The 288,358-nt window shown below is 40.5% G+C and overlaps 10 protein-coding genes across 19 annotated transcripts in view; 8 read left to right on the top strand and 2 right to left on the bottom strand.

Annotated features, from left to right (window-relative positions):
- LOC141797963 (protocadherin-16-like) overlaps positions 1-25,277 on the top strand; it is a 92,684-nt gene extending 67,407 nt beyond the window's left edge. The window contains exons 3-21 of the mRNA XM_074679684.1: positions 5,051-5,239; positions 5,933-6,164; positions 6,263-6,499; positions 6,894-7,922; positions 8,850-9,037; positions 9,128-9,224; positions 10,598-10,755; positions 12,143-12,989; positions 16,184-16,423; positions 17,227-17,352; positions 17,438-17,647; positions 17,728-18,594; positions 18,681-18,794; positions 18,878-19,089; positions 19,342-19,493; positions 19,729-19,859; positions 19,954-20,240; positions 20,335-20,476; positions 20,915-25,277. Of these exons, the coding sequence (XP_074535785.1) occupies positions 5,051-5,239; positions 5,933-6,164; positions 6,263-6,499; positions 6,894-7,922; positions 8,850-9,037; positions 9,128-9,224; positions 10,598-10,755; positions 12,143-12,989; positions 16,184-16,423; positions 17,227-17,352; positions 17,438-17,647; positions 17,728-18,594; positions 18,681-18,794; positions 18,878-19,089; positions 19,342-19,493; positions 19,729-19,859; positions 19,954-20,240; positions 20,335-20,476; positions 20,915-23,505 (8,049 nt within the window). The 3' untranslated portion in view covers positions 23,506-25,277. The remainder of the gene's footprint in view (positions 1-5,050; positions 5,240-5,932; positions 6,165-6,262; positions 6,500-6,893; positions 7,923-8,849; positions 9,038-9,127; positions 9,225-10,597; positions 10,756-12,142; positions 12,990-16,183; positions 16,424-17,226; positions 17,353-17,437; positions 17,648-17,727; positions 18,595-18,680; positions 18,795-18,877; positions 19,090-19,341; positions 19,494-19,728; positions 19,860-19,953; positions 20,241-20,334; positions 20,477-20,914) is intronic.
- A 35,652-nt stretch (positions 25,278-60,929) lies between these two features.
- Positions 60,930-66,513, top strand: LOC141798365 (arfaptin-2-like). 3 transcript variants are annotated; one of them, XM_074680267.1, is made up of 10 exons: positions 60,930-60,945; positions 61,046-61,145; positions 61,443-61,551; positions 62,271-62,379; positions 63,288-63,374; positions 63,507-63,610; positions 63,725-63,946; positions 64,028-64,185; positions 64,277-64,451; positions 64,985-66,513. In XM_074680267.1, coding segments are annotated over exons 1-10 (1,221 nt in total). In that variant the 5' UTR covers positions 60,930-60,944; the 3' UTR covers positions 65,141-66,513. The 3 variants fall into 3 exon arrangements, with proteins under 3 accessions (XP_074536368.1, XP_074536369.1, XP_074536370.1); XM_074680269.1 differs by lacking the exon at positions 60,930-60,945 and adding an exon at positions 61,228-61,345 and having other exon boundaries at positions 61,053-61,145; positions 64,985-66,472; XM_074680268.1 differs by lacking the exon at positions 60,930-60,945 and having other exon boundaries at positions 61,042-61,345; positions 64,985-66,472.
- Positions 66,514-67,832: 1,319 nt separating this feature from the next.
- On the top strand, positions 67,833-75,525 carry LOC141797481 (inverted formin-2-like). Of its 2 annotated transcripts, XM_074678851.1 has the most exons (13): positions 67,833-67,906; positions 67,996-68,107; positions 68,593-69,114; positions 70,044-70,105; positions 70,674-70,776; positions 70,885-70,970; positions 71,057-71,157; positions 71,243-71,313; positions 72,226-72,333; positions 72,452-72,522; positions 72,610-72,727; positions 72,820-72,984; positions 73,065-75,525. In XM_074678851.1, the coding sequence occupies exons 3-13, from the start codon at positions 68,746-68,748 to the stop codon at positions 74,328-74,330; spliced, it is 2,520 nt and encodes an 839-aa protein (XP_074534952.1). In that variant the 5' UTR covers positions 67,833-67,906; positions 67,996-68,107; positions 68,593-68,745; the 3' UTR covers positions 74,331-75,525. The 2 variants fall into 2 exon arrangements, with proteins under 2 accessions (XP_074534952.1, XP_074534951.1); XM_074678850.1 differs by having other exon boundaries at positions 67,839-68,107.
- Positions 75,526-78,013: 2,488 nt separating this feature from the next.
- On the top strand, positions 78,014-99,673 carry LOC141797984 (tripartite motif-containing protein 3-like). 2 transcript variants are annotated; one of them, XM_074679728.1, is made up of 13 exons: positions 78,014-78,173; positions 91,611-91,783; positions 93,425-93,665; positions 93,757-93,908; positions 94,020-94,200; positions 94,304-95,033; positions 95,156-95,259; positions 95,345-95,512; positions 95,594-95,762; positions 96,270-96,329; positions 96,560-96,630; positions 97,391-97,531; positions 98,197-99,673. In XM_074679728.1, the coding sequence occupies exons 2-13, from the start codon at positions 91,638-91,640 to the stop codon at positions 98,347-98,349; spliced, it is 2,316 nt and encodes a 771-aa protein (XP_074535829.1). In that variant the 5' UTR covers positions 78,014-78,173; positions 91,611-91,637; the 3' UTR covers positions 98,350-99,673. The 2 variants fall into 2 exon arrangements, with proteins under 2 accessions (XP_074535829.1, XP_074535830.1); XM_074679729.1 differs by lacking the exon at positions 96,270-96,329.
- Positions 99,674-101,990: 2,317 nt separating this feature from the next.
- Positions 101,991-166,286, bottom strand: LOC141797730 (FRAS1-related extracellular matrix protein 2-like). The gene is made up of 24 exons (XM_074679382.1): positions 161,103-166,286; positions 160,053-160,142; positions 135,867-136,013; positions 130,926-131,156; positions 127,805-127,930; positions 127,012-127,263; positions 115,355-115,504; positions 114,243-114,452; positions 113,956-114,153; positions 113,690-113,854; positions 112,584-112,766; positions 112,367-112,497; positions 112,080-112,235; positions 111,535-111,838; positions 111,206-111,337; positions 110,703-111,034; positions 108,582-108,774; positions 108,352-108,456; positions 108,109-108,236; positions 107,884-108,018; positions 107,050-107,176; positions 105,387-105,574; positions 105,151-105,297; positions 101,991-104,220 (listed from the first exon to the last, which is right to left on the bottom strand). Exons 1-24 carry the CDS (start codon positions 166,156-166,158, stop codon positions 103,714-103,716), a joined length of 9,393 nt encoding a protein of 3,130 aa, XP_074535483.1. The 5' UTR covers positions 166,159-166,286; the 3' UTR covers positions 101,991-103,713.
- An 11,343-nt stretch (positions 166,287-177,629) lies between these two features.
- Positions 177,630-189,323, top strand: LOC141798296 (short transient receptor potential channel 4-like). 4 transcript variants are annotated; one of them, XM_074680170.1, is made up of 12 exons: positions 177,630-177,714; positions 178,003-178,352; positions 178,855-179,254; positions 179,646-180,164; positions 185,226-185,562; positions 185,700-185,839; positions 186,783-187,105; positions 187,209-187,404; positions 187,511-187,705; positions 187,794-187,835; positions 187,924-188,013; positions 188,101-189,323. In XM_074680170.1, the coding sequence occupies exons 3-12, from the start codon at positions 178,877-178,879 to the stop codon at positions 188,653-188,655; spliced, it is 2,775 nt and encodes a 924-aa protein (XP_074536271.1). In that variant the 5' UTR covers positions 177,630-177,714; positions 178,003-178,352; positions 178,855-178,876; the 3' UTR covers positions 188,656-189,323. The 4 variants fall into 4 exon arrangements, with proteins under 4 accessions (XP_074536271.1, XP_074536272.1, XP_074536269.1 ...); XM_074680171.1 differs by having other exon boundaries at positions 178,852-179,254; positions 187,797-187,835; XM_074680168.1 differs by having other exon boundaries at positions 178,852-179,254.
- Positions 189,324-193,478: 4,155 nt separating this feature from the next.
- Positions 193,479-205,672, top strand: postnb (periostin, osteoblast specific factor b). 2 transcript variants are annotated; one of them, XM_074680401.1, is made up of 22 exons: positions 193,479-193,616; positions 194,099-194,197; positions 196,738-196,805; positions 197,018-197,175; positions 198,314-198,478; positions 198,575-198,721; positions 198,974-199,115; positions 199,916-200,128; positions 200,224-200,358; positions 201,046-201,194; positions 201,333-201,469; positions 201,649-201,779; positions 201,872-202,002; positions 202,280-202,382; positions 202,540-202,607; positions 202,957-203,002; positions 203,094-203,120; positions 203,661-203,888; positions 203,975-204,022; positions 204,111-204,188; positions 204,271-204,309; positions 205,101-205,672. In XM_074680401.1, exons 1-22 carry the CDS (start codon positions 193,498-193,500, stop codon positions 205,130-205,132), a joined length of 2,463 nt encoding a protein of 820 aa, XP_074536502.1. In that variant the 5' UTR covers positions 193,479-193,497; the 3' UTR covers positions 205,133-205,672. The 2 variants fall into 2 exon arrangements, with proteins under 2 accessions (XP_074536502.1, XP_074536503.1); XM_074680402.1 differs by lacking the exon at positions 204,271-204,309 and having other exon boundaries at positions 205,101-205,670.
- A 26,839-nt stretch (positions 205,673-232,511) lies between these two features.
- or95a1 (odorant receptor, family 95, subfamily A, member 1) lies at positions 232,512-233,477 on the bottom strand. The gene has a single exon (XM_074679567.1). It carries the CDS (start codon positions 233,475-233,477, stop codon positions 232,512-232,514), a length of 966 nt encoding a protein of 321 aa, XP_074535668.1.
- A 752-nt stretch (positions 233,478-234,229) lies between these two features.
- LOC141797541 (diablo IAP-binding mitochondrial protein-like) lies at positions 234,230-242,718 on the top strand. Its single transcript, XM_074679012.1, has 7 exons — positions 234,230-234,248; positions 238,798-238,902; positions 239,339-239,456; positions 239,572-239,694; positions 241,492-241,602; positions 241,782-241,878; positions 242,230-242,718. Exons 2-7 carry the CDS (start codon positions 238,859-238,861, stop codon positions 242,436-242,438), a joined length of 702 nt encoding a protein of 233 aa, XP_074535113.1. The 5' UTR covers positions 234,230-234,248; positions 238,798-238,858; the 3' UTR covers positions 242,439-242,718.
- Positions 242,719-248,852: 6,134 nt separating this feature from the next.
- nectin3a (nectin cell adhesion molecule 3a) lies at positions 248,853-285,762 on the top strand. 2 transcript variants are annotated; one of them, XM_074679613.1, is made up of 6 exons: positions 248,853-249,075; positions 270,639-270,989; positions 275,731-276,030; positions 278,113-278,230; positions 279,318-279,469; positions 281,548-285,762. In XM_074679613.1, exons 1-6 carry the CDS (start codon positions 248,988-248,990, stop codon positions 282,198-282,200), a joined length of 1,662 nt encoding a protein of 553 aa, XP_074535714.1. In that variant the 5' UTR covers positions 248,853-248,987; the 3' UTR covers positions 282,201-285,762. The 2 variants fall into 2 exon arrangements, with proteins under 2 accessions (XP_074535714.1, XP_074535715.1); XM_074679614.1 differs by having other exon boundaries at positions 270,642-270,989; positions 281,548-285,761.
- Positions 285,763-288,358: the final 2,596 nt, after the last annotated feature.

The raw sequence follows: 288,358 nt of genomic DNA, 5'->3' as shown, positions 1-288,358 counted from the left end.
GAAAAGTTGTCTTGAATAAAGAAGAGTAGTGCTTTAAAGTATTTAAATAAGTAAGTCAGTAATTCCACTGACTAATCCTGGGACAGACCCCCAAATAACCAAGACGAGCCATCTCACTGTTTGGGACCCTTCCATGGGGATGCCAGACTAAACCGATCTGATTCTGGAAGGTGGAGCTACAACACTGCAGTGTCCAGACAAAAGAATCATCACCTACCGTGCTACAGCGGCTGTATTTCTCCTGGCCGCACATAGTCTTTTCTGAAACTAAACTTGATTGTGTTTTGTAACAAAGAGCCACATGCCAATCACAAAAAAGACCAATTGCTGGATGTCTCCTATCTTTGTTTACTTTGTCATGTTCTTCTTCTTTGTTGGTTTATGAGTGAGATACACTGTGTCGCGCTGTTATGGCTTCACGCTATTATTTGGCATCCAGCTTACACACAGCCTACCACTGTTGGCTGGGGAAACGCAAACAGGACCGGGCTTAACCGAACTGCTAGTTCTTTCTAAACAGTCCTCGCAGTGCCTTCAACAAATGGAGGCTGATAGCGTCGGCTAGCTTAAGTTAGCAGCAGAGCCTGCAGTCTCTATAGCCCACTGAAAAAAAAAACACATTTCCTACACAAGAATTCTCTACTATTTTTACTGGGTACAGTCACTGCATCAATTTTTTATAAAAGAAAAGAGGAAGAAAAGGTTTTAATGCCAGTGCTATTTGAACATTTAGCATCACAAACTTAGCTGCTACAAAAATGCTAATTTTAATGCAACCTAACTTGCAGCCTTGTGTGACGTTCTGATCATAAGTGGAAGAAAAATGTTTATTTCACTTAATATCTTGTCAGAGCTTGTATTGGTTTCATACAATTGGGAATATTTTTTGGGAGACAACATGATCTCTGAGGTTTGTTTAGCTTTTGTTTGAAACCTTTTTATAAATGAACACCAGAGAGCCAGTTTGGACCTTATTTGCATATGTTTATAGTCAAATCTGCTGTACATTGGTATGACATTTAAAAAGTGCATATATTTCCCTGACAAGATGATGATGGTTTAAATTTTTGACTTTTTAGGAGAAGCTAGCACTTATCTAAAGCCTAACTCGTTTTTAGCCACAGTGGAAATGAATATACAAAGGCTCAGACATAAAAATATGCTTCACAGACTGAGTAATGTCATCGACTATTGTCTGATGATTTCTGTACTCCAGAGTCTAATTCATGCAGGAGTCACAGAAGCCACTGCCGGCTACTGGCTGGCTGGCTGGCTCCTGGTGAGTACAAAGACCAGTTTGATGTAATCAGGAAGCAGACAGAACCCGGTCTGACTGTTTGGCTCCACAGGCATCTCAGGACTGTGATGAGCAATGACTCTCCCCCTGGTGTTTGTACATTTGTGTCTCTGCTTACGTATTGAAGGTACACTGAATGGGCGCTTGCATGCAACATTTGATTGATGTGTGTGATAATTTCCCAGTTGGCAAACATTTCCACGCACACTCCGTCATTTGTGGCCTATTTGGATTGGCAGAGGTGCGGCCCTGATTGGCTGGTTTCACTGACGGCTACGTGAGACAGATTTGTTTGACTGGGCACTCTAAAATACGAGGAGCATGATTAAAAACTACATGGCCTTCATTTCACCCTTTGTTGGCCTCGATGGTTTCAGCTCTACATCATTCATTTACTCACAGGTTGTTACTCAACTTCTTCTCACAGCAGAGCTTTTTTCGCGTGGCTGCACGGTGATAATGGACAGAGGGGCAGCAGCTTGGGCGACTGAGGACACAGACATACATTTGTTTGTGCAATCCACAGAAATGTAAAAAACAGGAACTCCACTAAATGAGACTTCAACTTTTGGGAAACTCAACTCTAAAAATAGACAGCAATGCAATCCTCAACTTGTTCTTTTCCAGACCTGGCTTTCTCTCAGACCACAGAGTAAGGACATTAGATGGGCCAGAACATTTCGGAGCATCCAAAACCTCAGGATCATTATTCTATTTGAACATAATATACATAAATATACAAAGGCATGCTCTCCCCTGTGAATCCCATTCTCTTGATTGGACTCTCAGCCAGTCAGAAAGTCTCCTCTAAAAAGACTTCACGAATCTAATGGGAGAACCACAAAGTGCCTGAGTTGTCTTTGGATTGCCCCAGCTTGTTTTAGTAAGGAGCTGGCCAAACGTTGCCTTTCCCCCGCTGATAAGACAGCTCCCATCATGCTTCACTCACACACACTAAGTGTAAGAAGAATACTTCTGGCTGCTGCTGCTGATCTAAGATACTCCAGCTAAGTTTACCCTTGCTTTTGAACTTCTAATCCAATAGAAGTGGAGAGTTTGCATAATACCTGTGCATCGAAGTGGAATGAGGAAAAGTTAGAGTGAAACACAAAGAGCGGGCCTTGAATCTGTGTCAAGAAGGAGTACTACAAAGTGCTTGGAGGTATTTCTCTCCCCCCTGCAGAGCTCGAAAATTTTTACTGACTGGAAAATATTAAGCGACTCTCTTGGTTATAAAATATTTCCCTTCTCTCGGATGAGTACATATTTTGACTGTGTTTCATAAAAGACTCCAGATTGTTAAAGGAACATTAGAAAGGGAAATATTTTGAAAAAGATGGATGACTGGGACTTTGTTGCTGAACTGTAGCATTAAACTTCAATCTTAATCCAAGATTTAGAGGGAATCTTGTTTCATCTGTTCAGATTTACACTCACTGTGTAATGGATTTATCCCAATCTTTGATGCCAGAGGCCACATTATGTAAGCTTATCCTCTCTCAGGGTTCACGGTTTGGAGTTTGACTAATTGTGCGGCTCGTTTTTCATTTGCATATGGCCTCATTTGTCATTTTTTTTATGGGTGGGCAGCAAGTAATAATCTCCTGGACAGACCAGTCTGTGTTCCAGTAAGATGACACTGATATGCTGCTATTAACTCAGAAATGAGAGTGGAATTGAAATCTCAGTTTCCCCGGTTTCCAAAAACAGACTGATTGCCTCAGGCATTATTCTTACAGCAGTTAGGTTTTATGCAAATGTGATTGTGTGGTTTAAGAGCTTACGGTATATTCTCCCAAAATGTCATACAATTAACTCATGGAACATATTGTTCCTGACAAAAAATGTCTCCAGATATCTGCACTACTTAATGCAGCACATGGAGAAGTAGCTATTATTAAAGCATTAGATCCTCTTTGTGTAAAGTTATTTAATAGCGAACGCATCAATGAGTGTCCCCTCTCTTTGAAATCTGTCCTTAACAAAAAGCTCTGTATCTTTGTAGAGCACCCACTACCACCCACTGCTCAGGTTTAACTTCACAGACTTGCAGGAAACCTTTTATTTCCAAAGGAATTATGGTTTCAACTTTGAAAAGTCAAATTTGGGAATCATTATGGATTCATTTTGTGTAAAGAGCTCCCAGTTCACCCAGAGCTGCACCAGCTTTCATTTTCATTTTTCCTCACTCTTTACATCTGCTCTCACTTTTTCACTTTTAGTAGTTTTTTCTTCTCTGAACTGTATATGAGGTAACTTTTTAAAAAACTAATTAAAGCTGGTTGTGGTAAGAAAGGAAAGTAACAAGAAGTCTGCTGTCTACTTGCTGTCATGAGTTGGTCAGTTGAAATATTTTTCTACAGATCTCCTGGGAAATGTTTGTAATATAAAAAAGAAAAGTTTTTTTTTTTTTTTAACAAGACCAAGGTATCACTAAAATTCTCCCTCCAGCTGAAATTCATCACACAACTGAGAATAAAACAACTTGTAAAGCTGCTGGATTGTTATGAATAACTTGTCCCTCTGAAAAATGATAAAACTCTGCAGCTAGCTGCAGCCTCCACGCGTTAAAAGATGGAGTAGCTCTCTCGCATTGCCTTTGGTTTCCCCCTTTCCTTGTGTGGTTTATTATTCTTCTCTTTGGCTTGTGGCCCTGCGAGGTTTACAACTCCCGCACTCCTCCACAGCGCTCCCCCTCTGTCAGGAGTTACAGTCAATAGTTTGGGCCGCGCTCTCGGCTGAGTCCCCCGTCTACCATCTGCTCAGGAAAGACACGGAGCCTGAATTACTGCAGCCAAACCTTCAACACCTCCAACGAATGATTTCCATCGACTCACACTCACGCCAATGCCATCGTTGAGAAGTCGGCTTTTGATGATAAGCCTGGCTCGACTTATTTTTCTTGGCAACGTTCCTGATGACTACTCGGCCTCTCTCAGAAGAGGCTCCCTGCTGCTGAGTGGAAGAGCACCAGAGCATGAATCGAGCTCCCAATTAGTGTTTCCCTTAAAAGATCAATTTATAAAAGATGGAAGGAGAATTCTAATCAACTTGTGGGGTTTAACCTTACTGTAATCTCTCTCAAACTGGGATCCAGAGCCAACACTTGCAAACAATTACCATGCTGGTACCAAGGGGCCCTTTCTGATTGGTGTATTTGCCTTTTGCTGTCTCTGGAGATGGTGTAGTAATTGAGTCGGCTCCCTGGCTGATGCCTTGTGTGCTGCTTTTATAGCTCCAGCAGTTCCAGCCCTCTGTAGATGTGCGGCGTTATTAAATCCAGACCACGAGCGGGACATTACATTAGGGTATAATGCGCCGCACTGAAGCGTACTGTGTGGTATCCCACCGCTCCCCCAGCCGTCCCTGTCACTGTCCTCTGCAGACAGACGCCGCTCCTGTAGCCGGCAGTTTTCCCCGCTGGCAGTCGTCCCAAAGTCTGCTGAAGTCATTCTCCTTCCTGCCACCCTCGCTCATTCCCTCAGAGCCTCTTTCTGCCAAAGGGCCTGTTTGGCTTCAGCTCTGGCTCAGATAAACAAGAAAGAACGGGTCCAAAAATGTTTTCCAAAGGCACCTGGTGTGGTGCTCTTGTGTCGATTTGTGGATCACCATCATTTACGTCCTCCTAATAGATTTAAGAGCTGAACTTGAGTGGCTTTAGCCTGATGTTAATAATGGGTATGGAAAATACTTAAATTACACCAGAAGATATTTTTCATCCAGCATCATAAATTTCTGTTTTCCTCTCTGTAGGTGACTGCGACTGATTCAGACGGAGGCTCCTTTGGCTCCATCACATACTCCCTCGGATCTGGCATCAACAGCGCTGTTCCTGCTCAGTTCACCATCAGCAAAGAAACCGGGCAGATCTGCACCAGTGCCACGCTCGACAGAGATGAAGGGCCAGCCAGCTTCGACTTTACAGTAACTGCCGTGGATGGGGTGAGCCACCAAGTTTTAAAATCATGCTTAATATGAATCCATTGAGCCAGAGAGTAATCCAATAAACAGCAGCCGTACTTTTCGTACAGGCAGGAGAGCAAAGACATGGCCAACTGTGCAGAAAAAGTTGGACTGGAGCAGCCAAGAAAGAAAGTCGAAGCTTGAATGGTTCTCCATAACAGGCTTACGCAAAACTTAGTATATCCTGTTCCCTTTTTCGCCAAATCATACTTAAAAAAAATGAAGGGTTTAAAATGAAAGTAAATTACTGCAGCCATGTTAAAGCAATCAGATGGAGAAATGCCTCGACTGTCAGGCTGTAATATTTTAACAAGTTGGACTGCAGCCTCCCTCCTTTTTGCCACCTGGTCCAAATGAAAAGCCTGCAGTGTATTTTCTGCAAATGAAAAGCCTATGAAACAGATTGTTTTGTTGCAGCGAGCCCTCTCACCTTCTACGGGTCATGACATATTACTCTTCCCGAGGGAAACTATCAATCTGTATCCCTGCAAGAACCTGCTGGGGCTGTATTTTAAAGGCTTCTCTTAACATTCACCTTTAACAGGGTTTTCTGCTGCTTTTTTCCTCCCGCGCCATGAATGTGTCCTTAATCCTGCTTTCAGGTGTGTTTTTTCAGCTCATGATTTATTGTATGTGAAGGTATAACTAAAGAGCTTTTTGTTTCCTCTGCAGGGTGGACTCAGCTCTGTGGCGTATGTGAGGGTAGATCTGCTCGACATAAATGATAACAGACCCGCTTTCTACCCCGTCAGCTACGCTGTCAGTTTGAGCACACAGAGCGCTCCAGGGACTTCTGTTGTCAGAGTGATGGCTTATGACCCCGACTCTGGTGAAAATGGCAGAGTTACATATAAAACAGTACCAGGAGGGGCCTCTCCGTACTTTACCCTTAACAAAGACACAGGTTGGCATGAATCAGATCTTGTTTTTGCGTGAAAATGATGTTTTGGGATGTAAACAAGCAGCATGTTTGAATCTCGTCTGCGTCATCTCTCTCTATAGGTGTGATCTCGTTGTCTCGCTCAGTCTACGGGAAGGCGAACTCAATCATCCCCATGATAATCTCAGCTCAGGATGGAGGTGGTCTCACTGCCCTCGTCAATGCCAGAGTCAACATAAGTGTGGTGGCGGGGCTTGTGGCGCCACCCGTGTTCGAACAGACCCAGTACTACTTCACCGTGCTGGAGGACGCCATGCGGGGGACGACTGTAGGCGTCGTGCAGGCCAGCAGTAAGACAGGTGGAGCTGACAGTACACACCCTCTGTCTTCCCTTCACTCATTCACTCAGTCAATCTTTCACTCACAGCCCCACAGCCCATATTAAGAAGTGTAATATACATTTATCAGTCACACTGGATCACACTGGAAAGAGTTTCTCTCCCGCTCCCTGCACCACTTGTACAAACAGGCGTTGGACTACTGTACACACCTAACTCTGAAATAACATCAATCAAAAATTCCATCCCACAGCTTTGTTTATATATTCCTTTTCTACGTTTCTCCAGCTCTATTCCAGTCATGAAAATTGAAAAATGACATCTTCAGAGTATACTGTTACTGGAGTGCTTTTAGCGCAACCTCCCGGGTTGCTCTGACATCTCTGGTTTTTGTCTCTTTCCTCTCTCCGTCCAGGCACCTCCAAAGATATATCCTACACAATCAGCTCCGGGGACCCTGCAGGCTACTTCACAGTGGATCCTGACACCGGCGCCCTCAGGACCAGCCTCCCCCTGGATCATGAAGCTCAATCAGCTCTCGATCTGGAGGTGCAGGCCCGCAGTGGAAACCCCCCTGCCTTTGGTCAGACTCGAGTCCACATAACAATCGCAGACATAAACGATAACCCGCCTGTTTTTTTCCCTTCATCCTCTGAGTCCTTGCTGCTGCCAGAGTACACAGAAATGGGAACGGTGGTGTATCGGGTCCAAGCTGAGGACAGAGACTCTGGAGTTAATGGACAGCTCTTTTTTGATCTTTCATCAACAAGCGGAGTCCAGAGGACCTTCAGCATGGAGCGCAGCAGTGGAGAAATCCGGCTGGTTGGGAGCCTGAACTATGAGAATACGCCCCGTTATGATCTGCAGGTGACCGCCAAAGACAGCGGAGTACCCCAGCTGAGCTCTACCTTCATGCTTGTGGTTCACGTCCAAGCAGAGAACGACCAGGGCCCGGTGTTTGATACCCTCACATACAGAGTAGAGCTAAAAGAAGGGACGCCGATAAACACACGTTTCCTGCAGGTCAGAGCTCTGAACAGAGAAACTCCTGGCTCTGGATCCTCCACTCCCCTGGCGTATCACCTGCGTCCAGACGGAGACGCAGCAGGGTTTGGCATTGCTGCAGAAAGTGGCTGGCTATTTGTGAAGAGTGCCCTGGACAGAGAAGTCAAAGACATGTATCTCCTCACGGTGATGGCCAGCCAGGGTCACGGGCAGTTGAAGAAGACAGGCAGCGCCACCGTGCGGATATCAGTGACCGACGAGAACGACAACTCTCCTCGGCTCACGCAGGAGCGGGTCTTCATGGCTGTGAGAGAAAACCTGCCCGCTGGAACCGGCTTCGGTCACGTGTCGGCCACGGACCGAGACAGTGGATCCAACGGACGCCTCAGTTACCGCATGCTTCACCCGGACCGACACTTCCAAATCAACTCCCACACAGGTGAATTAAAAAAACATGATGTACAGAAATGAGTCACACCAACAGAGCTGGTTTGGAGCGTTCAAATGTGGATAGCTTCATTATACGACCAGAGAAAATCAGAATAAATGTTCAAAACATAAGGATGTCTTTGGGGAAATTGAAAACAGAGCATAGCAGAGTGGGCATGAATAGAAAAAGCAGTTATGACTGTAGCATCATGATTTAATAATGCAGCTGTTGACACAGAGACTGCACTGCTGATATTATTTGTTGAATTTTTGATGTTACTGGAGTCTCTGCCTTCACTAGGTACACGAATCAAACCTGAGTCACAGTCTGCTTTGTTTTGTTATAACTTTTATATTTTCCTGTTTCCTAGGTTAAAGTTTTGGCTAAACTTGAACAACCTAAGTTAGTTTTTTTATTCATGAGAGCGTCTATCAGAGTGACAAACAACCTGCCAGGATTCCACAGACACGTGTTTAATTGGGTCATCAACAACAAGATATTTTTGTGTCAAAATCTCAATCATTTTTGTGTATACTCATGATAACCTCTCCATAGCGTCTTCAGATGCCTCTCCCCCACAGTCATGAATTAGTCAGATGATGGTGACAGCAGCACTAAGTGCCTTGCAGAGCTCTAATTGGCCTGCTGTGCCTGTTAGTCTGTGGGTGGAGACACAGTCCCTGATTTGTGATCACTTTCTGTCTGAGTTATGAGTCTCTACAGCATCTGCCAGCCTTTCAAAATTTCTACTTTTGTGTGAGTGCATGTGTGCGTGTGTGAGTGCATGTACGTTAACTTTCTGAACGCTGAGCGTGTCGATTACTCGTGTGTCATTGATCAAAGCCTGCTGGCCTCTAAGTCTCTCATCATTATTCCACTCGTCTGGACTGGTGCCTTGGCATAAAATCCCTCTCATCCTCCCCCTTCTCTTCCCAGGTGAGATCAGTACGAGGACTACACTTGACCGAGAGCAGCAGTCGAGTTACCAGCTGGTGGTGGTGGTTCAAGACGGAGGTTCGCCCCCACGTAGTGCCACAGGCACAGCCTTCATCACCGTGCTGGATGACAACGATAATGATCCTACTTTCACCCACAGCCAGTCAGGCAAAAATCTCATCATACAGGTAACACCATAGGATCAAAAGCACTCACAGTCAGAAAGTGAAAGGCCTTTCATGTCTTTTTTGACATTTATTTGAATTTTAAATCTGTAGGTTACTGAGGGTCAGTCCTCAGGTGTTTTACTGGGCAACCTGCAGGCCAAAGACCCAGATGAAGGAGAGAACGGCACAGTTTTCTACTCTCTGTCAGGTAAAGTATTTAAAGAAGGGAGATACAGATGATACTTTTTGCTTGAATGATAGATTAAAAGGGCTGTGAGGAGTCTGAAAGTGATCTTGAAAAAGTTACCCTTCTAGATATATGCCTGAGCATAATCCACACTTTAAAATGAGATTATCAGCAGCATTATTGCTGGTTACAGGTTATTTTAAATTGCTACTTCTTAGCTTCCAGTTCGGGTTGACCAGGATTGATTTACGCCACGTCTAGGTCTCTATGACAACACCACAGCGGCTAACAAAGTTTAGTAGTGAGAAGAGATAGAACAGAGATGTGTGTTTTATCTCAAATAATTTCTGTGATTAATTTTGTAGTGATGGTGAACACAGGAGCCTAACTGTCAGACAGAAAAAGGACAGAAGAGCAGAAGATAGGAAAACGGGAGAGTGACACAGCCCGAGCTAAAGGCTAATTAGCCTTTAGCTCAGGCTGTATCACTCTATAACACAGGAGCTAAGCTGTTTGTGCTAATGTCCATTCCAACCCACAGTCAGCAGTTATTCTGCGGTGGTCTGTTCAAACTTGAGAGTCTATCAATAAAATGAAGAGTGAGGTTGCGTTAGCTCTGATTGGTAGATGACTGGCAGGACATAGCTAACCAGGATTCACTTATGTCAGGCTGCCAGCAGCGTTATATATAAACAGCTACTCAACTACTTACAAACTGACATTGTTTACTTGTTGTCACGTTGGTATAGATACATCGGAGAACTGGGCTAACATAGCCGGCTGCTACAACATTTGCTTGATGTCATATTTCAAGCTGTAACGTACTGATAAATACCTTACCTCTGAGTATCAATTAAAAAGTTATCTTAAAGAAAATTTGTTTCAACCCGATCTCCATTTAATTCCAAAACAAACACACGCCTCACTAAAAGTCATTTTAGTATGACAGTGTGCGGAGACTCCGGGCCACAAGGAGGCGAGGGAGTTCAACTGAAATAGATCCTCTTCGTAGCATTTTTAAGATGTATTTAACTGTGCTATAAATACCTGTTAGAGAAAAGCAATGGCCAAAATTGAATTACTTTACACAATTTATGAGGTTCAGTGCTGGGTTTTTTTCTTTGCAAACTTGTTTGTTTTTATTGATTATTTTACATTTTCAACATCTGTCATGTATACTAGAAATATTGCATCAGAAAGATCTCTGTTCAAGTCAAGTTGTGTGAAGTCTAAAGACATATGACGCAGTGTTATAGTTGATAAAAGCACCCCTCACTTTTGTGTGAAAAGGGCTCCTGTTTCAGGCAGATTAACTGAAAAAGTGACTCTCTGGGTTTGTCCACTTTTTACTCCTTCATACATCATCGTTAAAGTCCCGGCTCTGTCTCTGTCAGGTCCCCGGGCTGAGCGATTCTCTTTGAACCCAAACACTGGGGAGCTGCGTTCATCATCCCCTCTCATCCATTCGGAGCGAGCCGACTACACCCTGACAGTGACGGCCACTGACAGAGGCCTGCCCCCTCGCAGCTCCTCCTGCTCTCTCAGCATTCAGGTCAGACTCTCCCTGGAGCTCGCCCAGCACAAACACCCTCACCACTCACCTATTTAATATCAAAGAATGGACCCAGGGCGGAGAGGATCCTCGTCTCTGGGCCCCTCAGAGCTGCTGCAGACATATCAGCCTCACTTTTGACAAGCTTCCCTCCCATCCCCTCCTTTTTCTTCCCCTGTGACTTTTCAAAAGGGAAATTTCTGTCTGAAATGGAAAAGCGGGTTTGAATGAAATACTCCCAGCTGGCTGGTGATGAGGGCCAGCTGTAGACCGCTCTGATCAAGGTCATACTCAATGACTTCAACACTTTTTTAATACAGTAGCCCTTTGGAGAGAGGCAGAGCTTTACACTCGTGTAAAACACTGCATTGAAAGTAACTCAGTTAATATTTAATATAGAACAGCAAAAGGACACAATGGAAGAGCGCTGGAAGGATCTCACTCAGATTTCTCCCGTATGTTCCAGGAAAATAGAGTTGCCATATAAACAGATCCATTAAGTGCCAGTCTGTTTCCCCCCTTTCCAAAAACAAAAATTAAAATCATAATAACGAGCTGATTGGATTGAATAGAGCTGTGCTGTTCTTGCCCGCTGACGCATTTCAGTAATTTTCTTTAATTATCTTTTCAGGCTAATTTTCTAAATCCATCTATGATAGCATTGGACTTTACCAATTTATTTATGGAGCAGTGCTTTTCCATTTAATGTGGAACCAATTTACAGCTTGTGATATAAGATTTCAAAACAAAAGCACATTTTTTATGCCTCTGTACTGAGAGACTTATAGACTGAGATGCTGAGTATTAGTTTTACCCATTAAGCTTATGAATCCCTGAGCTGCTGAAAATGTCATCAACAAATGTCATCGTCCTCTCTGTCCTGCTTCTACTGCTTTGTAAAGCGCCTGAGTCTTAAGACGTTATTGAAGAAAGGACGTTTGATTAAAACAGTGTGTCATGTGTTACTTGTGGTGAGCTTCTGTATTATAAAGAAAACTGTTCGTCAAAGTGAGGGCAAAGCAGGACACAGTGCAGGACACATCCAAAGTGCTAAATTCCAGTCCTTCCCCTGTTTCCTCCTCTGATTGTGTGACTTCCATCATAAATTATTTTATTATTTTCCTGGCAGCTACATGGCTAACACATTAAGTGTGATTAGGGTTAGCAGGCGTGTTATTCAACGCTATGAAAACTTCCTGTAACTGGTTTCATTTATTCCCTGTGAGCACATGCAGCACAAGGAAGTGAAGTGGATGAAACTTTTTTGCTTTTCCCTGAATCTGTGAAATAATTTTAATCTTTTTCTGAAAAGTTGTGGACTTAGTGTTGGATTCACTGACATGTTGCTATTTTACCGTGTATTCACTCAGTTTTTTCTTCATCACAGATTCTCAGCAGCAACAAGCCCTCCTCCAAGACCAACTCCCTCTCAGTCACTTTCAATTCTGTGGAGGAGGCCAAACCCGGCTCTGTGATTGGTTCAGTCCGCCTCAGTGACAAGGAGACCTCAGAGAAAGGCGAGGTGACCTACGTGGTGGTTGGAGGCACGGACAGAGACGGCACCTTCGTTGTGGACCGACTCACTGGAGACGTTTATCTGGCTCGTCCTCTGGACTATGAGCGAGATGAGAGATACACCCTGCAGATTGAGGTGGATGACTTTTCTCAGGCTCCACCCAGCAGCACCCTGGTCCACCTGGACATTGATGTGGAGGACAGCAACGACCACTCCCCCCAGTTCCCAGAAGACCCCATCACCATCGTGGTCTCAGAGAGCATGGCAGCCGGCTCCTCTGTTTACACCTTCCAGGCCTCAGATAAAGACGGCAGCGGGCCCAACAGCGAACTGAAGTACTCCATCCTCCACCAGTGGCCAGACACCCCTGGCCTTCTGACCCTGGACCCTTCAACTGGGGTTCTCTCGTTGGGCCAGGAGCTGGACCACGAGGTCACCTCCAATCTGATTCTTGTTGTCAAGGCAACAGATTCAGCTCTCGACATCAGCCAGAGGCGCTGGGGCTCTGTCACTGCGAGGGTGTATATAACCGATGAGAATGACAACCCACCAGTGTTCAGCTCGCCCACAGCCGTCAGTGTGATGGAGGACCAGCCGGTGGGCTTTGTGGTTCTGTACGTGATGGCTCGAGATGCTGATGAAGGAGAAAATGGCAGAGTGACCTACAGCATCCAGTCTGGGAACTCTGAAGGAATGTTTAACCTCAACCCTAACACTGGTAAGCCCCGCCCTCTATTGTTTCAAAAGATCATTTAAAGATGCTATGAGGAGGATCTGTTTTAATTGCACTCCCTCTTAGTGCACTGTCGTAAATTACATTTGGCCAGGCGTGTGTTTGTTTTGGAATTAAATGGAGATCAGATTTTCTTTGTGTGAGGCAACTTTTTACTGGATACAACGCACTGAGGCAAGCTATTTATCAGTACAGATACGTAGCGATACAGTTTGAAACGTGACGTCAAGCAAATGCTGTGGTAGCTGGCAATATGTTAGCAACATCGTCAGCCCAGGGCTCTGATTTATCTGTAGGCTAATGTGACAACAAGTAAACCCTGTCAGTTTGTAAGTAGTCTAGTAGCTGCTTTCTCCTGCTCTTCTGTTCTTTTTCTGTCTGACAGTTAGGCTCCTGTGTCCACCATTATTACAAAATTAATCACAAAAATCGTTTTTAGCAGAGAAAAACACAGATCTCTGTGTTTTATCTCTTCTCACTGCTAAACATTGTTAGCCAGTGTGGTGTCATAGAGACCTCGATGTGTCGTTAATCAATCCAATCCAGGTCGGCCTGACCCAGTAGCTAAGAAGTAGCAATTTAAAATAACCTGTAACCAGCAGTATTGGCACTGATAATCTCATTTTAAAGTGTGGATTACGATTAGGCATATATCTAGAAGGGAGACTGTTTCAAGATCACTTTCAAACCCCTCACAGCCCCTTTAAAGAAAGGATTACTCAATGGGTCAGAGTTTTCAAATATTTTTTCAAGTTTAAGAATCAAACAACTGAGAAAATTTTTGGAAGAAACTCAGTATCATCTGGATAAGTGCTCTTCCCCTTTGAATCTTTGCACATTTTGACTGTTTTAGCCACAGACACAGTACATTTGAGTCCCTGGGAAGGAGGGAGATGTCCTCCTGCAATCTGCAGAAAAAATATATTTACATTAAACATTAGCTTGATCATCTCTGCTAACAGCAGATGGCTGCAGTCTCCTCTCTCTTATTACAAAAGGTTTCTAAATCTCAGACTGTCAGCTGTTTGTTTATGTTCCACCACTTCCCTTTGCACCACCTGTTTCTTTAACATGATAGTACCAACATTATATCTCCAACACCTGTTTAGATTTCAGGCACTTAAGTTTTAATGAGTCCTGAAAATCCCTGGCTCAGAGCTGAGTTATTCTCAATCTAATGGGCAAGCAAATGTGCATCCGGACTCCTCTGTTTGAGGCTTTCATGGGCGCCTTCTGCATTTGTGCCACCTCTCCATCTTATTCTGGATCACATGTTTACTCCTCTTTCTTTGTTCTTCTGCAAAAAGTCATCAAACATCCTCCCCCGTAAACACACAAACTCATGTATTACGTCTGCTTACGTCTGACTTCAGCACAACTCTTGCTTCACCTTTCAAGACTTATTTCTCTTAGTTGGAGGCCAGACAGACGAAACAGCCTGCCAAATATATATATAACACACTCATACACACACTCTCCCTCACACGCACACACTCAGAAACACTTACCCAAGCATGCACACACACACACACACACACACACACACGCACACAGCCCATCATCTGTTATTGTGGATCTATTCCCAAGAAAGACCAAAGAACCTCCTGCTCAGGCTTCTGGGAACCATTAGAGAAAGGATCAGTTACGCCTGTTTATGTGTGCACACGTGTGTGTGTCTGTGTGAGTGTGTAGGCATGCACATGTGTGTTTGTGTGCTTGCATGAGACTCTGTCACTTAGTCAATGCTAACCTTGGGCTATTTGGTCCTGTGGGCTTTGTTGTGGTTTTTAGACACGTGTCCACGTCAGCTCCGCCCTCTCCTTTAAGTCTCCAACCAGTTTGCTCCCTGGGGCAGCTGAATGATGGCTCCACTCAGGACCGATCATGCATGCCACTTCTCCTTCAGCCCAGTGTGTGTGTGTGCGTACCTCAAAGTGTCGGTGCGCACAGGTTAGATGTTAGAATAATGACAGAGTGAGTGCTCCCAGCACCTGGTGTGCTCCTGTTTTGGGGTCAGTGCCTGTAGACCTTGGACCATCTCTGCTCACTCTGTTTTCATTACTTTGGCATCAAAGCTAACCACAGTAGAGGGAACTGTGAAGTTATTATTAGAAATACAAAAAGCCTCAGAGTGAGAGACACAGTCTCATCAGTCATTGTCAAAGGGAAGGTCATTAATTTCACTTTGGGAGCAAAGGGAGAGTACATTGGCGATAAGGTAAATTACTTCTTCCCAAAAGACAACACATTCAGGGATTTACACATCAAATGGTGATAAATGACTTCAGCATATGAGAAAAGAAAGATGTGTGTTTGTGGTGTGAGCAACCTCATCTAACCCTCACGCTGCAGTCCGAAGTGTTGGCGCCACAGGCTTCACGAAAGGCTTAAGATGTTGGAATTGGAAACATCCAAAATAAAAAGCTTTCTCCTGGTTCCCAATGTGTCTCTTTTTCTGCCCATGTGTTATCGGTGACCGGGAATACTTCTGGATCACAGAGGAGTCAAATTTGGTGCAAATATTCCTGCTCGTAATTCCTCCCAGATTAAAGTCTTAGGGGCAAGTTATCTCAGTCCGAGTGAGACACAAAGTAAAAACATGAGCAAAGAAGTAGAAACCAAAACAGTGATGGTCCTGCTTCTTTAACAGTTGTAGCTCATTTTAAGGCATGAAATTGAAATTGAATCAATGCAAGCTCAACCCTCTTAGGGCAGGATAATGAAAAGGCAAGAGTGCCCCTAATTTCTACGCAGCACGGCAGGCCTGGATGTTGCGTGTCTAGAGCGTGTGTTTACTGCTTCTCTCTTGATGGCTGCGGCACTCTCCGATGGAAAATCTCGTAAACTGTGGCCAGACTGTGGGGCTGTTAGAGCTGTGGTGGTGGTAGCACTCAGGTAGGCAGCGCTATGTGTGTGTATGTGTGTGTGTGTGTAGGGGATTAGCTCTGATTTGGCCCTCACACGGCAACTTTTCACACTTGCTTTTGAAATCACATGACCACACATCAGGGGAAAGTTGCATGTTTTATAGCCTTTGATAGCATGCTTTCAATGCTTTGTGTTTTCGTCGAGTGCCTCCGTGAGGTTGCAGTAAAACACACCCCAACAAACACACACACACACACACATGCATTCAGGAAATCTCTGCTCATGTTTCACTCTGATTCATCTTTCTACAGGCTCTCTGTCTATTTTCAAACCTCTGGATCGTGAGGAGCAGGATGTCTTTAACCTCACAATTGTTGCTGAGGATCATGGGATACCAGCACACTCGTCCAGCCAGCTGTTGTGTGTCCATGTGATTGATGTTAACGATGAGGTGCCCTGGTTTGAGGAGAGCCAGTATGAAGCCCAGATTTCAGAGAACCGGCCTCCAGGGACGAGTGTGTTGACTGTGTTTGCCTCTGATCTGGACCAAGGTGAGAAAAAACAAGTTGTTTGACATACAGTTCCTGCAGCACTTACAAAAAACCATTATTGCTCATCAGCGGGACTCTCCCACTGAGCACCGAGTTGGTCATTTCTCTGTGACATTATTTTGGATTTACTCATGCAAGTAGAGAATGACTCTTTAACAGAATCTGATGATGTTTTATACCAAGAGGGTGTAACTACATTAAATATAATGATAGCTAAGATGTTTTATGTGGGAACAATTAACCCAGACTTCTCAGAAAATCTTCTCAGCCAAATAAAGCCTGGTTTAACCGACATGTGTTTTTGGTAATGGGTTTTAAATTGTGCCGCTTCAGCAATTAAGACAAACAAAAATGCCTGTAATTTTTCTCAGCCTTCACGCGCTGAGCTCGTCTCTCAGATTAACAACATTAACAGTTGTTTTTAATTGAAAAGCACTCAGCAGGGTGGGGGTGGGTAAAGAAATGGCACATTCTCCTGGACTTAGTCAGAATCACATAAAACAGAAGGATTATAAACCTTCGCTCCAAAAGCAATCAGAGGAGTAAACAGGTGAGGTTGCCAGGCTGCTTCGTGTTAGCACGCAATCTGGCATCCAGACACGTGAGGAGGGGGGGGCGTCGGTGCTAAATGCTTAGACAGCAAAGCTGACAACAAACAAAGAAGTGCACAAGTTTTTCACAAGACTTGTTCTATTTTAGTCTCTTGGTGTTTTGTCAAGTCACAGGGCACAGATGAATTCAAATTGTCATTTTTCTCACAATATGTTTTTAAAATCAAAGGGTATGACTGTGTATCCCCACAGGAACCAATGGACAGGTGATATATGGTGGTATCTCACAGGAGGGATTCACAATAGATCCAGTCACAGGTGTGATAACAACCACGAAGTCACTTGACAGAGAGCTCCAGGAGTACTACACTCTGACAGGTACCGTCCTCCGACTGCTTGACATACAGCATATTAAACTTATGAAAAATCAGTATTAATGTTTATTTTTGTTGTGTTTTCACAGTTTATGCAAAAGATGGCGGCCTACCCCCAAACTATGCTAAAGCCACAGTGAGGATCAGGGTGCTTGATGAAAATGACAACGCTCCTCATTTTGGACGCCTCTACTACAGCATAGAGGTGCCTGAAAACCTGGAGGCTTTGCCTTTGTTTACCCTGAGAGCCACTGACAAGGATGCAGGTGTTAGTGGGGAGATTAACTATAAAATTACAGGTAAGGTTTGATTCATTCCACTGTCCTGTGTCTTAATGATGAGTTCAGATTCTCCTAATGTGCAAACTGCACTCTTGCAGCTGGAGATCCATCCGGAGACTTCAGCTTTAACAGAAAGTCAGGCGTGCTGTCCACTTCCAGGCCTTTGGACCGGGAGAAGAAAGCAAGGTACAGACTCACAGTCACAGCTCAGGACCAGGGACAACCCTCCCTCAGCAGCACTGCAACAGTAGAGGTCACCGTTCTGGACATGAATGATAACACCCCCCAGTTTCAGAGCGCCACCTACACCGCAGACATTTCAGAAGATGTTCCCATTGGGTCATTGGTCCTGGAGGTGAAAGCCGTTGATCTGGATCAGGGTCTCAACAGCCAGGTGCTGTACTTCCTGAGTAGTGGTTCCAAGAGCATGTTCATCATAGAGCAGAACACAGGGCGCATTATCACTGCTGCACCCCTGGACAGAGAGCGAACTGCCTCTTACACCTTTGAGGTGTACGCCACAGACTCCTCCCCCGTGAACCCACTGAACTCCACTGCTCAAGTGACGGTCTATATCCAGGATGTGAACGACAACGCCCCTTTCTTCATCCAGGACCCACTTATTGTGAACATCTCTGCCAGCAGTGTGTCCAGCCGCAGAGTGCTGGCCACCATGCGAGCAGAGGACAAAGACTTTGGGGCTAACGGCTCTGTGTTTTACCGTTTCGCCAACCCTGTAAAGGGCTTCACCATCAACTCTCTGACTGGAGACATCCAGGCCACAGAGAAGCTGCAGACTCTGACCCAAAGCCAGAGGACTTTGATAGTTCAGGCAATGGACCAAGGCAACCCTGCTCAGTCCTCTCTGGGAGTGGTTATCATTTATGTAAGGGAGCAAAGCTACAGCGGGATCCGCTTCTCTCGAATGGCCCGAGATGTCAGTCTGCAGGAGAATGCTGCTCAAGGTTTGAGTCTTACATACTTTTATAAATAAATCTTTACTGAGAATAACTACTCAAAGTTTTACCTTTTCATGTTTTTCTCTTTACAGGAACAGTAGTGACACAGACTCAGGCCCAGTACCCTGATGGCTCTCAATCTGGTATCAGCTACAGTATTTTCAGTGGAAACCGACTCCAGTCTTTTGGTATAAACCCCATTACTGGTAAGTGCAGAGATGGCAGTGCAACCTCCAATGTGCTGTTTTCCAAACCCACAATGTGACTCAGAGTTATTTTTGTCAATTAGGTGAAATTTGGGTCCAGAAATCTGAAGGACTAGACTACGAGGAGACCCCAAAACTCCGCCTTGTGGTGAAAGCTGAGACGGCATCCTCTAGCTCGTACATGGCTGTCAACTTAATTCTGCAGGACATCAATGACAACTTGCCACGCTTCCAACTCCAGAACTATGTAGCCTACATTAGAGAGGCACAGGGCTACGATTTCCCCATTATCCAGGTCTGGTAGCCAATCCCACACATGTTTATTATGCTTGGCTGATGTTTGTGCGTGGAGTTATTCCTTACAGTGAAATCTGGATAGTTTCAGTGCTCTAAAGAAGTTCTTATCTCAGCAGATTTTTTACTACAGAGGTCTATTTTTTTACTTTTGACTTCAAAGTCCAATATGTCTCTAAAGTTCATCTTTTATAGAAGCAGCTGTTACAAATATTTTAGTGTTTTCATTCCCGGTGTGTGGTGCTGATTTCAGGTTGCCGCAGACGACCTGGACCAGGGTCAAAATGGTCAGGTGACCTACTCCATTAGGTCTTCATCCATGAGCGGTTTGTTTAAAATTGACCCTCTGACAGGCAGTATCACCACTGCAGCAATCATGGACAGAGAGATCTGGACAGAAACAAAGTGAGTCTGATCCTTTATGTAGTTTTAAAAAGCTTATTTCTTTTATGTAGATGGTTTTGTGGTTTTTAAATGCCATGAAAAGTCTCAGGGTATTCATTAAAAAGAAAAAAACAAAACAGACTAAGGGAATGTTTTTTTTAATACATATCTTTGAGAGCTTTGCAGTTGGAAAATTTAGCAATTAAATCCACACAAGTGAAAAGTTCAGTCGCTGTCATTTATTTTCTGGCTCCAGGCTTGTTGTTACAGCAACAGACCGGGGAACCCCACGGCTTGCTGGCTCCGCAACTCTCACCGTCATCATCATTGACCTCAACGACAACAGTCCCATGATTCCTCTGCCCCGAGAGATCCGAGTGCCGGAGGGTGAGTCAGCTTTACAATAAAGTTGCTCCAGTGAAAATATCTTAAAGGCTCAAATCACTACAACGTTTAATCTTCTCTTTCCATCTCCTATCAGATACTCTGGTTGGCACAGTGATCACTCAGGTGACAGGAAACGATGTGGACTCAGGGCCAGCCCTCTCTTACACGCTCCACCTGGAGGCTAACAGTCAGGGAATGTTTGGGATTCACCGTTTTGGAGGAGGTGTCTCTCTGACCGGCCCTCTGGACTATGAAGAGAGGACGTGGTACACTCTGACAGTCCGATCATCTGACTCTAAACATCAAAGCGAGGCTAACCTCACCATCCTGGTGGATGATGTGAACGACAATGCACCTGTTTTTACTCAAGACTTGTACCAGGTACATACTCGATCTATGAGAGCCTTCTCTTGTATGTGCCACTGTTCAGTTTTCTGTGTTTAACACAAAAATCCACCTTTTTTGTCTTCCTCAGGTGGCTGTATCTGAGCACCTCCCAGCAGGCAGCGCAGTCATTACTGTAACAGCCACTGACTCTGACTTTGGGGAAAATGGGAGAATAACCTACAGAGTAATGTCATCAACAAAGGGACTCTTCTACATTGACCCGAGCAACGGTAAGGTTACTGCATATTCAACTCTTCTTAAGCTTGTTTTCTAAGCAGAGCTCCCTTTAATTACCCTTCATAAAACGATATCCCCAAGCCTGTGCTTGGACAGACTTTAGGGGTTAAGACGTCTTTCTAACAGGCATTGCAAAGTATTTCTTCATTTTGTTCATTAAAAGCCAGATTTCTTTGTTATTCGGCTCAGATGTTTTGGTTCAGATAGCATCTCTATTAAAGTATGTTATAAAAGAGGACTCCTCCGGCCTCGAGGTAATCCTCTTTTTTCTCCACTTCGTGCCTTGGCCTCAAGTGTTCAACTTATTGTTTTCTCTTTGATGGCCAACCACAGAATGCAGCTAATGGTGTTGATAATTGATATGATTATCTCTGGATGGGAGATTAAAATGAATATGCTCTTCATGACAGTATTCTTTTGTTTCTCCACAGGCACTCTGTTTGTCAACCAAAAAACAGAGTTTGATTTCGAGAATCCCTCCATCCTGGTGGTAATTGAGGCGCGGGACCATGGCACACCACCCCTTTCATCTGTTGCCACCGTTCAAGTCCAAGTGTCTGATGTCAATGACAACGCCCCTATCTTCCACCAATCAGAATACAGAGCCACAGTGTGTGAAGATGAGCTTCCTGGATCAACTGTTCTGACCTTGGAGGCTGTGGATGGAGACTTGTCCCGGGACAACTGTGGCTTTGATTTCGCCATCGCCAGTGGCAACTCTGGTAATATGTTCCAGATTGAGAGCAGTGTGCGCTTCTTAGAGGGGCAGGGTTTCCAGACAGTCGGCAGCCTGATCCTGGTGGAGCATCTGGACTTTGAAGCAGTGCCAAGTTATAACCTGACTGTTGTGGTATCAGATCGTGGGATCCCTCAGCGAAGCTCCAGCGTGCCTATCCTAATCAGTGTTACGGATGCCAATGACAACCCTCCAGCTTTCAGCAGAACAGAGTACAGCGTGGTGCTGAATGAGGGTGCAGCAGCCGGGACAGAGATCCTGCATCTGTCTGCTCCTGATCCGGACTCTGCTCCTAATGGAGAGGTGCAGTACTCCATAAGTTCAGGGGATACGACGGACCTTTTCCTGGTGGATCAGTGGACAGGAGCCTTGAGGCTGCAGAGACCTCTGAACAGTGAGAAAGAGTCTTCCCATATGATTGTTGTCCAGGCGACTGATGGTCAGGGGCATTACGCTTTGGTACCAGTCAGTATCGAGGTGAAGGACATTAACGACAACCGTCCCTTCTTTCCTCTCAAACTCTTAACTGCGAGCATCAGGGAAAACCAACCCAGGAATGCCTTAGTCACCATGCTGCACGCAATCGACCATGACAGAGGTGTTTTTGGACAGTTGAAGTATCACATGTTAGACAACTCAGTAGAAGGAAAAGAGGCCTTCATCATCAACCAAACATCAGGAGAAGTACGGACTCGCTCCTCTTTTGACTATGAGAAAGTAAACTCCTTCAGTTTTGTGGCTGTTGCCATGGATGCTGGAAACTATTCTGCGTCTGTAACAGTCCAGATTTATGTCACAGGGGAGGATGAATATGACCCTGTTTTCACCTCCTCAGAGTTCTCATTTGAAGTGCCTGAGGGAGCACAGAAAGGTCTAGTCATCGGCAAAGTACAAGCTAGAGACGAGGATGAAGGCGTGGACGGCATTGTCCTCTACTCCCTAGCTGACAGCTCGCCTTATTTTGAAGTAAACAAATCAACAGGAGCGATTTCCTTAAAGATGGACAGCCATAGCCGACATGTGAGTCGCTCTAAAAGGGAGCTGCGTCTGATGACACTGGAAGTGACAGCACAGAGTCCTTTAGAGACGTCTCGCTCAGCAGTAGCCAAAGTCATCGTAGATGTGACTCATACATCTTTTGGTCTCTCGTCAGACATGAATATGCTGCTCATCAGTGTCATCGCAGTTTCTCTCGGGACCATCATCATCCTGATAATAATTGCTGTTGTGCTGTTTTTTGTTAAATTACGACGTCGGAGAAAGGACCAGAAAGCTTGTGGTCGAGCACAAGCATCTGGCACCATGCTGCACAAGTTTGAGGAAACCAAGATAGCAGCGAGTGAAATGATTTACCACCAGGCCCTTCCTGGGTATGTGGCTGATCAGAGTGGCACCAGCGGGGGTCAGTACACTCGTGGAGGCTCTCTGGATCCCTCCCACTCCAGTGGGCGTGGCTCTGCAGAGGCGGAGGCAGCAGAGGATGATGAGATCAGAATGATCAATGAATACCCTCGAGTGTCGAGTATCTCTTCTTCAATGCAGGAGCGCATCTCTGCTCGAGGTCCAGACTCTGGGATCCAGCAGGATGCAGATCAGCTGTCAGATGTGTCCTGTGAGCCCTCCATAGACTGGTTCAGAGGGAAGAAAGTGGGCAGTTTGAACAGTTCTATACTAGCTGGCCAGGTGCCAGTCTACAGGGATGAGGGGGGCGGGTATGTGGGAGTGGGACGGGGACTCAGCATCTCCCACCCTAAAGATTATACTTTCCCAGAGGACGGAAAGCCTGCTGTGGACGGCTCCCTGACAGCCATCGTTGCCAGTGATGAGGAGCTGAGGGGCAGCTATAACTGGGACTACCTGCTGAACTGGTGTCCCCAGTTCCAACCTTTAGCTAATGTCTTCACTGAAATAGCTCGTTTAAAGGATGAAACCGCTCCTCCTCATCCTCGCAGATCATTTCATCATAAAGCAAAAGCAGAGTCACGAATCGACCCTCCACCTCTCATAACCTCTGTTGCCCACCCAGGGGCCAAAACTGTACCCCCAAAGCCTGCTGTGGGGAGGACTTACCCTAGCTTGGCTTCTTTCCGAAGGTCCCCACTAAGTGCTGAGGGATCCATCTCCTCAGTTGCTATGTCTCCAAGTTTCTCCCCTTCACTCTCCCCTCTGGCAGCACGCTCTCCTGCCGTCACACCCTTCAGTGTCTCACAGGGACCCTCTGCATCCATGATCAGCACGACTGAACACCATTTGGAACACAGCGAGGAAGCCGAGCTGAGGATATGAGCTCCGTTGATAATTCTTGAGGGTGACCTAAAACTGAGTCATTGCTGTCCCAGACTTCTTCTACTGTACGACCACAGAGGCTGCAGACTGAGATGAGTCAATGCTGTCCGTCTCAAGAGAACAAGTATAAAAGGTTACTCTAAGGAGTGCAAATATCTGAGGCTCTGGTGCTTACTGAAGAAAAAAACAAGCTACATGACTGGCCAAAATGGACTAAGCCTTTTGTGAATGTTTGTGTGTGTGTGAGTGTTTGTGTGTGTATGAAAGTTAGAGAGAAAGGGTAAGATTGAGAACTCCTTCTGTTGATCAGTGTTAATTTGCACATTCAAACGGAGATTCATACATGATGTCAATATTTTGTATAAAAGCATTGTCTATATTTTTATACTTTAGTGGTTCATGACAAGAAATGGCATTAAAGTGTCAAAGGTTGCTAAAACCTCAGAATACATTTCTATATTTTGTATATTTGTCAGTTGTACTGTATACTTGTACTGTAAATTGTCGTAATCCCTTGTAATGCTTAACCTTGTGGTTTGCAATGAAGCTCTTCATTAATGCTTTATGAATTGGGATTACTGTAAATATTTATAGAGGAGGAGATGTCCTTGCTTGAACAAATGAAACATCAGTCAGAATAGAGTAATGTGTGATCAGATGTTCCTTAGTCCTGTGTTTGACCTCACATCAAAAGGTAATCATGAATGTGAAACGCTGAGAAGTTGTAAATTCTTCAACACGCAGTACGTCCTTGCATTTTCGGCACAGGCAAGATAGAGTTTGACATCCAACGACCGCGTCCTTCAGGTGCCCCGGCTTTAACCTCTCACAGCAAGCCTTACTGCTTTCATTTTGCATTGTGAAGAGAAAAAAAAACATGTGCAGCGGAGTGTCGAGCAGCTACGTGATAGATGTAGAACTGTTAGCTCTATCAGCAGTCTAATCATTCCAGAGAATGTGAGCAGGTGTTTGCCATTTCTCTACTCATCTAAAGCTCCTTAGTAAAATGTAAGAGAACCATTACTAAGGCTTTAAATCAGTGTGACCCTGACGTTGAAATTTGCAGCAGCTTTTTCCAATTTTTGTCCAGAGTTGTGGCATAAAAGTACAAAATAATGCAGTGCATGTTATTCAGGCTGAATTTCTCCTCTCGTTTTAAAAGCATTATAAAATACCATTAACAGATTAAAGGTAAAACTTTTAAAAGCTACAAACAGAAAATGAAAATGTATTTTTATGAATGTTCAAATGTCACCACAGAATGTTTCTAAGGAAGTGATGGGAAAGTCATGTCATGTATTGTACATGTTCAGCCATAATTCACTAAATGCTCTTACCCAGATGCCTACATCTTAAATACATTCATGAATGTGTTTTTGTTGCCTTTACGAAACAAAGTGTGTACATTTGCATCAGCAGTGCCCTACCATGGCCTAAACGTGGGTTGTTTCTCCTTTTAATCAGTGTTTAAGTATTCCTTATTGCCAGTAGCATTTAACAGTATTTTAACTTATTATAGGTAGAAAGCAGAAGCTAAGAGGCTCGGTAAGTTATTTACAAGATGTTGTTTTGACCACGGCCAAACGAACACAAACGCTACCTATTGGATAAAATGAAGGTACAATATTGTTTTATTATTTTGTATTGAGCAGTGTTATTTGCCTCTTTGGGTTAATGTTTGTCCAAACTGTGTACAACTGTGCCATAGAAGAGATACGTCTCCAAATGTTCACACTTATTCTAGACTCCGGAGAAATGTTTTGAGCAAAAAGTGCCTGATTAAAGTACTTAAGAAAACACACTATCGCCTCTGTCACATTTCTTCCACTATAGGGTAAAAATACACCGGACGGGTCTCTGAAACGACTCTGCTCTGCCATGGTAATGATAGCCAGGTTTCTACTTAAGTCAAAGCGTCAACTTGTGGCTTAGCTCTGTCCCTGCTCCAGCAGGTTGCAGCAGACACACAACTGTCTTACTTTTGTTGGATGCCAGAGCAGTAACACGTCGATTAAAGGGGCCGTGAGAAGTTTGAAAGTGATCTTGAAAAAGGCTTCCTTCCAGATAGATGCCTGATATGCCACACTTTAAAATATGGTTATCAGCGCCAATCTAGGTTATTTGGGAATGCTACTTCATAGCTTCTTTGTAGCTTCCCGATCGGGTCAAGCAAGACTGAATAGCTATCAGATAAAGGCCAGAAGGGCATAAGAAAGCTTAACGAGAAAGAAATACAGCCCGAGCTAAAGGCTAAAAAGGCTAAACTGTTTGTGATAATGTTCATTCCAACCCACATGCAGCAGTTATTCTGCTGTGGTCTGTTCAAACTTGAGTCTATGAATAAAATGAAGAGTGAGGTTACATTAGCTCTGCTTGGTAGATGGCTGTCAGGAATTAGCGGACCAGGATTTACTAGCGTTACATATTACAGACTTATCTTAGATCATCAGGCTGTCAGAGCTACGTATGGACGGCTACTAAACTACTGTACGAACTGACAGATTGCGTGTTGACACGTAGCCTACAGTAGCTAGTAGCACTACATATAGCCGGCTACTGATGTACAGTACAAACTTAAAATGTTTGCTTGTCACGCTTAAAACTAAAGCGCTACACAATTGTTCTGATAAATACCTTACCTCATTGCGTTATATCTGGTAAAAAGTTGTCTTGAACAAAGAAAATTAATTCCAAAATGCCTGGTCAAAAGTCACATTTTCCTCCCAGCAGAGGGGAGATTGAACGGAACACCAAGTCATGTACGAAAACTACCTAAAAAGAGTCAGTGACTTTCAAAATAAAAGAAATCATGTCAAAACCATGACATCACCCATCTGTTCCTGAACAGAGTAATGCAGCCCATCGTTAGCAGGGCTCCTTTTTGCGAATGCTACCTCAAGAGGCAGGCTTTCGGCCTCCTACGGCTACAGGGTGCCAGACATGCAAGCTGTGCCTCTGATTGGATAAACTCATGATCTTAATATTTTCTAAACCACTGAGTTAGAAAAAATTCACTTCCTGTACAGTGTGGGCCAAGAGTGAATTAGACCCAAGCTGGATTTTTAACCAAGCAGTAAATATGTTTTTAATGCCTAAAACTTCACATAGGCTGTATTTTTTTGTACAGAATGTTGCCTCTTTGTCGAAACCAAATTGTAGTAGTCCTGTCTTTAACAACAAACCGCCAAAATGAGCTCAGCCAGGCCAGGAATGAGCAGGTTCCAGGTTTGACAACCCATGAATGAAGAGAGGCTAATCAATGGAGTGGGAAGCACGGAAAATCCTTTGTCTCATGACTTTAGCTGTCTGTCAGTCCTGCAAGATGCTGAACTGAACATGAGTTGACGGAGTACAGGACGGGAGATGCAGCTTGTAGGATAAAAGCTGTAAAGTGCAATCAAGATAAAAGTCAAGAACAGGAACATTTTAAAGAGCACATCCTGGACAGTTTATGATCTGTTACCAGCTCTGCTCTTTATCTACTCTATCCCTCTCTCAGAGGAATCTAATCGCCCTGTTTATGCCGAGAAATGTCGTGATCTTAAGAAAACACACTTCAAATTAGCAAGATATGATTTAATAATAGCCATTAAGTGTTATTTACAAGCTGATAGTCATATGATGTAACACAATCACAATAACATGCTTGTGAGGATTAATAGCCCTATAGCTCTGAGAGCACCTTTAGTCAAATTCAGACCACAAAAAAAAGAAGAAAGAAAAAACAAGAGTGGGAAACTTACAGTGGAAACCATATGGAAGCGACTTCATATGATTTCATTATCTCTTGTTAATTTATACTCTGTATTTGTTTTTTCTAATAAGCACCACATTCGCCAGCTTTCCGTCACTCCTGCTTTCGTGTATAACATCCATTCATCCTCTCTGCCAAAAGATCTCATTCACATCATGTTTTGCAGCTCAGAAGTCATTCATCATGTAACACCGACCACACCAAACTTTGGATTAAATATCAGATATTTATCATGTGCTGTACGCATGACATGTTCTCTGTAACATCTCCATTGTTGTCCCTGGCTTTACTTCTCTTTGTTTTGCTGCTTTGGAAATTTCAGTCTATTTCGCCATTTCTACTAATTACTCTCAATGTTTATTCCCCAGATTATATAACCCTAAAGAACAGCTTGATTAGGGAAAGCAAGGTTGAGAAATTTCTGTCTGCAGCCAGAGTTTGGAGTTACTAGAATGTTTTCATTTTGTCGTCCACGTTTAAGAGTTGATGGTGATCCTCAGATGAAACCATGATGTAACAAAAACATCAGAAAGGCTCCAAACTTACTTGTTTTACCCCAGTGAACTTTTGATCAAACAGCTAAAAGTTCAAGTAGTCAAATCCAGACTTTTTTTAATCTTGAAATGCAATTGTCAGAGCTCCTTTGAACTTCCTCATATATTAGAATTAATGCATGTCAACAAACTTTCTAAGTAGCGATATTTCTAAGTATCCAACTCCACCTGTCATGAGAACTCATTGCATCACTCTCATATTTCCGGAGGCTAGACTCCTGCTGCCTGATGAAACTGGGCTGAAACTGGACGCTCTATTTGTCCGCTCCAAGGCTTGCCTCGGACTGGTTAGGGAGCTGAAACTCAAACCGTGTGGTATTCTGGGCAATCACACACACACATACACACACACATACATACATTTAGGCGGGGCTCCCTGAATTGGACAGCCTGGGATGATCCACCCAGATAGATTGTCATAGCAGACACAGGTTATGAGATGGATGGTGTGACCCAAACCGAGCACCTAAGATCAGTGGCCAGTATATACACAACAGACTTTAGATGATAGGAGTGAGAGGGCATACGCCAAGTCATTACTCAAAGCCGAAATTAAAGGCTCTGCCTAAACCAGATGAAATCTATCATTTTCCCGTCAACACAAAGTGGAGGCAGCTCTGTTAACATGCAATCTCCCTCTCTGACGTCCTGCTCCAACCTCTGTCTCAAATTGAGTTGTCAGTGTTTTCATACACAGCTGATACTGAAAATTTAATCAGTTTCATAGTGTGTTACTTACTTCCAGACCTTTTTGAAAAGATGCTCTTAACAAGATGAACATTTCTGGATCTCAACTGTAAAACATACTAGAGAAGTGGAAGGACACAGTGAAGGCACTCATCGGTTTGCAAATCGTGTTTAAAAACCTTGGGTTTGGCAGAGTCAGCTGTCAGCATGATAATTTTTGATACAGGAAACAAGCAAATGTATCTCATGAATTTGCTAATACTCCCAAAGGATGCACACAAATGAAGTCAGAAGTAAAGCCCAGTTTCACATAGATGTAAAAAAAAGACATGTGTGCATGAATACTCAATTATACCAGCCGGCTGACAGCTGACAAGGTTCAGCAGCTCAGAGGCATCGCCAGAGGGTTGTTTTTGCGGGAGTTATGGGGGTGTTCAGTGCTTTTCCTATTTCCTAAGATTCAGATCCAGTGAGGGACTAAAGTGTGAACTATGAAACATATTTAATGCAGATGAGTCTAACGGCTAAAATACTACGGATGTGTCTGCAGTGCGTCTCTGCTCTGTTACAGCAAACAGATCAAATAGGTTACATTCAAACCAAAGTGTCGACTCACACTGGATCCCTTCTGTTGCAGTCCGTCTGCGTGGCTGGTCTGTTGTGATGCAGGTTAGAGGTGGGCGGATCGAACCAAATATCGATAATATCCATACCAATGTTGGTATCGATATCGAATGATACCGGTGTAACAAGATCAATACTCTAGTTTTTTTCTCCTGCATGCACCGACTGCTGCGGTTTTATAAAAGTGGCGACCTGGCTGTGTCCCTGTCATGTCACGTGGCTCAGTGGCACCAGGGAAACAAGAAAGCAGACCCCAAAAAAAGAAGTTTGTTTGAATTTTTAATATAATATTTGTTCTGGTGTGATAACTCTTTATACTTTACTGTTTAAAAAAAATGAGTTTGATAACAGGAGAAATTTCCTTTATGTATTTATTTATTTTTATTTGAAGTCTTCAAAGCTATACTTCAAAAAAATTGAAATGAAATGATATATTTTTTTCACTGTTTTCAAAGGAAAGAATTCAACACAAAAAGTTTTGGAGATTTTTGATTTTTATTTTTTTTATTTTTTTTTACTGTTTATTGTTTCTGAGCATAAATGTTTATCATGACACTAAAGTATTTTATAGTTCCTTTTTAACTTTGCCCAAATTCTGTCCTAGATTTTTACAACATAACCAAAAGAAAAATCACAAAAACAACTTAAGATCAGCAGTTTTATGAAACATCAACCATCAAAAAAGTATCATTATCGGTATCAGTATCAGCGATACTGGCCCTGTATTTGCTTGATATCAGATCGACACCAAAATTCCCAGTATAGCCCACCTCTAATGCAGGTAATACGCAGCCTCTATTTTTGACAAACGCGGAGCTGTGACGCATAAATTTAGCGTAGGAAAGATCGAGCAGGACAGGAAGTTGTGACCGGAAACTACTTAAAACACCCAGTGACTTTCAAAATAAAACAGACTGTGTCAAAATACGTTCGTAGTCAGCTTGACTACGATAAAGCGACGTAATGAGCGGTGCCAGACCAGGAGTCAACACGTTTAAGGTTTAACAGCCCAACATGAATGAAGAGAGACTTACCAATGGAGAGGGAAGCGCGGGAACTCCTCGGTCTGTCAGTCATGTAGCTTGTCGGATTGGACACGCAGCAGATGTAAGTTGACAAACGCAGTCAAGACGCTGCGTTGCGGAGTCGCGCTGCAGACATAGCTGGTGTGTTTCAGGCGTAACAGAAGCCATTTACTGACGAAATGAGATATAAAAGAATCCTTAAGCTTTAAGCATTACTAATATTACACTCCCCATGACTTAAACATGCTTTTCATGCAACAAAATATGGAAACAGCAAGATAAATTTCATGCTAGCCAGCAACTGCCCGTTAGCACAGCACGTGACAGAAGCAGCCTTGTTTGAGGTAAGCAGCATCCTCCTGTCTTAAATTAAATTGACCCCAAGTACACTTGAAACACACAATGCCAAAAAAAGAGGACTTTTACAGCACAAACAGGGTGTCCACGGAGTCTTAAAAATAATTAAAAGTTGATTAAAATCAAATGTGGGAAAATTAAGGCCCTTAAGAAGTATCAGAAAGTTTTAATTGTAATGTTATAAGGTATTAAATTTTATTGGTATTCCAGCTTTGACTCCAAAAGTATTCATGAACATTTAATTTCTTCCTTGCGACTGTTTCAAACTAACCTGACACGCCAGACAGACAGTTTCATATATCCACCATGGAAATAGTCCATCTGTTTTGAAAATGTTTTCAGGGGCTGAACCTTCAAAAGTAGCCGCACCTGGTGATTGGACAATCATTCTGCTCGTCACACTCATCACAGACCAGCATGTGCTTGTTTTGGAACACATTTTCTTTGTTCAAATCAACTTTTTACTGGATACAATGCGACGAGATAAGGTATTTATCAATACAGTAATGTAGTGCTGTTGTTTGAAATGTGACAACTAGCAAAGTTGTAATTTTGTGAGGCACGGGCTATATGCAGCGCTAGCAGCCCAAAAACAAACTCAGTTGGTACAATAGTTTAGTAGCCGTCCGTATGTAGTGCTGATGGAAAGCAAATCACACAATCTCAGGCACATGTTCTAAATTTTAATACTGATGAAATAAATTGTTTTTTTTTCTGCAAGTTGGCCCTGAATAACTGCTGTGACTTGTTGTGGGAATGGGAATGTCAATTAACCTGCCTTTAGTTTCATTTATTTTTTCGAGCTTTATTCTTTCTCAGCCAACCTAATATACGTCAAAATGCAAACTATGACCGTCAAAGATTGGTTGCTAACAACAGCTTAAAGTCTCTATAAGCTCTTAAGACTTTTTAAAAAGGTATTGAATTTAACCTCAGGATTTCAGCATATACCTTGACAAATAAACAGGTTTACAGCCAAAACACACCAGATGGGTCTCAGGCACCACTCTGCTCCTTTGCAGTACAGGATCAGATAAGTTTCTATTTAAGTCAATGAGTGTGTTCACGTGCCGTCAGTAACCCTTTCATATTTGTAATACTAGCAATAACCCAGTTGTACAAGGGCCTTGTAAACGCCAATAACCCTTTTGAAAAACCGGAATGCGCTCATATTCTGTTTTTTTATGTTAATAAGGTCCAACTCACACAGTTAGACTCGCACTGTTTCAAACCATCCAATCAAATAATACAAACTGCAGATTAGTTCGACTGCCATGGTTTCTAATACTGTTGTTATCAACAGAGAATAAGAGTATGAGAAGTGTGTCTGACTTATAGCATCATTCTCCTTCATAAACCTGATGCACACTCGTTGGTGTTTTATTTCAGGGTGGTCGATGAGCTACCTGTACTCATGCTGTGTGAGCATGAAGCTGCTGTTTCACAGAAGGATACCCAGCCTTTGAAATCCTCAAACCTGCTTCAGAACAGAGGTGACGTTCTTCATATTGATCAGTTCCACACTTTGATCAAAGAATATGCTAATAATCTAATTTCATGCACCGTTGAATGATTTCCATTTGTTACCTGGACAGCACTCTTCTGAATAAGTGCAATACTCTCCTTTTCTTGCCACACAATAACAGGATTGAATTATAACCACTGTAGTATTACAAAGCCTTTTATTGGCAGGCGAATTTGAGATCTATTCAAGGTTCTGGTTCATTAAGAAAACAATGTGTAACTTACATATTCACACAATTACCCCTTTGTGAATCCACCACTTGGAGATCTTCTGACAATCTCACATTGTTTTATCTGACTCAGGCAAGTTCAAAGAAAGTGTTCTCAAGAGGATCACATGAATTTTTGAAGATTATAGAGGGCGTTTTACGTCACTGTTACGATTCATGATTTTATTCGCAGCAAGGAGAATGAATCATCAGAGGATGCTTTTTTTCCTCTCTTCTCAACTGTGTTTGACCTTGGCAAACAAAGTTTAATTGTCACAGCCAGAAGTCTTTAACTTACATTAATGTTGCATTAAATACTGTGCACCCCATTGACTGTACAGAGGATGGATAATGTCATCTCGCTTCTTCACGCTCCGAGCTAAGAGGCTATTAAACGGCCTCCAGGCAGGGGTGCAGACATATTGAGCTGGTGCAGAGCAAAGGCAGGCACAGAAGTGACCTGGCTGGCATCGTCACTGAAGGGGAGGTTAAGTGCAAAAGTGCCCTCTTGGGAACAAAGACATATGCTAAGGTGCATTCTTAAGTGCTAAAGTGAATGCTAAAGTGCTAAGGTGCTAAGGTGCCCTTGTGGGAATCAAAGTCAAAAGTGCATAAAAAGCCCTCTTGGGAGTCAAAGCACACTAAACTGCCCTCTTGGATAAAAAAACCACCAAACTGCCCACCTGTTTACCTACGGTTCTACAGTTTGATCTAGCAGACTCTTTAGTCCAGTAATGTACAACACAAGCAAGCATTTAGACAGAAGGGAAAACCTAGTTAGTGCAACAAAGTGCTACAAGTTATTTGGCTGCAGGTGCTGCCATTAAGTGCAAGAAGATTTTTTTCATGTAAAATAATGTATCCAGCTGACCACATTAACCCATTTTGCAAAGTGTATCACTGTCATTTTCTACTCACACTAAAATACCTCAACATTACTAATGAAACTTTTTCCACTTATATTTAAGTAGACAACTTAGATAAAGATTCTGGTAAATGAAAAATAGTTTCCAAGTGGTTCCTATCACATGACATTGTCTGTCTCCAGCTCCTTCCAGCAGAAGACATGATTGATGCTGTCCTGGAATAATGCAATTTTCATTAATTTCTTATGATTCTTCCCCCAGAACAAATTTGTAATTATTTAATCATTGAAGTCTCTAGAGTAACCCTCTCCCCAAAAATTGTACCAGAGATAAATATTTTTTTGTTCATGGGCTTAGTTTTGTAAGGGGCAGCAAAAGTTGCCAGTGTGTGCATAGTTAGAAAAACTAAAGGAAAACACTGCCTGCAGGATTGCTTGTTATTGACTTATTTGGCGACTTTATTATTATTATAATTATTCTTATTTCTATATAATTATTAGGTGATCTAGTAACAAGCTGTGAACACTGGCAACAATTGTTGCCATAAACAAAGTGCATAATAAAAACAAAAAAAAACAAATAATAAAAAAACAAATACATAACATTATTCAGAAGGACTTAACTGATGAAACTATATGCCTTACATTTCTGAAAAAAAAAGGGCATAAATGGGTTAATCGCTGCAACAATATACTTAAGCCTTCAACAACATTCAGTAATTAGTGCTGACAACTCAATAAGATCTGGGTCTGAGACCTTTTGACTTATTCTACCCCTGAGGACAAAGAGGAGAAGGGTCAGCTCAAGTGCGTAAGTCTTCCCTGAACACGTGAGTCTTCAGACATCTCTTAAAAGTAGAAAGGGTAATTAAAGAGGTAATTCATTCCACCATTTGGGAACAACAGAGGAGAAGAGTCTGGCTAGAGATTCAGAGCCCCGCTGGGCCGGGAGCACCAGGCGTGCAAAGACTTTTAGCTTAACACACTTAGCTGTCCTCTTGGGAGGCAAAAATCCGTGCCCTAGACAACACATGGAGGTGGTGAGAATATTCTGTATGGTGCCTTTTTTTTTCCATCTGCCCCTGCCCTTCAAAAGTCTGTGCATGCCACTGTTACATCTCATCTTTTTATACCAGATTTTAAATAAAAACTTGACTTCTCTTGTAAAAGAGGACGTAAACATAAATCAGCTGAATAATAACTGTAATGACAGGATCTATGTTTGAGAAAAAGCTTATGATTTAAATTTTATAGTTTGGCCTCTGTTCCATCTGTTAACATTAAGAAAGCAGAGTTTATGACCTTAACTGCAGCCAGTCAGCAGGGGGGGCTCTATATCTTTTGGCCTCAAAGTCAGTGAAAACTCATTGTATCCATTTACAGTCTATTGTGCACACGTAATCATGCTGAGAAACTGTTTGATACAACATGCCTACCTGACATTAAAGACAGAGAAAATATTAACTCTTACTCAGATGTTCCAGGGTACTTTGATGCTCCTCAGCAGCAGTGAGCTTGTGCAGCTCTGACGGCTTAATGACTATAACGACTGCAGGATATAATGGCTTTAACATGACTTCTGCTGAAGAGCTTGTGCCATGCCTCCTTCTCACTGTCTTAAGTTCAAAAGCTCTTTCTATAATGAAACTTCTCATACAGGCTCACTCTCTGAGGCAGTTAACCGGGGCAAGATAGTGTCTCTTTATAATCTGGGCAGTGATCTCATCTTGACGACATAGCGTATACGATGTGACAGATAAAAAAGATGAATAGCAGCTGCAGGGATCAGTCAAATGTGAAATGAATCACAGTGAAGGATATCAGATTCTGGACATACGAAATGAGAGTCTTTGCATCCAGGTGTGAGTTGCTCAGTGAGAATCACACTCTTTTGTGGAGCTGTCCAGGCTACCGTCCAGTCAAAATGAGGCCAGGCCAGCGAGAAAGGTCTTTCTGCTCCTGCTTGGATTACCCATAAACCCCTCATACCTGCAGCTTGCACGGCAGTCTCTGCACCGTGTTCCCTAAGCAGAGGCCTGGCTTCAGGGATGCTCCAACCTCAGCTTACCACAATCCTTTCTCCAAACACTCCACAGAGACTTTTCCCCCCTCTGATCGTCCTGTCTCTTACGAGTTCTGTTTTTTCCCCGGCCCTCACTTCAAGGTCTCGCCAGGCTACTTGCGTGACTAGAGGGAGTGGAAAAAAAGGTTTCAAAACCCATTGGCACGCGAGCCCCAAATCTATTTTTGGAGAACGTTCTTTTTTTCTTTGAAAACAAAAAAGCCACAGGGAGAAATAGGCAATACGAGGGTGAAGGGGGTCTGTTTCTCATTTGGTCAGGCCTGCCTCCTGTCCTGCCCCGCCAGCGTCACAACCACAGCTCTACGGGGAGAGAGGGTGGCTCAGACTAGGGAGGAGAAGTGTTTTTCCTGCAAAACCACGGCCAAAACTGTGGACCCTCTTCTTAGCCCTTGTCACTTAGCAACCAGCTCGACCTGCTTCCCATTACGAGGCCATCTGCTCGTGTTTCAGCCTTTACTCTGATTTGATTTGTTTTGGCCCTTTTTTTGCTTTTATCTTAAATTCACCGTGATTAAATTACTGCATTTAATTCACCCTTCACTGTTAATTCATTTTCAACAGGCATTGTTTGGGAGGCTCGCTGCAGAAGCATTCGTGTACTGCAGCCCATGGCTTAATTCCACTCTGCCTTGATGATTTGTTGCAGTTATTGTGTGCAGCCGATTGTGGAGGAGACAGGCGATGACACAGGAGCTCCATAAATTATGTATGAGGTGTTTCTTCTTTTACAACACGAATATATTCTTCACTGTTTGCCGAGCAATTCATTTACAATTTGGCGGTTGAAGCGGCTCTGATTTCTCTGTGTTTAAGTTGAGTAACTGCTTTGCAATAACATGAAATATCCGACCCATTTCTTTGAAGCAACTGTTACAAAACCAAAACATGATGACGAAGGATAGAAACTAAACTCCCAGGTGCATCATGATTGTCCCGTAATAAATAACCCAGCCCATAATTTGTTTGACAGAAACACAATTAACACAAGTTGAGCCTAGTATCACAGCAGACATATGTTGTCCTTCTGACTGTTGACAAGAATCCTTGTTTATGCCAACTTCAGATTTCTTTTGTTCTGTGAAGAAGAGGGCAACAAAACAACATGAGCTCTTGTCTGATAAATACTAAATTGAAATGGAGCTGATGTAACTGCTTTCAAGTTGGGTTATTAAGGCTGACAACTAATCAGAGCTTATAAAGGCAACAAGTTGTAATTATGCCAATTTGGGCCGGAGATTCAGCCGTCTGTCAGTCTGAGGAGCCAACACATTATGACATGAATGAAGCAGAGAGCTTTGTGGTTATAGAGAATAATGACTCACAGGAGTGCGCTGCTGTGCTGATGACGAAGTGTTTCCCATCACTGGTTCTGAGATGGGAAACTTCTCGTAGGGAGTCAGGAGAACCACGATGCCCACAGCTGATTCGTTCAAAACAAAGGCCTCTCTTCCTGTGCGGAGAAAACATGCATGACGATTGTGGTTAAGTATGACTCAAACTGGATCCGTTCAAAATATCACGTGCTGAAATGTCTTTGGTGGTGCATAAACACTCTCCAAAACTAAAAAGAGTGATTCTGAGAATAGGATACTAACATTGTAAGCTAGGTTGTACCATTAGACACAGGACTTTACCTCCTAACTGAACAAACTCCTCATCCACATTTTTTGCTTCTGTAAACACAGGGATGTAAGTTTAGCTCTGTAAATTCTATCAAGTACAGAAGAAGCTATATGGTTCTGAGTTCTTACATAAGGATGAGCCATCCCTTGACATGACAGGCTCTACAGCTATGTATTTGGCATCGATAGCAGTGACACCTGGTAGTGTTTTGCCGGGATAAAAACCCTGTTCCCCATGAGCACTAGCACCCACTGTTGTAGGGATGCGACTCTGGCCAAGGCATTCGTATGGAGAGCTGATCTTAGTTTTTGAACACCACAGTGGTACCTTGGTTTACAAGTGCCCTAAATAACAAGTTTTTTGAGATTGAAGCCATCACTTGACCATTTTTTGTTTTGATTTGTTATGTTTTGCTTTAGGTTGAGAGCTAAACTTCAGATTTTCGAACTAGCTTCAGATACCACACCACTGGCCCACAGGGAACAGCACACTCGTACAACAACCGCCCAGCATCTGGTATCTCACTTATTCACCTTAAATGGTACGCTCGTAGTGGAAGCTTCAGTGTTGTGCTTGCATTTATTTTGCAAAACTTTCAAACTTTACTGAAAAACACCCAGAAAAAGTTAAAACTGAGCAAAAGGCAGAGCTATTTATTGACACATACTCAACTCATTTCTGAAACATTCTGAAACGGAGGATGAAGCAGAGCTCATCGGACAGGCTTTTATCAAAAAAGATGAAAGTGAAGAAAATGTGGGGAATGTTATGAAATCCAGGGAAACAAAAAGTAGGAGGACCCAAATGCAGATGGAAAAGTAAAATTATTAAACTAAACTCAAAATCCAAATCTTACAACCAAAATTCCTAGCAAAAGAAACAAAATCAAAAAACACAAGAGAACTCACTGAAACCCGCCAAGAAGCATGAAGAAGCACAGGAACATGATGGGTGACAGCAACAATGAAGAGACAAAGCAAAAAAAGGAAACAGAGTCTATATACACAAGGGAGCAATTGAACACAGGTGCAAAACAAGACACAGGTGAAACACGAGGAGTAATCAAACAGGAGGGAAACTCAGGGGCTGTTTACACGACAACGGTTTCAGGGTGAAACGCAAAAGTTTTGTTGCGTTTCAGTCTTGCGTTTACTCGAAACGGTGTTTCAGCCAACCTTAAACACAAACTTTTGAAAACGGCCTCCTGAGTGGGATTTGTCTGAAACGCTGCCGACACTGTTGCCGTGTACACAGTAAGCCGGCATATTCAATGGAAACACTGACATCACGCTCCGCCTCTTGCGCATTCAACAGGACAACAGTACCATTGTTACGATCGTCGCGATCTACCGTGTTGTGTTGCTTAATCTGCTTAATCTTCTGACTGTCTTTAAACAAAATGTGCGTCTTTTGCTTCACTTTTTAACTTAGTATTCCTCAATACACCAGATGATCAGCTCAACTCTACTTCGGTAGAGTTGCGGCTTCTTGACAAGACAGTTATAGCACCACCTACAGGCCAGGCAGCGTTTCCGTGTAACTGCAGATTTTTTTCACTGCGTTTTACAGCATTTTGGCGTTTTCAGATAAAACGTTGTCGTGTAAACGACACCTAAAGGAGAACCAAACCAGCATAGGGAAACTCAAGACAGAGACTAAACACACCTAAAACTCAGAAACACTCAGAATAATTACAAAAGACATTCACATGACAATCAACAAGTAACAGATCAAAACCATGAAAAACACAACCTAAAGACAAAAACAAGAAACACAGAACACTCAACAAGAATAACTAAGATTAACACAAGAATAACAAAGAATCAAGAAACAAGACATAAAAGAAAATCCAAAATCCCCCAAAACTCAACAGAAAACCCAAATCATCACAACGAAAAGGGCAAATATCAGCCAATAAGGTTCACTTGTTCAGTTCAGCCTCTCTCCTCCATCTCAGTCAGCATCTTCAAGTCGTCTGACCCCAGGTAAATGCTGCACATTATACTTAATAAAACAAGTTTATTGCAATACATTATCTTTCTCATGTAAAAATATTTAACAAAAAAGTGTTTTGGGGTGTTTAGAATGGATTAATTGCATTTTAATTCATTGTAATAGGGAAAATGAATTAGACTATGAGTAACTTGTGTTACAAGCTCTGTCACAGAACCAATTAAACCCATTAGTCAAGGCACCGCCAAACTTTTCTTTGTTCAAAACTTTTTACAGGATGCAAAGTGCTGGTATAATTGTTTAAAACGTGACTACACGCAAACTTTGTACGGTAGTTTAGTAGCCACTTATATTTAGCGCTACATACAGCCTGGTGCTCTGTCACTTTAGCTTCCTTCTGCTCCGACCTTTTTTTTTCTTTTTCACAGTCCAGCTCCAGCGTCCACCATTTTTGCAAAGTAAATCCAAGAAACTGCTTTCCTCATAAGATAAAGGACAGATCTTGCTTCTCACAGCTAAACTTTGCCAGCTGGCGTGTCTTCAACAGTGCCTTTAAACAGAATCCAAAAGATGAAATTAATCCTTTTTCTCTTTTATGAAATGTGCTTTGATTAAAATGAAGAGATAACTCCATTCGTGACATTTCAAAAAGCTTCACATTATAAAAAGTTAATTAAATGACGAGGACAAACTTATCCTCTTCTGGCGGCCATAGAGAGAGTCAAAGTTTGGTAAAATATCTAAGAGACAAAACCAGATTTGGTTAAAGTTTGGGAAGCATATGAGGAATTTTTACTGCCTTTCATGTTCTTATTTATCTCAGCCCCAAGGCCAAACATATCTGACTAAAAGATGCACTTTTAATGAAATGTTGCGTCTCAGCTTCAAAAAGCACCAAGAGGAATTGTAAATGTGGAATTTTGTGAGTTATTTTCTTTGATTTGGTGCCTTTTTGTGGATGTTTCTCACCTTTTGGCAGAAGCATATGGGGGATCAGATCGATTGACTGATTGCACTCATAGTTTGCGAGTTAGTGAATCAGCACATCAAGAAGCTGGGGTTGGTTTACCTCTGGAATAAGAACAGCCGTGGGCAGTTTGGAGAAAATCAGTGAAAATATACGACAGTCTTAAAGCTCTCTCTATAGAACCATCATCCAGCTAGTTTCTCATGTGGAGTATACAGGTGCTGAGGGAGAAACGTGATGAACTATCCAGAGCAGAAGTGGCCTCATAGTGGCACATAAACATGCTTTAAAGACAGGTTTGGTCTGATAAACCAACACTAAAGTCCAAATGTTGTAACTGAGGAACTCAGCACTCAACACCTGCTTTAACAGATATCTCTTCCTTCCAGCTCTATCCATCGAAGGGACGTAAATCTAGGACTATGAAAACACGCGTTGACAGGCATAAGCAAAAAGAGCAGAAGAAGGCATGAGTCATTTTCATCTCTCCTCTTTTTAAACAATCGTATATTAAACTGTATAAGTTTTTCTTTGGGAAATATTACATTTACTCTGCCAATACCTCTGCATTAAGATTTATTCTGTACTGACAACAAAAACAAATGCTCAGATCTTTGTGCAAGCAATCTTAAAAACAAATGAAAATCCCTCCAGGATCCTGACCGTGTGGGCAACCAACTGTGAATATCAAATTATGTTTGTAAGCGCGGGTTGGAGAAGTAAAGATCATTTTGAACTTGTAAGACTTTGATGTCCTTATCGACCATGATATTGCAGCATTCCCGCACATTACCTCAGAATAGATTCATAGTCTCACAGATTTCCACTTTTATCTGCCTCAAACCGTCACATGCTCAGATTTACTTGGTTTCCAGTTGTTAAAATCAGACATGTTTGATTTACAGTAACTTGACAGCGCAGACACTTATTTCCCAGAAGACTGCAAACTTTCCACCACCTCAGGAATAACTTACAGTTGTAATCAGTCTTTAAATCTTGTTGTGTTAAGTGTTCTCAGCTTAATAAATGACCTGCTGTTGGCTTACATTTGTGACTGATGACCCTCCAAACAAACTGGGATATAGATAATAAACAAACAGAAATGGACCAGAGCCAGACAATAGGCTAAGTCACTTCTATAAATTTATTTAAAAGGTCCAGATGTCTGGCGCCAATGGCCAGCACAGTGATGAACATTTTCCTCTCGACCGTCTGATTAAGAACAGGAAAAATATCTAATCCCTGATGCTAATTAACCTCCTGACTCCTCTGTACTCCAAGGCCTTTAAGGCACTTCCAGGCAATTAAGATTGAAACCTGCTTACGGACTGATAAACAGATTTTAGGCTCTTCATTGGTACCCATTTCCTTTTAAGGTTTAGTTTTCAGTAATTATATTTCAGCTCTGCGTTGATAGCATAGAGTACGGTATAGCACGTCTGTGTTTTTGTTTCTTTGAGCCTCAGGGATTCAAACAGTCCCAGCAGACGTGAGCAGGACTGTGATTGTGAGGTCTTAACAGTGGACTGACACACTTAACTTCATCAGTCACAGCACACTTTCTCTCATTTGCATAGGATACTTGGCTGTGGAGAAAGTGGGGTGCAATAATAAAGTTGCAGCCAAAAGAGCTACAATAATTTATGATGATCCCCGGTGATGTTTATATCAAATACACGTACTTTCTACCGCTTTGAGGATTTATTATAGCACACCCGATGAATCGAGAACATATGGAAGTACTTAGCTGCCAAGGTTCTTTTTTCAAGGTTCACCATCCTCACAGCTCCTCATGAGCAGTTGTGAGATCCTAATACTGAATGGGGATGGAAGCACAAAGGTGTGATTAGAGTGCTTTCCTCAGCTTAAGCTCTTAAATTGCCCTTAGTGTCACTATCATTTTTATTCAGTGCACATAAAAACCCTGCAAAAAAAAAGACTCCATTCAACTTTCCACATTTAAACTTTCTGTGGACTCCTGAAAGCCTGTTTTCAGCTGAAATAGTCTCGTTTTTTTGGCAGTTCTTTCTTTTTCCTGCTGGTCTTGTGAAACAGGAGCTCTGTTGGTTTTCTCCTGATCAGGAACCCAAGTAAACTTCAGACAAAGGCATGTAACTACCTGTAATTAGAAACCTTTTGTTACACTGCACTGTAAACCCGGATAAGTTGAGTTTACTTGAAAAATGCTTGTAAACTGGTTACCTTCATGAAACTAAGCAATAAAATGTGAGAATCAAGTTAATTTAACTCAACATCTTAAGTAGTAACAATTATTATGGAAAACCATTGTTCTCTTTAATCAAGTAAACCTGATGCTTATTTGTTACAAATAAAAATATTAAGTAATGTTAAAAAATGTTGCATATCACTGTAAAACATAATAAGTTGACCTTACTCAAAAGTGAAAGATGTGATATCAATAAATTTGCCTTGTGAATTGATTCTAATATTCATTCATTACAAATAAAAAAAAATTGAAGCAGGTCGGAACAACTAAATTAAAAACCATTTTAAAGTACAGCTGGGTCTCATATCCACAGCATCCCCTCCTCACTCCTGGTTACAAAAGCCACCACACCAAAAAACAGCTCTAATTTCATAACTTTGGTAACCATGAGTGAGGAGGGAAGGTAGTCAATATGAGACCCTGCTGTTCATTGAAATTTTGTTCTTCAGGGGGCAAAGGTCATCTGAGCCCCACATATTGGTGGTCCGTGCTCCATGGCACGGGGTCTTGTACAGACTGACTTTCTATTTTGGCCAATTTTAAAAATTGTAGAAAGATATATCTATTTAATTTTGACACAGGCAGCCAGTCCACACCACCTAAAGTATGGACAGCTGATCATTGCTACCAAGAGCACAGACAGCTGGTACATGCTGTGGCGCACAGACAAACAGCCCGTGTTGTGTGGAGCACTGACAGTGTGTGCCACGACTGCTTGTCTAGAAGTACAGCAGGGTCTCATATCGACTGCGTCCCCTCCTCACTCATGGTTACGAAGTACAGTCACAGAAACAAATTTAAGTTGTCCTTACTTAAACATTAACAAAAGTCAAATCTACCCAGAAATCATTAGTTTCAACACTGAAAACTAAGACATTTGAGTAAAATGAACGTACTAACAAATTCAAAGTTTCCATAGCTTAATCCAATTGAGTAATTTGAACTTTGGAGTTTACAGTTTGAAAACAGATCAGTAAAACATTTTACCTGTGAACTCTACTGGACTCAAACTTTCATACTACAGCAAGTGACTCCCATGGATACACAGTAAAAGCTTTTCTGTGCAGTATAACCGTCTGAGTCACTGTGTGGTTCATAGTTGTGGACAGAAACCAAAAAGTAAAGCTGATTTGCTCGAGTACAGTCCTAGAAAATTTGTGTTTATTTGGGGAAACGTTTAACTCTCGACTCCACTTCATTGGAAAGGCAGATATCATGCTTTGTGGCTTTTGTCTGAGTTTTCTTTTCTTTTTTTAAAATCTGATCTGAAAGACATCGACTGTGATCGTGTAGGTCTGAGTGTAGTTTGTCAAACATCAGTCAGATCAGGGAGTTCATTCAGTTCTGGGTGACCACAGCCTTATCTTCAGCATCTTAGCGAAGAAAGATTTGTATTGTCTTAATTTTTGCTGTTTATACAAATTTTATCACCACCTACCAAAAACTTCCCCAACCTGAGAAAGTATGTAGCTTAACTTATGGATTTCAACATTTCCTGCTCCATCCACCGTCCAGTCCTGTCCGCTCAGGGTGAAACCTTAAAAGCATCCAAAATAAATTAAACAAGTGTTCTCTTTAAAATCTCTCCTGCTGTACAAAAACAAACAATTTGTGTTTTTACTCGCAGCTGGCCAGCCGTGTCACACAATTAATTGGATTTTTCACAGTTGTGCTTTGTAGCTGCATATCTCCAGTTTTTTTTTTTCTCCATTTTGATCAAAATTATCAACCCTTTACTGAGTTTCAGATTTCAGTCTGACCTTTGACAGCAGAAAGGCCTTAGGTGTAACTCGATTATTAAATGTTTTCTGTTCTGGTGAACTTTTTCTGGAGTGTGCTGTGCATGCTGACTCTCTGGCCTGACTTTTAAACAGCTGCTAATGACAATTATGCAGCTTTTCCTTGTGTTGTAAAAAATGCTTCAGTGTTAGCTTACCATATGGGGACTTGGGAAGTTTATGACTGTCGTGCTGCTGGTTATTTGTCAGTGGTCTCACAAACGCCTTTAAAAGCCACAAGTCATTTAAAGTTACCAGATGAATGAATTAACACCCATAAACAACATTAAAGGAAGAAATATTTTCTTTGAGACTTGGTTGTCCTCATGACACAGAAGACTCCAGAAGGTAGAGGCTCAGGATGAAACTTTAACTCACAAAGCTGGTCTGAAAGTTTTTTTAAACTTCTCTGAACAAATTCTTTGTATTTTCTGCTGTAAACTATTTCTGTCACATCTTACCAGACACAAACTGCATTCCCTGTGCACATTCGTTCTGTGGTTGGGTCGGGAGCTATGATCTTTCCCTGATAGCTGTTTACATGTGGGTGTTTCAGAGCAGCGTGAAAGAGCCTCTACAGTTTCCATTATACAATCATGCACCGCAGGCTTCATGCCCTCCATTTGTCTGAGACAAGCCTGCTGACTTTAAAAACCAAAGTGTACGACGCTGAGTGTGGTAGAGAGCTTCTGATCAATGTAACCTACCTCTTTGAACAAAAAAATAATTCAAATGACAGAAAATGTGAGTATAGATATTTCTCAAATGAATGAATGTGAAGGAAAAGGGCTCGGTTAGGACAGCTGCATTTTATCTTCATTCTGGGCATTGGAGTAATCTGGTAAGAATTTATCATAAAACACTTATAGCCTATGAGTGCAAACGCATTGGGATAATGGAGGGTAGAGCTGCTCATTTCAGAGCATGAAATGTTGCGTTAATCAGGTTTTTAGTGATGGAATAGATCACAGCTGAAAAGAAATAACTTAAGCAAGGCAAAAAAGTATTTAGTAAGCCACTAATTTTGCAAGTTCTCCTACTTAGAAAGATGAGAGAGGTCTGTAATTTTCATCAAAAGGTACACTTCAACTATGAGAGACAAAATGAGAAAAAAATCACAGAGTAAGATTTTTATAGACTTTATTTGAAAATAAGTATTTTGTCATCCCCAAACAAGATTTCTGTATCTCACAGACCTGTAACTTCTTCTTTATGAAGCACTTCTGTCCTCCACTTATTACCTGACTCCAAACTCAACCATGACCAACACCAAAGAGCTGTTGGAGGACACCAGGAAGAAAATTGTAGACCTGCACCAGACTGGGAAGAGTGAATCGACAACAGGAAAGCAGGTTGCTGTAAATGTGGGAGGAGTTGTAAGAAAATGTGAGGCGTACAAGACCATTGATGATCTCCCTCCATCTGGGGCTCCACGCAAGGTCTCATCCCGTGGGGTCAAAATGATCATGAGAATGCTGAGCAAAAATCCCAGAACTACTCAGAGGGATCTGATGAATGACCTGCAGAGAGCTTGGACCAAAGTAACACACTATGCCGAGAGAGACTCAAATACTGCATCCTCCTGGGGTATGTCCCCCTGCTTCAGTCAGTCCATGTCCAGGCCCATCTGAAGTTTGCCGGAGAGCATATGGATGGACAAGGAAGGGGAATGCTGAGTTGCATCCCAAGAACACCATAACTTCTGTGAAGCATGGAGGTGGAAACCTCGTGCTTTGGGCTGTTTTTCTGCAAAAGGGACAGAACGACTGATCCGTGTTAAGGGAAGAATGAACAGGGCCATGTATCATGAGATTTGAAGCCAAAACCTCCTCCTATCAGTGAGGGCATTGAAGATGGAATGTGGCTGGGTCTTCTAGCATGACAATGATCCCAAACACATCGCTCGGACAATGAAGGAGTGGCTATGTAAGAAGCTTTTCTAGGTCCTGGAGTGGACCAGCCAGTCTTTACACCTGAACCCCCACAGAAAATTTGTGGAGGGAGTTGAAAGTCTGTGTTGCCCAGCGACAACCCCAAATCATCACTGCTCTAGAGGAGATCTGCATTGAGGAATGGGCCAAAATACCAGCTACAGTGTGAGCAAACCTGGTGAAGACTCATAGGAAACTTTAGACCTCTGTCATTGCCAACAAGGTTTTGTTACAAAGTACTGAATTGAACTTTTGTATTGACCAAATACTTTTTTTCCACCAACGTGGCTTTAGGGATTTTTTTCCTTATTTTGTCTCTCGTAGTTAAAGTGTACCTGTAATGAAAATTACCCCACTGTGTTTAACTATACTATACAATACCATCAAAGTTAAAACTTGTTTCTTTTTAAATCAATAAAAATAAAATATAGCATAAAACTTAAAGACATAAGAACTAAAAAAAAGATAAATTTACAAATCGTGGCGATAATATTCCACCAGCAGCAGATGAACAGCTGATGCAAATTTCATTGTAGCTTAATCTGTCAACTAGCTTAACCTGGGTGCTGCTTATTGAAAACATGGCGGCTTCGGACAAAGGAGTTGAAATTTTGCTTTTTATGTTTGTGTTTGTTGAACAAGTGGAGTGATATTAACTTATTAACTGTTGAATGTTTTTATACACTTAATCATGATGCCTGGAGAAACAGACTGGACCAAACCACTGCGAGGATTGCGGGGGAGGTTATAATCTTTCAATAGTTAAACAATATGTTTTAAAGTAGTGTGACTTCAACTGTCTCGTCAACAATGTTACTATATTGTTATAAAAACTTGTCTGTCCTTTCAGCAGGATTTGTGACCTTGGATCAGAATATTCAGGTTACAAGAATTCAAATCTATTTCCTCAGTTTATTCAGATTGCCTGTCCACAAATTTGCAGTACAGGAATCTGTAACCAGACTACATTCAATTAGAAGACTTTCATCCACATATTCAGGTCACATATGGTTGAGTTGTGAAGTAAATCTAACCCTCTCTCATCCTTCCTCATCCCTGCCTCCTCTTTCCTCTATCCCTGGCTTGATCTTGGATACCTCCTTCCTTAACCTTGCACTTTTTCTGCACTGGCTCTGAACTCAGAACCATTTCACAAAAGAACAGCAGTTCTATTCATTGCACAAAGTGTTGCTGGCATCAAATTTTAAAATGACTGTACATTTTCATAAAACGGTAAAATGTTTCACTTTTAACATTCGATATGTTTTCTTAGCTCTGTTTTAATTAAATGAAAGGTTTGAACAGTTTGCAATCCATCAAAATCTGTTTTTATCAGCACTTTTACAGCTCTTTTGGATTGGGTTTGTTCTATTGTGTGAGGATTCCTGGATGCCATTCTTCATCTGCCCTGGGTTTGGCCAGTCCAGCAGGAGGACTTTAGCTGTAAATCAGGGCTCAACCCAGCGACAGTGTGGTGAGAGCAGTGGAGCCAAGTAGTTTGAACTGACTCCTCCAGCCAAGCATCTGGAACGAGCCCAGCTACTGAGAGAGCTCTGAACACGAGCGGCCTACTTCAAGTGGAAAGTATTTTAGCCTACAGACTCATCTGCTTTCACTTTGATTCCCCACCTAAACAGATAGTGTCTACAGCGAGTGCACGATTATGTGTTTTACACTGCTATTCACTTCAGAAATATTAATGTTATGGAGATTTTCTCTCATCATCATAGGCTTTTCACTACGCGGGGCCTGCTTGGATCTTGGAGTTACACACTCAGCATCTCATAAAAGTTATAGCTCATAATTGCAAAAGTTTTTACTGCTCACAGGAAACTGTTAAGTTTGAAACCTTACACCCAGACAAGAATTTCATTGATATTCCCAGATATGCCTGCTTGTTCCTTTGAGTCTCCTACTTCAAAATAGGCTTTTGTGTTACCAGAACAATAACCCACATGAGGACTGCAGTTTAATCTCACACATTGCGCCTCCACATATGGACCACATTGAACGGTTTAATTTTAATGTTATTGTGTCTGCTCTGTTGGCTGGTATCATTCATGCTCTCTGCATCCACATGTCAAACAGCTCATTCACAGTTATAACTCATATTATTAGATGCAGTGTCCTTGCAGCAATGATCCTCTTGTTTCTTATTAATGGAAAATTCTAAGTGAAGTAATACAGACTGAAAATGTTACCCCAGCCCTCTGCTGCAATTACTTATTGGGAAATGTTGGCTTAGGCTCAGTTGCAAAGAAAGAGAGCTAACAATTTAAGAGGTCTTATGTAAGGTTTTACAAGAAGCTGGGGTGGTTAGCTTTATCTGGGCCATGCCAGACCAAGCATTGATAACACCAGATTCACTCCACTTCCTCAGTAGATGCTACAACACAGACCTGTTTAGATCCTGTGTGGAATGCAGAGTCACGGCGTCACAAACACTTCTTCATCAGAGATATATTTACATAGCAGAGAGAAAAGCTCAAGTGATGTGTCATAACAGTAAACAGATGGCTCAAGAGAGACTTCTCATATACAAGTGGTGAGAGGAGCAGGTTTCTAAAGGTCAGGACATAATGAGCATGGTAAGCATTGCCTTCGTCACATAACATTGTGACAGCTGGCTTTTCAGATTTGAGTTTCATTTTTCACAACTTACATTAATCATAAATTCATTTGGGGTTTTGCTAAAGGTCAGGTCAGCCTTTAGTGAGGTAACTGTATGGTTATTAGATCAGAGATGAGAGTACACTACACTGTTACTGATTATTTGTATTTGTAATATTAACAGTATTTTAATGTAATATCTGCAGTGTATGTAAAGATCTTTCCAGTGTGCTGCTGAAAACAGGAATACTATAATCAAAATACTATAATCAAAATACAATGATACCAGATAAATTGAAAAACAGTATAAATACTGCATATTAAAATACAGTAGGCCTAATGATACTGAAAATCAGCATATGGTATGACTGACAGTAATGGTACTTTAAATTAAAAATGGTAATAATGTTGTACATTAATATGCATTTATGATTCTGTAAAAAAAAGAAACAATGATACTTTAAATCAAATTCATGGAAATGTCATTGTAAATCAAAATACAACTAAAGCAGGAAAATTAAAACAGTGTTACTGTAAATCAAGATCCAGCTTTGATTATGAAAAAAAAAAACCTGAGGTAATACATTAAAGGTCCCATATTATGCAAAAATCACTTTATTACGTCTTTTAGTGAAATTTGTGGGTCTTTGGCTTTACTCCCAGCCCACAAAATGTGATATTTGATGATAAAACTTGTACTTAGTAGTGCTTGTGAATGTAAAATCCTGACCTAAAACGAGCTGTTTGGATTTTGGGGATTTTCCAAGATCAGAGAAATCTCTCCAGCAACAGGGAGGAGAATGCTGAAGTTGAGGGGCCACCACTGCTCTGTTTTTGGCTGTAAACAGCCACATAGTTCCATGCACAAGCTTCCCATCTCGGAAGAAGACAAGACTAAGTGACTAGAGTTGATTTATCAAGGAAATATGCCAGCTACACTCAGTAAAACTGTGCATAGGTGTGCTACTCACTTCACGGCTGACTGCTTTTCTAACTTTGGACAGTACAACAGAAGGCTAGCAAATAGACTGGTCCTGAATACAGGTGCGTTACCAACCATCCGCCAACAAACCTTGGACCCTGGAAATGCGAGTATTTTAAATGCTGTGTGCTGTGGAGCAGATGTAAGAGCTTTTCCTCAGTGTCCCCCCTGTCTCTGTGTTAGCTTCAGGATGCTAACTTTAGCTGAAGTTAGCCTGTTGTTTTAGCCTGTAATGTTACGGTAAACGAGCTTCGCTGTTTTCTAAACATTGTGCACTCTGAGCTCTTGGCGCCGCTCTCAGTGACGCAGAGGAGCGGGACAGTATCAGTGGTGGCTCATTTACATATGAAGGTCACGCCCACTAAATCAGACTGTTCTGAACAGAGGGGCTATGAGAGCCTGGAAACAATGCTGCTGTGCTTGATTTATTGGCTTTTGGACCAAAACATGTGACTACCATTTCATTAAGACATCAATGATCTATATTAAACTGCAGAAAAGGAGCATAATGTGGGACCTCTAATACTTAAAACTAAAACATTTTAAATCAAAATAAATAAATGGAACTGGAAGTTACTGTCAAAGTTACAGCAACTTTTTTACAGTGTAGTCTCTTGTACACTGTCACAGCAAATTCAAGGTGGGACTACGCTGCCTCTGCTACGTCACTTTGTATTGATGGTGTAAATTCAGAGGAAAGGCCACTGCTTGGGTTACTCCAGAGGCTTTTTTCTCTGGAATTCAACAATGCAATATATAATAATATACAGTAGCTTGGTTCCCATAGTGGAAAAAAACACTCCAAAGTGAATATATTACATTTGCAACAGCAAAACTCTTGTGGAAAATATGTTAGATTTATTGACCTTACTTTGACAATGCCATATGTCACCTATAAAGAAAAACAACATTATTAACTGTGGATCTTTGTCCTTCTAAGATAGTCAGGAAGACACATATGAACCCAAAGTAGGGGAAAGTAGGGATAAGTTACTGGTTACTGTGGGTCACAGATGCACACAGTGAAGTCGATTCAAGCACCCCTCGGATCTCATCATTGTGTTCTGATGGAGGAAGGTTTGTTATAAAGATTTTATTTTAAGACTTGTGTAAAATTTAACATGTTGCTCACATGGAGAAAAATAATCTTTTTTTTTGCCTTCAGCCTTGTAGCCACATCCAATTTTTCTACCACCTTGCCCTTCCATGTGAAGATGAATACCAATAACCTAAAAAGCCATGAACATCAGAAGCAAGTGCAAAACTTTATTTGGAAAATGCAGAGAGCTGGGCTGTCAGAAACACAAACAACTCCAGCTTTACAGGTGACCTGTCAGATTTTATGCCATGTGGAAAGGCTTTTACCTACAAATCTACGAGTGAGTCAGGTTTGGTTGTCATGATGTCTATTTGGCAACACTAGAAAGGAATTCAATACATTGGTCCTGTTCCACTCAAAGTCCAGATGCTGATACAGATCAAAGGCACGTGTGAAATACAGTAAGAGATGGACATCAGTAATAGAATGAATTTTTCATAACTCATCAAAAAATTGATGACTGGACTTGTTCTCTATTTTCTGGGACTTATTTAATAACTTCTTCATTATTGATTATCTCTACTTTGTTTTGTTTGGGCTGTTTTCTGATCTCTTTCAGAATGAGCCTTTTTTTTTCAGCCTGCTCACTGAGGAGTGCGATGACTGCAGGAGTGCCATCATCACACCACAGAACTGTGTTGCAGATTATCTGGTTCTCTGCTGCTTCTATTGTCCTCCCGTCTCCCTCTGTTTTGTTTTCGCTCTTTATCAGTTTCCTCTCTTTTTTAATATGGAAGCTGATAAAATTGCAAATCCTCAAAAAGCCGGCTACTGCAATAAGTTTACTGATATTTAAACTGTGGGCAGAAGCATTATTGCACATGAACTGTGTGTCATTTTACAGCTGTGTTGACACGTTTCTTTTGGCATCTTTGAAGTTCTCTTACCTAAAAGCAAAGTGGTAAATAAATTCAGGTAGATAGTGAAGGTCAGAAACATTTGGTTCATTCAGGGTTTTTTGAAATGTCTGAGTTAGAGCTGCACTTTCTACAGTTGTTATGAGCCTCGGTGAACCTCTTGAATTATGATGCAGAGAAAGTGGTCTGATTTGCAAGTCTAGTTTAAACTTCAAAGTGTGTCCTTTCGTATTCACAGAGTGGGAGGTGAATCATGGTCATTCCCTTAGAGCCCATGGAAGAAAAAAAAAGCATTAATAGGCGCACTTTTCCCTTACCAATGTTTTGACTAATCCCAAGGGTAGCTGCCTCTTTAGGACACCACTTCCATCTAAAGCTTGGTCAGAAACTTTTAATTGAATCTGAATAAACCACACTGGCCCTATGCTTCTCAAGAGCATCAAAATGTACCCTGGAGACTCTTTTGTAGAAACTAACCGCAGTTGTCTCGCTCACATTGTCAGTCAAGTTGAACAGATGTTTGGAAAAACTTTGTGCTCAACCCTTCAAACATGCCTCCCTCTGTTGGAGTTTGTTTTCTTTGAACATGATGTTTCATATATATTTTTCATTAGTGTTTTCAAGGATTATTGCTTCTATTGCTTTTATGCCATATAAGCATTGCATGAACTCAGTGCCTCTTTCACAACATTGTTTGGATTAGAAGGATGTTTTTTATGTTAACTCAGTGGGAGCACTTTGGTGTTGTTTTGCTTAAAGATGCTATGAGGAGGATCTGCCACCTTGTGGCCCGGAGTCTCCACGCACTGTCGTAAATTACTTTTAGCAAGGTGTGTTAATTTTTGAATTAAATTGTGATCAGTTCAACTCAATCAACAATTCAACATTTTTCTTTGTACAAGACAACTTTTTACTGGATACAACGCGCTGAGGTAAGGGACTTATCAGTACAGTTACCTAGCGATCCAGTATGAAATATGACATCAAGCAAACGTTGTAGTAGCCGGCACCATGGTGCTCCAACGTATCTGTAGGCTAACATGACAACAAGTAAACACTGTCAGTTTGAAAGTAGTTTAGTAGCTGTTTATGTTTAGTGCAGCTGGCAACTGGGTGCTCTGAGACAAGTCTGTAATGTGAAACGTTAGTAAATCCCATAGACTGTAAAAAAAAAATGGAAGTCATCTTGCTTAGCTCAAAGTGGGGTCACCAGGAAAACTGCTCCCCCTGGTGACGGGCTACAGTATAAGTCAAAATATGCAGCTCACCAGTCATTCCAGATGGGCTGTGGTCAAACTTAAAAAAATCAGTACACCTCGTAGAAATGTTGCTCATGTCCAATTATTGTGGTGATATGAAGATATTGCTTGGCTGTCTTGTATTCAAGTCCTCTTTTTTTCGCAAAAGTTTCATTTTCAGTAGCTATAAGAGGTTAAAAACAAGGTTTTACGTCACTTTTTTACAGTTATGGACAGCTGCCGTTCTTGTGTATTTTTGTTTGGGGACTATAAAATATGAGTCAGGAAGTGATTAGACTCTTGAAAGAAAAAAATATATGTATTGTTTTTTGTCACCCGGCTCCACTCAGATTCTCCCAGAATCCCTCACAGTTTCTACTGCGCAGACCCTGGCTGCACAACTGCTACAGCCTGGACTAATTAGCCTTTAGCGCGGGCTGTATCACTCTCCCGTTTCGCTTTCTTCTGCTCTTCTGTCCTTTTTGTGTCTGGGAGTTAGGCTCCTGTGTCTACCATCGCTACAAAATTAATCACAGAAATTGTTTTTTACAGAGTAAAACATGAATCTCTGTTTTTATTTATTTATTTTTTTTAACCTTTATTTAACCAGGAAGTCCCATTGAGATTAAAAAAATCTCTTTTACAACAGAGACCTGGCCAAAATAGCAGCCGTACAGAGTCACAGTACATGGAAAATGACACAACACAATCAACAGGTTAAAATAAATAAGCAAATACACACATTGGCTTTCAAGAAAAACAACCGCATGCCTCTGTCACCACACTCTTAATGATGATCTTAAATTCATTAGAGGATCGTAACTGGTACCCAGTAGAGCTTTGATACAGAAAGGAACAGAGGTAAGATGGAAGCTTTCCCAGAATTGCTTTATAAATACAAATCAGCCAGTGTTGTTGTCTGCGAATTGCTAGTGAAGTCCAACCAACCAAATCATTAAGAATACAGTGATGGGTGAGAGATTTTGCGTTGGTTATGAAGCGAAGAGATGCATGATACACTGAATCAAGTTTTATCTCTTCTTACTACTAAACTTTGTCAGCCAGCGAGGTGTTGTCATAGAGACCTAGACGTGCCATAACTTAATCCGCTCCTGGTCAGCCTGCCCTGGAAACTAAGAAGTAGCAATTTAAAATAAGCTGTAACCAGTAATATTGGTGCTGATAATCTCATTTTAAAGTGTGGATTACAATCAGGCATATATCTAGAAGGGAGACTTTTTCAAGATCACTTTCAAACTCTTCACAGCCCCTTTTAAGGATCGACAGGATCTGGAGAGAAGTATTCATAAAATAATTAAGTAATGTTTATAAAAGTACACAATTTTATTAAAAGACATTTGAAGTTTTTTTTCCCATTTCAAAAGTGTGAGACAAGTCAAAAAGCTGAAACATCAGCTCATTCAAGTGGCTGCAAGTTTGGATAACGAAACACAGACACATGAATATTCAACACATTGTTTTCTATTTGTTCAGCAGTTTTGGTATAAAGACATTCAGTGTATTTTATTAAGGGGCTTATAATAAATCCATCTTGCACAAACACATCATAACGTGCATAGCTTACCACACTCACTTTGCCAGAGTCAGCCCCTTTTCGAAATGTCTCTTCTGAAGCAGACTCATTCTAAGTGTATCAGCCTTTAAATTCCTGATTTCAAACAGACTTTTACTTGAAACGCTTCAGCACACCACTCAGGATCTACTGTAAGTCATAAAACACACACAGGCTTGGCAAAACTTGGACTTAAAGCTGTTGCTGCGGAGCAGATAGAGCCTGCCGTGGGGCCATTAACCCAACCAGGCACATCTGTGGAGCAGCTTGTACCTTAATGACCGTCAGAGTTAGGATTCAGTGTGTCGGGCTTTAGAAAAGGTACCAGGTTGTCAGGACTCAGAGGTCGGGGCCGGTGGTGACGGAGGGTGAAAACAGATCTTAATCAACACACATCGCTCACCTCCCCATCCACTGTATCACAGCTGGCCTGTTTCAGTGATTTAGAGGGCAAAATGCCTGCAGGTGTTGTTCCGCTCTGTGCGTGCCAGAGGAATTATGTCCCATGTGATCTGGAAGTGAAAGAATAACAGGTCAAAAGTACTACTGTGCAGAACCAGCTCTGTAACCTGTGTGATATGTGCTGCAGAAATCTTTTAGAATAACTTCAGTGAAACTTGAGCTGATAGCTTTTATGAAAACATGATACACGTATGAAAACCACATGTTTTGCAAGCACTAACTCTGGGTTGCTTTAAATTTACAATCAAAGCTCTGATGGTTCTGTCTGCATTTTTATGAGCTCCTTCAATCTGAAGGAGCGGAATGAGGAAGTCTTGCATTTAAAGGGTTTTCAAGAGTCTCAAGAGGCTTTCAAGGTACGCTGCCCCCAGCCAACCAAAGCGCTCACACACACGTCTGCCACTTATTGGAATGAAATGAAGAGCAGAATTTTTTCATTTGAAACCTCTGATCACTCACTGCTTTAAAACTTGGTTTTATAACTGGAATCTAGTTTTGTTTCTCTCACAACTTGAAACAAATTGTTTGTAATTTTATTTTCAATTCTGTTCTTTCTGTTACATCCCCGTTGACTGAGCTGAAAAGTCTGACTTATCTCCTCTGTGTTTTTCAAGTGAAGACGATGAAAGATTCTGTTTGATTTTGGAGCTTGTAGAAGAGAAAGGAGAGGCAGCTCTACAAAGCAAAGTCATCAGTAATTTAGTCTGACTCACAGGCTTTAAGCCTGCTCTTGGCCTCTCGTTGCAGATGAAGTATCTGTGTGTAAACACTGTCAGAGTCCCCGTTGTTGTGTAAAACAGCATCTTTCAAATGTGCTGAAAATGGGAAGCATCAATAAAAGATGTAGATGATGCAAATCATCTTTCTTTATCATGTTTTTAAGTTTTATGCAGCTTTTACCTTTATGTAAGTTTTGAATCCCTTCCTTTTTTTCAAACACCCTTACAAGCTCACTCTGACACTGATGTTGCTGTACCCAGGCTCAGCGCCGCCTAAGACAGCTCTGATTAGTATACAGAAATATACACATGTCGAAGTTTAGCTTGGTGTGAATGTATAATGGGCTCAGCCAGACCTTGTAGTCTCACTGGCAGAGTGCTAAAGCACAAAGAGCAGATAGTGTTACACAGGCTTCTCTGTTTCTCCATGCCCACATTCACTGTCTTTAGTTTCATGATCAAAACACAAGGTTGCATATTTACTTTCTTCACCTTTTGTCTAGGGGGAAAATCTCTCCTGAGTAAAGAAGATACAATGTGGGGTTTGTTTTCCTGTGTCTACATGGTTATGTTGCCTTATATTTTGTAAGACCTTGGCTTTAATATGGTTTAAGACAGTGTTTTTCAACCACTGTGCCCTGTAAGGTGTGCTGTGGGAAATTTTCCGGCTTCACTCAATTTTTCTAAAAATGCTGAAAACATGCCACTAGCCACAAATACATGGACCCAAATATTCTGCTATCATTCGGTTTATTTGCTCAAACGGAAAGAATTTAACCTTTGCATATACCTCATTCCGGAAGAAAAGTGCCAATCTGAATGGACATGTAAATGTTTTCACAGGGGTCGAATATTACTTTCCCCAAAAGTATTTTGGGGATTGAGGTATCCTGTATCCACTCAAATGTAAAGTTGTCAGGGTGCGTTCTTACAGCGAATGCCCACATATGACGTAAGATGCAACTAGAGACGTTCCTCAATTTGTTTACGTTTGTTTATGTTTGTTTGCGCATGCCCCATTGACTATACTGTTTGATTATAGCGGCTCATGTAGACCAGAGATTGGAATTTTCCTTTCCATGTATACTATTGTTTTCGGAAAAGTCATTCAGAAAGATTCCATTCGGAAAGATGAAAAACTCCTCATGTAACTGTGGCCATTGTCAAGTTGCTTTAAAAGTAATATGCTGTCTTCCATGTCAGTAGGTGGCAGCAGGTAACTAATTTCCTTAATACTCAGCTTTAGTGACACATGAGACAGGTAGCCTTGGCAGTAATGAAGAAATTTTTGAATAGGAATAGCCCAAACTCCGAACAAGGCCTAGGACAAAATTCAGACTCTGATGAAGGCTCTAGTACGAGAAGTAGTCAAGGTAAGCAAAGGATGATGAACTCAAGGCTGCACAGCAAAAATTATCTTTCATTCAGATTTACTTTTACCAGGATGCAATGACACCCACCTTAGTGTGCCTGGTGTGTATCGAGTGTAAGCTATTTAGTGCCATGGTGTCCAAGTATAAGCTTCTACACAATTTCCAAATGAACCACCCAAAGCTTCAAACAAGCAGGCGGAGTGTCTCGTTTGCCTGTGTTGAAAACATGGTGACACAAAGGAGTGAGCCCTCAAAGCTAGCTACTATGTTGCTGAACTTGTTGCTGAATCAAAAATGTTGCACACACATAGAGTCATTAACACTACCTGCCTGCATAGCCATTGTTAAGGGGTGCTCTGCTCTGACGTGGTAAAGGAAGTCAGGATATCAGCTTTGTGTTCATCTAACAGGCCCAGGTTTTGCAGGAGACTATCTTGCTATCAGGCTACAGAGTGTTATTTTTTAATACTTTTGGTTAGTGGTGTGCCATGGGACTTTTTCAAAGTTAAAAATATGCTGTGGCTCAAAAAAGGTGAGATGCTTTATTATGATTTGTGTTTACAGCAGATTAGCATATGGGTTCATAGGATAAGTACTGTAGACTGTAAGTCCTTTATTTAGTCATAAAAGTTGTAATATGTCCACAAACAATACTTTGCGCAACGATTTATTTATGTTTATCTATGAATTTTAATGACACCCTCAGTTTCCACATGCTGCGATTGAGGGTTTTTCTTCTGGCAGCAGACATTTCTGCTCACGCTCAGCTGGATGACTGAGGAACACTGGTATGCAGCAGTTTGAACAACACCGAAAAAGAAGAGGAAGAGTTTGGTTTGAACCGAGTGTTTTGTCTCACGAGCTGCTGAGAAAGTTTTGAACATTGGCTCTGTCCCTGGAAATCATCGCAGAGTGTTACTTCAGATCTGGTGAAATCTGGATGAGTCTGTTTGTCAGTGAAGGCCAGAGTTGTCAGACAATGTTTTGAATTTGTTGGCTTTAGCAGATTGAGTTTGAGTTCTGTCATGTCTCAAAATCAAGATTTTACTCATGAAGATTGTTTCAGCTGGCTTTCACTGTCTTCGAAAGAAGTCGTCATAGTAACAACTTTTTAAGAAGTTTAATGTCTATGAGTTTCATTTATATCAAACTTGTGTTTGCAGTTTTATTTTAGAATGATTCAGACCTCTTCATATGGCAGTCCTAATTCATGGTTTGAGAAATTGCAGGAAACTGTAATGAACGAGATTGCAAAATTGGAGTCCTGCAAAACAGAAAATTGCATGACAAAGTGAGTAAACAGTACACAGAGACTAAACAGCTGCCCTTTCGTGCGTTCCCTGACCACAGCCTCTGTGTGCCTACCAAAGGTAGCCTTCATGAAAACAAAATTAACAACTTTAACACATCAGTGAAAACGCCAACAAGCCCTTGTGGGTTTTACGATTCTTAAATTGCCCCCTCGGTTTATTTGCGGCCTCTGACTTGTCGTGTCTCTGATTATGCAGGTGAAGTTAATTGGAAACATCACGGCGATAGTAAAGCCTGTGTTTTCTGAGGCCACTGTTCTCACGCCACATGAGCAAGGCGTTGTGCTCACAGTGGTTCTCTCTGTGGAGGAGAAAATCTGCCATGGAAATCAACATAAATAACTTTGTTGTTGTGCTAAGATACTATTTTCCACATTTGTGCAGAATTTGATTTAAATGACAAAAAATCTCTTGACAGCTCTGTGTTTACTGTCAAATAAAAGCCACAAATATGAAACAAAGCAGAGATTTATTTGAAGATATGTCAGTCAATCATAATAATTGTTCATATCATTAGTAGTTAGATCTCTCCCTCTTGATCACGCTTTTTCACACAGAATCTCATCCACAGTATCTGTGTAATCTAATCCCCTGTAGAATAAATAAACAATTACTCTTATAAATATTTATTGTTCTTGGTTATTTGTTGTCTCCTCCAACATTCTTCAACTGACATGAACAACTTCTAAGGATCCATTATGATGATGAATTGCTGTTTCACTGAGAGAGCATTGATTGAACCACCAACTGGGAAAAAAAGGTTGACAGACTGTTTGAGCAGCCGGCACATTAAAGACACTATAACAATTACTTCCATATGCTCTTTAATGTAAAAATGGAGTGCTGTTTGTAATTCCCATGCAGTGAGAATGCAGGCAGCACTACTTCTTGTTTTTTCCGGACCTGTCTCACTCCTGTTCTCTTGTTTGCTGCTGCAGAGCACAGGGGACTGTGTGAGGATGAATTCCCCTCCCAACATCTGGAAGCGTGCTTAATGATCATTAAAAACTCGATGAACTATTCTCTGAAATGACAGGGGGGAGGGTTACAGTGTGGTTTAGGTCTCACGCTCCTTTCAAATGCATACGCTGGCTTTGTGACATGCAGCACAGTCTCAGAGGAGACCCCGCCTGAGACCTTTAAAATTTAATTTGGTCTTGTTCTAAATTTATAGGCGACACTAAATTTACATTCTCCTGTGTGAGAATTTCTTTCAATTTCTATCCAAGGGCGAGAGCAGGGAGGCTTGACAACTGGAGTAAACCTCTCACAGCTGTGCTTGTTAAAACAAAAGGTTATGAAGCTAAATCTGTGATGTTTAACACATTAAATTGGGAGACTTTGTTATTAAACTCTTCTTTAATAAGCTTCAAGCGCTGAACACAGCCTGCACTCTCATACAGTGAGCAATGTAACTACTGCCTCCTACTTAAGAATACAAAACAACTGTATTTAAAACTGAAGGCTGAGCCAGAGGAGGCTGTTTGTGGTCCATGAATAATGTGGAGGTCAAAGGTACCGGGGCTAAAGGATGTTGAGTCAGTGACGCTCTTTAATTGGTAAGTCAAAACATTCCCTTTTAATCATTCACACACCGAACTGGAACTAAGGTGACTGGACGACCATGGAAAAATGAAGCTTTGAGTTACAAGCTGTACACCATGATGCATCCTTGATCATTTGCTTTATGTCTGTAACCTATGAGGGGATAAAAACTTCAGTATACAGGGGGTTTTAACACTTTTTGCCTTGTCAGAAAGATTTTACTGGGAGCCTTTGTGTTCTAAAAAGCATAAATCTTACTGCTGGGCAATTTGAGATAACAGGGAAGTGCCTACACTGTCATCAGTTTGCCCCAGAACACTAAAATAAATATCACATCACTCATAAATGTTCAGGTAAACTGGGTATAAACAATCCGTGAAGGTCAAAGTCCATGACAAATAACAAGTTTGTCCCACCAATGTGAGCTCTGTCCCCTGTTTATTTTAAACCATAGCTCCCCTAATGGGACAATTCACGCATGATTTCCTTCTCAGCCTCACTGACACATTGTCAGGTCAAACTTTCACTTTAAATGTGCTGATTTTCAAGGTTTTTTCAGCAGCTCAGTCACTAAACTGCTGCTTTAATTTTCATATATTTTCTTGCTAAACTTTAAGACCAACATTGTTTTCTGACCTAAACATTTTTCTGATATATTTTTCCATACAGAGCAACCCCTTATCTGAGTCTTCAAGAATTCAAAGGAGGATCGAAACAAGCACTTATCTTTCCAGTCCAATAACTTCTGACATGTTGATTTGTGAATTAAGGAGGAAACATGAACAACCTGTCTTAAAAATGTTGTTGACTTTGATCTTGAGGATGCAGTAACAAAATTCAGTCACGTGCACAGGCTAAAAAAAGGAAGGGGTGGGGGAGGATTTCTAGTCATGGAGTTGCAGGCAATCAGCAAATCAATGGAAAATTGATTCGGTTTTCTTTTTTGCAGGTAGCTATTGTAGGTGGGTGTAGAGTTTCTCCTGTTCAGAGCGTGAGTAATTGCAGAAACACTTTTTACATTTTGCAGAAACATGCAACCCCTTGATTGAAACAAATGAGGCAAATAATTGAAGGAGTGGTGAGTGCTTTACTAGGATGAAATCTATCTCTGGACTCATCACAGCACAAAAAAAAACAATTCCATACAGTTTGTTTTCAACAGATAGTCTATTGCCATCAGTGTTATGGTCAGGGTGCAGCAGCCTTGCTTCCACAGGGTAAAACTCAACTCTGAGGGGGCAAGTTAGAGCTCCAAAGAGGAATAACTGTTGTTGTGAAACTGATCTTCAGCTTGCATTTTTCTGATAAATGGCATATTACTGACATCTTCAGGATTAGGGCAGTACTACAGCATAGGGAATAACGCTACGTCAGCACTGCACGACGTGGAAGATGGAGCGGGGGAGGAGGTTTGACGGTGATGCTACGCTTAAAGCAGTATCCTTCAAAATAAAAGCATCGATTTAGAGTACACGCTTCCAGCCTTTTTATAAAATAAGCAGCACACCCCAGTAGGTATTTACTAAATATTTTCTTAAACATAATTTGCTTTGGAAGCAGTTTTGTGTGAGTTAGAGAATAATCATAGTACCACAAACCTTTATTTCGAAGTGATACTACTAAAGCTGTTCGCTTGCTTGGATCCGAGGCTTGGATGCAGGGATTTTCTGGATCTTAAATGGAAGCAGACAGATAACGTGAGCTTTATCGGGTAAATAATCATGGATGCCGCATTAAATGATAATTGAAGACAACGTTTAGAACAATTCAGGTCGGTTGCTGTGTAAAAACAGGGTTTTCTCCCTCGGACGACTGGACTTGGCTCCAATATCAAGTTGAGGAAGCTAGCTGTCAAGTAGTAGCTCAGCCACATCAGCACCGCTGACATTAGCCAGCTACATTAGCATCAGTGTAAGCAGGCTTTTGTTTTTGGCCATTCTAAGTATCGTTTTATTAGATATATTCATTGGCTCATTCAAAAGTGTCACTGTTTGGTGCTGTGTTGCAGAGATTTCATTATGGCTGACAATATCATGAGCAAAGCTGCTACCATGGAGATCCCCATTAACAGCAATGGAGACACAGGGACTCTACCAGAGGATGACAGCCTGGAGCAGGTAAATGACATTTTCTCTTATCTTTTGGACAGTGCCCTTTATTGCATATGACTTAAGCTGCATGTGTTCAGTTTGTGGGGATCATTTTCTTTCACTGGGCAGCACAGTGTAAAGCTGAGGCTGTCGTAAGGCCATTTGTTACCTAATCATGCACAGGCCTGCAGCTATGTACAGTAGATGTGCTCAGTGTGTAAAGAGCATGGAGAGAAAGAGAGTCTAACTAAATCAGGGTTGGATGCTTTAACCACATGAGCTTTTACATGACTAATAGGAGAAAAAAAACATGCATGATCCTTTCATTTTAGGTCTGATGTTAAAAACAGCTTGGCTGAGAAAACTGCAGAATAGGCAGTCCAGTGCTACAATTTATCAGGAAGACATACTGAATAGATTTCACATTGGAAGATAAAGGAGTTATTTGTGGGCTTTCTCCCCTTTTTACTTAGATATTTCAGTTTTGGTTAACATAAACTTAGAAAAACTAACGATTTTTCATTTTATTAAATAAAAAAATCAAATGGTGTAAATATCTAAGTTTGATCCTTATTTCTTACATAACAACTGTAAACATTTCTCAGTAACTAATTTCAATTAAAAGTAGCGCAGATTTTTGGGCTTTAAATGTTATAGCACATCTAAATAGCCCTTTTTTATTATGCTTCCCTTTTACTTATTGAGAAAGAACTCATTTTTTTAACCAGTATCTTTTTATTTACCAGGATTTGCAGCAGGTGATGGTATCAGGACCCAACCTGAATGAAACCAGCATTGTGTCAGGAGGCTATGGAGGACCTGCAGGGGGCATCATTCCCACCAGCAGCATCAAAGGTACTGCATAAAAACTAGTGGCCGACCTTTGGAGGTTTTATTTTTCATGTTTGTCTTTGTAGTTCGGGCTTTTTTTCCTGTATGATAAAGATTAAAAGGTGCATCAAGTAAACTTCTGGGATCACACAGGTCACTGAAGCTTGTTCCACATTTTACATCCTCCTCCATTCACACATGAACAAACACCTCTTTTAAAGGTCAATCCAAGAGCTTTTCCACCGTGTATTTTCATTTGTCGCTAGTAAGCTGCTGACCTTTAGGCTCCTGGTTCATGTTACAAACATCCATATCCCATAGGGCCTGCAATACGCTTCAACCCTGAGTATCTGGACAGAAGACGAGCCCCTGCACCTGGACCAGGTGGCTGTGTAATCTGATGAGCCTTACTTTGTTTTTCTGAGTTAACCTTTATATGTTGGTCTGTTCTGACCCCTTTATGAGGTTTTTGGTGTTGCCTGACTTAGGGAGATGAAGAAAACCTTGCTTGTAACCTCTGCAGCTCACGGTGTAACAACCAGACAGATTTTGGCAGCTGGTCAAACTTGTATGCACTAAACTGATAACACAGGGCTGAGTCTTGATATGTTGTGGTCTAATAAGAATGTATTCTTTTCTACTGAAAAATGCACTTTGGATGACCATTCTGTTATTGCTTGGAAATGTCAACCCATGAAGTTCATTTTTTATTTTATAAATCTTCTCACCTGCATGGGAAACCTGCATGATGGATTGTTTTTGGAAACAAACCTGAACTCATTGCACATCCCCCACCTTGGACCCTAACACCTTCCTGTAACTTTTCTTCATTAACTATTCGACTGGATATGCTGACAAAAAATTTTTGCCACATATTTCAGTTGTTATTTTCATCCCATCCTCACTCCTTATCATCACCATGCTCATTACAGACATCCGCATGAAATCCAGGGGTGCTAGCTTGCCTAGCAGCCAGTCTGCAGCCTCACGCCTTAACCAACAGACAGAGCCGCGTCCAGGTATTTCTCTGCTTATCACCACATTCATGCTGCTCATTGTTATGACCCACTTCTATTCAGTCATCCTCTTCCTTGTTAGTTTTTATGGGAAAACATGCATCAGAGTCAGCTGTTTCCTTTTTTTCTTGGTAGGATCATCAAACCATGACACAAGTAACTCCACTGAGGAAGTTTCTCGTGGTGTGGCAGCAGAGAAATTGGACAGTGTGAAGAAGTGGGGAATTAACACATACAAGGTATTGTTCACTGTGTTTTCTTGTTTCCAGTATCTGATAAGATATGAAAGTTAGTTGTCAAACTGTGATTTGATTTATGGTGTAACGTAATTCCTGTCTACTTCTGCTCTTTAGTGTACGAAGCAGATGTTCTCTGAAAAGTTTGGGCGGGGATCTCGAACAGTAGACCTGGAGCTGGAGTCTCAGATTGATTTGTTAAGAGATACCAAGAGCAAGTATGAAAACATCCTGAGACTGGCCACGGCACTCATCAGTCATTTTCAGAGTATGGTACAGACTCAACAGGCTCTGGGAGACACCTTTACCGACCTCAGTCAGAAGTCCCCAGAATTACAGGTACTGTGCTTTGAGAGTTTCTGTAAATAAGACATAGCATGCACATGAAGTTGATAGTGTATCGTGTCTGTATCTTTGCAGGATGAGTTTGGCTACAACGCAGAGACACAGAAGCTGTTATGTAAGAACGGCGAGGCTCTGCTGGGTGCTATCAGCTTTTTCGTGTCCAGTGTCGACACTTTGGTCAACAAAACAATGGAGGATACTCTGATGACCATCAGGCATTATGAAAATGCAAGGTGATCAGAGCCCAACATCCCCATTAGAGGTTTATAAATAAATCATTTTGAGTTATCAGAGCCTAACAGCCTGAACTGTTTTTGCCTTCAGACTTGAGTTTGATGCCTATCGGTCTGACATGGAGGAGCTGAGTTTGGGTCCAAGGGATGCAGCTACCATGGTCCGCATCGAGATGGCCCAGCATGACTATCAGATCCACAGAGACAAGTACGAAAGGCTGCGCAGTGATGTCACCATTAAGCTCAAATTCCTGGAGGAAAACAAGGTTAGTATGCATTTTTTCCTGGTGTATGTTAAATCTGTCTAATTTAGGATCCTGTCAGGGATGTTATGTATTAAACATAGGTGGTTTTATTTGATTAAAAATGGCTTCAAAGTGTAGATCACTGAGGCTGGTGTGATCATTACTTTCACTTTATGGATTTTTCATACCTGTATTTTCCTGCCTGTTTGACACAAAGGGAAACTTTTCACTTAAAGTATGATTTATGTGCAATATTCCAGGTAAATATTTATGTCAGTAGTATTTGTATTCATAGTTCTTTGTTTTAATTTCATTTCATATTCCATATATTAATATTTTCTACACAGTCTTTATATTATACATTGTCTGACAACACTCAGGAAGCCATACAACGACATTTCATTGCAAATGCAATGCTGTGTAATTTGTGCAATGACAATTAAGGAAGTTTAAGTCTGAGTGATGTAAACATTGCGTTTAGATTAATTAGCCAGATGCCTCCCCAAAGTTAGGAAATGCAATTTCAAACATTTAATGTCCTTTTCTTCCCTCAGGTAAAGGTGATGCACAAGCAGCTGCTTCTCTTCCACAACGCTATCTCAGCCTACTTTGCTGGAAACCAGCAGCAGCTGGAACAAACTCTCATACAGTTTAACGTCAAGTTAAAGCCCCCGGGCTCAGACAAGCCGTCCTGGCTGGAGGAGCAGTGAAGACATGCAGGTTTCGGCTGTTTGAGATAAACAGAGACATGCTGGTCAGTGACAAACTTGACGTTGTGGTTTGATGGACATGAATTAAATGCATAAAAAGGAGTATACTGTGTGACAGTAGCTGCCAGCGATGAAGAAAAACAGGAGTTATCTCTTTCAAAATGTTTTTCGTATCACTTATGACATAATGTAGATGGAACGACATTTTTAGTTGTTGCAAGAGTTGTTGTAAAATCACAGATTTACCTTTGGTTATTTTCTTATTTAGGTAGCGCAATCATTTATATGACATCACTTCTTATTTATGTAAAGTACAGTCTTCTACTTCTGTAGAACCTCTTTGGCAGTTTTGCACATGCATTATTTTATTGTTGTTTTTTTATGTTGCCTAATGTGTTACCTGTAATATCTACCCAGTACATCACAGGGGAGTCATCCTGAACTCAGATTATCAAGTTAGAATAGAGTCAATCATGTCTGACCTTTAATTTGTTTCTGAGCATGCATGACTGAACCATCTCCTGTAAATCAAGTTTTACAGATTCAATCAAAGACATCAAGACAAGATTTATCATGATTTTCAGACTTATCCTGATTCAAACCCAGTTTTGTGCTGTATATACTCCTTTATGGCCAGATTATAGTTTACATGCATCATAGGGAGAATGTGCAGAGTGAATATTTGGGTTTTCTCTAAATTTAATCATAATACTGAACTTTGGGTACCTTACATGAGTTGATAATCCAGCACAGTGTGTGTTTTATCAACTCCAGAGTTTACACTTGGAAAAAAGCCTCTTAAAGACATACTGCACCTGCATAGTACGAATGCTTTGTGATGCATTCAGTCTTTTCTGTCATCATGAGGAGATCATGAATCAAAATGCAGCACATAGACAGTGTTTACATGACTTTAAGGCACAACAGAAAGAAGCCTGCGAGACCGATCCTTGAAGTCTATTTTTACTAAAGTCAGCAGAAATAAACCACGAGTTAAACCACATGCTGTGTCATAGTCAGTCAAAATAACCCCTCAAGGATAGAATGTAAGAGTTTTCTTTTATTATTTGTTATATTTATTTACCAATCAATTTATAATAAGTAATGAAAGTGATTTTTTGTTGTGTCCATTTCTTTAAATCCAGTCAGCTGGTTTGTCTCTGTCTTGTTCTGCATTCCCAATAAAGTCTGCTGGATGTTTGTTTGACCTGACCGTGCAGTCACACACAGCTTAGTTTGAATGTCCTCGCAGATAATGTACAGAAAACTCACAATATATGTCAAATGTATGCCACAAGTAATTATGTACATGGAAATACAAAGATATATCTCTAAAAATGCTTTTCATGACTTGTTTATCAATAATAGTGGGTGTATCCTCAACAGGTTGTAATCTGTCAATGATTGATTCTTGGTGATTATTTAATTACCCTGTAGGGAGTTTAATTTCAGGGTCCGGCTCTACTTTAGGGCCTCCCTGACGTAGAGAGATGACATAAGAAAAACTTGGATGAGTCAGACAAAGCTTCCCGAAGAGGAAAAAACAGCTTGCAGTAAGGACGAAGGGTTAGCCAGGGATGTGGAAGTTCCAGCAGCTCCTGTTGGATTGAAAGTTAAACACTGTGTACATTTATCTTTTTCAGAGCGCTGGTGTCAGGATAAACAGATCTGAAGGATGTTGAACAAAGCCGAACTAGTCAAGCCTGACGCTATATATTCACAAAGCGAGTTTCAGAGGCTTAAATAAGCTGGATGCGCTCTTTGTGTGCAGTAGGTGTGTGCAGCAGGTAAACTTAGCAACGTGACAATACAACAACATTAAAACAACATCAATAGCATAATCATATGATGACTCCAAGATGGGTTTATGTATCTTCTTCACCTCCCAACAAACCTGACTTTATCCAAACAGGAGTCATGTTGTCGAATCAGGTTAGAAGACTAATTGATCTAGCAAACACAGACATTTTCTCTTCAATCGTTGGCTTGTACCTGAGACTTATCTTTGAATTACTCACAGAACAGAAGGGTCCAAATTTGGTTGACTACCTATAGAGGAATCAAGTATTCACTGTCTTTTTTTCTAGTGAATGTTGTCTCTGTAGTTTTCTGTTTGTTTCTTTTACAGAAAACTGATATTAAACATATAGAACATATTTTACAGGAAAATAACATTTACTCAGCAATTTGGGCTTGAAGTGTTTCTTTAAGTGGGCTGAAGCTGTGAATTTTGTCTAGAAACTGGACTTTTATCTTAGTCTTTAAAGAGGAACCAAGTAATTTGCATACAGATGTACTTAGCATAATAAATCTATCATCTCAGGACCTTATCATATTTAGGACAGAGTTGAAAGACGGCTGCTAATCGACTGTATCAGACCTCTGACCAACAGCTCAGCCACTAATACTGTGTGAGATGCTTGACTGGTTAATATTTAACTAAAATAACTGTTGGCCAAGTGTTTTCCTCAGTTATTTTCTTCAAGTTGTTTTTCTTTTTTATCACAGACAACAAGAAAATGGGGCACTTCCCTGCACTTCAGCGTTGAAATGACCATGACATTTCTTATTTTGCAGTTTTCTTAGACTAATGTGACTAAAACAGAAGAACCAATCGATTTCTTCCCTCCATGTCAGTCACGCAGGAGGAGTCTATAAATACTGGACTGTTCACATAAGTTCATGACAGCAGGTCAGACAACACAGCGAGACCACAAACTCCAGCCAACAGGTCCAGGAGACTTCCCACAGTCCATCCGGCTGAAGGTGTGTTCTTCATGGGCATAAATCAGTTACCTGGGCGTGTCGATGCGCTCACGCAGGGAGTGTCGACACTCTCTTCCTGTCTTATCCAGGTTAGTCACTCTTTTCTTTGGATGGTGAAGTTCCAGCGAGACGACGGAGGGAAAAGTCGTAAAGAAGAAGTAAAAACACGGAGGATTTATCTGCGTCAGAGCGGACACTGAGGTATGTGGTTATTTTTTTCTTTGAGAATTATGAATTGATGATGTTTAACGGTGTGACAAACATTTTAACAAATGGGGAGGTTGTCAATGTGCGGTTTACAGATTAACGTGAAAGGGTGAATAAAATACCAGACCAAGCTATTGTTCAGCGTTGTTTGAGTCATTTTAGGCAGTTGTTTTCCTGAAATTCACCAAATTATTCTTCTACTTGAACTTAATTTCACTTTTATCTGAGCTAAGCTTCACATGTTCAATAGTTTAACGTATTAAATGAGCAATAAAACCTGTCATAAAAAACTATGACTGATGCAAATTATTTTTTCCTTTATGGCTCCAAAGTTTGAAGTAGTTTACTCTGCAATAGTGATTATGTAAGAATTTGTGGGAATATTTGCTTCTTCTGCTGATAAACACTCTTGTTTACAGTCATAGTGTACATGTGATTCTTTAAATCATCTCCACCCTGCTCTGTTGTTTTTTTTTCAGTTTGAATAAATCATCCTAGCTGACAGAACTGTGGACAGTCCCTCCATCACATCCATATCAGCGCCAGTTAATCTTCCAGCAGGTTCTTTGTGGGCTTTGAAGCAGCCAGACCATGACAACATCCCACACCTGCTGACAGCCTCCCCTTGGAAGATGCAACCAGAAGGACCTCCTGCTGCACCCCCTCCGCCACCTCCACCGCCACCACCTCCACCACCACCGCCTCCACCACCTCCTCCTGGCATCCCTCCTCCTCCTCCTCCCCTCCATGGCTCAGGCCTCTTTGGAAAGGTGGGGCGCAGGAACTCCAGGATGCGTAACTTCAACTGGGAGACCCTTCCCAAACAAAGTGTTCTTGGAAAGCACAACATCTGGACCGCAGATAAGACTGATGGAGAGTACGAGCTGGACACGGATCGCATGGAGGAGCTGTTCAGCCACAAGCAGGCCCAGCAACAAGCCAAAGCCCTGAACCGCCAGAGTCTGAGAGGCCTGCCAGGTGCTGCATCAGGGGGGGAAATGGTGAGTACAACCAGCCTGAGGACACAGGGGCTCCGTCAGAGTTACACACCAACCCTGGGGCTTTGTCGCAATCATCTGCTGTCATAGTTGGTATTTTTTGTTGTGTAATGAGGGGAATCTCTTTAACCTGCATTGGTTCTACTTTGCTAAGCGTTCAATTCAAGCTCCTACAAAGTTTCCCTTGACCAAAACAAAACATAGATTATAAATTAGCTCTGTGATGAGAGTTTGGATCAGGATCTCATTCAGCACAATCCATACTGTATTTTGAAATGGGATTATTTAAACTTCAGAAGCATTCTTCTCTGTGTAGCACATGAAGAAAAAACGATCGATTTATTTGTTCATCATGCAACAATAATAGTAATTAAAAGGATAACGTAATGCGTCTCTTAGAAACTCTGTTTTGATCAGTCTTTCAATACAAGGGTGGAGTCTCTTTTCCTCTGATCTGTTTGCACAAGGAAGGCGTAATTGTGTTCTCATGCAGCTCTGTTTTGAATGGCATTTCACTGTTCTTACCTGTAATCCATATTCAGCTTATTATACATATGACCTGTGCTGCTGCAATAGATGGGGAGGAAGGTCTGACCAGGAAACAATTACAAACAAAGACATTTCCTGGCCTATTCATATGAAAATACCACTGTCACAGGTTTTTTTCTGTGACATAAGAGGGTTTAAGCCAGTTACAAAACTTTTTGTTTGACCTATGTCCCTTTTTCTGAGACAAGTCTCACTGAGGCAAAATGGGGTATCTGTCCCCTGATTGTTCAATACAATCAGCTGAAAAAATCCTCAACCTTCTCAACCTTTGTTCTGTTTGGAAAGCTCGAACACAGAAGACACTCTTCTCAGGCTAATGGTGAAGTTATCTTAGCAACTGACAAGCTGATTGTATCCTGGTTTGTGCCTGTGTCCTCTCCCAGGTTTCCGTCCTCAGCTCCAAGAGGAGCATGAACATCGGAATTTTCCTGAAGCAATTCAAGCGGTGAGTCAGAGTCCGTATTCCTGTGGTGTGATTTTTTTTTTATTGCATGATAATCCATGTATGTCCTGGTGTCAAACAGTACAGGATGAGGCAGACAGATTAATATGCAACATGGCGGCTTCATACGCACAAACCTCTGCAAGAAAGCATGTCTCAGCAGGTCCGACGTACACTGCTCTACAGCTCCAACAGGTTGCCTCACTGTGGCAACCAGCAGCGCTATTGTAAATGTGTTGCTTCAGGCTGTTTGGCATATGTGACAGATCTAACAGGAAATGTAAAAAATAGAAACAGCTGTTAAAGATGGCCTCCTACTGAGAGAAATTCAAAACTTTGCTTTTGTCAATAGATATTCTGTCTTTCTTCAGTGTTTTTCTGAGAACTGCTGTCAGAAATGCTGCCATTTCGCAACACTGTGCAAGCAGGTAGAGACTTGTTTGTGTCAGCAGACTAACTTTTCAAAGATGTATGAGTGTGTTGTGAAAATTGACACTTGTGGAGGAAAAACATCAGAACGATTGTTTACTTTAAATCTGAAAGATTTCCGTCTCACTGTTTTCCTTCACAGGCCTGTGCCAGACATAATTGAAGACATTAAATCAGGAAGTGGTCTCAGTTTTGGAACTGGGAAACTGAGGGAGTTGTGCAAGCTGATGCCAGATGAGGGGGAGGTACTACATCAGCTTCTGTATTGTTTAATGAATACAATGTGTTGTTCTTGTTGTTGTTGTTGTTGTTGTTGCATATGCTCCCTTATTAAAAAATGAATGTTCTTGCAGGTGAAGCAGCTGGTTGGTTTTAAGGGTGACACTTCAGCTCTCCCAGAAGCAGATCTGTTTATGCTAAAGCTGGTCAAGATACCCAGGTGAGCTACCTGAATCTTATTTAGTGCATTAAAAACGTTTTGATTCAGTGTAAGTTGACTTTTAATGTGAATTGTGTGTCTGTCAGTTATGAGGAGCGTCTGCAGAGCTTGGTGCTCAAAGAGGAGTTTTTGCCCCTCATGGATGAAATGAAAGGGTTCATCTGCACTTTGACAGCTGCTGGAACAGGTATTTTTTCTTCATAAACTACACAAAAGATTGTAACCATCCACATGTTGTAGATTCAACAAAACTGATGTTTTCCTTTTGCCAGAACTGCTGCAGTCGGATCATTTACATTCTGTTATCCGCCTCGTCCTAAAGACTGGAAATTACATGAATGCTGTAAGTCTATAAAGCAGGGGTCTGCAACCTTTTCTTTCCAAAGAGCTGTTTTTTCTCAGTTTACCTGGATAAAAGTCATTCAGGAGCCGCAAAATCTACTTTATCTTCACACTAGGACACAAAAGTGTATAATCAGGTGAATAATTATCTAAATGAGAAGTTTTTGTGTTTATAAATTTGCACATGTAATTTCTTAGTTTTTTATTTTAAATAAATTTGCAAATTTAAGAAAAAAGAGAAATTTGTAGAGTCATAGATTTTATAAATTTGCAAAATGTATGAAATAAAAATAAGTTGTAAATTTAAAAAAAAATCAAAAGTTTGCAAAATAAAAAAATGTAATTTAAAAACGTGCAAAATTAAAAAAAAGCTGAAATGTCTTAAATTTGCCAAAAAACCTAAATATTGCAATTTCGAAATTTTGCTTAAGTTCCAAAACTTGTAAAAACTTTCTAAAATTGCAAAAAAAGGGATTTTTATTAAAAAAAAATAAATTAAAAAAAATAGCTAAATCTTTAAAAAAAAATGTGGAACTCTTTTTCTTAATTTGCAAAAATGTCAAAAATTAAAAAAAAAATATATTCTTTTTTTTTTTCATTTTAAAAACTGCAAAAAAAAATCACAAAAAATTCAAAGCTTTGTTTCAAGAGGTAATGCATTTTTCAAATTATATTATGTTTTTACTTAGTGTCTGTGCTGTTATCTTTAATACCCTCTGTAAGAAAAATATTAAAAGACCTTCATTTTAATGATATTTTTAAAGCTACAAGGAGCCAGTGTAAAGGAGTCAAAGAGCTGCATGAGGCTCCAGAGCCACAGGTTGGAGACCCCTGCTATAAAGCATCGAGTTAAAGCGGAGACTCTTCTTTGTGTTTTGAACACCTCAGTCTTATTTGGCTTATTTCCTCACAGGGTGGTTATGCAGGAAGTGCGATTGGTTTCCGAATGGCCTCTTTGTTAAAGTTGGCAGACACCAAGGCAAACAAACCTGGAATGAATCTGATGCATTACGTTGTGATGGTAAGTCGCATTGATTACTCTGGTCTGGCTGCTGCAGACAATTTTTCTGAATCTTCTGAATCTGAAAGTTCTGTTTGTGAGCTCCGAATTTTTAATCAACATTTTATCTTCATCACAGCAAGCACAGAAAGCAGACAAGACCCTGCTTTCATTTCCAGAACAACTTCAACATGTTGAAGCTGCAGCAAGGTCAATTATCTCATTTAAACATACTCATGATTCATCTTTTGTTTGATGTAACATCATCAGAGTTAACACCATTTTTCTATTTTTCAGACTGAATAAAGGTGAAATTGAAGCAGAGTTTAGGAAGCAGGTGCAAAAAGTAGAAAAAGCCAAAGCAGACACCTTGAAGCAGAAAGATTTGAAAGCACAGATGGAGGATTTTCTGAAGGTGAGAAGTCAGTTGCTGGTGCATTCAGCCTATTTTAGGTGCATTTCATCTGTCACTTTCTGTTCTGATGTTTTGATGTGACCTCCATTTAGGAGGCAGAGGTCTGCTTGGAAGAAATTGAGTCTGATCTCCAGGAACTGCAGTCTGTGAGTGATTCTGTTGCCGAGTACTTCTGTGAAGATCCAAACAAGTTCAAACTGGAGGAGTGCTGCTCAGTTTTCGATTCCTTTTGTGGGAGGTTTAGGCGAGCCATGCAGGTGAGACTTTGTACTGGCATGCTCTTCTAAGGTGAGGTTAAAAACCATTTCTGAGCCACTAATTGCGTGATTTTCTGCAGGAAAACAAGGCAAGGGAGGTGGCGGAGGTGCAGCGGAGACACAGGGACAGACTGCAGTGTGCTGCCAAGCGCAGGTCCACGGCTACCTGCTCCAGCAGAGACAAAGAAATGGAAGGAGTTGCCTTAGAGTCAGTACTGCAGACTTTCCTAACCAGACGTGTCTCTCGAAGGAGAGGTGATAGGCCCTCATCCACTCATGGAAGCCCGTCAAGAGGCAGCCCCTGCAACGGCAGCCTGACAGAAATCACCTCTAAAGCGAACCTTCCCCCTGAAAGTCTCAAGAAAGGAGCGCTTTTAAGAGTGAAGGAGCTGGGCAGGAAAGAGTGGAACTCAGCTACTGAGCTCACACTGAGTCCGTCACCGAAGAAAGCTCAGCCTGTTAGTGAGAACAACAAGGAGGAAAGTGTTGATCCTCCTGCAGAGGAGATGGAAACCTCCAAGAAGAAGGGATCTAAGGGTTTATCACCCCCAGCTAATGGGACTTTCTCAGCAGAAAGAACTGATGATGATGATAATGATGATGATGATCTTCAGGACAATAATGAGGAGGAAGCCCAAAAGTTGCGAGAAGCATCCAGAAAAGTTTTGCGCTTCCAGAACAGCCGTGGCAGCGTCTCATCTGGGGAATTTTCATTAGAAAATCAGAAATCTCCAGCCCCAAACACCAAAGTGGTCCGTCAGCGAACCTTTGATGAGGAGACTCAGAGGTACCCAGGAGACCCGACGGATGAGGATTTAGTGAAGTTTTTACTGAACCCTCAACTGTCTTCTAAACGTAACCTCGGGCGCCGCCACACTCTGCCTTCCAAAGTCCCTAAAACTGAAGAAAATGAAAACGATGTGTTGGCTCTTCCTCCAATCAGAACTCCTAAATCTGCAAAACGAGAGGAAGCACCGCCTGCTGCAGAGGGTGCCGAAAACACATCCTCCAAACAAGTGTTTGACTTTACCAACCTCTCTCGTGACTTTGAAAAATCTGGGGATAAGGAGCAGAATCCTCCGTCCATGGCAAGGAAAAGCTTGACGAATGTCTCTGTAGCCCCTGCTCCTGACGAGGGACAGGGGGGGAAATCCTTTAATGAAAAATCAGTGGAGCCCAAAGACAACCATGAGCAGAAAGATAGTGAAAATATTCCCCCAAAGAATACATGGAATAAGACTGACAACTCCGGATTCTTTTTTAACTTCCTGAAACGCCTTGGAGATATGAGCAAACCGCAGAACACCAAGGAAACGATCCAGAAAGGAAATGATTCAAGTGTTTAAATTTGAAAAGAAAGTCAGGGAAGCACATGCAACTTTAATTTTAATTTTATTTAACACAGCAAAGCTTACAATACAATTTTATTTAATGTCACTTTTATAAATAAATCCTATGTTTGTGAAGAGATGATGGAAAGTGTAAAGAAAGTGTGGAGGAAGTTGTTTTTAAAGAAAGTCAAGTTTGGGTGTTACCACTAGATGGCAGAATGTGACAGTAATGTGGTAACTGTTGCTTTTAAAGAGGTGTTGTTTATTTCCAGACGATCTTGACACTGTCTAGTAAACAATAAAATATGGGAAAATTCACTCTAACACGTTTTTTATCGTTATATATCATAGTGTGTTTGATTACTCCTAACACTTGCACTGATGTCATCACACGGATTAATGGGTTGTTACTGACAGTGTTTTCTTTGTCTGGATTTAAACATACAGCCATGCAGAATGTAATGAGAAAGTACGAAAATGTTGAATGTAAGTGTAAGTCAGCATCGAGACATTGAACTTGTTTTAAAGTCATGGATGAGTTTTTATTTTTGATACTTTGATAAATGAATATTTGAGCGTCTTAATCCTGAATTCAATATTGATCCTTTGTTTTCCAGTGATACATTATATTTGAGTCTTTGTTTTCTTCCCCTTTGTTGATATAACACAATTATGTTGTGGATGCTTCCAAGCTCTTACTCAATCCAGCCATTGTTTTGGGCTTAAATGGGTCAGTGTTACAAAGACAGCCTGTATGTGGGCAGAGCTGAGCCACAGACTCAAAGTGAAGGCAAAGTGAAGGGTATTAACTTGAGATTACTGTGGTGGAAAAGCCCAGTGGCTCATTTGATGGAAAAAAAAAAACAGGCGTCCCTTAATTTGTACCTTCACTCAGTTTGTGGCAGCGCCAGGCAGCAGCCCTGACCGTTTATCAGGCTCCACAGGGGGTCACTGAGGCCACGGCTTGTGCCAAGAGACAGGGTTCAGACTGTAAGCTGACCTACTGGCTCTTCTGGGCTGTGAGGAAGAGTTGCAGTGATTAGTTCTTAGGACTTTGTCCTTCTGACCGACTGAAGTTTGAAAGTGAGGAAATAAAATGACCTTGTGTTCAGTTTTGTGTTTGTTTTTTACTTTTCTGGAAACTTTTTTAATCTCTTTGTGAGGGCCGTATGATGGAGGGATGCACAATCCAGCTTTTCTTGTCCTGATATTGATACCCATACCTGGGCTTTGGGTATCGAACGATACCGAACCTGATCTGATACCAGTGTTAAATGATGACCTGCATGCTCCACAGTGGGATAAGACTGGTAATGTTTTAAGTAAAAGACAAAAATGAGTACATATGGAATTACTGAAGTTAATATTTATTTGAACTAGAAGTGTTTAAGTGTTCAACAGCAGTTTGGTGACAAAAAAATGCTTGAATTTACAGAAATAACTATTTGATTGTAAAATTTTTTACCTTGTAATAGTTATAGTCATAGTTGTCATAGTTTAGCCTTAGTGTCAAGTTTGGACCGATCCTTTCCCACTGATACATGATCCAGCTTTGAGGGGCTGGATTGGCGCCGATACCCAATACCAGGATCGGATTGGTGCATCTCTAGTATGGTGGATATGGCTGGAGATGACATTACATTTAAATGAATGGTACTGTCTTTAATTTGTGTGGTATCAAAGAAGTAGGCCGACATAAATATGTATGACTATGAATACAAACATGCTTCCCGGACTCAAAAAGGGTGGATTTGAGGGGCTGGGATTCATACATTTTCAGAAATCCAAGAAAAAACATCCAAGGCACTGTCTTCACAACAGTTAAAATGCCTTTATTATAACAGTATTGTCATTTTGACCCCAAAAACCCACTTCTATGGACCTTCCTGTTGAAGTTCTGATGTCAAGATGTGTAGAAGTGTGTTAACACATGTCATTTTAAAGGTTTTAAAGAGAGAGGCATAGATTTTTGGAGAGGTATTTCTAACGAACTGAGGTTTGCTGGTGGAGCTTACCTCTGTGATGGTCATATACTGTAAAAAACTGAAATCTTAACAAGTATTTTTGTCTTATTCTTAGTAGAAAATATCTTTTTCGACGTAGTATGAGCCACATTCACCTGACCAATCCAGAAAAATGTCTAATTTAAAGTTATTTAAGGACAAAAATTAGGTCTGAATTACTTGTAACAAGTAAAAAATAATCTGCCAATGGGACAAGAGAAAAGTTACTTGTATGAAGGCAAAGCAAATTTACAGGCAATTTTTCTTGTCCCATTGGCAATTTTTTCACTTGTTACTAGCAATTCAGACCTTATTTTTGTCTCTGAATAACTTATAACGAGACATTTTTCTGGACAGTTAAGTTGACTGTGGCTCAAGATATTTTTTACCAAAAAAAAAAGACAATATCACTTGGTAAGATTTCATTTTTTTCCAGTGTAACTTGTGATTTTAAAGCGTACCTCAAGGCCATAAGTGGGTTGGATAATTGTTAAAATTCATCTTTTGTGATGACCTAATGTTTATTTTTCACAGGAGTTATTGGGAACAATGCAACACCATTAGAGGAGTGGTCCTCCCTATTTTTATTCCCAGTCATAGAGTCAGTGCTTTTGGCCTGGAACCTGTTTTAAACTGAAAATGCAGCATCAAGAAGTGACTGTGTAAAGTGTTTTACTTATTCTTGGATCACCTGTGTTGAAAAATCTCTGAGATCTATCAATAATGTCTCCTTGCATCTTCTTCCACCTCAGCACTGTGTGACCTGCTCGCTGCCTCTGCTGCCAGACTGCAGCAGCCATCTTGACTTAACCACGATGGAAGCAGTTACCATGGCAACCCCACATTGCAGAATAAAAACCCAGAGATGACTGTGTTTGCCTCTCACCCCAAGCCCCACCCCCCCCTCAACAAACTCCCCACCGCCTGCAGCAGCTCTCACACAGCAGTCTCATACACTGCATCCATCTATGTTATATTACAGCAGCTCCTTTTCTGCTTTTCTTTCTCTCATTAGATTTTACCTTGAGCATCCATCAGCCCATCCCCCACTCCTCCTACAAATTTACACCCACTGATGGGAATAATCTGATGATTTCTTTAACCGCCTCCTTCCTGTCATCATTTTTCTTATTTTAGCTTTAACAATTTAATATCTAATATCCTGACTGACTCATCAGGGGCTCTGATCCAACTTCTGTCACACCACCTGGTTTCACCCAGTTACAGTATGAATCACAGAGGAGCAGGAAGGACACATTCTCCTTCCTTTAAAAACACAATATAGTCATAAAAACCACATTTTCTGTAAAACGGCTGAAACCAAGGCCATATAAGGCGTAATCAGGGCTTAACAGCCAAGCTAATTCAATTTTCTTTTATTCAGCAGTATTTTGCTTTTGTTATTCTAATTTCCATGATCTTCTCTTTTCAATATTTCAAATCTTTAAGGAAATAAGCTGCATCCTTTGTCCTTTTAAGGGAACTGGGCGGTATTAAAGCTAGTCAAACCCCTTTGCACCAGACAGACCGTTTCCCTCAGTCAGTTCCTGAGATTTCACCTCATTTGCATATTCCCTGCCCCCCTCAGGAACCTATTGGGCTCTTAAACTCCTCCCATCACTGGTCTGACCAATGCTACACACAAGCCACTCCTCTAATCTCCTCCTTTCCCTTCTCCTCTTCCTTACTGTCCCTTCTTCTCCAGACAGACCCTGCCCTTTCCTTTCTGTCGCCTGCTCTGTGGATTGTGTGTGTGAGTGTGTGAGTGTGGAGGACTGGGGACTCTGACAATGGGAAGCTTTCTCTCCCTCGGCCTGCTTTGCTGACACTCCTCTCCCTCCTGTTGGGAATTCATGTGAGTACAATCTGCTCTTTCACTTCTCTTTATGGTGTCGTCTTTCTGCTTTCTCATGCTGTCTGTGCCATTTTGAGGGAATCCTAAATAATACAATGACTAGAATGGGAAGGGGATGAATTATTGATCACACCATCTCATCCAGCATCTGTGCATCAGTGAATCCCAGAGGTACTGTACTTATCAACAGTGATCCCTCTCTGTGTCTGTGTTTCCTCCTTTTTTGGGTTTATTAAGTCACTAAAAACAAGAAGCAAATGATTCCAGCTTCATTTAAGAGCAACTGTTGCACTAAACTGAGCTGTGATTCTTTCATGCTTCCTCAGCCAGCCCACACACTTCTCCATTTTAGCTCCTAGGCGGGCCTGGCTGCCGGCTCTGTGGCAGGTGGGCATCTGTGCTGCAGTCTGAGGGCTGGGCTCTGTAATCAAGCATACATGCTCTTTTGTTTAGAGGATTAGTGATCTCTCACCGCTTTTCTGATCTGAATTTGTAATGGCTGTTGTAGCTGGGAGGCAATGCGAGCCACATGTGAATCAGCGTGTTGTTTGCTATGTCATTCTGGGAGCCTGTGTTGCATTGTACTGCAGCAACAGCAGCCAATGCATCATTTTTATACCTCAGGCCCAGACTGTGAGTAGATGGGTCAGTGGTTTCTTATTGATTGACCCTCTTTTTTCTGGAGGATGGATCATCTTTGTGCAGAGCTATGTGAAAGTTACATGTTTGATGGAGATGTTTTTTTTTTCTTTGCTCTGCTCTGCAGACTGTCTGCTGTGGGTCACAGGGAGGCTGCAGACACTCCTGGATGCTGAGCCTGAGGGCAGAGACTTAGCAGTAGTTACATGTCTCACAGTATCAGTCAGTGTGTGCATGGGCTTGGTGTCTCACTTAAGAGTCTTGTAGTGAACTGTGCTAGATTTCTCTTTATATCTTCCTTTAAAACACAAGATTGTATCTTTAGAAACAAGAAGATACTTAAAAAGATGTATCCAGGTCATCAATTGTACTTGTACAAAAGAGGAGAGGTTAAGTAATCAGTGAAAGTGCAGGTTATATCACACTCAAACGAGAGGCATGACATCAACATTTAACCAAATATAGCATCTTTCAACATCACTATTAACCAATCAAATAATGATAATTGTCCTTTAAATCCATCATTTAATCAGAGTTACTCCAAAACAAAAGATCTTTAATGCTTTATAGCTCATCTTCAGGTCACTTTCTGCCTCCCAATGATGAGGACGGATCAATGAGCTCATTCTAATGTATAAGATGTAGCTCTTGATCAAAGCCAATCACCAGGCTGTGAAAGTGCTCTTTCTCTTTTAATGGATTTCTCTCTGAACCGCATGTTTAGGGTCATTCATTTTCATTAAAGTCAGCGTTTTCACTGATTAAGGCCCTTTTCTGTTTGTTCTCATCACGAAGCATTGAGAGCATGCGGCACACTTTCACCAGAAATGACTTAATCAACCCCTGAGATGAATATTTCATGAGCAACATTTCCAATTTCAAGAGGGAAGACTTTATATTCATGGCACAGAGATGTTTATGTCTTTGGATCTAAACATACATGCCATTTTAAAATACTTTCCAGTTTTCAAACAGAAAAAAAGATGGAAAGATAAGATACCATTCATTTAGAAAGATCAATTTCTACTTCATTAAAACATGTTGCTACCAAAAGCTTTAAGTGTAAATCAATGTTTATTAATGTTCCTTTTTTCACACAGGTTTTGAGGTTTTCTTATTTCTTATTTCTTTCTTATATAACCACAGAGTTTGAAAAGACCAAAAGTGATCGCTTCTTTAAATTAACACCAAAATCACATCCTCTTTATAACAACCAATGAACCTTATAGAAACCAGGACTCTATTAATTATTAACACTACTCACTGGAGATTATTAAGAAAACACTAAGACCTCATATGAACGTCTGAGACTCCTCATCCAGTGTGAGCCCTGACTGCAGGTGGAGGAGGCTCTCCAGGGCCCGAGCTGGTGCCTGATCGACCTTTAATAAATCTGCAGTGCATGTTGTGTCTGCAGACACAAGGCTGCCTGCTTGCCGCATTGTCTCCCACCAGCTTTTGTGAAAAGTGGGCTCACAGGGACGGACACAGATGTCCCCCGACTCGCTTTTTGTGTCAGTGTTGATTAAAAATTCTGCTGACTGCTGTACTGTACACGATGTGGTCACTTTCTCCCCTCTGCTCTCATTAGCTGTCAGGTCTTATCAGTCTGCAGACAAAAGCAGCTGGGACATTTTGTCAGTTTTCTGTTATATATATGCACACTTGCTTGAACAGGTATTTAAATATGTGTCTAGAAAGCCTCCTACATCTTTCTGTCCCATAAGAACAAACAGAACATATACTGATACTACATGTTCCTGTACATGTCATGTTGTGTCTGTCAGTCTCAGTGGTTCCATCCATTACATCCACCCCCTCCTCCTCTGCCATGACCGCCCTGACACAAACTGATGCATTGAGACAGATTCCTTCATACGATGCAGTGAGGTGTAAAGAGAGCTTGTTAGTTTGAGGAGCAGAGGTTTATCAGTTGTGTGAATAATGACTGATGAGTCATCATACTGTCGACGGGACACTGGTCCCTACAGACGTACACTCTCAGTACATCAGGCTGGTTGTTTTAACAGGGTTTTAAAACAGTCCACAGATTGTTGGAAAGATACAAGTGGAACAAATGGAGCAATGAAATCAGTTGTTGGTGTTGTGGGAGTAAGTATGACTTTATTAGGACTTGCTGCAAACTGCTCATTGATTTTCTTCCATTTGAAGAGCGAAAGGATTTGAGATCATCAGAATACTTTCATCCATGAAACCCAAACATGACAACTATTTTTCTTTCTGCTCAGGCTGGGCGCACACAGGAACAATTACTGACGACACGTGCATGCGCAGACACAACAGATGTGGATGGAAATATAAACTACGCTCTATATTTAGACACAATCTTGACAGAGCGTCATCACAGGCCAACACTTCCTACTTCAGGTCACCGAGTCAGACCAGTGTTTACAAGTGCAGCAAGCAGCTGATGGCTGGGATAAACTTATGGGACTCACTCACAGTCTGACTGCTTTGACAGACTGTTAACAGTGGGTTGTCGCTGTGAAGGACGGGAATACGAAGCCCTAATTCCAGATAACGTTTTAAAAATCTAACACAGGTACAAGGAAGTAAAAAGGCTGTCTGTGAAAGCCTGATTTGAAATAGTTCCTGCAGTCCGAAGAAAATAAGCCAGTAATCAAACAGGGAAAGAGGAGTGGAAAGGAAAATCATTTTTATGGCCCTTGAAGAGCAAACATCCTGGAGTCTTGAGGCGTCACAGCGAGCTAGCAAGCGAGGGAGTGATATTAACAATCTACAAATTACAGTTTGCTCAAAGAATGCCAGACAGTTTTCCACCCACAGTAATATGCACTGACTCAACTTTCATATCACAGAGATTACATTATGTTGAACGTATGATAGAAGTGAATAACTGCAACATCTTTGATGTAATCCTGCTGCATCGGTTCACAAAGGGAGAACAGAAAACATCCTGAATACTGTTTCCGGATCAGGCCAAGAAAGATAGAAGAGAACATCCCATCTTAAGTATTCATTTTTTTAGGGACGGGCAGGTATCAGTATCAGCCGATACCAGCTTTATTTCAAGGTATCGGTACTTGTAAAGGTTGCCGATACCAGTAGCTGATAATCAAAGCAAAAAAATCTTACATCCAGTAAGTCCTCCTGCCAGTAGTTGGCGCTACATCGCTGCAGTTTGACACTACAGCAAACGAACCAGGGAGAGTTAACAGTTAGTGTTTTATTTTGCACTCCAGTTTATTTAAAAAATTACTAAAACTGACAGTTTTTTAGTTTTTTTTCCGCACTTGTGTTCATTTATTTAAAACAAAGCATAAATTCAAAGAGAATTTTTTTTTTTTTTAGCTTAACAGCAGAGTGACTGTGCTGTCTGTTAGAAATGATCTGTCACTGTAAATTAAAATGCTATGTATCAAAAGTAGTAGTCGTATCAGTACTCAGTTTCAGTGAGTACTCAAGAGGGGGCAGGAATCAGTCAGGATTTCAGTTTTGGGTGGGCCAGACAAATTTTGGCTGGGCCTTCAGTTATTAAAGTTTATAGATCATTAATTTAATGAACAAAAGACAAATGACAATATACTACTGTTACTATGTGTGGTTTTAAAAGCAAATTTGGCTGCTTTTCAAACCTTTAATTACATTTTTAAAACCCTTTTGTGCATCGGCCAGATCTACCTGCAACCGCTCTCTGTGGCACTGACCATAGAGTGGCGTTCTAACACACCAGTAGGCTGCACCGATAAGATGTCCCATTTATTTTAAGCTGTAAGAGCAAGGTCATTAACCACTGTTAAAGAAAATAAATAAATATCTACAGTATTTCCCAAAATAATGTTCTGATCCCGCTCACATGAAGCTGAATGTTTGGTAACTCAGTATTTTTTTTTCCAAAGGCTCAAAAAAACATGGCTCATTTTACAAAGACAGAGCATCTAACACCAACACTCTTTTTAAACTGATTAAAAAACAAAACAAAAACAAAACAAAACAAAAACACAAGATAAAACATTAAAAGAAAAGTTTCAGTTGGGCCTGTTGTAAAGTGGTTGGGCCTGGGACCTTTGAGCCCACCCATAATGCCGCCCTTGAAAGGGAGTACTCATACTGGTATCGGTCTGAAAAAAGAAGTGGTATTGAACATCCTTAATTTTTTTCATTCAAGTTGTTTCATGGCACCAGCTTTACTTGGAACATAAATATGAGCTTGAAAATTGCTATAAAATCTGACAGTCAGGTTATGAACTTCTTTTTTGGCACTTGATAACCTAAAAAGGACAACGTTTCAGGGGTTTCCTGGCTTACAGCAGAGGTCATAATTTGTTGGGCCGTTCCACAGACTGTTACGTAACAGCTCTCATAAATTATTAAAGACCTGTGGGTGAGAGAACTGGATCAGTCTGGCTTTTGGAGTGATCCTAAGTGGGACGTTTTTGTCTCCCACAGAAGATAACATCACTTATTCCATCCATTAGTCACAAGGCTCCAACATGCCGGTCTTTAATTCATTCTCCTTCACAAAGTAGATAAATGCAGCTGATATATGAATCATTGCATTTCACACAACAGCAAAAACATCTGAAACAAGCAGTAAAAAGCTGTGACATGATGCACCTGATCTCATTATGAATATAAAGCATAGATTAAGTTCAGATCAGTGCTTTCCCTCAATATGAGGTCATATTACCAAAACCCAGTTAAACCTCTCAGACTAGACGACTAAAGAGCACATAAACAGGTCTGAGACTGACTCAATGATTTAATCCTCAAATAAGCCTGAACTGCCTTAACTTGTGGGAATCAAAAGTGGGAGTCCTAGTTACAAGTGTGTGGCAGATTTAATTTGAGTTTGTTTGTTGTTGGCTTCATTTTTGATTTTGTGACACTGGGTGTGATGGTTTAGTATCAGTCTGAGAGTGTCAGTAATCCAGATGGCAGACAGGTCCAGACCCTGCAAGAGTGCTTTAAGCTACTTACGTGTAATTCTGGGTGAGAGTGGAAAGAGATGCTTTGTGGGGGTTTACACACAACGTTCACACCCGGTGGATTGTCCTCAGGTGACATGCTGCAGCGTGACAGAAACAGAACGTGAGGAGGAAAATCACAGATGAATGCTGACTTTGAGAGCTGACCTCATGTGCATGAAGTGCTGAGCGTGCAGTTCTTGTGACAGAGCTTTGAAGAGGATCTCGTCACATGATGCTTCAAACATGAGTGTGCTGCAGATCTGGGTCTTTGTTGGAGAAGTGGAGCTCTGACAGATCTATCAGAGCTATTTTTGTAACTTAACTCATATCCTACGTTTGCTTTTTTTAGCTGGAAGCTTTTATTATTTGCATTTCTGTGAGTGTCACATTGAATATGATGTATATATATATGATGCTTTATTTTTCAAGGTGAGACATTCTCTTCCATTCTCAGCACTCCTCACCCTATATAAAACTTTATTTCGACCTCATCCACACTACTGTAATAATATATGGTGTAACACATTCATAACTCATCTAAAAAAATTTTTTTACATTCTCCAAAAAAAGGTAATGCGTGCTATCATGGTCTGAGTTCAGTTCCCCCACCAGAATGCTTTTCAAGCAGCACAATCTCCAGCAGTTAACTTAGTTTTTTTTATATTTTCAGAATGCCTGTGTGATGTATCAGACTGTACATAAAATGAATCATGAGCTGTGCGAGCTCATTCCTATCTTCCTACCTCTGCATACCCGTGCCACCAGGAACAAAAACCTGGGAACTGTGAACAAAGGAAACTAAAATACACCAGCTTTAGTATCACATGCAGAGAAGGGCCGCAGATATGGAACGAGCTTGGCAATGCACTGAAATGTCACAATCCATCTCCATCTTAGTAGCAGTAGTAGTAGTAAGATTTATTCAGTCTTTATACATAATGCATTATTTTTCACAAGAAGTACATTTTAAACAAACCAAATATTTTTGAAAAAGAAAAAACAAAGCTCTTGTATTAAGTATTGACTGAATGGCATAGGCAAAAAGGTATGGAAAGATACGGATGGGAAGTAGCCGTTCCATGGTGCCGATCCAGGCTACCAGTTTTCTCCCTTTTTTTTTTTTATTTTTTTTTTATTTTTTTTTACTGGCGCTCTAGGATACTTGATTTGGAATGTGACCTCTGATGCACTTTCTTTGTTTTTTGCTGAATTACCAGTCTACAGGGTAAAAATTTTACAATTGAACAGCAGTTTCTACACATTCTGAAGCATGGTTTTTACCAAACTAATGGCAAACATTTCAATATTTTGTAATTCAAATAAATATTAAATCCAGACACTCCATATACTCATTTTTTGCCTTTTACCTGAAACATGACAAGTCTTATCCCACAGTAGGGCATGCAGGTTATTAAACACTAGTATCGGATCGGTATCAGTATCGTAACCAGAAAAGTTGGATCGGTACTAGGGCTGCAGCTATCGAATATTTTAGTATTCGAGTTTTCTACTGAAAATCCCATCGACTAATCGGATAAAATACATTTTTGTTTAGTTAAGGAGCAGTTATTTTTCAAATGAAAATTTTTCTCTTTAAGAAATAGAATTTTCTGATACAGCATGTCAATAAGAGCACTTGCTTTGGTAGCTCCAAAATCTGTAAACACACTTTGACACATTTTCGTGCCTTGTACATCTCATTAAATGTTGCGAACCCAAATGGCACCCATTTCGTAGAATGACCCATTAGTCTCCAAACACCAGAAAAGAAGCTAAATTTATTGCTAGTTGCTATTTTGTATAAGAGGTAGCTTGAGGGGTCTGGAAACTCTCTTAATATGGCCTCAGCTCTATTTGTAATACCACTCTTTGATCTTTTTAAAAATCAAATGATTCCCCGAGGCAGAGAAAATCACTCGAGTATTTTTTGTAATCAAGTACCTCGAATCATTCGAGGAATCGTTTCCGCTCTAATTGGTGCATCCCATATAGCCTTCGTTAGTATCTTTGAAAAAGACTGAAATCACAACTTCTGACGATGTATGATTAATTTACTTATTATACCACTCCACCTACCAATCTGGTGTAAACACAAATCTGGGATCGCCTGCTATGTGTTTGTTATGTCCGTCTGTATGTCGATGTTTTTGTTGTATCTTGTTTGTGGAAAACTGGGCCCCCTGCTAAAAGCTTTAAATAGCTTTTTTATATATATTATTGCACGTATAGGAAATGAAACACAAAAAGAACCATACATAATGATTTAACAAAAGAACAAAACACAAAAGCAATTAACAGTAACATTAGGAAATTTACAGGAGGGGCCAATAAAACCCATAGGGGCTTGTCGAGTGGCCCTCCTGGAGACAAGGATGAAATATACCTATACATTCACACAAATACACAAATATATTACAGTAACTCAAATCAATATCGTGTTAGCAAAAGAGAGGTGTGTTAGCTTCTTTGGGGTCACCCTTTCACACATCCAGTCCTTGAAAAATATGAACTGTACTTTTATATGTATACATATGTCCAGGTATATCTGTAATACACTTGTATTTGTAATAATATATTTGAATAAACTAAACGAAATTATCTTGAAAATGTACTACAAACACTCAGGAGGTGTTTGTTTTAGTTGTATAGTCATGGTTGTCATATTCAGGGAGACATGGACTACTAACATCAAACTCCATAGTCTGTTATTAGTTGTCCAGTTCCACAAAATACATGAAAAAAGTTTCCACTTCTTTCTGCTTCTTAGAAATTAATTTAACTTCTGAGTGTCAGTCATTTTTTCCTGAGATATTTCCAGACCTCATCCCAGATCTTTCTGTTTTCTCTCAGAAAAGTCCAGACAGTTGTTTTCCTTGCAGAATGCACAAATTAATCCGTTTAAATTCTCACTTTCTCCATGTGTAAGCTCTTTCCAGAGCATCTGTTGTGATTTAATTTGTGCTGTTTTGGTCTTTCCTGTTTGTTTCTGAAATGTTTATCGTGCTTTTTATTATCCAGCTTGTTACTAAGCACATGCTCGAATACTTAGGGCTGCTGACAGGCAGAGTGTTTTCAAAGAAAGATCCTCTGTATGCGAGTGGGAGGAACTGAGCAGAGGAGGCTGCTGGAAGAACAGAGAGGGAAAGAAGGAGGGGAGGGAAGGCGAGGGAGACTGTTGTAACCCTTAAGGCAGCGTCCAGCCAGCCGAAAGAGGTGGAGCTTGAAGGTTTGGTTCCTCCTGATGTCAACGCTCAGCTGCTGCAGTGAGAATCTGTGCAAAAAGGAAAACAGTCCAAAAAGGGGAGGGATCTTGAGGGGAGACAAGAGGAGGGGGAGGTAGAGAGGGTTGCATGGACAGTGAAAGGGCCCAGCAGAGCTCCTTAGTCAGTAGGCCTTGTAATCACTTGGCAAGGAGACACAATAGGGCCTGCGTGACTGAGAAAATCCCCATCTGCAGGACGTCTGTTTGTGAGATCAGGCCTGTTGATGCTGCGAGTGCACTTCTGTGGTTGAGAAAGAGGAGAGGACAAAGAAAGAAGGAGAGGAGATGCAGGAGAAGTGAAGAGACGTGGGGCGGTGAGCTGTGAGCTGGAATGTCATTGTTAAAGCTCGCTGCTCTGTGTTTCAGGGGGACAGCTGCCTCCACGGCTCGCTCATGTGAGACAGGCAGCTCAGTTCACTGCGAGTTCCCCCTTCTCCACACACACACACACACACACACACACACACACACACTCAGACAGGCAGACAGACAGATAGACAGGTGGTGGCTGAACTCAGCCAGCTGGGAGTCAAGGGAAGGAACTGGGAGGAATTTGGGGAGTGGCGTTTTAAAGCTTCCTCTTCCTCTCCTTACTCTCAAAGAAAAGAGGCCTTCAGCTATATTTGTCAGGAGCTGCTCAGAGCTGAAAGGCAGAGTGGGAAGCTTTAGCTCTCTGTGCTACATCATGTGCAGGCCTGATAGTTGGCGTCATCCGAGGACGGACTGAGGGCAGTTCTGTTGATGCAACTTCAAAGGAGAAATTACAAACCGTGTTGTTGGAGCGGTGGATGAAAGATGAGGCGAGGCAGAAGAGTTGTACAGTCATGAGGCTGTGACGCACAGACAGGAGATGGGTGAGTTCACTTTGCTTTCTGAGGAAACATCTGTGGATTAACTAGAAAAGGGTTGTGACTCTTAAGAAGGGAATGGTGAAGCTTGCTTATGTCTTTATTACTGAATTATCCTTTTTCTATAAACTCGGCTCTTTTTTGACATTCACCAAGCTGTGTTAGAGCTAGGTACCAAGTCCTCACAGCTGATTCTTCTGGCTTTTATTCCAACATAATGTGCAGATATTGGTATTACACCCAGTGATGTGAGCTGCACTCTGCCTGTCCTAATTTCCCGCTCTGTTGATTTTCAGAATAAAGCCTTATTTGCATTCCTCTGTACGTTCACTCACTGATCCCCCACATTAGATGAATGTTTGTGATAGGCCTGACCTGAATCAGGTGCAGAGGAAATCTGTTTGCACAGGAGGGGAGACCTGACACATCTGTCAGAGCTGATACACACACACAGGTTTGTCTGGTTACAAGGCAAACTGTTTAAAAGAGCAAGGAAAGCTCAGCTCTAGTTTCAGGTTTGTTTGATTAATTTTCTCTTTGAACTTCAAAGTTCAGGCTTAAAACTTGTGAATATCACGTCCTTGTGCTTGACCTAAGTCTTTTACATTTTTGCTCCAGTGCAGGATTTTTTGAGTATTAGTATTGGTAGTGTTTATTAGATGTGAATGAAGTTACTGAGTGACAATTGACCAAGCTGCTAAAATCTGCAATTTCTCGTGTGTCTTAATGCCACTTTCACAGTGTAAATAAAAATGTTTACAGTGTGGTACAGAAAATATCTCCCATCAGACGAGTTTATCCAATCAGAGGAACCGCTCAGCTGTTAGTGTGGAGGCTTAAAGCCCGCCTCATTTTGAATGAGTGGACTGTAGACTGTTTATTAGACTAGGGATGTCCTGATCTGATACACTGATCGGTATCAGCACCCGATATGGCTATTTTTTTTAAAGATTGGATAGTATTGGATTTCATTACATAATCTGGACTGATCCAGTTTTCACGTGTTTTCAGCACCGTCATGCTTTACTGCTGCTGTAAATCAAACCATGTTGCAAATAGGGCTGGGACGATATGCTATTCTTGCAGTTTGATCTATTACAATTTTTGGGGTGCTAATTAGATTTAAATTGCAAGCCTTTTTTCCCTTTTTTTTAGTTTGCTTTTTCAATGTCAGACCATGTAAAAAAAATAAATGATTATGATGATATTGTCTACAGACTAAATCAGGAGCCATATTTTCCCATAAAGTGCACATCATGTGAGTCAGAGAGGAACATTTCACCCTCTGCTGGAGAAAAGTGGTACTTTTTTTTTTTCCAATCCAGTTTATAAACGAAGACTGAAATGAAGGAATTAAATCAAATTTATGTATATATTTTGAATGAATGAATGAATGAATGAAAGAAATTTATTTTGGTTCTCCTGCAAAACATGAAGCAATTCACAGAGATCAAAATATAGTTTCAAAATTTCAGAATTTCCAAGAGAATCCGAAAGGGTGTAGGTTGAAGCTTCAGCTTTTTAAAACCCACCCCTCTCATCTCATTAAATAAACAGCAAAAAAAGTCACAAAGTTATTTTGTAGAAAAACAATAGTAGAGCATATAATTGCTAGTAGAATTTGAACTAAGTGTGTAATGTGTCAAACCTATTAATTAGTATTTTCCAATGCGTATTTTTGAATAATATGGTTTTTGTAAAGTCTATTCAGAATTTTTAATGTACTACAGGTTTTTATTTCTGTGGATGAGGAATTCCATAAATTAACTCCTTTAGACAAAGAATCCTGATTTTGATATTGTCAAACAAAAAAATCCTGATATATTGTTTTTAAATTTTTTCTCCCACCCCTGGTTGCAACCATGACCCCTGTGTGGGACTACTTCTCTTTGGAAAGCAATGATAGTAAAACAATGTCTTACAACATTCTTAAAATGAATGTTCCTCGAGGAGGTAGCAACAGGGTTCACTTTAGTACAACAAATATGATTTGTCATTTACAATTAAATCACCCAACTGAGTATGGGATTTATCAGGGAAAAGGATCAGTAACAGCAAAACATGAAATATGAAAAAATTGAATCAGATTGGAAGTCAAAATAATCTGTATCTGACTGTTTATGATATGGACACAGTCTCTGTGATGTCAACCATCTGATCATGAAACAGAGTAATGAAGCCAGTGGTCGTCAGGAGCCATATTTGAAATGGAGACTCAAGAGGCAGGGTTTGAGCCTCCTTACAAACAACTGGACAAACTTGTGGTCTTAATATCTTCTAAACCACTGAGTTAAAAAAAAATACACCCTTGTACAGTGTGTGCCAATAGAGAAATTAGCGATCCAGACCCAAGGCGTTTTTTGAACCAGGCTGTAAATTTGGTGTGTATGTGATTTCTGTTTTTTTTTGCAGGCAGCCTCAGGTGGATGAGCTGTGACATTCATCACTTCTTTTATATTTTAAAACAGGATGTTACCCCATGGCCCTGGCTGCCTACGTCCATTTTTGTACAATCTAAGAATTCATTCAGTGTTTCATGGCAGAATACTGAGAACAGAGAGAGGCAGAAGGTGGAGGAAAACATGCACATCTAGTCCCTGTGGTCTCAGATAGCCAACATTACATCCACTGTTTCCACAAACAGGACATCACAATCCCTCAGTTCCAAATTTGCACCTCAATTATTTATTTCTTTTGTTTGAAGTGATAAATTGCCCTTCTGTTGATTTTTTTTTGCTATTTATTCACTCAAAGCTTTTTGTGCCAGCACTGACAGAAATATATCAGTCCAAGAATTTTCACATCAGTTATCTGTTGTGAAATCCACCAAAGAATTTTATTTTAAAATCTGACTTCTGAACACTGTCAGGTTTTCAGAGGATTGTGCATGACGTTGATGGTTAGTGAACACAGGAGGAGCTTCCAGGAGGAAATGAAAGCTTTGTTATTGTTGTGTTTCTCAGTTCCCTGATAATTCATGGAAAAAGAATTGAAAATGTGCTGCAGTGTTCTGTATCTTATCAGCTGGGTTAATGAGAAAACAAACCAGTGGTTGAAATCTTTCTAACAATAGATTAAAAAAAAAAAATAGATTGATGTTTTTTTTTTCTATCTAATCCTTTATGTCTCCATGCTCAAGGTGACAGATGTACAGCATGTCTGAGATAATCTCTGTGTGTGACCCAGTGATACCATTTTATCTTATAGAATGAACACAGTGCCGGCAGACATCCAAGCTAAACAGCAATAAAATCACATAAAAGAGGACGAAGAGATGTTTGAATACTGCAAATGAAGCTTAAAAGCTTTTACTTTGTTGAAGAATGTGTGTTTGAATCGTGCGCTGTAAATACAGACATGTTGGCTCCCAGACTGCACATTTGTCACAGCTGAGCTGAGAGTTGCCCCAGGGAGTTAATCTTTCTTCCACAGCGTAACTCGATTAGGATTTTTATTTATAAAGTCAAACAACCTCTGGCTATGAGGGTATTTATGAAGAAAAAAGAGAAGCCCAACCTACTGACACAGTTTTATGAAGAGGGGAGAGCGTAAAATGCTCACAGACACAGGACTATGACGGGGATTTATGATGTGAACAGCATTATGACTCATTCCTTCCCTGCCCATGTGGAGGGATGTTAGACGAGGGATACGCCCGCCCTTCCCCTCCCTGCGTGAGCGTTTCCTTATGGCTCTCTTAACCTTTTCCTCTTCATCTTTCACCCTGTGCGTGCAGGTTAAGAGGTCCTCGTGCCCCATTTGAATGTCCATCACCATGGCCAAGCGTGAGACAGGCAGCACCAGCCCGGTGGTCCGGCAGATAGACAAGCAGTTCCTGGTCTGCAGCATCTGTTTGGACCATTACCACAACCCCAAGGTCCTGCCCTGCCTGCACACCTTCTGTGAGAAGTAAGTCAAAGAGACACGTTTCAACTATTTCAAGACAAGAATCAATGTTTATTTTAGAAATGAGGCACATGAGAGGAAACTTAACACAAAAATAAAGTGCATCCTATTTTCTGTGCTCGCTCTGCCTGCAGTAAGTTTGTTTACTGGGAGTCATTAAAGTGGTGCAGTGGCCCAATTTTTCACCGCTTACTCAAGCTGTTCACTCATCGCTGTGGCTTCTCTAAGATGTTCAGCACCAACCACTCAAAGCGTACATAGAAGGAAAAAAAACTTTAAAAGATGGAGCACAACCTACTGTCCCATTTGATATTTGCTCACTGTACTTTGGCACCACGGCATTACTTCCCAATCATTATCAGATAATTGATTAATATATTATTGAAAGAAAGGAGATAAGCTATTTCAAGGAACTGGTTACAACCCAAGGCACCAACACTGGAGGACTGGCAAGGAATTATTCATGAAATCTATGTTATGGAAAGACTGACTTTTGCATTGAAACTACATTCTGAAAAATGTAAGAAGTTTTGGTCCAAATGGATAAGATATGTAAAAGTAAGGAGGTTTGAATTGTTTTGAGTATCTCCGTTAACTGGCTTTAAGTACAGGAATATTAAGTATTGTGATGACTGAAAATTGTTGTGAGTTAAATTTCATGGAAAATGGGGTAGTGTGACATCCATTGTTTATTTTTTCTAACTTTGTATGTCTGTAAATGAAAGGGAGTTTAATAGATTGACAAAATAGAATAGAATAGAATAGAATAGAATAGAATAGAATAGAATAGAATAGAATAGAATAGAAAATACTTTATTTATCCCCAAGGGGAAATTCAGGAGTCAAAAACATCCATAAGAAAATAGATGATGACAGCTTGTCCATCATTCTCCAGTTCAGCCAGCCTTCACCTCCACAGGGTCCAGGACTGAGCTTCTTCAGCAGTCTGTTCAGTCTCTGTCTCCTGGATCCTGTCTGCTCACAGCAGGAGGAGTTCTTCCAATGTGGTGTTCATGTCCAGTGTTAGCTCTGTTAGCCATGTCCTTGAATAGCATGATGCTACTCTGCCTTCTGGTATTCCCTCTGTTGCTGGGGTAGCATGGCTAGCTCGTCCATCTTATTGGAGATAGATCTTACATTCCCAATAACGATGGATGGAAGGACAGGTCGATGTCTTCACTTCTTAGCTCTCACCTCAGTACCAGCGCGTCATCCTCACCTCCTTCTCCTCACCTTGTGGGGAAACATCAGGCCTTGCACTAGTTAACATTACATGCTACAGGTTGATAGCTGATCTCATTTGTAAACAATGCAGCCATGGTTACATGAAGGATCTCATGACAAACACAGGAGCAAAAATAGTAAAAATATCACTGAAGACAAAACCAGTTTGGTGTCCATTACTAGCAAATGAGCCAAAGTAATGATCCAATCCAATTACAAAGATTGTAAAAAAGAGACAAAAAAGCCTTCCAGAAACAGACAAAGAAGAGAGAGCTGATTCCACAGATTTGTTGCTCCTGCAGATAGATAAGTTTGTAAATTAGCCTATATTGAAGAAACAAACGAATTTGTGCGCTTTGATCTGGTTTGAGTCTTAAACTGCCCAACTTTTAATTATCCTCACATTTTGTCTGTCCGCAGATGTCTTCAGAACTACATCCCTCCCCAGTCTTTAACACTGTCCTGCCCAGTATGCAGACAGACCTCTATCTTGCCCGAGAAGGGCGTGGCAGCCCTGCAGAACAACTTCTTCATCACAAACCTGATGGAGGTGTTACAACGAGACCCGGAGTGTAGCCGACCTGAGGCCTGTAACGTCCTCGAGTCGGCCAGTGCAGCCACAGCCTGCCAGCCCCTCTCGTGTCCCAACCATGAGGGCAAGGTGAGGGGTTATTTTGCTGGGTACTGAATTTATGATTTCTCCACTCTGATATGACGCTAACCTGTATTTGGTTCCACTGCACCACCTGCAGGTGATGGAGTTTTACTGCGAGTCATGTGAAACAGCCATGTGTCTGGAGTGTACAGAGGGAGAACACAGGGAACATGTGACCGTTCCTCTGAGGGACGTGCTGGAGCAGCATAAGTCAGCTCTGAAAAATCAGCTGGACACTGTTCGAAACAGGTACCATGTGCAGACTTTCAATCTAGTGTTCTGAAAATCTCTGAAGTATGGAAGTGAAAGGATGTGGGAGTGATTCTTTGTGTTTATAGCCTCCTCTTTTTCCTCCTGCAGACTACCTCAGCTGACAGGTGCCATCGATCTCGTGAATGAGATCTCCAAACAGCTCACAGATCGTAAAAACGATGCAGTGGCTGAGATCAGTAACACTTTTGATGAGCTGGAGAAAGCCTTACACCAACGCAAGACTGCCCTCATTACTGAGGTGGAAAACATCTGCAGCACCAAACAGAAGGTCAGAAGTTGTCTTATTAAATGCAGAGGAATAAAGCTGATACAGTAATCATGGTTTACCAGGCATCACTGACAGACTTCCTGTTTCTCCTTTGATTTCGTAGGTGCTTCAAGCCCAGCTGAGCGCTCTGCTGCAGGGCAAAGAGAACATCCAGAGCAGCTGTAACTTCACAGAGCAGGCTCTCAGCCATGGCAGTGCCACTGAGGTCCTGTTGGTGCAGAAGCAGATGGGGGAGCGGGTTAGCGCTTTGGCACGACACACCTTCCCTGAGCAGCCCCATGAAAACGGACACCTGGAGTGCCAGGTGGAGACGGACGGACTGAGGCGCTCCATACAGAACCTCGGAGTCCTGATCACCACAGGAGCTGTAGGTCACACCAGTGTTGCCACAGGTGAAGGGTTGAGACATACACTTGTGGGCCAGCACACCACAGTCACAGTCACCACGAAAGATAAAGACGGAGAACTAGTTAAGACTGGTAACGCTGCTTTAAGGGCAGAGATCCTCTCTGCAGACGGCGCGTGCACTGAAGCCGAGGTGGTGGACAACAAGAACGGCACCTACGAGGTGGGATACACGATCCGCTCGGAGGGAGAGTTCACCTTCTCTCTGCTGCTGTATGAGCAGCCTGTGAGGGGGAGTCCTTTCCGATTGCGCGCCGTCAAGCCATCTGATGTCCTGCAGTCACCGGACGACGTGAAGAGGAGAGTGAAGTCACCGAGCGGAGGAGGAGGTCATGTCCGACAGAAGGCTGTGCGCAGGCCCTCCAGCATGTACAGCACCACCAAGAAGAAGGAAAACCCCATCGAGGATGAGCTGATCTACAGAGTGGGTGGGTGAAGAAGGGTGTTTTTGCTTCATCCGTCACTTTGAAAGCCATGTTACTCAAACGTTTCAAAAGAAGCTGATCTAATTTTTGACAAAGTACTGAAGGCGGCTTGTGTCTTTCAACAGGAACAAGAGGACGAGATAAAGGAGAATTTACAAACCTACAAGGCATCTCGACTTCTAGTAACGGACGTATCGTGGTGGCAGACAGCAACAACCAGTGCATACAGGTCAGTGTCTCATTCACATAAGCTCCAGTACAGGTGAAACACTTCTTCTCCAGGTGTAGAGTTGATACATTTTCTCTTTTTTCAGGTGTTTTCAAATGATGGACAATTTAAGATGAGGTTTGGGGTCAGAGGTCGTTCACCAGGGCAGCTGCAGCGCCCCACAGGGGTCACAGTGGACATGAATGGTGATATAATCGTAGCTGACTACGACAACAGATGGATCAGCATCTTCTCCTCGGATGGAAAGTTTAAGGTTAGTAATCCAGTCCTTGTGCGTTGAGTGTTTCAAATTACAGTCGTTTTTCTTAAAATAGTAACCTTTCCTCTGTTGCAGAGTAAAATAGGTGCTGGCAGACTGATGGGACCTAAAGGTGTGGCCGTGGATAAGAACGGACACATCATCACGGTGGACAACAAGGCCTGCTGTGTGTTCATTTTCCAATCCAACGGGAAGCTGGTGACAAAGTTTGGAGCCAGAGGGACGTCAGACAGACACTTCGCAGGTACTGTGGGAAACTGAGGACATGTTCCAAAGATCATCAGCTGCTGAAATGATTTGGAGAAGATTTGATGCTGAGCAGTACTTCATGTTTCAGGGCATGTGGTTGGGCCAGATTTACAGATTTTATTATGTTTCATCTTCACAGGAATGCTGAATTGTCATATTTTAAAGTGATCTGCATGTTTCTGTACACGCTTTCTTTTATTGTTCATCTTTTATAATTGCACTTTTATGATTGTTTTTAAAAACTGTCATAAGTGCGCAGTTTATTATTTTTTTGTTGTAATTCTAGTTTGTAATTTAAAAAGTCAGAAGTAAGCACATTAATGCATGAAAAAGTTGTTTCTTTGCCTGTTGCACACATTTTTCATGGAACAAAATGACTGTTTTTAGGATTTTCCTGCATTGATAACATCCGTATTGATGCAGTTTTAGTTTTTGCACAGTTTTTAACCTCACACGTTCTTTCACTTTCATTTCTCACTTGAACCTTTTTCTTTTCTTTTAGAAAAAAGTGGTGCAAACATTGCACTGGAACAAAAGCTTAGTAAATCTGGCCCTGTTTTCAGTAAGTAACTGTTTAACTGTGAATGTGAACTGAGAAAATGAATCTTTGTTCTTTTTACATGTTGCATCACGTCTCTCGTATTGTCCCTTGTCGCTTCTGAGTCTCTTGCTGAACGCTGTGTGTCTTGTTTTAAGTCCTAAAATAGTGTGGAACTTCCTCTGGTATGTTGTAAAGCAGCAGATGACTCATCTCTCCTCTTCCTCTCTTTCTGTGTACCTCGTTGTTTCCAGGTCCTCACTTTGTGGCTGTTAATAACAAAAATGAAATTGTGGTGACAGACTTCCACAACCACTCAGTCAAGGTATGGCTTTACAAATATCTGGGTGTAATCTTCATAACGGGCATTTCAAGTATCGAGAAAAAAAAGTATAACAGGAAAATTGAACTCTTGCAATTTGCATTAATGTATTTTAAACTAGAAAAGCACTCAGATAGCGCAGACCTCCGCCAAGTATACTGTGATTGTCACGCAACACTTTAGTCCTACTTTAATGTTACACTCCCTTTCAGCAGACTGCTACAATTTGGTTTTAGTTGAAGGTTTGCACGATAATTTTTTACCTGACAGTGCTGAAACTTATGATGACCCAGTACATATTTCATATTCCAGCTCTATCCAGAATATTGCCAGGATCTGGATCGTACTTTTTCGTTTGTTAGAAATGATCATGACCTTGTCTTTTATTGTTTTGCAAAGCAATCCAACCATTTATCATGGAGTTATATACAAATATGGTGAAAACAGCCCTATCTCACAATGATAAAGAATGCTTTAAAAAAATCCTAGATCCAGACGGTGATCTAGATCACCATCCAGAATCTAATCACTTCTTTCTTATCCCATTTTGATTGTTTCCTGGAAATTTCATCAAGATCTATTTGTTACTTTTTGCATTATGTTGTTCGCAGACAAACATAACCTCCTTGGCGGAGGTAATAATCCAGTTCAATCAAAAAATCTGAATCAACCAAATATGAAGCTCTGAAAATACGGATGCTCTCTATCTTTTTATTCCTTGTGTGATTATATAATCTCCTTTCCTGTCTTATCTCTGTTGCAGGTGTACAATGCAGATGGGGAGTTCCTGTTTAAGTTTGGCTCCCATGGCGAGGGAAATGGTCAGTTCAATGCTCCAACAGGCGTGGCTGTGGATTCCAATGGAAACATTATTGTTGCTGACTGGGGCAACAGCCGGATCCAGGTCAGTGTGAATAAACTACATCTCATTTAAAGATCGTATGAGGAGGATCTGTTTTTATTGCACTCCCTCGCCACCTTGTGGCTCGGGGTCTTCACACACTGTCGTAAATTACTTTTAGCGAGGTGTCTGTTTTGGAATCAAGAGATCAGATCGAAAGAATTTTTTTTTTTATTCAAGACATTTTTTTACTAGATACAACGTGCCAAGGTAAGGGACTTAACAGTACAGTTACATAGTGCTAAGGTTTGAAAAGTGACATCAAGCAAACGTTGTAGCAGCCGGCTTTATGTTAGCGACACCTGCAGCCTGGTGGTCTGACGTTTTTGTAGGCTAACGTGACGACAAGCAAACACTGTTTTTATTGGTAGACTCTCAAGTTTGAACAGACCACTGCAGAATAACTACTGCATGTGGGTTGGAATGTCATAGAGACCTAGTTTACCAATCCGGTTCTGGATGACCCAAACTGGAAGCTAATAAGTAATAATTTGTTAGTTCAGCAATATTGGAGTTGATAATATCATTTTAAAGTGTGGATTACAATCAGGCATATATCTAGAGGGGAGACTTTTTCAAGATCACTTTCAGACTCCTCACAGCCCCTTTAAAGTAGAGCAAACTGTCATGTTATAACTCAGTGTTTTCTTCTGCGTTGTTCCAACCAGGTGTTTGACAGCTCAGGGTCCTTCCTCTCCTACATCAACACCACAGCAGACCCCCTTTACGGCCCCCAGGGTCTGGCCCTCACCTCTGATGGTCATGTGGCGGTGGCAGACTCTGGGAACCACTGCTTCAAGGTGTACCGCTACCTTCAGTAATGACCCGAGACAGCCATCTTCACCACTGAAAGCACTGACAACGACACAACTAATGTATTCCACAGGGTGCAAAGACCTTTACGACACAGCCTTTCGATGTGCATATCAGCTGGATATAAATACGTGTCTGATCCTGAGTTTACTTCTTATGATGTGTATTTAAAGGTGATTTAAAGTTGGGCAATGTAGCATCCTTGGCACATGTAAAAAACATACAGACTGGTTTAACATCCTAACGTCGGGGTTATTGAACTCTCCCTCACAGGAGACCGGACAGGGTAGGAGATAGATTCAAGTATTTAATGAGCCATAACTTGTCCAAATGCATGAAGTTTTATTTTATCTTAAGCCTAGCCAACAACTCAGTGTACACATCAGTTGTTTTTCTCATGAACTAGATAATGCTTACAGTGAAATGAACAGTGCTACGCTTCTTCAGCAATGAAATGTAAGATTTCTTATTTACCGGTATCTCACATAGAAATGTCATCACCATCTGTGCATTGATTTGCTGTATGTATTGTATATACAACATAAATGTATATTGTGTATATTAGATCACTGTATGTATGTGCTATGATTTTGAAACACAACGGCGGTCAAGGACTCCAAGATTGAAAAAAACTGTGTGTATGGCAGCTGTTACAAAGTGTGCTTTTAAAACATACACAGCACATGCTTCAAAGAAGAGTGTCATATTTATTGCTAATGTACTCAGCACAATTTTGTTTCTGTTAATATTTCTTGTTTTAAAGGGAGAAAAAAAAAAACAAAAAACAAACAAACAAAAAAAGCTAATTTATTTTATTTTGTACACTAGCTTTTACACTAGCCTTTACAAATTATTTTTCTAAATTAAGTTTTTTTTTTCTTTTAGAGCTTTATACTTTATCCCTTTACCTGTAAGAGAAACATCACCTTAAAGCAGAATTCCTTTCCTCTTAAAATCTGGTCTTGTGTTTTATTTCAGATATGATCAAAAAAAGACAGCTTCAGCTTTATTCATCAAAGTGTGGACAGTTACAAACCACAAGATAATACACATATCTCAGGAAATACATCCAAATTTAACTACTGCATCCATGTAAAGGTATTAATTTCTTTTTCAACTGCATCACATCTTAAGTGAGACTTAGTGTTAGGACTTTTAATTTGATTTCAGATCACAAATAATTGTGTGGAAAGGAATTCTGTTTTACAGTGGTGTTTCTGTTTTCTGGCTTTTACATGAAGACCAGCGACAAAATTGTCAGATAATTTATTAGATGACATTTTCTAACAAACTCATCCACACTTAGGAACACACTTGCCTGTGATACCGTTGTATTGCTCTGCTAAAAAGACAAAAATCAAAGTTTCTGCCTGCACAACCTGAAGCCATGAAACCCAAGAGCAAACCTGTACATGTAGAGCTGTTTCTGCTCTTGCCCCCTCTAGTGTTCATTCTGTGTAATATCATAAGAAAACCTGGTGCCACAGCAGAAAAGGGAGCAGGTGCAGGGGGGAGAAAACAGCTTCCTGGTGTGAAATTATCACCCTTAGCACTGTGTTAAACACCTGAAAACTAACACTCACTCTTCATGAAGTATGCAGGATATGACTCAAGTTCTCTAACCAGGAAGCTGCTTCTTCTCCTGCACCTGATCTCTTGTTGACTTGTTGCCAAACAGGAGCTCATTGACTTCTTTAGAGAGTCAGAGGCTCACCTTTATGACATGTGTCTGATACATTTAACTGTATGCTGTTTGTGTCACACCAAGACAAACTATATTGTTTTCTCTATGAATATGCACTGGTAATAAAAGCACATGGTTTACTGAGGTGTTACAGATTATTTAAACTAATGTATTTATCATAATGTGAAAATGTTCTCCTCTAGAGCTCAAAAACACATTGAAGGATTGGACTGGATTAAAGATATGAAATTGTGCAGAAATATAGTTCAGGATGCAGGATAAGAAATATTTAGGGCTAAAAAATGTTGTTTGCAGGTCTTGCCCCCTCTAGTTTTTCATTCTTCGCATCGTCATTAAAACCGCTTTGATAAGATTCTGATCTGCCATTAAAAAATGTTGACACTTTTCCCATACTGCCCCCTAGTGGAGAATATTTTCCTTGGCCAGAGGAGAAGCAGAGTTTGCTAATGTTGACCGAGCGCCAACCTCTGGTCTAAGAATATGAGACAATGCTAAAGTGCTACAATCTGCTGTTTCTCGCTTGAGGCTGGCTCCGGAAGTACCGGAAGTCAAATGCACACCGAGCCAAAAAAAAAAAAAAAAAAAAAAAAAGTTTTCAAAGCAATTTTCTATTTACAGCCTGGTTCATAAACCGTCCTCTGTCTTTACTGCTACGTTTACTATCAGCACACACTGTACTCTGGTGAATTTTTTTTTACAAACTCGGCAGTTCAGAGGATATTATGCTCGCGAGCTCGCCCAATCAGAGGCGCAGCTTAAGTCACGTGGCTGACGGGCGTCCTATGGCTGTATGCGAAGCCTTTGATACATCCAATATGGCCGCAATTCCCGATTCCCTTTAAAATTCCGCTTCAGAAACACCAAGTTTGACGCTGCAGGTTACACATGCAGAAAACTGACCGCCTCAAGCGACACCTGAGGGACAGGTGATTGGTCATCAAGGTGAAATATTATTAATGTACTGCTGCCAGTAGGTGGCACTATAACTGAAGAAGTGAAGGGTTTTTACAACAACCTCTGCTGTTAAAATGAGAAAACCATAGAAGTGAAGGTCCTTGACTGTCCACTTTCAAGCTGGCTTCCAAAACCAAAGAATCCGAAATAACACTCATATTTAAATGTCACATTTTTAGTACTAAATCCAACATGTTTCCGGCCTGGTACAAAAATGGTTATAGACTGAATATTCAATATCACAAACACTGAATAGGGGTGAATTCCTGATCACACACCTGTTTTGGTTAAATAAGGCTTAAAGTTAGGTGTAGATGTGTGTGATTAGATTTAGACAATAGGCAGGCACACTGTGGTGTCCCTCTTTAGCCTGATCAAGTTTAATGTTAGTTGACCACAAGTTTGACCCCAAAAAAGGACTTTTTTTCATTTTCACGAGTCCTGGAAACGAATGAAAACAAAATATGACACAAACTTTACATGGTGTTCTTCCTGAATATCATGGCAAGATAGCCTTATTCCAAGTCTATAAATAATACAACATTCATTCAGGGGGATCAAACCTTGTTTCTCCTCTGATGTGTGTACTTAGTAAACAAAGCTTCACCATCACTACTTACACATCCACACTAAAACGCCAGATCCAGAAACAGCATGGTTCTGGTGTCCCAGTGTGTGATTTTATAAAGTGATCTTATGGAGGCACAAGAGGCAAGATGTGTAAACCAAGCTGCAACCTCCAGTAATGAAAAACGACCGCAGAAATTAGAGAGCATTAGCAGAAATTATAACAGTGCGGAGACACAAACATGTGATCCACATTCTGTAGAAACTCAAGAACTCTTACAGCTGACGTGTTTAGATGGAACAGTGGATCCACGTTAAAACTTACAGTCTGAGTATGTTTATGAGATATCTATTTAAAACCATACGAGGACACAGTTCAAGTCACATTTGACATCAAAAACAACATTTCCGGATGCTTTCTTGAAAAATTATTTATTTGCAGACCACGCTGTGCTTCTGGTCAATGTTACAAATAATTACAGCACATACTTAATGCATTTTTTTCCAACAGTAACCATTCCCAAAACATCCAAATGGTATATTTATATATGTAATACATATGTATATACATACATACATGTGCATAAAAAAAGCTCAGGATGCACTCAAAGAATTAGAGTGGAGTAAAACAACCACAGTACGATGATACAGTGTCAAACCTAGATTAGCAAGCGATTGAATGTGCATCGAGTACAAAAATCACACATGGGGTAAACATGTCATGAAAGTATGATAACACAGGTTGCATAGAATTGTTTTCAGTTAACAAAATAAAATCACAAACTTAACCATACATTTATAAAGAAGTGATGATGAATAGTGTCTGTGTTGATATAAAGGAGTATGAGGTAATCAGATTTTATGGCAATCCAGAGTCTGGATCTGAAAACAGGAACATACTAAATTCCTTTAAGATGCTCAGATGTGCACGATGAAATCACGACGACAGTTTGTACAGTAGATCTGGAGCATGATAAAATGACTATAAGAGGGAAATGCTATGATGTTTTTCAGGACTACATAACAAGCACTGAAAAATAAATAAATACATTCAAAACTAACAAATCAGGGAGCACAACAGTTAAAAAAAGATGGAGGGTAAAGCATTTCATTCCCTTTGAGTGAAATTTACCAGGGTGTGGAAACAATTGGCACACAGCCCTGCTATTGGCGGAGGGATCAGGAGTCCCTGCTATCTTACGCTACAGTAGTCACCTCTTTGAAATCCAGTAGTTGAGCCACAAATTAAAAGAGAACAGCTACAACACTACACTGTACATTGCAGACCAGCTGTCTTGAAAGTTTCTACAGTACCACAAACTCCACCAGCTTCACTTCTCTTATTTGATTTAGCGCCATGTGTCACTGATGAGGTCTTAAAATGAAGACGACTTAACTTTTACAGGGAATTAAACATCAACATAAGCTACAGATGAATACAGTTTGTCTGGGATTTGATGTAAAATACAGCAACTAGTGAAAATACAACAGCAAAAATGCTATTATGGTCAGATTTTGAACAATTTCAAGATACAAAACACATGCATGCAAAAAAAAAAACATGAAAATGTAAAAAAAAGTCTCACTGCTGCAAAATAGCAAAACATACATCACGAGACGTCAAGATGATGTGATTTCTTAGGCACGCACAGCATCTACTGATGAATCATTCATTTACTGTCTCTATGATGGCTAACAGGTTTATCCAGTGTACAAAGTAAGAGCAGTGTCTTTATGCAGCAAATCAAACAAACAAAGCCAGATGTTGACGCAGCAGTATGAAAAATACAAACCTCTCTTCAAACTCAGTAAACCAAATGCCGTTCAAGTTAGGAGGCATCTTCTATAGCACCTTTGGAAAGTAACACCTTTTTGGATCAAGTGGCATCAAAAGCAAAATCAAGAATGGAGTGCCGACAACATGATAAGTGCCTTGAAACAGCTGCTGACAAAGTCTGTATCCAAGCGAGTGTCCCGATCACTCTCCGTCCGTGGAAGAGGTGCAGTTTTTCAAGTAGATTTCTGAAAAGAATCAAAGCTCTTAAAGTTTGTTTTGCTTTACACAATCTTCAATTTGTATCTAAATGTGAGGCACTTGCAAATAAAAATAAAAATCAACAAAAACTCCGAAGCATCAGTGTGTTTGTTAGACCTCAGAGCTGTCGCTGTTAATGACAGCCTGTGTCATCATGGGCTCTCTGCTGCTCGAGCTCTTCGGTACGTTTTTCCTCTCCCGCTTGGACCTGACCAGCAACACCACCAGGATAGCGAGGAGCACCATGAGGAGCAGACCTACAACGATCCCGATGATCAGCACTAGTCTGTCGTCACTGTTGTCCTTCTGGTTGAGCTCCCGGGGGATGATCCCTTTGGTGAAGACCTCTTTCTCTGGGCTCGTCCTTCGCTGGCTGCTGCGGTCCAGCGCGATGTGGAGGATGTTGGTGCCTCGGTTGTTGTTGAAACCGATCTCCTCTACTATGTCTGGTACTTCATTGGTTGATCTTCTGGTGCGATGTTGACCCTCTGATGGCAGATCTGTGTGCCGGCTCATGGCATGGTACTCCAGGCTCCTCTTCCCTATGCCACGGTTAGCGTTGTCACGGGAACGAACCGTGTAGATGGTGTGAATGAACCACTCTCTGCCTGCAGACACCTGCAGAGACAGAGTCATATTTATAAAATGTGAACTAAAACATACCATGTGTCCGGTTCAGCTGATGCTCAATGGAGAGGAGGAACAGAAAAGGTCTTGGCCACTGGTAAAAACTCATTAAACCTCGAAACTTGTCACTGACTCACTCCTTAACAAGACTCAGGCTCACTGACACGCTGACCAGAGAAAGATCTCTGGACTTAATAAAAGGAGAAGCGTCATCCTGTCATCACAGATCAGAGGCTGTAACAGCCGGCCCACATGGTGACTGGATTGTTCAGGTCAGTGAGTCTTTTTTCACTCAGCTTATTAAGAAGAAACAGCGAAAAGAGCAGCTTTTAAGGTCACTTTCTGATACTCCTGTGCAGTGTATTTTCATCTTGTTCTTCACAGTTGTCCCTTACACAGCAGGGTGTGACAAAGTAAGAGCAGTTCCAAGAAGAGAAACATAAATTCCAGCACAAGCCGAGGAATGCATCACAAATCGGTGAAATATGAGAACCAGAAGTGTTCAAGGATGCATGTTTCCCTGAGAAAATATGCATCGATACATTTTTTTACACTCATTCTTCTGTTCATCAGTCATTTCCAGTTCTTTCTTTAAGATCTTGACTTATTCATCTCGTTATATCAGCGGAAATAGGATGATAGATCAATTTCTCTAATGATCTCTACATGACAAACTCGTCTTCGCAGCCTGAAAAACAAAATAATAGGCTGGTTATTGTGAAAGGTCAGATCACGACATGCCAGCTGCCACCGCCTACACAAGTGAGGTAAAGAGGAAGATATTTCAGTGATTGTTTTGTGCTTCTGCAACTTTTTGCCAAGATCTTGAGAAAACTTTTTTGATTAGCTTGTTACCACAGGGCAACTACAACTAAATAAATATTAATGCATGAATACATGTCTGGTTCAGCACAAACTGACCTGAAAGAGAGCTGAAGAATCCAGTCTGAAACCATCCGATCCAGGCTGCCTCACTAGACCTAGCGCACCAGCATCATCCACCGCCAGGAAAGCGTTAAATCCAACGTTTCCAAATGAGCGAGCCTGAGTCTCTGGCTGAGCCTTGTCCTGGAGTGGAAGGACGTGAGAATCAATGTTAGGTTTTGAATCAGCACAAAGCAGGAGCAACATAATGAGAGTTAACCTTTGTGTCTTACAATGATCTTGAATCTGTAGAGCAGTGACGGGGCATCAGCCAAGCAGCCAAACTCAAAGTTACTGGGGTTGTATTTGGGGACGTAACCATCGGCTCCAGTGCACAGGAAGACTTTTTCAATGTTACAGATGAAGGAGTCGCCCAAGTTCTGCACTGGATCCACCATCACTCTGCCGTAAATCGTATCCCCTGAGGAAGACAGACAGCTGTATCATTGCTTGCACAAGTCTTGATAATCTAATGACTGTAGTGTTAAAACAGGTTTCACATATGGTATATAATACGCTGCCTGGCCCAAAAAAAAGTCTCCACCAAAAAAATAAGGGTCACAGACTCGAATATTTTATTGGACCGCCTTTAGCTTTGATTACGGCGGCATGTTTGGATAAGCTTCAGCAATGTCACAAGATTTATTTCCATCCACTGTTTCATTAATTTTTCACAAAGATTTTGGATTGATGATGGTGGAGTCTGACTGCTGCACAAAGCCTTCTCAATGAGGTTAAGGTCTGGACTCTGTGGAGGCCAATCTATATGTGAAAATGATGTCTCATGCTCCTTGAATCACTCTTTCACAATTTGAACCCTGGCATTATCATCTTGGAATATGACCGAGCCATCAGGGAAGAAAAAAAACATTAATGGAATAACCTGATCATTCAGTATATTCAGGTAGTCAGCTGACCTCATTCTTTGAGCACAGACTGTTGCTGAACCGAGATCTGACCAACTGCAGCAACCCCAGATCATAGCACTGCCCCCACAGGCTTGGACAGTTGGCACTAGGCATGATGGGTGATCACTTAATCTACCTCTCTTCTTACCCTGATGGCCCATCACTCTGGAACAGGGTCAATCTGGACTCATCAGACCACATGACCTTCTTCCATTGCTCCAGAGACAAATCTTTATGCTCCCTAGCAAATTGAAGCCTGTTTTTCCAGTTAGCCTCACTGATTGCTGACTGACAGTGGTCAGACTCTACCATCATCAAAAGGGATGGGTACCTTTCACATTCGAACCGTTACGTTGTTGATGCGCGGTACCTGGCAATCGGTACCGGTACTCATTAGTACCAATTTTTGGTACTTTTTTGTGTTTGGTGGTAAAAAATATTGATTTGTTTAAAAACAAAATATATATTTTTTCAATTTAACATATTTATTCTTTTATATATAACCTTGCAATGCTGTGTTTATGTCCAGCATGGAAAATCACATACTCTTCCACTCACTCACAGCCACAAGGATGCATTTAGGTACCTAAACATGGTACCTTTTGATTTTACGTGGATCGGTACCTGGTACTTTTGACAGAATTTGGTCAGTACCTATAAAAGTACCTAATTCAGTACCCTTCCCTAATCATCAATGCAAGATCTTGGTGAAAAATGAATGTAACACTGGATGGAAATAAATCTTGTGACATTGCAGAAGCTTATTGATACAATACCACAGCCAATGTATACAGTAATCAAAGCTAAAAGCGGTCCAACCAAATATTCAATTGAGTGACCTTTTCTTTGTTGGCAACTTTTTTTGGGCTGGGTAGTGTATATGATATTTGTGCTAAATTCCAGAGAAGGCAATGAGGCAAAGAAATGAAAACATTTTCTACAATCCACAAACTTTTAAGAGCAGTTTTGTTCAGTGACTGCATATTACCCTGTGAGAACGCAGTGTCACTCTCCTGTCCAAAGCCCATGGAGCCGTCTGAGAGCCAGAGAGTCCGTTTGGAGAGTAAAATCATCTGTGTGTTTAGACTGAACTCAGCAGCCACTGGGTCGCTCACCTAGAAACAGTTTGAGGGTAGACAAAGAAAAAGATACAAGCCACATTAAAAGAGCAGAGCAAAGCAAAGCTAACAGTAATTAACTTGCGTAACTGTCAGGGCTGAAATCACTCATCATCAGAAATTTCAAATTTACTAATTGTATTTTTTCTAAGCAGCCAAAATACAACATTTCTAGCATTGCCTTAAGTTTGGGGAAACATTTTAAAGGAACAATCTGACTTTTTTCAGGGGGATAAACAGATTTAATAATTAGCAGCAGGATACAAATACAAAACACAGAAAACAAGGAATGTTGACCTAAGATTTTGCCCTTAACTTGCCAGATGAAGCAAAAAAAGTTGCTGTTTTTACAACATAATGGACTGGCAGACCTGGGAGGGAGTTTCATCTCAGATCTTTGAAGTGAGGAAGACGAAAGGTCAAGAAAATTAATCACAAAATGTGAGCCACTCAAGGGTAAAATATTTGTAAAGAAGCATAATTCAAAACTGAAAGTATTCACTTTGTATCAAACAAGTAGTTTAATGCACCACTAATCTTTTTCATACACATTATAAATCATGATGTCAAACAGAACCGAGAAAATGTCATGTTTCAATTTAGATTTTCCAAATCCTGGTTTTGCAGATTGTATTTCACTTAATAATGTGATAACCCTTCCAGTTTATTTTTCTTATTTTAATAATTATCAAGGGACAAATCACCTGCTGGAAGCGGATGTCCATGTCAAAGGTAAGGGGCTCTCTGGGATTGCACACAGCAGGGATGGTGTACTCCAAGCTGGGAGGGGACGTACAAGGGACCAGCTTTACTGTGTACGTGCCAGAGTAATCTCGAACCTGAAAGGGAAAAAATGTTTTCAGTGAGGTTTGAAAAGAAAAAATAATGACCTTCTAAATTTACCATTGGACAAGAAAAAGTCTCCTCACAGCAAAATCAGAGACAAATGACCACTGCTGGATGGGCTGGTTATAGGTCGGCTCACTCCTCACAAGACTGAGGTTAAAGGTCAAACCAGGGTGGTCCGGACACATGACCATAGAGGTGAGCAGTGAGGCTGAAGGAGAAGTCAACAATGAAGATATTTTTGAATACTCAGTAACAGCTTTGGATTAGAGTTTTAGGCATTCCTCATAATGTTGTTTTCATATATATTTTTATTCACACATTACCTGGATGTGAATTTACAAACAAGCCTCTAAATCGAGCTTCAGTGCGGAAGTTGACCACCAGTCGTCCCTGACCGTTTATTCGCATGCTGGTCGGGTACAGAGCTCCTGCAGACACAGCCACAGAGAGCTTGAATTTGGCTTCTTCATTTGTTCACAATTAATCATAAAAAGAACACAACACATTTAAAATTTATCTTAAAGTTAGACTGCAAAGACTGTTCAAGTCTCACCTTGTAGTTCAGCCTCCGCTGGGCTCCCTATACCATCTCTCCACAAGATGGCAGTGTCGTACACAAATGTGAGCCTCAGCTCTGACTGCAAGTCAAAGTGCTGCCAGCCTCCAGCTCCCACAGGGGAGTGAAAGACATAGGACACATGAAGGGGGACACGTAAGGTCACGAAAGACTGGACCAGATTCAGCACCTGCAGAGAAAACCGAACAATGTTGTTTCAGCTCAACACACAAAAGACTCCGCATGTTAATTTAAATAGACAGAAGATTATTTGAGTATTATAGCTTTATTGTGATTTGCTTCCATAGAAAACACAAGTTAGAGAAAACAGGGAGATTTTGCAAAGATTACATCAACTTCAAACAGAAAAAAACAAACATATTGTCACCAGTGTTCAAGTGTATCATATTTATGATTCATCAGTTTTTATAAAGTGCTTGTTTAAGTTTATAAAAACAGAACACAGACTGAATGAATAGCTGCTAAATGTCCTCTTTAAAAAGAGCAAACCTAAACCGGTCAGAGGACTGCGAGTGGTGAAAGTGTTGAGCTGCAGCTTTCCCTGGTATCTGCTCTCTCCTCTGACCTGTGGGAGGTATCTGCCTGCACCGGCGCTGTGTTCGTGTGGAGACGTGTCTACGCCTCTGGGCGCTGAGAGCTCAAGCAAATGATTTGCAGAATGGCCTTCTGACACAACCTGCTGGGCTTTAATAGATTCCTGGGGTCCCGTTAAGCTGGGCTCTAAGCCCCGCACGGTGACATGACACTGGCCTCGGCCTGCAGAGAGCCGTCTGCGCTCAGCCTGCCTGCCCACTTAGAGGAGCGCCCGGGGTCACAGGGCACCCACAAACAAAGGCAGCCTCTTTCCCCATTGATCCTGCCTAACAAACCCTGGAACTGAACCTGTGACGCCCCAGTCTGTGCATTGACACACTGCCTTTTGGTCTCTTCAACAGTAACCATAGCAACAAAATCTACATAGCGAGCTTACATGAGCTGAATGTATACCGCTCTCCCCGTGATAGAAAGACAACAGGGACAGGAGTGGAGTTTGTACTGTGGATGCCTGTTCTCTTTTTTCGCAGCTAAAGTCAGATGCTTAAAATAATTTGTTGCTTATTTTGCTTTTTATAAATCTTCAGATAATCTCTGATCAAAACACACAGTTGAGTTGCTGTACTCTTTTACTCGTTTCTACCCCAGAATAACACGACAGGCTGGTGTAACGTTTATATTACAGACAGCAGCCTACTTTCTTGCCAGGACATGTTTTAAAGGACCACATTCACCTCCACATCAAGCGGCCACAGGCAACAAAGTTCCACTTGTTGAGAAAAGCTGTTATCACCTGAGTGATGCCCTTGTTATTGAATAAACCTGAAGCTATGTAAAATGAGAAACTCCCATTAAACCAATAAACACTCTTCAATACTTTCAGCGGCAACACGTCTCTGAAAAAGTGCTGCAGGGCTTTAATCACTAATCCTGCAGAGGAGGTTTCCACCACAAAGTGCCCCGTGCACTCTTCCGGCCCTCTTTATCAACGCTCTTCCTTAATTAACTGCAAGTCAACCAACAGTATGTTTCCAAGGTGAATGCAAATGTTGAAAGCTGTGAGGCATGTGAGAGCTGTAGGATCTCCACATATACCAGCTGCTGCTGCAAACAACACATTCTGTCTCACAGCAAAACAGACAAATAGAGGTTTTTATGACACTGCTAGTTATTGACTTGTCACTTTGTCAACTCAAAGAGCTTCTCTTTCCGGGAGTTAAAGGAAGGTGTCGGGTTAGCCATTATTACAGAGGTTAACATGAGACAGTAATGGATGACTTCTCAGCTTGCGTGTATTTACTTAAGGATCTTTAAAGGAAAACCAAGAAGGCTGCACGCTGTTTATGTTCCTGTAAATGATTCATTAGTACAGAAAATTTAGAAGCCTCTGAAATAAAAACAGACAAAGCTAGGGGAAGGATTTAACAGAGCAGTAACTTCTGCCTCCACATTCCTCTCCTGAAAGAGATTTGCTCCTTTATTGAACTAACTCTTGGCATCTGATGTCAGGAGATGACAAAAGGGGTCAAAGGTGGCCTGAAGCTCAAAGGTGGAGCTGCTTACCTGTCCATCAGTCCCGATGGTGCCCCCGCAGTCGCTGAGGAGCTCAGACATGTCGTAGTAGCTGCTGAATTCCCACAAACAGGCCTCCAAGTTGAGGTTTCTGTAGAACCGCAGCGTGCTGGATCCCCTCAAGGACGTGCTGTACTGGTAGGGAGCTGTCTCGCCGATTACCTCTGGGTTTTTGGTGGCGTCAGTGAGAAAGCCGTAGCGAGTGTTAATCTCAGAGAAGTCCAGTAAGTTGGAGCAGCGGTGGTTCCCAACACGGGTGCCGTCTGGACTCAGTGTGAGCTCGAAGTTGGAGAGGGGTCGGGTGGATACAACGGGTAACATACCTGAGGGGATGGAAGGTAAAAGTTTTCCAATGTTGAATCAACGATAATTAAAAAGTTACTTTGTTTAATGTGTGAAAAATGAAACTATGAGTCTTAAACCAACTTCTGTCTTTTAATATTTGCACGGATTGAAATTATTTAGACAGGTTTAACTGAATGTGAAGCTCATACCGTCAATGTGAGGCATAGTGACAGTCAGTTTGATGAGGTTGGGGTGATCCGTGTCTTCTGTCCCAGTGTACCGCAGCTTAGCTGAGAACGGCTCGGCCCCCACTGTGCCCAAAACGCGGGGCTGGCACATTCCTGCAACCATGCCATAAACAAACAAACATCAAACTTTTTGTTTTCCTCCACAGAAAAAAAGCCTTTCATGCTGCAGTTTGCTGTCAGAGCAAGGACAGTTTGTGCTGCAGAGGGAGAGCCAGCAGCTGCTTATCACACTCAGCCATTTCCATGACAGTCACTCAACATTTCCATCTTAGAAAATGAGCTGCACTCACCCTCGTCCCTGCTGATGGACACAATGGGGCTACTGAGCTCCAGACCTTCGTCCCCATTAGAGTTCACGGCCCTGGCGGCACACTGGACTCGGGAACCTGCCTGGAAGTAGACTGAGTCCAGAGTAATGAGCTTGGAGGAAGTGAAAAAGGTATCGAAGTCGACTTCCCTCATGGGGCTGGTGACGCCATCGGGGCCTGTGGGGGCGCTAACAAGCCAACGATAACGAGTTAGGGTGTTGTTGATGTTCTCGCTCACGCAGATGGAGCCTGTTTTGTCATAGTCTGGGTACTTTGGGTTACAAGCCTGTAAAAGGGAAAAGAAGAAATAAAGCTTGTAAGTTGAATGCATCTGAAAATCCCTGCAGCAGCCAAAGTCCTTTATCTGTTCTCCCAATGAGCCCTCAAGGGAGCTATAATTGAGCAAAGTGAGCACATCTGCTAAATACAACCTAATTAGGAGTGTTAAGCTGTTTAAAATGTACTTGCATTTGCCGAGCGAATGAGTGAAAAGTAAATCACTTAATATGTGTTGAGCTATCACTTACTGTGACACAAATAACAGGGTATCCTGGGATGAGGGGAGAGTCTCTGGATCTGTCAATGTCGTCGTAATGCAGGAGAGAAACCACTCTGGGCACCGAGGGGAAAGTGACATCTGCCATGCTGTTGGTCTCCTCGATATAAATTATGGCTTTGCTCATCTGTTGATTGACAAGAAAGGGCAATTCAGTGTTAATGGAGAACAAATTGCTGCTGCCTTGTAACATGATAGCCGGGCAGGTTGCTCCACACTTGACAGTTAAACGATATGCTAATTTGGCCTAATTCTCACCTTTGTCTCTGCCACCATGTTCTCATCAGGCTTCAGGTGAACCGTGAACGCCTCCCTCATTTCTCTGACACTGTCATATAAAATCTCCACCTCCACATAGTGCTCTGTGTCGCCTGCTTTGAATACAATTTCTGCAGGGAGAGGAGAGACACGATGACTTTAGAGCACATTTCAAATAAAAGCTGTCTTTTTGCAAGTGCCTGTCAGGGTTGTTTACCTTCTGAAATGGGATGATAGTCCTCTCCAGAGGTGGCGGATCCATCTTTCGTGTGAACCCGGACAACAGAGACCTTAGAAGTGTCTCCGACACGCAGCACTGGAATCCTCACCACAGAGATCTGGCCACTCGCCTTTGGCTCACTGACGCTGAATTTGGTCTCTCCAAACCTGATGATGGACTCTGAGGAAACAGGACATGCAGTTTCAGTCGTGTGCCATGATATGATGGCATTACATGCACTGAGGCTCCTGTGTATCAAAACAAGAAAAACTAGGACTGTCACGTTAATCAGATTAATTAATCTCACTGCAAATTAATGCATTATAAAAATAAACGCAAGATTAACTCATTGGCTGCCAGTTATTTTCAGAGCATCTTAAAAGATCTTTCAAGACCCAAATTATATTGTTTTTTATGACTATGTAAACACCAAAACTACCTAAGAAGAGAGGACTCTCTTCTTTTACGTCTCTCCGCCTGTTTTTGATCCAAAAAAAAAGCATCTCGCTATACCTCTGTCATCTCACATCTTCTCCTCATATCCATGCTGATCTCTCATCCAAAGAGCACACTGCTCTCACCCACAGTAGTTTACAAGCATGATTTTGATTGACAAGCTCTGCCAGACCTCACCTCCCCCGCTGAAAAACATAATTCACTTCTATAGACGCAGAAAACAGTCGCATCTATAGACGTCAATGGCAGCGAACACGGACGTTTTAAAATTGGCCAGTTGAAAAAATGTTCATTTACAAATCTTTTCTTCTTTGTGTTATTTGTTTAGTCATGCAATACGATTTTGTAATGTCCTAGAATTCAAATTCTTTGTTTGGGGACCTTAAGCAGTTATGAGATTAAAATGTGATTAATTGGATAAATAAATTACAAATCCTGTAATTAATTAGATTAATTTTTTAATCGCCTGACAGCACCACAAAAAGCACTTCTTAGACACATAAAGGCACAAGATCAGAAGTACCCAAACAGTTTCATCTCGTCTACAAAGGGCGCCAAAATCAAAGCACAAGGAAAGATCCTCACATGAGCTCTAAAAGGGGGAAGCTCAGTGCAGAAACATGCTCAAGAAGACACGTCTCCCTTACTGTCAGCGTCATCTTTGATCTTGATGTGAGTCTCGTTCTGCGCTCCAACAGACGCCCCAAATGGAGATTCACTCTTGGGGCTTCCCAACACAAGACGCAGCTCCTCCTCCTCCTCATGATCCGTGTCATCTACGAGCACCAGCACACACGGCTTTTCAACCTCTCCTGAAGAAAGTGAGAGGAAAACAACATTAGACTGTTTTCTTGTTGCATATTTTGACATAAACAAAGAATAAAGAGTCGATTTCTGGGATTTCCTTCAGCACCTGGTAAGAAGGTGATGATGGAAGCGTCTGTGTTGGGTCTCTCCTTGAAGTCCATCATTACTTGAGCTGTCCCCTGTCGGCTGTAGCAGCGCACTGTGGACTTGTAGCTGATATCACCACTTCGGTAAACAATAGCTGAGATCTGACCGGAGTTCTCGTTGCCCACGTACACAGCATCACGAAACTGCACCTTTGGTACTAAAACATCAAAATCCAACCCAAACATCAGTATCAGACATCATTATCAGTATATTTTAACAATACTTGTTCAAATTTTTTTCACTCACAGTCTGACACAGAGTCGTTGATGAGGATTGTGGCCTTGCTCGGCTCCCCGAGGATCCCGTTCATCGGCATCCGGAGAACCAGCTCAAACTTCTCAGGTCCTTCCAGCACCGGCTGGCCCAGATCATCCAAGATGATCACACGAAGCGTCTGCATGGTGACTCCCGGTGCAAAGTCCAGATTCCGGCTGATCCCGACATAATCCACACCAGCTGCTCCACAACACAATACGGGTCAGACATGTTTCAAAGAACAGAGCGCTCATAGGATGAAGTGGATATAACACAAATGGAATAAAGTCCTTGATCATATTCAGACTGTAGCTCTCGTGTTGCTTCATAATTCATCTTTCAGTGTCAGACAGAGAAAGATAAAAGAATTGGTTGGTGCTATGACAAATGACACTTTTTATCTAGGGGTTTAGATCATGAAGAGTTGCAGAAATAGTTGCATGATTAAAGAAAAACTACACATCTCCCTGAGCACAAACAGGTTTCACATTTGCCGTTCTTTGAAGAGTCTGAGTATTGAGAGCTCACCCTTTGCCCGCAGGCCTTTCTCATGTACTTATGACCCAGTTATGTGCATAAGTGTGGGCTTGCATCTCGACCGTGCTGCATATGATTAAGTTACTGGTTATTTTACAGTTATAACACAGGCCGGGGCTGAGATGTTGGGAGTCAGTACAAGGCAGAGAAGACCGCCTGAGGGCAGGAGATAATAGAGGCTGCAGGGAAAGCTTGAGAAGACAGCAGCCAGTTTTAGAGTACAAAGCGCTTACCAATGTGCAGAAGAATCAGTATGCATTCCTAAAGCTCCATCCTCACTCATACGACCATTATCCCCACCACACTGTGTGTATCCGATGCCTACGAGGCAAGAGTCCAACAGAAGAGCCCTGACTTGCCTCCCCCACTAACCCTAAACAATGTTTACATTCCCCAGGTCATTCCCCCCACATATGCAGTGTTAACATCTCCTTGGACTCTTGAGCACAGGAAAACAAAGAGTGACGAGGTGACGACTTAAGACTATTGTTCTCTGTGGTTTACGTTTCTCTAACCACTAACAAGCTAAATCTGTCAGGAGAAAAACGCCTCGCAGGTAGGCATACCCTCAGCTGAGACAGGATCCGTCTTTCTGGAGCGGACGGTGACAGTTCCCCCTTTGGAGAGATCAGTCCCGGTTCTCCACACCTGCACCTCCACGAAGCCATCGCTTTCATCCACGTGGTAGTCGGTGTTGCCAAAGTAGAAGACGGGAGCTGGAAAAAACAAGACAGACATGAGTAAAGAGGATGAGGGAAGCACACAAAAGGATGTAATCCATAATTATCTTGTAGTTTCATAACAGGATACTGAATGTCAGTTGTAATTGCGGAGTTGAATCTGTAATAGCTAGCATGCTCGGTAAGATTTCCCCTAATTACAGGAGAAATAGAGGAAATGTTCCCAACCCAACACCAGCAGACAGGCAGGTAGGCATCAATGTAATTACAGCTTTTAAGCTACACTTTCTTATTTCCTGGAATGATGCTTTTGGGGGGATTTTTACATCTTGCAAAAAGCCTGAAGAAGAGCAGTATTTCCTGGTTCTGTTCTGGATGAGTTTGCTGCTGGATCTGACTTTAATAGTGACAGGTCTGAGGAAGACAGGAGGCCTGACAGGAGGTCTGGGGGATGTAGAGCGCCGTGTGCCAGCCCAGGCTTGCCTTACTGCAATTAGTGCTCTATGAGCTGAGATTCCACTGCAGCCAGCTCACACACTTTTATTCCCTTTAACCCTTTCAGACCCTGTTTCCGCTCAACAATGTACAACATGTCAACGCTGCTCATGCAACAATGGCTCCAAGGGCTTGAACTTCTGTATCCGTGCCCTTCAGGTGGTGCAGTCAGTCACTGGAACAATGTAACAAGTGTCATCACAAAGAGACTATTTATGGACTCGAACAGCGGGGACTCTGTCAAAGTCCATTAGAGCGCTACAGAAGTAATTAGGGCGGCCAAAGCAGGAACACGCTCTGGATAAAACAAGAGATTTCGCAGAGAAAATGCACATTCTATCAATCTGGTTTCTGGGGCAATAAGAAGAAAAAACAGAGCTGTGAAACATTTTGTGTTTTTGAGGCCAAATAATGAATACATTACATGAATGACAATGACCATGGGTAGAGTTGTGGTTTCCATGACAATCGAGGTCTGCACCTACAAAATGGTACTTAGTGTTTCTCATCACACAGTATGGGGGAAAATAGGAGAGTGGGGATGTAGAAATGAGCAATAAAAGCGTTGAACAAAAACAAAATCCTTACTGTTATCAGCGCAGAATAACGCTTCTTTCATGAAACCAAACTCGAAGAAAAGGCAGGATGAAAACACAGATTAACTGTCAGTCAACAGGCCTGCCAGGCACAATTACGATCAATAGCAGAAGTAATTATCATTTTGCTCGACATCATCATTTCAAAGTGATCTGGGTGTCAGATGATTGGGGATATTTTGGTGCAGCCTACTTTGGCAGAAACAGCTCCACACTGACAAGATAAGACAAGTTCTAAAGGGGAGAAGTCTTTTAAGGAAAAGCCTTGGGATTTGTGGTTCCCAGAGGAGTCGTCCCGGTGGCTGAAATAATATTTCTCCAAAGAGCAAGCAAAGGACGAAAAACTTTTATTGTTTAATCCTTCCCGGGAGCACAAGCGGGACAAGAGAAGTGTTTTAAGGAGGCTTGCAGCTGCCAAAATCTCCCCCCGCAGAGAAAGCAAACAAAGATGGTTTTGGCTGCCTGCACTTGGTCTCCAACAGGAGGAGTAATCAGATCCACTAGCCCCAGGTTTGCAGCCAGGAACTCGGGCCTGTTGTACAAGCCCCGGTAATCAGATAAGGTTTGTGAAGCAGACAAACAGCGAGCTTCAAAGAGCTACGGCCCATTAACTGAAAGGTAAACCGCTGGCTCCTGGGCTCCATCAGCGGCAGCGCTGTACGCCAAACATAACATCTAAGGTTACCGGGATGTAAGAGGAGAAGATTCAGATTTAGACTTCTTAGTATGTAAAATGATCAAATGAGAAATTATCATGTTTCTCAATAAATTTTGGCCTTTTTATTATATAAACTTGAAAAAAACTGAAATCTTATCAAGTGTTTTTGTCTAATTTTCAGTAAAAATTGCCTTTTTGGATTCTATAGGAGCCACATCCACCTGACCAGTCCAGAAAAATGTCTTATTTAATGTTATTTAAAGACGAAAATTAGGTCTGAATGCTTGTAACTAGTTAAAAAAAATGCCATGGAACGAGAGAAAAGTTTCTTGTATTAAGACATTATTCTAGTTTTAAGCAATTTTTTAAGCAAATTTCTCTTGTTCCATTGGCAGTTTTTTTTATTTACTTGTTATAAGTGATTTAGACCTAATTTTTGTTTTAAAAAACTTGAAATAAGACATTTTTCTGGACTGGCCAGTTCAATGTGGCTCATATCAAGTATAAAAAAACAATTTTAAAGGCAAGGCAAGTTTATTTATATAGCACAATTCAGCAAGGCAATTCAAAGTGCTTTACAGACCGAACAGATTAAAAGAAAACTTAAAAAATTAAAATTCAATACAAAAGCAGATTAAAATTAACAAGAAACAATAATAAAAAAATTAGATTAAAAAAAGTTAAAACAGATTTTAAGACAAGAGTTTTGTTTTTTTTTTTTAAGAAAAAATATTAAAAATAATTTGTTAAAATGCTCTAATAAAAGGCAGCTGTAAAAAGTTGAGTCTCCAACCTGGATTTAAAGGAGCTCAGATAGGTTGCAGTTTTTTGCAGTGTAGCACAAGTTTTTTTTTTTCCATTTTAGAAAATAAAAGTATAAAAAACAAGTCAGATAGAAAAGAGCAATTGTACAAATCATGAAACATTGATCAATATAAATGTCTTAACTGTAGCATGCAGCATGTGTGAACATAAAAAAGAGCAGCAAGGAGGCAAGAGGAGACACACAGGCCTCCCTGAGGGAACTGTTACACTCCCACTGACTGCTTGATTTCACTTGAACTTTGCGTGACATTCCCACAGAGCTAAGTGGCTCTTCTAATGGTGAGATTCAATTGAGCCTCGGCAAATGCTCCTCTGCCCACTGTGTGCTCAAGAAATCTCTCCCCAACAGTGAAAGCATACAGAAGCAGCAGCTCCATATTCAAACAGAATAATCTGCACTTCACCCATGAATGGCTGTGAGAAACACGGTTTTCAAAGAGGGTGGAAGCATCTCGAGGATGTCGATTAAAGTCAGCACCTCTCCGCTTTAAATGCTCTGGACATCTGTTTATATCTGGATGGATGTGAATCCAGGTGAGAGATAATGACAGGGTTGCTGCGTCTTCCCCTTGATTCATCACCATCCAGGAAACGCTGCACACACCCATCTTTAAAACAACTCATAATCACACCTTCAGAATTTACAGGCAACTGGCACTAGACTATAAATACACCAGTCCTGCTGTACAAGCATTTTCATGTCTTACAGCCTCAACCACCCCAAAAAAAAGTTCCCGGAAGCAGAGTCAAAATCAAACAGCAATTACCTCTGCAAGAAAGGACACGTTTCTGCGAGCAGACTGCAGCCGAATGGAAACTGTAAGGATGAGGTTGTTTTTGTGCAGATGGTCTGCCACTGGGAAAAAAGCAAGTGTTTGGGGGGAGAGCAGCTGTTTGTGTGCGCTGCTGCAGAAAGCATGGATGGCTGTAAACTTTACACCCTCAAATGTAGAGTCTCTGGAAGATTTACAGTTACAAAGACGAAAAAGAAGAGGGAACATAACTTCTGCTCCTGCTGTAAAAATTCAAGCGCCGACATCAGCCCTTAGCTCAGTGAAAAGGGATTTTCTGCTGCAGCTCGGCAGTGTTTTTTATCAGTTTGTGATGGCTTTGAGGTACAGTGTGAGTGTGTGTTTGTGTGAAGATAGAGAGGAAACGCAGAAACTACAGTGTGAAAAACTATTAGAATGAGTTACGACGTCATTACTAGCAATAAAAACAACAAGCTATGACCATTTTGAACACTTTCTGGGTAATTACCACAGTCACATCTATGCTGTTATTAAACTTCTCTGTTATTGTTTCCTACAGCGCTGTATTCTGTTATCATTAAGACTGTGTTTTTCAACCCTTTCTCTTATGTTTCTTGTGTTTTTTCCAGCAACACTGACTCAGTTGTGTCAGGCTGTTTATTTGTTTCTGACATCAATGCTGCTGTGTCCACATTTCTGTTTGCCTCCTCTGATAAAATGAGTGGATTAACCAGGTAAGAGGCTCATATGTAAGTGACCTTGTTGATGCCTTATAAAACCCTCTCCTGTGTGCACAGTATGACGTTACTCTCATCATTTCATGGAAGCAGCTGCACTCAATCAAATTTGAAGGATCTTGATCTCTCTCTGTTTAATGTCTCCACCAGCTAATAATTTGCACCTTGATTTCGCAGACTAACATGCAAGTGTTCGCACAACCCCTCCTAAATCCAGCCCCTGCTGAGCAGACGATCTGTACAAGCTGCTGGGATCAAAAGTGCAGAGAACAGACCCTGATCCTCACCACCTCTGTATCCGTGTAGACTGACAATTGTGTTTGATGAAGGGTCTGGAAAGGCTGATGCTGCATGGGTCTCTGGGACTAAAGGGAAATACTGAACTTTACATTTGCCCTAAGCCCATGAGTCAAAAACTTGTTCCTTTGCTCAAACCTGCTATGTCATTGCTTCTTCAAAAGGTACACCACAGAGCAACAGATTTGTTATTAAATTAAAGATGCTATGAGGAGGGTCTGTTTAAATTGCACTCCCTTGCCACTTTCTGGCCCGGAGTCTCCGCACACTGCCGTTATTACTTTTGGCGAGGCGTGTGTTTATTTCGGAATTAAATGGAGATCTGATCGAACAAATTTTCTTTGTTCAGGACAACTTTTTACTGGATACAATGCGCAGAGGTAAGGTATTTATCAGTTCAGTTACGTAGCGATACGGTTTGAAACGTGACATCAATCAAACATTGCAATAGCGGGCTATATGTAGCGCTATCGGCAGCCCAGAGCTCTGACATATCTGTAGGCTAACGTGACAAAAAGTAAACACTGTCAGTTTGTAAGTAGTTTAGCAGCGTCTATATTTAGCACAGCTGGCAGTTTGGTGCTCTAAGACATGTCCGTAATGTGTAACATCAGTAAATCCTGGTTAGCTATGTCCTGCCAGTCATCTACCAAGCAGAGCTAACATAACCTCACTCTTAATTTTATTGATAGACTCTCAAGTTTGAACAGACCATGGCAGAATAATAACTGACTGTGGGTTGGAATGAACATTATCACAAACAGTTTATCCACTGTGTTATAGAGTGATACAGCCCAAACAAAAGGCTAATTAGCCTTTAGCTCGCGTTGTATCACTCTCCCGTTTTGCTTTCTTCTGCTCTTCTGTCCTTTTTCTGTCAGACAGTTAGGCTCCTGTGCCTACCATCACTACAAAATAAATCTCAGAAATTGTTTTCAGCTGAGAAAAACACAGATCTCAATCTCAAAAGTGATTTAAAATAACCAGTAACCAGCAATATTAGCGCTGATAATCTCATTTTAAAGTGTGGATTACAATCAGGCATATATCTTAGGAATATCTCAAAACTGAGATCTATTGTTTCTTATACAGAACTAGAAATGATAATTCATGCCTTTGTGTCATCACGCCTGGACTATTGTAACTCTCTCTTTCTGTGCCTGAACAAATCTTCTATTGATCGTCTCCAGATTATTCAGAATGCTGCTGCAAGGCTTCTGACAAAAAAATCAAAATATTGTCACATTACCCCTGTACTGGCATCCCTACACTGGCTTCCAGTAAGATTCAGGATCCAGTTTAAGGTGCTGGTTTTAACTTTTAGAGCTCTACGGGGTCAGGCTCCTGAGTATTTGTGTGAGCTGCTTCAGGTGTATGTTCCTGGCAGGTCACTCAGGTCTGCAGGTCACAAACTTTTAATAGTTCCCCGTACTAGTTTTAAGACCTGGGGAGACCGAGCCTTTGAGTCTGTTGCACCTAGATGGTGGAACGCTCTCCCCCAGACCCTGAGGGATGCTACATCCATTGCTAATTTCAAAAAGCAACTTAAAACCCACCTGTTCAGGCAAGCGTTCCTTGACCATGTTGAATAATTTGCTGATCATGATCTTTTATGAATCTGTGTTTTTCTCTGTGGTTTTCTATTTGTTGTTTGTGGAAACGATCGATGTTTTAATTCTGTGAAGCACTTTGTGAGTTTTCTCTGTGAAAGGTGCTATATAAATAAACATTATTATTATTATTATTATTATTATTATTATTATATATCTAGCAGGGAGACTTTTTCAAGATCACTTTCAAACTCCTCACAGTATCTCAGTTTATATCTTATAACAGCTCTGAAGAATAATAAAAAAGCAACAGTTCAGTCAGGAACACTCTCGTCAGTCATATATTAAGCCATTTATTGCCAAATGGATATAGTTAGAATTGGCGTTAAAGCTCTGCTTTTCAGAGTACTCCCTGGGTTAGCCGAGCAGCTTGCTCGAGCTTTCCAGGGAATGCATAGCAAACCCCCATGTACATACAGATCAAATGAATGCATACAGATCAATAAGATACATACATGAGGCTAAATAGGAGGAGGCTGGGGTGGAGGTGGGATGATTGTGACAGCAGCAGCTGAGCAACAATGAGGTAGCAGGAATAACTGAGAATGAAGACGTGATTTAAATACACCGCCTTGTTGTTAGACACACGCTGTGATTGGTTGAGAGGGGTAGGTTAGAACATCAGTCTGTCAGCTGATCACAGCTGGGCGTATGACTTCCGTGTCCTGCATGAACTTACGTTAACTTCATATCATATTTAATGCATGAACAAAAGGCTAAAAATGTTTGCCAATCCGGATTTTGAAGGGTTTTTTTCTTGTCAGGAAGTAATGATGTATATTTTTTAGGCTGTTATTTTGATGACACAAGGCAAGAACAGACATTTCTTTTAACCACCCAACACAGAAAATATCATCTGAAGTTGGTAAATCTTCTGTTTTTTGACAGCACTTTCAGGGTATTAGAAAAAGACAGCAACCAAAACAATTATTATAATTCAAAATAAAAGGTGTTTCATATATGCGGTTATTTCCATTTGAGCATGTTTTTGTGTTTATTTTCCAAACTGGGAAGAGTCCAGAGAACACTCAGGTTGGTTTTGGTTAAGTTTGGTTACACTTCAACAGGCCCCTTCTGAAATTATCTGCAGACTAAGTTCCCTGAAAAGCAGAATATTGGCTGTTGTGCCATGAAAGAGTCTGGTTGTTTTCATTCCAAACAAAGCAGATTTTAATTACTCCCTCTCTGCGGGTGAAGGTGAGCCAATTAGTGAAATTAATGTTTTGGTTGGGAGGGAAACATACCTTCTCCTCCTCAGCTCTGGTCTACAGAACTGATTATTAGTTCAGCAAATTTCAACTAATTCAGTTGTAAACCTATAAACACGTTTATTAAGATTGCCATAAATCATCAGATTACCATCAGAGCCTTGGCAGACAATACGAGCCGCACATTCTTCTGCACTTGTGTGGTTTCTGCCTCAGTAGGTGGCCAAGGCTGTATTTGCATGTAGCTGGGAGCATATTATATGCATGGATGCCCTTTGGCTTTCATTTTTATTCTAATGTTCCACTGCTACATGCATTTTTGCTGATATCAGTAGTGTGTGAACTACCTCAGCCCAGCTCTGTGTGAAGCTGCCGAGGAGCCTCCTGGGGAGACCTGGCACAGACCTCTCACAGGCAGGGACAGGTGTTTGGCCAGGCACCGATTACTCCCCCTCACGTACAACCCCTCTGGACAGCTACTGCTAAGCGGGATGACAAAGAAGGATGTGATGCCCCAGTTTGCCTTCCCTCCGTATATACCTGAGTGGAGTCAGGGAAAGAACCTGGATTATGTTCTTTAATGTAATACCAAGCAAGGGGAGCTGAACTTGAAGTGGAATGAATCTGCTGCTGCTTTTCTGCTCTTGCAGACAGGATATTGGTCTTGTTCTGCTTGCCTCAGAGCTATTTACCATTTACTTCAACGTCAGTTCTCAAGCCATTTCATTATCGCCTCCTTTAGGGAGATATGAAGTTTTGACACCATCTTTTTTCTTTGCTGCTCCTCATGTTCCATTTATTCAGTGAGCGCCTGCAACCTAAACACCTCCAGCACCTAATCCGAATTAGACTTCAGAGTTGTTGCTGCGCCAACTTTATGCTTATTGTGTGAGCAAGTGCGAGTGCACGTGCGTGTGCGCGCCTCATTGTGTTTAGGCAGTCGATCTGATGTCAGGTATTCGTGTCGTTTAATAAGGAGCCAAGTTGTTGGACAATAGCTGTAGGCATTGTTTCTCTCCCTGTCTCGGTGAGAAGCCTCGACAACAGTTAGAATCACAGTTTGAGAATAACAATAAAATCCACACAAAAGCAGATTGGGTAAAAGAGGGCTGTGGTCTGGCCGGGCTATATGGGGCACTTTTGTGAGTTTTGTTCTGCTTGACAACTGATATGCATTAAAAGATCTTGATTATCACCAACAAAGGGGGGAGGCAAAGAAAACATGATTACAGATAAGGCATGAATAAACCTGAGTGCAGAATGTTAACGCCGGGTGTCAGCCTGAGTCATTTTAATCCTATAATGCACAAAGCCTTCCTTTCTCCTGTTTCTGTGAGATAATACACCGTGGACCACTAATGAAGGCAGAGGCATGCCAGGAAATCTCAAATTTGTGCAGTGAGAACATTTCCCAGTGTAATAAATATTTGATAGACACTGAAAGCAGCACAAATTGGTCAAAACTGGAGAAGTTTTTGTCTGTAACTTTTTCTGACAGTGATTAAAAATAGGAATGCATGAGCATGAATATGCTGTTTATCAGTCACAGGGAGCTGTCAGAGTCAGAGAGTAGTTTCTTTGATATGACCCTCTGCCTTTGTTCCTCTGAGGCCACTTCCAAAGCAAACATCCAGCTGGCTTATCTTATCCATTAAAGCGCTTGCTCTAATCTTTGTACTTCATTTGTCAGCCTCCCTGAATGAAAATAGCAGGACTTTGTATGGGGCTAAATTAGAAAAGCTATGGTAAGAGATCAGTCAATGATGTCGCAAATCAATAAACCCCCGAGAAGAGCAATGCTTCACCGTTAGAGCCATCCATAAAAACTGCGACATCCTCTGGAAATATATTATCTTCAGAGGTAAAGCACATCTTCCTGGAGCAGCCTGAGAGCCGTGAGGACCGACTGTTGCACAGCCTATTAAGACGTGTGTGTCTCAGCAGCTGTCTCTGCAGTCTAGAGTCAATACCCAGGAGCAGTGCAGGTCAAAAGGCCCTATACTCATTCTCAGGTTACACCGGACGCAATCACGTAACCCCTCTCCTTCCTCAAACAGGGCAAACAAATCCACTTGCAGCGTGTCTGCTTTGAGTTCCCAAGGGAACAGAAAAAGAAAAAAAAGTTAGACAGTCTGAAAACTGCTGCTGCAAGAGCCTTGAAGACAAGGACTCTTCAGCGCAGGTTCAGAGACAGGTGAGTTACATCATTAGTGCTGATTTTGGCCTGGATCTCAAAAACTACCAGAAAGTGTTTGCATATATTTCTTGGGAGGGAAAATAAAAGTGTTTCCTCTGAAGTGTCAGAGCTCCTCATTAATCAATAATTAAATTCACAAAGTTGTTAAGTCTTGGGAGGAGGTGCAAAAATAAAGGAATGGCCCAGAACCAAAAACAAACCAGTACACAGGTGGCGGTTAGGTAGGTACCTGTGCTAACATCCTGATCTTTTCACAAGTAAATCTAAAAGTGTGTGGCTTTGTTACTCTGTGTAATGAAGAGGTCTCCTTCCAGAGGAATGTGGCGTCATTAGAGCAGTTGGAGAAGATTCAAAGACATTTCAGAGTAGCAAACACAAACTGTGACTCATTTCCCAAAGGTCATGATTTTGTGACTCTGTAAACCAGGCAATTAGACTCTTTCCTGAATTTAATATTGCATCATCGCTGCATTTATCCAGCTTTCAAGAAGATTTCATTTGAGCAAAAAAAAAAGTTTCCGCAATCATCCGGGTTTTTCAGTCCCAGTGTTGCCTGCATGCAGTCACAGAGTCTTGACTACACAGCAGTGCTTCCTGAGATAGTCGGAGTGATAGGGAACTGAGGAATGGCCGTCAGGTGTTGGGGAACAAAGAGGCGTCGGGAAGATATGGGAGACTATCAGCCCTCCAGTCTGAGCCTGCAGATATGAGATAAAGGCTTTGCCTCCAGGAAGGAGGCTCGCACACTCAAACACACTCTCTCTGAGATATTGTCAGACAAGCACAAACATAACCAGAAAAAAAACAAAACAAACACTTCACCTGCAGACCAACATGTTTACCGTCTGCGTGCCCACCTGTCTTGAATTCCTCTCTTTGGATATAAAACATCATAATTTCAAGTTTTTTCAAGTTGTGCACCATTTCTAAACTTATTCTCAGCAACTGACGTACAAACATGTCAGAATAAATCCAATCTAGCTAAGTAATACATTCTGACTTTTAGCCTTTTTTTAAGCATAACTCTCTGTGACCTACCATACCAAGTCTGTCAGAGCATATCTTTACAGTTTTACAGGTGGTAGTATTACTTTTTGCATAAAACTCTTGCTATAAAACAACCCTTATATCCCCAACTTTAACTAGAAAAGCACTCAGACCTCTGTCAAGCATACTGTGATTGTCCTACTTTAATGTTATACTTCCTTTCAGCAGACTGTCTGCTACAATTTGGTGTTAGTTGCAGGTTTGTACGATAATTTGTTACCTGACAGTGTTGAAAATTATACTGACCCAGTGCATATTTCATATTCCAGACTTTAGTATCCAGAATATTGCAAGGATCTGGATCATACTTTTACATCTGTCAGAAATTATGGTGACCTTGTATTGTGTTGTTTTGCAAAGCAATCCGACCATTTATCATAGAGTTATATACACACATGGTGAAAACCGCCCTATCTCCTAATGATAAGGAATCCTTTAGAAAAGTCCTGGATACAGACAGTGATCTGGATCACCTTCAAAATTTAATCTCTTCTTCTTTATCACATTTCCTGAAAATTTTATCAAGATCTGTGGGATAGTTTTTGAGTTATGCTGTTCACAGAAAAACAAACTCTCCTTAAAACACAACCTCCTTGGCGGAAGTAATAGAAACAATAGACTTGTGTCCAGACCAACTAAGTATGTTGCTAAAAAAGTGCAACCAACCATAGAAAGGGAGACAATTTCACACGTCTTTTTGTAAAAACAGAATGTCATGCTTCCCCTTCAAAAATGTAAATGTAAAAATGACGTATATTCTGTGTAGGAAATGATGTGAACTGCTGGATATACCTACAGATAATCTCAGAAGAGTGTGGATATACACGGTTTCTGCAAACACATTTGTGGCAGGAAACAGCACTCTGAAATACAAAATTGTGTCCCCCAGATATTATATGTAAAAAGAATCACGGATCAGTCTCATCTGGTTTAAAATCTACTACCAATCAAAACTTAATATTTGAATCATAACGCCAGCAGTAGTCTGGGCTCTATAGGGTTAAATAAGAATTGAATAACAACAGAGATGAAGATGGCCGTTTGACATTTAGTACCTGCAGACTACCTCACCCTGCATTAAATTTAATTTAACACTCTTAATCTGTTGTATGTCATCTTACCGTCCTCCATATCCGCCATGATTGTGATTCTAGCCGTGGGGAACTCTGAGCCCAGACGGCCCCCCATGGGCATGCTGAGGGTGACATTGAAGGTTTCCTCATCTTCATACAGGGAGTCATCGATGATAACAACCCGGCAGGTTTTCTCCTCCTCTCCCTTGTCGAAGCGCACGATGCTGTGATGGTCCTCGGGCCTGGAGATGTAATCAGAGTAGGAGAGCACTGCAGTCGGGATGGTGCCTGTGGCTGAAACTGAGTGGGTGGAAAACAGAAAATAGAAAGCCGAGTTAATGATGTAAATACAGTTTTGTCATAAAATTCAATACACAAATGATTCCCTCGTTTCCCTTAAACTGTTTCATTTTTTCATTATTCTGGATGTTAGCATGCATCATTGAAATGCTACCTGAGGGTGATACAGAGAACAAAGCTGCTGGATACAAAACCCTCAAATTTTACAGAAACATTTATTGGAGGATCATCAGCTCCTGTTTTTCGTTCCCTTCTTTGTTTTTATAGATGAAAAACTGTAAAACCAGCTGCTTTTTGGTAACTCATAAAAAGGGGATATATTACAGCATTGGTTGCTTTTCCAATAGTACATTTATTGACCGTCACAAAAGGCGAGAAAACCAAACTCCTGCAGCAGTAATTCATCACCATGAGAGTTTTTGTCAATATAGCAACCTTTACTATCCACTGCTCAGTGTTTGATATCCTTTGTTGTAGTGGAGTCTTTGTCCTCATCTAGATTCAAGTCATAGACATGCCAAACCCGTAGTTATGGTGTTACCTTGCTGCGTGAAACAGATGACCATGAGCTCCTGACTCACGTCTCCGCTCCTGTGCACAGGGATGAGCAGCTCACCAATGTCCTCCTCGATGTTGTACGTAGCCGAGGGGATGAAGACTGTGGACTCTGTGTGTGAGACAAATCCACAGCAGGTATTAGATTACTTATAACACCTTTATGTTAAATGTTATTCTGAAATCTCCTGTGTCTGATCCATTCTCTGGAAAACTAAAGCTAAATTTAACCGAGCAATCAGAGATGAAAAGAAAAGGAGAATCCTTTTAATGTTAAATCACATGAGGCGGTTTTTCAATCAAAACCTTTTATTATACACGCTAACAGCTTCCACGCTGGGACCAATGACTGCTCTCATTACAGCACCACCGATGCTTCCATCATGTTTAATTAAAACCCTCCATCGACTGTTGATTTATCTGCAGTAAATATTCTAACCTAGAGGCTGCTTACACTGATAATACAGAGAGACAGCTCTGGTAATTGACCCAGTTAGCGATACAGTCGGATGTGGATAATGTCAAGGGTAAAAAAAAACTGATTAAAAAGAGACCTGGGCATCCTCAAGACAATCAAAATCAACAAATCAATTTCCCACACATTTATTTTCATTCAATAATAGAATAAATTGGCTGAAGGAAAAAGGTGTTTTCATAAAATAAAAAGCAGGATAAACCAAACCATTGTTATTTTTTTAACGCGACAGTTTCACTGGCAGCTCTCCACCTCTTTGTCTCCCTCCTTCCATGAGCTGAACGTGACAATCAGCGAGTTAATGAGCTTGTTTCAGCCGTGAAATCCACAATGCTCAGACCAAAGCTTTGTTTTTCACACCAACATTAACAAGGTGTTGGTGAGTCGACAAAGCTCGACCTTTTCTTTCCCGTCCTGATGTGAACATTCTTCACTTCTTGTTATTTAACTCACTCGCGCTTTCAGTCTGAGACACTCGAGGTTGTCTGGTGTGAAACAATATTTTTTCATGGCAGCTGCCCTTGGGCTGTTCCATTTTTCTTTACATCCATGAAACAGAAACAAAAATATACATTTTTATGAGCCTTCAAAGTTTGTTTGACCTTGAAAGGCAAAAAATATCTTAAAACAAAGAAACTATAGAATGCAAAAAAATGATAAAAAAATGAAAACTGTTGGAAGAAAATGTCTGTTGGGTGCTCAAAGACACAGACACATGAAAATGAAAAAATAAAAGAGGACAGAATTCCCAGCTTGTAAAGCGTTAGCTGCCAGTTTGGTTGATTGGACTCCAGAGGATGAAGTTCTGTGAAGAAACACGCCAGTGAAAAATGTTAATTAGCCTAAATTGTTGACAGTAAATTCTCTTTTTTTCCCCCGTTCTCACACAATGAAGCTCCATGAGAAGAATATCAATATTTATGTTATGCAGCTCCCTCACACAGTCCAGCTGGTTTTCTTTCAGCGATCATTTCACATGTGGAGGGAGTCAGCGCGTTCATCTCCGTGTCCTTTTGACCTTTCTTATCAACACTTGTGGACGGGAAACGCTGCACATGCATGTGCTCAATTTACACTTCGCTCCTTCATCAGCCGAAAAGCTCAGGAAAACATCGACATCCTGAACCTGCAGGGACTCATGCAAATAGATTTCATGTTCAGTATTAATTCAGTATTATGTGCTTTGACGCCCTCAGACAGATAGAAAGAAGTATTCCCATCCCTTAAAGCCAGGGATCTGCAACCTGCAGCTCTATGACTTCTTTGCTCTTTGACTTCTTCATTATTTAACATTTTGTTGAACTAAATTTGCATAACATGTTGCAATAAAGCCTGCCACTGCTCTACTTCAGCTCCTACAACATCAACAGCCCACCAACTTTCCCTGAACCTCTGGTTACCCAGCAAAACAAACTGAAATCTAATCAAATGTTTTTGTCTTATTTTCAGTTATTTTCAGACATTTGAAATATTTTCAGTATTTCAAATGTCTTTTTAGACTCAATATAAGCCACATTCACTTGACCAGTCCAGAAAAATGTTTTATTTCAAGCTGTTTAAAGACAAAAATGAGATCTGAATTGCTTGTTACAAGTAGAAAAAATCTGCCAATGGAACAAGCAAAAACTTACTTGTATTAAGACATTATTCTAGTTTAAAGCAAATTTCTGAGCAACTTTTCTTTAGCCAATTTTTTTTCACTTGTTTCAGGACATTTAGACCTAATTTTTGTCTCTAAAAACTCGTGGCTCATATCAAGTATAATAAGATTTTTTTTTTTAAATATGACAAAAATCCTTGATAACATTTCAGTTTTTTTGCAGTGTAACCATTAGTTTTAAACCCCTGGTTAGATAGCTAAATAATCATTCATTTATTTTCTGAACCGCTTATCCTGTTCAGGGTCATGGGTGGCTAGAGCCTATCCCAGCTGTTATTGGGCGAGAGGCGAGGTACACCCTGGACTGGTCGCCAATCAATCACAAGGCAGATATATAAGCTGCGTTTCCACCAAGCAGACAGGTTCGGTTCGTCGTGGCATGGCGCGCATTTTGAGGGGGTTCCAATGACTTATTCCAGGACAGATCCCCAAATAGCTGAAATGAGCTGTCCCACTTTTTGAGACCCTTTTGTATAGGTGCCAGACTGAACCGATCCACTCTTGGAAGGTGGAGCAACAACACTGCAGACTGTTGATTGGTCAAGAGTATCGTCACCTACCCTGCTACAGCGGCGGCATTTCTACCAGTGGCACACAGACTTGTCTGACACAAAACTTGATTGCACTTTGTAACAGAGAGTTACATGAAAATCACAGAGAGGACGAAATGCTGCATGTCTTCCATCCGTGCTCTTTGTTTACTGTGTCGCATTTTGTGTCAAAAAAATTTAATGTTTTATTATTAAACAAATTAATATTTTTTACTACATAAGCGCAAAAAAGGACCAAAAAGAGATATTGAGTGCCAGTACCGATTGCCAGGTATCTGGCATCGGTACCGTATCGTTTCAAACGTGAAAGGTACCCATCTCTAGCTCAGGTATAGCTATACTTTAAAAACAATTAACATCCATCATTCAAGTGAGTTTACTAAAGTTATATGAAGTTATTGTGATTAAAATCATGACTGACCATCATCTGGGTCCAGGATCTCCACTGTGGCAACCTCTGGGAATTCAAGGGCAGCCATCACCGGCTCGGACAGAACAATCTGGAAGCTTTCTGACACCTCATACTCGTTGTCAGACAAGATCCGGACCTTCCAGGTGGCTGAAGTCTGGCCCGGGTTGAATTGCACCTGTTTCTGTGACTTTCCCCTGAAATCTTTGTCCTTTACTGCGGTGCCATCCTTTGTGCCAATGCCTTTGGAGAGACATGAAGAAAACAGTGTTATTCTCTTTATCAGGAGCAGTATGCAAAAGCTGTTTTGGTTCGAGCATCCTTCAAAGCGTTTACGTTTTAGTTAACAGATTTATTTATGTTTGTGCTTCATATTCATCCTAATATCTGTTCTGCTCCTGCACCAGCAGCAGACTGAAGACTAAGCAGATTGAGAAAGCTACCCCAGACGTCCGCCTCAACTCCTCAACTGGCTCAGTTTTAATTCTAATGACTCTCTCTATGGATGCCTGAGCCTCTTACGCTATCTCCAGAGCAGAGCCCATCCGCCCCCCACAGAGCTGTCCGAGGGGATGCGATAAGGCCTTCTCCAAGTCCACAAGACAAACGCAGACTGGATGAGAAAGCTTGGAGGCAGCGTCTATCCCTAAGAGCCTGGAAAGCTGGTCCACATTTTCACGGCTTGTACGGAATTTCAGAAATCCTTGATAATTATAACTAATAAGTTCAAAATGACTGAAAAGTGTCACATCCTGGTTTGTTTGAGGTGATAATATCTTCCTATAGGGTTGTTCTGCTTCCTCACATCCACTTTCTTGAACGGCCCTGCTGGGAATAAAGCCAATTACTCCGAATGTCATCCTGGTCTTGGAGGTTTTCTTGCGTTTCTGACCTTCAGCATGAAACCAGTTTGATGAGCCCTATAGTCCCTATAGCTGTGACACAGGCAGGACTCCTGTTGTGAAGGGGCACAGAGGCCAGTGAAATGTCGCACAGCCTCTTCATTGTCTTTACTAAGTGGCTACAAAAACTGCAGCAGAGGTCTGACAGTGAATAGAGAGACGAAGCATTCCTGTTAGCTTCAAAAAGGCATTACATAAATAACTGTAGAATAAACAGAGATCTTAAAAATGCTGTTTGTTCACAACCTCTCCAACACTGGATGATGAAAGGAGGGAAAAAAAGTGAAAAATCAAATCAGGGTTAAACATGTAGCAAAGGTTGAGACTTGCATGCAATGTTTTATTTTTAGGGAAATTACCAATTTTGTCTTTGATGGAAATAAAGACTGTGCTTTGATATGCAAGTGCAGACAGCAGGAAAGGCCCCCGCACGTGTGAGCTGAGATAAAATGGTCAAGCTCAACAGAGCTTGAAAAATCAGCCATCTTCAAAGAGTAGGTAGGAGAGAAGCGAGTATGATTTATTCCAGACTCTATCGCCGGCACAATCCAGGACTGGATAAGCCCTGGTTTCAGCAGTGACTGTGAGGCTCCAGGGAAGTTGGGCTCGCTGTAGTCTCCAAACCTGTGCCACCTGCACTGTGCATAACAACCAATGAAGCAGGAGCCCACCGGTGGGCTCCTCTGATCGGTGTTCACTCAGGCAGGGCTCAGCGAGGAGAGATATCCCCAGCCTTCATCCGAGGGCACTGGCCTGGGATCAGTCACCATCTCATCGCACCGAGGGGGCAGATGGAGGGCTTGAGTTGTCAGGCAGCTCTGGTCCTCTGTTTGTGGAGATTAATTGAAACTATTTGCAACTTTTGCTCTCCAAACTTATAACAGAGGAGGAGAGCTTGAGTCAAACGGGCACTGTGAGAAAATGATAAACACGAAGGATTATGTGTGATCGTAGAGGAAATACTGCAAAGACGGCTTTGAGGGGAATGTTTGTTGTGCTTCTTACTGAAGACTTAAAAACCCTTATGTAAGATAAACAAGGTAAGAAGGAGCAAAAGGTGAGAAAATTGCAACAGGTTACTGTGTTTCAAAATATCTGTTTACTCTGAAAACGTTTTTTTCTGTCCTGAAAAGATGAAATATCTCCAAAGCTGGACGACACTGACAAAGAGAGCGGGGCTGCATGTGTTGCATGATCACAGAATCCAGGTCTGTGGATGCTGGCATGTTGTGAGACAAGAACAACACAAATGTTTTACTTTTTTTACTCAGAGAGATTTTCTTTTTTGTACCACATGATCTGAATTGTTTCGACTTGAAAAGAAAATAAATTACAGCTTCTCTTGTGTACTTTCCATCACCACAGAGAAGTGCAGCATCCTCTTTCACCCATTATCATTTCCCTTCATCTTGCCTCAATCATAGGGAAACTGCACTGTGAAAGCCAGAGTTAGGACTTGAAAGCACAGAGCAGTCACTTCGGACATTATGGAAATGCTGGGCATGTTTTTTTTTTCTATGCAGCAGAGACCAAGTGCATCCAAAGTTCAAAGTGGGGCTTCTTTAATTTATAATGTAACCATTAATAAAACAGTAGTGATGCTTCATGAAATCCAAACAAGGGTCATTATTTGTTTGTTTGCCCGGGCTCCCTGCACGCACGATGGCATTTTGTTGTTTATTATTAATCTGGAAAGAGATCACTGTGCGGTCATCACACAGACATTACAGTCCATTTACAATTAGAGCTTCTTTTGTTCTTGCATTTTATCAATAAACTGAATATGTGAAGTTTTAAATAACAGTCCCTGTGAATAAATAAAGCACATCTAAAGAGTATGTGCCAATCTGGATTAAACTGTGCATTTTTCTATTGCGCTGAGTTAATGAGGTAGAGTAGATATACCGTGCAGCGTGAGGCATGAAAAAGGTCAGCAGGATTTGCATATCACCTCAGAGATGTTTCATTAGTCTAACACCCAGAGGGATGCAGAGCTACAGACCACAGGACAGCAAATGATCCTACTGGGTTTTGACCTTTCACACCGGGTCATTTTAATCACACCTCGTTTTTATAGATGGAATAAATGGCGGCACTAAAAAAGGACAATGGTGTCAGCAGTTAGAATTCCTGCCACTCATAAATCCCAGCAGCAGTCAGGATTTGTGAGAGCCAGGGTACAGTTATTGTTCATTTAGTTCCAGTTGGTAGTTTGCCTGGACTAACATTTGGAGTGGCGCCTTTCCCTGGCCACTAACTTTGAGTGACCTTTTTACTGTGTGTCTGCAGTCGTGGAGAAATTGTTCTCGAACTGCAGCGTACATACTGAGCAGCGGAACCAGGTCAAAGGTCATGGAGTGTGTGACTCCTAAGGGTGTTTACACCAACCTTAGAGTCCTTAGGACAAAGTTTGTGTGTGTGCTTGTGAGTCTGTTGTGTCCTGTTAGTGTTGTCCTCTGACACTCTGCTTCAAGCAGGTGTTAAAAAGTTGAATAAAACTGAATAAAATGTGCATAAAAGGAATCCATAACAGTATCATAAGTTGACCAGAGTAATTTTCTTTCGTTTCTGTGGCTGCTCATTCAAGTGTTAGCTTTAGGGATACCTGCAGAGAAGCAGCAGATAAAATGCAGTTTGGTGGTAAGAAGGTACTTTAGCAAAGCAGTTTGTGGTGCTTTGTGGGTTTAGATGAGAGTCCTTTTAAAATTGCACATTCGAGTTGGGACCATTTCTCCTCACCTGTAACATAAAGTACACTGAGGCTCAGTGGTTTGCTGCTGTGCCTGCTTTGGAGGAAGTATCAGAGGTAAAATAGCATCACTGGTGCTTTTCTTTTTCTGTTTAATTCTTCTTGTTAAGTTTAAACTTACATTTATGAGACATGTTTTTTCTAGGTTTTGTTTTTTGTCACTTGCACGATCACCACAAGGGCGTTTTTGGTTAACTTGCAGGTAACTGCTACAAATGGCACAAGTGAAACAGTGACTTGGGAACAGGAAGATATCGCTCTTGAAGTAAGTTGTATGCACCTGTTTTTTAGGGCTGTCAGTTTAACGTGTTAATTAGATTAATTAATACACCACAAATCAATGGGTTATAAAAATTAATGCAAGATTAACTCATTTCCAGAGCATCTTGACCGATCTTTCAAGACCGAAATAATATCATTGAAAGGAAACTATGTAAATACCAAAACTAACTAAGAAGAGTGAACTCTCGTCTTTTCTCCTGCTTATTGATAAAAAAAATGACAAAACATCCTTTTTTTGACTGGTTTATCTCAGTGCGCCATCCATTGATCCTCTCCATGATCATGTCTTTTCTCACGATAGCATCCCTCTTTCTCTCTGAACTACCGCAACATATCCTCAGTTGGAGCGTGAGCTGCCTGAACTTTTCTGACTTGCAGCGTCTCGCTATGCCTCTAACATCTCACATCTTCTCCTCATATCCATGCTGATCTCTCATCCAAAGAGCGCACTGCTCTCACCCACAGTAGTTTACGAGCATGATTTTAATTGACAAGCTCCGCCAGACCCCCCCTCCCCTGCTGAAAAACATGATTTACTTTTATAGACACAGTGAACGGTTGTGAACACAGACATCTTAATATAGGCCAGTTGAAAAAAATGCAGATTTACAAACACTTCTCTTCTTCGTGTATTGTTTTGATTAGTCATGCACTACAATTTTTTAATGTCCTAGAATTCAAATTCTTCATTTGGGGACCTCAAGCAGATACAATATTAAAATGCAATAAATTAGATTAATTAATAACGAATCCTGAAATTAATTAGATAATTTTTTTTAATACCCTGACAGCACTAGTGTTTTTATTTTGGGAATCAATAAATTACAAAAAATGACACAACAAAAACCTCAGACTGGACCTTGGGCTTTTTTGGAAGCATGTTAAAAACTGCCACCCAGACAGAGACTAAAACCAGGTCAGAACAGTCATACAGTCAATACAAATATTTTCTACTACATTTATTAATTCATGTCATAACAGATGTCTTCGTGAAATCCAAGACCACTGGTGTCTACTTACTGACAAAGGAGGTCTCCCCCAGGTAGCCTCGACGTTTCAGCACCACCTCCAGGTACCTGATCTGCTCGTCCACCACGTAGTACTCCTTCTCCAAAGAGATCCAGGCCCAGTTCAGACGAAACTGCTGGTTCTTCAGTTTGTTGCCTCCTGAAAACAAATACAGAAAGTTAATTCTTCGTAAAGAAGCTCACACAGAAAAGAATTACAAAAGCAAGGCAGGAACATTATAATCCCAAAGATGTTCAAACATTAAGCATAGCAACTTGTTTTGGGGGATTTTCAATAACACTTATTAAAACAATTCCTAAGATACCTCCAGGACTTGACTAAGAGACTCTTAGCCAGCACTCAGTAGGTGGTAAAAAAGGAGAAAAGCACTTTTGCAAAAGGAGGAGTATTTGCTCTCTTATTGCTTCATTTCTAATTAAGATAAAAGGTGTCTGTTTCCTGTCTGAACTTGGCTGCTCTATCCTCCGCTTTTGAAGTCGAATTCAAAGGCCAAGGCTACAGTCCTGGAGGGTATCACTGCTACCTTTTGACCGAAAAAGACTCCAAACAGAAACCAGACTCAGACATCAAACACACACGCTCACACACAGACACACACATACACTCAACTGGAAAGATATGCATAGACAAACACAAACAGACTCATAATGAAGCCACACAAGATTCTAGTGTCCATATCTGCATCTCTTAACAGAAGTCTAAATGATAACACCGGGAAACCAAACATCTGGCACTTCTTTAAAGAACAGAACAGAAAAACCTGACAGGTGTGTGAAGGGTCGTTGTTCAGAGGTTTAAGTGTGTCGCTGTTGTTTGTGTTTTGGACGACTGAGAGTCTTTGCCTCACCCCTCCCCGCTGTTCTGGTCAGTAAATTTGTAACACCGAGCTGACTGCTCTGCTGTGTTCATTTCCTTCGTTTGCAGACACGGAGAGACCTACACACATTCACTCTGGGTGTTTTAGTATGTGTGAGGGTGCATACATTTACCAGTATGTGTGTGTTTGAGTGTGTGTGCATGCACCTGTTCAGAGTTTTGCTTCACAACGATTAAAAAAAGTCATAATGCTCTTGACATTTCTTCATTTTTAACGGTAAGGAATGGTTGAGGATAAGTCAATGTGATGCAAAAGACAAATTAAGTTTATTTATCCACAAACATCTTAAAGCACAAAGTTCACAAGACTATAAATACAGTAAAAAGCAGCAGAAATATGATTTTCCCTGATGCTTTGGTAATCCACAGTAATGGGATTTATCACCAGTGTTGTGAAAAACAGAAGACAGACAACAGACGCTGTTGTTCCTGGAAGTTTTCGTTGCTTTTAAGAGTGAACATCAGAAAGAGTCTGTGATGTCAACACTGAGCAGTAATTGGGACAAAAGACTGCCGAAGCTTTGAAGCTTGAGCGAAATAACACAAGATACCGCTCCTTTCCCTCTGTCTTGCAAAATTTACAAAAAGCTTGAATCATTTAATGCTCGCACACAGAAAACTTTCTTATCCCTTTCAAAATAGGCGTGATAACGTCAGAGGCACATTTTCCACACAGTTGAATGTTGAGAGTAAACGCTGCTAATGAGTCCCTGACCTTATTATGGTTAAGAGCTTTGTTTCGGTCACACTTCATACTATGAGAGGAATTCGCCTCGGCATTTCCTTCAAGGTGGCAGTCCTCTAATTTAGTTTTAATTGAGTGAAACCTCCAGCTCTAAACTAAACGTCTATTTAGAAAATAGAAGACTTTTTCCCAAATTCAGAAGCTTTTAGTGGTTTTGTTCAGTTGTTTGTTTGCCAAGTCATCAAGGTCACTTTTTCTACTTAAAACACTCCTCTGTCAAAACTAAAAGAGATGCTTAAACTTCTGTTTGTAACCTGCAACACTTGAAGAGTATTTTATTTTTTGTTTTGATGTACTTCACCTGCTAAACTGAGAGTTTGCACACAAGGCTGACTAAGAGGTTATTTGACAAGTGAATGTGGAATTAAGTTAAAGATGCTATGAGGACGATCTGTTTTAATTGGACTGCCTCACCACTTTCTGGCCCGGAGTCTCCGGACACTGTCGTAAACTGTAGCGAGGCGTTTATTTTCTTGGTTCAGGACAACTTTTTAATGGATACACCACACCGAGGTAAGGTATTTATCAGCACAGTTACGCAGTGATAAGGTTTGAAACGTGACATCAAGCCAGCTATATGTAGCACTATCGGCAGCCCGGTGCTCTGATGTATCTATAGGCTAACATTACAACAAGTAAACACTGTCAGTTTGTAAGTAGTTTAGTAGCCGTTTACATTTAGCGCAGCTGGCAGCCCTGTACTCTGAGACAAGTCTGTAATGCATGACATTTGCAAATCCTGGTTAGCTATGTCCTGCCAGTCATCTACCAAGCAGAGCTAACGTAACCTCACTCTTCATTCACTGATAGACTCTCAAGTTTGAGCAGATCACTGCAGAATAACTGCTGCATGTGGGTTGGAATGGACAAACAGTTTAGTCCCTGTGTTATAGAGTGATACAGCCCAACCTAAAGGCTAATTAGCCTTTAGTGTTTATCTTTCTTCTGCTCTTCTGTCCTTTTTCTGTCTGACAGTTTGGCTCCTGTGTCCACCATCACTACAAAATTAATCATAGAAATTGTTTTTAGCAGAGAAGAACACAGATCTGTGTTTTATCTCTTCTCACAACTAAACTTAGTCCCTTAGTCAGCTGGCGTGGTGTTGTCATAGAGACCTAAACTTGCCATAAATCAATCCAGTCCTGGTCAACCTGACCTGGAAGCTAACTAATAGCAATTTAAAATAAGCTGTAACCAGCAATATTGTCGCTGATAATCTCATTTTAAAGTGTGGATTACAATCAGGCATATATCTAGAAGGGAGACTTTTTCAAGATCACTTTCAAACTCCTCACAGCCCGTTTTAGTATACTAAAAATAATGAACAAAAATGGTTTCTGCTATGATTTTTTGAAGAAAAACAGTCTTAAACATGAAATGCTTTTTTGCATGAATGAGATGAATACGGATGAAAGATGTCTGGCCCTACACGATGAAGATGTCTGCTCACTGTTTACTATTTCATGTAATGGAGACTTGCAAACATGTTTTTATTTTCAACAACACGTCTCAGGTGATACATTCTTGCGGTTTACTGGGTTTATGCTTCCTGTGTGTTCCACATCCTTCTCACGGAGACAGGCGACCTGTGTATGACAGGACCTCCCTACTCCATTTGGATTACAGCCAGCAGCATGGCTCGCATGCCACCAGTAAACACCGCATGTGTGATCTCTGAGACGTGAAGGAGCCGTCCTCCTCTGAAGTAATGGAAACAGTAGAGGCCTATTTATCTGACTTCACATGTTGGCACAGGCTTTGTAGCAGCTTTAACACCGCTGACACTACATCTAAAGCATAAATCTAAAATATGGAGGATATAAATGATTTGCATCATGACTGTAATCAAACGCTAACCCATTTCAAACCATTTATGCAGGGGATTTATCCAAAGTAGCTCATACATTTTAAAAACAGCATCAGGTGGCAAGTTGTTTTGCATAATTATTGACATGACATATAAAAAAAAACATCCCACACATCAAGCTGAACCTCAAAGAGACAGCTCTTCCTTTCAAAATGAATCACATTAAACACCTGTTTGCCTTCAACAGTTTTCACAAACATAAAGTGGCTGCATCAATTATTCATTTTTCATTTCTAGCAAGGTCTGAAGAGGATACTTGCCCAGCAGTCCTTCAAGTTTTTACTACAATGCAATCCCACTGTGACAGAAGAAAATATCGACTTTAAGAGGTCTTAAAGTTGTGGTAAAGCTTCAGTATGGTCTTCTGGGGGGCAGGGGAGTGGAGGTGCTCATTTTCAGAGGTCCACTTCACTCCTCCAGATTTCTTTCTAATTAAGATAAGTAGGGACTGGAATAAGTCCACTTCAAAGAGGCCCCAAGGAAAACACCAGAGTTAATCTTTAACCCGCAATGAAGGCACTGAGACATATTTTACTGAACAATATCAGTATCTCTTACATCCAAGACTCTGCAATGCAGTGAAGAACATTATCTGCTGTGACTTCATATATACTGATAATATATGGGATGTGACTGAATTTCTACATAGTATAAATATTCCTCTGAAATTCCTATGATTTAATGATATCAAGTACAAGTTTCAGAGAAAGTCATCTTGATTTATTGCTTCAGTCAGAGCCGTTCCAACTTTTATCACCTGTAGTAAGTTTTGGTAAATAAAAGAGTCATCAACCTGCCTCGACTACTTTAACCACTTCATAAAAAAGCTGCTTGGGCACAAACCTCCTCATCAAACTCTTTGTATAAATCATGTGGCTGCACCTCTCCCCACGAGGACCGCGCTGGCGGATGTGTGATGAGGGACAGAAGCCTTTTGAGAGAGGCCAAAGAATGTGAGAGACTGCACTGTGCCAACTTGGTGCCCCTGTCTCCTCCCTGCATACATGTAGCAGACAGCCCTTATTTGGTCACCGTCAAGCATCGCAGGGCATCGATGCCCCACGGACCCCCGTCTGTTCATTCAGCTGGAGAGACAGACAGGCGGCACTTTGCCCACAAAGCCAGCAACACACTGATTAGGCGGGATAAATTGGGACTATCCTGTAAATTCTTTTTAGCAGACAATGAAGCTAAAAATACTAAATGATCATGCGCTCTAAATGGATTGTCTGCTAACAGTTTCCATGCAATAACTGAGACAGTGAAGCTGCAAAATGTCTTGATTAATGCAAATTATAGACAAATCTTGACGCCAGGTGCTCAGAGGCTTTGTGTTCAGTTTAAAATAACTGATTAACAATGATAAGATGACTTTTAGCTGACAAATGTTAATGTTAAATAGAGTATTTTTAAATCAAGTTAACAAGAAAAATTCCTGTGAAAAAAAAAAATCCTAGAAAAATTTAAGTTGATGGCAACAAAACCCTGAACTTTTCCAATGTTCCCATGGAAATTCTCAAGAAGCGTCCCCAAATTTTATCAGAAATTTCCCATCCTTTTGCAACCCTTATTGCAAGTGTGTCTGCCACAAAGAACGTGTTAACAACGTCAGTTTTTGGAGAGACTCATTAGTAGCCCAACTTGTTCTGCAAGTAATTGATGCTGGCCAGTTAGTCTTAATTGCAATTTAGCTTAAACGCCACAAAAGATTAAACAACTGAGCACTTCTCTGCAGCTAACTGTAGAAGAGTGAATTCTCACTAACAAGCCAAGGCATTAACCACGAGCTGAGACTACAGACTGTATAACACTTGAAGTTAGTTTCTGTGGCATGACCCACTAGTCTCAGAATGGTAGTTTGGAAACTCACTGATGGCAGACACAAGTTGTGTCCCTGATTATGTAGTTTAAAATAAAATGTGTAGCCCTGATAAAATCGAAACTGATGCATGACAGATTAATTCACTTCCAATGTAAACAGACAATTGAATGAGCTACAAAACTGGTGAAAAGTAGCTTTAAACACGTTTAGGTCGCTTTAACAGTGGACAGTCTGACATGGGATCTCTGGGAAATTTCTTGGCTTTGGCAGCCAGCTTCAAGTGGACATTCCAGTACTTTTGCAGGTTTCACTTTTCAAGAGGTTTCCCCTTCCCTAAACCATAGGTATTTAAATCATCTGCAAGAAATTACACTTAAATCCTCGCCAGGCTGCTATACGGCTGATTATAAAGATGGTAATTCAGTCCCTGGTAGATGTTCCCTGACCTGTCACTTAAGCCTTAAACTCAAGTAAAGGAACTTTTTGTCTGATACTGATGCCCAGATCTCTGTGAAATTGTCTTCAGACCTTCATAATCCCCCAAGGAAACAATTTATTAAGCAAATGCCATGACATTACCACGCATCAAAATCTTTACACTCTACTAACACTAATAGCACTAAGGCTTTCTCACAGCAGTCTTCAATCTAAGACTAAAATGTTTGTTTTAGTGCTGTGAAGTGATTACAAAATTAATCAAGTTAACCACATGTCTATTCTGTGATTAATCATGATTAATCACACATTTCCCTTGGGCTTAATAAAGTCCATAGATACAATCTATCTATCTATCGAAATACTACAATTGACTTGGCTTTAGGTTTGAGTAGTGCTGTCAAAGGATTAAATTATTGAATCAGATTAATCACAGGGTTACTCTGGATATATATCATTTTTCATTTTGAAAGAGCAAACAGACTCAAGAAAGGAGGACATAATTTTGCACTTAACGTACTAAACACCTTTCACAGTTTATGTTAACAAAAAACTTAGGGATGTTCGATACCACTTTTTTTTCAGACCAATACCAGTACAAGTACTAACTCTTGAGCACTCACTGATAACGAGTACCGATACAAGTAGTACTTTTGATACAAAAAAATTAAATTTACAGTGATTATTTTGATCAAAGACAGCATGGTCCCGGTGACATTAAGTCCAAAATAAAAAGGCTAAAATATAAAAAATGAGTACCGATACCCAGAAAAAAGGCTGGTATCGGCTCGATACCGATGCCTGGAATTGGTACTCGCCTATCCCTAAAAAAAATCGTGTTTCTTGACGGCGTCATGTATAATGCGTCTTGAGAGGCGTGTCCTCACTGATATCAATGGACCTTAAGTTTGTTGCAATCAACATTGCAATTGTGTCAATTTGTCCAAGGTAGACTTAATGAGGCCCCGAAGCAGAAAGAAAACTTCTCCCTTTAGATTGTGCATAATTCCTTATTTTGGTCAACTATTGTTATTATTATTATTATTATTATTATTATTATTATTATTATTATTATTATTATTATTATTATTATTATTAAGACTTTAGTCTTAATAATAAGACTTTATAATTAAGACTTAAGACTTTATTATTTTATTTATCTTTTTTTTGTACTCAAATCTACATGGACAAACTGCCCAAAATGCGATGCCAGATACATTTCAGGGATTTTGAGTCATTCTGTACAGCAGATGAGTTAACTGAGTTAAATTTTTTTAATCACATTAATCATGATGATGGGATTAATCTGATTAATGCTTTAATTTTCACAGCCCTACTTTGTTAATATTGCTGTGTACGGTGCTTCCTCCATGCCATTTGTTGGTCTTCACACTTTTAATCCGCAAAGTGAAAAATTCTTGAAATTCTTCTCAAAGATTGTGTTTGACTTTTTAAGCTAACACTGCGTAATTAGAAACAAGAAACAAAGTGGTCAGCTGATGTTGAGTTTACCTAAGTAAATGACCGGTGGTATGCACTGAAAATCCATGATTGTCATTTTTATGACAGGAAGTAAATTCTCACATTATGAACCTCCATGAATTCTACAGTATAGGCCATCTTTGGGTTGAGAGAGCTCCAGACCAGACCACTATACTTTTCATCTCTCCAATTAAGGGAGAAGGGATATGATAATCCTGTTGAGGGAAAGAAAGCATATGGCTGAGGGAGAAAACGAGGGAGAAAGAGCGGGAGAGGGAGGGAGATATGGTCTAATCACCCTAAGCCCGGTATCAGCAGTAACGAGTTGGCTGTAGCTCGAAAGACTTTGAATTGTTATGATTTCACAGGCCCTAAACCCTTTTCTATCAGCGCAGCCTTTCACAGAACAGCTCAGCCATAAATACGGCTGCTCTGCAGGGTCCATTCCGGCTGCTGTCGCCTCTGTGTCCACTCTGACACAGTGGTCACTCCGAGGCGACATTTCAAGGGTCTGAAACAAAGGCCAGAGGCAGCTCTGAACAAAAGTGCTGGGTCAGAGAGCCACGCCAGGCTCAAAGCAGGCAGGGCTTTGCTCTCAGCGGGGAAAGTTCTTTGAGGGCCACAACTTTAGAGGTGAACGGAAACTTTGTGCTCCAGTTAAAAATCTGATTTTTATGGCTAGATAATAGTATGAATCACATCTGCTTAAATGTATAAATGGGGATCTCACACTGCAAAAAAAATGAAATCTTATGAAGTGTTAGTCTTGTTAAACTTGATTTAAGCCAAATTCAACAGTTCAGTCCAAAAATATTCTTGTTTTAAGTTTTCCAAAGACAAAATGAGGTCTGAATTGCTTGTAACAAGTAAAAACAATCTGCTCATAGAGTAAGCAAAATTTGCTTAAAACTAGAACAATGTCTTAATACAAGTAACTTTTCTCTTTTTCCATTGGCAGATTTTTTTTCTAACTTGTTACAAGTAATTCAGACCTCATTTTAGTCTTTAAATACTTGAAATAAGACAATTTTTCTAGACTGGTCAGGTGAATGTGGTTCATATGTAGTCTAAAAAGGCATTTTCCGCTGAAAATAAGACAAAACACTTGATAAGATTTCAGTTTGCCCAGTGCAGAATGTACGGAAGAGCAAAAAAACAAGAGTAGTTGAGTTTCACATCTGTTTAAAATCTGATAACCTGCTTCATTTACATAAAAGGTTAGCCTGTAATATGACAAAAGTAGGTAACAGGATTTAATCTATCCTTTTATGGTTTAAGTATATCATATAAACTTTGATAAATAAGAGTTAGAGTACACTATTGGTAACAAAAAAGCAGGAAAAATTAAGAGAATTGAAAAACTGTTGACTTAAAGTTAATGTAGAGGTTTAATGGTTGGATTAGAATTTGAAGTAAACTAACCTTAAAACAAGAGCAAATTCTTTAGTAATGTCACTAACAAGGATTGCAATAAAGTATTGCAGGTTAAAGTTACTCTAAACTCATTAGTTTATGATTTAAACTTGCTTGGATGAGGAGGAGTGCCTCCGTTTTCTTTGAAATGTTACCCTTCATGCTGTAACAAACTTTTAGAAACCTTGTTAACAAAGCGACACCTTTCATCCTGTTCCCACACTGTCTGTGTTTGACTCCAAATAGCAGGAGACAGAAGTTGTGGAAACTTTTCTGTGACTTTCTCCCTGGGTCACGCAGCAGTACCCCCCCTCGCCTGTGTGAAGAGGCAGAGAGCAATTCCCAGAGCTCTTATTCCTGTTGGGACTCCTTTATTTGTGGCCAAGGCGAGAATCGTGCCAGAGGAAACATTGCACAGAGAGCACTCCACGCTCTGGTGTCCTCATGGTGACATCATTAGTCACTCGCCACATAAAACCACACACTGGCTGCAGAAACAAACATCAAAAAAGATGTGTTTTCTTAAAAATGTACATCAGAGGGTTAAAACAGAAGAAAAAAAAAAACCCAGTAGTCTTCCTTGGACGTTTTCTCGGGCCACTACTTCTCTGTGACGAGAAATTACTGGCATCGCATACATGCTAACACTGAGTTTTTTTCAAGCTTAATCCTATTAGCCTCGCCTGGAAATATTAGTTGAAACAGAATCTTTCCAAACACCTTAAGGCTTAGCAAGTTTCAAACTGGGTGCACAACTCTGCAGAAAATATGCTCTGCTGCGGGTTGATGATTTCCAAACAGGGGCACAGGGTGTCCTGCCAAGCACCCAGGGTCAGGACTCATCTCTGATCATGGCAACATCATTAGAGCTGCAAACAGGCCGCTCAGACACAAGTTACTCCAGTACATTCTGCACTAAACTCTGAGTATTTTCTTCTTTTTGGTTATCACCAAATCCTTCTTAATAAACTCCAGTTAGACAGCAGTAGAAACACGTCTTACATTTTCTGTTAAATACAACTGGTGCAGCTGAATAATTTAAAGTATAATAACACTGACATTCAGACTCCTTAATTCTTCCTTTCCTGGTCTGCGCTTTTTCAGCAGGGTTATGACTATTCATGAAAAACTGAGAGATAAAATGTGTAACTCTCCTGTACCGTGGAGTAGGTGAGTAAATTAATCATTTAGAGGATATTGCGTTTCAGACCCCGTCCAAAAGAGGTAATAAAGTCTCAGCTGAGGGCTTTGTTCGATTGTGTAGGTGAGGTTTGACAAAGTACTCCTTGATTGCCCTTGAATGGCGTTCCTGTCTGTCAGAGAGGATGCTGCCTCGAGTGTCTTAATTAACAGTCAGCCACACAGTTTAGAGAGCAAAAGCCTGAACTCTCAGTGGCAGGGGAAATAACAACAAAAGGCTGAATTAGCAGCTGCAGGCCTTTCTGCACCATGTAAAGGTCATTGAGGATTTAAAATCAAGAGTTTCTCACTCATTATCAGACAGTGTGTGCAGTATGAAAGCCCCGTTACCCACAAGGCCAAAGTTACTCTAGCTTTAGCGTAACCTCAATTCACTCAAGAAAGTGAGTGAGATGAAGGAGACAAAAACCCAGAGAAGTAGAAATAACAAAAAAAAGCACTCAGAGAGCGCAGACCTCTGCCAAGCATATTGTGATTGTCACGCAACACTTTGTCCGACTTTAATGTTATACTCCCTTTCAGCAGACTGTCTGCTACAATTTGGTGTTAGTTGCAACTTTGTATGATAATTTGTTACCTGACAGTGTTGAAAGTTTTAATGACCTAGTACATATTTCATATTCCGGATCTTAGTATCCAGAAAATATCCAGGATCTGGGTCGTACTTTTACATCTCTCAGAAATTATGGTGACCTTGTCATGTATTGTTTTGCAAAGCAATCTGACTATTTATTGTGGAGTTACATAAAATCCTGTATCCAGATGGTGATCTGGACCACCTTCAAAATTCAATCACTTCTTCCTTATCCCATTTTTAAGATCTCCTGAAAATTTCATCAAGATTCATTTGTTAGTTTTTGAGTTATGTTGTTCACAGAAAAAAACAAACAAACAACAGACAGAAACAGAGCTAGATGTATAAAAATGGAAGCATTAAAACGTTAAACATGGCACCTTGTAGGACTATGTCTCCTTTACTTTTATCTTTTAAAATGAACATCAACTTCACATACTTCCTGCCTCAAAAGATGAGCTCAGGGAAACAGAAATCTGTGTAACCCTGGAGCTGAAAGGCGTGCATTGTTCAAAGTGCACACTTTCAATGTATCCCGAACTCTTCAGTGCTGCTGGTGGCGGGACTGAAAAGAACAGACGAAGGGAAATAACAAGCCGATACAAGGGAAAGTGTGAAAATGTGTGGAAAAAACAAAGCAACATAAGGATGCGGGAAGAAGGGACTTGACAAAGAGAGGGGGACGTGCTTTTCCTTGACCCTTGAATGTGCAGTGTTTGTTCTCTTGTCAGACCGAATAATGGTGGACTGTTTGCTGAAAGCAGCAGTGTGAGGCCATAGAATATAAAACCAAACCCAGTCCCACAGATTCATGCGCTCCATACTAATAAGAGCCAACTGTTTGTCGAGGCTGTTCTCAGGGACGGCCTCAATTGCTTTCATTTATAACAACATGTTTCAGCTGAATTTCACAGTTGTTGCCTGCAAATCCTCACATGTAGAAAGGCTTTTGCCGGAGAGGAAAACGCTCCATGGAAAGCTCAAATGGTAATTCCTAAAGAGCTGTTAAATGACTGTAGGTTTTTTGTTTACAACTGGTGAAAAGACTCTTCAAGTAGAACTGTGCAGACCTGCATGTAAAAGATAAGCATGCTAGTCTGCATTCTTAAAGAGGGGGCTGGATTTGTGTAAGGATTTGGTGTTTTCATTGTCTCCTTGTTATACAGGTCCAAAGATTAGTCTGTTCTGTATAGACCCAGGGTTCAAAAATATGTACATACATAACAAGAAAGAGTTCTTCTGAGTGAGCTGAAACAGCTTGATTTGCAGCAAATTTTGTGTTTTCATGACTAGAAGTAGCTGAAAAACAACATTTTGTCTAAGTTGTTGTATCAACCTTTATGCAAATCCCTTAAAGTAAATGCATCTTCTAGGAATCTAAATTTGCCAATTCAAAGTGAAGTGACCCAGCTAGATGAGCTCTCTGTGTTATTACTAAAGCCTGGCGTGAAACTGGTCTGCTGCTCCACCTAATGTTGTTTAAACTGATGTGTTTTAAATGATGCATGCCAAATTTATTTACCTGCCTGCAAATCAAATCCACCTCTGGGCACAAAGAAGGTAATGACTTTAAAATTAAAGGTTGTGTTAAGCTTAGGTCATGTGAATAAACACTTTTCATAGAGTTAAAGGTCTTATATGCTTAAATATTTGACCCAAGAAAGTCTAATAAGAAGGAAAATCTATTTTATAATCTTTTTATACAAGAGTAGGGATGTCCCGATCCTGATCCCTAGTATCCGATGGATTTGGCCGATTTTTGCATTTTTTTAAGTATCGGTAGTCAGGATCCTGTCATCCATCCTGTCAATCAATCATTCATATTAGCCATCATAAAGCCAAAATTGCTGCCCAGCGCCAACGCATCAGTAAAATCCAAGCGCTTATTCTCCCTCTTCTTCGTCGTGTTAAGACATGTTTCTAGCTTTGAATGTGATACATTCAGGTACCCTAGGAAACTTAAGAATCTAACGATTACCCCAGTGTTTTCAATTTTTGGATTGGACTAATGGTTTGTAAGTGCCAGTCCTTTAAAACTAAGTGGTATTTTAATCCCACCAACGGGTTGCGGAACCAAGGTTTTGACTTCAAAACTAGCTGGACTATGGTAAATAGACTTAAAAGCTTTAACTATTACTTTTTACTATTTAGTATTTTTAAAACACAAAAAAAGACAGTGCTGCTGTACTTTCTCACTTCTTCAGCAAAGATTATCTCCAAACCCAAAAACCGGAACCGGACTCGGTATTGGCCAATACTCATCATTAAATAATCAGGATCTGGGGTAAAAAATGCTAATCAGGACATCCCTAATACTAAGAATTTATGCAATATGGCATAAGCAACAATGTTAAGAAATATCACTCTCCTTGGTGAAAAGTTTATAACTAAAAAACTAGACAAGCACTTGAGAGAGCAGACCTCAGCCAAGCATATACTGATTGTCACGCAACACTTTGTCCGACTTTAATGTTATACTCCCTTTCAGCAAACAGTCTGCTACAATTTGGTGTTAGTTACAGGTTTGTACAAAAATTTGCTACCTGACAGTGTTGAAAATTATAATGACCCAGTACATATTTCATATTCTGGATCTTAGTATCCAGAATATTGCCAGGATCTAGATCGTACTTTTACATCTGTGAGAAATGATGGTGACCTTCTCTTGTATTGTTTTGCAAAGCAATCCGGCCATTTATTATGGAGTTTTATACACATATGGTGAAAACGGCCCTATCTCACAATGATAAAGAATCCTTTACAATAAAATCCTGGATCCAGATAGTAATCCGGTTTAAATACAAAATTTAATCACTTCTTCCTTATCCCATTTTGAACATTTCCTGAAAATTTCATCAAGTTCTGCTTCTTATTTTTTGAGTTATAATGTTCACAGACAGACAAACTCTCCTAAAAACATAACCTCTTTGGCAGAGGTGATAAAATGACTGTGATAGATCCTAAACCACCCTGAAACTTCAAAATAAAGTCTTTAAAAAAGTTTTGAATAAAAACAAAATCTGCTCTCTCTGTCAGACAGTGACTCTGAGACCCTGAGTGTTCAAAGTTACCATAAAGATGCACGGCCTGGTGTGTGGAGCACAAACATCTGGATCCCCAGAGAACTGAATAAAGTACCAAGATGTGATGATCGCTTTCAGAGGCACAGAAAAACCCATTAGATCTGAAGGACAAAAGCTAAAAGTCAGAAGGGGTAACCATGCGAGGCATACAGATGTTGCTCTGCCTCCTACTGCTCTGTCTGTGACAGTTGAACTCACACACACTCAACGCCCTTTAGAAAATGATCAACTCTCCCCTGAAGGTCAGTGAGGTAGAAGTTATATCTGTAATCTGACGACCCAAGTCTTCCCGAGGCTCCAATGGCCCTTGAAGAGCCAAGCCTGAAACCTGATGTGTTGAAATTAATTCATACGACTGACCAGTGATAACCTTTAAAGTGTGAGGGGAAATTTGTGTTAATTGTAAAAGCTTCAGCCAATTACTTGGGGATTAAATGAGTTAACGTGACCACTATCAGATTACCTTGTTGTCTAGACCTGCGCCCTGTGGCCTATCTTTGTTTCCAATTTGCCTGTTAACACGTAACCTAAAGCCCATGGACTGGAAAATCAAGATAAGCCCAAGCATGGACTCGTTGATTTCAGACCGAGACATTCCCCAGCGCTCTTCATTTGGGGGGAGGGTGGATGTGGGCCCTGGACATTGTTTCAGACATGTTTTTGTGTCAGAAACAAGGATTATGTTTTGTTTTTTTATGATGGAGGGATATCAAATCTCAGGTTTAATTGACCAACTACCTCAGAGACTTCAGCACTTGTCAACACAGGCGGTGTTTGGAGAGTGATCTGCACATCAGCACATTCATGCCTTTGCTGTAGGCGACAGGAAGCAGCTTGATGCTCTGCCCCCACCGATACTGGGACCAACCGAGCACTTCTACCTTTCATCTCCTCTGACTGCTCTTCCCTCCCATTTCTCAGCTAGATGCCTTCTCATATCCTGCCTATCAGGCTCCACTTATGGAGGAAAGCAGGTGGTGGACGTGGTGCTGAGAGGAAGCCTGATCCACACACACTGACACACACACACACGATCCCTGAAGGGTTTCATACACACCTTTTATGAGATGAGAGCCCAGCTACTCTCAAGACACCCCTCCTGACATGAAGTGTATCAAATGCAAACCTTCTCCAGAGATTTCCTTTCAAACTGTAAAACATTTCCAATTTCCCTATACTGCATGTATTTTCTTGGCTCACCGAAACGCTGATGATATCGAAATGAAAAGGAGCTCCTGTTTGACCGGTCCATGTCACAGCAATGTGATCAAATGAGACAGCAGCTTGAGATCAAAGACAAAGCAGATATCAATTTAACTGTATTTGATGGAGAGCATCTTGATGCAACATTTCAGCTGTGCCAGCTTCATTTCTGATTATGGGATCATACAGCTGGCCACATGATGGAGAAATGCTCAATGCTCTGTGTGCACAACTGTGCATGTGTTTATAAAAATTATGTGCAAAGAAAATGCAGCCTGCATCCAGCTCCAGCCCTGAAACTTGGGCTCAGCTGGAGAAAGCTGTGACACTGCAGCCTTAGCCCAGCTGTCAGAGGCTTATCATGCAGCCGGGCTGAGAAGAGCAGCTCTGGCCCACTGCTGGGATTCAGGGGCCAAAAACACATTATCCAGAGTGATTTTGCTACACTGAACAAAAGCCCTGCTACTGTGAAAAAGAGAGATGTCACACCAGCCAATAAAGCATCCCTTACTCTCAGGGTTTCATGCTGTTTTCTGGGAATATCAGATTTTTCAAAACACTCTCATTAAAGAAAAAAACACAAATTAGAGCACCCATGTCAGAAACTTTGTTTTCTTTTCAATTACGACTGAAAAACACTTAAAATGTTCTCAGTTTGCTGAGCATTCCACTTTTCTGAGGCATTTTAAAGTTTTTTGTCCTCTTTCATCAGGGTTTAAAAACATGAAAACAAACATCCTCATCAGAAGCTCTGAAAAACTTGTAACACAAACTTGAGTCGGCAAGCTTTTTCCACAGAACAAGGATTTTCTAAAAACCCAGTGCTTGAACAACCCTAGTTCTGCTAGACTGATATCCTAAGGCAGGAATGACGACACATATCATCATCCAGGGAACAAGCCTGGGCCTGGAATTTCTACACTTTTGGGAATTTGCCTTTGCTTTGTTAACCGTGGCTGCAGACTTTTACTTAGGAGGTAATTAAGAAAGCGAAGGAGGGAGGGTCATCAGGGTGTTACTCTAACTACCAAGAAGGAAATGAGGGCAAATGAGAAGCTATCAGTCTTTCAACTCTAAAACATGTGTCAAACTCAAGGCCCACCGGCAAAATGTGGCCCGCCATGCCGTTTTTTGGCCTGTGAGAGCTTAAAAGGTCTGATCAAAAGGGTGCATTGACCATAGACTGTTTCCCATAATATCTACCAATTATGTGACTCACGAAATGATGGCATCCTGCCACTAGATCACAGTGGTTTCTCTTCAGAGACATTTTCTGAACTAGTGGAATTAAGAAATAAAACAATGATCCCAAAATGTCCAGGAAGAGATTTTATGAAGTTGATGCAGATGGAGGCTGTTTCAAGAAAGACAGGGGCAAACATTTATTTGTGCTTCGAGGAGAAAAAACAGTATTCTGATATCCTATTTAATAGTCTTTTTGATGGCTGAAACGCAAAACCTTCTATCTGCAAAATTTTCTGATTTGCTGATTTCACTCTGGATGATGAAAAAAAAGAATGCTGCTCACATTCAGTCTGCAATTGCTATGACAACATAGTCTAAAACCTGTGTATCATGCACTGAGTATCCTTAACAAATAGCATTCTGCAAGAAAACAGCATTTTTTTAGTTTTCTCAAAAGAAGTGAATTTTGCAGATAGGAGGTTTTGTGTTTCAGCCATCGTTTTGTGCCATGGGGATTGTCAGAGAGTAAAGTCTATGTCGGCATTTTGACGCCAAACGCAGAGCTAAGAACGCCAAAGTGAGCCTTCAAGAACAAAACAACATATTGAGCAAATCGGTACGCCATACTTTTGACAGAATTAGGTCGGTACCTATAGAAGTACCCAAAGCCGTGTTTTCACCAAGCAGACTGGTTCGGTTCGTCTTGGCACGGCGCGCTTTTTTTTTTTTAATTAATCAAGGTCTATTTATTAAGAAAAAAGGATCATCACAATGTGAAAAAACAATCATTGAACATATATATTTTTTGTTCAAACCCAAAACCCACCCTTAACCCCAGCCAGCCAGCCAGACAAAATAATAATAATAATATAAACATTTATACTGCAATGTCTTTTGCTTCTACACCTTCAAAATAGGTAGGAAAAGGTTTCCAAATATCATAAAATTTTTGGACAGAACCTTTTAGTGTGTGTCTTATCTTTTCTAATTGAATGTAATACATAACATCTCTGACCCAAAGCCCATATACACGTGGGCGTACATCCTTCCAATTCAACAAAATTCACCTACGAGCCAAAAGTGCACCAAAAGAAATTAAACTACCTTGTGCTTTTGATAAGCGATTATCCAAAGTCACTCCAAATATTGCAATGAACGGGCAAGGACCTAGGGCAAATCCACATATTTTAGAAAAAGTATCAAAAGTATTTTTCCAAAAATTCTGCAACTTCAAACAGGTCCAGAATGGCACGGCGCGCATTTTGTGGCGTTTCCACTGACTTATCCCAGGACAGATCCCCAAATAACCGAGACGAGCTGACCCACTTTTTGGGACCCTTTCGTATGGGTGCCAGACTGAACCGATCCACTCTCAGAAGGTGGAGCTACAACACTGCACACCATTAATTGGTTGGAAGAATCATCACTTACCACGACAGCGGCTGTATTTCTCCTGGCGGCACACAGACTTCTCTATAACAAAGCTTGGCTGCACTTTGTATCATAGAGCTACATGCCAATCACAGAGAGGATGAAATACCGCATGTCTTCCACCTATGCTCCGTGTTTACTGTGCCGTGTTTTTATTCTTCATTGGATTTATTAGCAGGGTAAACTGTGTCGCGCTGCTACGGCGTCACGCTTACACGCCCCCTACTACGAGAGGGCACAGTTTGCAGAGGAAACACAAATGGGATCAGGCTTAACTGTACCAAACCTGCTTGGTGGAAACGTGGCTTAATTCGATACTTGGTATTCCCTACTCACAGTTACATCTGGCCCTTGAGGGAAACCATTATGCTGATATGGCCTTCAGTGAAAGTGAGTTTGACACCCCTGCTTTGAAACAAGCTTTATGAGATACACAATTACTGCTACAATAAATAATATGTTTGATAAATGATGCATTTAAGGATCATTTTTCTGTCTGTGTGGACCTCCATCTTATAAGTTAGAGGCTTTTTTTTCTATACCTGAGCTGCTTAGGAGTAATCTACACATAGAGGTGGAAAAAAAGTGTTAATCTTGGACATCTGCTGTTAAAAAAAAATGACTTAAGCGAGCAAGAGAACTGTCACGTAAAATAATTCATAACATAAAAATGAAAACTGTCATCAATATCCTCGCGGGAACCTCGAATAATGGCGGCCTAATCTTTTTTTAAGCAAAATAACATTAGCTCAAGACTGTCAGATCACACTGAATATTTAATCCCGTCACTGCCGAGCTCAGGTTTGTCACTTGTTTGATAAGTCGCTGCGGCACTAACAAGATACGCTTTCACATCTCTCTTCTTCACACACATATTAAAGAGGAAAGGAAATAAATGTTGCAAATATTACTGCATTGCAGGCCTTTAAAACATTATGACTCAAAGTTTGGGACTAAAGAGTAGACGCCAGGGAGCAGGAAGCCACGTAAATCTCTCACCATCTCAAACCATTATCCTCAATTCTCTCTGTAATTCAGTTTTTCATCCTTAAAAATAAAGCAGCTGTTACCCAAGGGCAGCTCCTCTAATCAGGTCCCAGATGTTTTCTCACAAAAACATTTCTGCCAGTAACATCGAAATGACTACCTGGTATTTTATTAGCTCCAGCCCAGATGGACTGTATGGAAATCTCACATCCTAAAATTTCTCTTTAAAAACAAAACAACTGGGACACCTCTGTAATTTGCTGAAGCCTTCATTTTATTCATAATACAGGACCCAAGGACAGGGGAATGCTGTAACCTCCAAGAAAAGTATAAAGGAGACAATTTCATTAATAATAGGCTGGAAATGCAGAGAAACTGCAGAATCATCACCTGCAGCGTGATGGGGATAATATAGCAAACACAAAGTCTGTATTAACCTCTCAACTGCATGTGTGTGCATGTTCCGCCTTATTTTTATGTGCTCTTGCATGCTATGGGAAGAAAGATAATCCCTCAAAACCTGGGATTAGCCAGGAGGGGAGACAAGGGAGATGGATTCAGGTATGCACTCAGTGTCACAAGCGATTACAAGCTGATAACATGGAAGAGGTAGAAGATCTGCACGGCTGATGTGAGTGCGGGCTGAAACAGTTCAGTGGAATTATTAAACCGAGGTACTCACAGTGACCTGGATTTTTTTCTGTTATATGAAGCTGAAATAACAAACACAACTTTGCTGTTAAAGCACAGACATGCAATGAAAACCGAAGGGGGAAAAAATCCTCGTCTGAGGCTGAAAGAAAAGTGTTGTACTCAGGAATTCGCTCTATGTTTTGCAGTCCACTACAAATCTAAATTATTGATTTTCATACTCCATACACTTTACATGCTAAACATGTCTCAGAAGTAGAACGCCCCCTACAAACGGAACAATCAATGATCCTTTTCTGCCTCGTTGTATCCCAGTGAAAGGAAAAATGAGAGGGCAGCGAGTGCCTGCACAGAGAAACAAAAGACGCAGCGGTGTGTCTGTCAGTGCGAGCGTCCCTGATGCTGACTGACTGGCTGGAGGCAGACAGGGCTTCAGCTTCACAAACAATGGCTAGGGAATGCCAGGGCTTGTGTGTGCTCAGGTAAGCTCACCTGAATGCACCTGAATCTCCCGGAGACTGAGAGAAGGCTGAAGAACAACGACACACAGCTATTAACTGAGTTGAATGACAGCCCCAGGCACACATACACACACAGACGCACACACATGTCCAGATACCGTCTTTTTTTCCCCAAATTAAACATTTTCCAAGTAATTAAAGACACTTTTGGCACGCGGCTCTGTTTGTGTTTACCATGCAGGTGTGATGTTACTCCAAAACAGTAAACACAGACACAAAATTAATGTCTGTGATTTCAGTCCTCTGTGATTATTCATTCAGAGCTTTGACAGGCTAGACAAATAGCAAGTCACACAAGCTGCTCCAAGAAAATAAGCTCTGCTTTCTCCTTTGGGACACAGTAAACTTAAATGAAGAAAAGGCACATGGTGGCAGCTTTTTCAAATGAAAGAAAGTGGAGACAGAGCAGAAAATGACAGATTATCTTTTATTACAAAAGTTAGAGGCCAGAACAAAGCCAATTCTATAAGATCTATAAAGACTTCCTTATTAGTTTGAAGCCTGTTCTCCTACAGTGGGGTAAAGTTAACTGAGTTTTCGTCACACTGTGAATTCTTCTTTTATTGCTACATATGCTGATGAAAAATAATCAGCATTTTGGGATGCGGCCTGATTGCCATGCTGTTATTTGTGGCAAAAAGCCCAGCTGGTGTTCTCATACCCCAGTGAGAAACTGAGAGAAAGAGTTTTTCTATTCATGTCTAAATCATAAAATCATGTTTTCTTGCTGCACAGAAATTACTCTTCATTATCCTTTTGTGCCGCTCCTGTGAGACCAAGAATAGATTTAGTCAAGGGTCATTTTTGTGGCCGAATCAAGAAAGAGAAAAACTAGGTCTATTACAAAATAGATGTGCATTCAAGCCTTTTCACATTTAAATGACACATTAAGCTGCATTACTGCCACAACAAGGAGAAAGGAGAGCCAAGACTGAGCCTGTACCAAGACAATCCATCTGTCAAAGTAAACTTTAAGCTTTAACAGCTAAAACAACCTTGTGGTCAGATGTCAAGCTGCCACGAGTGTCCGGGTTTAGTGTAATGAATGGCTTGGCACTTTCTATTCTTTGTCCCTTTGCGGTAAAACATGCCGGGGGTAAATTAGTGCCCCACCTTGTGATGACTGGGGGCTGTAAGTCATTTTATTTTCAGACTCAAAAAAGAGCCAGCAAAAACCCTGTAACAATAAGTTCTGCCGGGCTCTAATCCCAGCACAGGGACCTCATTTTTTATGCAGGAGCAAAAAGGCAACAGATAATGTCAAGTGCTGCTCTGGTGCGAGGGTGAAGAGTTAAACAACCTATCAGCCTGCTACCAGAAAAATAAATTCAAATTATCTATCAAGATTGTTTTGGTATACTTAAAACATCCGAGCGGCTGGAAAATAATCCTGATCTCCCCGATGTAAATTTTCACCCCTTGAAAAGTACCTGATAGAGTTACAAACTGGAGATGGAGAAAAGACAATACTTTCGAAACAAACAATATACTCCTATGAATAAAAACATGGCAGCAAAAGCCAACATGAACATTGCTCAGGGTGACTGGTGCAATATTGAGACACATCTGGTCACCACTCCTAATAAATAGAGGGAATTCAAATCAAGAATTATTACTATATATTTCAGGCACCAGAAATTGTGTCCAGGAATGGTCCACTACATCATCATCATCATGCTCAGGGGTCTCAACCTTGACTTTTATAAGAGCCATTTTGTCAAAGCTCACTTGGGTTAAAGTCATTCAGGAGCCACAATATGCACTTTATCTTCACAATAAAGACAAAAAATGTTCATAAAATTCTATACATAGTAGATATCTAGTGAATAATTATCTAAACAAGAAGTTTTTCTGCTGGAAAATTGTACATGACATGTCTTCCGTTTTTTTTATGTTATTTTATTTATTTTTTTTAGAATTCCAAAAATTTGCAAGTTTTTAAGAAAATGATTCAAATTATTTGCAAAAATTTGCAGAATTTTTTACTTTTGAAATTTGAAAAAATTCAAAAATTAGCAAAATCTTCAAAAAAGTTTGGATTATTTTAATTTCAAAAATGTTTTTAAAACAACTGAAATTCAAAAAAGTTTAGAAAGTTTAAAATAATTTTGCAAAAATAAAAAAAAAATCATATATTCCCTCTGTAAGAAACTGAAAAATTCTTTATTTCGATATTTTTTTAAGTTAAAAGGAGCCACTGCAAAGGAGTCAAAGAGCTGCATGAGGCTCCACAGCCAAAGGCTGCACACCCCTGGTCATGCTGGAGGAACTGCGGAGCCCACATAGCATAGACACCTATAAACTTTGGCTATGTCCCAAGTAGAGTGTGTTTGGGAGGAAGGTTTTTAATGCCCTAAAGGAGTTAATTAAAATGAACATCATGTAATCACCTCACAGTCGCAATACGGGGAGTGACACCCAAAGGTCTGGATTGAAGGGCAGACAAATACCACTTGAACATATTATTTAGGATGTCCCAATCCGATACACATCGATATATGCGCCTGATATGTCTATTTTTGGAGGATTAGATAGTATTGGATTTTGCTAAGTGATCGGGACAGATCAAGTTTTTACGTGTTTTCAGCACTGTTATGCTTTACAACTGCTGTAAAATCAAACCAAAACATCGGATCGAAAGTAAAAGATCTGTATCAGGACATCCCTGACATTATTCACTGCCACCTTAAAGTCTTTTACCATCAGATATTTGAAACCAAAACCTTCCTCATGTGATACATGGATTCAAAAAGTTTAGGATATTATCAATGGAGCAGATCACATTCTCACTCAGGCTTCAGAAAGGCAGCTTTACTAAAAGATCAGAAACCTATGCTGCCATTGTGGTGCAAAATCCTCCTGTTCTATATTAAAATGCTCTCATTCAGCTTCTTTATTTCTATTCTATATTGTCCATGGGGGGGTTTTAAAAATACACATAAAACTGAGAAACAGGAAAAGAAAACAGCTGTATTGAAATGTATAAACTATATTGTGGTGATAAAAAAAAGGCTAACAAAAACTTAGTCAACAAAAAAAATCAAAATAATTTTCACCAGTTTCTGACATCCACAGACTAAATGTCTGACCAGTTTATAAAGAAAGAAAATCCCTTTCTACACTCCTGGAGGAAATCATGTTAACGTGAACACAAGATCATCCCCCTAAACCACATTCAGAAATTCAGTCATTTAATCATTTTATCACAGCTGTAAGCTACACCTCCTAGAGTCCCAGTGAGCAGCTGCAACATAAAAAGCAACTTTCTGCCGTGGAAAAAAATAGCCTGGTGCAGTTGGTAAATATCCCGATGAACTTACAGCGAGGAGGAGAGTGTTTTCCACTGCCTAACATGACAGAGTGCAGCTGTGTGCCAGTGTACACCATCAGCTCCTCCTGAGTTCCACTGTTCAAAGAGCTGGAGGCTCTGTCTGGGGATTTAGGGCAGCCACCGGCACAGCTTAAATCTTATTAAAAAATGTTCACTGACTGCCTCACAAGCTGCAGTGCAGTAGGTGTCGAGTTCTTACAGACGGGTCATCCAACAACACTCCTCATCAATTTGTCGAGCCGTTTATGTTGTTCTCAAGATACATGAAGTGTCTAACCATTTCACTTTCATGTTTTCTTGCAGTTTAACAAGTAACACTGATATGAGATTCGAAAAAAGTAACGTTGCTGTGAAACTTTGCTAAAAGTACCATGACATCACACCACTTCTACTGTCATCCTGCTCCAAGCAAGCTGGAGAGAAAGTGAAAGTGACAAAGAGAGCAGCACAAAGAGATCCATGACAAATAACCCATTTGAGACAATAATGAATGGACCAGCTGAACCTCATTGAACAAATAAAAGCTCTGCCAGGGCTCAGCACTCGCCAGCAGCTCAGGTAGCTCACTTTTATTCAGTCCTCCTGATAAGGAGCTGTCCTCTCCATGTAAGTCATCAGTCATTAGCACCCCATCCGCCTGTCGGCATCAACGTTAACCTGTCTATTATTCAACTGAAGCCACAGATAGTCCTGAGTCGAGAGATGAGAAAATGTGCACGGGGGCCCTCTGAGGTGCTTGTGGGAAAAGAGGGCCCCTATTAGAGAAGTCCTTTGTGCTCACTCATCACAGCTGAAGGGGAGCAAAAAGGACACACTGTCAGGCACGCTGCTTCTGCTAATCGGCAACACCAGCGTGATTGCCTCAAAGCAGAGCCTGAGCCTATGGCTGATTACATATCTGCAGTGGAAGTCGGGGCTTCACAAATTGTTCTACTAATTACTTACTTGCTAAGACAATCATGACTTTCTAAACCAAGAGGCCCTTACACACATGATCATAGGGTAGACTAAGCTATAAACTGCACTGTAAGACATACTGGCTTTTCAGACCAAAGGTTAATAAGCGTGGAAACCCTGACATTCAATTTTTGGGCAGAGCTACTGGCTGACTGGGAATCAACAGAGCATGACATAAACAAAAGTTATCCACCCACACTATTTCAGCGTTGTACTTTCTTTCCTCTCACTGGGAGAAAACATAAAAATCATTTCATCTAAAATCTCTTCCCTCCACATACCCACAATGCCCTTTTTTCAGATTTCAGTTTGTTAAAGATAAACTCGAGACAGAGTCACAAACTTCAGCCTTGAGATAGAGCATGACAGGAATCCAAATCTGCATCAAAGGCACACTCAAATCCAGCAACTTACCACTGTCCTCGATGGAGAAGTGGAAAATGTCACTCGTGGCGTTGTCTCCATCCCTCAGAACATAGCATATATTCATATCGTCAATGTCAGCTGAAAAGAAAGACAAGTCTTAATAAATGACCATGATCAAACTCATATCTGTTTCTGTCTTGATGGATTGTAGAGTTTAATAATCACTGTTTGTTTGGCCTTGCTACAAGAGGCAAACTGAGGAAGTGATGGAGTGCTCTCTGAGTCAGATTCCTAAGTAAGAAAAAAGCACGACTGTTGAAACTCTATCACAGAGATTATTTTGCCGTCCCAGACGGGGGTTCTTTGCAGCCCTCGATTTGAGAAACTTTGAGGTTTACAATCTTCGCAGTTTTCAATACTTAATGTCAAAACATGTTCCTTCAAATAGTCCAATACATCAAAATGCATAGCCACAATTTTCAAATGCCCAGGAGACAGTGTATTCATTTACTGTCTGTTTACTCTAGTGAGAGCTATTGAAATATTGAACAGGCCCCAAAGGGATAGCATATTGCAGCGACTCAGTAAATTTAAGCTGTGAATACATTTTGTTCTCCTGTTGTTTTGGCATTTACCAAGATATTTTCTGTGCTGTGAAATTCTGATGTTAGCAAAGCCAGCAGTCAGACCACTGGCTACCCTCCTTGACTTGTTTACATGATCTATCAACATTTCTGTAACCCCCAAGTCCTCTGTGAGAAAATATGACTGGAAATGTACAAATCACCACCAGCTCTCTCCCAGAGGCTCGGTTTGAAAAATGCCCTCCTCTAGGAGAGCTGGTCAGCCTGCAGTGCTGGCATGCTTCATCGCTGTAAATAAGCAGTCTCTTGAGTCAAAACAACAACCTTTGAATTTAAACTCAGCATTTTTAAAACATGAGAGGGTGTTATGTTTAGCAGAGTGAGTAAATGTTAAATTAGTTTTTGATTGGGCTCAAGAGAATTAAAAGCAAATCTCAATGAGTTTCTGCAGCACACTGCAAATCTAACAGACCATAACAGGATTACAAAGCTGTTTGAAAAGCTGCTCTCTTACCTTGCGTGAAGGTTGTGATCGTAGCATTCCCTCTGCCAAGGTTGATCATGTATCCATGTTCTGGGGCAACAGTTATTCGAAAGGTCACCGAACCTTGAATGCTGTCTCTGTCCTCTGCTTTAAGGGTCTTACTGGTGATCACAAACCCTAAGTGACCAGTTTCAAGAACCCTCAAAGTTGGGGCCCCCTTGTTGACCACAATCTGTGGTACTCCATTGTCCAGTGGGAGGATAGTGATCTTCATCACTTGGGGTTTTCGAGTCTCAAACACCGTGTCCGGGAAGATAAAGAAGTCTGTGTGAGTGCCATCAGTGACGGTGAAGGAGAAGCTGTCCTCTGTACTCTCTGTGCCATCATGCTTGTAGCTGATCATGTTCTCATTCAGGTCCTGCTTTGTGAAGGAGGTGACAGGCCGGGTGTTGTTAAAGAGCAGGCGACCATGAACTGGGATTTGAGTGACTGTGAACTTCAAGAGGCGGTCAACGGTGTCTCTGTCTTCCACCGTTAGCTCAAAAGGCGTGATGAGTTTGTTCTCACCCTCTGTCACCACGAGGCCATGGATTGTCACCACCGGCTTTTTATTGTCAACATCAGTGATGGAAATACGGAACGTGCGAAACACAGGGTTGTAGCCGTCAGTCACTTCAAACTCAAAGCTATCCATTTTCATCTCATCGTCAGCGGTGTGGATGTAGTAGACTTTGTTTCCAGCCAGCTGGAGCTGTGTGAAAGATGAGATAGGCATCCCTGGTGTGTCTGTGCACTCCAGGTGTCCTCTCATGGGGGCTCTAGTGATTGTGAACACTAAGTGTTCGTCTGGGCTGTTGAGGTCGCTTGTGCTGAGCAGGTCTGTTGTCAGAGTAACCCTGCCGCCTTCTTTAAGTGATACACCTTTACTAATCACGTCTGGGAAAACCATGTCGATACCTCCCACTGTGACATAAAAGTATCTGTCAATTAGAGGGTTGATACCATCTGTCACATCAAATTTGATAAGGTCACGGATCCCCTCTTGCCCGTTATGGATGTATACAATCAAACCCAAATCTACTTCGCTCTGTGTAAAGTTCATTCCAACTGTTATGTTCTGCAATGCCCCTGAAGGCGTGCTCTTCTGTAAAAAGCCCTGACCTGGTCCATAACGAATGATATAAGTCAGAGTGGAATCCTCAGAGTCCAGGTCTGTTGCTTTTAAAACATTGTTTGTTATGACTTTAACATCACCGATCTCTATTTCAAGGCCGTCGTTGATGGCCATTCTCGGGGTCTCGTCGTCCACAGGGATGATCATCACAATTACAGTTTTTTCTACACTGAACTTCCCGTCTGTGAGAACAATATCAAAGCTGTCCTCGGTGGTCTCTGAGTCATCGTGCTCATACACAATGCTGGAGGCCTCCCTAATCTGATCCAAGGTGAAGTTAGTGACCGGTACAGTGCCAGTAGTGAGCTGATTGAGGATAAATCCATGCTTGGGGGGTTTGGTGATGATAAAAGTGAGCTGATCAGGGGGAAGATCTGAATCAGCACCATTCAGAATAGGAGTGTCAATGACTATGTTCATGCCCTCCATAACTACAAACTCTCTCATGTAAATCTCTGGCTTTTCATCATTAGCCGGGATTATGGAGATGGGGAAAAAGTGCCTTTCAGAGAAATTGATGCCATCAGAGCATCTGAACGTAAACCTGTCCTCTACAGGCTCCACTCCTTTGTGAATGCTCTGTACATAGAAAATGTGACTCTGTCTGATGTCCTTGATGGTGAAAGCACTTATAGCGGTACTGGATCTGGATTTCTCTGAGCCCGGGGCTGGGGAAATATTTTCCACGTAGCCTGAAGTTGGCTGTACAATGATTGTACAAAGAAGGTCATCATTGGGGGTGTCGACATCATCAGCGCTTATGTGAAGAATCTGAATGGCACTCTTCTCTCCCTCAACAACAGTGAATTGTGGTCCCACAAAGACCTCTGGGGCCTGGCTGTCCAGGGGAAGAATAGTTACATGCACTCTGACACCTGTGATCTTATTTCCTCCAACAGTCCACTCATCAGACATGTCTGTCAGTGTGAGATTGAAAAAGTCCTCCTTTGTAGTGAAGCCTATTTCCCCACTTGTGTGAGCATAAACCACAAAGCCATTTATGATGTCAGCTTGAGTGAAAGTGCCAGATGGGACACCTCTCACCAGAATTTCCCCCAATGATGGAGGGTCCTCTACAATAAAAGTCAAACGGAGGTCATCAGTGTCCTCATCTCTCCCCTGAATGACATTACTTGTGATTTCTGTTGCTCCGTTTTCCAGCACGTCTATATAGGAGCCAATTGTACCAGCAGGGAGACTTATGGTGGGAGTCTCATCATCAATCGGCTTTACGCTAATCCGTATAGTAATTGGGACGACATGGACCCCATCGCTGACATCTATTTGTATTGAATCAACTGCTGCTTCATCTCCATTATGAATGTATGAAATCCTGCCATTTCCAATATCCTCCAGGCTGAACGTATCACCTTTGGTCATGTCAGTGAATGTGAACTGGATCTGGCCATGCAGTGGAGGCTGGGTAACAGTGAAATATATCTGTTTGCTGTCAGTGTCTGTGTCTGAGGTGTCCAGCTCAGCACTTGTAATGACATGTGTGCCACGTTCCAGCACAGTAAACCCAGAGTTTGTTATTTGAGGAGGCTTGTTGTCGACAGGCTGTAAAAATATTGTGAAAACTCCTTCGACATTATTTCCAGCAACATCCTCCACTGTGTATCTGAACTGCAAAACATGAGGGGTAATCCCGAGTTCAAGATCCGGTGGTTTGTATGCTATTTTGTGGTGGTTAATTTGTGCTTGGGTAAAAGATGTGACTTCAGTGTTTGGTTTTTCAGTTAACACCAGAGCTCCCAGGACAATAGGGCTGTTCTCGTCAGTATCTGTTGGTGGCTGGATGATCGTGTACTTAAGATCCCGATCCTCCGAGTCCAGGTCAGTGTAACGCAGATATTTCCTTCTGAAGTAGGTGAGCTGATACTCGTGCACTGTCATTTGCAGAGTCGTGCCAGGGTACAGTTCAGGTGGGAGGTCATCAACGGGGAGAATTTTGATAATGAATGAGCTCTCACCTAACTGGTTTGGTGGGTCGTTGTCATCTTGCACTCGAAACACAAACTGATCCATGACAGTGCTGGTGCTGTGAGGCCCGATATGCTTGTAAAACAGTTTGCCATCAGTAATATCCTGCTGCAGCCACTCAGTCACTACTTTCTCGTAGACTTCATCCTCTGTATTAAACTTCCAGGTTGATGGGTCCTCTGGGGCCTCAGACTGACGCAGCAATACCTGCCCAATTGTGGAAAAAGGAGGCTCTATTGTGAATTTTATTGAAGAATCTTCCGAGTCGATGTCTGCTGCACTGAGCATGAGTGAGGAGATTGGCATCATTTGGTTTTTAAATAAAACCAAACCAGTGTTGGCATTGATAATGGGAGGCTCATCGTCAGTTGGCACCACTGTGATGGGAAACAGAAACTCCACCTCATTGGTGCCATCTGTCATTCTGAAAATGATATTATCACTATAAGTGTCACTGCCGTCATGTTGATAGATTACAATTCCAGAGTCGAGGTCAGCGGGGGTGAAAAATTTCCTCCTTGAGCCCAGAACAGTCAGGTCCCCATGCCTCAGCCCATCAATAACAGTGATTTGGACTTTGTCTAAATTGTCCTCATCGCTGATTTCCAGATTCTGTGAACTGGACAGGGGTCTGGACTGACCTTCATACAGTAACTGTCCTGTATTTCTCGTTACCACAGGAGCTAATGTGTTCATTGGCTTAACAACAATCATGAAAGCAAAAGGGTCTGACACAGCCCCCTCTGAGTCCACAACCTCAAACTCAATCTGGAAAATCCGCTCAGTGTCTGAATCCACTGCAGGGGGCTTGTAGGCAATTTTCAAGTCTTTGAGGTCTCCTTGGTAAAAAGAGGTTATTGGTAAATTCCTATCATCCGTGCTCACTATGTAGCCCTCCTCAAAGGACAGGGTCGATGTGATGTTAAAAATTAATTCGTCAGGATTAGATTCCACATCCTCTGCAGCCAGCATGTCCGTGGTTATTGCTGTCATGACAAACTGGTCCACTTCCATCATCATCATGGCAACAAAGCTGGGTTTGGGAGCGGTGTTCTCCTCCCCATCTTTAATCCTCACTAAAATCTGGAAAAATTCCTGCTTGAGTAAATTGCCTTCCTTATCAGTTAACTCCACAAGCATGGGGATGTAATCTCTGTTGGGTGACTTCAAAGCAAAAGTGTGCTGATACCGAATGTTCATTTTAATAAATTCATCACAGTCCACCATTGTTCCCAGGCTGCCCTGATCCACAAGTTTCCCATACCTGGGCAGCACACTGCCACTGGACAGAGACGCTATTTTGCACAGCTGTGCGCTCCTGTCATAGGTGAATTCTAAAATCCGTCTGTCGATGGGGTTACTGGTGCCGAGCAGCTTCTCTACAGTGAGTGGCATGTTTTTGGTAAGAACTTCCAGCTGTGTGAAAACAACTTCAACCTCCATCATAAAAGGTATTATAATTGTATCCGTTTGAGTGTCATACCTGAGCTGTAATCTCACTCTGTCCCTCGGGGGACTCCTGGAGCCAAAGTGAGAATACTTCACGTCGTTGGGGCCGAATTCGCATGGAAACTTTTTCGGGGACAGGTGTCCGGGTCTTTGGGACAACGGGTCATTGTCCAGGACTGTTATGCTGCATCTATCGCCGGGCTGAACTTGGATCACCAGATCGTTGATGGGATCAATAAAGACGGATCTCCCGAAAGGCACGCGGATCCCATTATTGGCAACCAATATCGTGTCCTCTGAAAGCTCGGACCTCAAGGCGTATGATAACCCATAGCTGTCAAAAACCTGCGCGGCTGCATCACCTGTCAGAATCACAGCGAGCAGGAGAAAAGCAGCGCCAGTCCTGTGCAGATGCGGGCGGATAATCCAAGCCATTTGTAGAATTAAAACCGCGGAGGAGACACGCTGAACTTTGCGCATGCACAACTGCGTTTAGCGGTTAAAGTTGCAAAAAAATAAAACCAGAGTTGGATAAAATAACGCACCTATGGACTCCAAGGTGCACCATTCTCTCGCAGCTGCTGCACACTGATAACCTAAACTTCATACTCCTGCTATGCTGGAGTAAGGAGAGTTACGCCCTCCTCTCAGCCGATTGGATGAAGTCTCGGCTGGAATTCGTTTGTCAGGTTTTAAATGGACATTGCTCGTGCCATTCTGTGCAGACAAAACGATGCCGCGTGGGGCTGCACCTCTTTAGGATCAAAAAGGTAAAGGAAAAGATAAATTAGGGGGTGTTGGAGTAATTTGCAAGATGAAAAATCCTGTAATATGAAAATAAAATCAAGCATGTGAAGATAACACGCCTTAAGTCGAACAAAACTGCATTTTATATGTTTTAAAATTAACCTACATTTGATCTCTGATCCACCACACTCGCTCTTTGTTGACACTAACAAAGAAATCAATGCTTCTGTGAGTCTTCACTCATAATCTGACTATAGAAACGCTTTGTCTCCCTCTCCTGGTTTGAGCTGCAAAGAAAGGTGCCTCACACACCCTTCAGGACAATAAACTCTACAGCAGCATTTTAAGTTTTTTTTCTATCACGAAAAACAGCTCCTGCATTGTGTTTGAAATCCCAGCAGTGTAATTTGCTCAGTATTGTTCGACAGGAAACTCATAATGTAGCGTGTAACCATGAGGTGGTATGCTGTCATGTACAGCAGAGCTTAGGGAGAGGAAACACTGCAGGAATTTGCAGTCTGTCATGCAGTGCAGCCGATCCATATGGTCACAATGCAGCTGCTCCACTTGACAGGTTAGCCCTACAAACTAGGCCCCACTCCACTCAACTCTGAAAGCGTGAGTCAAAAGTTCTCTTTATTACGGTCACAAGTGACAATGTCCTTCTCCTGCTACACTCCTCTCTCATCACTCAGGACCTCCGTGTGTCAGTCCCTTCGCCCAGCAGAGCATTCTCCTCTGACTCCTGACAAGCCCGGTCATGATCTGTCTCTGCTCAGCTCATCTGGGGAACCAGTGTTGATTTAGAGGACACCCACAAAGACATTGTGTAACCCAGCAGGACAGGTCAGAATGAATCACTTATATTAAAAGCAGGCACAGCGAGCACTGTTGCACACACGGATTATATATTGTGAGAGGGTTAGTAAGTCATGTGTCTATAGGGGAGTCTGATAGGAGTTGGAAAAACCCAGTCTAGCAATTTCAGCTCCTATAGGTGTTGGTGTGTACAGGTCCCAAAATATGTTAGAAAACGTGATTTATCCAACCTGACTGTTACTTTCTTTGTACAGCCCAAAGCCCACGGCTCTGTATGTTTGATTTACCTCACTGCATTTGTATATATTAGAAGTACACACATACCTTCGCTACCCTGTCAGTGCACCCCCAGAGCTTTACATTGCCTGAAAGAATCCGACTTTAACTCCGCTCATTCCCCTCTGATCCCGTAGAGATCATTTTTATTCCATTCACAAAGTCCCCGCTGCAGCCAGCGTCTGCTAGTTGTGCATTAATGACAGACAAACTGTCTCTCAGCTGGCATGTGCTGAAATCTGTACACAGTAGCTGCCATAACAAACCGTGCAGTTGAGTTGCACTGGACACTGTTGACAGGGTCCAATTATAAATATGGCCAAGCAAACTGCAAGGCAAACCCCGCAGGCCTTGACAGCTCCTAGTTACAAGAGAAAATGAAAAAGAAGATGAATAGAAGCCTCTGACAGCAGCCATGGCAGAGAGGGAATTGGATCAGACCCAAACCTTCAGGCTTATTTTTGAGCCAAGGGGAAGTTTGATGATATTCTGTCAGATCATATTTATATCAAATTTATTGTAAATGACCAATCCTTCTCAGCTGATAGAACTGTCTGTCTTGGTGTGCAGGTGATTTACTGTACATTCTGCAAGTTAGGGTTGGCTTAAGTGCCAAGCTCAACTCAATTTTGACAACCACTTATAAATTCCATCTGAATAAGAAAATAAGATTTCAGCAAGCTCTTTCTTTTTTTTTCTAAAGTTTCCTCTGGCTGATCACTGGAACACTGGAACAATATTCAGACTGTTTGTTCAGCAGCTCATATGGTTTTTCTTTGTGGCTTAATACCCAGTTTGTTTTGTGACGGCTCTGGTGAGGACTGAATATGCTTCTACCAGCAGGCTGACGGTACAGACTGCATCAGAAAAAACAATGAAAAGATTCTTTTTCTGGTGGATGCATCTGCGAGGGGGTTGCAGTGCACAGCAGAACAAAGTTTGAATTTCCCCCAAAGTGAATGTCCCAGACAAACCAAGAGACAATGAGGCCAAACATCAGGAGTCTTACATACTCTGCTGTCAGCGTCAGCACTGTTATTGTTATTGCAAGCAGGTTAACAGAGATATACATCATGTATGGTGCCTGGAGTTCTGAGAATTGACATCAAGTCAACCAGACTGACAATGAGGTTCTGCTGGAATTGTTCATTCTGAGCATGAATCTGCAGCCAAACATGGCAGCCCCTGCTGTGTTTGTTGTATTTATTAGCATTAAAGACACATTTGACTGTCCCTCAGGCTTTCATATTTGCGCTACTAATCAAATGTATTTAAGAATTATTCATGGGTAAATCCTTAATTCAGTCGGTGTCTGAGATGAATTCTTATCAGAGAACAAATCTACACAATATGTTCTTTGTGTTTTGTATCCATACATTGTAACAGCATAGTCTCTCGGTAAAAATGCGTTTGATGATTGCCTCCTGTTCTGCTTGTCTGTGTGTTGCTAAAGTGGCTCCACTCTAACAATTGCCCGGACTTATCAGGTCTATTTTTGTTTATGGTAATTCCCCTAAGAATACAACCCCAGCCCCACTGATCTCATTAAGACTATTTTAGATCATTACATCTCTGTCAGGGACTATTCTTCTGACGGCTGAGGCTGAAATGGTGGCAGTAACCTTCTCTTCAACAAAAGTAAAATGTACAACCCACAGAAAACACAAAACACCAGCAGCCAACCAGCAGCGAAATCCATCTTCCCTGTGTTGTATGCGTCTCTTGGGACACAACAGAACTAAAAAGGCAGCAAAAAAAGTCAAGTTTAATCATATTCTTTATTTGTGCTCTTTAATTCCCCTGGTGGGTTTGTGGGCCCGCATATTAAGACTATAATGTATGGCCAGAGCAACAATAACACTTACAAAACTAGTCAGCTTTGGTTATTTCCAGCGTGCTCTTAATAAATAGTTTCAACATTCTGCTTTTGGGAGAAACAAATGAGCCATGAAATGCAAAGACCTCAAAACAAATGGGAAAAGTTGGAAGAACAGAGACAAAAATCTGTGTGTGTTTGTGTAAAGTATATTTAGTGGTGTGTTAAAGCCACAGTATGTTGATTGGACTAAATCCATAAGGCAGATGTTAAACCACAAATACAATGAGGAGAAGAGTTCATGTGTGAGTAATGCTGAGGTTAAGCAGTGCAGAATTCACTTGTCTTGGCCTGTCGGGTAATTTCAGACCACAAAACTAGAAGATGGCGATGTTTGATGGTGAACATAGGATTAACAAAGGATTTAAGATGTTTTTAAGGTTTCCTTTCATGTGTATTCAGTGAATAAATAAAAAAGACTTATGATTACTGGTGTAATATTAGAGTTTTGAATGATGTTGGATGCTTGACCTCTGTGTTTTAAGTTGCACACCTGGCTCTTACATGTTAATCCAAAAGTATTTGTTTTTCTCAGAACAGATGGTGGTACAAAGTATTCAAATGAAAAAAAAATGTAACTTCTCCTTGAACCAAATCCTGGTTTCTGACTGTGTGAGAAAGTAATTGCTTGATGTTTTTGCACTCTTGTAAGAACACCGTTGTGGGTTGATTGTAATGAAGTACGATGTGTAGTGCTGTGCCCAAAAGCCTTTAACGGTGCAAAAGCAATCGTAGGGGCACCAGGGCACTGTCAAAACGGCCTTCATTAAATTCAAACTAACCTGACCGATTAGGAGCTGGTTAAGGACACAAGTAAAGGCCAACCAGCTGACTACTTATCATCCATCTGTATCTGAAAACTGCATCATTGATTTTAAACTTTTATATGTTATTAAAAAGTGAAAATTGTGTGCATCCTGTGGAGACGTGGTCGCCCACAGGCCAAAGGTTACATCATTTAATCGGATTGCTGCCAGTTGCCCAGCAGGCCTTCCTTTTCCTGATGAGTTTTAAAGCTGAGAGGCACTTAACATGTATGCCCACCCCCGCGGGCTTTACTCATTTCTACTGCGCAAGAAAAAAGACAAATGAGTATTCACCTGGCGGGAGTCGCTGTGTGACATCTGCACATTGTCACATCATCAGCAGGAAATTCTGATCAGGACGACTCTGGAAAACAAAAGTGGCGCCTGTGAACTTTAGCTGGAAGATAAAACTACTCCAGCAACAAAGTTACTACAAAGGGTATAAATCTTTGATTAGGAGTGATGCTTCTTCCCAAAATACTCCTCTTAAATTCTGTTGTTTGCAGTGAACAGTCGCCTACTTTAGACGTTCTGCTAAGCCTCATTTTATCTGCCTTTACTTCTTGAGTTTCTGCTGAGCTGACTTCATTCTCTTTCTACTCCTTTTGATCTAAAGTTGGGGACTAAGTCAGCAACAATATCATCCAGATGAAACAGAGCACATTCACTGGATGCTCATGAAAAAGCTGCACAATCTGCACATGTTGGGACAGTCTCTTTGCCTGCATTTCACTGCTCTCATCCTCACTTTAACACATGATTTGTCTTTTGGAGAAAGGAGAAAAACTAAGTGCACTTTGTCAGATTTACTGTGACATAATGAAATTTACTGCCACCAAGTGACGGCGTCTGTGAGTCCCTATTGTTCCAATAATCTTGGGAATGTCTTAAATATTTCCGAGCTCCCCTGCCAGGCTGTAATTGACTTAATCTTTCCATTAGCCCGAGTCACATAAGTCAGCTGTCAACTGTCCAAGTTAACTGTTGTAACAAGGTGCTCTTTATGCTACATTATAGATGTGGATGTAAGCTCCAAGACCTGATTTTTAACCCTTTAACACCTCCTGCTGCACATACAAGTACAAGTGAGTGGCACACACACACACACACACACACGCTAGCACACACACATACTCCTCTCCTGCTGACAGCTCTAATAAGCACCAGCACACAAACTGACAAACTGACTCATTTTTCAGGAGAAGTCTTGCTGATTTTGTTGAGTTTGGTAAATATCCCTGCAGACAGACATAAATATGACCTTTAACCTACAGTATCCTCACATTATGATAATAGATTCCTGCAGGTACTCGAAGATGTGTGCAGAGTGATTCTATAATTAGGGGTACATTTCATGACTATGAGATATACTTTCCAAGTTTACCAAACCAGTTTTACAGTGGGTCATCTGGATGACATTTCACTTTCATTTAATACAGAAAGTGAAAAGGTTCCATAATTTATTCAGCTAAAACTACAAATCATGTTTTGGAGTTTGCAGTTTTGTGCTGTCCAATTTCTCAAATGTCAAGTTTTCTCTTCCAAATCAACAATAGATACATGTAGGGATAGGTACCTTTCACATTTAATAAGATACAGTATTGATGCCCGGTACCTGGCAATTGGTAATGGTACTCAACAGTACCTATTTTCGGTACTTTTTTTTGTTTATGTTGTAAAAAATATCAATTTGTTTAATAATGAAATATTTAAAAAATCAATTTAACAAATGTATTCTTTAATATATAAACCTGCAATGCTGAGTTCATGTCCAGCATGAAAAAACTCCTACTATTCCACTCCTTCACAGTCACAAGGATGCGCTTAGGTACCTAAACACTGTACCTTTTAGTTTTTCGTGAGTTTTCAGTATTTTCAGTATTATTTGTTAAAGATAATCATTAAAACATGACAAAGCTGTATTAAAAACTATTTTAATAATCTATATGGATAAAATAATTCACTTTGTGTGTGTCAGAGAGACCTGCATCAACCGTGTTACCCACTGAAAAAGGCCTATAAAACAGCAATGGTTTGTTCTAAAGTCACATGACTCAAATGACTTGAAGTCAAACTCTTTTTGGTGAGAGCCATGAAGAAAGTGTGGCATGTTTCAACTCTTCCTCATCAAGATTTCATCATAATGATTGTGTGTACATAGTGCGTTTTAATTGTTCATCAACTGTGTGATCAACATTTTCTGGTGTTCTTACTATGAATGTTAAAAGAAACAAGGGCCAAAAAATGGAGAAAATCTCAACTGTGTTACCTGTCAACCATGTTTTGTCACTTTTTTGTATACCTGATATGTACTCCTATTTATAGAATCACTTTGCTGTTATTTATTTGTTTAGAAGAGAAAAGTAATACTATGAAGTAAAAATAAGTATGTTTAATCTTATATGATTTGGCAGCTGTTATGTGCTGTTTACTTCACTGCTACTGCCAGGAGATGGCAACATCAGATTGTGTATGATGTGGAGACAGGATGCACAATAAATCCATCTTGTTAAGACAGTCATCCAAAGACAGAGGAATGACAGGAAAAAGAGAATGATATACTGTCGAAAAAACACCTTTAGTCTGATGATGAAAAATCTCTTTATCTAAATATCTTTGATATCTTTTTGAAGTCTGACTGGGTGCTCATTTTGAGATTTATCATCAAAATTGTATGTTTTTGTGTGAACACAGAGGTGATAACTCACTATATATGTAAGAAATCCCATGTTGAATATGCACAAATCATGGCAAACAATACCACTGTCCTTGATAACCAAAATCATACCTGGTTGTCCTTTCAGAGAGCTCAGTGTTGTTGACCTTGTAGCTCTTGCTGAATTATAAAGCTGTGATGACTTTCCCCTGAAAGATTGTCAGCCCTAATTAGTTCAAGACCTCTTCTAATGACTTTGGATTTCTTCTGCCAGCTTGACTATTGCATCAGTGTTCATTTTTAGAAGCAGGGTCAAACACTGGCCCATACATAGCACATCTAATTGACAGAAAGCTGGAGCGTAATGCTGAACGTGCTCTACACCCACGTGCAGAGCACAGACTGGTCGCCTCCTGTGGAGTCTGACCAGTCAAGCACAACTCCAAGTTTGTAAATCTACTGATCTCAGCTTTAAAAAAAATGGCTTTTTGTGATGTGCTCAGTTGAAAGACTTGAATTCAGCTGAAGCTAGTGTTTACCACAGAGGGGACAACCAAAAATCATGGGAATTAATTTTATTTCACTTGCCCCATAAACATTATTAGAGTGCATGCGACCTCATCTTGATGTGGATGAAAAAAAATCCTCTGAAGTTTCCTCAGCTTTTAAATACAAACATATTTTTCCCCGACTGACAGAGGTTATCATTTCACTCACTGCCAGCACTGTTTACTATAACAAGTGATGCTAAAAACAAACTTCAATTGATACCAAACTGTGGTGCTTTAAACATCATCTTTAATTGCCTGCAGCTCCTACATGATCCAAGGTTCACCACTGAGAATTATTTCGTTATTTTTAAGCTTACCACAGTTTTACTTATTTATCATGCACAGAAACCCACAGCCCTGGAACAGAAAAGTAAGAGTCATTACGTATTTAAGTGAAGTGAAAGCAGTGATAAACATGCCTGGAACTGGGTCAGAAGATTCTTTTGCAATAGCAAACATCATTAACAAACATTTGGCCCAGATATGCTAAACCGCACTGTGGAAAGTTAATTCACTCAATTGGATGCTTTTTTTCAGAGAAATGTTTTCATTTAGAGAGAAAATAGTCAAATGTGTTTCATGTCCAAAGTAAGACGCTTTCACCAAAATGTGGAAAAGGCCGAGGGTGTAAACAAAAACAATAATTATATGTAATTTGCTGTCTGATTGTCTTGAAATTTGTGCTTAAGATGAAGCTCATCAAGATTTCAAGGGAAAATGAAATCTCTTTCTGCCCTCTAGTGGCATACAAGAGCATTACATTTTAAAAGGATTCCTCTTCTTAATTGTTCATAGAAAAACGTGTTTTTCACAGCTGATATTCTCCACAAGGGGCTTGTTTGACTGATGTGTTAGAAAATTTTATTGAACATATATGATAAAGAATAAATAATAGAAAAATATTCTTCAAGCTTTTGTGACAAAACTCTTCCAATGTTATTCTTTTTAAAATTGGCTCTAGGTAGATCCCTTTTTATAAAATTTACCCATAAAGTGGTACATAAATAGGTATATTATGTTATCAAAAGCCTATCTGCTGGTAAGTCTTTCCCTTACAGGTTAATTATGCAGACTTTAAAGAATATTTTACCTTTATTTGTTGAATCATGTGTTTTCTGGTTCAGCAGGAAATACGCATGAGCACAGGTCACACTCTGGAGTCTGCCTGCTGTCAGCTCTGTCCATCAGCACATCTCTCTCCTGCAAACAGAATCAGACACAAAAAATTCAGCACATGAGCCGATGATACAGTCTGACCTTATCTGTGACCGCTCGGATGGCTGAAACAAATATGGAATATTTGAACGGTGGAATAAATAGATAAAAAGACACCATGCTGAATGTTCCTCGAGGGCAAAAAACTCAACTGCAGCTGCCTCAAAAGCCTAAAAGAAAGATACAGAGTCTCCTCACTGAGCTGCAGACCTTTTTTATAGCCACTCATGAACATATTGATCGTTTATTTCCCAAAGGCGTGCTAAATGTTAAGCCTTCTCTACATTATAATTGAATTATTAATATTACTTAATTCGACTTCAGTGAATATTTTGATAGAGTCAGGGCTTGTTACATCCACACAAGAATCAGCTGTTAAAAAGAGACACGATGGCTGCAAACTTCACTTTTTTTATATGAACACACGTTCAATATGACCATCAAGGCTTTTATGATCATAAGACTTTCTTTGTTGAAAAAAACATATCTTCTTCTGAAGACAGACCAGACAGAAAAAGTTAAGAAAGAAAACCCCAGTAGATCAAAACTCTCTTCTCACAGCAGAGTGTTTATCTGCCTTTAACCTGCTTTAATTGGCTTTAAAGAGAAATGTTGGACCATTTGAAACTGGCCAAGGGATAAAAGAAGGAGAAAATGAAGCCTTTATTTATTATTAATATCAAGATGTTTACAAATTGCCAGCTGTGGTTGGACTGCAATGTGATCTTCTATCCCTCAGAAGTCCATTTCTCTGAATGATATTCCCTAAAGTTTATTTTTCTTGAGACCATAAAAAAAGTTTTTTTTTCTTTGTCTCAGTTTACTGTCTTGTTTCTCAAGGCTTCTTTTTCACAATGTCTTGTAAGATGAAAAGAAAATGCATTTATTGTGAAAACAGGTCGAAAGACTTTGAAAAATTTTATCTGGCTTCATAAAGTAAGAAATAGATTTTGACTGATCAAGCAGAAAGTTGCTCCAACAAAAGAAGAGAGATTGATCAAACTTAAACACCTCATTCCAAATTTTCTTCACTCTGGTGAAAAGATACGACCCCTGAACAAAATATTGACTTGTATTTGAACATTTAGGGGGAATCAGACTCCATCATATGTCTGGATAAGTTCAGATACTACACAAAGGTTCTATCACCAACATAATCATTTTTTTTGCCTTTCTCCCCTCTCAATACTTACGTTATAAACTGATAGCCTGTGTCCTCTTTCTTCATTAAAGGAAATGGTTGTGACAAAAATGTGGTTTCATTGATTAACACAAGTGAACAACTGATTTAAGAGTGAAATTCTGCAAAGCATGATGGGATTTTTGTGCTATATCATCCAGTAAAATGATAACTATTGATCAAGTTTGAAAGTGCTTGTACAAAGAGAATTAAGTTCAAACAGAGAATCGTCTGTTTCGTTGCTGCTGGTCTGGATGGCGCTGGTATTCCTTTGGTTCTTGCACAAACCAGATTGACTTGCACATGTCTTGCAGCGAGTGTGATGAGATAATAACCGGAGTGATAATTATATTGAGCACAATTCCTGTAAGTGCAAGATTCTGTTGATTCAGAGGAAGGAAAATCGATCTTATCACACACACACACACATACACACACACGCAAACACACTTGGTCATCTCACACATGCAGTATCCGTCAAAGTCACACAAAAGCTCACTGATGGAGTCTAAAACATGCTAATTAGAATGACTGAGGGAACTCTGAATGTCAACTCATTATTCATACAGACTGACGCAGTTTGTGAAGCTCATTAAAGTTCAGTGTCAAAATGTGCAAATACTGGCCACAATAGCATACCAACAAGATTGATCTAAGGTCTCAGGACAGCTGAGACTGAGTCTAAGTGGACTGAAAGATATTAGATTTATCATGTTGAGTTTTGTGTTCCACAAGATCACCCAGATCTGAAACTGTCACTAGAATAGGTCAAATCAGTCGTCCCTATTGCCAACAGATGTGGAAGAAGAAATGAGTTTGCGAGAGGTTTCTTAGCAACTGTACAGACTTGCAATATATAGCCAACCATCACTTAAGTTAAACATCCTATATGTTGCATCTGCCTGTTTCTCCACAGCATCCCTTAAATAGTGACATGAAAATTGTATATAAGATAAGATGACATCTTCTGCAGCAGGCTTTTCTTTGTATACATCATAAACTACTACTTTACTTTAATACAATGTCTCCTCTGTCATTCCACCCTCTGACACATAACAGTGGCCTATTACCACTTGGTGGATTCCTATAAACCCCACATTTATTTTACCAGGCTTCAAAGACTAAACAGAGAAAATTTAGAAGTTAACATTTGGATAGCCCGGGTTTCCTGAGAGCTACACCAGACCACATGCAGACTGAGGCTTGGACATAAATCAAGCTGCCATAAACGCTCAAAACTTTCCAAAAGAGGTGCATTAAAATATAAGTAAGCTTTGTTCATCAGAAGCCAAACCAAAATGATTCATTTTAAGGGGTTGAAGGTGAAGATTTTGCTGCCTTGTCAGATTTTGCTACTGTTTTCTTTTAGCTGTGTCCATCATAGATGTGTGTGATCATGCTTGTGTTACTATTAAGAAAATTACCCTTCATGCATTTTCAATTAATTAATTAATTGATTAATTAATTAATTAATTAATTAATATTAGCAGTATTTTATTTTAATTATTTATTTATTTATTTTTTATTTATTTATTTATTGCGGGGGGGGGGGGGGGGGGGGGGGCATGTTTCGATACTTCAATTTCCCTCCCATCAAATGCTCCTTGTCTTGAACACATAATTAAATCATTAATATTCAACTCAATATCCCTGTGTCATTAAACCCAGCTAGTTTTGATGTGTTTAAATCTTTACTTTAGGGCAGAAGCATATTTTGATAATTCAATTGTCTCACATCAAATAATGCTCTCAGTACTCACAGGAAGCCAAAAATGATGGGCCTGACACGACTGAAGTAGAGCGCATGCGCAGAACCACAAATTAGCAATTTTCGATGGGTAGCAGAAAATGACACAACACCAGAACAGAACGCCTGGCAGCTACCTGCTGGCATTTCCAAAACCGTTCAAGTATTTTCAACCTATTATATCATATTTTATTATAGAATATACTTTATTTAGGTGATTCAAAGATACTTTTCGATGTGTGTTGCTGTGACTTTACCATTTACTAAACTTCACAGCCTAACTCAAATTTGAGTTATGGCGCCTGCGTGTTTTGCTAACCAATGCTTATCTTAACTGAATCCCACGTTAAACTGGTGATAGAAATCTTGGAAATTTACTGTTGTAGCATCTAAAAAATCTCTGCCTTCAACATTTAACTCACCATTAATTCCTCTTTTCCCATCTCTCTAGTGTTGTTAGCCGTGGGGTCGAGTATTTTCTAAGTTCGGCTCGCCCACTTAGTCCACGTGCGCATCTGCTGCAAAACGATAGGTCACCTCGTGCACCCCACCTGATACTCGTCATGTATTTTGTGATTGAGTGTGGACAGCAGCTTTCCTCCTCTACACAACAAACCTCCCGACGGCTCAGTGAGTGAAAGGGGTGGGCAGAGGACTGCATGACATGTCACTAAGTTACAGTCCGTCTCCAGTGGAGACTTCAGTCACTGATGAGGATCCGAACACTCAAGTTTCCTTTTGGCTGCTGCTGCTGTATCTGCCTCTCTCTGTTCATCACTGCTGAAAAGCAACAGGACGAAGGTAAAGTTTCTGTCAGTCTGGTGCATTTGTTCTTGCTTGTTAATGTTTAAGGCATCAAAAAAATGTTGTAGGAATATTCTTTTTTTCCTTATGTTTAATGAATATTTTTTTAAAAGCTTAGAGTTGATTGTTATTGAAATAGGAATTCCTTTTTAATTCAGCCATACATTTTCTTATAAAACTTGATGATTAAGCTATATATATTTGAATGTATGACTGTTGTATGTTAAAATTAAAATAATAATAAATTTTACATTTTTTAAAGTTGCTCATTATTTTCATGATCAGTATGGGAGACAACATGTTTAATAAGTAATATGTTTTGTGTTTGGGCCTCATTGTAAAGCTCTGGTTACCATTTCACATATCCTGTTATATTTTCTCTGCTGTCAATAAAGAGAGAGCTGTACTTGTACCACTGTGTCTGCATCATCAAAGCCTAAACTGAAACTTGATCTTATATTTTCCTCCTCTCCTTTTATTTCTCATCCATTCTTAGTAGAGACTGTGATGCTGTAGCAGCAATGTCACAGCTTTACTACAGGAAAACAGACAACTCCTCGTACAGGGATCGCATCCCATTGCGGATCGTGCGGGCAGAGTCCGAGCTCTCTGCCCTGGAGAAAGCCTACCTGGGTGCTGTTGAGAAAGGGGACTACGGCAGTGTGAAACAAGCCCTGGAAGAGGCTGAGATCTACTTTAGGATTAACATCAACTGCATTGATTCCCTTGGACGCACAGCACTGCTCATTGCCATTGACAACGAAAACCTGGAGATCATTGAGCTGCTGCTCAGCTTTAATGTGTATCTGGGTGATGCTCTGCTACATGCCATCCGCAAAGAAGTGGTGGGGGCCGTGGAGCTGCTGCTCAACCATAAGAAGCCGCGAGGGGAAAACCAGGTACTGTGGATCCGTGATCTTATAAGACCATCAGCAGTTGCAAGCTTCTTGGACTGTTCACTGTAACCATACAGATCATTGTAAATTCAGAGCGCTTCAGCTGTGAGATTTCAGACATTTCACCCTCAGTGTAAAAGGTAAAAGACATGAAGGAGAAAATCACTACATGCGCTTCACTTTCCCTTAGATTCAGACGTGGCTATTCTTATTCTAGGTTCCAAACTCTATTTTCTGGTTCAAAGCAGCAGCACTCTTTGCCACACTATTTGTTGTGATACCTCTACTTTTAGAAGAAGCAGTAACTATACACAGTTTGTGCAACTAACTCTGTACACTTGCAGACTTTTCATGCCCATGTCTATTTGTTTGCTCCTCTCTCCTCCTTGAAAAGGTCCCCCCCATCCTGCTGGACAGACAGTTTTCAGACTTCACCCCCGACATCACGCCTATCATCCTTGCAGCCCACACAAACAACTACGAAATCATCAAACTGCTTGTGCAGCGAGGTGTTTCCGTACCTCAGCCCCATGCTGTGCGCTGCAACTGCGTGGAGTGTGGCTCCAGTTTAGATGTTGACGGCCTACGTCACTCTCGCTCCAGGCTCAACATCTACAAGGCCCTCGCCAGCCCGTCACTAATCGCTGTCTCCAGTGAAGATCCTTTCCTCACAGCTTTTCAGCTTAGCTGGGAGCTGAAGGAGCTCAGCACAGTTGAAAACGAGTTCAAGTCAGAGTATGAGGAGCTATCCCATATGTGTAAACAATTTGCCAAGGACCTCTTGGACCAAACACGAAGCTCCAGAGAGTTGGAGATAATCCTCAACTACCGTGATGACATCAACCCTCTGCTGGATGAGAATAACAATGATCTGGCTCGACTGAAGCTGGCTATCAAATATTGCCAGAAAGAGGTAAGCTCTATGTCGATTATGATCTCTATTTTGACACATCTTCAGCAGCGTGAAACCCTCAAGGTAGAAGAAATGCCAACAGCAAAATAGGTGCTCATAATGGGAGCCATACTTTCACAGGTTCCTTTTTTGGCACAAGTACAAAAAGTACAAAGTATAACATCCTTTGTCACAGCATGAACTGAATAACAAGAACAAACCAAGATGAGCTGTAAGTGGTCAGAGAAGGGTGGAGATGTCCATGGGGAGAGCAGCATGTAATTACCAGGGCAGCTCTTAGCAATGCATTACAGTATCCCTCTCAGACAGTCCCATGACAATTGGATAATTGGAGATAATGATGGAATAAGTGATGACCACTTCCCTGAAAAACATACTCATAATATTTTAATTAGGGAGGAAACCATTTACTGTCATTTAACATGTTTTTGGTGTACTTACCCTCAGATCCAAGGACACCCTTCTGTTTGGTGTGAAGTAAAGCCACTAAATACTCACACTTTGTGCGCTGTCACAGGAAGAACTAGAGAAGCACTCAGAGAGCACAGACCCCCGCCAAGCTAAAGTGATTGTCACGCAACACTTAAGTCCTACTTTAATGTTATACTCCCTTTCAGCAGACTGCCTGCTACAATTTGGTGTTAGTTGCAGGTTTGTACGATAAATTGTTTCCTGACAGTGTTGAAAATTATGATGACCCAGTACATATTTCATATTCCAGATCTTAGTATCCAGAATATTGCAAGGATCTGGATTGTACTTTTACATCTGTAAGAAATTATGGTGACCTTGTCAAGTATTTTTTTGCAAAGCAATCCAACCATTTATCGTGGAGTTATATACGCATATGGTGAAAACAGCCCTATCTCACAAGATAAAGAATCCTTTAAAAAAATCCTGGATCCAGACGGTGATTCAGATCACCTCCAAAATTTAATCACTTCTTCCTTTTCCTATTGAGAACATTTCCTAAATTAATCATCAAGATCCATTCTTTAGTTTTTGAATAATGTTGTTCACAGACAGACAGACAAATTCTCCCAAAAACACAACCTCCTTGGCGGAGGTAGCAGACAAAAAGTTAAGTAACTTATTAGATTCTAATTTCACTATCTTTCAATACAATCTTTGAAAGAATGGATGCCTAAACTAAAAGTTATATGACAAAAATGAGCGTCTTTGGTCTGAATTCAACACTTAGGAAACAAATGTGGAAGCATTTTCTTTTAAAGTTGGACATTACTTGTCCATTTATCACCTAGATATCATTCAGGCCACATGGCTGGTTGTTTATTTTTTTATTATTTTGGCCTTAAAAGAGTCTGAGATCATTCCTGGAAAGCTCATTTTCTCATCTTTCAGGAACCATTCAAACTGCTGTGCTTGCCCTGGTTGTAGTGAAAGAAAGTTACAGTAATGAGAACAGCTTGCATCACTTCTTGCCTGTGACTGGAACGTTGTTGCACACTGATTCCTAAGAAGTACTGTAATACCCTGGATTTTGCCCTAAAGCTTGTCTTCTCTAAGGAGCCATTCAAAGTTTCTTGCTAGCCCAAATGTTTTGGGAGTCACGGTAGTTTAAAGAGCACTTGTAAAATGGGAGCACTGGTGCTCCTTAGGGAGAAACTTTGGATTTTTAGATTTTTTTTTGTGAGTGCCTGCAATATTCTATCCAGGCTGAGTTGCAATGGTTCTCTTTTATTGGCTTCACTCATTATTGAGCATTTTCAAGAATATTTTTTGTGTGGGGGGTAAGTTTTTTTCAGTATTTTCTGAGTTCAAGCCTCATACTACCCATCCATTGCTCATGGTAAAATCTCATCATAGCTTGAACATTAAAGCGATCATGCATGGTGTGTGCGCACTGTTGCGTTTTTAATGAGCCAGTTGGAAATGTGAGAAGGAAAGATCAGCACGACTGTGTGCCAGATCGAAGATGAACTTCAAGGGCTCAGTGGATGTTGGTGTGACCTCTGATGGGAAACATTTGACCATTTCAGACATTCAGACATTTTACTTGATCATCACAAGTTACTATGAAAACGTCAGTGTTGCACATGTTATAATGGAAACACCTCAAAGAGGTCAAAAACTGCAAAAAGAAGAAACAAAAAGTACAACAAATGGAGCAGACTGGCCAGGAAAACTTCTGGAGAGGTTTTTGTTCCAGTGCTGCAATTCATTATTTTGTATTTACAACCTCCAAGAGGCTAACAGGCTAAAAATACATAAAAAATCAATTAAAGTGGTCGTCAAAAATTATGATGTTTCACTGCCACAGTTAGTATGAAGAGAACAAAAACACTTTAAATGACTGAAGGCTTTGCTGAATCAGACTTACAGCTCACAGCGTAATTACTTGATGTTTGGACTTATTCCAAAGGAGATGTTTTTATTAATGTTGGCCTGGTGTTTCTACCTGTATTGCTGAAAAACATAGGTCTGAGAGAGTAACGGCAGTATATACCAGAATGTCTTTACTGTCATTGCACATTAAACAATACAAAAGTGACCGCACATTAATACTTTTATTATTCAGCCACACTCACATACACAGCCATACCACATGTTAAACATGGATTAAACATAGATCAAAAAGTGTTAAAATTGAAAGTAGAGACAACAAGACATTGAGTTCAGTCTAAAGCAAGGTTAGGCAACCTAGGGCACAGGTGCCATAGCTGGCATGTATTTTTTTGTAAAAAAATAACAAAATACAATAAAATAATATGTTTTAATCATGACATTACAGGTGTGCAACTGTGTCCTGCAAGTGCATCACCAAAAATCTCTTGGGAGGCAGTCTGCCAGCTCAAGTTTGAAGCCATTAAGCGGTGCTATCAAGTTTCAGTCATTCTTTTCAAAATAGTTGGACAAGAAAGTATGGATTTACTGCCAGAGATGGCCGGAGATCGAGCGATATGCACCCTTTGCTAGAGTAGTATGAAAGACATCGAGTTTGCCGTGCCTTTTGAGACCAAATACAAAAACAGTGTTAGCAAAGTATGCCAAACAGAGCAACGCATTCAAAACTTTCTGAACTGTTAAAAGCCAGGTAACGGAAGGAAGTTATACCATTTCTCACACTAAAGCGTGGAAAACTATTAAAGGAGACTTTCCTATCGACTGTGGATGATTTTATAAAAGAAGTATTAGCACTTTGGGCATAAGCGTATTTTAAAGTGGCTCGAATCATGGAAAAGGTTGCCTACCACTGGTCTAAAGTATAAAATGACTTTTTGCATCTTTTAGTTTTTGTCCCATTGATTTCATTACATTCCATATCTTAAACTGAAAGGACTCAAAAACTAAGGCTGTTATTTCTAATGAATTAAAGAAAAAACATATAGTACCATTTGTTGTTTTTCTGACTTTTTGTAGCTGTACAGAAGTGTACAGCCCTGCCCATTGTTAATCTGCGCTCGGTTGAACATCCTCGTCCATTTATGTTAACTGCCAGAAAACCGACACTCGTCTCTAACTGAGGGTTTTTTGAGGTTTGTCATCAAAGACTTCTGAAAACGCACCAAAGTGGTTATAGAATTTAAATGGACCACCAGCACTTACTGGATGTGCTCATTATTAGCAGCAACATCCTTTAATGTGTGCTGTGAAAATGCTTTCTTCTCTTCTCTTGCCACCCTCTGCACTCGTTCTGCTCCGACCTGAGCTTCACATATTGGCTGCACTCTTTGTACAAGCAAATGTTTTCTTCCTAATGTGCATTTTTGCAAACACTAAGGAAAGAACGCTTACTTTAATGGGCTGAGCAGACCTTATGATTAGCTTTTAGACTGTTAGCGTTACCCACCTATGAGCAGCGTGGAATGGCAAGTCTTTTAGACCCTAATGAACAAACACTTTGCCTCAGGACAGATTTAACCCTTGTTTTTGAAGGAGTGGGTGTCATCACATGTGGATGGGGCAATTGTCACCTTCTAAAATTGTCCCTAGTTAAAATCTGGTCCCACCAGATGCCACCTTTTGCCTCCAGCCATGTTAAGGCGAGTCAACACCTCACAGGGACAGCTAGGAAACAATGAAGATGTCAGATACCGTGTGATAGATGACCTCATCACACACAATTTGGTGCTTTGTACAACCGTAATTAGGTTAGATTTGGCCAAAACTCATTTAAATGTAAGATTAACCCCCACCGCCATGAGCAGACGTCCAGAAGACGTGTATATCAAATCTCACAGGGAAGAGAAATGTGAATAAGGAAACGGATTAGATGATCTATTCTTAACCAAGATATGAGAGCATTTTGAGAAATGTTGGTTCTGTTTAGATTTAGGGTTACATCCTTACAAGATATATTTGTTGCTTTTTATTCAGCATCACAGGAATCACTTTTACAGCTCTGTAATTGAATGCCATCGGCATAGTGCAACGAATATTAGGGTTAATGATTTATTCTTTCCTGAGTGTCTTGTGAATATTAAATTTGCCACACTGTGGTCTGAAGCTTGACTATTTGTATAATTTTCACTATATCAAGGACAAGGTGAGATTCTTAGGAAAAATATATGGTATTAATATCTGCATTGAAGAGCTTTTTGTCCATATATTTTTCTGTCTGTTATTAATTTAAGAAATTTCCAGTATCTTTTTTTGTTTGTTTGTTTTAGGGACTTGTTGAAAATCCTCTTTGAGGGGTTGTTTCTACCAAATGTCCCTCTGAACCTCCCATAAAGGAAAGATGGGCTTGATTCATCAATAACCTCAGAGAATCAGACTTAAGGTGTCATAAACCAGAAGTTTAGACTTTTTAAGTAATATGAAGCGACTGGTATTATCAATAATTTGGCTTCCCCCACTGACAGACTTTTTGAAACCACTTCAACTGAACAAGCTGCATAAAACCACAAAGTGCTCTGATAACCTGTTTCAAGTGTTTCCATTTTTCACTTGAATGATGTTTGAAAGTCTGGGATGGAGGTATTTTGGGTTGATTTGCTTCTGTGCTGATCCATTCAGTATCCTCTACAACAACCTGATCACAAGAAGAGAGCTGAAAAAGCTTATCTGCCTCTCTTTGTGCGTCTCTTGTTTTTTCAGTTTGTTGCCCAGCCCAACTGTCAGCAGCTCTTGGCGTCTCGGTGGTATGATGAGTTCCCAGGCTGGAGGAGGCGTCACTGGGCAGTAAAGCTCATCACATGTATCTTCATTGGCCTCCTCTTCCCACTGTTATCCATCCTTTATCTGATCTCTCCAAAGAGCCGCTATGGCTTATTCATCCGCAAGCCCTTCATCAAGTTCATCTGTCACACCGCATCCTACCTGACCTTCCTCTTCCTGCTCTTCTTAGCCTCGCAGCATATTACTTATGCAGACTCCAACTTTCAGGGTCCGGCACCCACCACAGTGGAGTGGATGATCCTGCCCTGGGTGCTCGGTATGCATCAAGTTGGAGTGCATGTCACCACACACCACTGTACATCTGCATGCTGTGGTTATGTATGTAAAAGGGATTAGATCTCTTTCTAACTCTTGAGTGATGGTGAAGTGAATGTCTTGTTTTATTTCTCCAAGGTTTTGTATGGACTGAGATCAAACAGATGTGGGATAGTGGTTTGGAGGACTACATGGATGACTGGTGGAATTTAATGGACTTCATAATGAACTCTTTGTATCTTGCAACTATTTCTCTGAAGATTGTTGCTTACATGAAGGTAATTCTTTACTTAATGAGGTGCGTCACAGGTCTTTAACTGCTGACTTTTTACCCTAAATTAAAAAAGACACAAGTATCAACATAACTGTTTTTTAAAACACAGTTAGTACACTGTCTGCCCAAAAATTAGTCACACACTATTATTTTGTTGGACTGCCTTTAGCTTTGATTATGGCATGCATCTGCTGTGGCATTGTTTCAGTAAGCTTCTGCAATATCAAAAGATTTATTTCCATCCAGTGTTGCATTCATTTTTCACCTAGATCTTGCATTGATGATGGAAGAGTCTGACCACTGTCATTGGGGCTAACTGGAAAAAAAAGGTTGCAATTTGCCAGGGAGCATAAAGATTTGACTTTGGAGCAATGAAAGAAGGTCATGTGGTCTGATGAGTCCAGATCGACCCTGTTCCAGTATGATGGATGCATCAGGGTAAGAAGAGAGGCAGATAAAGCGATCACCCATCAAGCCTAGCGCCTACTGTCCAAGCCTGTGGGGGCAGTGCTATGATCTAGGGTTGCTGCAATTGGTCAGGTCTAGGTTCAGCAACAGTCTGTGCTCAAAGAATGAGGTCAGCTGACTACCTGAATATACTTAATGACCAGGTTATTCCATCAATGGGTTTTTTCTTCCCTGATGGCACAGCCACATTCCAAGATGACAGTGCCAGGATTCATCGGGCTCAAATTGTGAAAGAGTGATTCAGGGAGCACGAGACATCATTTTCACATATTGATTGGCCACCACAGAGTCCAGACCTTAACCTCATTGAGAAAGCTTTGTGCAGCAGTCAGATTCTACCATCATCAATGCAAGACCATGATGAAATGGATGGTGGCAACTTTATTTTGGCCAGGCAGTGTATCTTAAGAAATGTGAAAAAGTGATGATAAACTTCATTAACTGTTGTTCTTGTTTCCTTGTTGTCCTTTCATTCACAGTACAATAAGGCCAAAGACAGAAACAGCTGGGACATGTGGCACCCAACACTTGTCGCAGAAGCATTGTTTGCCATCGCCAACATCTTCAGCTCCTTGCGCCTCATCTGCCTTTTCACCGCCAACTCTCATCTCGGGCCCTTACAGATCTCACTGGGCCGCATGCTCCTCGACATCCTCAAGTTCCTCTTCATCTACTGTCTGGTGCTGCTGGCCTTTGCCAACGGCCTCAACCAGCTCTACTTTTACTATGAAACAGACGGGGTAGTAGACGGCGAGATTTGCAAGGGTATCCGATGCAGCCGACAGAACAATGCCTTCTCCACGTAAGTGGAAGCTCTTAAATTATCCTGGTCACATCTGTGTTATTAATAATTTATAAGTTTGTCCAGCAGTGCACGGTGTAATGTATTGCTGTTTGCTTTTCAGGCTCTTCGAGACACTACAGTCATTATTCTGGTCCGTATTTGGCCTGATTGCTCTCTATGTAACCAATGTTGAGCCAGACCATCAATTCACTGAGTTTGTGGGCAGTACCATGTTTGGTGTATACAATATCATCTCCCTGGTAGTGCTTCTGAACATGCTCATTGCAATGATGAATAACTCCTACCAGCATATCGCTGTAAGTTCTGAAGCTGACCTACCTTTTTCATAGTTTTAACACACTAATATGTCTTCCACGTCTTTGCTAAAGGTTTTTAATCAACTGCTGTTTGTGTTCTTTTTAGGATCATGCAGATATAGAGTGGAAGTTTGCAAGAACCAAACTGTGGATGAGCTATTTTGAAGAAGGGGGGACTTTACCGTCTCCTTTTAATATAATACCCAGTCCAAAGTCGGTCTTTTATCTGATTAAGTGGATAAGAAAGCATCTGTGTAAGAGATTAAGCACAGAGAAGCTGGAAACCTTTGAAACCTTGGGGGTAAGGAGTTTCCAGAGGTTTGCTCTGATCTCTGTCATCTCAGCTGCATTAGATTTATTGTCATGACCTGTTTTTTCTTTGCTTTTAGAAGCGTGCTGCAGTAAATGTGAGATTAAACCATGAGTATCAGGTACTATGCTCTCACATAACGGGCTGAGCCTTTTTGATAGTTTGATTTTAAGCTTGAATCAGTTCCTTATCCAAAATTTATTTTCCAGGAGGTCTTGAGAAACCTTGTGAAGCGGTATGTTGCTGCAAAAATCCGAGATGCAAAGACTGAGGAAGGGTTGACTGAAGAGAATTTTAAGGTGGTATCCAGTTACACAAAAGAGTAATCCCAGTTGCCCTTTATCCCGTTGCTGTTAAATCATTGCTGCTGTTTTATCTCTGGACAGGAGCTAAAGCAGGATATTTCCAGCTTCCGTTATGAAGTCCTTGGCATGATGAAAGGTAAACCACAAGGTGGGGTCGGAGGACAAGTTGCAAGCTCCACCTTGGCTTACCCTGGAAACTGCTTCAAGTATTCTCCCAAATTCCCCACCGATGAGCCTCAAAAGAAGCTGAGATTCTTTGATGCAACCACCACCACCACCACCACCACACAGCAGAGCAAAGTTTCCAGCAGCACCAGTCCACTGGGCTCCAACAGGAAGGCCAATGGTTCAGTTTTTCCAGCCACTAAAATAAAACCTCATAAAGAGCTATCGAAGGATGAATCAGCTGATGGGTCGGAGCAAAGCAGACTACTTGTCCACAAATGTGATGAGATAAATTTGATTCCAGAGGAAAGACCTCTCATATCTGGTGGGCAGTACCAGGAGAAACAGGTGGAGAAAGTAATTGTTGAAGTTATGAAGGAAGAGGAAAAACAAGACTTACATGAGAGTGGACAGGCTCGCAAAGAGCATACAAAGAAGGTGAAAAATGGACCAAAAAAGTACAAAAACTAATCTGCAAGACAATTATCTTAACCACGTTACGGATCTAATGCTTTTAATGATCTCATTTTCATTCAATCATCTACTGATTAAAATATCTATAAACCAGGTCCTGCATAGCAGAGAGTACCACAATGTTTCTATATCAGTTTGTAAAATCCTGTAATATGTATCATTCTCATCAACACAGCACATGTATGAAGTACTGTGTTTTACCAAAGATGTTCAACAACACTGGGAAGTTTGTGAGGTCTGACTTGTTGTTCAGAGGACTGTGAAGCAAGTAAGAAATTCATGTTTCAGAATGAAGCATTTACCCCAAAGAGCTCTGAAAGTGAAATCTGCCATAACCAAAAAATGCATTTATTAAGAGAGTAATGATCAAGACATGCAACTGTACATGTGTTGGATAAGTTTGGTGTTGATTTGAAGGAAATTTTCCACTGGATGGAAAAAACAACGACATGTAGCCAAAGAAAAAATATTTTGGTCAGCTACTCTAACTTCTTTTATTGGAAAGAGGATTTTACTGTCAAGTTGTGATTTATTGCTGGATTTATTACTCAACCATGCTTAAAATACACCTGTCAAGCTTGTCATTTGTGTGTTTTTTTAACTTTCAGAAAGGAATCTTTTGTTTCTTCTGCTGATTTGAAAAACACAGTCTCTGTATCATTTTATTTCTTTTTTAAAAAACAACACCCATCACTCTTCTCAGCCTGTTTTGCTCCTCTTACATTCCCAAACATGGACTCTGACTTTACTAATGATAAGATAGAGTTAGTAGGAGAGTAAGTGAGTCTCTTTTTTTATTGATTGGCCTTGTAAAAGATTTCCCTGCTTCCATCTTGTCTCTCGTCTTGATTAATAAGAAGAGGAGATTTAGGATGACAATGGAAATCCAGCTTCTGAGATATTTTTTCCTTACTCTTGAGAGGATTAGAAGACAGGCATCATGAAGACTCATTTGCTCTCACAGAATAATTGCCATTTGGTGCATTATTCATATCCTGCCTGTCCACTCAGATGTAAACTGACTCTGTTTATTGTGTAAACTCTGACTGGACTCTTTAATCTGGAGCTTTAACTATAAACTGCAGATCTCCACAGTCCTCCACAACAAATTTGCAGCTTAAGAGTGACATAACGTAATAAAAAGTAAACTAGTAATCAGGTTTCATACAGTTTTTATTATTTGATTCTTTACATTTAAACAGCACTACAGGTCTTAAACTTAACTTACGCTATACAGGCTATAATAATTTCACAACATAATTTGGATTATTTTCAATTATTGGTTTGCTAAAAGTATTACTACCTTGTCCAGAAACATTATTCAGATGCCTACATCAGCTAGTAGTCAGTCTGTTTAAAAAAGCATTAACCTTAAGTTAGTAATTCTTCCTTTAACTTACCTTTGCTTACAACTTAAAGGGACCATGAGGACTTTCTTTGGGATCTTAAAAAAAGTCTCACTTCTGGATGTACACCTGATCATGATCCATCATTTAAAATGAGATAATCACCACCAATATAGGTTATTTCTAAAGGCTATTTCTCAGCTTCCTGATTGGGTCAAACAGGCAGAACTGATGTACCTCTGCTGAAAATTATTTCTTGGATACATTTTGTAGTGATGGCACACACAGGAGCTGGACTGTGAAAAAGAAAAAGGACAGAAGAGCAGAAGAAAGCTAAACGAGAGAGTGATAGAGCAGGAGCTAAAGGCTAAAACACAAGCTAAAGACTAACACAGGCTAAAACACGGTCTAATCTGCTTGTGATAATGTTCATTCCAGTACATGCAGCAGTTATTCTGCAGTAACTTGTACAAACCTGAGAGTCTATCAATAAAACGGTGAGATTTTGTTAGCATGTAGTAGTGCTAAAGAAAGTCAGCTACTAAGCTACGCTACAAACTGACAAAATTAGCTTGTTGTCCCATTTAAAAAAAATAGAGCTATTGATGCGTTCATGGAAACCTGTAAATTGGAAATTTCCCTTTTGAAATCTCCAAGTTCCAACCTGAAAGCATCCCAGGTACATTACGACTCCGGTTTGAGTGCAAGAACCAACATTACAGACATTATTCTTATAATTCTTAATCATTTCATTCACCAAAGGAGTCTGCAAATTGCTCATTTTAGTAAAATGGAGGAGGGAAAACTGCACATAAGGTAACAGAAGCTTATACTTAATATTATGTTATATTGAAACGTATTCTGTATTAATTCATGGGCTAAAAACTAGCTAATGCTAGAGCAGCTGCCAGCAATGTGTAACATTAGCAGATGAATAACGTCAGAGTACCTTGCTATGATAAGCTACAAAAATATGTGATGTGACGTCACAAGTCGTAACTCGCACATCAATCTGGTACGAGTTCAACGGCCGTTCCAATACACTTTCAAGAGGTGCAGGTGGGAAAATGAGTTACAGGATGCCTTGTCATATTGTATTCAGTGACAAGTTGTCAAGATTGAAGTAGCGTTGTAAAGAAGAGCTGCTCTTCATACGTGTTTTAAAACGAACATATGCCTTGTTCCTCACGTCAACAGTCGCCATCTTGAATGTGTGGCAGAAGAGGCAGGGATGGAGCAAGCAATGGATAATGGTTGCAGTCAAGGATGAAAAGAAAAAACCTGTCAACGGTTGTGAAATATGATCGACATTGCAAGTAAGTGTGAGACAGAAGTGATTGATTTGAGAGAACATGGCGCTGTAAAAATTAGCGCACTGCTCAATTAAGTAGTGTACCAATGTTATGTTACCAATAACGCTAACTGTAAGAGCGGGAAATCCAAAATAATGAGCAGGTAATGAGGAACTGATTCTTCTTCTTCTTCATTTAAGCCTTTGTATTATGCGTGTTAACCTTTAATCAGATACATTTGTCCAGTTAATGGAGTTAGTCTCAACCTACTTAGACTAAAAAAGATTCATCCATTCTGTCAACATGCAGCGACTGTCCCTCAGTGTGAAAGTTGTTAATTCTGACAGTGTCCAGATTCAAAGTGTAAAGCCCGAGCTGTATTCAATTATCACTGCAAGCAAAAATAATGATGCCATTATTCCCAGAGCAGTCTGTGTAGTAGTTTCAGACCCGGCTCTGCTTGGGTAATGCTGAGACTGTAAAGTTAATGTATTCCAGTCTTGAAGAGCCCAGGTTGGGATGGGGCTTTGTGCACAAGTGCTCTTCTTCTAAAAGCCTTTACCAAGTAAGTGTCATGTTTTCTTACAAGTGTTATTTTCTTCCAGGCATGAAGTTCGCTGAAGGGTTTGAACTTCCAGACTGTGCTTAAAAATACACATGCATGCACGAGCTGAAGCATGCTTGAGTTTTCTGCCACAAATCTGTATTGTATTGAATCCTTGCCCTGTCCCTGTTTTTACAACACATTGACTTATCTGTCAAAGACTGCTTTTTAATTTTCAGAACATCTGGAGGATAAACAGCTTGTGGCAGAATAAATAAAGTGATGCCACTTGGGCATGCTGTGAATAAACAACATTAACAGGTCACGCTTAACAACAGCTACACTCTGCGGATTTCATCAATAAAAAACCATGTGTCATTTACACATTACCAAAGTTAATTAAATGATTGTATCAATTTTCTTTGCTGTAACTTCAAAGATTTGTTACATCTATAAAAAGCCAACAGCTGCTTCAGGTCTGTGACAGCTGCTTTCCTGCTGGCCGGAAGAAACATCTTCAAGTCATTTTCTTGAGGCAGTAAAATCATGTGGCTCTTTCACAGACAGTTGTCTCCTTAGGGTTGTTCTGGAGTTGTAGCCAATGTTCAGATATTTTTAATATCAAAGTTCAAGCCTCAGTGTCCTGTTCATTCTTGTTACAAGGATTTTAAAGAAAACTTTAAAGAGACTGCTCATGGCTTCAAAAGACTGAAATGGCTTCAATTAAATACATGAATTGCTGTGTAGAAAGTTGGAAGACATCCAGGTTTGATAAAAAGGGACGCAGTGCTATAGAAATAAGGCTGACATATATTTTTTTCTTTGTGTCCTTTTTTTTTTGATGAGCTCCTGATTTGATTTACTTTTTAATCTGAATCTTGATTCACCTCAGTATCTCTCTAATTAAAATGGAATATGATCCATGTTGGAGTTATACTCCTATCCACCACTAGGTGGAGCAAACTGCTTCCTCAATACTTCACTGTCAGTGCTCTGGCATATGTTCAGAGCAGATATTATGCAATGATTTTTTTTGTTTATGGTCCAGAAAATGACTCTTTAACGGGAACAATAAATCATGATGCTCCATCCCATCTGCTTATTTTATTTGTCTCTTAATTCAGTGTTAATCCTTGGGGGTTTAAAATAATACGCAGAATTTCTTTCATCACACTGTGCTGAGAATTGTTTTTACCAGCTTTGTGTATGAACATGACCTGCTAATTCAACTATTTTACTGTGCATTGTGATCTATGTTTGTTTGATATAATCCCTTATTAAAGCAGTGATGTTTTAATTACAGAGCTGTGGTGTGAAACTAAAGAATATTCCTTGAGAAATGTATTAAAATGTGTGAAAGGTGGAAAATCAAGTGTGAAAAAGTGAGTGTAAGTTTGGTCCAAAGCTTCATAATGGCCCAGTAATGAATTAATTTACATATCAAATAATCTAAAAATGTATATAAATGATCACATACAACTGTTAAGCCCTGTGTATTTGCACATTGAAGTGTGTTTTGACAGGGGCTGGGTGGTCCATGCATGCATGAACGTTACCATCCTCCTCTTGTGGAGGGTAAGACTTGCGCTATATAAACTCCTGCACTGAGTCCTCTCCCTTTACTCTGGGTCTGGAAGGGCTAGCACAGAAATCAAGGATGAAGCTCCTTTTTGCAGCTGCCTTTGCACTCTTTGTGCTCTCTACATTTGACAAAGCTGACTCCTCAGCTTATGACAAAATAGTCGCCCACAGTCGCATCAGGGCAAAAACTCAAGGGTAAGCCTAATTTTATTACTATTTATTTTTAATTTATATTTTGAAGAGTATTTGATAACCTTAGATGTCATTTTTTTGTTTTGCATTGAATAATCTTTAGCTTTAAAAAAAAATCTTACTTATTCACATTTATGTCTTTTTAGATTTTGCTTTAATTTGCTTCATGTGTGAATCAGTCTTAGGTTTTTGATAAATATCATTTGTCAAATTCTATAATTATGATGTTCAGACATTTTACTGGTTAAACTGACACTGATTTATGCAAGAATCAAAGAAGCATGTTTGCAGCTGGACACCATAATAATTTAACAAACTTGTTTCACAGTTTCAAGGATGTACTTATTCATCCTCACAAACAGAACAGGCAGCAGCAGTATTGCTTTAACTCTCTATACAACTTATTTTATAGATTTCAAAGCATCTTCATAAAATTTTTACCTGATTCTTAATGCTTCTCCCTCTTTTCTTTGTACTCTCACCAGACCCAATGTCTGTGCACTCCAGCAAGTTGCAGGGACCAAGAAGAAGTACTTCAGCACTTGTCGTAACTGGTACCAGAAGGCCATCTGTGGAAAGCCAGCGTGAGTGCTGTTTCATGTTCCCAACAGGACAAATTGTCTCTTTTGTTTAGAGATGAACAATACAAACAATTCCACTCACAACTAAATTTAACCTGAGACTTTGTTCAATATGTTTTTGAGAGGCAGTATTGTTCCTCAGTGTCTGCCTCTTCTCCTGCTTCTTTAAGAGAATTTATGGAAACTTGAATGTTTCCATGGAGACCGACATCTGTTATCTCACTCTGAATCAAACTACCGTTCAAAATGAAAACACATTTATGGAAGCAGCCCTAAATCTTTTTTTCTATTGAAGGATGTCCCGTCCAATCCCATAAGCCGAGAGTTGGGGATTTCATAGTTAAGTAAGTCTGGTTGTTGTTGGATGCCACAGTGGCGAACCACTGACTCCAAGATGTGATGTGGCTGCAAAATGTTGACTGTATTCATGAATGGAGAAGAGTTCAGCTCCGTCTTTTGGAAAACCTATTTTTTTCTCTCTCCCTCATTGTTCCAGTGCTCTCAGCACTTTTGTGCTTAAACATGGATGGCAGCCAGTCCTATTTTACAGTCTCTCCCCCCTCTCACAAAATCTTCAGCTCCCTCTCTGTGCTCACAAAATGCAAAAGTCAAACTGAGCTGTAGAAATAAGCTCAGCTCTTGAACAATGCTGACTGCAAATTTAAATACTGCAAACAGAATCTGACCATAAACTTTGAAATAAATCATGAGATTTGTGCACAAAGTATAAATCACATTGGATTATTGATTTGCATGTTTTCCTGCAAAACAAATCCTGTAGTTCAAAATCTGCTTTTATAGTTTTATGTAACATTTTGACTGAAATAACTGTTACAACTTTAATTCAAGCAAAGCTTAATATCTGACATCTCCCCCAGTATTAGCAAAACCAACACCCCCATCTGGATCATATAAAAACATCCAGGCTAACACACTGACCAAGATAGCTTAGGTTACTCTTTTTTCAGTAGTTTCTGGCAAACGGAGCTCAGTCTAATTTTAAGCGGGTCAAAGCTGTCCCCACCAATTGAGGTTTAATTCAACAAATGATTAGATTTCTGCTTCCCCAGCAGCTCCGTCTCCAAGAAAACGTTGAACAATCAAACCTCCAAACTGCCCATTATTGGGTCGCACTGGACGAAAGCCACACATCTTATATAATGTTTTACAGTTATCATGAATCTTAGTGGAAAAGTTCTTTTATGGACATGCTGACATGTCAAAAGTTTCCGACTCCACGGCCAGACACAACCTCTCTCTGTGTGGGAGAGCGATGTAGCGAGGGGTTTTTGCTGACTCTGCCCCAATAGGACCGAGATGATCTCATCCCCTTCCCTCAAGCTCCGTTCAGCTTTGATTCTGATTCATCTGTTGAAGAGATGCAGTTAGCCGTGACCCTGAAGCCTCAGTCTGTATCCTGTCTGAGGCATCAGGTGTGGATAACTGCCATGAAAAAACCACAGGAGTGAAAGAAACCAGTCTCTACTTGAAGTCTTTCTTTTAAAGCCAACGAGTCATCGTTAATTTATTAGGTGCCTCTTGTGTGTGGTAGATTAGTGTCATAGTAATCACCTACATTCACCTGAGACATTTCCATGTTGCAGACTTAAAAAAAATAGACTCTGTAATGGTTTTGGAGGATATCATGTTTATCTTAATCCTGTTAAGCTGAACAATGGAGAATGGAGTTTCTTGACAGTAAAAACTGTGCAGCCAACAGTTATTCACTCCCCAAGCCAACTTTGGGCATGTGGTATTGTTTATCCTTCCTATGGGTTCATCTGTGGTTTTTTACAAGCTAGCATTCCCGCCAGTCTTTTGAGGTAAATGTACATCTCTAAATCTCTGCTCCTTCACAAACTGGAAACAATGCTATAGTTTCAACATGTCCAGACATGCTGACGCAGGGGGTATGGTCATGTTTATATGTGGCAGCTGCACTGTGGATTTTACTACCCCCCCCTCAGGCCTTCAGGCTGTGGTGTCCGGCACTGTTTATGGTTTATAGAGAGGAGACACTGTTTCTCATATGTCTGCCTAAGAGCTAAAAAACACTTCTCATTTGCATCTTATTCATCTGAAAAAGAAACAACAAAAGTCTTTTTGTTTTTTTGTAGAAGTCTAGAACAAAAATCAGAGATCCTACTTTGTTTTTTCAGGTTAACTTTCTCACACAGACCCTCAAACCTCTGAATGTTCTAAGTGTCATCTTAAATTTCCTGCAACTCATCTTCTTCAGCTTCTCAAAGATGAGGTCTCACTTGTATAAATCTACAGCTGTAACCCAAGCACAGATCTACTGTTCTCCCTTTCCTTTAGATTTTGGCTGGACCTGTTGGATCACACGGTCTGTTTGTGTAACGGTGGAAATAATTAGTAACATGTGGCAGACTGTATATACCAGTCCAAAGATGCATGATAATCCAGCACAAAAGGATGTCCGCCAGGAAAAAATGTCTAACATAACTAGGGATCATTGCAAACAGAGCTGGGGATATGCGTGAGTGATTTTATGTCATTTTATCTGTGTGTTTTACTTTCAGGACTGTGGTTTATGAGTGCTGCCCAGGCTACATGAAGTTGGAGGGCGTGTCCAAAGGTTGTCCTGCAGGTACACTGTGTTAGGTGTTGTTTTAATACAAACACATTGAGGTTACATGAGGCCACATCCACCAACTGTAGTGCAGCTGTCTGCTATTTTGGAAACCAGACCAAATATGCTAGAACAGGGTGTCTGAGCACATTATTAACACATGTCCAGCATTTGTTTTCAAGCCTTTAAAGTCTCAGAGGCACATGCTCATCATTGATTCTCTCCCCTAGTGGCCCCGCTTGATAATGTGTACAATACCTTGGGTCTGGTGAAAGCCACATCAACCCAGAAATACTCTGACATCTCAAAGCTTCGGCCTGAAATTGAGGGAGTTGGATCCGTCACCTTCTTTGCACCCAGCAATGAAGCCTGGGACGCTCTGGATGAGGTGAGTTAAAGGTCCCATATTATGCTCCTTTTCTGCTGTTTAACATAGATAGATAGATAAAGATAGATAAAATACTTTATTAATCCCCGAAGGGAAATTCATGAGCTAATATGGATCACTGATGTCTCCATGAAATGGTAGCAACATGTTTTGGTCCAAAAAGCCAATTAACCAAGCACAGCAGCATTGTTTCCAGGGTCTCATAGCCCCTCTGTTCAGAACGGTCTGATTTAGTGGGCGTGACCTTCATATGTAAATGAGCCACTGCTGATACCGCCCCCGTTCTTCTGCGTCTATGAAAGCAGCACCACAAGCGCCAAGTGCACAATGTTTAGAAAACAGCGAAGCTTGTTAACCGTAACATTACAGGCTAAAACAACAGGCTAACCGCAGCTAAAGTTAGCATCCTGAGGCTAACACAGAGACAGGGGGACACTGAGGAAAAGCTCTTACATCTGCTCCACAGCACACAGCATTTAAAATACTCACATTTCCAGGGTCCCAGGTTTGTTGGTGGATGGTTGTAATGCGCCTGGATTCAGGACCAGTCTATTCGCTAGACCTCTGTTGTACTGTCCAAAGTTGGAAAAAGCAGTCTGCCGTGAAGTGACTAGCACACATATGCACAATTTTACTGAGTGTAGCTGGCACATTTCCCTCATAAATGAACTCTAGCCACTTAGTCTTGTCTTCTTCCAAGATAGGAAACTTGTACATGGAACTGTGTGGCTGTTTACAGCCAAAAACAGCAACACTTCTCACCGCATCCGGAGAGATTTCTCTCCAGATGCAGGAAGGGGAGTGGGCGGGGAGGGGGTTCGGGGGTATTTGCTCCGGTGGACCAATCAGGTCAGACTTGCCCCTGATTGGTCAAAAAAGGGACTGACTGACGTCGGCAAACCTCGGAAATTTCAAACAGCTTGTTGTAGGTCAGGATTTTACATTCACAAACACTACTAAGTACAGGTTTTGTCATTAAATATCACATTTTGTGGGCTGGGAGGAAAGCCAAAGACCCACAAATTTTCCTAAAAGACTTTATAAAGTGATTTTTGCATAATATGGGAACTTTAGAAATACCGAAATGATGAGATGAAATGTTTCAGGCTTTAACCTTTTATTTCTTTCCACCCAACAGGCAGTGAAGGCTGCATTGGTGAGCAATGTGAACATCGAGCTGTACAACGCTCTGCACTATCACATGACCAACAAACGCCTCATGACCAAAGATTTGAAGAATGGAATGACAGTCACCTCCATGTACAACGACCTTGGTCTCTACATTAACCACTACTCCAATGGCGTGAGTATAGTGCTGTGGTTTTATCAAAGCAAACCCTCACAGTTGTACCAAAAACACATTTCAGTGCCACAAACTTGATGGTTACGTTGTGCACAGATTGTGACCGTGAACTGCGCCAGGATCATCCATGCCAACCAGCTTTCAACCAATGGGGTTGTGCATGTGATTGACCGTGTTATCAGCGCTGTTGGAAACACAATCCAGGATTACATCGAGGTTGAGGATGATCTGACAACTCTGAGTGTAAGTACAAGCAGAACACCTCAAGTGGAAATACTTTTGCAAAAGTGCTTCAAGAGGTTGTGTGCATGAGTTACCTGTACGTTTGCCAAAGTTGGATAAAAAGGTCTCAAAGCATTCAGAGCAATCCATCATTCAAAGTGGAGCCAAACAGTTCTTGAGATGTTTGTCAACTTCCCGCAGCTGTTGCCTCGGTGCTCCACAGTGAATCAAATTTAACCCAATCCTGTTAATCTTCTTGAATTCTCCATCCAGGATTTAGCTCAAACTGCTGGCCTGCTGGAGAAACTTGGTGAAGCTGGTCATTACACTCTCTTTGCCCCCACCAATGAGGCCTTCGACAGTCTGGGCAGCGACGTGCTGGAGAGAATTCAAAGCGACAAAGAGGCCCTGAAAGGTAAACCAGACTTTCGTTCGTTCTTTCTGTTTCTGGTCCTTAATGTCCACTCAAGGCTGTTTGAAACACTGCAGCAGAAACTGAGGATTTATATTAACTGTGGTAAACTGGGACCATATTTATCTTTAATGATGAAGGAGCAGGAACCGACATTCAGCGGTTCTTTGCAAACATAAATGCTGGACGAAGTCACCCTTGGAGGGATTTTTTTATTATACGTTCCTTCAACTTAAAACAGATGACGCCTGAACGGATCTGGAACTTACACACTTTTGGCAAGCTGTGCATAATAGAGTAGTATCAAGAGTAATAAAAATAAGTCTCTAGTTTCAAGTCATGCATGCAACTGTGGTTGGAAATCATTACTATTTGATGCTGTAGTTCAGTTGTTTTAAAGCTGCGTATCATGATAATTGTTTTTGAATTTGGATCACTGCAGATGAGCGACATAATGGTCAAAATCTCAGCTTGTTTTCAGACGCAGGAAACAGCTGCTTGTTCCCCTTCAAACTGGCATCAACCCAAACCTTTTTATTAGCTAACAGCTTGCCCTGTGAAGTAAAATCACATCATTTCACAGAAAATTAGACAGAGCTGTGGAGAAATCCCAAGTCTTTTCCTTGAAGGACCGTAGGGATCCAAAGGGTCTCCAGGTTTTCAGGGTGTTGATTCCTCATCCTCTCAGCTGCAGTGGTTGAACATAAAACAGCCCCTGTGGACAACTTTCCTGCAGCACTCAAATAAATGTCAACCTTTAGCTTACAGATGCATTCATTTTCAACATTTTTCTGCTTTTTCAGCCCTTCTTACTTTCCACCTCCTGGACTCGGTTCAGTGCTCTGAGGCCATCATGACTGGCACCTCCTACGAGACCATGGAGGGCAACAACATTGAGATTGGCTGTGATGGCGAAAGCTTAACAGTTAATGGTGTCAAGATGGTGCGCAAGAAGGACATTTTCACCGCCAACGGTGTCATCCATCTGATTGACAAAGTCCTCATGCCAGACTCAGGTAAAACTCACACCTGAGCATGAATCCAAACAACATGCTCAGTGTTTTTTCGTCAAAGTGTGCTCACAGTGTTGGGACTTCCTTTGCTCTTTAAGCCAAGCAGGTGATGGAACTGGTTGGAAAGTCCCAGTCAACTTTTGGTGACATGGTGTCCGAGCTGGGCCTGTCTGCTGCCATGAGACCAGAGGTTGAGTACACTCTGCTGGCTCCCCTCAACTCTGTCTTCACTGGTGAGTCATCTACTGAGTGTTACATCATAAAAGCTTCTCTGTTTTCCTCTCTGCGGCTGGATGAATACGATACCTGGTCAAACCGCACTTAGTCACACTCTGGAAATAAGGGTAATAATTTGTTTCCTCTCTCAAGCTGACTCATGAATAAAGAGATATGTAAATACTCAGCTTGAGGGAAATTGTGGATTTTTTAGGATACTGCAGAAGCTTTATGCAATATAACATCAAATACCCTCTCCTCCAGAAACATTCCTGAATTCAACCCTAAGGGAGTGGAGATGTTTTGTTTCTGTTGCAAAAATGTGTAATTAATTCAAAGAAAGTGCTTTTATCTTCACCGACACATGGTTTTAAACGGGTGTAAGGAATGCAAAAAGCAGCTGCAGCTGGAAGTAACAGGGACCGTACAGTCAAAGCATGAATTCTTCCATGTTCAGCAACCCACAAATCATGTCTAATGACCTGCAGAGCTTTGCAGTAAATCTAGTTACCTATGGCAGATATGAATTTCTTTTTTGTTAGTGCCGTCAGTGCTGGCTTTAAAGGAAAAAATGGGCCTCAATAACACCAAGACGTACAGGTGTTTTTTTCTGCTTCTGAAGAGATTGAGATCAGATGGAGTAGAGTGATGCTTTCATTTTTGTTTTTAATGGTGCTGTAAACTTTACTTTTCTTTTGCTTCAGATGAGGTCATGTCCATGGATCAGAGTTTTCTCAGGATCATCCTGGAGAGCCACATCTTGAAGAATAAATTCACCCTGGGACAGCTGTACAGCGGCCAGCGGCTGGAGACCATCGGGGGGAAAACTCTCAGAGTTTTCATCTATCGCACTGTGCGTCCTCTCCTCTGAACTTTAGCCCTTAAACCTTGGCTGAGTGCCATGAAAAACACACACACTGCATGTCATTTGTCCATCAGTTGAAACATAATACTAATCCCTTAACCTTTGATTTGTGGATTATTTCTGCAGGCTGTGTGCATTGAGAATTCCTGTCTGATCCGAGGCAGCAAAGAAGGAAGCAACGGGGCCTTGCACGTCATGAAGACTCTGTTGAAACCAGCAGAGAAAACCATGTTTCAGATTCTGACTGAAAATGGAGGGTTCAAGTGAGTACAAGGCGATGTTTTTGAGAAGACGGATTGTGCAGCGTAAGACTTAACCACATCTTTTTGAATCTTTCCATTAAATCCACATGGAGCGTATGGGATCGAGAAAATGCTGTGGTAGCAAGATGTCAGTCTTCGCGGTTTCTCTAACAGCCAGCCCACTGTTCTGTGTGCCACAGGATCTTTTTGTCTCTGATGGAAGCTGCTGGTTTGACTGATCTGCTGAAACAGGAAGGAGACTTCACACTGTTTGCCCCAAGCGATAAGGCTTTCGCTGGACTGAGTTCAAGTGATATGGATTTGTTGAAGAGTAGGTATCCAGACTCCCTTTATCTCCTGGTGGGAGTGACTGAAAATTGTACAGAGTGAATACATCAAACTCTACCTGTGTATGTATTCCAGGTGATATGACTGCACTCCAAACCATTCTCCTGTATCACATCAATAACGGCATTTTCATCGGTGGTGGTCTGGAGACTGGGGTGACAAACCTTCTCAAGTCTCTCCAAGGCAGCAACCTCAAAGTGCTGCTTGTAAGTATAGCACAGTGGTTCTCAACTTTACCTGAAGCAGTTTAGGCCATATAACTTTAATAAGCTTTAATTTTAAAGGTATGAAAATAAAATCTGATGCAGCTGTGAATTTATGATCGTGTCATTCATTATCGTTTGATACAATCTCAATCCTGGTTTTGAACTCAGTGACTTCAGTAAGTGAAAGTTGTCATACCTCATATTAAAAACACAGGTTCATTCAAGCCTTCTATTTAGTGGTTTTCCCCTGTTTAATAGTTTTAACTGATTCCCTCAGGCAGACAACAAAGTGCAAGTGAACAGCATCGAAGTCCCTGAATCTGACATCATGGCTACAAATGGAGTCCTTCACTTCATCGACCAAGTCCTGTACCCTGGAGGTAAAGTTTTCACCCGGTCAACTTTTAATGTGTCTTTTTAATATGTGCTATTAAGATTCTTGTCGTTTTTGTAAGTCTCTAAAGATGAACTCCCCGTGCTGTTTTTATAACTGTAGTTAAGTCTCAGCTGCAGTAAACGCCCTCCACTCTCTTCTAGATATCCCCGTTGGAAGCCAGGATTTCCTCATGCTGTTGAAGAGGCTCGTCTCCTACATGCAGATCAAGGTGTCATATCAAAAAAAGACTTCTTTTTTTATTAAAGCTGCAGGCTTAAGGGCAGGGTGTAGTTTTTGTTGTTAGGGATTTTTGATTCCATCTTTAGGTGCCAAGTTAAACTTATGTAACTCATGTCAAAGTACACAACATGAACCTGCTTGAAACTCATGGGTGCAAAGAAGTACGTTCATGGTTTAGAGCAAGGGCGTTGTAGCGTAACAGACTGAACTCAAACTCTTCTATTATGATCATTTTCTAAAGATTTATCCATGTTAGGCTTCATTGTGCAACATCAGATTTTTGATGATAATGAAGAACTCTCTAATCTCTCATAACAGATATTCCTCCTCTTTTTCAGTACATTTCAGGATTCAGATACCAGGAGATCCCCCTCACATTTTTGAGTAAGTAGCACAATATCATGATTCATTTTTATGTCACGCCAACAGCATTCATCACTGTCATTAACGCCTTTATATCTCCTGTTGTCATTAGAGAGGGTCATCACTGTCTACGAGGAAGGTACAGTAATGATGATCACAGTTTTATCATCATCATGTGATTCCTAATCAGTAAAGTCGTCTAGGTTATATTAGATAAATCACTTTCATTCATAAAAACGGGGAGGATATCGGAAGTTTGGTTTTGATAGGAAGTGATAAAGCACTGACACTTCTCCTTAATCCACATAATTCCACAAAAAATGTAAGAACATAAATTCACGCTCAAGATTTGACATCTAAAATAATTTAACACTCAGGGAGGATTAAGGTAATTCTTTTTGTAGGACTTTTTTTAACACCTGCTCCAACAAGTGTTGCATGAATTCTCCTGTTTTCAATATAAATAAAACTAAATTGGAAAACTAAATAACACAGTTTTCACAGTTAAAGCGTCTGATTATGAATCACATATTTGGAAATGAAAAAAAATCCACCTTTCAGATCCAGTGAAAGGCCCATTTGTTATGATTTCTGCATACAAATGGAAAATTCTCTGAATCGAAGGGACATGCCATGATCGGAGTGTCATCGTATTCATATGGGCCTCTTTCTTTTATAGCTCCAAAAATGACAGTGACCAGGGTTATTCAAGCGGAACCCGTTGTCAGCAAGGTTACCAGAGTCATTGAAGGTCAACCTACTGTCAGCAAGGTTACCAGAGTCATTGAAAGTCAACCTTCTGTCAGCAAGGTTACCAGAGTCATTGAAGGCCAACCTTCTGTCACAAAGGTTACCAGAGTCATTGAAGGTGAACCTGTAGTCTCCAAGGTCACTAGGGTTGTCTCAGGTAAGTTCTCCTTAATTAATTTGTCAAGATTGTGTCATTTTTTCATCAACTCTATTCACCTACGGATGTTTATCAACCATCTTCAGGTCCCCAGTACTCAGTCAGTTCTGGCACCACCAACGTGGCAGTGGGAGGTCAGTTAAACCACTTTCAGAATTGCTGATCATCGCTTTCTAAAGTTTAGGTGACATGTATGTGCATCTTTTTTTGTTTCTTTTTCAGGAACTGAGTATTCAGAATATACCACCTATGAAGGTGGTGCTAACCTTGACACCGACAGACTTACCAAAATGATCCAAGGTGAGTTTTATCAGTTTCAGTTACCAGGAGATGAAAAGCTGTAACACTAGTTTGTAACTTCCATGTTTTTTTGCCTCTATAGAAGGTGGTTCACGGAGAACCTCTTCCAGACGGGTTCTAGGTAAAATTACAACACATAGACGATAAGAAGGCTTGCATTCTTGAAAGCTTCCTTGCAGCAAAAGCTATCTGTGCCCTGAAGTCCATGCTTTGTCTGAGCTATGGCAAACTGTTCTCCCTGCAACATATCTCCATCATGTTCTTTTACGGATGGAGGTGTTCCTGGAATGATGTTATGTTTTATTTTTTTTAATAAGATTTAAAATTCAAAGGTTAACGCACTCTGAATGGTAGATATACAATGAGAGGTGGTAAGTAGCTGTGAGTTAGCTTAGCTTAGCATATAGAAACAGCTTGTTTAGCTTTAGGTCTTCTCTCTGAGTGCTAGATTTAGCAAACAGGTTGCTAAATGTAACTAAATTACCATACAGACTTGTCAAAACAGCAAATAAGATTTAAAAATAAGGTTGAATCATTCCTTTAAGCTCAGTCTTCTGCAGTCTTCTGCTATGATGCTTGCCACCACAGTGCTGATATAAATTCTGTGCTGAAGCTTGGTGCTAATGCCCCTGCAGCTGCTGTTTAAATCTGTACAGGGATTCACAAGCCCCCCCACCCAACCCCACCCTTACTTCTGTTATCACCTGTAGGCCCTGAACCTGTGAGCTATCATCACTCCCCACTCCCCTCTGCGCTGAGCTTGGTGTTTCCTTGAGGCAGAAAATGAAAGCAGAGCCTAAATGCCAAACCTCAATGCAGCGCATATTAATGCTGAAATAATCGCTGCCTCTTGATTTTGATTGACTGGTTGATGTGTACTTACTGTTCATTCTCTTCCCTTCTCTAATGCAGCCAGCAACAGAAGGACAGAAAGAAGAAACTGAGCACAGAGGGGTGAAAAGATCCTCATGACGGCAGAAAGACACACCAAACCCAGGGGATAAACACAGTGTTCCTGTTTTTCACAGGGGAAACACTCAAATGTCAGTGACTTCAAACATACTGTAAAAGGTATAGCTGACAAAGAAATAAAACTATTTTCTTTAACGATTTAGTGGTGCTTTGAATGTATATGTTTCTGATTGTGCAATGCTTGTTAACGGTGTCTTAATGAACATTTTGGCACGACTTTCAAGACACAGAGCAAGTCAGGGTTGTAATAAAATCTTTTAAGTCCAAGCTATCGGGTTGCAATAGAAACATTTCTTCTCTTTTTTTGCAAGAGGTAAGGTTAATACAGGGAGATTTTACTCACTACTTCTGATCATTTAAAGATCTAAGCATGAGAAACATTGAAAATCTTTCCTTTTGTGGCTCTGATCCTTTAAAGTTTTATGTAAATTTTGTCGGTTTTTGAACTATTGCAACATGTATGCAACCAAAGGTTCTCTTTTTTCTATTTTTCTACTTTTCTGATCTTCCAATAAAGAGCATTCTTTGATATAAAAATGCCGCTGTGACGAACACCTCTGAAGACACTTGTGGTTTTTGGGAGATATTTAAGGATAGTTTAGATTTTTAAGTGAAATATGACTTAAATGTTTCACATCCTGTGTAATTTTAATGAACAAGGTCTTAAAATCAGGTTGTTTGTTTTTGGAATAACTTAATAAATGGCTCAGTCATTTTTCTGTTTGCTCAAAAAGGAGCTTGGCAGTCCTGATGACCTCAAAGATCATAAAATAAATGGATTATTTATCCAGTCAGAGCTACCTTTGTCCATTTCAAGGATAATGTTTATGTTTCTCTTTGATATACGACTTATATTCAATACAAATGAGTAATAAAATTTCTATGATATAGGGAATAAGACATTTTATCACAGGTAACTTCAGTAATTAGGATTTAACTTGTAATGACTGAGAAGAAATGCACTGATTGTGTACATCATATTAAAGCTGGTGTTTTGTAACCATGCAGCCAGCTGAAATATTTGCCCCGAGGTTGCAGGGTTCCTGTGTGAGCTGTTTGTTCACAGACTTTTTGGTTCAGACCCAACTCCTCTGTTACTTGGCTCGGAGGTAAAGACATAATGCAGTTTATTGCTTCTTGGATGAACCGAAATGGATGAAAGCAGAGCAGCTGCCAAGACTGAAAAGCCAACTCTTACTACATATAAAAGCAGAATGGAAAAAACGAAACCACATATTTTTATATTCAGCTGTTAATTTATGTTAAATCCATTTACAGTGGGCAACAACAGGCTTTCCTGAGCCAGGAAGCTGCTTGAGCACAGTTATAAAGTCTTTGTTGTAACGATTATTGTGTTTTCATTTACATGCTGCTTTAATTAGTTATAATTCACTCTTTATGCAGCCTTTGGCAGGAGTAACAACATTTCTTCCTTTGTTTACTAATCAAAAACAGATGCACTTTTGTATAAATAAATAAAAAGAACAGCTGAGTTTTAATCTTGAACTTACTCTTTATATGACACTTTTTACATTTGAACTCTGGTTGTTCCAGCAAGTCCTGCAATTTCAAGAATCTTCAAACCAATGAGGTCACTTTACAAATCTCTGATGAATTCATGTAGGGTTGATGAGCTTTATTACTGGGTAAGCTCAAAAAAACTCATCAGATAATACTTTCAATCTTTCCCTCCTTATAAAAAATAACCAACAGTATGACCTGGAATAGAGGTTTTAAAGTTTGCAGGAGCAGTCGTACAGCGCAGAGGTGGGTGGATCGATCCAAATATCGATAAAATTGGTACTAACGTTGGTGTTGCTATAGAATGATACCAGTATAAAAAGATCAATACTCTACTTTAATTGTTTTCCCCTGCATGCACTGACTGTTGCGGTTTGATAAAAGTGGTCCCCTGACTGTGTCTGTCTAGGTGTCGCTGTGTCGCTGTGTCACAGCACAGCGCAGCACACTCTTTCGCAACCTCATGTGGCTCAGCGGCACCTGGGAAACACACACGCAAGCAGACTCTGAAAAAAGAAATTTGTCAAAAATGTTTTATAACATTTGTTCTGGTGTGATAATTCTCTATACTTAACTATTTAGAAAAAATGAGTACAATAATGTGAAACTGCTATTTAATTTTATTGTATTGTCTTCAAATCTGTACCTCAAAACATTTGTTTTAATTATACCATGAAGTGAAAATTTTTTGCACTTTATTTTCTTAAGAAAAGAATCCCACACAACAATGTTTTGAGGAAAAGTTGTTTTGTTACTGTTCTATTGTTTCTTAAATAAGTGTTTATAAGTATTTTGTAGTCACCTTTAAACTTTGCCCAAATTCTGTCCTAGGTTTGAACAACATCATCAAAAGAAAAATAATCACAAAAACACCTAAAGGTTAGCAGTTTGATGATACATCAACCTTAAATGTTAAGCAGCATCGGTATCATTATGGGTATTGGTATCAGTATCAGTATCAATATCAGTATCATTATCAGTATCGGTATCGATATCAGTATCAGTATCAATATCGGTATCGGTATCAGTATTAGTGTCAGCAGTATCAGTATCGGTATCAGTATTGGTGTCAGTATCGACATCAGTATCAGTGTCAGTATCAGTATCAGTATCGGTATCAGTATCAGTGTCAGCAGTATCAGTATCGGCATCAGTATCGGCATCAGTATCAGTGTCACTATTGGTATCAGTGTCAGTATCAGTATCAGTATCGGTATCAGTATCAGTATCGGTATCAGTATTGGTGTCAATATCGGCATCAGTATCAGTGTCAGTATTGGTATCAGTATCGGTATCAGTATCAGTGTCAGTATCAGTATCAGTATCGGTGTCAGTATTGGTATCAGTATCAGTATAAATATCAGTATCATTAAAAGTATCGGTATCAGTATCGGCATCAGTATCAGCATCAGTATCAGTGTCACTATTGGTATTAGTGTCAGTACCGGTATCAGTTTCAGTATTGGTGTCAGTACCAGTATCGGCGATACTGGCCCTGTATTCACTGTATCAGATTGAAGCCAATATTCCCAGTATCTCCCACCTCTAGTACAGCATGAGGCTCATGCTGTACTGAATGTGGCCTAATTCAAGATGATTGAAGTCATCATGTTGTTATTAATAAGTTAAGTTATTCATTATTTGTTCTGTTTATCAGAAACGAAAGTATTTTTCTCTCAGACTTGACCACTCACTGATGCATCAGCTTTAACGGCAGATAGTGATCCAAGCAAACTGCATTTTTCATCTCGCTACAGAATTTATTCTGCAGTCAGAGAGACAGCAGGCAATATTTTATCCATTTACAACATATCTGAGAATTGAGAAAACATCTGGCAGAGTCCAACTGCTTTTCCATTTGCTCTCTGATTTTCCGCACTGTACTCTGCCGTGATCTCTCGATCAATTATTAAGTCATTTACGAGACCACCGATATCACCAACAATGGAGTCCAGTTTCATTTCACTTGGCATGACAGTTTTTGCTCATCACTATCACCAACCGGCAGCTGTTCGCTCAGCCTCACAGGAACTGAAAACACAAAAGCAGCACATTTACATTCAGTGTCTCAATTCCCAACTAGCTTTCATTTTTAAGATTAATTTTGAGATTTTAAAAAAAGTTATTAATACAAGTTTTTCTAGGCTTTGGGATCAGAAGTTTTTTGAAAACTTCCTTTTGCAGCTGTAATCCATTTAACTCCACTGTACAAACGAACAGCACTAAAGTCTAACAGAAGGACGAAGAGCACTCCAGGATTTAGTACCCAAAAAACATTTATCAGACATAATGGAATGATACATTTCCATAGTTCTGATGTTAATCTAGAGGGGGTAAAGGTCTTTATTTATAGAGGAAAAATGTCTCAAACTTGACTTTCCTTGGCGTCCAGCCTTGATATGGTTCAAGTTTACTGCAGGTCACACTTCAGATTAACATATGTGAAATATGAGGATGTAGCGATGCAGGCAGCTGACATTTTGGAAAGAGGTACTGATTATGTTCTTATATGCTAACAGGCCTCATCTGACCTAAAGAATTGCATAAGCTCAATCTGTTTTTAATTGGTCGAAGACAGTCAGACACGCATGGGAAGAACTCTGAAGCTCAGTGAGTGTGCATTTCTGTCGGTGCAGCTGTTTGAGAGTGACTCTTCATCTGGATAAAACACTGAGTCCAAAGAGTTGACATGTTCCTGGCACGGCTGCAGTTTGCTGAGTCTTGGGTATTTTTTATTTTTTTTGCCCGCAGTGGTATCATGTATAGACTTTGCCATGATAAAACAAAATGTGCCCTTTGGCCACATGGGAGAGGAAGCTCGACTGAGCTTTACCCAGGCAGTAAAGAGAGAAGTGAAGCGAGCGTAAATCAATTTCCTTGAGCTGAGTTTTGAGTGACAGTTCTAGGTCTGTTTCTTTACCTTAAATGACTGAATAACCTTAACTCACCTGAGCTGACATGGTGACTTACGAAACACGTATGAAAAACCCTTACCCCAACCCTTGACCTTGAATTACCTGTCCATGTTGATCGGCAATAAAATGTCTGTAAGATATGTCCTGATATCTGTGTACTGTGTAGCATTAGTCTGCAGTTTGTGATGTGTTAAAGGTGCAGTGCCTAAAATTTCATCAGAATGCACACTTTATAAATGTAGTATAATACTAACAAAAGTGTTTAAATACGTTTATAACCACCCAAATACAGGAATAGAGTTTATTATTTAACTTAGAATGAGCTTTTTATGTTAGCATGAAAAGAAGTTCCCCTTCCATAGAGGGCACTATGATGCTCCACTTTTGTTTTTTTTCTACAGCCTTGTAAAAGTTTTGAAGCCTGTATCTTTCAGTAAAAATTAATCAGAATGTACATTTTATAAATGTAACATAATACAAAAAAATGTGTTAAAATAAGTTTATAACCACCTAAATAAAGGAAAAGAGTTTAATACTTAGCTTAGAATAAGCTTTTTATGTTTGCATAAAAAGTAGGCCCCCTTCAATAGAGGGCGCTATGATGCACTCTTTTTTTTCTTCTTCTTTTTACAGACCTGTAAAAGTATAGAAGCCTGTATGTATTAGTAAAAGAAGAAAAACGATTTGTCAAGTCATTATTTTAATTATGAAGTATCTGTATGTAGTATGTATATATTCATATACGTAGTATCTCAAAATTATGACTTATCAATTCTTTTTCTTATTTTTTTAACTTTTCCATTTCCATTTCTTTTCTTTCCCTTTTATTTTTTTAAATGGTGGAAACAGGCCTCCATAGAAAAACACTGTTTGAGGGATAAAGAAAAACAAAAGTGGTTGTTATTCATGAAATAATCATACTAATGGGCATTTATAGTAAAACTTTGACAAACAGAGCAAAGGGCACCATCACTTCACTGGTAGTAAATTCATTCCTTCATTCATTTTCCATATCTGTCCAGGGTCATGGTGGTTGGAATCTATCCCAACTCTTTTAGAGTGAAAAGTAGTGTACACCCTGGACTGGTCACCAGTCACTCAGAGGGCGCTCACAGGGCAACCCTGGTTGTAAATTCTGCACAGCAAAAAACAGACCTACCTGTGTGGGCCTAGGTGTTAAGTTTGTGGTGTAAGTGACTTATCACAAGATAGGTCACTTACACCAAGAGTTCTGTTTCTCAAACTTTACTTTCTGGCTGCTGCTTCTGTTTTCAGTCACAGACACAACCATGATGGGCACGTTTTCTCTTTAACTCCTGAAATATAATGTGAAGATACTCATTGAAATTAATTCATGACCTTTATAAGGTTCAGTATCAGCTGCCAGAGAAACCCCACACTGAGTGAAGGAACTGACATTTTACATGTGTGATCAAGATCTATAGAGCACAACAGTAATTTTCCTCCTCTGTGGTATGTGTCGTACAGAGGAGCAGACCTCCAAAGTTACATAATCTGTCACACTCTGACAACCTGCCAGAAACAGTTGCCAAAAATATGTAATCTGATGAAAGATGTGCTCTGTATTCATATCAACAATTTATTTTTTTGTAGAGATCCGTCCTGACACGCTACGTGGCTTCTCTTTAAAAACATTTTGTATCATTTTTTCTAATTATGAACCTAAACATCTTCAGCCTGTTATCAAAAAAGAGGTTTTAATTACAAATACCACCTCTTAATTATATCTATCTTTACAATACATAAGCTTATCAATAATAAAGACAGTCATTCTAGACATGACTCATCTTGTGTCCAAAACAGTCAGACTTTAAATTTTGTTTGACTGTTTCCACTCATGAGCACCAAGATGTTACATAATATTTGGGCAGCTAAAAGTATGCATGAGAAGAAGATTAGAGTTTCATCCACTGGAGGAACTATCCTCAAAGTGTGTTTAATGAAAACCTGTCAGCTTTGGTCTCCATCACTGTCCACAGCTGTCAATAAAGATCAATGAATATTCACTCTGTTACAAACAGGCAGTGAAAGATGAATCTAGCAAAATGAGCCAGGATCCAAATTAGGATCATCAATGTGGAGTGTGCAACAGGCTTTTCCTCGAATATGGGGGACACATGGAGGCATTATAACCAAAAACATATTGAAACTTTACACCAGCCTTAATGGAGAGAATATTGAGCAGTAGTTGCCTGACTGAACACTGACATGTGACTCCAGCTGCTCGGGAATAAACTCTTTATTGTTGCTATGCTTTCTTCATGAAATATATTCATCTTTGTTTTAAAACTTTCACATTTTTGGACGGATCAAAACCAAATCTGCTGCAAACCTGGACAACATCACAATGTACTCTTCCTTTCAAAAGTAAATCACTATGCAGATCATTTGGAAGACAATCGATCACATTATTATGAAATATATTTGTATATCTTTGCTGCACGACTATAAAACATGAAAGACTCATCATCTTATTCAAGTTTGAAAAGTTGATGATGTAAGAACAATGAGCTTTGTTACAGCAGGATAAACAGGCCTCTTGGGCTCATCATAACTATTAATGTGCCACATGATTCCTCACATTTGTTCTCTGTGTGGATCAATATCTGCTAGATTTCAACACTGGTGCTGTCCTAAGATGGAGTTAATGTTCTTCCCTTGTGGGGAACAGTCATTGTGTTTTATATAACACTGCCCAGGTCCAAAATTTCTATCATTTGGATTCAGTTAGAACAGAAACAATAAAAACAACATGTGGATTAAATGATATCTAGAGTCTGATAAAAAGAATATGTTCCCCTTATTCACCCTCAAATCTTCCCATTTTCCTTTAAAGTGTTATCCACCTGCCAAAGTCAACTGTAAACTGTGTGACAGAATATAGTAAACAGAGGATGGAGCGTGTTAATACAGCACTTCCTCAAGTCTTGAGTCAACCATTCCATACATGTCATATTTAACATTCACACTACATATATACACCCCTGTAAGAAGCGCCCATCAGCGTTAATTGGTTTCATTAACACACTCCAGGCACAGCCGCTGGAAGGGGTTTTGGGGCTCAGTACTTGGACCAAGCACCCTTGAAGGCACTTTCTAAGTGATCTTAAAATAGTCTCACTTTTTTATATTCGCCTGTTCATGATCCACAATTTAATATGAGATTATCAGCGCCAAAAGTGGTTATTCTTAAAAGCTATTTCTCAGTATCTGTGGTTGGGTGGGATTTTCCCGGGAAGAAAAAAATCCATTCACGGCACATGGAATGAAAGTCCACATGACGATACCACGCCAGCTGGTAAAATTTAGTCTTTTTTCCTGTGGAGGAAATGATTTCTTGGATTTATTTTGTTGTAATGGTGGACTCTGGAGCTGGACTGGTAATAAAAAAAGGACCAGACGTAAGCTAAACAGGAGAGTGATAGAGCACGGGCTAAAGACTAGAACACAGGTTGAACTGTTTGTGATAATGTTCATTCCAACCCACAGTCAGCAGTTATTCTGCAGTGGTCTGTTCAAACTTGAGAGTCTATCAATAAAATGAAGAGTTAGGTTACGTTGGCTCTGCTAATTATAAAATAAATCAATGAAATGAAGAGTGAAGTAGCTCTTAGCTCTTCTTGGTGGGGATGGACTTGGTAGATGAGCAATGGTAGGACATAACATTGACATTTACACATTATGGACACGTCCCAGAGCACCAGGCTGTGAGTAGCGCTGAATGTAGCTCGGTGCTAAACTATGCTAGAAACTGAGGTTACAAAGTTTGTTGTCACATTTCAAATATTTCTATGTGACTTCTAAGAAATAAATAACCTAATCACTTTGCACCCTGGAAAAGTTGACTTGGACAAACAAAAAACACAGAAAACTAATAAAAAGGGAAAAAATAAGTTTAAAAAAAATCGTAAAAAAAAAAAAAAAAAAAAAAATTGAAAAAAAGTTTAAAAAAAAAAAGTTTTAAAAAAAGTTAAAAAAGTTAAAAAAAAACAAAAACAAACAAACAAACAAAAAAAAAACAGACTCATCTTGGGAAACACTACCAATTCCAGATAGTCCTCACAGCGCCTTTGAGCAAAGGGACTGCTGGACTTAGGATTGAAGTGTGACCCAAATACAAAAAGAAAATATTTTTATCATTATTCTTGTTTGTCAAGGTTGCTTTAACAAAAAAGAAAATTATGGGTATGCTTCTAAATAGAATCAATCAATTTTTGGAGAATATTTCAAAGCAAGCATTCCTCTGATGCTTTTTCCTGAACCCCCCTTGCAAAAAAAGACATTATATAATACAATATATCACACAGGCCCAGATAAAACTAACTGTAAAACTTGGGCTGTGATTCATTTTCAGTAGCTGTCGCCACACGCAGCTTTTATTTAGTCTGAATACAAATGTTTGGGTTTTGTGTCAGCATGGTGTTCATGCTCTCATACGTTCTAAAGAAAAAGCTGATTCATTTAGAATTATCCATCTATCTGGCATTGATCCTGAGTTTCCTGAGAATGGATATCGATCATCTGTCTGACTCTTAAGCATCTGTTATTGTGCTGTTCTTAATCTAGCAACAGACATTTCCATCAGCACAATGACACGTGTTCTTTGGGACACAACATACATGTGATTCTCATTGGATGCAACAGTTAAAATGCTGTAAATGATTCTGTTTTATGTAATGTTTCACAATCTTCATGGAATCAACTAAAAGTCTAATATCTCAAACTCCTTGGTCATAATTGTTTACTTCTTGAACATGTCAAAGTTTCGTGGGACTATGTGAATCTAAGCACGCTCATTCTGCTGAGCTAGCACTGACTTTATTTGCAGGAGACCACACTGAAGAAAAAGACTGCGGCAGCTTGACCACCAGCTGTTGTGTTTCTGTGTTTTCTGAAGTTTGTGGCTTTTTCCAGATGAGAGAGAAATCAACAATGTGCAGCAAAACAGTTAAAGAGACTGAGTATTCAGTTTTTAAAGATGCTTTAAAGGAGGATCTGTTGCCTTGCCACATTTTAGCCCGGAGTCTCACGCACACTGTTGTAAAAATGTGACTTTTAACCAGGCATGTGTTTGTTTTGGAACTAATTTTCTTAGTTAAGGACAGCTTTTTACCAGATACAATGTGATGAGGTAAAGCATTTATTGCTGTTGTAATTTTGTACCCTACATGAGTAGCCGGTAGCGCTACTAGCAGCCTGGTGCTATGACGTAGGCTGTCCATAATGTTTAATGTTGATGAATCCTGGTTATTTCCTGCCAGTCATCTACCAAGCAGAGCTAACGTAACCTCACCCTTCATTTTATTGATAGATTTGCAAGTTTGAGCAGACCACTGCAGAATAAATGCTGACTGTGGGTTGGAATGAACATTAGCACAAACAGCTTAGCAACTGTGTTAGCCTTTAGCTCGTGCTCTATCACTCTCCTGTTTAGCTTTCTTCTGCTCTTCTGTTCTCTTTCTGTCAAACTGTTAGGTTCCTGTGTCCACCATCACTACAAAATTAATCACAGAAATCGTTTTCAGCAGAGAAATCACACAAACTTCTGTACGTCTTCAGCCAACGTGGTGTTGTCAGGGACTTAGACGTCTTGGACGTGCTGTAAATCAATCCAATCTTGCTTGACCCAATCGCGAAGCAACGAAGAAGCTACAAAGTGGCTTTTTGAAATAACCTATTGACGCTGATAATCTCATTTAAAAGTGTGGGGAGACTTTTTTGAGCTAACTTTCAAACTCCTCACAGCCCCTTTAGAGACAATATTTAAAGTAGTCCTCCAGAATCAAAACCCAAAATGCTTTCTTAATCCTGACAAATACAAAGAGTCCAGTGTCAAAGCACCTTCTTCACTGAGAGCCCATCTGTTTTATTTGAGTGTTTCTCCTATAAGCTGCAGAGTTAATATTTGACCTTGTCTGAGTTATGACCTGACAATAGGCCACTCCTATGTGCTGGAGAAAGTACATACGAGGATAAATGTTCAAATCGTTCTCCTTAAAGCCATTCATTGCCTTCTGCTTCAACGCCTTTCATCAACATGGCCAACCCAAACACAGACATGTCTCCCCGTTCATGAGCCCTGGCTTGCAGGACTGCTGCGTGACGCTGTGAGGACTTGAACTCTGTCAGAACCCTTCACCGCTATAGAAGAAAGAGAGCTGATGTATGGATGAGTTCACAATGTTAGGCAGTGTTTGTCAGCTAATGGCAGCTTTCTAAATAAACCTCTTCCCTTGTTGTTTAACTGCTGCTTTGCCTTGTGATACTTCATCTGTTTCAACATCTGAACAACTCAACAGCTGGCAGATGTTTTTCAGCACAACTTCGAAGTGTTTTTCCCAGAAGCGTCTCCTCAGAGTTTACAAAGTCAAGTGTGACGTTAAAATGAGCATTCTGCTTTTCTCCGGAGCTTCATCCTACTATATCACACACCTTTATTGAACGATGGTGTCACAACACACTTCATTTACACTGGATTTTTACCCGAAGTGACAACTAGCACAAAATGTAATACTATCTGGAGAGAGGAATACTGTTTTAGCTGGACTGTACATTCAGCAGACCTTGAGTAGGTTTGGCTTCATTCGTGTTTGTGTCATGACTCAACCTCGTGGAAAACATCCAGAGGTTTTTCCACAGTGCCAAAGGAGGACAAGAAGCAGAGCGTTTAAGTGCATACAGTATCCAAGTGGTGTAAATTTATCCGTCAGTGATGTAACGCTGCAGAATATAATTCACCACAACTTCTACCTTTCTGGCAAAGCTGAGTAAACTCTATAACAAGGTCAAGAAGTGATATTTTAAGCAGTGGGAAGTAATTAAATTTAATGCTCAGCCCCAATTTCTCCTACTCTCTGGATCAGTTCGTCAAGAGGTGGCAACTTCTGTGACTCGCACTTTTTAAACCCAGATTACATGTTTTTGAGTGTAGCATCCAGCGAAGAGACACAGTGCCTTAGATTTCCTGCCTGACTCTGTATGAGAAACACATCTGTGTAATGTCCTCTGTGGTTTTGGAGATGCAAACCTGATGATGAAAACAGTGTTTTCTCGCCTGAGTTTAGAGACTAAATGTTTTCGACTGAAATCCCCCATTAAAACTAGGATTACAGAGGAATAACAAGTCGTAGGAAGAAATAAAACTATCAGGTTGCATTATGGGAAATGTAGGATTCTCAAAGCTGGAGTTTAGTGTGACATAAATGAGTAATTCACCCCATCATGCAACATTAACTCTGACCAATCTGTTTTTAAACGGTTTGTTTTTGTGCAACCAAATCGATGCCAGAGTGCACTTTTCGAGAAGTTGCTAAGGTTATCTGATTATTTTTCCTGTGACTTAACAACTTCTTGTGGCTACATCTTTTAAGACTCCAAGTTCAGTTTGTTTTGCAGTAGCACAAAAGGAGCCAAGAAAATGCTGAATGATTTCGCCTTGGGGATTAGCGTTGAACCCTTTCCAGTGCATGTGAGTTCATGCTAAAGCTCTGATTCACAATATAGCCATTGTTCATTAGAGTGTACAGTAGGAGGTCTGCTTGTGCTGTCTGTCAGAGGAGTCTAGGGACAATATTTCACTCTTTTCCTTCAAGACCAGTGAGTTGGTGGCCAACACACTCCCCTTTCCCTTCTCCAGCACATTCTGGGAGCCAGTCGGGAGCCACGTAGACGGGATTCCCTGTGCTTCCAGGGTCTGGATTTCCAGTCTGCTATTTCCTTTTCTGTACAGCCTGTGGAGGTGTGAAGGGCTGAGATTTAGCTCAGTGTTTTCTTGTGAGAGGAAGTTTACAGAATGACATTTTGAGTCTCAATAAGCCAATAAAGTGAAACTTTGATTCAGTTAACAAAACAAAACTTTTTGGTTGGAAAGAAATAAAAAAGCTTCAATAACCGTGAAGAAGATTTCGGAGAAGCCAAGTCTGATGTCTCTCATTTTCCACAACTGCTCCACCAAGTATTCATAACATATCCATGTTGTCAAGCACAGTTAAACCCATAAAGGTTTGTTTTGAATTTAGGACAGAACACTCAGAAAGTGGCTCAATAAAACAGGAAAATGTGCATCAAGTAATGAGCAGGACATGTTAAATTCCCCATGTGTTGAGAAGTGAGTTTTCCAGCAATGAAAAACTGCTGATCAGGCCTGTTTTAAAATATCCTGTGCTGTGATCAGATTTCTTAAAAAATAACTCACACCATAAAACAAATAAAAGCTTCAGTTAATGTTTTTGTAAAAGCTTAACTACGTGATAAAAGATTTCTGCAGAGTGTGTTTGATGCATGAGCTCTGGATTCTCTAAGTTTGCACAGCACACCTCGGTGGTTGCATGTTAGATTGTGATTAGCAGCCAAACAAACTCTGCCTGTACGCACACGCTTTAAACGCATACTGAAGGTTTCCACAGAAAAACTTGAGCCTCTGGGCACGTTGATTGAAAAACTCTGCACATATATCACTCTGCAGGCAAAGGTTAAACAGTCCAGTGAAACCAAATACATTTATAATTCAAAATTTACAACTGCATTCAGCCTTAAACTTTAAAGCTCTGTAGGGGGGGCGGGTTTTGTCACTGCCAGCTGTGAGGGTTCAAAAGGTCCAGTTTAGACTTCATGCACTTTTTAGGGTCTCCATGATGTGAGCTCTTTTTTGGATGAGGAATTGCATCAAACTACGTTTTGTAACTCTACCTTGACACCTGGTCCTGACAGGTTATTCATACATCATTGCTCAGAATTTATTACATTTTCAGATGTCAGGTTTTAAAGTCCCTGAGCTGATTGTTTGAGTTTAAGGCACGACAAAGAAAAGAGATATACCAGAGCCCCTCCCAGATGCAGCTGATGAATTCCTCTATCTGTGCTGGCATGCTGAACACTTCTTTCTTTTCCACCCTTGGAAATTTGGCCAGGACAGCTCTAATTTATGATGTGTTGAGGCAAGCGGTGACACTGGTACTGTACTCAACAAGATTTGTGTTGGCTTCTTGCATTCATTGTGGGTTATGTCACAGAAATGAATTTGACTTGATTTGACTGTTTTTGTAAGATACCCATCTGGAATCAGAGACATGGTAGAGAAGGATGTTATCAATATCCTGGCATGTTTTTATTTTATTTTCTGTTTCCTCTCTCTTTATTTCAGGACACCTCACAGAAGGCCCTATCCAACTCTCCTTTAAAGCATCAGTGTGGAACTTTTTGTTTGAGTCCATTCTGGTGCCCCCTATGGTCAGAGTGGAAAAAGAAAAAGCAACACCAAAGTACACCAAATGCGCCCTGCTCTGTCTCTGCTCTGTCATGACATTGGAGCCCCGATGCAGCTGGACAAGGAATCGTGTACAGAAACCACATTACAACATCCAGGGCTTTCGAAATCAAATGAACTGTGTTGACACCAGATCGTATTTGACTTTGCTATAACAGCGAACCAACAGCTAGACCAGCAGTCAATAGGTTTGAGGTTTTATAGCCCAACATAAAATGAGGAGTGGTCCATTATTGGCGTGGGAACTCGTGACTCCAGCTGTCTGGCGGTCCTGCTCCGTGCTGGACTTGACATGCAACCGGTGTGAGATGACAGATGAGAATGCACGCAGCACAGAACAGAGCTGACACAGAGTGGATATGGATCTGGGCTGTATGCACATCCAGCCATGAGCAATGAAAACAGATTGTTTGTTCAATGATTAGCAGTAGGCATGAGCCGAGCATGAGCTAGCGCCCCAACACAGCATTATAAGGCCTGTTAGGCTGTTTTAAAGATGGCGGACACATAGACTGTAAAAAAAAAAAAATGGATGTCATCTTGCTCGGCTCGAAGTGAGGTCGCCACAAAAACTGCTCCCCCTAGTGTCTGGCTGCAGCATAGGTCAAAAACTCCAGCTCTCCAGTCAGTCCAGATGGGCTGTGCTCAAACTTAAAAATTAATACACCACATAGAAATGTTTCCAATTGATTATGTTATCCAATTGTGGCGGTTATTTGAAGATATCATTTGGCTGCCATGTATTTCAGTCCTCTTTTTTCTAAAAAGTTTCGTTTTCAAACGAGTGTTTACGTCACGTTTAACAATTGATTGACTGCTGACATTCTTGTGTATTTTTGGGGGGGATTGTAAAATGTCTCGGGAGGTAGAGTCAAGAAGTGATTAGACTCTGGAAAGAAAAAATATATATATATTTTTTGTCATCTGGCTCCACTCAGATTCTCCCAGAGTCCCTCACAGTCTCCAATGCTCAGATTCTGGCTGCACAACAGCTACCAATGGCTGTGCCTGTGACAGGGGAATTTTAGCCTCAAAACCGTACAATGCTAAATAGTGGAGCCACCCTGTCTACTCTATATACAGTGGGTGTACATCATGCTCAGGCATTACTATCAAACATTAAATATGCCAAGAGAACAGATGTATAGGGATTAAATGAGTCCTTTGAAAAAGTGTAACAACATCAAGATGTACAGCAAACTTTTCTCCTGCTGAAAAATGTGTTTTTCTTGCTCTTTTCTTAGTGTTGCCATTACCTCTCACCGTGCAGAGTACGTATGCACATTCAAACTACATATTACAATTCTAATTTAACTTCTTCAACTAGTTCTACTTCTCTACCTGCTTCTACTTTTACTTCTTTTTCTACCCCTCCTACTTCTACTTGTACTGGTACAAGTTTTACTACTTCGTCTACTGCCTTTACTCCTTATACTACTTGTACGTTTTCTACCTCTTTTACAATTCCATGACTTCTACTTGTACCTCAACTTCTTCTACTACTTCTACGACTCTTCTTCTACCTGTTGTACCACTTCTATTGCTTCTCCTACTATTTCTTCTACTAGTTTTAATTCTTCTTCTTCTTCTTCTTCTTCTTCTAGTGCTACTAATACTTTTTTTTGCTTCTACTTTTTCTACATTTTTTCTTTAATTCCACATGCTCCATGTTTTCAGCCTTGTTTCACTATGATTAACAGTTTTATTTTACATTTCTTTAGTTCAAGTCTTCAGTTTCAGCGTTTTAACACATTTTGCTGCAAGTAAACACAGTTTCTCTCGGTGCTCCATGTAGTGTATCTCATGTGTTGAGTTATACAAGATGATGTTAAAGAAAAGGCAAACCCTGTATGTTACCAGAAGCAGATGAAATAAAGCAGCATGAAAATAGTCCAGTTAGTATGTGCAGACAAATTACACTTCAGGAGCCATGTAGATGCTTCTCACAGGAACTTTGATAGACTTTATTCTTGTGATCAAAGTATCTCTAATGTCCTAGGGATGTTTCTCTCTCAGGAAGGTTCAGACTGAGCTCCTTTTCCCATTTGACTCCGTTTATTACTTCTGTTTTACTAATTTTACTTTATTAGGTACCCTTGAAAAAAACAAAACAAACTCCCAGAAGATATCAAAGATCTTTACATCTAAGGTTTTAGCACAGGTTTTAAAAAGCCAAATGCAGTCACAGAGTAGACATGTTCCTTGTATCTCTATTCCTCAGATGTGCTGTTGGATGTCTTGATGTTGATGTAGCAGACTCAATCTGTTTGGCTGTCCTCCCACTCTTTCCTGCCAGTGGTATTTTACTGTCATGGGGAAACGCACCGATGATGTTTGCATGTGTTTGTGAAGCTTCCATCGCTGGCTTTGTCATTACTGTGGCTCATCTACGTGATACGCTTCAAATACGGTCAGTGACTTCGGGTTCACACGCTACATACATCATGCAAACATGACAAGCAAGATTTAACCTGACCTGACCCCAGCTCCTAAATTTGGATGATATCAAAGAGAGGCTGGAAAAAAGACAGAGCTCCACTCGCAGTCACACACAAGGATATTATCTAAAACGGCTCCAGGCAACTTTGGAGGTTCAGGATTAAAGTGTGGTTACAAACAAGCTGCAAGCAAAGCAATTACATGAGCGTGTGTTTGTACAGCACGTTTTCTGACAGGAAGGTGCACAAAAGAACATCGTTATGAGAGTTTGTGGGGTAGACTGAGTCAAAGTCTTCACAGCAGTTAATGCACTTATCTAAATGAACAGAGTGATGTATGTTATCTTCATTTAACCTACAATTATATGTCACTAAATCACTGAACGTGCCTCAGCTTTAGAGGAATCCACAACCACAAGAGCTCCACTTCACCCTGCACAGCTAAATCCTTCCACTTTGAATCTGTCACAGAACAACCAGGAGCTCTCCAGCTTTAATAAATTAGATTTGTGTTTTTACAGAGATGTCTCAACCCTGGAGTCCAGATCAGCTACCTCTCTGAGCTGAAGTTTATGAGCGGCATAGTTTGGTACAAAGACGTCATCCTTCTTAGTCATTTCTCCTGAGGTGAAGTGCTCAGGCATGCAGGGCTGTCAGGCTGCTGGGAGGATTTTCTGTAGCCTCTGGTTAAGCTAATAACTTTTTAAGAGTGTCGTGATTTATTAAAGAAACTTTGTAGTTGTTTTTACAAGATGCTTGCACTTAAAAGTTTACCTCCACCAAACTTAACCACCAGTATCAGGCTGTTTCAGATTAGAGCAAAGCTGCTCCATATTTAGCACACTTTTAACCAGACACAGCGGTTGAACCGAGGACAGGGTGTTTTGTCCAACTATCAGAGCCTTGTTTCACCTTGAGAGCGCTCACTCCAGACTCTGCAGCCTCTTGGAGACAGAAGAGAACGGGATCTCTCATCGTTAATCATCAGGAAGGGAAAGGTTTATAGGATCTCTGAATCCTGCCCCGTTTTCTTCCTCCACCAGTCAAAAGAAACTTTCTTTTCCTCCTGTAACTCATCAGGAAATCAGACGAGAACAATGAAAACGTGATAAAAAAAGAGTGAGGACAGGGATGGCACGTTTACGCCTCGTGAAAGGATTGTCACACTTTGGTTCACAACCCTGCGTGCCATTTCTAACTCCATCAGAGCTAAACTTTCAATATAACGGTGAGCTCCGTTTTTACAGCTGTTTACCTGGGGCGACACATGAGAGCCAAGCCCTGCCTGCTGCAGTCCCTGGCACTGGTTTCTACACTTAGTTTGGAGTTAATAATTATCTTTTCATCACCAAGGTTATTAAACAAACAACTTATGGGATTCTCTTTTCTAACGGGACTCATTTCTTTTGAACTTGCTGCTTGGTAAGGCTTCTCAGGAAACTTAGCGTGTGTTTGGTGCCTGGAGGAGATACTTGCTGTAACCTGTGTACTAACTCAGAGGAGACAATAACTAAGCATATTAAGAGCCTCAGTGGACAAATAAAGGGAAACTGTGACTTCACTTTTAGATGTCTCATAGGAGCTGTGTTATATCATATGGGTTGTGTTATCGGCCTGTGTGAGGGGTGTGCACATGTGTCGTAGACAGAGGACACAGATGCTCTGCTTCTCAAAGCGTCAGTAGAGACAGAAAGTAAACATCATTATTATCATCATCAGTTTAACCTATATCATGCAACATGTGAAGCACATGTGTCATTCAGTTGTTGAAGCATACATTGTTCTTTATAAGGTTAAACATCTGTAAGTGGAGTCAGTGCCTCCTCCCATTAATCATCCACATATGGAAGCAGACAGGGCTTCCTGTTTTTGATGATAGTTTCCCCAAGAGCTTTGAAAAAATCTCTACTGGAAATGTAAGTGACCAGCACAGCTGGTGCAAAGACTCAAGAATTTATCTTTTTTTTTTCTTTTATTTATTCCCACAAGCGTAAGAGTCCAAATCCTGCAGAGACACAAACTCAGGAGCTGTGCTGTAGTTTCGTTGTAGAGCTACTAAAAGGTTACAGCACATTTTTGACTCACTATGTGTGTTCACTGCAAAAAACTGACATCTTATCAAGTGTTTTTGTCTTGTTTTCAGTAAAAAATGTCTTTTTAGACTCAACATGAGCCACTTATACTTGAACAGTCCAGAAAAATGTCTCATTTCAAGTTATTTAAAGACAGGAACAATGTCTAAATTGCCTGAAACAAGATTAAAAAAAATATCTGCCAGTGGGGAAAGAGAAATGTGCTTGTATTAGGACATTATTCTAATAGAATAGAATAGAATAGAATAGAATAGAATAGAATAGAATCGAACTTTATTGTCCTTGTAACAAGCACAACGAAATTGAAGTAATTGAAGAAAACAAAAGTAAGAAAGTGTTTAGAAAGTGAAAAAAGGTCCATAAGATAATAGATGATGATAGTTTGGGTCCAGGACTGAGCTTCTTCAATCACCCTCCATCTCTGTTTCCTGTATTCTGTCTGTGCACAGCAGGTGAAGTTCTTCCAATGTGGCGTTCATGTCAAGCGTTAGCTCGGTTAGCCATTTCTGTGAATAGCATGATGCTACTCTGCCTTCTGGTATTCCTCTGTTGCTGGGTTAGCACAGCTAGCTGGTCCATCTTATTGGAGATAGATCTTACGTTCGCAATAACAATAGGTGGAAGGATAGGTTGATGTTGTCACTTCTTAGCTCACACCTAAGAACCAGCACGTCCTCCTCACCTCCTTCTCCTCACCTTGTGGGAAAACAACAGGTCTTACACCAGTTAGCATTGACATGCTACAGGCTGCTAACAGCTGAGTTCACATGTAAACAATGCGGCCATGGTTACATGTAGAATCTCCAGACAAAAACAAGAGAAAAAGTAGTAAAAATATTGCTGATATCACAAAAAGTTTGGTGTCCATGACCAACAAATGAGCCATACAAAGTAATGATCCACTCCAAATACAAAGATTACAAAAAAGGACAAAGGAGAGAGCTGCTGTAAAAGGCAGCCATGAGCAACAGGGCGACGACTAGCAATGTTGTCAAGCACAGTTCTCTTACTCCACCGGCAGATTTTCTTAACTTGTTACAGACAATTTGGACCCAGTTTTTGTCTTTAAATAACTTGAAATATGCATTTTCCAGACTTGTCAGGTGAAAGGGGCTCGTATCAAGTCTAAAAAGACATTTTTACAAAAACAGAGAAAAACACTTGATAAGATTTCAGTTTTTTGCACTGTTGAAACACTGTTTCGCTGACTCCTCTTGATGTGCAGCAGGTATGAGGGTCATTTTTCATTTTACAAAAACAGAACATGGATGAACTCCAGGAAAACTGTTAACTAATCCTAAACCCTACATCTCCTGCTGCTTCTTTCAAAGGCATTCCAAACATGGTGATAAATCAGAGCGTGACTTCATCATCCATCACTCTGACCATAATTTTCATGCTAACACACACTGTAACACACTCACATTACATACAATAAGCTATAGAACATGTGTGGACTTTCATGTCTGAGGCTGAGTGAAGTGGAGTGTGGAGCACCACATAAAAACAGCAATAAATTACTTCAATAATTCAATCCATGTATTCAAAATTAAAATCTGTTATTGGGAAATATCATTAAAAGTAGTAACGTTTTTGACATTTAAAGGGTGGGTCATTAAAATTTATAGTTTGTGTTGAAGACGGGAAGTCTAGGAAAACAAGAGGTCAGAGGAAAGGGAACTGTTTGAAACTGAAAACGAAAGTTTTAAAAGCTTGTCGCTGTTTCAAGATGTGAAACATCAACTATTCAATAAAAAGGAAGCACAAGAGGAATCCTCAGTACAGGCCCATAATACTTAAACTGTTAAAATCAGCAACTCTCTCAATCCATGAGAGTGTAACAATAATGCTGATAAACTGAGGAGAAAAACTCCAAATTATCTAAAAGCAGCTTAAAGAATTTAAATGACTGAAATAGCTGAGCATCAGTGAAAGCAAACAAACATTCTGGATTATATTTTGTTTCTTGGTTTTTATAATAAAACACATGAAAATTGTTTAACTGTTGGCTGTGTTATCTTCTCTGTTCATCATGATGTTATCTTTCTTGACAGAGAGGATTAAAACAGTCAAATCTGCAGATTCTGAGGCTTGGCTGCTGGCAGGCTGTGTTTGGATAAATGAAATCTTAATGTGGCCTCTTTGGCTGAAGAAAACAACAACAGAGCATTAACTAAGAGATGCACAGTGGATAGAGCAGTAAAAGTTTCACAGTGCACTACTCAAAACAGATTTTATTCCAAAATATAGCACATTCATGGACAGTTTTCCTCTGTGTTGTTGACCATTAACTACTTGACCATAGAATTATTGGACGTCTCCCCAGTATCACCCGTCTGTTTCTGAAACAGATTTTGGAAGCTAATTGGCTATTGTGGCCATATTGGAAGAGTCAGAGGCTTCAAGTACAGCTATAGGGAACCCGTCAGTCACATGAGCTGAGCTGTGCCTCTGATTGGGCAAGCTCGCAATCTTAATATTCTCTAAACTGCAGAGTTAGAAATAAATTCACCCCTTGTACAGTGTGTGCTGAAATTAGCGGTTCAGACAGGAGGTGTTTTTTGAACCAGGATGTAAATAGGTTAATTTCTGCTGTGAAAACTGCTTTTTTTGGTTTGGTGTGTATGTGAGTTCCGGTACTTTTGGAGCCAGCCTCAAGCAGACACTATTTCAACACTTACGCATTGTCTCATATTCTTAGACCAGAGGTTGCTGTTGGTGTTGTCATCTGTTCAGCGGGGCTGTAGTTTTCTTCCTTGATTGAAGAGAAAGAGCTTTATCTTGGGTGTCCAACATCAATTTTGTGAAAATGACCAAGAACCAGCAGCTCTTACTGACATAGCTATTATCCATGAAAGAAACACAAGTGCTCCATTTGGTCACTAGTTATTTTAGTGGCTTCTGTTCAAATCAGTTACTTAAGCTGCATTTCCACCTAGCAGACCGGTTCGGTACGGTGCGCATTTTGTGGCATTTCCTCTGACTTATCCCGAGACAGACCCCCAAATAACCAAGACGAGCCATCCCACTTTGTAGGACCCTTTCGTATTGGTGCCAGACTGAACGGATCCACTATCCGAAGGTGGAGCACACTGCAGACCGTTGATTGGTCGAAAGGATCATCACTTACCCTGCGACAGTGGCTGCATTTCTCCTGGCGGCACACAGTCTTCTCTAAAACAAAGCTTGATTGCACTTTGTATCAAAGAGCTACATGCCAATCACAGAGAGGACAACATGCTGCGTGTCTTCCATCTATGCTCTTTGTTTACTGTGTCGCTTTTTTCTTCTTTGTTGGATCTATTAGCGGGGTAAGCTGTGTCACGCTGCTACGGCTATTAACAGCTGCGGCTGTTAGAGGGCATAGTTTTGCTGTGGAAACGCAAACAGGATCAGGCTTCACTGTACCAAACCGTACTGAACCGAACCGGACTGCTTGGTGGAAACGCGACTTTAGTGTGGTCAAACATACTCATTCCTTTGTTAAAGACTCATGAAATCAAACCTCATCTGTCCTTCAAACGTCTCTTGAGTCAGGATGATAAGCAGTCATTTACATGCTGCGTAAAAATCAGCAAACCCTGCTTCTTATCAAGGAAAATATTCTCCATCAAGGGGGAAGATATGTCAGGCTTTTAATGGCAGGATTATGATCTTATCATGGTGATTTAAAACATCATTTTTAGCTATAAACTTTTAATATCCTGCATTCTGAACTATTTTTATGAACTTTCTAATTACCTGTTCTGCACCATTCTATAACTTTACTTTAGTCTTGTGCTCTCTGATGCCTCTTGAAGTCTTACGTTTTCACACGAATACATTCATTTAAATACATCAGCAGTAAAAGTTCACGAGTTTTTGCAGAATGTGGATCACATGTTTATGTCTAACATCACACTTTTATCATTTTTACTGATGTATTTTGTTCAAATTTACCCACTAAACACTGATTCCTTAGAGAAATTATGTAATAAATGTTAACACCCTGTAAACATGAACATTTGCTGCAAAATTGACATTTAAGTATGTGACCAGACTCAAGTGGAACTGAAGGTTACATCTTGGTTCAAACATCATTCCCTTCATGCCTCCATAGAATCACTCTGTAAAATCACTGGGACACCAAAATCCTGCAGTTCCTGGATCTGGTGTTTGGGTACGAAGGTATAAGTAGTGATGGTGAAGCTTTGTTTACTAAGTAAACGCATCAGGGGAGAGACCAGGTTTGATTCACTTGAATGGGAGTTGTAATATTTTAGACTTGAAATAAGGCTATCTTACCCATTAGGCCTTCAGGAGGAACACCGTGTTAAGTTTATTTCATATTTTGGTTGCACTTGTTTCCAGGAGTCATAAAAAGGTAAATCTCCTTGTATGGGGTCAAACTTGAGGTCAACTAACATCAAACTTATCCGTCTGTTATTCTATATCTGCCATGTCTCTGATTGCACACATCAACCCCCTAACTCTTAGCCTTAATTTAACCAAAACAAGTGAGTGACCGGGAAATTCACCCCTGTTCAGTGTGTGTGATATTGAATATTCAGTCTATGCCTATAATTTGTACAGGGCTGGAAACATGTTGGATTCTGCCCTAAAAATGTGACATTTAAATATGAGTATTATTGAGGATTCTTTGGTTTTTTAAGCCAGCTTTAAGTGGACACTCAAAGACCTTCACTTCTATAGTTTCCTCATTTTAATAACAAAGGCTGTTCGGAAAATCCTTTACTTCTTCAGTTATAGTGCCACCTACTGGCAGCAGTACATTAACAATATTTCACCATGATGACCAGAGACCATATTGTGTGTGTGATACACATTTTCCACCAGTTGAGAGTAGAGACAGATTTTACAAACAGTGTGATCAGGCTGAATCATTTCTAATAACTGCTAACTTTCTGCTGAAAATGTGAGTTTTTATTTTATAGCAAGTGGTGGATTTAAATGATTGGTTCAAGAAAAACGAGCAGAAACACAAGACAGATGGTTTCATTTATCAACCTTTTCAACCACTGAGAAGTAAATCAAGGCTTTAGACACAAGCTTCTGGTGACATATGAAAGAGGCTGAATCCTTTCTATGGCTCTCTGTTAACTTATATTCATAAATAAACCTTTGATTTTATTACAACTGCAAGAAAACAAGCCTGTGGCATTGAACTTCATGCTTTTATTTTTATTTTTACACGAGGATCTAATCCTCAGTGGGACGAAGGCAGCAGAAGCAGCAAAGCACTTGTCTCTTCACAGATCAGAAAAACCTCCCGAGCCTTTTCTTTAGGCCAAGACACGAGGCTTTGGTTGCTGTGGGAGGATCTGTCGGTGTGGCTTCATCAGCTTCATCTTACTAAATAAGGTACAAACCATTTAGTATAGCTGTCTGAATCATGAGTAACATTTGTTCAAAATGAACTCTTTCTGTCTGTATGCATGAGACCAATAAGTAATTGTTTTATATGTCAAATTTAAATATTCAGTTGTTTGTATTAGATTAGCTGGCCAGTGTAGTGAATCTTTTTATCTAGCATCCAGCAGGAAAGCAAGAAGTGTCTAAGAGTGTTTGAATATTTCATTAGTCCTGCATCGTAAGTCACTCACATTACATACAATAAGCTATAGAACATGTGTGGACTTTCATGTCTGAGGCTGAGTGAAGTGGAGTGTGGAGCACCACATAAAAACAGCTATAAATTACTACAGTAATTCAATCCATATATTCAAAATAAAAATCGGTTATTGGGAAATATCATTAAAAGTAGTAACGTTTTGTAACATTGAAAGGGTGGGTCGTAAACATTTATAGTTTGTTTTGTAGACGGGCAGTCTAGGAAAACAAGAGGTCAGAGGAAAGGGAACTGTTTGAAACTGAAAATGAACATTTTAAAAGCTTGTCGCTGTGTTAAGATGAGCAACATCAACTGTTCTCGAAAAAGGAAGCACAGGAAAAATCCTCATTACAAGCCAATAATACATAAACTGGTAAAATCAGCAACTCTCTTAATCCATGTGTGTAACAACAATGTTGATAAACTGAGGAGAAAACTCTAAATAATCTAAAAGCAGCATAAAGAATTTAAATGACTGAAGCAAACAAGCATTCTGGATTATATTTTGTTTCTTATTTCTGTTAATGAAGCACGTGCATATTGTTAAACTGTTGGCCGTGTTATCTTCTCTGTTCATCATGATGTTATCTTTCCTGTCAGTGAGGATTAAAACAGTCAGATCAGCAGATTCTGAGGCTTGGCTGCTGGCAGGCTGTGTTTGGATAAATGAAGTCTTAATGTGGCTTCTCTGCGTGTGTGGTAAGAAAACAACAACAGAGCAGAGAAGAGTGGAAAAAGCAGTCAGTGAAAGTTGTCACAGCGCAAGCAGAATTAGAATGAGTAGCTGTTTTCTGTCATGATTAAGCCACTCCACATCAGCTGAGGATCTTTATATGTATCAAAAGATTAAACCCTGAAGAGTGGAAATGTTAAGTACTGAAAAATGTATTATTTGCCAGTTTCAGTGTTTCCAGCTTTAGTTTTAGCTGATGATGGGGTAAATGTTTTATTTAAAACATCCTCAATGAGCTTCAGCTGGAAAATGTTCAACTTTGTGAAGAAGTGCAAATGTAAGCTGAACCCTTTAATGTCCATTTATGATGTAGAGGTGAAGAGTGTTGATCAAGGGTGATACAGATATGACTCACAGAGATGCTTTAAACATCATAAAATGTGCTAACATAGAGGGAGAAGTTCAAAAGTGAGGTTAGAGTCGATAATCATCAAATGTCTGTACTTAGAATCATGATCAAACACAGTCAAGCTGACAAAGCACTTAAACGTTAACTGGAAAAGCTGCATTTCTTTGCAGCGAAAGTATTAAAATGCCAACGCTGTAGGCTAAAACTGAAGAGATATGAAATACAATTGTTAAAAGTAGTGAAACAAAGATGAAATTATGGAATATGTGAAACTAAAACTAAAAAACAGTGGAATAAGTAGAAGTAGGGTTAGCAGCAGAAGATGTAGTTGTAGTTCGGGGAGTATTTACCCCCAACAGCACCACCCTCCAAACCCACCGCTTTTGTCCCCAATACCCCAGGTCAATTAACTCCTGCAGTGTGGTCTCTTCCTGACCTAAGAAGTGGACTCATTAAGACTCACACCCACACAGAAATACTTAGGCTATCTTTGGGATCAAATGACAAATTCCTGACATTATGTCAAAACTAACTAAATCAACATGCGAATACAGCTTAATCTGTGATAAGCCAATGGTAAGACCATTGAAAAAGGGACCCACACAAAAGTTAAAAAACACAAGTAGTAAAGTTAAACAGTTACAAGTTATATCAAAATAACAGACAATAACTGCATCATGGTATCTTATCTGCATTGTGTAATCCCCCCTGATTGAATTTTCTCAGCATTAAATCTGAGTACTGGAGTTATTTTGCATATTTGACACAACGGAATACAAACACACTTGGCAGAGCTCTGAATTGATAGACATAATGGTAGTGGTAATTTTTTTCCACTGTGGTACAAACAAAGGAGCATCTTATTGCATCTTATATTATCTTATAAAAGGCATTCATCAACATTGTCTTGGAGTTTCACCACTTCAAACTAAATCCACTTTATCAGGTTGAAAAAAGGTGTGGTGGAGAGGTACGGGAAAAGGTGTACAGAAGATTCCACTTATGAGAGCTGTTTACATTTTAAGTTTTTTTTATTTTTTATGTTTTAATGACAAATGCATGGATTGCTGTCATACAGGATAAGCTATATAAAGCTCTTGTCCATGCATGAGTAATAAGTCAAACACCTGGATTCAAATCTTGGCATTTCCTTCACATGTTATTATCTATTAAATTATGTTATTTTTCTCTTTTATGAAAGAGAGAGAATCTCATATAAAACCCATATGTGAAATTAAAAAGAAGACTCCTGCAAAATCGATGTGGTTGTAGTATTTATGTGACTTTGTTGCCACCTAGTGGTTTAAGCAATGCAACTGCAGTGTTAAGTCTCCTAGCTGGCCACCATATGTACCTCACGTTTCCTGAGCTGCAGATATGTGTCCTTGAAGTTACATACGTAGGATTATGACTGTGTGCAGATGATTTGTCAAACCAGAAGAAAGAAGAACCAGACTGAGAGAAACTTCTGTGTAGTTGAGGCATCCCTTCCTGGACCATAAACACCAGGGTTTATGTGTATGTGTGTTTATATATATATATATATATATATATATATATATATACACATATGTCATTAATGCTACATAATGGTTATATTTTTTTAAGCATCAAATATGACAGGTGCATATAGTTAGGGTTGGTTTTGTTTTTGTGCATATGTGCAAAACAGCTTAAAAACAACACCAATATCACTCACTGGATCTTTGATTTGTGAAGATTTTTATATCAGTCATCATTAATCTTGCATGATCAATGCTTTATGCAAGCTGAGCAGATTACATTTAGGACAACTTTAAATTCACTTAAACAAATAAGTAATAACTATTGATGCTGCTGACACAGAATGAAGGTCACAGTGTGTCTTATTTTTAACTGGATCTATTAAATTAAAGTAATGCCAATGCAACCACTGCGACAAATCAATTGTTTATCTGTTCAATGAACAGTCAGTCTTTAACAGTCATACAAGAAACAAGCAACATCATTGCACAATAGAATAGTTTCTGAGGACAAATCAAGCATATGCAGAGCTTCTGGTGGCATATATTAAACACTTTCAAAGCATCTTTCAATACCACAAAGAATCCTGTTTTATACCGGGTTCATGATCACACTGGCTAAAAAACATTAGAGACAGAAGTGCCTCAGATCATAGTTGATCATCTCAATTTTTTGAGCATGGATGATACAGTTATTCATGCACCTTTAAGTAACCCTGCTTCGAGTTAAGTTTGATAAAGTGCAGCGCAGTAACACATCACACCCAAGATCCTTTAATATCCTCCTTGGATTTTTGTGGATGCTGATTCAGCTCTTTCTCTTTAGACATTTCACCTCTGTTAAATATTCTGTTCAACCTCCCAAATCCATCTTTTTGACATCATGAACTCATGATAACAATTTCAAGAGGCAGAAAAAATGTCCCGCAGCTTGACTCTGATGTGGGGTTTCATTTTGTTTGAGCAGCAGAGAAATGTTTTCCTGATGTAGTCTCTGAGTATCTGATCTCTGAAACCATAGATGAGTGGGCTGAGAAAGCGTGGAATCAGCATGAAGCAGAAGTAATTAAAAAAGCTGATGTCCTGTGGTAACCAGTCCACATGCAGCACAATGAGAGTCTCGGTAATGGGGCTGGTGAAGGCCAACATGGACAGCAGCAGCTGAAAGCCATGCAGCAGCACTGTGTGCATGGCTTTGTTCACCGATGCTCTGTCCTGTCTCAGCTTCCTGGTCTCCAGCAGGATTCTGACATATGTAAAGAGGATGATAACAGCCACTACTGCAAAGAAAATAATACTCATAGCAGCTTTGAATAATGTCTGGATTGGTGATGAGTTGACAGTGGTAGCTTTACAAACCACAGGGGTGGTAAAGACATCCACAGCAGGGTCATGTTCCCTGATGGCGTGGTCAATGAGAGGGGTGGTGGAGCTGATGAGAAACAGGGAAACAACAATGATCCAGATTCGGTCTGAGCGCCAGGCTGCCGGGCGCTGTAGAGGGTAGAAGATTGCAACATATCGCTCCAGTGACATTGTGGCAAGGATTAAAGGTGTGTTCTGGAAAGTGGCTGTGGAAATGAACAGCAGAGGAACACAGTACACGATGGCAAACTTGACCTGACCCATGACAAAGAGGAAGAGCAGCACAGAGGATAAGAGCTGGAGGGTGTCATTGATGAGCATGTAGGCAAACAGGATGTATCGAGAGGTGTCCAGGAACTGTCTGTGAGACGCAAAGATGTGCAGCATGACGCCGATACAGCACAGGAAGACACAAAAGAAAGGGATGACCACACACACTTTGATGATCACTGAGAGGTTTTTGTGGGTGGTTGTGTTACCTAGAACATCAGTCAGGTTCTGCATCTTGTGTTACCTGTTAACGACACATTTGAAAAAGCACTATGTGATCAGATTATAGACTGATACATGAGACATTTCAAGTTGGATTACAAACTGGGAAGAACTTATAAAAAAGAAAAAGAAAAACACAAGAAAAATGAGACGAGTGAAACATTCCTTAACCAAACCTTAATAAACATTCAACATTCAGCATTCAAAGCACCTTTCTTACCTATCCTCTTCATCAACAGCCGTGCCTTCTGTTCTTATTATAAAACCTGTCTTTAATAAACATCATCTGTGAGATGTTCCCCCTCTTATCTGAAATGTTTGGCCTCAGTCAGATTTGTTTGGCTCAGTCCTCAATTCCCCCAGAGAAAAATATTCATGCAATCGTCATTAAGGATTATGTTTCCTACAAACAACAGATTTCACTCGGGATCTGTGATGGTTTGATGTCTGATTAATGTCTGACATTAAATTTGTTTGCGTTGAAAATTGAACTTTGTCAATGCAACATTTGCAAATGTTAAAAAATGATGTAAAGAAATGAACCTGTTTTCTGACAAAGAGAAAGTTACACACTTCCTCTCATTGCTTATCCACTGTTAATTTTATACTACTTCCCCTATTTTCACTAATAAAATTGAAAATTGCCTCTTTAACTTTTTTTTTTTTTAATTAGGTGTGAAATAGGCTGTTCTCATTCATAGGGATTTATATGTCACCATGAAACTAGCATTCTGCTTAAGGAGCAAACAGCTAGCATCATGCTGCCACAGATGGACTAAGACAGTGAGTATTTCTGATAATTTGAGTGGGATAAGGGGTAAACACTGACACTGGTGGGTACACTGACTTTAAGATAGCATCAGTTATGTTTGGCAAAGAGGCAGAAAACTTCTCAACCAGATTATAAAGCAATGCTATCGTCATTCAAGCTAGCTAATTTGTTTGCTATCAAAATATGATCTGAATTATTTTTTAGGACCTCTGACAAATGTACCACAGTATTCACTCATACCCAGGCTTTTGTTTTGTTTTGACACACCAAGAAATGTAAACACTGTGTACTTTATAAAGTGTTTAACTTTCTGTACTTCCTCGCTTTAACTGCTAACTTTGTAAACTGACCATTGTTATGCTAAATGCTACACCTAGCTTAAGTTTTTGACTGTTTTCAGCCTGTACGTGTCAGTTCTTGGCAAAAGCAATGACACGTCACCATAAATGAGCATGAAAACCATATAAACAATGACACATTTACAGTTAAAATTATTTTTTTTTGTTACAGCACGCTATCTAAGAACTTACTATTACAAGCTTTATGTTTTACCAACAAAGTATTGGCTTTTGCAATGCTTTATAAAAGGAAATGATGTTATCTTTAGACTAGAAAAATTCTATTGTGCATTTTTCATGATGGTTTCACATTAACTAGACAACATAGAGTCCAGAGACACAAAAACAAAAGCCAGTGACACAGTTTTCATGTAAACATAACAGGATTTAAAATGAAACCACATTTTCATAAATTTCTCCCCTAAGAGATTTTGAACTTGTATCACTGCCTTCATGCTGAAACCCTCTCATTCACTTACAGTACAGCACATGTGGACACTGTGCAGAAGACTCTGCTGGTGAACATCTGCAAAGTATAATGATACTCAGGTTGACAGTGAAGTTTTAGTTTGCAGCGATAAGTTATGCCTCCAGTACCAGACTGGAAACCTTCACTGGTGGCTGTTAAATGTCCCAGGAAGGTTTCCCCCTTTTTTTGCTGATGCACTCCACTTTCCAAGTCAGTGAACTGAACTGTTTTCCAGCTCGATTGGGATATGCTCATATTGATTTTTGGCACAGGGTTGATCCTGCTGATTGGACAATTTGGAGTCACCTGGGTCAGATATTCCAGCTGTGTCCTGTACCATGAAGTTTGGGAATTACTGAGCAGAGTGATTTGGCAGTGTCCCTAAATGCTTTTAACTGTAGTGTGACTGTGACTGAGTTTAAAACTGCACATGTTCAGGCCTTTACTGAAGGCTGAAGGGGTCTGTAGTTGAAACTTTTTTTATTTTGAGTTTTGTATTATGTCTGAAAGAATGCACATACTGATGACTTAAGTTGGAGAGTTTTAAATAGACTTGATCATGGAGAACCTACCTTTCTACCTCAGATGTTGGAAAGTGAATCCAATCATTTTGTGCAAAATCCTGCAGTTCTTTGAGTGTCCACTTGAGGCTGGCTGCAAAATGTAAAGATCCCCTGTAAGTCCAGTGTAAACTGCCCAATCTTAGACATGTTTACTATTTCAGTCTTCGTAGCTCATTTTTTGGTAATGCAACTTTTTTTTTTCCTCAGGCTTTTTATGCCTTTATTTTGAGAGGACAGGATAGTTGATAGAGCAGACAACAGGGTGAGACTGGGGCAGTGACATGTGGGAGAGAGGTCAGGTTGGTGCCATGCCAGCACCCAGTGCAAGGTTTTAAGATCGTTGAAAGACTAAATTTACTGACGCCATGTAGCTACAAGGCTATAAGTCTTTTTCCATTCTAGCTTTATGCTTGTGCTACTTTTCCTGTTTGTAAAAGTCTGGTTTAAAGTATCAATAACTTCAGACCTGGACTGTATTAATGATATAACAATCAACTAAACTCAACTCAACTTAACTCAAACTTTGTTTATAGAACCTATTTAAAACAACTAAAATTAGCTTAAGTGTTGTACAGATTGAAAGCAGCAAAAACAAAAAGATATAATACTAAGATACACAAAAACATTTGAAAAAATCAAGAAGATCTTAACATTCATTTTACATAAACATAGCTGTAATTATACTAGATAAAACTTATGTGGTCAATAACTTCAAAGACAGATTTCTGAGAAAAACAGGTAGGATATAAAGTGTTTGAAAGGTTGTGTCTTTGAACTTTACTAGATTTAATCTAATTTCTGTTACTGTTTATAAGAACAAACATGTTTTAAAGTGCTGGAAGAAAATACGGAGCCCCTAAAGGGACATAGGCAGAAAAATAAAAATATGTTTCTTGTGTGTACGTGAAAGTTTCTTATGAACACAAAAAAAATATATTTTTTCTCTTTCTGCCGATGTCAGAGGGGGAAAAACACCAATCTGGAAAAAAACGCCAATCTTAAATGGATGTTTTGAAAACACCGGCTTCGCCTTGCATAAGCATTGTTTTGAAATTATGATGAAACCCTCTAAGTGATAGGTCTGTGTTGACATATGTGCAGCAGTGTGGTAAGGTGCTGCATTGAGTCTCCAGAGCAGCTCTTGGATCATCTGCTTTGTTTTTGACAGACAGGCTGATTAATATCATGAAGCTCCAGAGTCTAATCCCAGAACCTTAAAGTTTCATGTGTTTACTTAACAAAGTTGAGGTGAAACTTTGACAATAAAACTTGCCACCTTTTTCATGGGCACCTGGGGTGCAGAAAACCCCAATTCAGAAAAAAGTCTTACTTTTAACACAACTGAAAAAGAAATCGCATTTAACTGAACATTTATGCCAAGTTTGGGGAACAATGATGAAATGCTCATCAAATCTTGTTGATGTTTTCATGAGCCCAGCCTGCAACAACAGAGCAGTCTCTGCATAATTAATGATGCCACTCATCAACAGTTTAAATTGGTTTCACTGGAGTTTGTTTTCCCACACAGAGATGCTATTAGTTAGACTTGTTTTTCATTTGATGATTAGGTGACAAAAACACATTACAATAACACATTACACTTTCCAAAAAGTAGCAAGAAGTTATATTTGCTGAGGTGTAACTTTCAGAAAGTCATGTCATTGCTGGCAGCTATGCAATGTGTGAGACTGGGCGTGAAATCACACTGGTGTGGTTTTCTGTCAAGCCTTTTGTTTAAGCCAGAATATGTCAATATAATCTGTAAATCAAAAGTACAATAAACGTTTTTATAAAAAAAAAATATTCATGTTCAAATATTCTTGTTTCATATATGAAACAAAAACTGACCATTACTCATAGTTTTAATAGTTCAATGGATAACAAAAAAAAAATTCTCCCAACTAGATTTACTTTTCTTTGTCCTTACTTTAGGGTTTAACATCTTTAATCAGATCCAACATTGACAGTAAAGTTTAAATTATTAATGAACCCATTAAGCATTACCTTTAATAAGTTACACTGGAGTTTATGTCTCTGCAGAGAATCATATTCCCCCATGACAGCTCTATGTCTGCTGGGCCAGTAAACGAAAACATGCATAACAATAAAAACCAAACTTTGGAAAAGATGTCAAACTTTTGATATGACTTTTACTTTAATGTAAAACTTAAATGTGACTTCGATTACCTGAACAGTGCAGTAATTACATGAGAAACTTTACATCATAAGCTGAATCCAATCAATCCAAATCTTCCTTACTATTTTGTCTGTTTTGGCTTTAATTATTTACTTGTTGAACATTTATGAAAATGATAATGGAAATTCATGAGTTCCCCTTCATTCAGTTGATTAACGATTTGGTTCTGAACAGAAAAACGGCCTTTTGTGTACTACAAACATCTAGCTTGTCTTAATTCTTGTCAGTAGTTGTTATCCACTAATTGCTTTATTTTTGTTATAAACACAACTGTATGTTCTGGAAACTTAAGATCTCCCAATTGCAGAGGTTTCATTCTTTTTCTGTCTTATTATTTAACTAAATGGACCCAATCAGTCCAGTGACTTAAAAAAAGATGCATAGGACATAATTCTGTTTTTTTTTTTTTAATTGCAGGGTGAATTTTGAGGGGTATCTTAGTGTCCAATGTTCTGTTTGTTCTATGCGGGGTCGCCTATATTTGTGAGGGGGTTACACTAAGTTCCAAAAAGAAAAAAAGGGGTGCATTTTTTATTCTGACTCTGTATAACTTATCATGTTTATCTTTCCTATATCCTCCAAAATTTTGACTAAAAAAATTGTGGGTCATTTGATTCACAGCTAGATCACCACTAGAGGGCAGCATTTCTGTTTATGACGACTATTCAGCAGCATTATTTTAAATGACCATTGTGAGACAAAAAACTTGGCGCTAATGGTTAATTTTAATGACTATTGATTAATTTTAATTGAATTAATGAAAATCATTTGTGACAAAATACATTATTGTAAACGTTTACACTGTAAAAATATGTTACAGAACAGCTGTCATACTTTTGTTACTGCTGTTGATGTTTCCTGAACAATTGTGTCACTCATGTCATGACTTTTTATGCTAATGGAAGTTGAATTTAAACGTTATAAATTTTCTTTTTGTATTGCAGATCGTAATAATTAATTTTCCTCAATATTTTTTTTCCGGGCGAAAACTACCTTCGTCAGTGGAACCATACCGTTAACCACTTACGGGGAACACTTATTGCGGCGGACCAGAATGGCCGCGATACGGGCGGTAACGAGTTCCCTTCGTCTCCTCAGGTAGGATGTTTACCTTTCCTAAACAGCATTATATTGTAACATTTTATTTCTGTTTTAAAGGTTAAGCTTCATTAACAGTCCTCACATATAAAATGTATTTTTTGACTTCAGTTCTGGGTTAAAGAGCGTTTATTTCCCAAACTGCGCTAACACTGAGAACCGAAACAAGTCAGAACATAATACATGTTAAACGTGTTTTTGGTTACTTTAAATAAACAACAATCACGAGTCTGCTCCCATTTTGTTTGACTGTAGCGTTTGTCTGTGAGCAACTATTATGTAATAAGTTCGCTTTATGGGGCAGTGCCTCGAAACGAAACTGTGCTTTCTTATCTAGATATAGATATAAATGTATCATCAACTCATTTACTGTATTCCTAGATTCACCAAGAAAGCAGTTGTTCCAACCAAAGCTTAATGTATTTGTTCTTTACAGGAGTTCTGCTCGTTTCCTGGTAAGAAGCACAAAACCAGGGAAATGGAGAAATGTTGTGTACACGAGTATAGCGTCTTTAACCGCCGGTGGTGGGCTATGTGCCATACCTTTCAAGCAGGTGAGTACGACACCAACCAGAGCTAGAACCATTTAGACCATGCTGAAAAAACCACGGCATACAATTCATGTCACTTTTTAATTTACCTGACCCTTTTTTTGTGTGTCTAATTCAGGTTGACAACCTCTCTCATGATTCTCTTGTCAAACGAGCAGCTTCTCTGGTAACCGACAGTTCGAGCACATTTCTGTCTCAGACCACCCTGGCTCTCATAGATGCCATCACAGACTACTCAAAAGTAAGTGTTGGGAACAAGATCCTGTTCCAAGACCACAAGATCCATTAAAGAAAGATTTTATGTTAGTATACAGAAGGGATGGTGAGAAGAATGTCTCAAGAAGTAAAGATTACTGCATCCGTTTTTGGGTGAGGCAAGGCGAGTTTATTGAGCTCATTTCAGCTAAAAGACAATTCAAAGTGCTTCACATAATCATTGAAAAGGTCAGAAAAAGACAGTAAAGGAAAAATATTCGCAGTCAGTTAAAACAAAATATTTCGGTTCAAGCAAAAAAAGAATAGAATGGCAAAAAAGATAGTTGAAATATTTCGAAACAAATCTTAAGATAAAAGTTGTGAGTTGTGCAATAAAATAAATATGAATATGATTCTGTTACAGTTTTCTAATACAAATCAGCTGTACAAAGGTGAGTCTTCGACCTAGATTTGAAGGAGCTGAGAGTTTCAGCAGACCTGATATTTTCTGGGAGTTTGTTCAGATATGTGGAGCACAAAAGCCGAACACTCCTTTTCTATGTTTAGTTTTGGCATTGGGACCGAAAACAGATGACCTGAGTGGATTCCGTGGCTCATGCTGAGTTAGAAGATCATTAAAATGTATTTTTTCCTTAAAACATTGACTGCTTTATTAAACTGTGGAAGTTTTTTTTCTTAATTCTGACAGGCAAGGAGCCAGTGTAAAGATCTCAGAACTGGACTGATGTGATCCTTTTTCTTAGTCTTAGCGAGGACTCATGCAGCAGAGTTCTGAACCAGCTGCAGCTGACTGATTTTTTTTAGGGAGACCTGGAAAGATGTTGTCACAGTTATCAAGTCAACTGAAGATAAAAGCATGGACCAGTTTTCTAAGGTCCAGCTGACACAATAGTTCCTTAACCTTTGACACATTATTTAAGTGATAATAGGCTGACTTTGTAACTATCTTAATGTGTTTGTTAAAACTCAGTTGTGAGTCCATGATTACAATCAGGTTTCTGGCATACTCATTGTTTTAACTTTAGCATCTGAAATAAATGATTAAACTGAGCTATTAAGCCGATAGGATAAAGCTTAAGCTCAATTTGCTCAGTGTAAGCAGTTTATTATCCAGACATTTACTAATCACTCTGATACAGCAGGGGGCAGTATGCACCTTTAAACAAACACTCCAAAAAAGAATATGGCAGGCTCAGATGTAGTTTTTCCACCTTATTTTCCTGTGAATGTGTCCAGTTTTTATGGTGTATTTCAAGCCTGCATCTTCTGCCTCAAAACAATAGACATATCTGCACAGGGAGTCATATGACAAACTTGAAAGTTTATGCAAATAGATGGGAAAGAAGTAGGTGTCTTCACTGTCTACAAGTGTAAATAAAGTGTCCAATGTTTTGCATACAGAGTAAATAATGTGTTGTGGCTTTTTCTCATCAGTTACAGAGAAACTGAACAAAAATTTGTCACTTCTTATATGGTCAGAAACACAAGGAAAAAAATTTTTTTTAATCAAGATGTTTGAAGACTGGTGGTAGCTTTTTCAGCTGTGCACAGAGTGGGTCAACTATTGCTTATTTTTCAGTCAAAATTTAGGGCATGTAAAGTCAAACCAACCAGCTCAACCTGCTCTGTAATCTGAATACCAGTTATTTGGAAGTTAGTGTTACTCAAAGCTTCCAAAATACATTTCTTGTAAAAGAGATTCTTCTGGTTTGTGACAGAAAAAAAGAGAGTTGGTTCTTTTCTGTGTCACTAGCAGCCCCAGGTAGTTTTTTTTGGGGGGTAAAATGCTAATTTTGTATGTCCTCCCTCTGCTTGCTGACAGGCTGTGCACACACTCATCGCCCTCCAAAGGCGATATTTAGACTCTCTGGGTAAACTGACTCCAGCAGAAGAGGACACAATCTGGCAGGTGATCATTGGCCAGCGTGTCGAGGTAAGTTTTTGTTGCCCTTGTTGGTGAGAACTTCTTGGGAACAAAGCTGAGCGAAGCATTTATTTTTTTCTGTTTGTCATTCACTGCTACATAAGTGTGTCAGCAGACCCAGCAGAGGAACAAAGTTAGAAGGTGTTTGAATCAAGGTCTGGTTTTAAGATTCTCTCTGTTTTCGACAGGTTAGTGACGGACAAGATGAATGCAAGCGTTTTGAGTTAACCTGGATAACTGCAGTCAGGCTGTGTGAAACTGCAGCGGAGGCGGCGTACGCATCAGGTGTGTAGAGCTGTCTGAGTCATGTGATTGAATAGTCAGGATGGAGGAGGTTTTCTCTGAAGTTTTCTCCTGTAAATACAAATGTTTAGCTTTGAATCATCCTCTCCAAGCTTTGTGTATTACTGTGTGTGCCGGTTCCTATTCACCTGCTGTCAGTGCCCCACTTTGGATGGTGTGTGGATCATTTGTTGTCACTCAGCAGGCCTTTGTGTTAGACAAAATGGAGGTGACAGACAGCAGTGCCTGCTTAATGACCACCCCTAATGTCTGAACTTGAGGAGGATGTTGTGTCAACCTTTGAAACACCTTTCAGCAATTCCAATGTGTGTGTTTGCATGTGTGTGTCTCCAGGAGCTGAACACGCGTCCATCACAATGAGGACCAACATTCAGGTGGCCCAGACGCAAGTGGAGGAGGCGCAGAAACTGTCGGCGAATGCAGATAAGAAGCTGGCTGAGAGTAAAGTGATGGAGGTTGAGAGGATGGCACAGTATGCTGAATCTTTAGCAAATACTAATGAAGAGGAAGAGGTGCCTGAGGCTTATCTGAGAGAAGACTGAGACACATACACTGAGATGTAATGAAACCAAGCCATTCGTTCTTTAGTGTGGAATATGTCGTGTCTCATTTGTCTCGTTTTATCTGCACATTCTGTAAAAGTGAATCACTGATGTTGGACCAACATCACCGTCAGTGTTTGGTCTTTCGCGACTATTTATATGAGTATTGATTATCAACCACTTGTCCTGCAAAGAAGATTATTATTACTTTTCAATGTGATTATTTTGTGACTTGTGCTGCATCATATTTTTGTGAGGTTTTTCTGTTAAAAGTTCACAGAATAAAGACAAGACACTGATTATAAGCATCACATTTGGTCTTTATTTCCAGTGCAGCATTTGTTTGTTTTTATATGAGATTTATAACTTGTTCACTAAATACAATTTTTTTGAACAAAATTCCTGCTTTGTAATGTGGTATAAGAATAATTGTAGTTAATAAGATTAATTAATTGTGACATAAATTAATGCGTTATAAAAGAATAACGCATATAAGACCCAAATAATATTGTTTTCTATGACTATGTCACCAAAACTACCTAAGAAGAGTCTCTTCTTTTATGGCTCTCTTCCTGTTTTTGATCCAAAAAACAGACAAAGCGTACTTCTTTTAGATCTCTTTCATCTTGGGTGCTCCATCCTTTGATCCTCCCACTGATCTCAGTCGTCTTTTCACACAATCATGTCGCTCTTCCCATCTGAACTACCGACTGGACTAGCGACACATCTTCAGTTCAAGCATGAGCTGCCTGAACTTTTCTGACTTGCAGCATCTCACTATGTCTCTGTCACCTGACATCCTCTCCTCATATCCATGCTGATCTCTCATCTAAAGAGCTCTCACCCACAGTGGTTTACGAGCATGATTTTGATAAATAAGCTCTGCCAGACCCCGTCTCCCCTCCTCTTAAAAAACACAATTTACTTCTATAAGCGCAGCAAATGGCAACAAACACGAACATACTAACATTTGCGAGTTGAAAAAAAAGGGGTTTCCATATCTTCTCTTCTTCGTGTATTCTTTTGATTAGTCAAATTAAGATTAATTCAAATTCTTAAATTAATTAATTAATGTAATTAATTACAACCCCTGTACGTTTTTTTTCTATTCCTCTGACAGCACTACAAATTATATAACCAAAACTTACCATCTGGCCATATTGATTGATATTATGTATCTTACTACACAATATTCAGTATATTAAGTATACACAATAATTGGATTTGGTTCAGCTCAGCTGGTAGAGCAAGCGCCTCATGTACAGAGGCTGTAGTACTCATTATACTGGACAGGGGGCCATTTCTTGATCCTGACACAGTTTGAAACAAAGACACTACAAAGGCTTGAGTCAAGCACAATAAATAAATAAAAAATATCCAAACAGTAATTGCTTTCTCACTCAAGATCACATTAATTTAGATTTGGGAAAAACACGTTATAAGGATTTTGACCTGAAAAATGGCAAAAAAAAAAGTGAGTTATAGGTGATATGTACTCTCAAATACTCATTTGTTTCACTCACTACTGCGATATTTGTAAGTCAGCCTCACATTACAAAGTTTTTATGTCATGTAGGCTTAACATGTTTGCAGGATACACTACAAGTAAAATGACACAGGACAACCGACCGTTAAGAACAGTGTATTCTGTAACTGGACCAATTAGCTGATGGAAATGTTTATTTATGGTTAAGTCTAGACATGTATCATTAATTTCCCACTGATTCATACACATGAACCCCTGTGAACATCTCCAATTCAGTGTTGCTTTACGTGTTATTTGTGTCTCTTTTTTTCACTCAACAACTTCACTTTCACTGCAAATTACCCATGTCCTGAGTCTCCCCTATGGGGCTTTTAGACCGTTCATCAACTTCCTCCATGTCATCACGTAACCTTAAGCGTTGTCAACTACTTCTGTAACATCACAGAGGAAACAAACCGAGTGACCTCTGTTCAAGGTTTAAAAAAAATAATAAGAGAGACTTGACTCTTGATGAGTTTCAAAATGAACTCAGATTAAGGCCAAGTGTGAAGAGCTCGACGGATGTGACATGTCCTTAACTTGGGGCTAATTTTTTAGTGATACACATGATTTAGAGATCCAACCAGGCACGAAACTAAAAAATAAAGTTCTGAAGATAGATCAGGTAATTAAGGTAATTTTATTTCCTGATTAAGTGTGTTCACCATGTGAGAACTTTTTTTTTTCTACTGTAATTTTAGTAGCCTTTATGTCACTTCTAGTACTACAATGTAAATTATGAACTCTACAGTCATGCTATGCAAAGACAGATTCAATTTTTACTTGATTTTTGATGAATAGATATTTCCCTCCAAACTTTATCCCACACATCACATTTACACTAGAAAAGGATCTCTATTTCTGGGGTTAACTTATCTTCTATCTCCAGCAGATGGCGATCTTTATACATCAAACCAGGAGGTTTAATGCACTAGTTTGATGCCTTGCTTTGCAGTTTTGACTAATCTGAACTTATTTTACTTAAGTCATTATCTTCTCCTGTAATAACTGTCTTCAAGTAAAACAGCGACAAGTTTCACCTTTTTTTTGTTTGGCGATTCCAGATTGTCAGAGAATCCTGGATATGATTACTCAGCATACATTGGTGCATTTCCCTGCATTTGAATGTGACCCCTGCATATTCAAATACACAGCAGTAAAAAGCAATGCACTGATCTGTTATGACTTTGGTTCTTACCTTCATAGAGTGTGTGATATTAGAGAAAGTTAATAAAACAATCAGAACCCAAGGATCTGATCTGCCAGTCTGTAACAAGGTCTACTCACTCAGAGATGTGAGTTTGCACCTTAATTGTGTTCACGTCTGCCTTCCTAAAGGTCAGCGTGTGCTGCAGAGGGTCAGTTCATTGGGAGCTCATTACAGCAAAGACCCACTAAAGTTGCAAACACAAGTGTGAAGCGTCAGCAGTGAGGTGACCTCTGCCTGCTTGATGGTCAAGCCCTGGCAGGGGATGGGACCATGAGAGCAGCGATGGAGAGGGTGAGGGGTGAGGGGGGGGTGTTTGAGGTGTGCAGAGACCAGCTCACCAATGTGACTAGTGAGGAATGTTGTGTTTAACAAAGGCTGTTTTCACAGACTGTAAAACCAAATGTCCCAGACAGTCTGTGTGGACGTGCACCCACTGGTCACAGGGGAGGTGGTGCCAGTGCAGCTTCGCCTGCCTGAAGGAAAATGTAATGCTGCTTACAGAGTATTTTTGCAGCATAAAACCTGAGTGAGGTAACCACAATTAGAAAGGTCATGGGCCATAAATGCTCATAAACTATTTAGTGCTACCGAGGGGGGTTTGAGCATTTATGCAGCACTATTTATGCCAAATAGTGTGAAAAATCCCTCACCGCATCTCTATCAGCCAATTTAGTGATATCATTAACACGTTAAATGTTTGTGGGAGAAAACATGACGTGAAATATTACCTAGTAAACACACAAGGCTGCTCACTGCTCTGACTTACGGGTTCAATGCAAAGTAGCCCAGGAGGGAGATTGATTGGTGAAAAGGGCAGCACTTTCACCTGGGGATTTATCGCTCTTTGAGGGTATAAATAAACCGCCAGAGGGTAAAGAGGCAGGGGGGTACAGCATGGTGACATATTATGGGTCACGCTTTAATCATGGTAAAGCTGGGCTGTGAGGAGTGGGTTAAATTCTGTGGGAGATGGAGGCTCCCTGGAGAGCTCACATCCACCTGGTGAGGACACCAACACAAGCTATGAGGACGTCACTGCAGAGTGAAACGTGTGCCTCAACATGAGGGACTTGCATTGAAACTACACTTTTTGCTTATCTTCAGTAAAATTATGATGTTCACCTGAAACTGCTGAGAGAGCGTGTTCATCAGTGCAGTGCATGATAATAACACTGTGCTGCACACAGCGCAGGATCCCTGAATGTGTAAAAGCTGTAACTATCTCATAGAAGAGGAACAATGAAGGAGGAGAGTGTTTCATTCTCACTTTGTTTTAGGACAGAGGAGTCTGAGTGTTTGTGTTTAAAGCTTGAGAGAACTCGCTATTTCAGGGTGAGGAAGCAGTGAAGCAAGTTAGCTCCACGTGACTGATCTGTCCTTCAGCTGCTGCTCTCCTGAGGTTTATATTAACTTTCGTATTCACTTCCTCATTTTTTTTCCCACAGTTAGAAAGTTTGAAACAATGGTTACACATCATCCTGAATGTGAGGTATTCAGGGTAACTTAGACACCATATTGGTAGAATTAGTGGTACAAAAATGTTTGTATCGCTCATTTGTGGATGTTTACAGCCTTATTTTTCTCTGCACCATCAGTGCACATTTACTGTCTTGAAAGGTAGAGTCTTCACATGCTCAAATTGCTTGTATTATGTCAGCTAACAGCCCACGTTAGCTAAATTTAGTAGTTTTTCTCAGAAAGGAATGCTTTATAAGGTATTGTGAACCAGCTTTTCTCTCCACAGTTTAACAGCTTCAATTTTTGTGTGAGCCTGAGAGTTCTTCCAAACATATAAAGTTTCACAACCTCCACCTCCAAAAACGACTGAGCATGTTTAGAGACGCTACTGTGTAACCAGTTGGAGGCCTGATTGCTGAAACACCCATGGGATCTGCCTCAGTGTCTCCTTGAGCAACACAATGAGCCTTTTATCTGTTCCCCCACTGCTGTGCAGATCATAATCATGCTTCAAAAGTAAACAGTTATTTACAATAAATGGTTTCATTGCCATGTAATGTGCCGGAAAATACCAGTTTTCGAAAGTGCAGTGGTTAAACAAGGGGATTACCCATGCATCCAAAGGAAATGTCACTCTCGTTTCATTTCCCATTTCAGAGGAAGAGAGATAATCATATAAAAACCATCACTTTTTAAATGTGTCATCTACATATTTCCTCTGTTCTGACCAAGAACAGTTTAACCCTTGAGAGATTCCTGCCAAACAAACCTCTCCCACTCCCTGTAAATCGTCCAAGCGTTAAATATTAACACATGTGGCACATTTCATTTGAAAATATGCATAATTTAAGTGCAGTATAAACTGAAAAAGTCAATGTTTTACACTATAAACCATGGCACGTGAGGGCAACAAAGCCAATGTCAATTTGTGCCCTTATCATGTCACTCAATGTGGCATGTCTGCTTTGCAAACAGCATTGATCAAATAAAAGCACATTAAATCAGATTACCAAACACTAATTGCCACATGGTGAACCTAAAACCTGGAGGCCCCCTGAGACTTTGGGGCCCAAGGGCAGCTGTCTTTATTTCTAGTCCCATCTAATGGTTTCTTTAGAGTTAATCCTCTGTTGCTGCTGCTGGACACATACTACTTCTAAGGCTAGAACCTACTATTTTTGATTCTCTTTAAATCCAGTGATTCCTTAACTGGGGGCAGGATGGGGGAGTTATCACAAGGCTTGACAAAAACTGCAAACATTTCTTCACTGCTAGCAAAGCGTGACCAATGCTGTAAGAGAAACATGATCCAGTATTTTAAAACACATTTAAAAAACAATTACAAACACATGGAGCAGGCACCTTAAAAAAGATTATTAAAGGCAGCAACTTGTAAAAAAAAAAGTGCAGTGCAGTGTGTATTAGAGACTGTTCTTAGTGGTTGCTGCAGATGAAGTTAAGGATTTCTCTTGTTTATTGGACTGCTTTGTACCACCTGCCTGATGGGAGTAAGTGAAGTGAGTGGTGTTGGGGGTGAGAGGGGTCATCTGTGATCACATTTGGCTCTACAAATTTGTCATGTAATTGTGGTATTCTTTAATACAGTGTCTTTTTTTCAGACCTAATTCTCGCATAAAATGTAATTAAAGACTTCATTTACAAATTTGCATAACTGTAACAAGGTATTTTGTATGATACTAAATTTGCATTGTAAAGCTTTTATTTCTAAAGCTATACAGTCCTGAATGATTCCCAACCGTTTACTTTACTAACAGGCTTTTAAAGCCTATTGTCATACAGTCTATAGTAACTGATAATACTAATGATACGTTTGTAAAACATCATTAAAATCCATACTAAATATAGACAAAATTACACATGCAACAAAAAAAGAGGCGAGTATTTATCATATATGGGTAGGGGCAATTTTGGAAAAGTATTTGGAAAACAGTTATTGCCTTTTGATGAACAGAAAAATAACTTTAAAAGTAGGCACAGGGATACAGCTGCAACCACTCAAGCCAGCAACACAAAGTTAATGCAAAACTCTCTAAAACAATAATACTGTTACTCATTACATCTCAGAAGTGTCCTGACTTTAAAGTAAGTACAAATCTAATCAAACATACAGTGATTGGGACCGTGTGTGTGCGTGAGTGCGTGCGTAGGCTGCGTGAGATGCACTTTGTTGTCCTGCTGAAGTGGTACAGCCCACGCGGATCGGTCGCTATGGAGAGCAACTCTGCAGGAGCGCGAGCCAGCCAGCCAGGCAGCGACAGAGAGAGCAGAGCAGGGACGAGCGAGGAGGAGGACGGACTGAAGAGTGCCACAGCGCACAAAAACACACACAGGAATCATGGAGAAAAGGTCCCCGCTCAGGAGGAGTTTACCATCAAACGGACTGCGACTTTTAACGTCTCTTCTCACCTTATTCGGGCTAACCTGTGAGTTTTAACGTTTTCTTTGTCATGTGGGGCTCGTGCTACTTTTGGGGGCTACTGGGAGAAGTTGCAGTGGAGCAGCTCGCGGTCTTTGAGAGTCTCTGATTCAAACGGAAAACCGGCTGGTCCTCGTTGAGTTTGACTCCAGTGTGTCCCGTTAGAGAGTAGCTAGCTGTATTTCAGCTAACGGTTTTGTAGTTGGATTGCTATTCTAGCATTACATCGGGAGGGAAGTAGCTCCTTGCGTCATTTCACCGTTAACTCATTGAATTCAACTTGTGTAACGTCATTAATTGTCGTATATGTCAACTTTTTCCACTAAGACTTACTGCGCAGGAAAACGAGTAAAGACAATCTTTAGTCTTAACTCCACTCGTGAGGAACTTAACTTGCAGCACGGATTTGGTGGCACATTTTCCAGTTAACGTTTCTCAGTTAAATACATCAGTGAGTGAGCGTTCATTACTCAGAGTTTAAGGGAAATACCGACCGTTATCTGCCCAGGGCCGTGTTCAGTCTTTCTTGTAGCTGGGGGCTCCCAAACTCACTGAAGTGTGGCATGTAGTAATATATGTGCACACATAGGATTTACATGTTTCCACTGATCTTATCCCCGTTTACTTCTAACATTTAAATGTGATGCAGATGTTATATTACAGCACACTGTATTTTGACTTTAAAAGCACTGTTGGGACTTCATACCTGGTTATAAAATACCCTCACTTTTTACATTTTCCTGTTCATAAGCAACAGTTTAATTAAGCAGTGAGAAACTTCTTTGATGAAAAGGATTTTTTTCAATTCATTTTATGGTAATGGAGCTGAACTGTCAAAAAGAAAAAGGACAGAAGAGCTGAAGAATGCAGAACAGGAGAGTGATAGAGCTTGGGCTAAAACATGGGTTAAGTTGTATACTATGTTACTAAATATAAGTATAAAACCTTGTTGCTTTGAATCTTGTAAAAAGATGTCTTAAATGAAGAACAGTGGAGTTAAAGAGATCTGCTCTATTGTTTTGCTTCCAAAACAAATGCACGCCTTGGCAAGAGCTAGCAGGTGATCGTGTTTATGGGAAACTGAGTATTTATTCTGGAAAAACGCTACAGATAATCCTCACAGGGACTTTAAGGAGCAAACTGTAAGACTTGGAGGACTGAAAAAATAGATGTTGTCTATCGTGACAATTTTAAAACTTGATAGTGGTGAGAAAACACATATACACTGTCTAAATTTAAAATACATTTATTAGCAACATTTCAATTGTAAACTTGGCCAGTAAATGTATTTTTGACTGTCAGTGATCTTGATTTGCTAAAGATTTTGGATGGGTTGGTTTTCCCCTATCCACATTTTTTTGTAATCAGAATAGATCATTGAATTTTTTAATCCAATTCAAAGTGCTACAATTATATATAATAAAAACTACAAGTAGCCTAATGCAACTAGGTCCACATTTCTGCTTTTAAAAGAACTGATCATGCCCTGACAAGGCACTTTGGCTGGTCATAGTTTGGGGTTTTAGGAAAGCACCTGGGATGGCCAATCAGATTTCATGGGGGGTCGAGACAACCCCCTGATGAGTTTTCCTCACACTCAAATGGCTAGAAAGTCATTGTGGAGCAGCAGTGACTCGTGGTGTACAGAAATAGTAATGAAATTGAGTATGCTGGGTGTCACTTATGTTGAGTGAAGAGGAGCTCCTTTGTGAAAAGTTTGCCAAACTGTTTAGATGCAGATGAAGGGGGATGACTGTTATGTGATACAAGACAGGAGAGGCAGTGCAGACTGCTCCGCTTTGGGCGTGAGAGGTGGCAGGGGAAATGAAGACATATTTCAAAGGAGGCACTGCAGTCGCACAGTCTCTGGAAGTATTGACCTGCAGTTGGGCTGCATGCCAGAGCAGTCGGAGAGAGCACCTTCCAGTCACTGTGCTGTCCTGAGAAGTGCAGCTGGGGGGCTCTGCTGGGATTACTCCCCGACAGGCCCTCTAAGACAAAAGAAGGCACAAACACTGGTGGATGCTAACGTAAATACTGCCAAGGAATGCACCAAGTTTTTTTATTTTCAAAGGGTAATAAAAGCCAAGCTCAGATATGCTGTGGTAGCAGTTTCTAAAAGAGCACTATAAAACATTTCCTGCATGAATAACTATAATAAGTGACATACCTCTAAGTATGACTATCAGAAAGCTACAGCACTCTGACATTAGCCAGGACATTATTATGAGAATGGATGTTTCCCCTGTATTCCTTTCAGTCGCCATCTGTAGCAGCTCTTCTTCTGTGTACTCCGGTTCATACAGGTATCCTTTTGGTTCCAAAGTGAATGGAACTTCATTGTTGCTGTCATAGTCACTCATTTTGAATTTCCTTCTCTGCCTCACAATCCTTAGAGTACAAACAAAAGAATTACAATACTTGATCAAACTTACACGAGGCTACAGCCGGCGCTCGTAGCACAGCTTGTTTACATTCCCTACAGCTGAAAGGAGGAGGGGGGGACGGAGCGCTGCGTGGAAGGATACATGACCAGTTAGTTAGGTCCATATAAATGTTTATATTTCTGAAGACTTAATGCACTTAAAAATTATTTTATGTAGCGTGCTCTTAAACTGTGATATTACTTTTTGATTTTAGTTCTTGTAGGCAGAGAAAATAGCCTTTGAATCTGGTAGAGTATTTCCCTGTTAGCACCTATTTCCTCGTCACCATCAATTACAGTCTGTGTCTTACTGAGGGAGAGGAGACAACTTTCTACTGTATCTTATGTCCTTAGTGGTCACATAGAGCTCATAAAACCCCACTTCAAAAAAACTGAACTGTCCCTTTAAGATGACCAGGTCTCAATGACAAAAAAAACTAAATTGCAAATATTCACATTTTCAAAAGTGAAATCACAATAAAGATAATAAATATAGGTTTGTATAACTAAAACGACCCAATAATTTTCTTTGGGTTAATTCATCCCCCAGTTAATCTTCTTTGCAGTTTTATTAATTAGTTAAACTGATTGTAAGCTTGTTCTAGACTAATATGGTTTTTTTTTCATGCAGAGAAACTTAACATTATCCATGTTTTTATAATACACAGCTTAAAAATGTGCAAAACTTAAAATTGTTGATGAGTTTGGATAAAGACATGCATTACAAGTGTCACATGTCATCTAAAACGTACTTAATAGTATATGTGGAGCATGTAATGAAGCGTTTCTCAATTTCATGAACTGATATAACCTGATTTGTTTATACCATCTGTCTGCCTGGCAGCCAGGCATTCATCTGAAGCTGAAGTTTGTAGTATCACCAAACACTTGCGACACATACTTTTACAAAGTCTTCTTCATACCATTCCTTTTCTGTTTCTACCCACTAAACACCAGTTCATAAATCAACACAAGCTTCTGATAAACAAGGCACATTGCGAACTAAGCTGATTAGCCTAGAAATGTGTGCTGTTCAGAGCTCTGTGTGCAGGTTTTTCAGTCTAACGAGTTGCCTCGACAGCCAAACCAGCTGATGATTAACTCAGAAGACCAACTAGCCAGAGAAAGGTTAGGTTTGGTGTCGTATTTGGAAGAGGCACGCGTGCAGCTTTTTGACTCTACATAACATATGGTTAGAGCCCATGTGGCCAAGCCTGCTGTTGTGTGTTTAGCAGAGCAGGGGGGGAGGACTCTGTGACAAAAACAGGGTTGATGCCAGCTTCCTTTACTGTGTCATTTTCAGACTCCCTGTAGTGGAGACAGAGCTGTGAGGAGGGGATTCATTCAAGGCGTGGCTGCAGGCAGTCAGGTCTGTAATTGAAGACCGTAGTTTTGAGGTTTCTTCTCTTGGGGCTGCATGATTCATAATCTAAATAAATAATGTTGTAATGGAGCCACCTAAATTACAGACCCAAACCGAAATAGATTTGGGGGAGTTCTCTGACTGAGCAGATTTGGATCTTGTTGAGGTTAATGTGCTTTAGTGGTTATTAATTGAGGACAAGATGTTGTTAGAAGCTGTTCTAGTCTCAGAGTTAATTCATATAGCAACAGTTTTGCCATCACATGGCTGAGGGCACATGAGGTCGAGATGTTTTTTCAAACTTTTGTTGGGGAGTGGTTCATAGTGGTTAACTTACTCTGACTTAAGTTCATGTACAGATGTAGAGACAAAAGTTTCCAAACCTGTCATTCTTTTCTCCAGGAAATCACACAGTTCAGCCTTCAGTCTGGTTCAGAAACATTCTTAGAAAATGAATTTAACTCAGTTGAAGTTATACTCTTACCATTTTCAACATTTAAGATGATAAAATGTAGTAGTCTGGATGACTGAATATATCAGCATAATGCAACATTTCAATCATGTCTGTTGTTAATTCTCCACAGTAATTGTATGCTATTGAAATTATATGCAAGAAAAGGATTCATGGAAGCCTTTGGATCCACATCTGTGGGGCTCAGCTGTTGCATTCATCTGATCCTCTCATTTAATCTTAAATCTCAGTTGTGAGGCAGCAGGCGGAAAACTCCTAATCACATTAAATGCACGCAGTGTTTTCTTTTTGAAGGAAGGCCATCAGCAGATGAGTTGGCTGCTTTATTGTGGGACACGGAGGCTGTGTGTGTGGGGTTCAGGGAGCAGCCTGTGGTCACCAGCTTCTGTTGACTCCACCCTTTGCTTCCTCTCCCCCCACAGATGTGACTGACTTTCAGAGGCTTTGTGTGGCAAGCTGTTCCCTCGAGGTCCATTAGTGAATTCAGAGCTGTAACCCCCAGTTTTAGCTCATCCTTGGGCTCTCAGCCCACTTCTTTCACAAGCATATGAAGGAGTGCTGTACAAACCTGTTCTCATCTGAATTACCCTTATTTAGGATGTTTATCATATATTTTAAAGCAGAAGCTATGTAGGAGGCACTCATTCCAATATATTTCTATTAAAGTTACCTGACACAGACACAAGGAAAAAAGAGCTTTTCTTTGTGCATAATCTTTTTCTCAGATGAGTCAGACAATCAAGATATCATTCCCCTTGCCAAAAATTACAATTCATGATAATATCTTATTATCAAATTCAATTTTAAACACTTTTTAATAGGAAAGTCCTGATCCTGGTTTTAAGAACCAGATTGGGGCCAATGATGGCATTTTTTTAAGTAATTGGGGATCTGCATTTTAGCCGATCTTCTAATCCAATCATTCACATCAGCCCTCATTGAGTCCAGTTTGATGCCAGACGCTATTGCATCAGTATAACAGAGCGCTCTGAAAAAATGATAAAAAACAAATGTTACACTGATATGGAACAACAGCCACATTTAAGGTCATTACCGAACATATACACAGGCAGACACATTACAGCATTAACAGCCGCTTCACAGCACCTTACAAAAACTCTTCAGGTATAGTCTGTTAGCTTAGCATTCAGGTCAGTTTAAGTTTCATTCAGGTTTGTGGCAAAATTAACAATTCAATATATGGGGGAAAACACGAGATAGACGTGTTAGTGTCTAATATTTACGTTCATGGTCTGGCACCATCTCAGGAGAGTTGGGTTCCAGGTAGCCTTGGAATTAAGTAACCTGACACGGCATACGGACAGTTTCATATATCCGCCACGGAAATATTTCACTAGTCCATCTGGGTAGCAGCTCTTCAGATTTGTTTTCAGAGGCGGGACCTTCAAAAAAAATTAGCAGCTGGCGATTGGACGACCGTTCTGATTGACTCACTCACCACAGACCAATCCGCATCAAGCCACAGTATGACATAGCTTGTGTTTCTCAGCATGCTGAGAAACAACAGAAGAACAACTACAGGAACAGGAGAAACAGCTGTGGTAATGGCATTAGACAACTACTGCTGTTTTTGTAAAGTCAACTTAAGAATCAAAGGAACACTGACAAGTACGAAAGTCTGCTGACGTCACGTCTTCTTGTCACTTACGCTGCTCCCACAGCTCCCGCCTCTCTTCCCTGATTGGGCCGGTCAGAATTTAGCCGAGTGAAATCGTTGGTCATTGGAGCCTGACAAGATGGATCTGCAGGATTTCAGAAACTGAATCAGGCAGGTCCATCTGCTCTGCAAGGTTAGGAATTAAGCAAACTGTGTTGCAAACAAATTCGGGGGTCCTCATACAGGAAAGCATGTAAAAAAGATAGGATGAATTTAACATCATAACTAGATGGACTAAGCCTTATTAAATATATGCTCAAAACTTACTTTAGCAATTAGTCTTACTTTTCGTTATTGTTAAAACGCAAAAGAGTATGCAGCTTCACTTTCTTACCTCTTTAGCAAAGTTTATCTCTGCAAACTTAAGTATTGAATTGGGGCTTGGTATTGGCAGACAATAAATATTCAATATCAAAAAGATGGATCTGATCGATCAATGGAAATTGTAAGTTTGTTAGAAAACAAGTGTTACTTTACAGAATATCCAAATATTCGTCATATCACAATTAAATATTTGAGCAGCTTCTTAGTCATTTGGAAGGAAAGTCATTATTACTGACAATGCACATTCACTATGATCAACATCTGTGTAAAAGTACTCTTTATTCCATCCCTCCTGCTTCCAGGTACTCATCAATGAGCCACAATTTTTGTAGCTCTAGGTAAGATGAACCTTAATCATCATTATTGTGGCCATTGAAGGCTACTTTCAGTCAATCCAGTGGAGACAATGCTGGACCATAAATACTGACCAGCTCACCGACACAAGAACTGCAAATTAACTCCTGTGTGAGTAGTGTTTGTTGAAAACTACAGTGCCCAACTGTTTTTAGGAAATGTCTCAGCTTTTAATGTAACCTAATGAAGCTCTTAAGATTTTGATCTTTGTAGAAATTAAGGGAATTAGAGCCAGAGACAGGATGGGGAGGTTGTAAAGCACTGAGATGCAGACTAGCTTGTTGTTTGAATGAGTCTTTCCATTTGATTTAATGATAACAACACAAATATGGAGCCTCAAACTTTACCCAACCGTCTGGGTTTGAAGGCCAGTAACAGTCTTTTGGTTGCATTCATAATTTCGTGCTTCCTATCAGGGTCTGCACTGGGAGTTACCAGTCATTACAACCACAGCTCATTGGAAATCAGCCATTCAAAACAGAGGAAAAGAGGGAGCATGCAAAACTACATGGAAAATAATAACATTAGGGCTGTCATTTCTTTTACAGTGTGTTAGTTTGCATGTCTTGTCTGCTGATTAAATCTTGGATAGACAGGAATTGACTGTTTAATCACTGAGTCATAGGAAACTGCAAACTGTAAAAATGGCTTCCAGGTATTTCCATGGTTAATTACCGACTGTGAATGAACAGAGGTAGACCTTTAAAAAGCCCTTTTTTGCCTGCTGTTTTCAGGAGTCAGGGTTTTCCCCTGAAACAACACATCACAGTATGCGACTGAGGCTGGGGTCACTTGGAGACACAGTGCTCCAGAGCTCATACTAAAGAGGTGTACATGCAGGATGTGCACAGTCAGCAGCTGAATCCCCCAGGAAAGGAGTGCCGGGGTTATGGGAAACAGGTGTGGCTGCTTCTCACCACTCACTCTTGTTTCATTCAGCTGTCAGGTGGCTATGATGTTTGGGATGAGCACACAGTCAGTTGTTTACACTAACACACCCCCTACCACCCAAGTGGGAGATTATTAACACCCACCAGTCAAATTCTGTCTGTGGAGCTGCTTTGCGTTGCGTTGTTTTGCTCATACACAAGAAGTATAGTGCAGCTAACAGGAGTAATCTCTTGAGTCTCTGTTAAAGTTCTCATCACACCTGCAGCTGTGTGTTCCCTCTGTGTTACATCTTTCTACAGAGTTGTGTTACCTTGTGGTCAGACTGCCGTTGGTGTTAAAAAGGAAATAGACATTTGACAGTTTCCGAAGTTATCTGCGGCAGTTGTGACCTATATCAAAACTCCAAGTCCCCCACATAAACACTAATATCAAAATGCATTTTTCTGTGTTTAAAACAGCTAATGTTATCACACATCAGGACTTTGTTGTAGCCCCCCATCCTCTGCCTTTGTTGAGTGTGTGTTCTTACAATAGAAGTGAGGCAGAGAAGGAGCTGTCCTGTACCTTTGACGTCCTTTGTTTAGCTCAGTCCTGGACCTGGATGCTGCAGAGGATTTTGCACAAATAAATCCTGCTGGTTTTCCGCCAAATTATTTTGTATTCCCCTGGCATCCTCGCTCCACCTCCAGTGTCCACATTGCTCTTTAAAGTTAAGTTTGCTGATTCAGTTTTAGTCCCTGATGCTCACCTTCCTTTCAAACAAACTTTAAAGCTGTTTACATTTCCCCTCAAAGGTTTCTTTTCTATTTAAATTGATAAACAAGTCAGAGCGCATGATGTTCTTTTCAGGAGCGAGCTGCTCTGTCACACAGGGGTCATAGATTACTGCTCACTCCTGTTCTGACAAACTTGATAGTTAAATACAGTTGCTATTTTTGCCTGTATTTGGATTGTGAGAAGATCAAAACAAAACAAGTGGCCACTTCTATTTCAGGCTTAAAAACAATACCGCAGTGTAAGTGATCACAGGTTTCATTACTTTTTGAAGGGAAGGTATCGTGCTTTGCTTACTCACCAACCTGTTGATTTTAGACTGAAATGAAGTGACTTACGTACTCAAAATATTTTTCCTTTAACATCCTATAGAGCTTCATAATATGGGAACAGTATGTCAAACCAGACATGTAACATGAGTCCCTGTAAAAATATACACGGATGTTGTCTTAAAGCTTTTTTGGGGCCGATTGAACCTCACGAGACTTGCAAGAGAGAGATTGTGTTCTACGTTGCAAAAAAAGGGGTGTTGTTGATATTTAATTTCAAATAAAGTCTAGACTTGACTGTTCAGGATTCAGGGCAACATTGCGTCATCATAGATGGAGCACTTTGTATATTTTGAATTATAGCTCTCATAGATGCTGTTATTTCATTTTTTTTCAAAGTGTCCCAAGTGATCCAAGCACCTAAATCTCCCTGTTCTCACAGCTCAAAGTGGGTGGTGGAGTGAATCAAGAGTACAGTGCCATTTTAATCTGTTGCAGAAACACGGTGAGAGTGTAATGTGCTGGGAAAAGTGGTTGTTGTGCCGGGAAAATGAACTCAGTCCAACCAGGATAATGCTGCTGAAACGCCACAGTGACCACACTACTTACTGTTTTTATTGACCACTGGATACAAAGAGTACAGAGGCAGCTTTTCATTGGATTGCTTTGGTTGCTTTCCTGTTGTTTGGTGGTTGATTGCTGACATTTGCAGTGAGGCTAATTGCTTGAGAATGTCCGCAGAAGCTTCCTGCATCAATATATTTCTTTCTAGTAAATTCATCATTTACTCAAGATCGAAAAATAAATTAAAGCAATGCTATGTAGACGCATTGTACTGATTATAAAAAACTGATTATATAAAACAACCCCTACATAGAATCAATATCAGGCACTTTCTGTTGACATTTCCATAGACTGATAATGCACAAAATCCAGCTAAATGTGCTTGGTTAGTTAACTGAGCTTCTTAAATAATAGATGAAGTGATCCCTGCTTTTGCTTTTTCAACAGCCAAACAAAATAATATATTAAACTTAGCAAATAATCCCATATAAATCCCAGGCCCCATTAAAGGGCATAAATAAGCTGAGATGCTTACTGTGCAGATCCAGCACTTAAGAAAAAGCCTCACCATATTTCTTATACCAATAAAACAGGCTGTAATTGTGCTTAAAAAGCTCATTTTTGGCTTAAGGTTATCAGCTTTTAGTCTTTTATGCATCAAACTCCATAATACGCTACAATTATGTATTGATAAAGTATTCCTCACTCTATCTCTATTAAACCAAAACAGATGACAGACTTCTGCACATTCCCACATTGTACTCATCCAACGAGCACTGCCTGAACCTGACACCCGATGACATGATGTAGATATCCTGTTAGAAAACAAAACAACTTCATATTGTTGCTGGTTATTGGTTGAAGCGGGCCTCATACAGCAAGTCTAAAATTGTACAATGATGGGAATCATTTTAGAGGGAAACGGTTTAATTCCTCTGGGGTCCCCGTGGCATGTGGGAAACTATGTTTCCATTATGTGAGATGGGCCTAATGAAAGTACAGTAGCCACTTAAAGGCAGGGCAGTGAAGTCTGTGATTACTAATATAGAACCCATTCTCTCTTTCCTGCAAGGCTACTCTAAGCTCCACCTAACAAGGATCCATCACTGCTCTAATGCAGAACATACAGGCATAATTGACTTAAAGACTTTTTTTTATCCAGGACTGACAGGATTTTATCAAAGGACAGTGATATGAATGTAGTGAAACTGATAGCTGAATGTGTTTCTGGAGAAATGCTGTGTTTCAATAGAAGCAAGCTCTGTGAAAAGACTGTTGGAAGTTAAATAATTTCTTTGTCAGGTTACTGTTTGAAAGCACAGTTATGTGGTGTGTTGGTTGTGTTTGTTGAAAAAAACAAGAGCTCAAGATAAAGCGGTATTTATTGAAAGTTGAACAGATGCCAGTTTGAAACAAAAATAAAACATATTTCTCCTCTGGTTGTGGGTTGGATCTCTTATATAATGGGTTGCCTGTTTATGCTTCTCTTGTTTGTCTTGGAAATCGATTTCATTGGATACTGGGTTTAATTGACTGTAATCCATTTATAATTCATCCAAACTAGTCAAGCAGTACAAATAAAAACTTGTTCTGGGAGTAATGAGGCTAATAGTTTAATTGATGAAATGACCAAACATTCGTTAACAGCTGTCATTTTTTGAAACAGTATAACAGTTGGGCTTTGTTTAGAGCAGAACGCCCCAATAAAGAAAAAAAAGAAACATTACCCAAGCAGCAAGTTCCGGTCCAAAAATACGAAGCCTACACTGAAGTGCTGAAAAGTGCAGTTATTTGAGTGTCTGTTTGAGGGTGGCAGAAAGAAAACGTTTACAGCCTGGTTCAAAAATTAGTTTGGCTCTAAATAACCAATGTCTCCATCGTTACACACTGTATGGGGGCTAACTTTTTTCTGATTCAGCGTTTATGAAGAAGATCATAAGTTTACCCAATCAGAGGCACAGCTCACGTGTCTGACAGGCAGGGTTGGAAATTAAATTTCTGGCAACTAACGATTATTTTTAAAGTCGACTAATCTATCAATTATTTTTTCGATTAGTCGATTAATCACAGTTATTCTGTGTTTCAACCTAATTTGGCTTTTAGAATGTGCAGACCTTTATAATTCAACCTGTGTGTTGCATCAAGCAGGTAACAGGGAAATGAAGTTGTTGTACGCAGACCGATTATTAGTGACTTTGGGCTTATTTTCTAATGTTTATCTGCTTATTGGGGCTTGCTTTGCTCTCTGTATGATCCAGCCTGACTCTCTCAGCTCTCCATGACAATGCATTTAGTGTCGTTTCTCTACATGCGCTATTTCGCTCATGCGCACTCTGCCCCTCCTCCTCCCTGCTGAGTGTTACCGGTGCAGTGTGAGCTTGAGAGTGAGAGATCCATCAGATAAATGTCCTCTCTTTTCAAAAGTTAGGGGAGTTTTGACACAAGTTTGTGACTCAGATCCTGGAAAACTGTCTGTAACAGAGAGTGAAGGAGACTCTCTAAATCACGTTATCAGACGCTAAACTCCGGGAGCTGTCAGGCTGTCCAAGCCGGAGATGCAGAGCCTCCGTCAGCACACAGCGCTCTCTGGGAGTGGAGATTTTTCCTCATCAATATTCTTCACGTATGAACTTAGTGAAATTCTCCCATAAAAGTATCCAATAACACAGCACCTCATGCTGTGAACTGAAGTTACGAATGAGTATTACCCTCTGGTATTTGATTTCACCATGTGACAACGACAATAAAAACAATAATACGACGCGTAGACTATTAAAATTTGCGTCGATGAATTTTTATCATTGACGTAGTCGATTATGTCGACTAATCGTTGCAGCCCTACTACTGTTCTCAGACATCATTAATCACATTTCAGGCATTGTAGTAAATCGTAATATAAGTCATTCTGTTCTAAGTCAAGCCGCGCAGGACAGCTTCGACGCACGTCACAAGCACTCGGCCCTTTGATTCAGTCCGTCTCCGTGCGGGATTCACGTAGAATCACGCGAGAGGCACGTCCGTAAACTGCAGCGTCTCGGCTCTCCGGGAGTGCTTGAATCATATTTACTGAGCAGTGAACGGCAGAGATATTCATGAAAATTTATCACTATGTAGAAATCACGCGGGGGCGTGTGATCCGACCTCAGAGGTGTGATACTTTTTGGGAGGTTAAAATCCTACTTGTCATGTGGCAAGTCGGCTAAAAATCCTTGTCGCCAATCAGAAAAAATGCTTGCCAGCCGAGTGCTAATTTCCAACGCTGCTGACAGGTCTGACACCCTGTAGCTGTTAGCAAGAAGGCTCCCATTGAGTCAGGTATCAGGGACAGACAGGTGGAGTAGCAGAGGCTTTTAGTCGACACTCTCACCTTTGCTTTAAAAAACAAAAAATCCACGTTGATGACATCCTAGTGAAAATGCTGCTAGTGCCTTAGTGCCTACAGATTGTAAGAGAAATGATGAAAGCGTGTTTACTCCAGGCCAGTAGTTGGCAGTATGACCTTGTAATGAAACATTACTGAGGAACACCACACACCTGCACATTACATATTTTGAAAACATAATTCATTTCACCAGAATAATAAAATGTATTCAGGAATGGAGATGAGATTTCACAGGATGTGGGTACTGCAAGTTTTCCAAAGACTCTACTCTTGACCCCAATTTCTAAAGTTTGTTTTTGGCTACTGTTCCCATGTACAGTAACAACCAAAATACAATCCTGTGTACTGTTTTCTACTGAATACCTTTCTTTGTAAACAGGGTTCTAAATAAAGCACGGGGACAGTGAAGATGCACTTAATTAGTTAGCGGTCGCTGACATGAACAACGTTTCTACCCCAAAATAAATGTAACACCACTCTGTAGTGATTTCAGTGTAGTGCAGTGTCTATTAGCATGAACATGTTAGGGATGTTGTACACTCAGGCTCTAATTGAGAGAGAAGGAGAAAGAGTCTCTTTGTCGCCTGTCTCCTAAAACAGAAAGCTCCATAATGAAGTTGTTCAGACACACTGGAGATAGAAAAATGCCTTTCTTTTCCCCTGAGACTCTTCAGTCGTGTTTTGTCTTAGAAACCTGGACATTTTGTTGTAGATTAACTCCCTGCATTCAAAACTAACATTTCTGCCCACGTCTGGATCCACACCATTGTGTTCAAACACTGAAATACCACAAACCCCCTCAACAAACTAACAGATCCCACACAATGATCCAGGATGCTGTAGGAGTGTTTGCGTTGCTTTGATACACAGTGGCCGACATTGTCCTTTGCAGGTTCCACAGCACGGCTGCAGTTGCCTCGGTTGGGAGGTTGTAACCTATCCCAACACTTTGTATGTCAACATTATTGATCCTTTTTTTTAAAGCATGGATCTTTAATCAGATTTGACCCAGATGAGAAGGACACACAGGTCCACATTGCTAAGTGGGAGAAATGAGGAAAAGGTTTTGGAGACGACAGTGACATGTGAGAGAGGCCTGCCTGCTCCCTTTTTATAGGCCTGTCAGCCTCTGTTTGTCTCCACCATGAATTAGCCTACTGAAAAAGCCTCACGCCCTCACAGGATACAATGCAAGGAAGGAAGGGGGGTAGATTAGCTGGTGTAGAGACAAATGTTTTTTTTCACACTGCACAAATATTTCTGACGATAAAGGCGTGCTATAAATCAGGCAATTCACCACTTGACCTATCCTGTCTCAAACTGATTGAGACTGAGTTATAGGCCTCGCAAAATAAAGCAAAGGTCTGGGGGTGTGTGTTCGGGTATAGGCATTGTCTGTTTTACTTTTGCCCCCATGGCCACCTCTTTTGAGTGGAACAATAACAAACAAATGGCTCCACACTGCCTCTTGACTTCTTTGAGAGTGCACTGGTTAAAGTCTGTGTGAAGACTTTCCAAGTGGTCTAGCATAGTTCCTACTTCTAGATGTATGCCTGATCCTAATCCATGATTTTTAAAGAGATTAAAGAGATTAAATGCTATTACTCAGCTTGACCGGATTGATTTACAACACATTGAAGTTCTTATGACAAAGTTTAGCAGTGAGAAGAAAAGTCAGTTTTTTTCTTTGATGAAAGATTTCTTCAATTTATTTTTTAGTGATGGAGCTGGACTGTCAAAAAGAAAAAGGACGTTAGAGCAGAAGAAAGCTAAATGGGAGAGTGTTGGAGCACAGGCTAAAACCTGGGTTGAGCTGTTTGTGATAATGTTCATTCCAATCCACTTGCAGCAGTTATTCTACAGTGGTCTGTTCAAACTTGAGAGTCGATCAATAACATGAAGAGCCAGATTCGCTTGCTCTCCTGGGTGAGGATGTGCGCTGGTAGGACATAACCAGGATTCTCTAATATTACATGTTACAGACACATCTCAGGGCACCAGGCTGTGAGTAACACTGAACAGATAGCCAGCTCACCTTCTGTACACTAAACTATGCTATGACTTAAAATAAATACATTCCCTACCTGGGAAAAGTTTTCTTGAGCAAAAGAAAACTAGTGATAAAAAGATCTTCTCTCCAAAACAAATGCATGCCTTGGTAAGAGTCACGTTTTCATGACAGTGGGTGATGGTGCTCATGGGAAACAAAGTCTTTTCCTTAAAAAACCCTAGCTTTTCTGCATATTCCTCACAGCTCATTTAAAGTGATACTCCAGGATGGAACAAGTTGGGTCCTATCACAAGGTTTAGGGCAGAAATTACCCCCTACAGCAGTGTTTTTGTGCAGCAGAAGCCCAGAGCGCACGCACCAAACACCCCGTCCCTGCTCCTCTGCCGGTTTCCTCTGCACTCAGATGGGGCCGTTTTTTACTTGACCAAAAACACAAATAAATGGACTCCCACCGAAAATATCTGCTGAATTCGCTGAATAAAGCGTGAATGGGGACCGGTATCAGACTTTTTCGGTGGGAGTCCGTTTATTTGTGTTTTTGGTCAAGTAAAATATGGCCCCGTCTGAATGCAGAGGAAAGCGGCAGAGGAGCAGGGAGGGGGTGTTTGGTGCGTGCGCCCTGGGCTTCTGCTGCACAAAAACACTGCTGTAGGGATAATTTCTGCCTTGAATCTTGTGATAGGACCCAACTTGTTCCATCCTGGAGTATCACTTTAAAGGCACAGACTCCCGTCAGGCTAAACACACCCCACATTAAGATGTTTCTGAATATTTTCATTGTGCTCTGTACAATTTCAGTCTCACACAAATCTCCATCTGTGCCTGCTTTTTGCAGGGAGGAAACACATCTACTGAGTCGTTGTTGGAGGACTATTGTCTTTTCTATGACCAATAATCAGACATGGAATTCATCTAAATAGATCCGTTTGAATACTTTTTCTGAGGTTGGCATGTTACCAAAGCAGTTTTCAAATGCATGTTAATGAACATTTTTGAAAATTGACCTTTAGAATGAGATGGAAGTTTAATAGTCAGCTAATGTTGCCATTGGCCAACACAGGACTAAGAGGCTTTAGTGCCTGAAAGGACTGTGAATTACTACGCTCATTAAACAGTAATGAAACACTGCCCTTCAGCCTGTGTCCACCACCTCCTCTTACACACACTTACAAACTACCGAAGCAGGAACAAGAGGGAAGAACAGGCAGTTTTGGGTTTTTTTTACGGAAGTTTTATCCGAAGCCTCCTTAACTTCTTTGTTTTAACTTTGCTGCAGATGTAAGGGAAGACATACCTCTGACCTTTTTATATGTTTTAATCTTTCATTAATGATAAAAAACAACCAAAGAACAGGTTAAAGGGTTGGTTTGGATAATTGTACAACAAACTTTGGTGGAAGATATAAACAAAGAGAAACAGAATAATTGTGACTAATGATGTCCAGTGAAAATATCATAGTTCACAGACCAATTTTCTGGTTCAGTGGTTATCACCATTAGCGTTGTTTCCCATGCTGTGAGGGATTATTACAGACATTAAAGGCTGGCCAACGTTAGATAATGTCTTAACTTGTGGCAGGATTCCAACCTGTCTGTCAAAACATTTCTAAATACCTGAAGGTGGTTAGTAAGAATACTAAGGAGGTGTTTTAGAATAAACAACAGAAGTACAAGCAAAACTCAGGATGAAGACTCATGTTGGGGATGAAAAGTAATCTGGTTTTCATTGGATGTTATTAGACCATAAATAACCTCTTGATGTGATTACCGCTGCTGAAGTGAACTGTCAGCTCACAGACATCTCATCCTGTAACTGCAGACATGTCTTCCTGCATCTGCACATGTCATGTGTTTGTAATCGTAGTTTCAGCGTGGACTTTTGACCTGGCTCGGATGCAGACTTGGTGGTCTTTTTCAGTCAGACTGTCATTGCCTGTCATGTCCTGAAGAGTTGTAAAAGTGATTGACCCGGCCTAGTGTCACATGCTTGGTTCAGCTCTTTTCTTCCGTCCGTCCATCCGTCTCACTCCTCTTCCTCACAGTAACTGCTCTGTATGCGTCTTTGTGTCCTTTTGCCGTACTGTACTCATTTCCGAATGCTGTGCACTCAGAGTTTCCTCTCGCTGCAGTCCCAAACCACACTGAGTTTCTGCACAGATCTCATGTCTGCATTCTTCTCCTGTGAGGTCTTCCGATCAGTCCCTCATGAGTGCTGCTTGACATGATAATCTATGCATGGAGTTTGTCTACACGAACATGACATGTTGTCTATTTTGCTGTTGCTCGTGAATGTTTCTGGCCACGGTTACGACCTGTCTCACAGACTTCTGACATGCACTGCAGGCTTCATTGCGGGGATCCCGAGCCAGGAGACAGCCTCCACTGCTGAGGTCGGGGCTGAAGCTAGGTCAGGTCTGAGGAGGTGGAGATTTTGGCCCATCATGTGGCCGACGTGGACTGTTTGTGCCGGTTGCCAGGCAAAGAGGAAGGTTTTGATTTAGCATTGCGTCTCTCGAGCAGCTTGTGGCAATTAGTGATGTCAGGAGGGAGAGAAACAAATATGAAGCATTTCTTCAAAGGACGAGCATTTCCTTCCCATGAGTTCATTCTTTCCATGGATTTCTCAGGGAATAGAGGGCAAAAGTGCAGCTGACTGCTTTTCGGTCAAATTAGGTTTTTGCAGGCCAAGGTTCATTCTTTTCTAAATGGGACACAAAACAGTGTCCCAGCAGCAAGATGTCCAACAAACTACTTTTTCATGTGTAAGCTTTGAACTGCTGCCTCATTTGTTTTCTCGATGAGATGGATAGCTGGTAATGAAACTCATGATTACAGTGTCTCAGCTCTGCAGCACTATTTCCTCTGAAAAAAAGAAGCATGACAGTTTCGTTTAAGGCCCTGCTCACATTTTATTTGCCTGCAGTATTTCAATAATATTTTGTTGTGCTCTAGTTTGCAAGCCCTGGCCCTGTTCTTCACGGTCCCAGCTAGCAGTGCCAAGTTTTCCCACTCTCCTCCTGGCTGTAGGTATCCCATGCAGAGGCCATCTGTCTCTCCTCCCCTAATGGTAAGGGTGGAGTCCTCTTCAGGCACTTCCCCCCTTTCTCTCCCTCTCCTCTCCGACTTACTCCCAAATGCTCACTGTAAAACAAACAGCACATAGCATGGATGGAGTCCTGTTTCTTTGTGTGCTTTGACAGGCCTGAAAGCTGACACACTGAGATAGATAAACTATGTACGGTAGCAGTTGGGGTGTCGTGTCAGGTAGCTGCAGTATGTGGAGCATGTTAGGGAGAAGAGGGCCCAAAGACACGTGTCTGCATGCATCAGCGCAATGTCACGCATGCCAAGCATGTTGGTTTACTCTTAAGACAACAAGTCCTGCAGGAGGAGTTTTATGAATGCTTCACAAACTTTATCTCCCTCTCAGACTTGTCATATATACTTTTGTAATATTGTATTTTTGAACTCACAAGGTGACTACAAACAGCTGTTGTGTCAGCTCAGATGACCATGAAGTGGAGAATGCAAACCCCACACAGCTCTGACACAGTTTCTCCCCCACACCACCAGTGCACCCAGAGGACTGTGGCAAGCATAGGCCTGTCACGATAACAAATTTTGCTAGATGATAATTCTCCAAAACATTATTGCCGATAAACGATATTATTGTCAATATTATTTTGATTTTTTTATTTTTATTTCCATTTTTTCATTGATGTAATTATGATAAATGGGATAATAAAGTGAGTACACCATATCAAAAGCAAGAACTTTAATTTCTTAAGAGTATTTAACTGTCATTAAAAGGACAGGATCTTTGAAATAAAACAAATTAAACAAAAAATATAATGAATTTAACAAACAAGAAAGAGAAAAAAAATACAATGAAAATGAAATGGACTCTCTTTTAGAAAAAAATACATGCCAATGAAAATAATTAATACTAATCAAAAACAATAAAACATAGACCCTGTCTCTGAAGAAAAAACAAAACTCCAAAAAAACAAAACAAAACAACAACAATAAAAACTATAGCCTAAATAAAAGGGAGTTTATACAGTTCCTGAATTGTTTGTAACATGTACTTTTTCCCAGTCAATCCGTACTGTCTGTCAAACATTTTTAATATTTCTGGCTTTCAACCGTATTGAAGGGCTGCATTTCTTTGGCATTGTAGCTGTCTTTGAGCGCCCAACATTTGGCGTTTTTATTTCTATTTACTTTGCAGACCAAAAGCCTCAGTAAGAGCGGATTGTCAAAGAACAAGGCTCCGCTGCATCTCTCCTTCTTCTTCTTCATCGTCGCCACTATTTTCAAACAAATGGGACATATCAGCTCGTTGGTGTTCATGAGCTCACACTTTGTTCATTCTGATTAAAAACAAAATATTACCACATTTGTGCCATCACTCATACTAGCGTGTGTTTCCTCCTTACCCCTCAGGACGCTCGCTTCAACTCTCTCTGTGTTATGCGCGAGCAGCCCCGTTGCAAAAGATGCCAAAGATCGCATTTTTGACAGATGCTCACTCTGCTATAAATCCGCTAAATCCGCTATACAACCTATGCACCTCGATGTTAAGAAAGAAAGACGTAGTGAGCCATCTTCTCATTCAGCCTCTTTGGTCGAAAGAGAGGAGGAAAACAAACATGCATGCACGTGTCAGTTTATCAAGGCTGGCAAACTTACCGAGGACGTTTTTATTTATCGTTCGGTTAATCGATTTATTGATTATCGTGACAGGCCTAGGCAAGCACAATGCAAACACCACATGCCCTGCAGAGCGCATTGAAGCAGCACTTTGGCCTTTTCCTTCTAAACTAGGTTATGATTCAGAGGTGGGAAAGAGATGTTCAGGGATCCCATAATGGAATAATAATAATCCAAAATGACTTTTCAAGTGCTACTTTCAAATAAATGATGGAAAAGGCAGGCTGAGTTAAATACTATGGGTTAAAAGGTTAAACACCTAAATACAGTGCAGCACTTCTCTGGATTAGTTACAGCAAAGAAGGAGACACAAGGAAAATATTTTGAAAATGTGGGTCAAAAGAGAGGAAAAAATAAACAGGAAAGCCTGAGAACGATCGCACAGCATGAATCTTCACAACACAATGCAACATACATTTAAGACTCTGCTCCATTCAAACAAAACGCCTGACTCGTACGCACATGGTCAAACTCTTATTCCTTATTCTGGAAGAGAGAAACTCTGTATGTGTGTATAATCACTGAAATTACAGGGGACGTAATGGAGCACAGGGAGCCTCAGCCTCCTTTGGCTTTACTCCTCACAAACCAAGATAGCATTGCTGTGGTTTACCACTCGCATTCATGCCAGAGACTGAAAATACCAGCCAGTGGACCACTTTTATAAGCTTTACTCCATACACATCCGAGACGACGTACAAAGTGAAAATTTACGACCCCCAAATATAGCTTACCTCGACAGCAAAAAGTGACTTTCAGTGTTTTGAATGAAATCAACGTTTTACATTTTATCTGAAAGAGCAACATTTTTAGGCAGTTTTATGTGGAAACTGCTCCATAACTCACTCCTGAAATTGTACAGTCGTTTAATAATGTGAAAGCAAACATGTTCCTATCAATGACTCATTTGTGTGAATTTGCTCTCCAGAAAAGTGAGTCCTGGATTGTATTTCTTTCCAGTCAGAGCCGAAGCCCTAACCTGTAATTTAGGATTTATTTCAGGTTGGTTTTTCAAGGTTCTGCATTCATTCCCACTGAGATGGTTGTTTCTGTTTTTTTCACTAAGCTTGAGGAGTGTGACTATCAGCAGTGGCATTGAGATCACCGTCCGTTCAGTTTGGGCGAATACAAACTGTGGCTTCTTGGCTGCTGTGACACAAGAAAACATTCTCCCAAAATCCAGCAATTACCTCCGTCCCTCAGCCCTCAAGCACTTCTGTTATGATAACCGGATATGCAGCGTTTTTCTTTTTTATTTCCTCTCTAGAGTTGTGGTTTCACTTTTGCATCATTTATGTGTTTGCGTTGGTTTTATGTTGTTGTGTTCAGTTCTGCTTTCCACAACACGACTTTTGGATTTGTGTCATATTTTTGTTTTGAATTTTTTTTCTAATGTTTCTGAATTTGTGTTTTCAGCCCTTGCTCTGTGTTTTCCCTTGTCTACTGTATGTTAGCGCTCAAACCCCAGAATACCTGCTGCATTAGTCTCAGGTAACTCACACTCTAAAAACACCAGGGTGAGCTTTAAGTCAAATTAAGAGCCTCATAAAAGATAGACCAAAACCACCAAGTTGCTTGTTTTGTTTCATCTCCTTCCAAGTTTTTTTCCCCTCCCTGCTTAAAAGGTGCTCTGGTGATTAGCAGGAGGGACAGTCTGAGTGTCCTGTGGTGAAAGTGTGTTGCTTATTAACAGGCAAAGCAAAGCAAAGCACTCTGGGTTACCCACATGATGTCTGGTCTTTTTTTTTACCCCCAGAAAGAACATGTTTGGAAAAAAATATCTGCTAATGAGAGCACAGGGAGAGCAGGGGCGCTGATGATGAGAGAGAGGAATGAATGAACAACTTACACAATAAACTACAACCCTTTGAAGCTAACTGTGATTTTAATTCAATTACTGCTGGTGAAAAATTGAGGTTCTTACAGAGACAACATAGTTAATATCTACTGATCAGTGTTTTGGCTGATCCTCACGACACATTAAACTTCAGAGTGTCCTGGCAACATAACCACGCCTCCAAATGCTGCAAATAAATAAATTCCTTAAGATTTCATCAGCACATTTCTTCTGCACTCCAGAAAAACTGCACTTTTTCCTCACCGCCTTTCTGAATTGGCCCATTGAGCTACTGTACTTTGATTTCTAATCTAGCGATGGCTCGTCTTCTACTGTGATGAGAACTTGTCAAAGCAGACGAGGAGAAACTTTCCGATTCACATTTTTCCTGCAGTTTTCTACTTCTGAGAGAAATTATAATCTATGAATAAGCAACATAACTTTTACAATTCATCAAAGAAGCAGCAATAATGTGCGTCTTTCTTTATCTAATCTCTGTCTTTCTTTCTGTCAGCAGGCGTGAGCAGTAACCAGGTGGTTGTTCCTGAGAACGTGAACGCAGTGCTGGGGAAAAACATCACACTGGGCTGCAGAATAGAGGTGGGCTCCAACCTCAGTCTCACACAGAGCTCCTGGGAGCGCCGTCTACCTTCAGGCACCATTACCCTGGCAGTGTTTAACCCCGAGTTTGGAATCTCCATCGCTCCAGAGTACGCCAAGCGCATCTCGTTTGTCTCCCCCTCTGTGAGAGATGCTACCATCACGATTGAAGGAGCTGGATTTTCAGACATCGGGTCCTACATCTGCAAAGTGGCAACATTTCCTCTGGGCAATACACAAGCATCCACCTTAGTTAATGTATTAGGTAAAGTAGTCACTCTATGTCACTTCCTTTCCCCCTTTGTTTTAAGTGCTTCTTAGGCTCTCCTTAAATCCTCACTTTTTAAAACAGGACATCGTTGGTTGTGATTAAGCAAAGCTTAGGTGACCGCTAAGTGTTGCCCTGGAGGAACGAACTGCTCCCCGAGGCTACATAGCTTTTTAAATTACCTTCTGGACAGAGGCCATGTAAACTCAAATCCTATTAGGAATCTGCAGCTGTGGTGTGGTCCTGATATCTAATGTCGCTCACTGAGGAAAAACTGCTATGTCAACTTAAAATCACTTCTCTCTCCGCTGGGTCCTCTGAAGAGCTGCACAGAAGGCTCTCACACACAAACATTAGTATGGAGTATATCGACTGATTCCTCACATGGAGTCTATACAAACAGAAATAATACAGAACTGATGCAGTCTTTTTAGAAAGATGTGAGCAAACTGGCTCTCATTGCATCCAGTTGCATATATCCATGTCTTATAAATGAGAGTTGCAACCATTTCCCTTGAGGCAGCGTGGACTGCTCTTATTTCAGCCCTCGTTAGTCTTTGTTACTAATTATGAAATCTTACCCCCTGCTGAGTAATTGGTGTTTGTGAAGCTCTCACACGCATAAAGGAGGCAGATTACTAATTTGGAGTGTTCAAAACATGTATTTTTAAGGATGTTTTACTTGTGGGTGTCTGCACAGTGAGCTTCAGCTACTTTTTCTTTTTTTAACTAGAATCGCTTCACCATTATGTATCGACTTCAAGCTCGAGTGAACATATCCCACACTGTATAGTCACATGGCTCAACGCTGAACACTGTCTGTGGTCGGCGTGTGTTTTAAACCCTAAATGGGTGGCTGGGTTGCACTCAGGCAGAGCCGAGAGAGTAAGGGATTTTTTCTGTAGGCAGCAGTTGCTTGTCTCGCTCCAGGAGTGAGAGGAAGATTGATGACTAATGAGTGCTACATTAAATGCTGCTGTGACAGCCACAGCGTCTGGGACCTCACAGGGTTCAGCGACACCTTGCTGCCTCCTCAGGGTTGTTTCTCAGCCGACATAGATGACACAAATACATTCTGAGGCCTCCTTTACAATTCAGATGTAATTAGGGTGTAATTATGGAGAAAATATACATTCTTTGCAATTTGATACATGTCATTAGAATTAGGTTTTCTATAGGATGTTTGTCTAAGACAGAGCAGGGTGCAATTACCAGACCTAAAGTCAGCAGATTGAAGTTCCCAAGCCGTCCCTCAAGATTGGTTATCTGAATGACTTATACTTTGCACATTTTCATTTTGCAAGCAAAAGAACACAACAGCTGTAGCCAAGGTTATAATAGTTTTGGATTTGTCATTGTTTTAGTTTAGTTTTAGTTAGTTTTGACATTTTATTTTCCATTACAGTTTAGTTTTAATTAGTTTTAGAGCAGGAATTCTAGTTTTTATTTAGTTTTGATTTTTGCAACAAGGCTTAGTTTTAGTTTAGTTTTAGTTTTTTCATACCTTATTAACCAGGTGCAGGATTCAAAAAGGTCAGAGTACATATTTTGTCATACTGTTTATTTTCAAGTCCAACATAGTGCTCACTGCTCAGTCAATGCTGATACCGAAATGTTGGCTGCTGCCTTAAACACATGCAAATAATATAAACTTAGTATAAAAGATAAAAGCATAAATTATGTAAAATAATGTTTACATAAATTACATAAAAATAATATAATCATAAATTATAAAAAAAACAATATAATATGAGCTTCAATAAATAAAAACTTGAACTCTGAAACAATAAAGGGAGACTCAAATACAATAAAAACTTGGACTCTGTAACAATTAAACTATTACAGATGCTCTGATTCATTGCTCCACTACGTTTCGTCGCAGCACAGCGCACAGCTAGTGCAGTAAACAAGCTTGTCCCTATACGCCGCTATGATGGTGCTGTGTGTCTAAAATTGGTTGGGAAAATGTGTCGGATTAATTTAAATCCTAAAGGCTATTAATATTGTCAAAAACTATAACAAAGGGAATTTTGTCCATCATTTTAGTTAGTTTCAGTTAGTTTTGTGAACACAAGATACGGTTTTAGTTTACTTATCGTTTTTGTTTTTATTTTCTAGATTTTATTAGTTTGAGTTAACTGCAATGTATTTTAAATTTTAGTTTTCGTTTTTAGTTTTATTTTAGTTAACTATTATAACCTTGGCTGTAGCCCCACGATCTCATCATGCACAATATATCTGATTAGACTCAAAACATTCAAGTTGAACAGGCTTCTATTAACATATTGTTCTAATACACAGAATATTTCCGTTTCATCCTTCTTTTAAAACTCAGCTCTCTCACTATTGATTCATGTTTATTCTTTGAGGTTTATGGAAGAGCTTTGACTTCATTTCATTCCTTTGCAATGAACTAAAGAGCAGAGATGAAAAGGATCAAATCTATGAATAATAGACCAAAGTCACGACACACACATCCTAATGATAAACAGGTGCAGTGGACACTGACTTTAATTTCCAACGTGATACCCTTGATACAAACCTTGTTTTGAGTTTAATCAGTATCATGAGACACTCGGCACACAATATTTGTTTTGGCCTAAAGCGTTTCCCCTTTCCTCTTCATCCTTGTGTTTGCAACTTGTCAGGAACAAAGGCTTTTAAAGAACAGTTCAACAGGAAGCGAGGCACCGTACATGAGCCAGAGTCCACAGCAGTGAGAAGGAGGAAGAAACTTCAGGAAAATCAGACGCATAAAGTGAATGAATTACAATGACCCTTTGTTTGAAAGTGCTGATAGGTGGACAGGAAACGTACTGAAAAGCTTCTGACTTCCTCAGAAACTAAACATACTCCCATATAACACTGGAAAGACAGATATTACCGATAAGCAGAAATGTGTACAGATTGTTCTTCACCTTTGAACATATATGAGCTGTATACTGTGTATACTTAAAGCAAAAAGATGCTGTTTTTGTTAAAAGTTGTGTCTGTGTCGGGTAATGCAGATCTTTTTCTGCTGAGTCATAAAAATGAGAAATCAGCCCCCACAGAGGGATAGCTGGAGATGCTTAGTCACTGAAGCCAAAAGACAGGGAGTGTCAGAGTTTTCTCACAGTGAGGGTTGTTTCATTTCTTCTTCAGGTTTGTTCAAATAATGCTGATTTTCTTCTGCAGCATAATCACATTTAATGTTATCTATCATACTTACTTCATTGACATAATAGAAAATATGATTATTTTTTTATTGAATGACCTTTAGCTCAAAAAATCTAAAACAAAGACTTTGTCTATTATATCCAAAAGTACTGAAGATCAACATGCGAGTGTGGCAACTGCAGTAAACTTGATGTATAATTGTTGAACAACCACTTAAATCTCCTCTTTTCAGGAGCTCTCCCTGTGATGTCACTGGTCACTGTGCACATATGCATCGACGTGTACGTGGGCGGGAAAAGGCCAATGCAGCCAGTTTGCTGAAGGGAAATCGTTACCCTCTCCCCTGAAGCATTTCCACTCATGCAAAGTGTTCCCCTCCCTTCCTGACAGCGACTCCAAATTAACACGTCTCTCTGATTTAGTTATTCTGAAGCTCCAGCCAGCTCGCCTCCTAACATAGAGCAGCTACTGTTTATAGTCAGAGGCCTGTGAGGAGGGGCATAGATGACTGAGTGGGGAATGTGAGGTGGGGAACAGTGTCCCCGCCCCGGCACTGGGTACGGGAGACGACAGGTTATTTTTAGAGAAAACGGTTGCCAAGAGTCATTTGAATTTGTTGTTGGACCCTCTGCTCTCGTATTGATGAGAAGGGCTGTTTGTGTCTTGAAGGTGATAGCCTTGTCTCGTGCATTCGTGGGGTGTGTGCCCACACGTGCTGCCTCTAAAACTGTCACCACTGCAGAAAGTAGAGCAGCTGTGTTCTTTTAAGAGGAGCAGAGATGGGGGAGGAAGATGTGTGCTCTCGAACAAAGAGGAATAAACGATTCTTAGAGGGGAAACTCCAGAAAAGTTCATGCAAGTGTAACCTGTGTTTCCAGTTTACTTCACTGTCCTGCTATTGTGTCCTTAGAAGATTGTTTAGTGGTGGTATTTTTGCCTCTTTTAAAAGTTTGGCTTTTGTTGTGTCTTCTACCCTAAGGTTTTGCACAACAGGTACAAAGCTCCATTATTCTGCTCATGTTTCTCCTCATGAAACTGTTACTGTTTTCTGTTGAGAAAATCCCTGTCACATTAAAACCTCCAGTTATTCCCAGGACGCCAGTATAACATTACCTCAGCTCTAAAGCGCGGACAAGTGTACAGTAACTTGGCTCCTCATTTTCCAGTACAACACAGTCAAACACAAACACAGCACAGGGTTGGTTCTCGGTAGCTTCGGTTTCTGCAATAACAAGCTTTTACCCTAAAATTAGATGCATACATTGAGCATCGATATGCTTTTCACAGCAGGGCTAATTGAGTTATATACTGTATATTTGACACGTCGCAATGAAGACAGATTCATCTTCTGAAGTGTCTCCATGTGATTGAACATGCTTCATCAATTATTAACACAGCTATGTGAAATGGAAGAAGTTAGTCTACTCTCTTGCACATTAAAGTATACTAAGACCACTTCTTCCTGTCTATAACCTACATGATGGACATTATTAATTCATACACAAAGGGATCAATATTCATAATAATCATTTATCCTTTCTGTCACTTCCTCCCCTCCCCCTTCACGTCATCCCATCAGTGGAGCCAAAGGTCTACGTCTCTGCCGGCCCCACAGCTCTGCTGGACGGTGGGAACGAGTCACTGGTGGCCACCTGCATAGCAGAGCGCGGACGTCCTGCTGCTGAGGTTTTCTGGGAGACGGAGCTGTACGGACGAAGTGAAAAGCAAAGTCAAGATGAGGCCAACGGCACCAGCACCACGCGTGTTCACTACATGTGGCAGCCACAGAGCGAGGCCCAGGGGAAGACGCTCACGTGTGTGGTGCGACACCCAGCGCTGGTGACGGAGTTCCGCATACCTTATGTACTAAATGTCCAGTGTAAGTCAGGACTTAAAGAGCTCTTATGTGCTGTTATTCAGTATTATTTGGCTTGTTATGGTGATGTTATCAATAGAACAAGCAAGGTTAGATTTGACCCCAATAAGTAGCTAGAGCCAAGGCTGCTTTTTTTAAGCCAGACCTGCATTGTTTTCAAAACATTTTAAGTCCAGTACAGATGAAGATGTTTCCCTTAAACACACATAGGGAACTATTACTATGGCTGCCTCTGGGATGTAGAAATCAGAGTTGTGATTGTTCTTTTTGGCTCTCGAAACCTGGACAAGATGTGCAAATGTTACTTTAAATGCACAGTCCGAAAGCCACTTAACTTGTGAAACATAACAAAACTAAAGAACATTCCCTCAAATGCAACATTTAGATATGAGTCAAATGTTTAAATCTGTCTCACACCAGCATGTGTCACTTGGGATCTGGTACACTAGTAATGTAACGCAGTTTATTGAAATTTTAGATTTTGTCTGTAAGGGTTTGAGTTAAATTTTATTACCCGACTAGAAAAGCACTCAGAGAGCTCAGACCTCCGCCAAGCATATTGTGATTGTGACGCAACACTTTAGTCCTACTTTAATGTTATACTCCCTTTCAGCAGACTGTCTGTTACAATTTGGTGTTGGCTGCAGGTTTGTATGATAATTTGTCACCTGACAGTGTTGAAAATTATGATGACCCAGTACATATTTCATATTCTGGATCTTAGTATCCAGAATATTGCCAGGATCTGGATCATACTTTGACATCTGTCAGAAATTATAGTGACCTTGTCTTGTTTTTCAAAGCAATCCGACCATTTATTGTGGAGTTTTATACACACATGGTGAAAACAGCCCTATCTCACAATGTTAAAGAATGCTTTAAAAAAGTCCTGGTTCCAGATGGTGATCTAGATCACATCCAAAATTTAATCACTTCTTCCTTATCCCATTTGAACATTTCCTGAACATTTTATTGAGATCTGTTTGTTAGTTTTTGAGTTATGGTGTTCATAGACAAAAAGACAGACAAACTCTCCCAAAAACATAACCTCCTTGGTGGAGGTAATTAAGTTGCTTTGTAGCACATCTATGAATTTTAAAGGCCTAGTTGTGCAGTTTTGGACAGGGAACAGTATATCATTATTAACCCATGTTGATAGTGTGATCACTACCTTACTCTCTTCCTCCCCCACCCAAAGAGCCCATTTAAGAGTCATCTTGCTGTAATTATCATTGATGCATACTTCCTCAGCGAGCAGTACTAAGGGCTAGTCTGTGTTCGGACTGTGGGAGTGCAGCTAATGAAGGTATTTTATGAAATATTGATTAGGCCTCAGCAGCAACACAAGTAGCAGGAGGTTGTTGGGGGGCAGAGGATGCAGGCGCAGAAAGACCAAGGTTAATACGGGAAGAAAGAGGCTTCTCAGTTCAATAAATCATGTCAAATGCAGAGTCGAGGGATTTTAAGTGCAAAAGAAGCACAATCTCAACATTGAGCCACGTGAAAAGGGTCAGTGGACACGAGGAGCCGAGGCGTTTTCCTGTGAACTGTAATGAGTTCCTCATTTGTCCTCTAGAGAAATCAAAATGAAGAATTGGATATCCGAGTCAGTGTTTGCCATGTTTTATTACATGGCATGTGCTGAGCCTCATTTAGGCATCCTCCTGCCTTCCTTTGTGTTTTTTTCTTTGTCATGGTGAGGCGGTAGAGTTTATTATTAGCTGCAGTGCATCCACTGTCTGAGTCTGTCATTTTCTAACTTTCCACCAGCCCAGGGTCATTTGTTTGTTCTCTTGGCTCTGGTTCATCTGCAGATGCTGTACCCTGCTACAGTCCTGCACAGCCTTTGTTTTTGTCATCGCTCACTACTGTGCTTATAATGCATGCTTTGTTCTTTCTGGAAAAGCTCATTTTTCATCAAGCTGCTGGGATCACAGTGACTGATTGTTGAGCTCCAGTCTTTTACCCTTTAAGATTAAAATATAACACGCACAATACAGCTGAAAAACTTTGTAAAAATTAATTAATATAAATTATTTTTAGAGGTTTCTTTAATAAAAATCTGTTTTCTGTTTTGTTTTCCAGTTGCACCAAAGGTTTCAGTGACAGGACTTGACAAAAATTGGTTTGTGGGTCAGCGGGACGTGAAGTTCACCTGTGGTGCCAAAGCAAACCCTCCTGTCCGTCACTTCTCATGGGTCAGGTCAGTATCCCTGAAGAACTGTTAAAGAAGTCCTAAATGTCATACGGTATATGATCAAGATGTCATTTTTATAACTCAACCTTGTCTAGGACAAAATCAAAACCACACATTTAGTGTCTTCAGAGTCATAATTCAACATAATTCAGGGGTTGCATCCTTTAAGAGCTCTCGTGCTGGAGATTAATGTCGCTGTCTTTTCCTGAAAAGTCTGATTCAAGATTAAAAATTTCCAAACAGGACATTCTCTTTCAGCATATCTGAAACAAATGGCCAAACTGTCTGCCCAGAACAAGGGATACTACTGTTACAGCTCTCTGTAATGTTGGATCAAGATGAGTTATAAAGTTGGAAAAAACATTTTCCAATCAGTCTTGGCTGTTAAAAAAAACATGTATTTAATAAACATTATCAGCATTTTTGTGTTTTTTTCTAAAATACATTTCGAGAAAACATTGCCCTCTGCTCAAATGAGTGGCTTTTATTGTTTTACGTTTTTCATTTCATCAGATTTATTTACAGAAACTTGTCCATTTAGTTTCCCCTCAAATCCTACAGGACAGATGAGCTGCTGATTGGTCTGCTGCGTGCACCTAAACTGGGCTTAAAACAATCTTTTATTAAACAGTGAGGTGAAGAAGTCTCTGTCTATAAATTACCTCCAGCATAACTTGGGAGCCTGGACACTGGAGCTGTCCAACGCACTGCTGCACCCATCGGGAAGACTCCCTGCTATAAATAAAAAGCCTCCAAATGGCTCATTCATCAGAGCAACACTGGCCTATTGGCAACTCTTTGTCATCATCTTTGCTTTGAAAACTAGAAATATGATCTCATTGAGCTGACAGTCCTGGTGAAGTCCAGACAGCCAAGCCTCTTTATTTTCCTATTTCTTCTTTCCCCTGACGTTGAAAACCTTCACTTAATGTAGAAAGATTTTCCCCTCCACTGATGGGAGGGCAGTTAGCTCATATTATCAGTCATGTGATTGTAAAATAGCTGCAGCAGGCCTGTGAGTCAAAACAGGAAACAGTTCACTGAAGGTTTCCAGTTTGAACTTTTTAACTCTGATTTCATTTTTTCTGCACAGGTTGGATGGATTGATGCCTGAAGGTGTTGAAATCTTAAACAATAGCTTTGCCTTCACTCGTCCATTGGAGCGCAACGACTCCGGGGTTTACCGCTGTGAAGTACTCAACGACATCGGCCTCCGCAGCAAAGACGTAAACCTCTGGGTACAAGGTATGTTTTGACTTTCTCAAGTGCTTTCAGATCTTTTTTTAACCATCTGTTTACTTAAAAAATACCTTTAACCCCTGAGGTTTCAGGTGAAATCTGTGCCTCTTGACATTCATTGAGCCTTTCTGATGTAAGATTAGCCTCTCAGTATGATGGGCCCTCAGTTCAACACTTCTAGCAGAGCTAAGCCTCCACATAAATGTCCCTGCCCAGATCCACTTTCACACATTCCTGGCACCAGAGGAGCACGAAGAGCAGATAAAGAGTATCAGTACCAAGAGTTTCTACTGTTGTGGTTTTGGCAACGTTAGATTTCTCAGATAGGAAGAGGGTGTTTACCCCCGCTGGTTCAGTGGAGTATGCGCTCTTGTAAGCGCTTTCTTTGTTTTTTTTAGGGTTAGGTTTCACAGCGGAACATAGTAAATTATGTTCACAGATTTGCAGTACACAGCGAGCGTGTGTAGTCTATAGAATGTGTTATTCAACAGTAAAGTGTGCTCTGAAAGCTGCTTGAAATGTGATCTGACTACGTGTTAATTCAGTGTCTGGATGAAGACTTCCTGGATTATCAAAGAGGGATTCCCCGTATTTGGATTTGTCCAGTGCTGTTGATTCATTGACATAAACTCTTGTCAGAAAACTCACAGGGTCGTAAACAACTCCCCTCTGCTTCCTCCTCTGTCTGTCCACAGTTTGCTACTAAAGTTCATTATGGTGAAGTCAGGGCGTGGATCCCTGAGAACTCTGCATCTCTTTTTATTTTCATTCCTCCTCTGTTCCTTTTAATCCTTCTCCAAACAAAGCAACTGCTGCTTTTGGACTCGTACTTCACTTACACACACATGATTCTTTTTCGTTTCTCACTGTCTGGAGGAAAAAGCTGGAAAAGCCCCAGATAAAAAAGGGGGGGCCTGTCAGGCTCCATCTGTGTGCAGGCCGGGGTTGTGAGGACTGCTCCAAACGAAAGCACTGACATCCTGTCCAGGACTGACTTACACTGGGCAATTATCTTGCTTCTCTTGTCAGATATTACGACTCGGGCATGCAGCCTCTCACATCCCTCCCCTGTGGAGATCGCCAGGTTGAGCTCAGCTGCGCTCCCCTCCTCCCCCTCTTTACGGCTGCTTGGTGTAGCTGTTTCACATGTCGTCTGTCAGCTTTGTTGGCTTTGGCTGCTCTTCTATAAGATGATTGGCTTTGTGTTTGCAGACACTCATAACCTACATGAGGTTAAGATGTTGCTCTGCAGGGATGGATTGATGACTGACACCAAATCAGTTCCCAGACCTCCCTCATGCTCTTACTTTACCCATAATCCTTCACGCCTGCACACAGTGAATAATTGCAGGTAATTGGATTCTTACTCAGTCACACAAATTGTGGAAATAATTACGGCTCTACAGGGAATCCACTTTTTATAACTACCTCTGAAACCCCTCCTGGAGATGCAGACCTCTCTTAATGTGAGTCATGTTGCCTGTAGTCAGCCCTTTGATGTGCCTGCGCAGAGATCGACTTGGTATCAGGCTGCTCTTAGCCCCAGAGGCTGGAGGTCAGAATGGAGACACTCATCCTAACCTTGAGCCTCCCCTCTGACTCTGGCTGCTATCACAAACGCCAGCCAGCGGAGGACAAATCAGATGTAGGAACCTCTCATCGATCACGCAGCGTTTCATCTTCTCACATGACTTCCCCACAGCAGGGTTCAGAAAAGAAAGGGAGGACGGCCAATCACGCTCACTCAGATGATCATGAGTGCATGTCCTCTGTCCTCCTCTCCTTTTCTGCCTCTCATCCACACTCACAGTGACATTTAGCACTTAACCTCCCTCTGCCCCTCTCACTTCTTCCTTTTTGCTCAACCGTGCAGCTTTCAACAGACTCCGTGGTCTCAGGAGAGGCTTGTCTCCGCTCCAACGCAGGCAGTTTTGTTATAAATTAATCGAAAAACCATTCAGTCTTCCTTTGCCAATCGTTACAGAACATAAAGTGAGGGCCGTCTCCTCTTTACTTTTATTACTCTCACTCCATCTGCCGTCCTTCCTCTCTGTTTAAATCTTTTCATCACCTTTCTTCTGCAGATCCTCCCCCCACCACCACCGCCCCGAGCACCACTGCGTCCCTCCTTCGTGACACCTCTGGAGCAGGTACAGCCGTTGACCAGCAAAAAGCCCTCTTCACCTCCCCCACCCTGGCCTCCTTACCCGACAGCACCCTGGGGACTATCATCGGTGGAGCAGTGGGTGGAGTTTTGTTCCTGATTCTCCTCCTAATCCTGGGTGGTGCCTGCTACATGCGACAGCGCCGGACCTTCAGAGGTGACTACTACACCAAGCAGTACCTGGGACCCTCCGACATGCAGAAGGAGTCTCAGCTGGATGTGCTGCAGCCACACGAGCTGCAGGAGGTCTACGGGGATAAAACAAGCAAAGGAAGCCAGGAGCTGAAACCCAAACTGGGCGGAGACATCATTTACCCAGACTACACCCCTGAACGGAAGGATAGAGATGACTGGGCTGACAGGGGGGACAACCACAGGGGCCTCAAGGAGGGAAACTACTACCCTGATCACTACACCAACCAAAACATCCACCCCTGTGGGCCCCCTGTGCACACCATTGTGAACAACGGCTCCCCCTACCTGCCGGAGGACTGCTATGACAATGGCACAGACAGCGACTATGTGTCCCACATGGACGGATCTGTGATCTCTCGCAGGGAGTGGTATGTCTGAGGAGAAAGCAGACGAATAACTGAGAATAATTTAACAAGCATCATCAAAGGTTGTGTCGATCTCTCAGCTCAGTGTCACAGCGAGCTCTGCCTTGATTGTAACCACTTTACCTTAAAGACATGTCCGTGGATGTCTCACACCTCTGTAGCGTCTTTACGGAGCTACAAACGAGCTGAACACCCCCTCGGGTGTTATCCGTGTGGGCTTCAGAGACTCTGACATACGGTGACGTTTGACTGACGTGAATGAGGTTTTGTATTCTGCTTGTTTGTGTTTGCACCTGTCTTCAACACAGGTCAAAGGTCAGGCGTTCAGGCCCTTGTTAGTGAAGTATTTATACCCCTGACTGTCTGAGCTTTGCTCCCATAAAACCTCACAACTTCTGTGGCATTTTGAAAAACACTCGATCACTTATAGGCCGAACAATCATCACGACAGTCAGTATTAATGCAAATTATATTGCATGAGTTTCTAAGAAAAAAACGCATCATCAGGTTAAAGGGAAGGTTTGACAGTTAAATGGTTAAAAGGGAGATTACACAAATTAACACCCTGTCCTGCTCATCAGTTGCTTTTGCTAACTTTAAGTAGTTTCTGTAAATAACAAACAGCAAACCTGTAACCCAGAGTAAAAAGAGGTCGCTTCCTGTGAATGAGCTGCAACTTCTCTTCCGCTTAATCCGCTCAAAGATATCTCTACTCCTCGAGTTTTCAGCGCAAGTTTATTTGTCGACACACCTTGGTGCAACTGCTGTTCAGAAACTGTAGAGAACTCTCCTGGAACAGCTGCTTTGTCGTAAACTAAGAGGAGCAGCTGGTGTATCTGTTTACAGCGCGGACTGACACGCTCACCTTGTTTTGTTTTCAGTATTAATCTTTGAGATTTGCCTTTATTAGATTTGACAGATTGAGAGAAAAAAAAAACAGAAACATGGGGTTAGAGAAGTGAGACTCATACTGAGATTGGGAATTGATCCTATGCAGACTGCAGCCTCTCTATATGGGGCGCCTGCTCTATCAGCTGAGCTTACACCTTGTTGTAATAAAGACATCAGTCGATGATAGCTGCACACTTCGTCACGCTTCACCCTGCAGCTGCTCGTGTCTTCCATGAATTCCTCGTAACACTCGCTGACAGAAAAATGCAGAAAATATTTTATTTTGTTGACACACTTTGATTAATTCAGACAGCAGTAGTCGCAGCAGCGGCAGTGAGATCAAACGCTAAAGCCATCAACTGTCTTGCCAGTTTATGGTGCACTGTAAACACTGAGGCTGATAGCAATAACATAAAACTGTGCCAGATGATGAGCATGAGTGTGTTTACTTGGTACTCCTCCATCTTTCAGAAGACTATGTATGGAAAGCTCCAGAAGTTGTATCAACAAGTATAAAAGTGAGAAATTGATCACATTTCAGTGATCGTAACTGAAATCAAACACATGATCATTATTGACATGTATCAGTCTGCTCTGTTTAGTACAAAAAGCACAACTCTGTCATTACAGAAGCCAAGCAGGCCTCATCTTTCTCCACTTAGCCATGATAACAGGCTGGATCGCTGTCTCCTCCATTCTCCCTCCACTCCATCCTCTGATTTCTGTCTGCACAGCTAACACCAATTGGTCATTACAGCTTTTATTTTAAACATGGGATCAAAGAAAAGTGTTATAAATACCATATGTGACTATCACAGCTGTCATCATCTCCACTCATGTGGCTCCGTAAACCGCCGACTATTTCACTCACACTCCACAGTCGCGCTCCGTGGCTGTAAATAAGCAAAATAAAAGAAGGTCAGAAAAGGAGCGATAATAAACGGATCCTTCAGCTCCAGTTTGAAGTTGAGCGGATACCTCACAGCAGAGTTGGAAACAGCGCGAGCAGCTGACTTCACTTCTGATCAGAGTCGGCTGTGATGTCTGGGTTTGGCTCCTCGGTGGTGTCTCTGAGGATACCCAGCGATCATGGAAACTCGAAATTTAATCCATGAGTGAGAAGAAGCAGTTAGGTCAAAGCCGTCTGTGGAAGGCCTCCCCTCAAGGGAGGGATATGTATATTTCTCTTCTTTTTCCTACAAACAACAAACCCAGCAACGTGGAGCTGAAACAAAGGGGTGACATCATCAGTGATCTCATCTCTCACTGCTTGATTTGACCTTACACTTTTCCACTTAGTGCTCCTTTTTTGTTTCCTCAGGAATGATACATGGATTAAAGCAACCTCTGTGAAGCCGCACATGAAAGAGAAAACAGACGCTTTCTGGAAAGATCCCTGCTTAGTCAATCAGGCTGTTTGTTGCTAGAGGAGCAGTACAGTGTGTGTTACAGTCAGAGGGGGAAGGGCAGATCTTTGAGCTCTTTCTTATTGGGGTTTTTATAGATTTGTTTCCCCCTATTTTTTTTAACCCTCTCCACCCTTCTTTTCCCAAGCTGGGTCTTTGGTTCGAACGTTTGGATGTCTGAGAATAAACCACTTTAATCCCGCTCTCGCTCCCATCATCGCGCACACACACCCGCCCGCCGCACATCTGCCACTGCAGCCCACATTCAAGGAGCAGCCCTCACCTCAAGCCTTCAGCTTTTAATTAACTTTTCATTTTTTTCTCTCATCGCACTTGGCGACTGAATCGCTGCAGCTCGGTGATATATGGCATCTGCGTGTCTGCATGCACACATTTTTTTCTAATCAGCTGATTCATAGCTGTCAACTTTGTTTCTAATTTGGTGAAGTTGCTGTCTCGGCTCCTAAAAGGATCTTTCTTCTCTTAAATCTGTCCGACAGAACGAGCTGAACTGATGAATGTGTTTGTAAAGTTCAGCTTCGGTCAACCCATCAACTGTTCTGCATGTAAATTAAGTTATTCGCCACTTTCTACATTCATTTTTTCTCATCACTATTGTTCATATACATGTACATAATGCTAATAGGCTAGCGTAGGATTAGCTTCTTGTTTTGTATGTCAGTGTACAGATTGTTCTGGTCTCCCCTACTGAATAGTTGGTGCCTTAGATGGGCTGAGAAATGCACAGAAACTTTGAGATGACAATTACTGAAAGCATTAATATAAAGGATATCAAAGCAGAGGAGGACTGAGTTGTCCGTTTATACGTCTTCCATCTTTATATTTAAGATTTGCTGGTATCAAAACATCGAGATTGACAAGAGGTTGATTGTCATGCCTTATGTACTTTGAAAGGACACATGTAACAAGTTAGTTACTGAGAAAATTGTACTAAGTTTCACTGGGATTTAAGGAAAGCCAGATTCATAGAAAATATTATTGTCCTGTAAATATGCTGGCTGTTTTTTATTGTTATTGGGAAAAAAACTTATTTTTTTGTATGAGGTCTGTAATTTTCACAGAGTATTAGTTTTTCTTGCGAGCGTTTGAGCAGCTTTTGTCTCATGAAATCATAAAGGATGAGCTGTTTTCACTTCATTTTTATATTTGTTCTCGGGAGTTTCTGACCAATTCTTTTGTAAGTTGTTATTTGAATGATTGATGTCTCGCAGGAATCAGACATGGATGTGTGACAGATTGTATTTTGTTCCTTTTGTTTGCAATAAATTCCTGTCATTATTGCACTCAAATGTGTCCCTGGACTCTGCTTTCAAAGAGAATGTTGCATTTTTAAAACGCCCATGAGGCACTTTTTTTCATTTGTATTGATTTTAGCGCCCCCTGTGGACAGAGTGATACCTCTTTTCTCTTCTTGAACTGTCTTGTCTTTGCCTAGGTAATCTTTTCTGAGCAAAACAATCTTCTCTTGACAAAAGTAAAAACTGTGTTTACAAAGTTTGATTGTTGTCAGGTTTCAAACAGTAGTGCTACACTATTATAAATAAATACATTACTTTGTCGCTTTGCATCCTGGGAAAAGTTGTTTCACACAAAGAAAAGAAGATCCGCTCCCCATTCATCTGCTTCCAAAACAAATGCTCACCTTGTCAAGAGTCGCAACTTTACAACAGTGGGTGATCCTAGAAAAACACTACCAGTTCCTGCCACAGGTGTCACTGTAACCAACACCTGTGGCTGGCTGGAAACCACATTCACACCAAGCCAAAAAAGACCGTTTTTCTAGCAGGAATAAACTTGTTTTTAGCCTGATTTAAAACATGACTTCAGCCTTAAAAGCTCATTTCTCTTACGGCACTCGCTGAACAGGGGATACAGTTTTTTCTAACTCAGCAGTTTAAAAGATTGGAAGATTGAGAATTTGCCCAATAAGAGGTACAGCTCACCTGACTGACAGGAGTGTAGGGTCGGGAATTGATAAGATTTTATCGATATCAATTATTCTGCTTATCGATTTCAATATTTAACGGTTTCTTTATCAATGCTTTCCTTTAATTATATATATTTTTTAAAAAGTAGTAGAAGCAGCAAAGGTATTTGGTCCACCGTTGCTATCGTCTGAAATTGATCAAACAACAAGCTATCGACAAACAAACATAATACATTGTTAAGTCTTACATGCATTGTGCTCATGTTAACACAGGACATAAGAACTTTCCATGCCGTGCTAAGACAGAGCAGCAGTGGTGGATGACTGGCAAAGAGCATTGAATACATGTGACTCCTTATGTTTGTTGTCGTGACTGTTGACAAATGTTTAGCCATGTTACTGGTGTTTCCACTTTTGCATGTTTTCACATTATCATATCATGCTGTTGCCGTCTTTCATAGCAAAATGAAGCCACGCTTTATGTCCTTTTTACCTACTTTTTGTACCGTTCGGCATGTTTTTGTCTCTTTGAGTCTCTGTATCCATTTGCGTAGACTGGCCCTCACAAGACTTTTTTCCAAGGCACCCAGGAGAAAAGAATCATTAAGGGAATCGTTAAGATAAAATGTAAACAATGTCAATGGACTGAATGATTTGGAACCGGTTCGCTTGATTCCCCTACAAAGCCTTCCTCATTTCTAATATGACACCTTCCAATGACTTGCTTCAAAACTCTGTACCAGAAGCAGATGGGTGACTTCAGAGAGACTACGTCCATAATTATACAGTCTAGCCACCAAACTGATAGTCCTGACGGAGACTTCAAGCTGTTTCAGTTTTTCCGGCTGTGTCAACAACTTTTTCCTCTTTAACTTATTCACAAAGCCCTATTCACTACTTGGGAAGCTCTTCTTAGAGGACAATACAGTGAGCAAAAAATAACCTTTAGACTTTCCTCTGAGTCATCACATTATTTCTGTTGTACAATGTAAAAATGTCAAATCAATGTTTCCATTTGTCGTCATGAAAAACAGGATATTTTCCAAATCTTAGCTTTTTTAGACACTGCTCTCTAACGCTGAAAACAGATCATACTCCATTGAAGACACTTGATAGAAAAGCTTTGAGAGCCTGTTTTTACCCTGTAAATTCTAATGTTTCAAGTTTTTCTTTAATTAAAGCTCCTGTCTTCCAGCACAAGGATTTTTCTTTCAGTTAGTTTAAAGACAAAGCATTCAACTTCACTGTTTTAGATTCTTACATGTTTAAAGTAGAGTGATTTGGAACAGTCTTTTAATTCAGTTACTTTGTGTGAATAGCAGAAAATAAGCAGTTGCAATCATAGAAAAAGAAAATCAAATATGACATGTAAAGATACACTTCAAAAAACTGAAATCTTATCAAGTGTTTTTGTCTTATTTTTTGTATAAAATGTGTTTTTATACTTAATATGAACCACTTTTACCTGACCAGTCCAGAAAATTGTCTTGTTTCAAGTTGTTTAAAGACAAAAAATGAGGTTTGAATTGCTTGGAACAAGTAAAACAAATCTGCCAATGAGATAAGAGAAAAGTTAACTGTATAAAAACATTATTCTAGTGTCAAGGAAATTTTCGAGCACATTTTCTTGTTCCATTGGCAGATTTTTTTTACTTGTTACAAGCAAATTAAGACCTTATGTTTGTCTTTAAATAACTTGAAACAAGACATTTTTCTGGACAGATAAGATGAACGTTGCTCATATCAAGACAATGTTTACTTCCAATAAGACAAAACACTTGATCAGACTTCAGTGTAGGTAATAAAAATCTGAATTACATAAAAAAAAGCTATCTGAGTAACTAAATTAATCTGTTTTTAAAGTTGCCTGAAATTTAATTCTGCATTAATCAGAAAAAAAGAAAGGTAGACATAATGATAATACAG

Source organism: Halichoeres trimaculatus, unplaced genomic scaffold (assembly GCF_033239565.1).
Source record: "Halichoeres trimaculatus isolate MK-OKI-2021-1 unplaced genomic scaffold, fHalTri1.1 fHalTri1_scaffold_9, whole genome shotgun sequence".
In the NCBI taxonomy this organism is placed as follows: domain Eukaryota; kingdom Metazoa; phylum Chordata; class Actinopteri; order Labriformes; family Labridae; genus Halichoeres; species Halichoeres trimaculatus.
The sequence above is the reverse complement of the archived record's forward strand: the minus strand, read 5'-3'. Positions and strand labels throughout refer to the sequence as shown.

What these genes read in the sequence shown, in the direction of transcription:
- LOC141797481 (XM_074678851.1), top strand. Translation starts at nt 68,746, where the DNA reads ATGCAACCAGAAGGACCTCCTGCTGCACCCCCTCCGCCACCTCCACCG. An exon ending in AAGCTGGTCAAGATACCCAG is followed by an intron (nt 70,971 to 71,056) that starts GTGAGCTACCTG and finishes TGTGTCTGTCAG; the next exon opens with TTATGAGGAGCGTCTGCAGA. An exon ending in GGTTTAGGCGAGCCATGCAG is followed by an intron (nt 72,985 to 73,064) that starts GTGAGACTTTGT and finishes GATTTTCTGCAG; the next exon opens with GAAAACAAGGCAAGGGAGGT.
- postnb (XM_074680401.1), top strand. Translation starts at nt 193,498, where the DNA reads ATGAAGCTCCTTTTTGCAGCTGCCTTTGCACTCTTTGTGCTCTCTACA. An exon ending in CCTGGGACGCTCTGGATGAG is followed by an intron (nt 197,176 to 198,313) that starts GTGAGTTAAAGG and finishes TCCACCCAACAG; the next exon opens with GCAGTGAAGGCTGCATTGGT. An exon ending in CTCTTCCAGACGGGTTCTAG is followed by an intron (nt 204,310 to 205,100) that starts GTAAAATTACAA and finishes TCTCTAATGCAG; the next exon opens with CCAGCAACAGAAGGACAGAA.
- LOC141797541 (XM_074679012.1), top strand. Translation starts at nt 238,859, where the DNA reads ATGGCCGCGATACGGGCGGTAACGAGTTCCCTTCGTCTCCTCAG. An exon ending in CCATCACAGACTACTCAAAA is followed by an intron (nt 239,695 to 241,491) that starts GTAAGTGTTGGG and finishes GCTTGCTGACAG; the next exon opens with GCTGTGCACACACTCATCGC. An exon ending in GGAGGCGGCGTACGCATCAG is followed by an intron (nt 241,879 to 242,229) that starts GTGTGTAGAGCT and finishes GTGTGTCTCCAG; the next exon opens with GAGCTGAACACGCGTCCATC.
- LOC141797730 (XM_074679382.1), bottom strand. Translation starts at nt 166,158, where the DNA reads ATGCGCAAAGTTCAGCGTGTCTCCTCCGCGGTTTTAATTCTACAAATG. An exon ending in CTTCTCCATCGAGGACAGTG is followed by an intron (nt 136,014 to 160,052) that starts GTAAGTTGCTGG and finishes ATTTGTTTTCAG; the next exon opens with GAGGCAACAAACTGAAGAAC. An exon ending in ATTCTTCAGCTCTCTTTCAG is followed by an intron (nt 104,221 to 105,150) that starts GTCAGTTTGTGC and finishes CTGTCTCTGCAG; the next exon opens with GTGTCTGCAGGCAGAGAGTG.
- nectin3a (XM_074679613.1), top strand. Translation starts at nt 248,988, where the DNA reads ATGGAGAAAAGGTCCCCGCTCAGGAGGAGTTTACCATCAAACGGACTG. An exon ending in TTATGTACTAAATGTCCAGT is followed by an intron (nt 276,031 to 278,112) that starts GTAAGTCAGGAC and finishes TTTGTTTTCCAG; the next exon opens with TTGCACCAAAGGTTTCAGTG. An exon ending in CGTCACTTCTCATGGGTCAG is followed by an intron (nt 278,231 to 279,317) that starts GTCAGTATCCCT and finishes TTTTCTGCACAG; the next exon opens with GTTGGATGGATTGATGCCTG.
- LOC141797984 (XM_074679728.1), top strand. Translation starts at nt 91,638, where the DNA reads ATGTCCATCACCATGGCCAAGCGTGAGACAGGCAGCACCAGCCCGGTG. An exon ending in CTGGACACTGTTCGAAACAG is followed by an intron (nt 93,909 to 94,019) that starts GTACCATGTGCA and finishes TTCCTCCTGCAG; the next exon opens with ACTACCTCAGCTGACAGGTG. An exon ending in TCTGCAGCACCAAACAGAAG is followed by an intron (nt 94,201 to 94,303) that starts GTCAGAAGTTGT and finishes TTGATTTCGTAG; the next exon opens with GTGCTTCAAGCCCAGCTGAG.
- LOC141798365 (XM_074680267.1), top strand. An exon ending in TCCCACCAGCAGCATCAAAG is followed by an intron (nt 62,380 to 63,287) that starts GTACTGCATAAA and finishes TGCTCATTACAG; the next exon opens with ACATCCGCATGAAATCCAGG. An exon ending in AGGCATTATGAAAATGCAAG is followed by an intron (nt 64,186 to 64,276) that starts GTGATCAGAGCC and finishes TTTTGCCTTCAG; the next exon opens with ACTTGAGTTTGATGCCTATC.
- LOC141798296 (XM_074680170.1), top strand. Translation starts at nt 178,877, where the DNA reads ATGTCACAGCTTTACTACAGGAAAACAGACAACTCCTCGTACAGGGAT. An exon ending in AGATTGTTGCTTACATGAAG is followed by an intron (nt 185,840 to 186,782) that starts GTAATTCTTTAC and finishes TTTCATTCACAG; the next exon opens with TACAATAAGGCCAAAGACAG. An exon ending in CAGAACAATGCCTTCTCCAC is followed by an intron (nt 187,106 to 187,208) that starts GTAAGTGGAAGC and finishes TTTGCTTTTCAG; the next exon opens with GCTCTTCGAGACACTACAGT.
- or95a1 (XM_074679567.1), bottom strand. Translation starts at nt 233,477, where the DNA reads ATGCAGAACCTGACTGATGTTCTAGGTAACACAACCACCCACAAAAAC.